Source organism: Scyliorhinus canicula, chromosome 13 (genome assembly GCF_902713615.1).
Source record: "Scyliorhinus canicula chromosome 13, sScyCan1.1, whole genome shotgun sequence".
Classification (NCBI taxonomy): domain Eukaryota; kingdom Metazoa; phylum Chordata; class Chondrichthyes; order Carcharhiniformes; family Scyliorhinidae; genus Scyliorhinus; species Scyliorhinus canicula.
The window spans coordinates 95,419,232-95,707,589 of record NC_052158.1 but is presented as its reverse complement, the minus strand read 5'-3'; positions in this window follow the sequence as shown (position 1 = coordinate 95,707,589).

The following is a 288,358-nucleotide window of genomic DNA, read 5'->3' as shown; positions in this document are numbered from 1 at the left end:
GTGGGAGGAAACCGGACCACCGGGAGGAAACCCACGCACACACGGGGAGGATGTCCAGACCCCGCACAGACAGTGACCCAAGCCAGAATCAAAGCTGGGACCCTGGAGCTGTGAATCAATTGTGCTATCCACAATGCTACTGTGCTTCCGTGCTGTAAATTTAAAGCATGGATAGCTTTGCATGCACATGGATAGCATAGAGTGAGCATGGATAGCTTTGAGTGAGCATGGATTGCTATAGGTCCATATGGATAGCTTTGAGTGTGAATGGATAGCTTTGAGTGAGCATGGGTAGCTTTAAATGCACATGGATAGCATAGAGTGAGCATGGATAGCTTTGAGTCCATATGGATTGGATTGAGTGAGCATGGATAGCTTTGAGTGAGCATGGATAGCTTTGAGTCCATATCGATTGGATTGAGTGAGCATGGATAGCTTTGTCTGCGCTTGGATATCTTTGAGTCCATATGGATAGCTTTGAGTGAGCATGGATAGCTTTGAGTCCATATGGATAGCTTTGAGTCCATATGGATAGCTTTGAGTCCATATGGATTGGATTGAGTGAGCATGGATAGCTTTGTCTGCGCTTGGATAGCTTTGAGTAAACATGGATAGCTTAGAGTGAGCATGGATAGCTTTGAGTCCATATGAATAGCTTTGAGTAAGCATGGATAGCTTTGAGTCCATATGGATAGCTTTGAGTGAGCATGGATAGCTTTGAGTGAGCATGGATAGCTTTGAGTGAGCATGGATAGCTTTGAGTCCATATGAATAGCTTTGAGTAAGCATGGATAGCTTTGAGTCCATATGGATAGCTTTGAGTGAGCATGGATAGCTTTGAGTCCATATGAATAGCTTTTGGTCCATATGGATAGCTTTGAGTGAGAATGGATAGTTTTGGGTCCATATGGATAGCTTTGAGTAAACATGGATAGCTTAGAGTGAGCATGGATAGCTTTGAGTCCATATGAATAGCTTTGAGTAAGCATGGATAGCTTTGAGTCCATATGGATAGCTTTGAGTGAGCATGGATAGCTTTGAGTGAGCATGGATAGCTTTGAGTGAGCATGGATAGCTTTGAGTCCATATGAATAGCTTTGAGTAAGCATGGATAGCTTTGAGTCCATATGGATAGCTTTGAGTGAGCATGGATAGCTTTGAGTCCATATGAATAGCTTTTGGTCCATATGGATAGCTTTGAGTGCGAATGGATAGCTTTGAGTGAGCATGGATAGCTTTGAATGAGCATGGATAGCTTTGGGTCCATATGGATAGCTTTGAGTCCATATGGATAGCTTTGAATGCACATGGATAGCTTTGGGTCCATATGGATAGCTTTGGGTCCATATGGATAGCTTTGGGTCCATATGGATAGCTTTGAGTGCGAATGGATAGCTTTGAGTGAGCATCATAGATCATAGAATTTACAGTGCAGAAGGAGACCATTTGGCCCATCGAGTCTGCACCGGCCCTTGGAAAGAGCACCCTACCCGAGGTCAACACCTCCATCTTATCCCCACAACCCAGTAACCCCACCCAACACGAAGGGAAATTTTGGACACTAAGGGCAGTTTATCATGGCCAATCCACCTAATCTGCACATCTTTGGACTGTGGGAGGAAACCGGACCACCGGGAGGAAACCCACGCACACACGGGGAGGATGTGCAGACTCCGCACAGACAGTGACCCAAGCCAGAATCAAAGCTGGGACCCTGGAGCTGTGAAGCAATTGTGATATCCACAATGCTACTGTGCGTCCGTGCTGTAAATTTAAAGCATGGATAGCTTTGAATGCACATGGATAGCATAGAGTGAGCATGGATAGCTTTGAGTGAGCATGGATTGCTTTAGGTCCATATGGATAGCTTTGAGTGTGAATGGATAGCTTTGAGTGATCATGGATAGCTTTAAATGCACATGGATAGCATAGAGTGAGCATGGATAGCTTTGAGTCCATAAGGATTGGATGGAGTGAGCATGGATAGCTTTGAGTGAGCATGGATAGCTTTGAGTCCATATGGATAGCTTTGAGACCATATGGATTGGATTGAGTGAGCATGGATAGCTTTGAGTAAACATGGATAGCTTAGAGTGAGAATGGATAGTTTTGAGTGAGCATGGATAGCTTTGAGTGAGCATGGATAGCTTTGAGTCCATATGGATTGGATTGAGTGAGCATGGATAGCTTTGAGACCATATGGATTGGATTGAGTGAGCATGGATAGCTTTGAGTAAACATGGATAGCTTAGAGTGAGAATGGATAGTTTTGAGTGAGCATGGATAGCTTTGAGTGAGCATGGATAGCTTTGAGTCCATATGGATTGGATTGAGTGAGCATGGATAGCTTTGAGTGAGCATGGATAGCTTTGAGTCCATATGGATAGCTTTGAGTAAGCATGGATAGCTTTGAGTCCATATGGATAGCTTTGAATGAGCATGGATAGCTTTGGGTCCATATGGATAGCTTTGAGTCCATATGGATAGCTTTGAGTGTGAATGGATAGCTTTGAGTGAGCATGGATAGCTTTGAATGAGCATGGATAGCTTTGGGTCCATATGGATAGCTTTCAGTCCATATGGATAGCTTTGAGTGCAAATGGATAGCTTTGAGTCCATATGGATTGGATTGAGTGAGCATGGATAGCTTTGAATGCACATGGATAGCTTTGGGTCCATATGGATAGCTTTGGGTCCATATGGATATCTTTGGGTCAATATGGATAGCTTTGGGTCCATATGGATAGCTTTGAGTGTACATGGATAGCTTTGAGTCCATATGGATAGCTTTGAGTGAGCATGGATAGCATTCTCTGCGCTTGGATAGCTTTGGGTCCATATGGATAGCTTTCAGTGAGCATGGATAGCTTTGAGTGAGAATGGATAGCTTTGAGTCCATATGGATTGGACTGAGTGAGCATGGATAGCTTTGTCTGTGCTTGGATATCTTTGAGTCCATATGGATAGCTTTGAGTGAGCATGGATAGCTTTGAGTCCATATGGATAGCTTTGGGTCCATATGGATAGCTTTGAGTGAGCATCGATAGCGTTGAGTCCATATGGATAGCTTTGAGTGAGCATGGATAGCTTTGAGTCCATATGGATAGCTTTGAGTGAGCATGGATAGCTTTGAGTCCATATGGATAGCTTTGGGTCCATATGGATAGATTTGAGTGAGAATGGATAGTTTTGGGTCCATATGGATAGCTTTGGGTCCGTATGGATAGTTTTGTGAGAATGGATAGCTTTGGGTCCAGATGGATAGCTTTGGGTCCATATGGATAGCTTTGGGTCCATATGGATAACATTGAGTGCGAAAGGATAGCTTTGAATGCACATGGATAGCATAGAGTGAGCATGGATAGCTTTGAGTCCATATGGATTGGATTGAGTGAGCATGGATAGCTTTGAGTGCGCATGGATAGCTTTGAGTCCATATGGATAGCTTTGAGTGAGCATGGATAGCTTTGAGTGAGCATGGATAGCGTTGAGTCCATATGGATAGCTTTGAGTGAGCATGGATAGCTTTGAGTCCATATGAATAGCTTTGAGTGAGCATGGATAGCTTTGAGTCCATATGAATTGGATTGAGTGAGCATGGATAGCTTTGAGTCCATATGAATAGCTTTGATTGAGCATGGATAGCTTTGAATCCATATGGATTGGATTGAGTGAGCATGGATAGCTTTGTCTGTGCTTGGATATCTTTGAGTCCATATGGATAGCTTTGGGTCCATATGGATAGCTTTGAGTGAGCTTGGATAGCTTTGAGTCCACATGGATAGCTTTGAGTGAGCATGGATAGCTTTGAGTCCATATGGATAGCTTTGGGTCCATATGGATAGATTTGAGTGAGAATGGATAGCTTTGGGTCCATATGGATAGCTTTGGGTCCGTATGGATAGTTTTGAGTGAGAATGGATAGCTTTGGGTCCAGATGGATAGCTTTGGGTCCATATGGATAGCTTTGGTTCCATATGGATAGCTTTGGGTCCATATGGATAGCATTGAGTGCGAAAGGATAGCTTTGAATGCACATGGATAGCATAGAGTGAGCATGGATAGCTTTGAGTCCATATGGATTGGATTGAGTGAGCATGGATAGCTTTGAGTGCGCTTGGATAGCTTTGAGTCCATATGGATAGCTTTGAGTGAGCATGGATAGCGTTGAGTCCATATGGATAGCTTTGAGTGAGCATGGATAGCTTTGAGTCCATATGAATAGCTTTGAGTGAGCATGGATAGCTTTGAGTCCATATGAATTGGATTGAGTGAGCATGGATAGCTTTGAGTCCATATGAATAGCTTTGATTGAGCATGGATAGCTTTGAATCCATATGGATTGGATTGAGTGAGCATGGATAGCTTTGTCTGTGCTTGGATATCTTTGAGTCCATATGGATAGCTTTGGGTCCATATGGATAGCTTTGAGTGAGCTTGGATAGCTTTGAGTCCACATGGATAGCTTTCAGTGAGCATGGATAGCTTTGAGTCCATATGGATAGCTTTGAGTGAGCATGGATAGCTTTGAGTCCATATGGATAGCTTTGGGTCCATATGGATAGCTTTGAGTGAGAATGGATAGCTTTGGGTCCATATGGATAGCTTTGGGTCCATATGGATAGCTTTGAGTGAGAATGGATGGCTTTCGGTCCATATGGATAGCTTTGTGTCCATATGGATAGATTTAGGTCCATATGGATAGCTTTGAGTGCGAAAGGATAGCTTTGAGTGAGCATGGATAGCTTTGAATGCACATGGATAGCATAGAGTGAGCATGGATAGCTTTGAGTCCATATGGATTGGATTGAGTGAGCATGGATAGCTTTGTGTGCGCTTAGATAGCTTTGAGTCCATATGGATAGCTTTGAGTGAGCATGAATAGCTTTGAGTCAATATGGATAGCTTTGAGTGAGCATGGATAGCTTTGAGTCCATATGGATAGCTTTGAGTGAGCTTGGATAGCTTTGAGTCCATATGGATAGCTTTGAGTGAGCATGGATAGCTTTGAGTCCATATGGATAGCTTTGAGTGAGCATGGATAGCTTTGAGTCCATATGAATAGCTTTGAGTGAGCATGGATAGCTTTGAGTCCATATGGATAGCTTTCAGTGAGCATGTATAGCTTTGAGTCCATATGGATAGCTTTGAGTGAGCATGGATAGCTTTGAGTCCATATGGATAGCTTTGAGTGAGCATGGATAGCTTTGGGTCCATATGGATAGCTTTGACTCTATATGAATATCTTTGGGTGCGAAAGGATAGCTTTTAGTGAGCATGGATAGCTTTGAATGCACATGGATAGCATAGAGTGAGCATGGATAGCTTTGAGTCCATATGGATTGGATTGAGTGAGCATGGATAGCTTTGAGTGCGCTTGGATAGCTTTGAGTCCATATGGATAGCTTTGAATGAGCATGGATAGCTTTGAATGCACATGGATAGCATAGAGTGAGCATGGATAGCTTTGAGTCCATATGGATTGGATTGAGTGAGCATGGATAGCTTTGAGTGCGCTTGGATAGCTTTGAGTCCATATGGATATCTTTGAGTGAGCGTGGATAGCTTTGAGTCCATATGGATAGCTTTGAGTGAGCATGGATAGCTTTGAGTTCATATGAATAGCTTTGAGTGAGCATGGATAGCTTTGAGTCCATATGAATTGGATTGCGTGAGCATGGATAGCTTTCAGTGAGCATGCATAGCTTTGAGTCCATATGGATAGCTTTGAGTGAGCATGGATAGCTTTGAGTCCATATGGATAGCTTTGAGTGAGCATGGATAGCTTTGACTCCATATGAATAGCTTTGGGTCCATATGGATAGCTTTGAGTGCGAATGGATAGCTTTGAGTCCATATGGATAGCTTTGAGTAAGCATGGATAGCTTTGAGCCCATATGGATAGCTTTGAGTGAGCATGGATAGCTTTGAGTCCATATGAATAGCTTTGGGTCCATATGGATAGCTTTGAGTGCGAATGGATAGCTTTGAGTGAGCATGGATAGCTTTGTATGAGCATGGATAGCTTTGGGTCCATATGGATAGCTTTGAGTCCATATGGATAGCTTTGAGTGCAAATGGATAGCTTTGAGTCCATATGGATTGGATTGAGTGAGCATGGATAGCTTTGAATGCACATGGATAGCTTTGGGTCCATATGGATAGCTTTGGGTCCATATGGATATCTTTGTGTCAATATGGATAGCCCTGGGTCCATATGGATAGCTTTGAGTGTACATGGATAGCTTTGAGTGCGCATGGATAGCTTTGAGTGAGCATGGATAGCTTTAAATGCACATGGATAGCATAGAGTGAGCATGGATAGCTTTGAGTTCATATGGATTGGATTGAGTGAGCATGGATAGCTTTGAGTGAGCATGGATAGCTTTGAGTCTATATGGATAGCTTTGAGTGAGCATGGATAGCTTTGAGTCTATATGGATAGCTTTGAGTGAGCATGGATAGCTTTGAGTCCATATGAATAGCTTTCAGTGAGCATGGATATCTTTGAGTCCATATGAATTGGATTTAGTGAGCATGGATAGCTTTGAGTGAGCATGGATTGCTTTGAGTCCATATGGATAGCGTTGAGTGAGCATGGATAGCTTTGAGTCCATATGGATACCTTTGAGTGAGCATGGATAGCTTTGAGTCCAGATGAATAGCTTTGGGTCCATATGGATAGCTTTGAGTGTGAATGGATAGCTTTGAGTGAGCATGGATAGCTTTGAATGAGCATGGATAGCTTTGGGTCCATATGGATAGCTTTGAGTCCATATGGATAGCTTTGAGTGCATATGAATTGGATTGAGTGAGCATGGATAGCTTTGAGTGAGCATGCATAGCTTTGAGTCCATATGGATAGCTTTGAGTGAGCATGGATAGCTTTGAGTCCATATGGATAGCTTTGAGTAAGCATGGATAGCTTTGGGTCCATATGGATAGCTTTGAGTGAGCATGGATAGCTTTGAGTCCTTATGAATAGCTTTGGGTCCATCTGGATAGCTTTGAGTGTGAATGGATAGCTTTCAGTGAGCATGTATAGCTTTGAATGAGCATGGATAGCTTTGGGTCCATATGGATAGCTTTGAGTCCATATGGATAGCTTTGAGTCCAAATTGATAGCTTTGAGTCCATATGGATAGTTTTGAGTGAGCATGGATAGCTTTGGGTCCATATGGATAGCTTTGAGTGAGCATGGATAGCTTTGGGTCCATATGGATAGCTTTGGGTCCATATGGATAGCTTTGAGTGCGAATGGATAGCTTTGAGTGAGCATCATAGATCATAGAATTTACAGTGCAGAAGGAGACCATTCGGCCCATCGAGTCTGCACCGGCCCTTGGAAAGAGCACCCTACCCGAGGTCAACACCTCCATCTTATCCCCACAACCCAGTAACCCCACCCAACACGAAGGGAAATTTTGGACACTAAGGGCAGTTTATCATGGCCAATCCACCTAATCTGCACATCTTTGGACCGTGGGAGGAAACCGGACCACCCGGAGGAAACCCACGCACACACTGGGAGGATGTGCAGACTCCGCACAGACAGTGACCCAAGCCAGAATCAAAGCTGGGACCCTGGAGCTGTGAAGCAATTGTGCTATCCACAATGCTACCGTGCTTCCGTGCTGTAAATTTAAAGCATGGATAGCTTTGAATGCACATGGATAGCATAGAGTGAGCATGGATAGCTTTGAGTGAGCATGGATTGCTTTAGGTCCATATGGATAGCTTTGAGTGTGAATGGATAGCTTTGAGTAAGCATGGATAGCTTTAAATGCACATGGATAGCATAGAGTGAGCATGGATAGCTTTGAGTCCATATGGATTGGATTGAGTGAGCATGGATAGCTTTGAGTCCATATGGATAGCTTTGAGTCCATATGGATTGGATTGAGTGAGCATGGATAGCTTTGTCTGCGCTTGGATAGCTTTGAGTAAGGATGGATAGCTTTGAGTGAGAATGGATAGCTTTGAGTGAGCATGGATAGCTTTGAGTCCATATGGATTGGATTGAGTGAACATGGATAGCTTTGTCTGCGCTTGGATAGCTTTGAGTAAGGATGGATAGCTTTGAGTGAGAATGGATAGCTTTGAGTGAGCATGGATAGCTTTGAGTCCATATGGATAGCTTTGAGTGAGCATGGATAGCTTTGAGTGAGCATGGATAGCTTTGAGTCCATATGGATTGGATCGAGTGTGCATGGATAGCTTTGTCTGTGCTTGGATAGCTTTGAGTAAGGATGGATAGCTTTGAGTGAGAATGGATAGCTTTGAGTGAGCATGGATAGCTTTGAGTCCATATGGATAGCTTTGAGTAAGCATGGATAGCTTTGAGTCCATATGGATAGCTTTGAGTGAGCATGGATAGCTTTGAGTCCATATGAATAGCTTTGGGTCCATATGGATAGCTTTGAGTCCATATGGATAGCTTTGAGTGCAAATGGATAGCTTTGAGTCCATATGGATTGGATTGAATGAGCATGGATAGCTTTGAATGCACATGGATAGCTTTGGGTCCATATGGATAGCTTTGGGTCCACATGGATATCTTTGGGTCAATATGGATAGCCCTGGGTCCATATGGATAGCTTTGAGTGTACATGGATAGCTTTGAGTGCGCATGGATAGCTTTGAGTGCGCATGGATAGCTTTGAGTCCATATGAATAGCTTTGAGTGAGCATGGATAGCTTTGAGTCCATATCAATTGGATTGAGTGAGCATGGATAGCTTTGAGTGAGCATGGATAGCTTTGAGTCCATATGGATAGCTTTGAGTGAGCATGGATAGCTTTGAGTCCATATGGATAGCTTTGAGTGAGCATGGATAGCTTTGAGTCCATATGAATAGCTTTGAGTGAGCATGGATAGCTTTGAGTCCATATGAATTGGATTGAGTGAGCATGGATAGCTTTGAGTGAGCATGGATAGCTTTGAGTCCATATGGATAGCTTTGAGTGAGCATGGATAGCTTTGGGTCCATATGGATAGCTTTGAGTCCATATGAATAGCTTTGGGTCCATATGGATAGCTTTGAGTGCAAATGGATAGCTTTGAGTGAGTATGGATAGATTTGAATGAGCATGGATAGCTTTGGGTCCATATGGATAGCTTTGAATGCACATGGATAGCTTTGGGTCCATATGGATAGCTTTGAGTGAGCATGGATAGCTTTGGGTCCATATGGATAGCTTTGGGTCCATATGGGTATCTTTGAGTGCGAATGGATAGCTTTGAGTGAGCATCATAGATCATAGAATTTACAGTGCAGAAGGAGACCATTCGGCCCATTGAGTCTGCACCGGCCCTTGGAAAGAGCACCCTACCCGAGGTCAACACCTCCATCTTATCCCCACAACCCAGTAACCCCACCCAACACGAAGGGAAATTTTGGACCCTAAGGGCAGTTTATCATGGCCAATCCACCTAATCTGCACATCTTTGGACCGTGGGAGGAAACCGGACCACCCGGAGGAAACCCATGCACACACTGGGAGGATATGCAGACTCCGCACAGACAGTGACCCAAGCCAGAATCAAAGCTGGGACCCTGGAGCTGTGAAGCAATTGTGCTATCCACAATGCTACCGTGCTTCCGTGCTGTAAATTTAAAGCATGGATAGCTTTGAATGCACATGGATAGCATAGAGTGAGCATGGATAGCTTTGAGTGAGCATGGATTGCTTTAGGTCCATATGGATAGCTTTGAGTGTGAATGGATAGCTTTGAGTGAGCATGGATAGCTTTAAATGCACATGGATAGCATAGAGTGAGCATGGATAGCTTTGAGTGAGCATGGATTGCTTTAGGTCCATATGGATAGCTTTGAGTGTGAATGGATAGCTTTGAGTGAGCATGGATAGCTTTAAATGCACATGGATAGCATAGAGTGAGCATGGATAGCTTTGAGTCCATATTGATTGGATTGAGTGAGAATGGATAGCTTTGAGTGAGCATGGATAGCTTAGAGTCCATATGAATAGCTTTGAGTGAGCATGGATAGCTTTGAGTCTATATGGATAGCTTTGAGTGAGCATGGATAGCTTTGAGTCCATATGAATAGCTTTGAGTGAGCATGGATAGCTTTGAGTCCATATGAATTGGATTGAGTGAGCATGGATAGCTTTGAGTGAGCATGGGTAGCTTTGAGTCCATATGGATAGCTTTGAGTGAGCATGGATAGCTTTGAGTCCATATGAATAGCTTTGGGTCCATATGGATAGCTTTGAGTGCGAATGGATAGCTTTGAGTGAGCATGGATAGCTTTGAATGAGCATGGATAGCTTTGGGTCCATATGGATAGCTTTAAGTCCATATGGATAGCTTTGAGAGCAAATGGATAGCTTTGAGTCCATATGGATTGGATTGAGTGAGCATGGATAGCTTTGAATGCACATGGATAGCTTTGGGTCCATATGGATAGCTTTGAGTGAGCATGGATAGCTTTTGGTCCATATGGATAGCTTTGGGTCCATATGGATAGCTTTGGGTCCATATGGATTGGATTGAGTGAGCATGGATAGCTTTGAATGCACATGGATAGCTTTGGGTCCATCTGGATAGCTTTGAGTGAGCATGGATAGCTTTGGGTCCATATGGATAGCTTTGGGTCCATATGGCTAGCTTTGAGTGAGCATGGATAGCTTTGGGTCCATATGGATAGCTTTGGGTCCATATGGGTAGCTTTGAGTGCGAATGGATAGCTTTGAGTGAGCATCATAGATCATAGAATTTACAGTGCAGAAGGAGACCATTCGGCCCATCAGGTCTGCCCCGGCCCTTTGGAAAGAGCACCCTACCCGAGGTCAACACCTCCATCTTATCCCCACAACCCAGTAACCCCACCCAACACGAAGGGCAATTTTGGACACTAAAGGCAGTTTATCATGGCCAATCCACCTAATCTGCACATCTTTGGACAGTGGGAGGAAACCGGACCACCCGGAGGAAACCCACGCACACACGGGGAGGATGTGCAGACTCCGCACAGACAGTGACCCAAGCCAGAATCAAAGCTGGGACCCTGGAGCTGTGAAGCAATTGTGCTATCCACAATGCTACCGTGCTTCCGTGCTGTAAATTTAAAGCATGGATAGCTTTGAATGCACATGGATAGCATAGAGTGTGCATGGATAGCTTTGAGTGAGCATGGATTGCTTTAGGTCCATATGGATAGCTTTGAGTGTGAATGGATAGCTTTGAGTCCTTATGGATTGGATTGAGTGAGCATGGATAGCATAGAGTGAGCATGGATAGCTTTGAGTCCATATGGATTGGATTGAGTGAGCATGGATAGCTTTGTCTGCGCTTCGATAGCTTTGAGTCCATATGGATTGGATTGAGTGAGCATGGATAGCTTTGTCTGTGCTTGGATAGCTTTGGGTCCATATGGATTGGATTGAGTGAGCATGGATGGCTTTGTCTGCGCTTGGATAGCTTCGAGTCCATTAGGATTGGATTGAGTGAGCATGGATAGCTTTATCTGTGCTTGGATAGCTTTGAGTAAGGATGGATAGCTTTGAGTAAACATGAATAGCTTGCCTGTACTTGGATAGATTTGAGTGCACATGGATAGCTTTGAGTGAGCATGGATACCTTTGAATGCACATGAATAGCTTTGAGTCCATATGGATTGGATTGAGTGAGCATGGATAGCTTTGAGTGAGCATGGATAGCTTTGGGTCCATATGGATAGCTTTGAGTGAGCATGAATAGCTTTGAGTCCATATGGATAGCTTTGAGTCCATTTGGATAGCTTTGAGTCCATATGGATAGCTTTGGGTCCATATGGATAGCTTTGAGGCCATATGGATAGCTTTGAGTGAGCATGGATACCTTTGACAGCACATGGATAGCTTTGAATGTTCATGGAAAGCTTTGAGTGTGCACAGAATCATAGGATCATCGAATTTACAGTGCACAGGGAGGCCATTCAGCCCATTGAGTGTACACTAGCCCTAACCCAGTAAACCTGCCTAACCTTTGGATACAAAGGGTCAATTTAGCATAGCCAATCCACCTAACCTACTTTGGACTGTGGGACGAAAGCGGAGCATCCAAATTGAACCCACACAGGCATAAGGAGAAAGTGCAAACTCCACACAGAGGCTGGAATTGAACACGGGTCCGTGGAGCTGTGAGGAAGCTGTTCTAACCACTGTGCCACCATGCCACATGGATTGCTTTGACTGCACATTGATAGTTTTAGGTTAGCATGAATAGCATTGACTGCACATGGATAGCTTTGTGACCATGGAAAGCTTTGAGTACGCATGACTGTGTTTGAGTGTGCATGGATAACTTTGCGTGCTCATGGATAGATTTGAGTGTGCATGGATAGCTTTGCGTGCTCATGGATAGATTTGAGTGTGCATGTATAGTTTTGCATGCTCATGGATAGATTTGAGTCTGCATGGATAGCTTTGCGTGCTCATGGATATCTTTGAGTGAGCGTGGGTAGCTTTGAGTGTGTGTGGATAGCTATGACTGCACATGGATAACTATGAGTGTGCATGGATAGCTTTGAGTGTACATGGATAACTTTGAGTGTACATGGATAGCTTTGAGTGAGCATGGCTAGCAATAACTGTGCAAGGATTAATTGAGTGTGCATGGATAGCTTTGAGTGTGCATGGATGGCTTTGAGTGAGCATGGATAGTTTTGGGTAAACATGAATAGCATTGAATGCGCAAGGATAGCATTGAGTGTGCATGAATAGCTTTGAGTGAGCATGGATGGCATTGAGTGTGCATGGATAGCTTAGAGTGAGCATGGGTAGCTTTGAGTGAGCATGGATAGCCTTGACTGCGCATGGGTAGCTTTGAATGCACATGGATAGCTTTGACTGTGCATGGATAGCTTTGAATGCACATGAATAGCATTGACTGTGCATGGGTAGCTTTGAATGCACATGGATAGCTTTGACTGTGCATGGATATCTTTGAATGCACATGGCTAGCTTTGAGTATGAATGGATAGCTTTGAATGCATATGGCTAGCATTGAGTGTGAATGGATAGCTTTGAATGCACATGGATAGCTTTGAATGAGCATGAATAGCATTGACTGCGCATGGATAACTTTGAATGCACATGGATAGCTTTGAATGCACATGGATAGCATTGACTGCGCATGGATAGCTTTGAGTGAGCATGGATAGCATTGAGTGAGCATGGATAGCTTTGAATGCACATGGATAGCTTTGAATGCACATAGATAGCTTTGAATGTACATGAATAGCATTGACTGCGCATGGATAGCTTTGAATGCACATGGATAGCTTTGAATGCACATGAATACCATTGACTGCGCATGGATAGCTTTGAGTGAGCATGGATAGCATTGCCTGCGCATGGATAGCTTTGAGTGAGCATGGATACCATTGAGTGAGCATGGATAGCTTTGAGTGAGCATGGATAGCATTGACTGCACATTGATAGCATTGATTGCACATGGGTAGCATTAACTGTGCATGGATAGCATTGACTGCACATGGATAGCATTGACTGTTGTTGCACGTTTTACTTGAGTGTATTACGCGTTTATTGGAGTGTATTAACACGCCTCCGTTTAAAGGCCGTGTGCTTAACACTACTACAGCTCTGTGTATGTAATTTCAACTCGGAGTCGCCAGGTGTCGTATTTAGACACCTCACAAGTATTTCAAGGTCAGGTTCAAAGTAATAAAACTCTACACCGATTAGTAAGTTCAAACGATTGATATTTATTATACAAATATAATAAATACGCATGCATACGCTAAAGACTAATACTTATTTCTACTATTAAACGACTAAATACTTATCTAAGTAGGAACCAGCAAGGTCAGGGGACAAGGCCTTTGTTCCTTTCTGGGCTGCACCTTCTGTTCTCTAATAGTCGGATAATGTATAAGCAATGCCGGGTTCACGTAGCGAGCGTCGTTTTGGCACTTACTGAACGATGGCTGGTGCTCAATGGCTGGTGATGGAAGACAGGATCAACGGCTGGAGTCGGAGTCAGACAGCAAGCCGGAGCAACAACAGACAGCGAGGCCGGAGCAAAACAGCAACGGAGCCGGAGCACAACAGACAGAACCATGTGCGGGGTCTACCTTTATAGGTCCCCCAATGTCCGTGCCTCTTCGGGGCGGGCCTCTACCTGCCATGTATCGATTGGGTCATTTCCCAATCGATATCTTACAAATCCCCCAATCTGAGGGTCTCTTCTCGATGGGTGGGGCGGTCTCTAGGGTCTTTTGTGATGGATACTTCTGGTGCCGTTTCGTCTGGGCGTCCACTCAAAGTATCCATTCAAACTCAAATGTTGCTATTGTGTGGGCCCAGATCTGGATCTCATTACTATGCAAAGCGTTTTGCTATTTACACCTTTGGTTGAGATCTTGCACCTGGCCATAAACTAGTTTCGATACGTGCAGAATGCTAATTAGCCTTTGCAAACTGCTTGTCCTGGCTAAGACTGTTTTCTCCCTACAGCCTTAGCAGTTCTCCATTTTGTTAGCCCAGTGTCCATCTTAGGTGGCTACACTGTGCATGGATAGCATTGACTGTGCAACTCCACCCTTTCGCCGTAATCCAGTTACCCCACCTAACCTTTGGATACAAAGGGATGATTTATAATCCACCTAACCTACATATCTGTGTACGGATATCTTTGAGTGCACATGGATAGATGAGTGTGCACGGATAGCTTTGAGTGTACATGGATAGATTTGAGTGTACATGGATAACTTGAGTATGCATGGCTAGCTTTGAATGTTCATGGATAGCTTTGTGCACACATCAATAGCTTTGAGTGTGTGTGGATATCTTTGAGTGTGCGTCAATATCTTTGATTGAATGTCAATGGCTTAAGGTGCAACAAGAGCCTTTGAGTGTGCGTCGACAGCTTTGAGTGCACATGGAAAGCTTTGAGTGCACATAGAATGTTTTGAGTGCACATGGAAAGCTTTGAGTGCACGTGGATTACTTTGAATATGCGTCAATAGCTTTGAGTGCGGGTGGATATTTTTGAGTGCACCTGGATAGGTTTGAGTGCATGTCAGTTGCTTTGAGTGCATCAATAGCTTTGAGTGGCATCAATAGCTTTGAGTGGCATCAATAGCTTTAAGTGCGCATCAATAGCTTCGAGTGCATGTCAATGGCTTTGAGTGCGTGGCAGTTGCTTTGAGTGCATATCAATAGTTTGAGTGCACAGTAGTTGCTTTCTGTGCATGTCTGTAGCTTTGAATGCTTGTCAATAGCATTGAGTGCAAATGGATAGCTTTGAGTGCACGTGGATTACTTTGAATATGCGTCAATAACTTTGAGTTCAGGTGGATACTTTTGAGTGCACCTGGATAGGTTTGAGTGCGCATCGTTGTTTTGAGTGCATCAATAGCTTTGAGGGGCGTCAATAGCTTTCAGTGCGCGTCAGTTACTTTGAATGCATATCAATAGCTTTGAATGCACATCAATAGCTTTAAGTGTGCATCAATAGCTTTGACTTCATGGCCGTTGCTTTGAGTGCATGTCAATAGCTTTGAGTGCGCGTCAAGAGCCTTGAGTGGGCGTGGATAGCTTTGAGTGCCCGTGGCTAGCTTTGTGAGTGTGTCATTAGCTTGGAGTGCACGTGGATAACTTTGGGTGCATCTGGATATCTTTGGGTGTGCGGCAATAGCTTTGAATGTATTAAGTGCATGTGGAAATCTTTGAGTGCATGTCAATAGCTTTGAGTGTGCGTGGATATCTTTGGTGTACATGGATAGGTTTGAGTGCGCATCAATATCTTTGTGCGCATAGATAGCTTTGAATGAGTGTGGATAGCTTTGAGCACACTATCAAATTGGATACCAAATTAATTCCAAATGGGAAAAATTGATGTCTAATTACAATTGAGAGCATTGAGTAATCATGAGAGCAAAAATAACGTAACAATTTTTGGGTGGTGTTGGAACATTTTATTATTTTAAATCTTATTTTTAACTTTTAATCTTATTTAAAAGTCTACAGCAAACACATTGCAGAAATATATTTGTAGTTAAATCTCCATGTTCATCAAAATATCCTCCAAGCAGCTGCAAAAATCCATTGACAGTCTGCTAATAGTGTTTAATTTGCACATAATCATGAATACTCTTGTTTTCAATTGTACAAATCTGTATATTTTTAACATTTAGAAGAAGAAGAATTTGAATTATTTATTTTAAATTCTTGTAACAATGCATGAATGAATGTAGTTTGTTGAAAATTTCTAAATACATAAAAGGATAAGATAACTCAAATTCCTTCCCTCATTTTAGAATCTTGCACTATCATTTGAAATCTTGAGATTCAACAATCAAGTATCACTTTCTACTAATTGAAATGCAACACAAAGACCTATTTATTCAAGTGGAATGCTTTGTTGACTGACTACTGTTTGTGATACTTGCTTTGAAAACAGGCCTATTCAGGTCAATATGTCAGGTACATTTGCTACAAGTTTGTGCATTTTTAATTTGTTCTTTATAGCTTTGCATTTCTTGTGTCAATGGTGCCAAGAAATTAATAATTTGTAACAAAATTGAGTAAACAATAAATAGTGAAAATTTTGTTATACCTTGAGATATCTTTTTTATAAGGACATAGATTATAAGTCTTCTGGGTTGTTCCCTCACCCTAAAACCCAAAACATAACATGTTTATTGATGCTAGCAACTAGCCAGAATAACTAAAGTGCAATGAGACTACAATCATTCCAAATAATTATTATAAAGAGATCCAAATTCTATCCTGGTTCAGGAATTAAGAAAAACTTACTTTTAATTGCAATGTCTATTTATTTATTTAAAGTCACATTTTGAAGATCTGCGCTGAGTTTGTTGAGAAGGAAGTATAACTATGAGAAGAAAAAAGTTTTTTTAATCACGTTTGGGTTCTAAATGGCAATACCACTGTCAGAAGAAACTAATAGAATAAAGCAATGAAAAATAGGCTCCTATCACCAGCCAGCCCTGATACATGGAGTCCTTTTTCTCTCAGTTAACTCACCTTCACAGTCAGAACATGCAATGGCTTCCCAGGTTACAGTCTTTTATTTTGAGCGTTTGTTGTTTGGTTCACCATATTCACTGTTTTCAGCGATTTGAATGAAAGAAAGTTAGACTCAGAATAAATTAAGTAAGGCACATTAAATAAAAGTATAAAACTTCCCAGCACATTAGGTTGTGTAAGAAACATGTTTAATGGCAGAAACAACTTCCTTGTCCTTAAGAAACCGATTACACACCAGAGTATAAATAAACTCACTGAGGTTCTGGAAATGCAGAATTCTGGGATGTGTTCACCACTCTGTTCAGAACTCTCTGTTCCTAAATTTTCCAAAATTACACACATGCAGAATTCAAAGAGTTTGGAATTTTCTGCCTGAGTGACCATTGCAGCACATCCCTCCCTCACCTGTCCAACTACTGAGCAATCATGGAAGAGGAGAGAAAGCTGGCTGATCAGTGTGCAGACGAGGGTATCTTTGGAGGGGGTTTCCTACAAGGTTTATGGTCGGAACTTGGTGAATTTTTATGATCTAAGGATTTACATTGATTTCTCTACCTCCCGTGACGAGACAATCACTATAATATCTCTTCAACACGTCTTCTCTTTCCAGTCTTCTGTTTATCTTCAAAATTGATTCAAATCTCAGAGTTTTTCCTTCTACACACCATTTCATGGGCGGGATTCTCCGTCCCACTGCGCCCGTTTTCTGGGTGCGCCGCACTCCCGCTGGCAGCAGGATACTCCGTCCCGGCAGCCGACCAATGGGGTTACCCACTGTGGGCACCCCGCGCTGCCGGGAAATGCGTGGGCGTAAGTACGCTGCCGCTGTTGCGCATTAATTCCCGCGATCGGGAATGCCACGATAGATGGCTCTGCAACCCTCCCTACACCCGCCCGTGAACCACCAACAAGCCACAACCCCGACTTTGAAACTGACTGGTATAGGGCATGGTGAGGCCACACCTGGAGTGTTGCATGAAGTTTTGGTGTCCTTATCTGAGGGGGATGTTCTTGCTCTGTAGAAAGTGCATATCAGGCTAATTCCTGGGATGGCAGGACTGTCACATGAGGATGGACTAAATTGATTAGGATTATATTCAATGGAGTTTAGAAGAGCGAGAGGGGGGTCACATAGAAATGCATAAGGGCAGCACGGTAGCATTGTGGATAGCACAATTGCTTCACAGCTCCAAGGACCCAGGTTCGATTCCGGCTTGTGTCACTGTCTGTGCGGAGTCTGCACATCCTCCCCGTGTGTGCGTGGGTTTCCTCCGGATGCTCCAGTTTCCTCCCACAATCCAAAGATGTGCAGGTTAGGTGGATTGGCCATAATAAATTGCCCTTAGTGTCCAAAATTGCCCTTAGTGTTGGGTGGGGTTACTGGGTTATGGGGATAGGGTGGAGGTGTTGACCTTGGGTAGGGTGCTCTTTCCAAGACTTGATGGGCCGATTGGCCTCCTTCTGCACTGTAAATTCTATGATAATCTATGATAATCTTAGCCAGGCCTGCACTTTAAACAGAGTAAATACAAATGTTATTGCTCACCGCACAGAGTGGGGGTGGAAATTCGAATTCAGTTTGGAGACAGAGTTTGTCAAGGGAAGAGAGGCTGGAAGATTTGCATAACTGGAGCTCGAGGAAGAAATCTACAGTAACCCACATTGTTAAAAGAAACAGTTCAGCTTGAAATCAGGTAGAGAGAAATAACATGTGCCAGGAGCAGTGAAACAGCTGTGGATCATGAGAATAGAGCTATTAGAAACCATGAGTGTTTCTAATGTTCTGCTTACGCCACTGAGCAAGTGAAGCCCAGTTGAAAAGTCCCACCTTTATAATGCACCTGTGGAAACACTTGGAGTCGGTGCCAAGAAAGTGGATAACCTTCAAGAACCTGACAAACAGCCAAAGATTTTCTGGAGATGAGGCATATGGCAAAACCTTTTAGCTGTCTGGGCAGGGGCAGATCTGGAAAATGCAACGAACCATTCAAACGTCCATTGGCTTTGGCAGAACAGGAACAACCCATCAGTGGGAAGGGGCATAAAATTCCATCCATCATAAAAAAGGAAAAGTTCAATTGAGGGTTTTAGAGGAAAATATTTATGAATGTATTATTCTACTTTTCAATGTAAAGTATAAGGGCGCGATTCTCCCAAAACGGGAGAAATCGTAAAGCGCGCCCCTTCCCGACCGGGGACCGATTCTGGTCCCCGGTCGGGGCTAGCAGCCCGACGCCGTAGGCTCCGGCAAGACGGGCTTAACGAAAATCGTTAAGCTCGCTTGCCGGAGTTAGCGCCGGCTGACGTGTCATATGACGTCAGCCGCGCATGCGCAGTTTGGGAGACTCCAACCCGCGCATGCGCGGGTGACATCATCGCGTTTTTGCGCGAAACCCGCGCATGCGCGGGCCGGGTTGCCCCTCAGCCGCCCCGCGAATGGATACTGCGGGGCGGCGGAAGGACAAGTAGTGCGCGGGCATCGGGCCTGCTGCCCGCGATCGGTGCCCACCGATCGCGGGCCCATGGCACCCTTGGCACGGCCATGGTACGGCCGTGCCAATCGGTGCCATGGTTATTAATAGCGAGTTAGTCATGCCGTTTTTACGAACGGCAAGACCAGGTGTGTTTGCCGTTTGTAAAAACAGCGTAAAGGGCTGGGACTTCGGCTCATCTAACAGCTGAGAATCGCTGCCGGCCGTAAAAAAATGGCGGCAGCGATTCGGGTCGGGACTTCGGCGGGGGGGGGGGGGAGAATAGCGGGAGGGCGGCAAAAATGTCAGGAAGGCCCTCCCGCTATTCTCCCACCCGTCGTGGGGGGCGGAGAATTTTGCCCTAAGTGCTTACCTAAAACAATTGTTTCAGTCACAGCTGTTGTCACAGCTGGATAGGCACTGGACTGCCAATTAACTTTTAACAACTAATACAGCATATATTCAACAAAAGATTACTTATAATGCACTACTCCTTCACTGCCACTACTTCACAAGTATATACAGATTTATAAGAATTACACATGTTACAAAATGTGTCTTATACTTTAATGTTCTCTATACTTGGTGAAATATGGTCAGACACCACACTCTGACACCAAGTAACAGATGCCGCCCAATTCAGCTTCTGTGGATTACTCCTCCAATTCCCGTAGATGCTTGTCACACTGTGAAGCAAGTGGTCTCACTGAAACTCTGACCTCTACATGAGTATTTCCAAATTCCACACTTGAAAAAGCACATCTTGGAATCTTCTCCAAAGCAACACTCTCTCTTGGGTACCAAGGATCCGCTTCCAGCATTTCAATCTCTCCTTGAAGTATTCTTCAGCCTTGGATTGCCACGTACATTCAGGCTCCACACAATCTCTTAGGTACCCAACCATGCCAACATAGCAACACTACTTCACAGATTTATTAAGATGTCTCTTTAACACAGAGCGCACTCTGCTTTTTTCTTGAGTTCTCCTGAACAGGATCTTGTTCAATTTGCTCCTTTCATTTACATAGAATTTTTTACAGTGCAGAAGGAGGCCATTCGGCCCATCGAGTCTGCACCGGCTCTTGGAAAGAGCACCCAACCCAAGGTCAACACCTCCACCCTATCCCCACAACCCAGCAACCCCACCCAACACAAAGGGCAATTTTGGACACTAAGGTCAATTTATCATGGCCAATCCACCTAACCTGCACATCTTTAGACTGTGGGAGGAAACCGGAGCACCCGGAGGAAACCCACGCACACACGGGGAGGATGTGCAGACTCCGCACAGACAGTGACCCAAGCCGGAATTGAACCTGGGACCCTGGAGCTGTGAAGCGATTGTGCTATCCACAATGCTACCATGCTGCCTTCCTGAGACATTCTTTTAGTCCCAACTCCCTGTTTTCCGGACTTTAGTTTGCTCTTTTGGGAAGTCTACTCCCAGCTTCTTCTGGGTCCAGCCTAAAACGAAACTCAAAAGTTTTTTTTCGAACCTAAGGTGGCCCTTCGCCGCTAAGCAACAGCCGCTTCTTTCTTCAAACCCTGTTTTTTTTCACTTCATAAACCCTGATTGCCAGACATGCATCTAAACCAAACTGAAGTCATTAACCGTTCCAAATACAGAAACAGACAATTCAACTCACTTAAAGCTAGAACTTATTTCTAATACCCACAAATTCAAATATAGATTACTGAAAACTACCTCTGTTTCGACACAGTGTTTATTTCATAAAGCAGGTTCTGGAAATCGGAAATAAAAAAAGAAAATGCTGGGAAAACTCAGCATCTGTGGAGAGAGAGTTAATATTTTGAGTCCATATGACTCTTCTTCAGACCTGCTGAGTTTTCCCAGCATTTTCGGTTTTTATTTAGTAATTTTTGCTTTCCTTGATTCTTGGTAAAATTTATTTGTGGAGTGTTATGGTGTAATTGTTTTCAGTTGATTCCTGTGTTCAATTTCTCATTAAACTTTGATACCCTCTATGGAGATTGTAACAACTTGAAAAAGATTCCAGTTAAATGGAACATTATTCTTCCAAAGGGCCCAATTATCTTGATACACAAAGGTCAGATGAAAAGAATAATCACCAATTGATTACTATCTCCTCCCTCTTCTCACTAGATTGCCATGACAAAAATGTTCCCAGTCATATGCCTGCTTCCTTGATGTTGAATAGTTGCATCTTCCCACATTATCATATGAATTTCATTCCGATTGCATTTTCCATGTGGCTTTTTCTCATTCCATATCTGCCAAAAGTGTTGGTATTTATTCTTTGAATGTATCCTGTACATGCCTGAATTACTCCATGGTGCTGGATATTCCTGTTGCATTCCCCGCCATGTGAATGCCACTCTACATGCTGTTTACCAAAAATTGCCTGACCAAAGCAATTAAAATACAATTTAATATCTTGGTTGCACAGTGGCTAGTATTGCTGCCTCACAGTTCCAGGGACCCAGGTTCAATTCTGGCCTCGGGTGACTGCGTGATGGAGTTTGCACTTTCTCCCAGAGTCAGTGTGGGTTTCCTTCGGATGTACTGTTGTGAAACCTGATGCGGAGTGAGAGGTTGATTCTAATGAGAAGGGGTTTATAGCACGATGCTAAAATATTGGAATTAGGTTCCTGATGTGCGGGAATGTGACTCACCATTGACAGGCACAGCAGATGATTGCAAACTGGTTTTACGACGATCTGAAACTGATTTTTACGATCTCCCGATATTTCCACTCCCGTCCGCTCTGACATCCGCCACAATCAGGAGTGGAAAATCCCGGCCGACTTTCTCCAGATAAACTGTGAAAGCCCAATGCCATTATCTTCAGTTCATGACACAAGTGTCCCTTGCCTACTAGGGGCTGGTTTAGCACACTGGGCTAAACACTTGCTTGTAATCCAGTACAAGGCAGCAGCGCGGGTTCAATTCCCTTACCGGCCTCCCTGAACAGGCGCCAGAATGTGGCGACTAGGGGCTTTTCACAGTAACTTCATTGAAGCCTACTTGTGACAATAAGCGATTATTATTATTCACTCCCTTCTCTGGCCATCATTTCAGGCTAAACCAGACAGGTCACAATCCCAGTGTCCTTCCCAACCACAAGCTGAGGGGCTGGGTTCTCTGATCGGCAACGTCGAAATCGCATTTGGCAATCGGCTGGAGAATTTCCGTTTATGCCGGAATGGGGGTTGACGCCATTTTTCAATGCTCCGCCCCCTCAAAAACGGCATACTCGGGGAGTACACCACACGCTGTATGGGCAGCCTCAGGACGTCATCTGAAGCCCTCCGCCGATGCTGCGCACCTGATGGGCCGAGTAGCGGACGGCGCTCGCCTGTGCTCACACCATTCGGGGTCCTCACGTGGCGGCTGAGAACGGGAGCCGTTCCGCTGGCAGGGTGGGATTCGGCGGGGGCTGGGGGGATTGGTGGGGATGGTCCGGGGGTGGCGAGGCTGGTTTCAGATGGGCAGTTTTTGCCAGGCCGCCATTTGCACGGTGCAGCCACCATAGGCCACCGTAGTGCACATACATGGCCGATGGAACCGGCCATTCTCCAGCCGTGTCCACAGGTAAAGCCGGGGGCGGAGGATCAGTGCGGGGGCGGCGCCAAATTTATCGTCGTAAGACCAGGAGGATCCTGCAGACATAGCCGCTGGATCAGAGAATCCAGCCCAAGTTCACAATGGTGATAGACCAATGAAAACATCTTCCTGAACTTCTTCTCTCCCACAACGGCTTGCCTGATGCAATTTTCACAACATTGTGACCATAACTTGTCGTGTATACAACGATCTGGTGTATAAGTTGACCCATTTTTCCAGCCATGTTTTTGCATATACTCAGCATTTAAGACAGACATGGCCTGGTGTGATCAATAAAGTCCCTCTATCATGGTTATGCAACCAGTTTTCAATTTTGCCAATGAGACATAAGCAGAGTGAAAGTTTGAGCGGGGAGCTGCTCTGCAAATCACAGGCCATTCCTCTTCCACATTTCCTGCTGTCAAGTCTCACTCGTGCTGGGAGTGAAGAGACTGGTTCCCGGCAGGTGTGTGAGACAGTGAGTGTGTGTGTGTGTGTGTGAGGAAGAGTGTGTGTGTGAGTGAGTGTGAGAGAGAGTGTGTTTGTGTGTGAGAGAGTGTGAGAGAGTGTGTTCGTGTGTGTGAGAGAGTGTGAGAGAGAGTGTGTTTGTGTGTGAGAGAGAGTGTGTGAGAGAGTGTGTATGGGAGTGTGTGTGTTTGTGAGAGAGAGTATGTTTGTGTGTGAGAGAGTGTGTGTGTTTGTGGGTGAGTGTGTGTGTGTGAGAGAGAGAGAGTGTGTGTGTTTGTGGGTGAGAGTGTGTGAGAGAGAGGAGTTTGTGTGTTTGTGGGTGAGTGTGTGTGTGAGAGAGAGAGAGAGAGTGTGTTTGTGGGTGAGAGTCTGTGTGTGTGAGAGAGAGTGTGTTTGTTTTGTGTGAGAGAAAGTGTGTGTGAGAGATAGAGTGTGTTTGTTTGTGTGTGAGAGAAGATGTGTGTGTTTGTGAGAGAAAGAGTCTGCATTTGTGTGAGGTAGAGAATGAGTGTGTAAGGGAGCTTGAGGACGATTTTCAAAGTCACATCTGTCATGTTCTTGTGCTATGGCCAGTACGAATGATGCACAATAGAACATCTAGTTCTTGACTAGTCGAAGTAATTTATTATAAAACAAATGTGGGGTGAAGAAAATTACAAGTAATATATTACAAATTACTAATACTAATAAATGATCCTAGAGCTACTGCAAGTATGACTATCCACCAACATGACTAACTCCCAACTCCTCGAGCTACAGTCACATGGTAGATTTACACTGCCACCTGTGATCGGAGGTCGTGTATATCATATATCCAATAGCTTATGCATATGATCACAACACGGGTGCTGATAATGACACGCTGTACCTGGGCCACGCCTGCTATGTGGCCTGACGTTTTGGCTCACCTGGTCTCGGTCCCAAGTTCATGTACATGTGGGCCACTGTAAATAGCACATCTGTGACCTGTATTATTCATTTGCGCCTGGCTGACTGGAATATATCGCACAGGTCACCCACGCTCCACCATCCCCTGGGATAGATATAGTCTTCTCTGGCACTGGCCCTCTGACTTCTGGAGGTAGGAAGTTCTACATCAGAACACCCTTTGGCTGGTGGCATCTCTGCCATCTGCGGCCCTATACCTGGAAGAGTGACAAGGCCAGCCTGCCCTTCCTGTGATGGGCGCTGGTCCTGATGAATGCAGCGGCATGTTGATGTTGTAGCTGGCTGATTGTAATCCATAAAATTGCCAACTCAACTGGCTCCATGATTCTCCAGAATTATAAATTTAAAGGACGAGGACATAAAATTGAGTAATGTTTAGTCCTGATAATGCCTTGGCCCTCAGCCCTCTCAGCATCTGGGACATCCACCCATGCACTTTCCCCATGAAAGCACCTTACCAATCAGCCTCACTCTCTCCCGTCACACAATCACCACTTCCCCATAGACGTCCCTTTCAGCTCGACCTGAATGAAGAGCTTCCAGCCTTTAAACTCTCAGCAGTCCCTAACCTCTCCACTACCCCCGCAAGCATGAAGTGCAATGACAGTCAAGTGCATTCAATGGACTCAGACTATGTGCCCCATCATCACCTTGAATGGGGTGAGTGAGGAGAGACTTCACCATAATGCCTCGCATTGGGGACCATATCTGTGTCACCCCTCTGTTATGTAGACATGTGTATGAACCTTGGAGTTCAATGCATTGGGGATATGCTTTAAAAGGAATAAAAACTGTGTGCCAATCAGTGACGCACTCATGCATTGCAATGCTGACTTCATTAATACAATTGACTCATCAAGGGCGCAGTGGTTAACATAGAACATACGGTGCAGAAGGAGGCCATTTGGCCCATCGCGTCTGCACCGACCCTCTTTAAGCCCTCACTTCCACCCTAGCCCCATAACCCAATAACCCCACCGAACCTTTTTTGGACACTAAGGGCAATTTAGCATGTCCAATCCACCTAACCTGCACGTCTTTGGACTGTGGGAGGAAACCGGAGCACCTGGAGGAAACCCACGCAGACACGGGTAGAACGTGCAGACTCCACACAGACAGTGACCCAGCGGGGAATCGAACCTGGGACCTTGGTGCTCTGAAGCCACAGTGCTAACCATTGTGCTACCGTGCTGCCCCACTACTGTTTAGCACTACTGCCACAGAGCACCTAGGACCCGGGTTCGATCCCAGCCTGGGTCACTGTCCGTGTGGAGTTTGCACATTCTCCCAGTGTCTGCGTGGGCCTCACCCCCACAACCCAAAGACGTGCAGGGTAGGTGGATTGGCCACGCTAAATTGTCCCTGAATTGGAAAAAAAAGAATTGGGTAATCTAAATTTTTTAAAAAGACTCATCAAGGAACGGTCAGGGAGCTGATTAGGAAACTGGTTTTCCCTTGTGGTTGGCGAGGCACACCTGATTCATTTGAAGACTGCAATTAGCATGTCAACGGCATCATTGGAGGACACCCTCAGCTTGGCCTCCATAACTAGTGGCATCGAACTCCATACAACTCATGTCCTCTGGCTTCACTATGCTGCCTGAATGGGGAGGTTCATTCTCACTGTAGCTGTCCTCCCCACTGTGTGATGGTCTTCAGGCCTCATGAGGCTAGAGTCCCCCACTCTGCCCATGCAGCCTTGCCACTCATAGGACCCCATCAAGAATCTCAGTCACCCCCTCCCCCAGTGCTGAGCCTGTGGATTCACCTGCTCCCACCCCTTTCCAGCTGCCACTCTGGAAGGGAAATCCCTCAGTGGTGATATCTCCCCAGCAACGAGGATAAAAGGAAGCGCTGCCTGCACACCAGCCACCAGACCCTTTTACACCTCCAGGCTCACAGACGTAAAGGGCTGCTAAAGTCTGTGAGCAACCCTATCCCTCTGAGATTTCATAGAATTTCATAGAATTTACAGTGCAGAAGGAGGCCATTCAGCCCATGAGTCTGCACCGGCTCTTGGAAAGAGCACCCGACCCTATCCCCATAACCCAGTAACCCCACCCAACACTAAGGGCAATTTTGGACACTAAGGGCAATTTAGCATGGCCAATCCACCTAACCTACACATCTTTGGACTGTGGGAGGAATCCGGAGCACCCGGAGGAAACCCACGCACACACGGGGAGGATGTGCAGACTCCGCACAGACAGTGACCCAAGCCGGAATTGAACCTGGGACCCTAGAGCTGTGAAGCGATTGTGCTATCCACAATGCTACCGTGCTGCCCGAGATGCCGAGACTGAACCCCCACCGTCCCCCCACTCCGGCCCTATGTTGAACCTCTCTACGTCCCCCATGTTCGGTCCCCTACCCCCCCCCTCTCCGGCTGGCACCCCGGATGGTAACACCTCCGATATCCCCTTCAGAGGTGATGTCACCAAGTACTCGTTTTTATACAGCTGTTGTAAATAGCACACCAGCAACCGCTGAATATTAAATGACTGGGGAAGTCCTGGATGGAGGGCTCACTCATTTTATTATAATGTATTAAACGTAGCTTCCTGGTCTCCCGTGGCGGATTTCTTATCACACCGCCAGTAAGAGGCCTGGAAAATCGGAGCCGCGATCTCACCAGAGAGAATTGCGTTTTCCGATTCTCTCTGTTTTCTGCCCAAGTCGCTACTCTCACTGACGGCTAACACAGGCTAAAAATCGTCCCGTCCCCATCTTTCCCAAATCTGCTCATCCGCCACTTGAATTACAAAAAAATGGAAATAGTGGCCCCACCACATGAAGAAATTGAAACTGTCTGGTTGAAGTCAACCTCTCTTTTCAGCCAAACAGGCTACAATCACTTGATACATCCTTGTGGAGATTTCCCTGTGCACTTTTTGCATCAATCTCTAACATCTTGCACGTTCCTTTATGTTCCCGAATTTACCAGAGGCTACGCCATGGTTATATTGGTGATTTTGTTTTATGTTCTTCTGAAGATTAAGCAAACTTCTTCCCATCTCACTAAGCAGATGGCCATGGATGGCAAACGCCCACATTTGTTTCTCAAAAGTGTATTTTTATATAAATATTTACCACAGAGTTTTTAAAAATCAGCAATTTCAGATTTCAAAATCACGAGATTCTGTGATTGAATCAGTGGATCTTAAATTATCATTAAAAACAGACAGTCCTCTGGGCTTCATTTTTTTTTAAAGAGGATAATCTCGCCTTAAATTGCATTGATGTAGCAATCACTCATTTTTCATTCCATAAATTCAGCTGACTGATCCATGATCATCGAGACAACCATCCACTGGAAATTCTATTTATCATCATGTTAAATTGTACTAATTTAATATATTACAGAATCACTCTACATTTATTTCAAATACTGATGCTCATTACCATGATAGAATTTTACATCAGTTCATTAACTAAAAGAAGCCCAAGTTTCTTTAGAATGATGGCTATTAGGATCTACCTGACAAATATGGTAAATTGCCTACGTATGTCCTTCCCACAAAAATCAGGACAAATTCAATCTACTCTTGATGATCAGTAAAGTGATGGAAGATGTCATCAATAGTGCCATCAAATAGCGCTTAGAGTAATGACTTGCACACCAATGCTCAGTTTGCGTCCTGTCAGACCCAGCCAGGTCCTGACCTGACAAAATTTGATCCGAATTTGGACAAAAGAGTTGAACTCAAGAAGTGAAGTGAGAGTGACTGCCCTTCACATCCAGTCTGATTAGACCGAGTGTGTCAACCAGAAGCCCTAGCAAAATTGGAGTCTTAACAACATTAAAGTCAATAGGAATCAGGGAAACCCTCCACTGGTTGGAATCATGCCTAGCACAAAGGAAGATTAGTGTAGTTGTTGGAGGTCAATTATCTCAGTCCCAGACATCACTGCAGGAGTTCATCACAGTAGCGTCAGCTGTTCCACTAGTGACCTTCTCTCTATCATAAGGTCAAAGTGGGGATGTTTGCTGATGATTGCACAATGTTCAGTACCATTCACAGCTCCTCAGATACAGAAGCAGTCCACAACTGCAGCAAGACCTGGATAACATTCAGGTGGTGATATGTATGAAGTAACATTCACGTCACATGAGTTTCAGGGAATGACCATCTCCAACAAGAGGGCATCATATCAGCTTCACTTGACATTAACCAGCATTACCATTGCTTAATCCTCATCACCAACATGGCACGGGGTGGGTTTACCATTGATCAAAATCTGAACTGAATCAGCCATATATGTATTGTGGCTGCAAGAGTAGATCAAAGACTGCGGATTCTGTGCGGGTAACTAACCACCTGACTCCCCAAAAACTGTCCAAAAACCACAAGGCACAAGTCAGGGCAGTAATCAGATGCTTTCCATTTGCTTGGATGAGTGCAGCTCCAACAACACACAATAAGCTTGACAACATCCCGGATAAAGCAGCCCATTTGATTGGCATCCCATCCACAAACATTCACTTCATCCACAACCAGCACACAGGAGCAGCAATGTGCACCAGATGCATTACAGCAACTCACCAAGGCTCCTTCAGCAGCACCTTCCAAACCTGAAACTTTTGGCACCAAGAAGGGCAAGGGCAGCAGACATATACAAAATTCCCCTCCGATTCACATGTCATCTTGACTTTTTCATTTTCATTTTGGTTTTGTTTCCTCCATCGATCTGTTTTTCCCTCAACATTGTCTCCCTATCCCGCCTGTGGGGTGGGACAGTGGCACAGTGGTTAGCACCGCTGCCTCACAGCACCAGAGACCCAGGTATAATTCTGGCCTCGGGAGACTATCTGTGTGGAGTTTGCACTTTCTCATGTCTGCGTGCGTTTCCTCCGGGTGCTCCGGTTTCCTTCCACAGTCCAGGGATGTGCAAGGTAGGTAGATCGGCCATGCTAAACTACCCCTCAGTTTCCAAAAGGTTAGAATCATAGAATTTACAGTGCAGAAGGAAGCCATTCGGCTCATCGTCTACACTGGCCCCTGAAAGAGCACTGTACCCAAACCCATACCTCCACCCTATCCCTATAACCCAGCATCTCCACCTAACTTTTGTATACTACAGGGAAATTTAGCATGACCAATCCACCTATCCACACACCTTTGGACTGTGGGAGGAAACCGGAGCACTCGGAGGAAACCCACGCTGGCACGGGGAGAGTATGCAGACTCCCCACAGATAGTGACCCAAGCCAGGAATCAAACCCGGGTCTCTGGTGCTGTTAAGCAACCACTGTGCTGCCATGCCATTAGGTGGGATTACTGGTTTACGGGGATAGGGTGGTGTGGGCTTAGGAGGGTGCTCTTTCCAAGGGCAGCTGTATTCAGGATGGGTCGAATGGCCTCTTTTTGCATTGTAAATTCTATGATTCCCACACTGCTTACCACTGTTCTGCTATTAACACTCTGAGATCTTAATGTGCAGCTATCAGCAATCTCCTTAGTCATTATCACTACCATTTACGTTTCCTTGTCTTTTTGTCCATGACAGCCTTATCTATCTCTATCTACTGCTGGCCCTCTGGGCATCCCCACTGCTCCTTCGAAGGAGCTGTGCTCCAAAAGCTAGTGATTTGAAACAAACCTGTTGGACTTTAACCTGGTGTTGTAAGACTCCTTACTGGAACCATGTTGTCGTTCCTTCAATGTTGCTGGGTCAAATTTCTGGAACTTCCATCCTAACGGCGCTATGGGTGTTCCTACACCAGATAGACTGCAGCAGCTCAAGTAGGCAACTCATCATTATTTTCTCCTGGACAATGAGGAAAGGGAAATAAATGTTGGCCTGGCAATGATGTTCATATCCCATGAAAGATTTTCGTAAATTTAAGGCTGATCACACATGTGCAGCATTGGCACACCCAAAGAAGTTCTGTGAATTTGCGTATGAGTTATTTCAGGATCTGTTTTGTTCACTTACACAATGCTCCTTTCTAGTTTTCCAACCCCCTAACAATCTGGTGTGAACCTTCAATTTTAACAATTACTTTTCACCTTTAAACACGTTTAAATTCTGGTGACTGGTGTGACTCAATTTGTTAAAAATAAAATCACTGTCTGTTAATTGTGGTGTTTGCACTATACTCTGCTTGCTTCAGTTTTGATATAGGAATGTTGTTTTTATGTGTTCATTAAGAATTTTATTTTGATGTAATATATTGTAGGTTACACAGCATACAGGACCTGCCATAATAAACTAGCACATTCTCCAACACACTGTGAGAAACCCAATGGACTTGTGCAATCGATTTCACAATGTGAAGGAAAACATTTCAATCTCAAAAATTGGATGCGCAAATTCATTCTATATCCCAATTCCTACGACCAACTTAAAGGATAAACATTTCCTTTAAAAAATAATGAAACCATAATTTAAAGGAATTCATGCTAAAGCAGAATCTGGCCTTCTCTTTCGTATTGCTATTAAACCTATGCCCTGTCTGACTGCAACCTTCATGGTACCTCCGTTCTGCTCTAATATCTCTTCATGGGAAATTACAGAAACAATTTATTAAAGTCATCCTCTTACTTTCAAAATTCACCCAAAACTGCATGCTCCCATATTTAGTTATATTTATTGTATTTTGTTGCATTTTGTGTTGATTCTTCATTCCTCATAAATAGCAGAATCAGTTTCTTGCAATCTCTCAGCCTGCTCTCTTTGTATTGATTGCTGAGAAACTCTTCTTTGTTCTCTGATGATGCTATTGCGATTTTCAATTTATAATTGAAAAGGGAAGTGGAGGTGTTTACAGAACGTGTCTCTGCTGACAGCTGGGGAAGTGGCAAAAATGAACCAGGACTGGTCGGTGGGGAAATTTCCCGGTCCTGACTGCCCGCGGCTGAAATTGTGGTAGGCGGACGGACAATTTGTTGGATCATTTAAAAGCTCGTTGATCTCTAGCGGGTGTCATAATATACATATCAGTATATAATGGTGCAGACACAATGGGAGAAATTCTCCGACCCCCCGCAGGATCGGAGAATCGCCCGGGACAGGTGGAAATCCCGCCCCCGCCGTGGCCGGAATTCTCCGCCACCCGTGAATTGGGGGCGGGAATGGCGCCGCGCCGATCGGCGAGCCCCCAACGGCGATTCTCCAGACCGCGATGGGCCAAAGTCCCGCCGCTGAGAGGCCTCTCCCACCGCCGTGGTTTCAACCACCTCTGGTGGCGGCAGGACCGGCGCGCGAGCGGGCCCCCAGGGTCCTGGGGGGGCACGGAGTGATCGGACCCCGGGGGGGTACCCCCACGGTGGCCAGGCCCGCGATCGGCGCCCACCGATCGGCGGGCGGGCCAGTGCCGTGGGGGCACTCTTTTTCTTCCGCTGCCGCCATGGCCTCCACCATGATGGAGGCGGAAGAGAACCCCCCCTACCGCGCATGTGCCGGTGCGTCAGCTGCTGCTGTCGTCACCACCGGCGCATGCGCAAACTAGTGAAGGCCTTTCAGCCAGCCCCGACGCCAGCCGGCAGGCGTCAAAGGCCGTTGGCGCCGGTTTTGGCTCCAGTCGGCGTGGCGCCAACCACTCCGGCGCGGGTGGAGAATTCCGCACCTTTGGGGAGACCCGACGCCGGAGTGGTTGGCGCCACGCCGCTACGCCAGGACACCCCCGCCCCGCCGGTTAGGGGAGAATCCCAGCCAATATGACGGACACACTGCAAGACCAATCAACACACACAACACAGCAGCCAATCACCAGTTAGGGCACGCTCACTATAAAGACAGAGGGCACTAGTTTTCCCGCTCATTCGGGATGCAGCCTCTGAGAAGGACAGAGCTTCACAGCTTGTAGCACAGATCTTCACCATGTGCTGATAGTCTAGACTGGTTAGGATAGGCATAGTTCTTCAGTTTAATCTAACATAGTGTCGACCCACAGTGAAAGTATGTTCAACAGTTTCTAGCTTAATAAAATAGTGTTGTACTATTTCAAGTGTTGGTAGCCTGTCTATGTTACTACTAAGGTAAACGCAGTGCCCACAGATCCAGAGTACCCAACACATCATGGTACCAGTACGTGATGTTAGAACTTATTAGACCTACCTTCAAGTGATCTGCCTTCGACCAGCAATCAGCCATCCTGCAAAATGGACTCCAGAGTACCCAACGCATCAGCAGGAATTTCCCATCTCGGGGCGGATGTGACCAGAAAATCTCGAAAATTAGAAAATGGGAAGCACGGTAGCACTCTTGCTCCACAACGCCAGGGTCCCGGGTTCGATTCACGGCTTGGGTTATTATCTGTGCGGAATCAGCATGTTTTCCCCGTGTCTGCGTGGGTTTCCTCTGGGTGCTCCGCTTTCCTCCCACACGTCCCGAAAGACGTACTGTTAGGTGAATTGGACATTCTGAATTCTCCCTCTGTGTACCTGACCAGGTGCCGGAATGTGGCGATCAGGGGCATTTCACAGTGACTTCATTGCAAAGTTAATGTAAGCCTACTTGTGACAATAATAAGGATTATTATTGAGTGAGGAAGGAGTCATGGGAGGTGTGGCTGACTGTGCACGTGCTAGGATATGAGAAGACAGTGCTGTTAGTGAATGCTGTTGACGCAAAGGAAGAGGTGAGTGTATTTGGAGTGAGAGATAGAGGTGTTACAGTGTGACCTCATGATTGTATTTTTGACAATGTTATGGAGGAGAGAGATTTGTGATTGCATATGTCGAGGGAGATGAAGAACTCAACTCACCGGATTATTCTTAAGATTTACTGCATCACTTTCTCCGTTGAATCCTGGCCCTGGGATTGCACTGGCCCTCTCAGCTACCTCTGTCTAGGACTGATAGATGATGACCCTGGGTGTGCCACCATGGTGGTAGAGATCAGTATCCCTCTCCTTGCCATAAACTACAGAGGCATCAGGCAACCGTAGGGCATCTTACCAACTTGTTACTGCCAACAGAATTCCATTTTCACTGTTGCATAGAACATCTGGCATCGGGAAATGAAAGCTCAAAATAAGAGGTGCATTTCCACTTTAAATAGACCTTGAGTGGTTAGCCAGGATCTGTGCAGTGATTATTGATGGGCTGTCCATTTTCCAATATGATTGGGTGGAGGGCCAACAATCTTATTCGTGAGGCCCAGTTAAAATCATCCGAGCCTTATGCCGACAATGTTAGTGAGGGCCGCTGCTATCCAAACCCGATTCCCAAACCCAGTTAAAATCCTGGCTCATAAATGGGTGAATGTAACTGGGAGAAAAACTGCTATGCAGAATGAGAGATGGTATAATAGGCCTGTGCTATCATTGTCTATATTTTGTAAGCCACTCATTTTAAGTTATTTTACAGAAATTGAGCTATTAAAACAGTTTTTTCCTCTTCAGAAAGCAAATATAATGCTTCTACCATGATCAGAATCTACCTATCTTTTTCAATGTTTTTAACCAAGTTTTCCCTTCCGTCTTTCTCCTGAAGGTACTGACTACTAATCACAGTTACAGGGTGTCAGGTGTCCATTAGTATCTCATTGAAGAGGCCATTATTCATGTGTGAGACTCTGATAATGGGTGTCACCAGCAATTTTTCCCATGAGATGCATTACAATGAAGATTAATCCTTTCCTTCTAAAGCCCACACACATGATCCTCTGTCAGGGGTCATCAGGTTACTGAACCATCAGAAGAGTGGCAGACATTGGCATTTCTAATTGTTGCTGATAAGAAATCTAAGTCTTAACAAAACCTGTCACTGTCTCGCAGGTTACCCACGATTGAGCACTTGCCACCTGGAAAGTGATTATAAGTCAATCCATATGGCACAGAGCCGCAATAATTATTCAGGACACTGCCTAAGGGATAAACTGCTGATAGAATTTCTGCACATAATGTGACAATCAAATCTCTTTCTGCTGAATTATTAAATACAGCAATTTTTGCAGTCACACGTTAAATATTAGGGTCAATTTGATTGAAGTGTTTTGGAGATTTTCCTTTGTCTTTGGCTCATCTGTTTCTTTAGGTGCTGGTTTGAGGGAAAAGTTGTGGAGACGTTCAACGCTTGATTTCAAGCATCTTTTCTGTATGGATATATTTCCTGAGCCATCACAGGCTTGAACAGGCCGCTTCATCTGAAAGAGACAAGGGCATTTAAAATTTATATACACCATCTAGGGGTGTCAAAAAAGTATTGCTTCATCACTTTCCTGGAATCTCACCTCAGGTCCGTAATGATATGTATATTGACTGGGATGTAAAGAGTTAACAAGTTAATGATGATGCTTCATACCAGTAGAGGGAACCACAGAACAGTCATATAGATCAGATGTCTCGGGGATTCTGGGATTAGAAGATGATTAGATGATTAGGCATTAAGAGTTTGGAGAGAGCTGGAAGATAGTCAGGCATAGAGAGCAGTTGTATACTTGAGAGTTCTGCAACTTAGAGATAGCATAGTTTTTTACAATAATCAATAATGTGAACGAATCTTAGTTAGTAGGGTAATACATTTATGGTTTTGTTATTCAACACTACACATCTGAGCCATCCAGGTAAAGCAGAATAGAGAATACAATATGGTACAAGGAGTGGACAGCTTTAAATTTTTATGTACCACGTTACAACCTGGTATCAGAAGTGATCTTAGAGTAGGTTAGTAAGGTTTAGAGAGAAAGAAAGGATCTCAGCTTGAAAAAGGAAAAAAATGTGGGAAGAAATATCTCAACCAGACTCCAGTAGCAACAATAAGACTCCAGCAAAATCCAGAAACATCACAGAAAGAAATACCCAACCGAAGAATCATGGAAGGTCTGCAGTTTCTCCGAGCCATCCAGGTAAAGCAGAATAGAAAATATAACAAGGTCCACCAGCAAAGCTACCAATCCATGAAAACTGGTCACATAAGGTTGTAGACATGTCCCTTCCATTTTGGCGCCAACCACTCCGGCGTTGGGCCTCCACAAAGGTGCGGAGAAGGGGCTAGACCCGCGCCGGAAGGGTTGGCTCCCCGGCGGCCGCCGCGAACAGCCTTTCCGCCCACCAGCCGGCGTGAAAGGCTGGCCGAAAGGCCTTTGCCGGCTGGCATGAGGCCGCGCATGCGCCGGAGCGTCAGCGCCCGCTGACGTCAATCCGGCACATGCGCGGGAGGGGGGTTTCTTCCGCCTCCGCCATGGTGGACGCCGTGGCAGCGGTGGAAGAAAAAGAGTGCCTCAACGGCACTGGCGCGCCTGCCATCGGTGGGCCCCGATCGCGGGCCAGGCCACTGTGGTGGCACCCCCCGGGTTCCGATCGCCCTGCCCCCCCACCAGTACCCCAGGGCCCGCTTGCGCCGCCTGCTCCCTCCGGAGCCAGAGGTGCTCCAATTCATGCCGGTGGGAGAGGCCTGTCAGCGGCAGGAGTTCGGCCCATCGCGGGCCGGAGAATCGCCGCGGGGGGCCCGCCGACCGGAGCGGTGTTATTCCCACCCCCGCCGATTCCCAGGTGGCGGAGAATTCCGGCCATGGCGGGGGCATGATCTACACAGGCCCCGGGCGATTCCCCGACCCTGCGGGGGGGTAGGAGAATTCCGCCCCTGGTTTGTATCCACAAATCGAGGGGAAGGTCTCCACACTGCCATCCTCCTGGCTTGACTGGGGGTGAGCTGAGGGACAGTTTAAAATGCTTCTCCTGTGTTAACTGCAAACTGCTGAGCCACGAGTTGTGCAAATCTGGCACCTGGAGACTCCAGCATGGCGTGTTTCACATGGGGGCTCGTTTTTCACACTAAATGTGGTTGAATAGCGATCTGGATTGCACCGCTACACCCTGCAAATCCCACCCAAAGGTCATTCTTCGGGTGAATTGCACCCATAGTTTTCAATGACTGGAGATTCTGTTTGATTATATGACATGGCACCATGCAAACAGTGAAATGTATGTGGTTTCCATGATGTAAGTATAGGAACAAATGGCTTATTCTTTGAGCCACTATTTTATATTTTGGATTTTTTTTTTCCATTTAAGGGGCAATTTAGCGTGGCCAATCCACCTACCCTGCACATCTTTGGGTAGTGGGGGCGAAACCCACGCAGACACGGGGGGAATGTGCAAATTCCACACGGACAGTGACGCAGAGCCGGGATCGAACCTGGGACCTCAGCGCCATGAGACAGCAATGCTAATCACTGCACCACCGTGCTGCCCTTATATTTGGATTTTTGTTGATAGCAATGAGGTTCTGAGCAAGATGAGTTATTTTGCAACCAATAACAATAACGGTAATATGAGAAGAGAATCATAAGAAAATGATGTATCGAGAATACCTATATGGGTGAATTGAATCCCTCCGAGAGACGGACTCACACCCTGTACTAACCATGATGAATATGACTACTGGAGGTAGGTTAAACTGAGTTACAAGCCAGCATGCTGACAACAGGAGCCACAAATCTAGTTTCAAATATATATATCTCCCAATTTGGAAAACTAACAACAGCTGGCCCATAACTTCAAAAATAGCTGATGTAGCCTCTTAAAAAGCTGGCAGTTTGTAAACAACCATATACAGAGACTACAGGTTATGTCCAGAATTCCATCAAGGGAACAAAAACCTTGAAACAAATAAGTGCAGCGCGTTGCAACAATGGGTTCAGACATGATTAAACGGGAAAAGCAGTGAGATTTGCCATCATGGAAGAAGTTACAGAACGGTGCGGTGCCCTATCCAGATAATTCCTCCTCAAAGCATATGCTTTAAATATGAAAATAAAGCAGCACGGTGGCGCAGTGGGTTAGCCCTGTTGCCTCACGGCGCCGAGGTCCCAGGTTCGAATCCCGGCTCTGGGTCACTGTCTGTGTGGAGTTTGCACATTCTCCCCGTGTTTGCGTGGGTTTCGCCCCCACAACCCAAAGATGTGCAGAGTAGGTGGATTGGCCACGCTAAAATTGCCCCTTAATTGGAAAATGAATTGGGTATTCTAAATTTAAAAAAAAAAAAAATATGAAAATAAAAAATAGCTGGAGGGACTTCAATCCAACTTTCCCTCGTGATTCTGGTCCAACGTTCACCATGCCAACTTCAGGGTTCAGTCCTGCCGATGATGGAAATCTGAAATAAAAACAAAAAATACTGGAAATATTCTGCAGGTCTGGCACAGTCATGATTTGTGAATTTAAACCTTTTTTGCAATTTGAGCCTCCAATAATTCCAGGGAGCATCCATTCTACATTCATGAGGCAAAACTGGCTCATTATCTCAAATGTCCTAGTCCCAGAGGCTGTAGTCTAATGGCGGACAGCGTAATACTGTAGCAGAATTGAGAACATACCAGTTTAACTACTTTAAAGGAAACATTTTTATTTTTCATCCAGCGTGACAAGGGTGAGTTCAATATCCCTCGCAATTGAACACTGATAAAAGGCAGCACCCAACCAGTAAGACAGAAAATGCTGGAAAATCACAACAGGTCTGGCAGCATTTGTAAGGAGAGAAAAGAATTAGCTTTTCGAGTCCAGGTGACCCTTTGTCAAAGATAAAGGACATAGAAAGTGGGAGATAATTATACTGTAGGGTGAGGGAATTAAAGGTGAGCCATAACCACAGAAACCAAGGGAAAGAGTGCTAATGGTGGTCCCCAGAGAGAATAAAAGGTGTGAAAGGCCAAACAGCAGAGAAACTAAAATCAGAGGGTAAACTGTGACAGATGCAGATGTGGAGGGGAGGGGACAGGGGACATGGGTGGGAGAGAGGTAAAATGAGAAAAAGGGGGAAGCAAATGGGAGAAAAGGTAAGCAAGGGGGGGGGGGGTAAGATAGGGGGAGAGAGTGGGGGAAATATATAAAGAAAGACAAGAAAGAAAAAAAGGTAAAAGACAATTAAAATGAAATGGAATGAAAATAAAGAGGTTGAGGTGGGGTAGAGCTAATCATCTGAAGTTGTTGAATTCGATGTTGACACGAGAAGGCTGTAGCATGCCTAAACGCTGTTCCTCCAGTTTGCGTTGAGCTCCACATTAACACTGCAGCAGGCCAAGGATAGACATGTGGGCATGGGAGCAGGGGGCGAGATTCTCCCAGCCCCATGCCGGGCCTGAGAATCCCTGCAACGCGCCACGCTGCCCCTACGCCAGCACACGATTCTCCTCAGAGCGTAGAATCGGCACCACTGGCGCCGGCGTGTTTGGCGCGGAGCCGGTCGCGGGCCGCTCTACGCGGCCGGGCTAGTGATTCTCCGGCCTGGATGGGCCGAGCGGCCGCTCTAAAAAGGCAGAGTCCGGCCGGCGCCGTCCACACCTGGTCGCAGCCAGCGGGAACACTGTGCGCAGGGTCAGGGACGGCCTGTGGGGGGAGGGGGAGGGCGGCCTGGCCCACGATCGGGGCCCATTGATCGGTGAACCGGCCTCTCACTCCCCGGGCCTATTTTCTTACGCACCGGCCCCTGAACCCCTGTGCCATGTTGCGTCGGGGCCGGCATGTTGAGGGAGGTCACCGCGCATGCGCTGGTTGGCGCGGTGCACAGTTCGCGCCGGAATGGGAGGCTGGAACGGCGTGAACCACTCCAGCACCGTGCTGGCCCACTGTAGGGGCCAGAATCGGTACTCCCAGCGGCCCAGTCATGCCGTCGTGAAAATCGATGGCATTTCTGACGGCGTGGACACTCTGCCGCCGAATGGAAGAATCCCGCCCACCGTCTTGTGTTAAAATGGCAAGAAACGGTAAGGTCAGGGTCCTGAATGCGCACAGACCGAAGGTGCTCAGTTACCCAACCATTAACCTTTCTTTCTGCTGAACCTCTCTGCTCTGGCTGGTTATAATAGTGAGCATTTAAACATATTCATAAAGCTTCCTGCTACTTTAACAGAGGGGCGAATCGGTTCAGAATGAGTGGTTCATCTGATTCGTCAACAGTCAAGAAATCTGTCCTTGTTCCAATCTAATTAATTAACAAATCCCGCCTCAGCTTTAAAAAGTAGCTTTTCCTTGTTAAATGCTGGCACGCACTTGGGTTGAAATGTTAATTGTTGTTTTAAAACACCAGCAGTTAACTGGTTGGTTTTAGCATTGTAACCATCTGGGATGGCCACTTACAACAAGAAACATGAACGTTTGCAAAGCCTAAAGGGAAATATGGCCAATGTAAGATTCAGGCAGGTACAGAGCCTGAATTTTTATATTTGTGAGCAGAAAATCCAGTCAGCATCGAAATCCCCAGCCGATTAGTATTTTAATAGCCCATCTCCATAAGACAAAGGACTGGTACTCAGGTATCCGAGACGATTCCAGACATTTCGGCGCCACTCCCCTTAGTAAGGAAGCATGAACAGCAAGGTCAATGACCACTTAGGACATGCCCAGCCATCAAGGTGCCCGCCCTTTATTGGCTCAGATCGTAGGCAGTAATCAAGAACTGCCCAATTAATTGGGTCCAAACCTAAGGAGCGCCCAAAAGAGCGTGAAACCCCCCAAGGATAAAGGGAGACAACTGCCATGTGTTCGATCTCTTTTGGACCTGGCGCTCTGGCAACGTCTATCTCCAACTGCAACACCACAACCAGAAGCAAGTCCAAGTTCAACGCTCGCTACCAGACGGATGAGCCTAGCTGAACCACAGTTACTTCTCCAGACCCAGCAGATCCAGATTCGAACAAAGGCCACTGTTCCTCTGACCTAAGCTGGGTGCCTGAAGTTAAGTACAGGTTGTTATAGTGTTAGGTGTAATTTAGCTCGTAGTGTTTATGTTGCATGTATAAGTAATCTTGTGTGTGAGTAAAGTATTGTTGAACTTGAACTAACTGGTTGTTGGGTCTTTGATCGATATTCGGTTGAACCTTGTGGTGCTATCAGAGCTGGCGACTCTGAAAGCAATATAATATCAATATCTAGACAAAAGAAGGGCAACCTTATTGACTGCCATATTTATAGCGAGTAAATATAGCAACAGCATGAGCATCCTTATGTGGTTTTGAGGGTAATCTTGTGAAACCTACCCTAAAACCAAGGAGTGTTGCATTGAAAAGAATGGTCTTTTTTATTTTCACAGAGGGAGAAGATTGCAACATTTTACTTCCAACACACTGGCATATTGAGCTGAGCAGTTCGGCTAAGCATTGTATTGTTTTGATGGACAATGTGTATGATTTTAATATAAAATTCAGGGTAAGTGTATTTGCCAATACACAGAGACCAGCACGTTCCCTATTGCTATGTCAGTTTATGCAAAATTACAGGGCCCAAGGGAAAGATGTTGACTGAGTTGAATTGATAGCACTCTCACATTTTGAAGTCTATTATGTATTTGGTATTTAGTTTTGAGGCTTCAAATGAAGCCACAAATTGTTCTTTTGTGTGAATATACAGATTTTTCTGCACACTCAAATTGTACTCAAATTAAGAAAAGTACTCCGAATTATTGCTGAGATGTAACCAATCCAAGAAATAACATTTTACTGCTATAGTTGTGAGCAGCAGAAGAAATTAAAATCCAGTGATCCATAGAGTTTGTTAGCTACTTTGCTGAGGCATGTCTCATGCATTTATATGATGCCATTTATCAGGTTGCCCCTGTTGCCGTGAGATTAAAAATAGCTATGAGGTAAATGAATATTTGAATTTATGGGACGAGCTCTGTTTTCTGAGCACAATATTTAAGGATTAGTTTTGATGATTTCAAAATACCCAGCACCATTGACTTCAATCAACAGCTAACTGACAATTATTTGACTTCTTTGAGAGCATAAATTACAGTGTTTCCGTATCAAAGTGACACAGTCAAAAATCTCTAAAGTATTAAAGCATCCTGGTTCAGTTATGATAGAATTTCCCACACTTTCACTGTTAATTACTTGGAAAATAGTACCGAAGGAGAGAAAAATGTATTGTTACATAGAAGAATTTGATTTTTGACATAATAATTCAGAATCAAATATATTTTTTCTCATTATTTACCCTCATAATGAACTTTTTTGTTTGGTCTTTTGACAATTATAGTATGTAAGAAAATAAATAGTTCAACAATATTTAAAACTATCCCACAAATTGGCACAAATTTTATTGCCTGAAATCTTCATTTTATTGAGATGAGCCAAAGTTTGGCTCACTTGACAGAAATGATTCACAGATTGATGGTGGGCTGGATTCTCCGGCCCCCAGTCGTGTGTTTCTCGATGGTGCGCTGCTCGCTGGCGACGGGATTCTCTCTTACCCCTGCTTAGACTATAGATCAGGAATTTACAGTGCAGAAGGAGGCCAATCGGCCCATCAGGTCGACACCAGCCCCTGAAAGAGCACCCTACCTAAGCCTATACCTCCACCCTATCCCCGCAAAGCTGCAACCCCACCTAACTTTTGGGAAATTTAGCATGGCCAATCCACCTAACCCGAGCATCTTTGGATTGTGGGAGGAAACCGGAGCACTCGGAGGAAACCCACGCAGACATAGGGAGAAAACATGCAGACAGCGATCCAAGTCGGGAATCGAACCCAGGCCCCTGGCGCTGTGAGACAGTGCTTGTCAATGGAATTTCCCATTGAAGCCACCCCACGCCATTGGGAAACCCACGGGTGAGGGTGGACTGCTGGCAGGAAATAAAATTCCCAACGGCCGGAGAATACTGACCAATGTCTCATCAAATAAGAGAATATTTAGAAGTGTAGAATGGTGTGGCATCGAGCTTTCTAACTATCTGGAATTCAGGGTAAGATATTTGTCAGTGTACAGAGATCAGCACTTAGCCTGTTGCTATGTCAGTTTATGAAAAATTACAGTGCCCAAGGAAAAAATGTTGACTGAATTGAATTGATAGCACTCTCCAATTGTGAAGTATATTGTAAGATATTACATTAAACCAAGACCATGTTACTTTTCTTTCAAACTGTGCAAAGTGTTTAGAAATCTTGAGGAGGGGGATGGAAGAGGGAGGAAGCGACGGAAACTGCATTTACACTTAAATTTTTGAAATAGCCATGGTTGCTATGTAAGCAAACAGAACATGTCTTGTACAAAGCAAAATGTGGCACAAACTGTATGATCTCATTGGAAGGTGTTGACTGAAGTATACATGTTGTTAGCCAAAACATCGAGAGAAGACCATTGCAACACAGAAAAAAATACTGCTGGAAAATAAAAATAAAAACAGAAAAACAGAAACGGCAGGCCGCTCGGCCCTTCCGGGCGGGAGAATCGCCGGTCGCCGTGAAAAACGGCGAGCGCCGATTCTTCCGAGCGGGGGGGGTGGGAGAATCACGGGGGGCGTCAGGGGGGGCATGTCGTGAGTCGCCCGGCCCTCCTGCGATTCTCCCACCCGGCGTGGGGAGCGGAGAATTCCGCCCTATGTGCCCACAGTGGGCATGTTTCCCATGGTGGGGGGGGATGGGGGAGGGGATGGGGCACCCATCTACCCATCTTTCCACCTACCCCCAAGTTCTGGCTATAATATGGGGGCAGGTGGGTGCCGACAACATCAGCCCACCTGCCATATTTAAATGAATAATTAAGAGTCCAGAAGACTGTTATCAATGCAATTGGTCCTGGCAATATGCTATCCAGAACATAAATCCTGTCGTACTTTAAACATACTCCACCCCATGATCCTCTCCCTCACCTACCCAAACACACCCAGCCCAAATCCCCAGACTAGCCTGCTCCAAGGGTCCATGGGTCTTCTTCTCCTGCAGTCCCTGCAGTTGCCACTAATACCTAACTGGCGCTGCCGGGACTGGTGAAACTACCAACCAATTAGATTGGCCGGCAGCTCCAGAGGGCGGGATTTCCTTCCTAATGAGGGCCTGAAATCCTGCTCATCCTTTGCTAGTCTCACAGTGCCCATGGGTGTGGGGCCAGATAGCCTAGAGCTGATAGAGGGGGGGGGGGGGGGGGGGGGGTTTGCTGGCAGACAGCAGAGCCCTTCCTACCCACACTGCCAGCACCCATCCCCCCCCCCCCCCCCCCCCCCACCACCCCACCATATTATTCCTTCCCTCAAGTGGTCTTGAACCCATGACCTTCTGACTCAGAAACAGAATTGTTACGTCTTTGTATGATATCTTGGAGCACACCTACTCTTCTTATTTGAGTAATATTGCTGTGGTCTGCTTTTAGCCTCTATAATTGCAATTCACCCATCCTTTAATTTTTTACCTTGACTGTGGTTTCTCTGGAGTGTTTGCTTCGGAACTGAATATTGGGAAGAACCAAAGCCATTTTCTTTGGTCCGAAACTCGATTGCCTAGCCACTGATTCCATCACCATCCTTGGCAACCACTTGAGCGTGAACCAGGTTGTTCACACCTTTGGTGCCGTTATATCCACCTCCATAATATCTGTTAAAAACCCTCATGCCTCTGTTACTTCTAGACTTAAATATTCAAATTCTCTCTTGCACAGTTTTTCTTCTCCCACCTTTCTAAACTTATCATCCAAAGGCCTTCTGCCTGTTTTCTAACTCACACTATCCTATTCAACCATCACGCCTGCTGACCTACATTGGCTCCCATTTGAGCAATGCCCCAACTTCAAAGCTCTCAGGCAGGATTCCCCGTAGGCTGACACAAATCAGGAAACACGATTGGGCGGAGGATCAGTTCCGATGCCAGAAACGCGGCAGGTGCCAATTTGGGACCAAATCGCAATTCTCGGTCACCTCGACAGCGGTGGCAATGCATTCCAGAATGTACGTACAGTAAACACCATTTGATTGTCATTAGCCGGCCGGATCCGGTATTCTCCGGGGCCTCTGGGATTCTCTGCCTCCAATGGGCCTAGTTCCCGACGGCACGGTTCACTTGTGCTTTTAAAAATCGTGAATCCGGCTTTGTGACTGAAGAGGGAGCGAGAGAGGAGGTAGGACACAGAGAGAGGTGACTGTACGGTGCCAGGCTGGACTTAGGCTGGGGTGAGGGGGGGACCCTGCCAGGGCTGGCAGGGTGATGGAGGACCAGGCCGAGTGGCCAGGGTAACCCCACACAGGACTGGGGCGGGGTCCAGTCTCGGACCGCCATTATCGCGGCCTGCAAGGTGGCCATCTTGCTGCTCACCCACTGACCACCCACCTTGGTCCCTGATTCTGCAGTTACAGGAGGAGGAGGAGCCTGCAGCAGAGGAGTGTCCAGCAGTGGAGCGTGCCAGAGAGGAACAGGAGGCATCCACCCAGGGTGGAGAGCCGGCCACCCAACAGGCCGAGGAGGAGAAGGTGCCAAGTAGGCGCCGCATGAGGCCTCACATGTACCAGCAGTGCCTGTCATTCGAGGACCTGTCGGATCAGGCATACCATTGAAGACTCCAGCTGAGCAGGGACACAGTGCAACATATAGGCAGCATGGTAGCACAGTGGCTAACACTGTTACTTCACAGCTCCAGGGCCCCAGGTTTGATTCCCGGCTTGGGTCACTGTCTGTGTGGAGTCTTCCCGTTTTCCCTGTGATTGCTTGGGTTTCCTCCGGGTGCTCCGGTTTCCTCCCACAAGTCCCGAAAGACGTGCTGTTAGGTAATTTGGGCATTCTGAATTTTCCCTTTGTGTACCCGAACAGGTGCCGGAATTTGGCAACTCGGGGCTTTTCACAGTAACTTCATTGCAGTGTAAATGTAAGTCTACTTGTGACAGTAAAGATTATTATTATTATATCTGCCAGCTGATGGCACACCTGACACACATGGAGCTATGGGGGAGGATACCAAAGGGAAAAACACAGCTTGATGTGCAGGGCTGTCTCACAGTCACTGTCCCTCGGCTTGGTTGTCTCTGAATTAGTCTGCAGAGGGAATGGTAATGCTGACTGTGGTGATATGTCTGGAAGCAATGTTGTAGACTGCTGGTGGTGCGACCTCCAACCAAAAGTGGCGGCACTGACGGTACCATGCGGTCTCGAGACGGGGTTATGTTACAAGGCACTCATTTAGTGCGGGCACATCCAGTGATTAGGGTATGGTTATAAGACGTATAAGAGGACAGTCCTGCCATGGGGTAGTTCCAAGGGGGTACAAAGAAACTCCATGATAACTTGCTCTGTAACAGATCACTATCTTACCACGTGTAAATTAATAAAGATCCTGGTTTGGACAAGTCACAAGTCGTTTGGTAGATTCCTTGCTAGATACCAAACACAACAGTGACTGGAGGCATCTGCAGCCTGTTATTGATGAAGCAGCTGAAGTTCACTGGGCCTGGGACATACCCTGAGAAACCCCTGCAGTGATGTCCCGAGATAATTGACCCTCAACAACCACAACCATCTTCCTTTGAGCTGGGAATGACTACAACCAGTGGAGAATTCCTCCTAATTCCCATTGACTGCAATTTTGCTAGGGCTCCTTGATATCATAGAATTTACAGTGCAGAAGGAGGCCATTCAGCCCATCGAGTCTGCGCCGGCTCTTGGAAAGAGCACCCTACCCAAGGTCAACAACTCCACCCTATCCCCATAACCCAGTAACCCCACCCAACACTAAGGGCAATTTTGGACACTTAAGGGCAATTTATCATGGCCAATCCACCTAACCTGCACATCTTTGGACTGTGGGAGGAATCCGGAACACCCGGAGGAAACCCATGCACACATGGGGAGGATGTGCAGACTCCGCACAGACAGTGACCCAAGCCGGAATCGAACCTGGGACCCTGGAGCTGTGAAGCGATTGTGCTATCCACAATGCTACCGTGCTGCCCTTGATGCCACACTCAGTCAAATGCTGCTTTGATGTCAAGCGTAGTCACTCTCACCTCACCTCTGGAGTTCAGCTCTTTCGTCCATGATTCAGCCATTGCTTAATATCACACAGCGTGAATCGAATTAGCTCAAGGCTGGGGACTTCAGGAGGAGGCCGAGATGGATCATTCACTCGGCACTTCTGGCTGAAGATTGTTGCAAATTCTTCAGCCTTGTGATGTGCTGGGCTGTCCTATCATTGGGCATGGGGATACTTGTGGAGTCTCCTCCTCCTGTTAGTTGTTTAATTGTCCATCATCATTCACGACTGGATTTGGCACGACTGCAGATCTTAGAATTGGCCCATTGGTTATGAGATTGCTTAGCTCTGTCTGCCATATGCTGCGTTTGCTGTTTGGCTTCACCAGGCTGACGCCTCATTTTTGCCACTGCAAATCAGGATTCAAAGTTTATGTGTGTTATCTGCAAGGCAGTACTGACAAATGAAAGTTTAAAACCCTCAAAAACTTCAAAGACATTTGAAGACTAAACATGGCGAGTTTGAGGGCAAACCTCTTTATTTTTTTCAACGGTGCAGTGAGAACTTAAATCATCAGCTGAAGTCATTATCAGAAATGTAACATTGAATAACTCATCTGTCACATTAAAGGTAAGTGAAAATGGTGGATCACGAACGATGGCCAACGTGGGTCGCAAAGATCAGCCTACCTGGACTGTGTAGGTCGGCCAGTGTAGGTGCCGAAGGATGACCCGTTGGTAAAAATTCCCTGGCAAAAAAGTTTGGAAAACACTGCTCTAACGCACTTGCAGCAGTTCAGACAACATGGTAGTAAGACAGGTTGTTCATAAGTACACAACTACATTTGAGATGGTTTTCAGGCCTTCAATTTGTATTTCAGTCTTCGGAGGAGCAGGATTCCAGACTGAGCGAGGCTAAGCAGGAATCCGGAGAAATAATTGATTTTTTTAATCAATGACATCTATCATTTGGCTGATAGTTGCAAATCTAGGGCGGGAAAGGAGGGACTCATCCGAGACCACATTGTGGTTGGAGTGCTTGATGAAGGCTTATCTGACATTCTGCTTCCCGAAAGTAACGTTATCCAAGCTGTTCAATTAGTCAAACAGGCTGATATATGGAAGCAGAACTAAGTTTTCATCTTGGGTGCTAGAGAACCTTTGTAGAGTCAGATCTCTCCGACTCACCGGGGGGTTGGAGAATCCCGCCCCCTATGTTTTTCATGTTTGGAGCGATCTGCCTGGATTGCGCGCAGAGCGATACTTTTCACTGTACCTCGGGGGGGCGGGGTTCACGCCACGCCGGTCGGGGACCGTTGGCAGCCCCCCCCCCCCCGCCCCCCCCGCGCAGCAATTCTCTGGGCCCCGATGGGCTGAGCAGCAGTCCAGTTTTGGCCAGTCCCACAGGTATGGGTTATGTATCGTCCCACACGCCGGGACCCAGCAGGTAGGTCGGCTGGGGCGGTCCTCGGGGGGGGGGGGGGGGGGGGGGGGGCTATCCGACCCCGGGGTGGCCCCAACGGTGGCCTGGCCTGAAATCGGGCCCCACTGATATGCGGGCGGGCCTGTGCCGTGGGGGCACTCCTTCCTTCCCCGCCGACCCCTGTAGGGCTCCACCATGGCCAGCGCAGATAAGAGAACCCCCCCCCCCACGCATGCACCAAAACATGCCGGCGGTTCCGCACATCCCCTCCGGCGTCCACCTAGCCCCAGAGACAGGTGAGAATTCCTCACCTTGGGGGCCCGTTGATGCCGGAGCTGTTGCCGCCAGTTTTCCCGCCGACATGGGGACTTAGTCCCCGGAAAGGAGAATCCCGGCCAGGGCATACGATGAATATACAATGTAAATACATAGACATCGGGTGAAGCATACAGAATATAGTGCTACAACAGTAGAGAAGATATGTAGAGAGAGATCAGTTCAGTCTATGAGAGCTATTCAGGTGTCTGGTAACAGCGGGGAAAAAGCTGTTTTTGAATCTGGTGGTGCGTGTTCTCAGATGTTTGCATCTCCTGCCCGATGGAAGAGGTTGGAAGAGACAATAATCCAGGCAGGAGAGGTCTTTGATTATGCTGCCCACTTTCCCAAGGCAGTGTGAGATATTGACAGAGTCAATGGATGGGAGGCAGGTTTGTGCGATAGACTGGGCTGTGTTCACAACTCTCTGTAGTTTCTTATGGTCTTGGGCCGAGCAGTTGCCATGCCAAACTGTGATGTAGCCAGATAGGATGCTTTTTATGGTGCATCTATAAAAATTGGTAAAACTTGATGTGGACATGCCAAATTTCCTTAATTTCCTGAGGAAATCTTGGCGCTGTTGTATTTTCTTGGTTGTAGCGTCGATGTGTGTCGACCAGGACAGATTGTTGATGATATGCACATCTAGGAATTTGAAGCTGTCAACCATTTCCCTCTTGGCACCATTGATGCAGACAAGGTGTGTACAATACTTCGCTTCCTGTAATCGATGACCAGCTCCTTAAGTTTTGTTGACATTGAGGGAGCGATAGTTGTCATTGCACCATGCCACTAGGTTTACTATCTCCCTCCTGTACTGACTCATCTTTGTTTGATATCCAATCCACTACCGTTGTGTCATTGCAAACTTGTGGATAGAGTTGGAACCAAATTTTGCCACACAGTCATGTATGTATATGGAGTATAGTAGGGACTAAGTATGCAGCCTTGCGGGGCCCCGGTATTGAGGACTATCATAGAGGAGTTGTCATTGTTTATCCTTACTGATTGTGGTCTGTGGGTTAGGAAGTTGAGAATCCAGTTGCAGAGGGAGGAGTCCTATGTTTTGAAGCAGGGCAGCACGGTAGCATTGTGGATAGCACAATTGCTTCACAGCTCCAGGATCCCGGGTTCGATTCCAGCTTGGGTCACTGGCTGTACGGAGTCTGCACATCCTCCCCGTGTGTGCGTGGTTTTCCTCCGGGTGCTCCGGTTTCCTCCCACAGCACAAAGATGTGCAGGTTAGGTGGATTGGCCATGATAAATTGCCCTTAGTGTCCAAAATTGCCCTTAGTGTTGGGTGGGGTTACTGGGCTATGGGGATAGGGTGGAGGTGTTGACCTTGGGATAGGGTGCTCTTTCCATGAGCCGGTGCAGACTCAATGGGCCGAATGGCCTCCTTCTGCACTGTAAATTCTATGAGAATGACATACAGAATATGAGCTTGGCCGGGATTGTGGTGTTGAAGGCGGAACTGTAGTCAATGCATAGGAATCTGCTGTAGGAGTCCTTCTTGTCAAAGTGCTCCAAGGATGAGTATAGGGCTAGGGAGATAGCATCTGCTGTGGACCGGTTGTGGCAGCATGCAAATTGCAGTGAATCAAGGCAATCAGGGCGTTTGGAGCTGCTATGTCTTATGACTAACCTCTCAAAGCACTTCCTGATGATAGGTGTCAGGGCCATCAGTAGGTGGTCGTTGAGGCACATTGGCTGGTTCTTCTTTGGCACCGATATGATAGTGGTCTTCTTGAAGCAGATGGGAACGTCAGAACGGAGTAGGGAGAGATTGACGATGTCTGCGAACACACCCGCCAGTTGGTCCGTACAGGATCTGAGTACACGATGGGGGACTCCGTCAGACCATAAGACCGTAAGATATCAGAGCAGAATTAGGCCACTCGGCCCATCATGTCTGCTCCGCCATTCAATCATGACTGATGTTTTTCTTGTCCCCATTCTCCTGCCTTCTCCCCATAACCCCTGATCCCCTTATTAATCAAGAACCTACATATCTCTGTCGTAAAGACACTCAGTGATTTGGCCTCCACAGCCTTCTGTGGCAAAGAGTTCCACAGGGCCCGTTGCTTTCCATGATTCACTTTCAAGAAGGCCGATCTAACTTCTGAGGCTGTGACGGTAGGTAAGGGTGTGGTCCAAGGCTGTTGGTGCAGTTGACAACGTTCTTGAATGATGCTCTGAAGGAGCTGGGCAGAACTGATTCGACCCTGAATGGAGGAGGGACTCTCTAAAACCAGTGAGTGCTGGCATATCTTTACTATATATCTGAAATTACCTTGAACCTACAAACAAAGTAAATAGCCTTTCCAGAGAAATTATCTGAAGCCGAGAAGGAAGTAATATCGAAACAAAAGTTTGAACTCCTGAAAGCCAATATAATGCATCATAGATGTTGTATCCTTCTATTTTATCATTATTCTCTTCCCTGTCCACCACCCTCACCCCCTATATTGTCTGCCTGGGAATGTGTGTACGTAGAATGGGACGAGTTGGAAAGCGAGGGTTGGGAAAGGGGTATTAGATACTCAGTTACATTTTTGGCAGTTTAATTACTATGAAATAATAAAAGGTTATTTGTGTTAAATTTATAAACCTGGTGACTGAAGTTTATTAAGCTTTGACAAGTTCCTCAGGTATTTTAAAATAACATTGAATTGCACTTGTGTTTGCATGGAGTGCTACTTTGGGCTGCAGTAGTGTGCTTAAGGTGGAGTTTTGCAACTGAGGAAGTTTGATGAGGAGGGAGCGAGGTGCTCCTTTCATTTTCTACCTTTCCTCAGAGAGGCGAGTGACTCTTGCGAGTCTTGCAGTGGGGACCATTGGGGCCATCAACAGCAGCTTTGAGATGAGTTAGCACAGTTCAGAAAGTGATGTGGGACCAACGGGAGTAGCTGATTAGTAAGTATGTCCTGGTGGGTATTTTCAAACTATATTAAATTTTAGGTCCTTGTTTTAGCGAAGGTAAGGATTTGATTTTTTTTTTTTAAGTGTTAAGTTTTACTTTTGAAGGGTATAATCATGGAAGGAGAATTCAAAGCCATGGTATGCTCCTCCTGCTCTATGTGAGTAGCCCAGCACACTGCCAGTCCCCGGGACCAGCATATGTGCAGGAAGTGTGTCCAGCTGCAACGCCTGGTAGCTCATGGTTTCAGAGTTGCAACGGCGGCTGGGATACTGTGGAGCATTTGCGAGTCTGAGAGCATCGTGGACAGTACATTTGGAGAGGTGGTCACACTGCAGCCGAAGGGACTTGAGGAAGGTAGGGAATGGGTGACCACCAGGAAGTCCAAGAGAAAGAGACAGGTAGTTCAGGAGTACCCTAGGGTTCTGCTCAGAAATCGGCATTCCATTTTTGGAGGCTGGTTCCCCAGGGAGTGCAGACAGAGCCAAGCTTTTGGAACCTCAAGCAGCCTGTCTCTACAGGAGGGGAAGAAGAGAAATAGTAATAGGGAATTCTATGGTTAGGGGAACGGATAGAAACTGACTGTGACCATCAACATGACTCCAGGGTGGTGTGTTGCCTCCTTGGTGCCAGGGTCCAGGATGTTACTGAATAGTTACAGGGCATCCTGAAGGGGGGAGGGTGATAGGCAGAGGTCATGGAACATGTTAGTATCAATGACATAGGTAGAAAGAGCTATGAGGTATTGCATCAGGAATTCAGGGAGCTAGGCGGTAGACTAAGAAACAGGGATTCTCGTGTTGTACTCTCTTGGTTACTCCCAGTGCTCGCGAGCACATAAATAGGAGAATAGCGCAGATAAATGCATGGTTTAAGAGTTGGAGTGAAGGTTTTAGATTCCTGGATCACTGGGCCCATTTCTGGCGAAGGTGGGACCTGTACAAATGGGCGGCCTACATCTGAACCAGACAGTGACTAACAGCCTAGTGGGTGGGTTTGCTAGTGCTGTTGGGAGGAATTTAAACTAATTCGGCTAAACAAACTAAGGGGGAGGGGACAAAGGCTGTTAACAGACTAGGGACACAACATAATACAGTAAAGCAATCAAGTCACAAGGAGCACCACTAAATTAAATTGCAAGGGAGTAAAGCAAGGCTGGATGGCCTCCACTTTAATAAAAGGAGAATAAGAGGTAAAACAGATGAGTTAAGAACATAAGAACTAGGAGCAGGAGTAGGCCATCTGGCCCCTCGAGCCTGCTCCGCCATTCAATTAGATCATGGCTGATCTTTTGTGGACTCAACTCCACTTTCCGGCCCGAACACCATAACCCTTAATCCCTTTATTCTTCAAAAAACTATCTATCTTTACCTTAAAAACATGTAATGAAGGAGCCTCAACTGCTTCACTGGGCAAGGAATTCCATAGATTCACAACCCTTTGGGTGAAGAAGTTCCTCCTAAACTCAGTCCTAAATCTACTTCCCCTCATTTTGAGGCTATGTCCCCTAGTTCTGCTTTCACCCGCCAGTGGAAACAACCTGCCCGCATCTATCCTATCTATTCCCTTCATAATTTTAAATGTTTCTATAAGATCCCCCCTCACCCTTCTAAATTCCAACGAGTACAGTCCCAGTCTACTCAACCTCTCCTCATTATCCAACCCCTTCAGTTCTGGGATTAACCTAGTGAATCTCCTCTGCACACCCTCCAGTGTCAGTATGTCCTTTCTCAAGTAAGGAGACCAAAACTGAACACAATACTCCAGGTGAGGCCTCATTAACACCTTATACAATTGCAACATAACCTCCCTAGTCTTAAACTCCATCCCTCTAGCAATGAAGGACAAAATTCCATTTGCCTTCTTAATCACCTGTTGCACCTGTAAACCAACTTTCTGTGACTCATGCACTAGCACACCCAGGTCTCTCTGCACAGCGGCATGCTTTAATATTTTATCGTTAAATAATAATCCCGTTTGCTGTTATTCCTACCAAAATGGATAACCTCACATTTGTCAACATTGTATTCCATCTGCCAGACCCGAGCCCATTCACTTAACCTATCCAAATCCCTCTGCAGACTTCCAGTATCCTCTGCACTTTTTGCTTTACCTGTTAAGTAAGGGTAAAGATTGCCACGTGGAACCATAGAACTATAGAGTAGAATCATAGAATCCCTACAGTGCAGAAAGAGGCCATTTGCTCAATCGGGTCTGCACCGACTCTCTAAAAGGGCATCCCATCTAGGCTCACTCCTTTGCACTATCCCTGTAACCCCACCTAACCTATACATCCCTGGACACTAAGGGGCACACAGCTTGTTCCCTAGGTGTGGTATTACAATTATGGATACGTGGTTTTTAAAACAAAACAATGTTTATTCCATGAACTCAACTTAACCTTTTAAAATAAACATTGGATCTCTTAACACCCCTTACTTCAAAGATAACCCCGAAAATAATACAACACTACCCAATCCTGCAAACTGTTCTTTTAAACCTCCAAAAGACTTCAACCCTTCAAAAACAGGAGCGCAACAGGTTACATTCAATACATTTATAGTCTTTGGATTTGCAGAAATCCCAGACCAGCTCTTTTATTTCCTGGAGCTCTCAGCAAACCAGCCAGGTACTTTTCAGCTGCTCTCAAACTGAAACTAAAAACTTCAAAATGGCTGAGCTAAAAGCCCAGCTCCACCCACACTCTGACATCACTGCATTTCTTAAAGGTACATTGCTTAAACATCCATTTCTTAAAGGCACTCTCACATGACAAGTGTGATAGGAAGGAGTTGCAAGCCCAGAGAACCATAGGGGCTGGTTTAGCATAAGGCTAAATAGCTGGCTTTCAAAGCAGACCAAGGCAGGCCAGCGGCGTGGGTTCAAATCCCGTACCAGCCTCCCCGAACAGGTGCTGGAATGTAGCGGCTAGAGGCTTTTCACATTAACTTCATTTGAAACTTACTTGTGACAATAAGCAATTTTCATTTCATTTCATGACCAGAGATGTTCAGCATATAATAAGAAAGAAAACAGAGGATTTTAGCAAGTGTAAGGGAAGCAAATCAGCAGAGGCATCAGTAGAGTACACAAAGTGCAGGGTGGAGCTTAAGATAGTAATTAGGAGAGTAAAGAGGGAATCTGAGAAAGCTCTGGCTGGTAAAAATAGCGAAAATCTCAAGATATTCTTAAAATACATCAATGGGAAGAGGATAACCAGAGTAAGAGTAGAGCCCATTGGGAACCGAGGGGGCAATCTGTAGGTGGAGCCAGAGGGGCTGGTAGGGTATTGAACAAATGCTTTACATCTGTCTTCACCCATGAAAATGAGACTGTAGGTATGGGACTCAGGAAGGAAGGCTGCAAGGTTCTTGAGCAAATTGACATAGGGAGTGACAAGGTATGGAGGTGTTGGCATGCTTAAAAGTGTACAAAATCTCCATGTCCAGATGAATTGCGTCCCAGGCTGCTGTGGGAAGTGAGGGAGGAGATTGCAAGGACTCTGACTCAATTTTTTAACTCTTCACTGGCCACAGAGAAATTGCCAGAGGACTGGAGAGGAGCTAATATGAATCCACTATTTAAGAAAGGTTGTAGAGATAAGCCATGGAACTACAGACCAGTAAGTCTCACGTCAGTGGCAGGAAAACTATTGGAGAATATTCTAAAGGATAAAATCTATCTCCACTTGGAGAGGTAAGGGGCGGGATTCTCTGACTCCCCCTGCCGGGTCGGAGAATCGCCGGGGGGGGCGGCGTGAATCCCGCCCCCGCCGGCTGCAGAATTATCTGGCACCAGGGATTTGGCTGGGGCGGGAATAGCGCCGCGCCGGTCGGCAGCCGCTGGCAGCAGCCCCCCCCCCGGCCGATTCTCCGCCCCGCGATGGGCCGAGTGGCTGCCTTTTTTTTGCTGGTCCCGCCAGCGTAAATTAGAGTAGGTCCTTACCAGCGGGACCTGGCGGCGCGGGCGGCCTCCGGGGTTCTCGGGGAGGACGCGGGGGCATCTGGCCCTGGGAGGTGCCCCCCACGGTGGCCTGGCCCGCGATCGGGGCCCACCGATCCGCGGGCGGGCCTGTGCCGTGGGGGCACTCTATTCCTCCGCACCGGCATCTGTAGCGGGCCACCATTGCCGGTGCGGAGTCTAAGCCTTCTGCGCATGCGCTGGGATGACGCCAGCACACACTGGCGCTCCCGCGCATGCGCCAACTCGCGCCAGCCGGCGGAGGCCCTTCGGCGCCGGTTGCCGTGGTGCCAAGCCTCTTCCTCGCCGGCCGGCGTGGCGCAAACCACTCCGGGGACGGCCTAACGCCTGAAGATGCGGAGGATTCCGCACCTTTAGGGCGGCCCGACGCCAGAGTGGTTCACACCACTCCTTCCCGCCGGAGTTGCGTGCCCCGCCAATTACGGCAGAATCCCGCCCAAGGTGTCCCTCTAAGATAAGATCAGGTATAGTCAGCATGGCTTTATCTGAGGGAAGTCATGCCTAACAAATTTGACTGAATTTTTTGTAGGGTGACCAGGTATGTAGATGAAGGTAGTGTAATTGATGTAATTTATATGGATTTCAGCAAAGCCTTTGACAAGGTCCCACATGGGGGACTTATAAAGAAGGCAAATGCACCTTTGATAAGGTGAATTCAGAATTGGCTTAGTTGTAGGGGACAGAGGCTTGTGACTGGATGCCTGTGTCTAGCGACGTACCACAGGATCTGTGCAGGGTCCCCTATTATTTGTCATTTATATATACACAACATAGATGACTATCTGGGGGTAGAATCAGTAAGTTCATGGATAACACAAAGATTGGCCGGGTGGTTAACAGTGAGGTTGAGTGTCTTGGGTTACAGCAAGATATATGTATGGGATAGTCAGATGGGCAGAAAATTAGTAGATGGAATTTAACCCTGAAAAGTATGAGGTGATGCACTTCATAAAGAATAATTTGATAAGGAAGTATTCAATGAACACCATGACATTGGGAAGTTCCAAGGAACAAAGGGACCTTGGCTTGTTTGTCCATAGATCTCTGAAAAAGGCACATGGAACACTTGTCCTTATCAAACGAGGCACAGATTACAAAAGCAGGGAGGTCATGTTGGAGTTGCACAGAACTTTACTGAGGCCACAGCTGGAGTACTGTGTGCAATTCCAGTTGCCACATTACAGGAAGGATGTGATTGCTGTGGAAGGGGTACAGAGGAGATTCACCAGCCTGGGATGGAACATTTTAAGTTATGAAGCAAGGTTGGATAGGCTTGGGTTGTTTTCGTTGGAGCAGAGAAGACTGAGAGACGACTTGATTGAGGTGTACAAGATTATGAGAGGCATGGACAGATTGGATAGGGTGGGCTTTTCCCCTTAGTTGAAGGGTCAGTCACGAGGGGACACAAATTCAAACTGAGGGGCAGGAGGTTTAGGAGGGATGTGAAGAAAAGATATTTTATCCAGAGGGTGGTGACAGTCTGGAATGCACTGCCTGGGAGGGTGGGAGAGACGAGTTGCCTCACATCCTTTTAAGAATAACTGAGTGAGCACTTGGCATGTCACAACATTCAAGACTGTGGGTTAAGTGCTGGTAAATGGGATTACGTAAGTAGGTTGGTCAGGTGTTTTTCATGTTTATCGGTGTAAACCCGATAGGCTGAAGGACCCCTTCTGCAGGGTGTATTTCTGTGATTCTGTGATGCGACTCCATGTCAACTGGGGCTGGGATTGACTGCGCACTAGCCCAGGGGTCCATGACAACATTGCAGCTGGTGAATTAATCTCTCAACATCTGCCTGAACAAGTCTTCGACAAAGCGTCAGCTCCCATTCTTCTGAACTCCAGAGAATATAGGTCTCGGCTTCTCATTGGACAAACCTATCATCCCAGGAATCAACCTAATGAACCTTTGTTGTACCCTAGCTGAGGCAAGTATATCCTTTTTTCGGCAAGGAAGCCAAAACTATACACACAACCTGCTGTGTGGGCTCAACAAAGCCCTGTACAATTGCAACAAAACTTCTTTACTCTTATATTTCACCTCCCTTTTAACAAAGGTTAACATACAATGTGCCTTCCTAGTTGCTCATTGTATATCTGTCGTATAAATTTCTGCAATTCATTTACGAGGTCACCTAAATCTCTCTGAAATTCAACATTTCTCAGTTTCTAACCCATTAAAAAGGACACTTTTTATATTCTTCCCAACAAAGTGGATAATTTCACACTACATCCATAAGTCCTCCCCGCCCCAACTACATCCACCACCAAACATGGGGTTTGACATGGTAATGTGTAGAAGGGTAACTTGGGAAATTGCACAGAGTCATGGTCATGAGAGCTTGACAAAAGAGTGGATCATGCTGCAGTTGCTGAAGCTTTAATGGTTCACTGAAAGGTGAGCTGAAGTGTAGGCTCGATTCATTACTGAGAGTTGCAGATGATTGTGTCCTGAAGAGAGATCTCATGCTGGGGACTCAGTATGATGATAAGGCCTGAAGACTTGTGTTGCATGAACAATTGCCTGCACAGAAATCCCTCAGCGCAGATTCAGAGTAGGCTTCAGACATCAAGGCAAGAACCACTCTTGAGGATTAGCCTCCTTGAGGAGCTTTGCTACACTGCAGACATACCACCATGAGTGCATTGAGGATGGCGGCGCTACTCCTGCCTCTTGAAGGCTCGAGTTAGGCTGTGGATTATTGGTGAGATGCTTGAAGAGGCCGCAACATCTCAACACCGCTCACAAACTCACTTTTGCAGTTATTATCCCACATGCTCAAGAGGCTGCCTTACATTCCAAGGATGAGGATATCATGACACTAGAATCTAAGTACTCATTTAGAGATTTATGTCCTTTCTTTGAAATGAGGAGGATCACAATGATCTTTGATGACAGTGTTAAGGTGGACCCAGCATGGAGGGCACTGGTGAAAGAGGCTCACACAAGCTACTTGTCATCATCCTCCTGGAATATGATGACTATAAGCATCTCACACACATGCCTGCTTCGTCTGGCTTATGCTATGGCCTCTTCCTCTGGAACTTCAGCCTCCCCACCCTTATCAAACTCAGCCTTCTTGACATTGGAGGAGACTTGGAGCTCCTTTACTGTTCTGCCAAGTCACCCTCCATTGAAGCATTAGGTTACGTAGAGCGCAGCAAGCCATGATGAAGTGGTAGACCCGCTGGGAAGAGTACCGTAGAGAGCCACTGACCTCTCCAGATATCGAAAATGCTTCTTCAAAATGTCAACAGTCAACATGTTTCAAAATGACAAGTGTTGTCATTTGAGCCACTTTATGGAAGGCCAACAGGAGTCATCAGCCACATCTTTAGCAGGTAACCTTTGTCACTGAGGTCCCGCTAAGATCTGGGCACCTGTGGGTCACTCCAGATGTATGAGTTGTGGGAGCTTCCAGGCTACCTGACAGAGATCCGCACAATCTGCAGAGACATTAAGAGACTGGAACACTTTCCTGTTGATGAAATGTAAAGAGCTCCTAACGTCACATGAGTGCAGTTGATGGCACCCTGCACCTGTGGGAATTGAGAGATCATTGCAAAGCCCAATGCTGTAGCAGACTGGCTGAGTTAATCTTGGAAGAATTGGACATAAGTGTGTGCCTGGCTAAATAGCGCATTGGTAACCTCTCAAATGCATTTGTGAGCAGATGCTTGAAAAATCCAGCTGAGGTCACCAGTGGAACAAGCTACTTGCAAGATAGTTCAGAGCACCGGTCACTTTTAGAGCTACTGGCAATGGAAGGCCTACCAGTTCCTGAGGTGTCAGCTCCTCTCGGGCAGAAATGAACCACCACATCCCGACATATATAAAAGAACTTACTGCACCCTCTCTCACTCATCTGAAGGTATGAGAGGCATCTTCTGTACACCCTTGGACCTGCCAGAGGTCTCCACTCAATGGCTCTGTCATTCTAAGCTGATGGGAAATAAGGGGACCCTGCTGGCCTTTGTTCATCACAGTGAGGGTCTTCCCATTGTCTAACCTTGCAGCAATAGGCCTTACTTCTCCTTATTAGCTGCCTGATTGCCATAATGAAGACAACTTTACCCATTCCATCCATGAGGCACTCGTGCTCGTATCTGCGGAAACATTGAAAAGAAGGATGAATGAATATAAGCCTGCAATGGCCCATTCCAGCTGCTAAGTATGAAGTCATTACAATCATCTCATATAATATATCCCCATTGATTCCCGCAGAAAACTATTGCAGCCTTCTGAAGCACCTATAGTGAGCGTTCCCCCCCCCCCAACCACAATCACCCCCTCCCCCCACCCACACCTCCAACTAAACAACACAGACCTGACAGACCTGACTGAGGTCTACCAGGCGAGAGAAGCCTCAGTCAGGGCATTTTCAAATTGTATTCCTGGGATTACACAACTGCACCAACTTGCACTCATGTTATTAGAGTATTGTGGGAGAGGGTGGCTTCAAAATCCTGAACAGTCAACTGCAAGGTTTAGAGGTTTTAGGTTACGCATCCTCATTTTGGCCCAGCTCCCTTTTTTCAGTTAGTGCCTTCTGACGCTAATTTCTGGCAAGTAGCAACAAAGAAACCAGCGGAACGGAGTGGAAATTCCAGGCTTAGATCGGAATATGAAATTCCCATAACCTTATACCCATCTAAGATGAAGTATACATCGGCATTCTTAATTTGTAAACCTGTGGGTAATGCAGAGGGTGCAGGAGTTTCTAATAATTACACCTACAGTCTGGAAAATTCCAGACAGAGTGGATGGTCTTATGCCTTGGTAACTTATCCAATCACAAATTGTGATATTCTGGGCTTATTAGACACATGAATATTGATTGAATTGGACATTTCCCTATTTGTGTAAGCAAAGTGTTTCTGGCAGGTGTAGGCATATAGTGAACACCACAAGGAAATTTTGGAAAACCCGCCATGTCGTAACATCCTTGTAAAAAAATTTCAAACCACGACCTCTACCAGAAGAACAAGGGATGTAGATCCATGGAAACATCACCATCTGGAAGTTCTCCTCCAAGTCACACACCATCCTGATTTGGAACTATATCACTGTTCATTCACTGTTGCTGGGTCAAAATACTGGAATTCCCTCCTGAATGCATTGTGGTTGTACCTACATCACATGGGCTGCAGTGGCTCATCGGCACTTTCTCAAGGGCAACTAGTCATGGCCAATAAATGCTGGCCTTGCCAGTGACACTCGCATCCCAAAAATGAATTAACAAAATGCCTGCTTCTCTGCAAGTAAGCTGCTAAATGCCTTTCTTAGCATCTGATAAGTGATTTTCTTAAGCAACTGAATATAGGTGAGGTGCCTCCATAATCATCCCTGTAGATACTGATGACCCAAGAGCATCTGCAGCTGGAGGCAAAGTTAATACAGGAGCATACCACCCTGATTGAAGTCAAGGGGCAAGTTTATCTTTACATTGTTCACTTATTTTTAGAGTGTAATATTTCATCACCCAGGCCACACATCTAAGTCTGCTATTCCAGGCACAAAATTGTTGGTTGCTTTATTTTGATCACATCTTCGCTTGACAATTGGTTTTGCTCATAACTCATAATTTACGTGCATCATGCCAGTGGTCAACCGTAAAAAATGCAAGCTGCAAGAATCGCAAAAAATTGCAGTAATAATAACATAATCTTTTCCCCACCAGCTCGGATGTACATAAACTACAAATCTAACCAAGATACTGAAATTACATTTAAAATCTTTCACACTCATTCCTTCAGCACACCCTGCAAAAAATCTTTTTTTCTATTTTTCTTTTTTTTTCCAGATTTTGTGCTCTTTTTCCTAAATTTGTGTTGCAATGCAATGGCCAGGCCTAAAGACTACTAGCAAAATCGTTGGGTGCGATTCTCCGACCCCCACGCCGAGTGGGGGAATCGCGGGTGTGCCGGGCGATTCACGCCACGCCACCCTGGCACCCGCACCTGATTCCCCCCCCCAAAACGGCGTGCAGCGTTTCATGACAGGCCACTTGGAGAATCGGCGCTCACCGTTTCTAACAGGCGAGCGGCGATTCTCCAGCCAGGATGGGCCTAGCGGCCTGCCCAATCCGACGGGTTCATGCCGGCACCAACCACACCTGGTCGCTGCCGGCGTGAACAGCGTGCGAACGCTGCGTGTGCGGCCTGTGGAGGGGGGAGGGAGGATCGAGCACCAGGGGGGTGCTCAGTAGTGGTCTGGCCCCCGATCGGTGCCCACCGATCGGCGGGCCGGCATCTCTAAAGGACGCACTCTTTTTCCTCCGCTGCCCTGCAGGATCAATTCTCCATGTCTTGCGGGGCGCCCGCGGGGAAGAAGGCAATTGCGCATGCGCGGATTGGAGCCGGCCAACCGGCGCATGCGCGGGTGACGTCATTTAAGCGCCGACGGCCGCGTCATTTACGTGGTGCCGCATCGGCCCGGCGCGCAAAATTGATGAGGCACCACTCCTGGCCCCCTGGGGGTGGGAGAATAGGGGGCGAGGAGCAGCCTCTGTCGCCAGAGTGAAACACTTCGGTTTTCACTCCGGCGCGGCACTTTGGGCGGAATTCTCCGATCCTGCGCAAAATCGGGAAGGCTGTCGTTAACTCGGCCGAGTTTTACGATGGCCTCGGAGGCCGCTCCTCTCACCTTATTCACCCCCACCCGGGGGGCTAGGAGCGGCGCTCCGTAACACTCGGCCGCCGGGCCTTGATGGCGTGGGGAGTGGAGAATCGCGCTTTGTCTCCCGTTGGGAGAATTTCGTCCGTTGTCTACAGTTAATAAAGCAGACTAAACTTTCAAAAGATATATTTTTGACAAACGCATCACATCACAGGAAGAACTGTGAATGATGTTTCCCGATACGGTTACTCTTGCTGAATCTTGTAGCAATCAAATAAAAGTAGACTTCACCAGTTACAGTATTAATGAGTCTTTATCACCAATAAAGGTGGCTGACCTGACAAATTGTATTACATGCATTCTAAACAGAGAAGGGCAACGACAACATGTTGTTTATTGCCTATAGTAATACAACATTCTGGACAATATAAAACATTAAATTCTAAAGGACATTTCAAGAATTTCCTCTGTATCAGATAAAAAGCAGCAACAATTTATCTTAGTGGTCTAAATGGATGTGTCGCAGCAACAAAACTTGCCTCAAATGTCCTTCAGTTAAAATCAATAATGTTGTTATCAATGAGATTGAAGTCCTACCCAGGTTAAATGGGCTCAAAACAAATAAATCCTCAGGTATAGATGGTATTTATCCCAGACTGGAGAGGAGATTTGTGAGTCTCTTACAGTGAGCATGAAAGGATGAACGAGTCAGCGGACATAAGACCATAAGACACAGGAGCAGGAATTAGGACACCCGACCCATTGAGCCTGCTCCGCATCATGGCTGATATTTTTCCCATCCCCATTCTCCTGCCTTCGCCCTATAACCCCTGATCCCCCTATTGATCAAAAATCTATGTATTTCTGTCTTAAAGACACTCAGTGATTTGGCCCCCAGAGCCTCATGCCATATTGTGTTGATTAGAAACGTGCTTTTGTGGTACATACATTCCAAAAGAGGGGGGAAACAGGCAAACACGGGTTGATTAATCCATTCTATGTGAACAGTAAGTTATTTATAATCGCTGTTAAATTTGAGGGTTAGCTGCCCAGCGATAACGTTGATAACAGCTCTCAGCATGGGTTCAGATGGGAATGATTCTGCCTAACCAACCAGCCTGACTTCTTTGTGAAAAGGAAAATCCGATAGCAGTAGACTTTACAGCACAGTATATCCAAGATTCAGTGGTTGCACATTTGCCTCTGAGTTAGAAGGTTGTCTGTTAATGCTCCACTTCAGGGTATAAAAGGTTCCATGGCACTGTTCCAAAGAGAGCAGAGGAGTTCTGTTGGTATCCTGACTAATATATATCCTTCATTTATCATGTTGTTTAGTTCGATGCTGTGTGCGCATATTGAGTGTTACAAAACTATAATAAATCGACAAATAAACTCTGGGAATGGATGCTCACTGATTGAAGGGTAGGAAGGAATGAGTATTATTCAGGGGGAAATATCCAAGGGAGGGAAATACTGCATATGGTATCTCTGGGCTTAGTGCTGAGATCACTATTCTTTCCAATTGATATAAATGAACAGGCTTCAGAAACTCAAAGCAAAGTGGTAAAGTTTACAAATGGTGCAAAATTAGGAATCAGAAGAGGCAGAAAAAGTTGGAGCAAGATTGGGTAGGGCAGTTACAAATAAAGCAAAACCTTGCAACCTACCCCCCAGCATCACCATAATCAACAGACTGCAAAAATATTATGTGCAGCCAGAGACCATGCTAACAGACAGGTGCAGTGCACACCCATATATTGCGTGCCTGTTTTATGTAGGTCAGGGGCCAGAGAATGACTGAGCTAAAACTCTGCAGCCTTATCCCTGTTCTTATCTGCACAACCCAACCAAACTGCACTTTGATTGCAATCCAACTAGTGACTAACACATTCCATCTGTGCTTGTCCATACACATCCCCATTAACAAATAATATCAAAATAGTAATTAAATACAATGGAAAGTGGAAATAAATTGGGAAAAGAAAGATATGCATACTTAGGTAAATCAATAATAATACACTTCAGGATCTAATGCATTAATCAATTTTAACAAGTTGACATTAAGGGGCACTGTATCCAACAAAAGGTGTTTTGTAAAATGCACACAATAACATAACCAGTGTAAAATGCAACATCATGCTTTTTGTCACTTCTCCCCTCAGAAAACATACTTAAATGGCAAAGGGTGTAAAGTTCAGAATAAATTTTGCAGTATTACAGAGCAACAGCAGGAGTTTATTTAAAATTTATTCAACTATGTTAGCCAAAATGCCAAATTAATTTATGCAAAATCTAATTAGCAATTTAACATCTATTAAAAAGGGCCATATTCTTTGTTAATTACATGTAAATAAAGGATTAACTGATGCTTTGACTAGGCTTCACGTTAGAACAGTGGTTAGCTGTGTTATTGTCATTGCTGTGTTAATGGAAGCCTACTTGTGACAATAATAAAGATTATTAAATAAAGATTATGTTCTCACATCTGTTAATGAGGTGATACAGCAGTAATCACATTAGCATATACAAGCACACTTCCCGAACATAGCCCCTAAAGGCAGAGAAGAAAAATTGGCTGTGATTCAGCGGACAGAAGTTAAAGTTCGTTTGTGGGCGTGTTTTGCGCGGTGTTTCACGGTGGCTGCAGAGATTCACCCCGCTTTTCACCAGCACTTGCCGTTTTTCTTGGCCTCGAGGAGTTTGTCCAAACCAAGGCCACATTTCGAGCGATTTCCTGCAGACCAGCTAATCTCAGAACGGCTGTACGCAGACCGGGCACCATTTGAATCGCCCCAATCGCCCTCCCCCACCTTTCAGGCTCCTCACCCACCCTGCTTTATTTACCCCCATTTCATGCCTCAAAACCTGTTCGAGGCACATGGGAAACCCCCCCTCCCCCGGCCCATACCCTCTCCAATTGGCACGTTCACCCGGGCCTAACCCCTGGCACCTCCAGCCTGGCACCCTGGCAATGTCATCCAGGCACTGGCAAGGAGGCTGGCAGTGCCAAGGTGCCAAGAGAGTGCCAAGGTACTACCCTACCCGCCCCTACCCTGACCACGCAAGGCCTCTAATGGCTTTGCGAGATTCCCCCAAGCTACTGTTACGCCTGATTCATGCTTGTAGTGAGGTCTCGCAGGCATGGCCATTGACTCCCGGGCACCAGATGAATCTGCCGTCCAGGTATTTAAATGAGTCTATTGGCTCATTTAAACATGCTGATTGGATCTTGGCACTGGACTGTGCCAGGCGGAATGAGTCAGAGATCAGCCCGGCTCCCAGCATGGAGCTCAATTGGAGACTCTTGCGCGATTCACTCATTGTGCCTGGATCCACACCAGGCCCAACTGGTCACTGAATCGTGCCCATCATCTAATGTTCTGTTGAAAGGTTATCAACCGGAAACATTAACTGTTTCGCTTTGCACAGACGCGGCCTGATGTGCTGAGTATTTCCAGAATTTTCTGTGTTTTTTTACATCCTTAATGTTACTCGGTACCCAGAGGCTATGACTAGAATAAAAGAACATAGGAATTGGAGTAGGAGTAGGCAGTATAACCCTGCACATCTGTTCAGCCATCCAGTAAAACCATGGCTGATCCTTGCATCCCTCCAGTTGTATTTATTCACTATCATAGAGTTAGATATTGGACACTCTGCCCAAACCCTTAAACGCGAGAGATTTACGTGAGTCACAGAGCCCTGCTCTGAGAAAACAGATGACCCAAGATGTAAAGCTCTGTGGAACATGGAAACACACATGGATCGGAATTCATAGTAAAAATAATGGTGATGCTAATGGCACTCATTCCTATTTATGCACAAATTTCATAGTAGGTTCCAATGAGCGGATGTGCAGTGGAACTCATGAATCCAGACATTGTTGTTGAAGATGTGCCACTCTTCCAATAGGTGTGCAAAAACAGTATCTCACTGTCTGCTTCCTCACTGAAATGTATTTGAACAGTATGACGTCCCTGCACCAATATCATAGATATGGGCTAACCATCCAGATAGGTAAGACTTATACATCTAAGTCTATATACCTGCTCTATTGCTGTAATAAGCCTTAATTACTGTTAAGCAACTTCTCTGGCATTAAAAATTACCTTTCACAAATGTGGAGACTCATTCCTTCATTGTTTAATTGTTGAAGATTGGAAAAAATAAACCTTTTTCAAATTTTCTTTCGACCTCTTTTTTATTTTCTTCCTCTTTAAATCCAATTTATCATTCCAACTTTTTATTCTGATTTCTATACCCGATTTGACAGTGAATTCAGTATTCTAATTTACAGTTCCTGGTTTAGGTTCTACACTGCTCACTGACAATTCTTCAATCTGATTCGATGAAGAGATATGCAGTTGCTTGCCCTGTTCACTCGGGGTTCGGATGCTCTGTAGAGAGTGCCATGCCATTTTAATCTTCTAATTGCCACAACCACCAGTGCAAAAGTGCATGAGAATGAAATAGACAAGAGCAAGCCTCACAAATGGCGAGCACTGTTAATTTGCTGGGAACAGCAAATTCTGACCTTATGTAATTTGTCAGTGAGAAACAAAAGCACAATGGTGAATTACAACCACAAATGAGTGTGTTACTGTGAAGAATGAGACAAATTGCTTTGGGGAACAAGAGTGTTAAACTGAGTCATAGTGAAAAATGAGTGTTGTAGAAACGTTACTGAGTTGTTGCCAGTTATGAGGAGCCCAACAAGTCTAAGTGAGAAAATGGTATATTTCAGAGAAACTCGTCTGTCAAAACTGAATTTCAAAATGAGAAACCAAGCAGTTGTGTCTGCTGAAAAATAATAGGGATACAATTAATCAGAAGAAGTAAGGACTCTTAAGTGAATAGTTGAAATAAAATAATTTGGAAGTGTTGCCTACAAAATGATTACAATGCTAAATAACTGCGATACCACAATGACGTGGAGCACAGCGCACTAAAGATGTAATGTAGAATTTAGGGACCCTAACCTATGAGAAGACTATAATAGTGTTAATGATGCATTTTAACATCCCTGGGCTAAATAGATTTTATTTCTTCTCGAGGCTCACAGGAATAGCTCAGAAAAAGACAAGGACCTGGGTACTTGGTATTGTATTGCAAAGTAATTGGCGAGAAAGTGTTAAAACGTAACAGAGCTTTATTGAACTGAGATGCACTATATGCATAGGACATCACAACTACTACCCAGGTCTTGTTCCCATGAGTCCCAGCCTGACTCTGACCAAGGCCCAACAGCCAGATCCACGTCTAGACACCTGATACGCATTCCGTCCCCATAGGGCTCAGGGCCCGTTACATGGCTCACAAAGTATCGCGCTTTAAAAAGGGCACCACGACCATATGCCTCCCTCCTTAAATTCCCTCACAGATCCTTGAAATGCAAAAACAGAAAAACTCTTATTTACAGTTCTATACAAAGAGTGTTCCAGTAAGAGAGCTCAAAACAAAGTTCATAAGGTAAGTCCAGCAAATGACTTCCTAACTCATGCCTAACGTCTCAACTTGGTCATTGGCTCTTCCAGATTAGAAGCATTCAAGCAAGGGTAAGCAAATTGCGAAGTCCAAAAAAGGGGGTAGCATTGATTACCTTGTCAACCCCTCTGTAGCCCCTGATGAATTCCCTTGAGGAGATCTCAGTTCTAACACACTGACTTGGCAAATGGTACAGTGGTATCTGGGGTTGAGTCCACCTTCCCCTTGTTGGGGATGAGGGTTTCTCTCCTTCTCAAATGATCAATGGCCCTGTAAGTCTATGACATAGGATTCTGGCCCAGTCCTGGCAACAACTCTACTATTTTGGTCTTCCACCAAAGTTCTGTACATAAACTAAATCATCTGCTTGAAACAACCTGCCTTTCTTGGCTGGATCATGATGGCTTTTTCTGTGAGGCTTGCTTAATCGCTACCCTCCCCAACAAATTTGGAAAAAGGAGGTCATGCCGGGTCATGAAACAAATTACCGGGCTAACCCCAGTGGTGGTATGATGGGTTGAATTGTACGAGAGTAAGAAGTCCGCTAAGTGAAAGAGTAGTGGCCTATTAACTGGTTTCTTCATTGATGCTTTAAAATTTTGGACAGCACTTTCAGCCAGCGTGTTTGATGTAGGGTGGTAGGAGGCTGTCCTTATGTTTTGGATTCCTTCGGACTTAACAAAGAGTTAATACTCTTCAGTTATGAAGGCAATACCTTTACCTGAGACAATCACTTTGGGTAAGCTGTAAATGGCAAAGATCTGACCCAGCTTGTCCACGAAGGCCGCTACAGTTATCGAACGCATAGGCTGGACATAGTCACTTCGAGTGAGAATCTTCGACAATCAAAAACATCATTCCCAAAGTAACCAGCAAAGCCGATGTGGCGCATTGTCCATGGATGCCCCGACTACTCCCATGGGTGTAAACCTACTGCAAGAGGGAAGGTTGTATTGATACTGACAGTAGTCGCATTGATTGACCATGCTTTCTATGTCCTTTTCAATCCCTGGCCACCAAACATAGCTCCTGGCCAGTACCTTCAATTTAGATTGCCCAGGGAGACTGCTGTGCAATTCCTGAAGAGGCTGCCGCCCTGGGGGATGGCATTATCACTCTGCAACAACACAGGAAAACCCCATCATTGTGATTTTGTCTTCATCCTTATGTCGCATATAGGGCCCAATCTGTTATGACTTCTCAAAATGCCAACTTGTACAAATCATCCATTTAACACTTGACAACACTTCACGTCTTAATGTGGCCAGATGAAATAGGTAAAGTACCAAGTAACTTTAGAGCCAGGATGATTTCCCAGAGAGTGGGAGGCTCAGAAATGGTTTGTGGCTGTGGGAGCCTGCTCAAAGCATATCTGGGGTCCCAATCTATACTGAGAGATATATGAATATACAGCCATGAGTAGTGCCCAGCTTTGTATTCGAGCTGGTGCTATGGGTGGGATGGGCTTACCTTCAGGGAAAATGCCAAGTTATGATTTATGGTCCGAGATGATGGTGAAGTGCCAGCCATCAATATATTGATGAAATATCTTCATGGCATAAATGACCGCCAGCCTTACTTTGTTAATATTTCCTTTCAGCAACCGACAGTGTTCTAGATGCAAAGGCAACAGGCATACCATCTTCCATTTTGTGTGAGTCCCGCACCAATGCCATATGTCGATGCATCGCATGTAACAACGATGGATTTATCCCACAAACGGGGGTCAGTACTGAATTCCACTTGGAGGATTGTTCCAGGGGATTGGAGAGCCCCCCCCCAGTGGTTCTCCTCTATGCAGGGTGGCATGCTGGCACTGCTAGTGCCACTCAGGTACCTTGGCACTGAATTTTGTCCACTCCGGTGATTGGGCCCAGGAGTGCCTTGCCCATGTGATGTGGGGTATGGGGGGGGGGGGGGGGGAGGGGAGGGGGGGGGGGGGGAGGATCCCCAGTAAGTGAGTTGGAGCTTTGGGGGTCACGATGGGAGGGTCGATAGATCGTGGCGCCATTTAAAAATGGCGTCCCGATTCCCTCTGCATTGAGGAGTTCTGGTGAGTGGAGCGCCTCAGTGCAGGAAATGGGGCTAAGTCTTGCCTCGGCAGGGCATTTCCCGCTGAGGCTCCAGATTGCAATAGGATCCCTTTCGATAGTGTGTTTTTTTCTCGGCGTTGCAATCATCGGGAAACACCCAGCTAAACACGCTCGACACAGGACCCTGTTGCAATTTGGTTAGATCACGCCCAATATCTTGATTTCTACCAGTAAATTCCTCTGACTATTTAAGTTGTTGATCCCACAGGCCAACTGATCATTCAGTATGTCGCTGAGAGAAGGAGAAAATTTACAATGTTCCGACATTTGTCGAAGTCTGACCAGGAATGAAAGTCATCTCCAGAGATGTTAAGTTTCACACGAGGTTATATGTTTGTTGCCCGCAAACAGTGATATTATTTTCTGTTTCTTTACTGCTGTGATTTCATTGGCAGTGAAAAAAATATCGAAACCTTTCAACGCATTGGCCCCCTACTTTCAACCTATTTATCAAACGGATCAATTTTCCCAAATCATGGCATTGTTATTTGACTGCTCATGATTTCTTTACCTCTGAGAGACTCTTTCTCCCCATCCAATTTTCAATGAGTTACCTTCAGCTAGCGTGGTTTATTCTCGTCATCAATTGTACATTGCGAGGTGATCGGAAAGGCTGCGTTAAACACAGCACAGGTTTATTGAACCAAGAAGATCTATATACACAGGATAGCACAACTACTATACAGGTCTTGTTCCCATGACTCCCGCGCTAACACTGACCAAGTCCCAACAGCCAGATCCACAACCAAGCGCATGATAGGCCATCTTTCGTGCACTCCTCCCCATAGGCTCATGGCCTGTCACAAATCCAACAAAGTATTGCCCCTTAAAGGGGCCACGCTACCACACTTGGGTACATTGAGTCCAATCAGAGACTGGAAATTGCATTTAGCCTTGGAAGCTAGGCAGATGTTAGAGCGGCTCAGCTCACCAAGTACATTGACTCAGATAAAGTGAACCCATGCCACGCAAATTATTTTTCTCCAATTGACCCCACAAACTACGGCAGAGTCACTGCTGAAGAATACAGATATACATGGTCCTGGCGCAGCTGTGGATTTTAAGGCCTCCGTACCAATCCATAAAGTCTCTAGAATACCAGTGACAAAGTTACATGCATTCTTCTTCCTGCTTGAGGAGGTATCCAATGTGGAAATAGGAAGAGCTTTGTTACATCAGAGAGTGCATAGAACTGGAAATCATTCCAAGAGAAAGGATTTGGGGAAAATGCATTCAGCTGCATTCAAAAGGGAACTTCTTGAATTTATGAGAGAAAAATTGGAATTGGAAGGTAAGTTGAAAGGCTGCAATGAGATAGACAGAATGGGGGTGGGGAAGACATGTGGTAAATAACTAGCACTGACCTCTTGGGCTCAATAACCTGTTTCTGTGTCCTGCGTTATGTGTAATTCTGTGTAAAAGTGGTGCTGTTGCCCTGAGCTCTTTCATCTGTCGAACTGCAATTATTAGAGCAGGCATTAGCTTTGGAAATATCTTGATTATTGAAAACTGCATACTTATGGCCTAGGTTTTTGATCATAATATTGATGGAAAGTTTAGCTAGTTAACATTGATATTGCAATTGGAAAGTATAGGGAGAATTTCACTAAGCATTTCTCTGCTCTCAGCAAAGACCGGGTCAAATTCATGAATCACTCAACCAGGTTATGGGCTGTGTTTGCTGCGATCCAAGCTGATAAAAGAAATAAGGAAGTCTCTGAAATAATCCAATGTCATTACAAATCAGTTTCTCCGTTCTGGAAAAAAGAGCATCAGTCTGACTTGTCAGAAACAAGAACATCAGAAATGCTGAAGCAAATCACTGTGAAAGATAAAACATCACACAAAGTCACTGCAAGAAATGACAATGTTGGAGCAACTTATAACTCCCAAAATAATACTGACCCAAAGAATCATAGCACATCTCTGCAAGAAACAAGTTATTGTGCATGTCACAGTAAATCCCTGTCAAAAAGAAGAGCATCTCAATGGCTCTTGAGGTCACAACAGTATGGCAAGAAATTTAATTTTTAAGTTCCTTGTAACTTTTTTTATGCTTCTCAGTTTGAGAGCTGTCAGAAAATCGGCATAGATGAGGGAACATTCAGCTTCATAGCTTATACATAAAGTTACCATAAATTGGTTTCCAGTCCACCAAATTCCCAGCTCGAAAAATAGCCACTGTAGATGCCCTCAAATGGTGCTCCCCCGTCTGCCATTGCTGTTCAATGCTGATGTAAAACTTCAAGCCTCTCTGTCTGGCTATTTCATTCACTGCCCCTACTGAATGTGTCGCCATTTTAGCTTATCGGCCTTTTACCTGCAGAGACCTGCCCCAATTTCCCCAACTCCCTGGGGAGAGGACTCTATCAGGGCAAGATTGTCACTGAAATCCCACTCTGATCCAGGGATAGGGAACTTCGGCTAATGAGTGGGCCGCATGTGTGGCCTCCCTTCATACCATTGGGATGCAAGTTTGAAATTGGGCATGTTCACTAACCATGACCCCATGAATAAGATTGAATACATTTAATCCATGCCAAATATTACATAGACAAGTTATAGAAAATGTTTAACATTTATATATTGATAGAACGGTCATCAACTTCAAATGGAATTAAAACAAAATAAATATGTATGCTTTGGACACAGAGGAAGCGCACGGCTCTCACAGTCAACAAAATCATCACGCAGTTCATTTCATGTGCCCTTGCTTCGGGTGCGTATCACTTCAGTCATATCGATAGGGAAAAAAAGTGCATGGATGAAAATCAGCGGAATGTGCCAGCCCTGTACGTGGGCAACGGTCAACAAAGTAGCTCGTCAGCCCACTCAGAACCCGATGTGTGACATGGGGCCCCCAGGCTGCAGGTTGGCCACCATTGCTCCAGACACTTAATCAAGCCTCTCCTAGGAACATGCAATCTGGCACTGTGGAATCATCTGGGTGGGTGGAGGTCCCTGTTGTGGTGGACCTCTTCCAACATGATACAAGCATGGAGGGAATTACCTCAGAGAAACCTCTGGAGAAGCACCTTCCTCTGATGCAGCACTCGGCTCTAAGTCACACATACAGAATGGTTACACCGTTATTCAGCACAGAGAATAATGTTTTGAAATTCTGATCATGCCGACGTAGGTTTATTATTAAACCTTCGCCCAAAAACGTGTTAGTTATCTCAGAGCTAGAAATCCGTTGTCAGATTGTGCAAGCAGTTCTTTTTTGGAAAACAAAGGGACTATTGGAGGTTGTGGACAACATTTGCCTTGTATTATGACATGGTATATAGAATATGGAAATTCTTTTTTTCTTTCAATTTGAAATATTGTTTGTCTGTTATAAAGTTTTGGTGGCACAGTGGTTAGCACTGCTGCCTCACAGCGCCAGGGACCTTGATTCAATTTTGACCTTGGGTGATTGTGTGGGGATTGCATATTCTCTCCGAGTCTGCGTGGGTTTCCCGAGTGCTCCGGATTCCTCCCAGAGTCCAAAGATGTGCAGGTTAGGTGGATTGGCCATGCTAAATTGCCCCTGAGTGCCCAACGGTTAGGTGGGGTTACGGGGATAGGGAAGGGGAGCGGGCCGAGGTAGGGTGCTCTTTCAGAGGGTCACTGCAGACTCGATGGACCAAATGGCCTCCTTCTATACTGTTTTTATCTTGGGTATTTATTTTCTTTCGAGCATCTTTTTGTACAGGAGCAAGTTCAATCATTAACCATTTTTCAGTCACATTTTTGTTATCTCACAGGGAACAATTGTCCATGTAACATTCAATGAGAAAACTATCCTCAGAAAGTCCCTTGTATAAAATCTCCACTATAAATTCTCCACTAAAATATTTGACAATTAAAAGCCCGTATTGTTACAACACCCTGCATGGTCAGTCCCAACCCCACAAACCCCAGAGTTCCAACATTAGTGAGTTTTTCTGAGATGTTTTACCTCTGATTGCTCCAACCAGTTACAGACACCAGACTTATAAGTAAAACATTGCCAAACTGTTTATTTATAACAAGAGTAAAAGAGAGTATATAAAGGAAATAATTGTAACTATGGTCTACTCGTCCACCTATTCCCAAAACTCTGTCCCATCCTCCACCCAAACACACACAAGACAGACACACAGTGAGGGAAGGGGAAGAATAAAAACAACGGAAATTGAAACAAAAAACAACAGAAATTGAAACAAAAGGTTTGCGATGAATTTTCACTGTGACCTCTGTAGGTGCCAGCCTCCTCCGAATGCGACCCTCTGTGAATTTGGAACAAATAAGAGATTCAGGTTAGTGCAATTCTGACCTCTGACCACTAGATGGAGCTTCGCACAGGAGGTTAAGGTCAATGCAATTCTGACCTCCGACCACCGGATGGAGCCACCACACTGGGGATTCAGTCAGTGCAATCCAAAGCTCCAACCCCCAGATGGAATCCCATCTCTCTGAACTATATTGGAGCTTTAAACCTGAGAATGTTAGTATCTTCCATTTGCCTGATCTCTGTACTGAAACTCCAGCTGTATTATAAAGAGTGTTCTCAGACTGGGATTTTCCTAGCCATTCAAACAGGGGATTAAAGAATCACAGACCTGATGAGAATCAGCGTGCAATATCTCACTACAGAGGTTCCCTTTAGAGTTCTGACGTCTTTTAAACAGCAGTGCTTTCCCAAGGTCTGACTAGCAGCCTTTTAAATCACCTGGTAGAGAGAGAGAGACAGAGTCTTCCAGATACTTCCAGGTTGAATCACTTTGCAGAACTCAGGACAAAATGGAACTCTTCTCCTGACCCGCATTTCTTCCGGAAAATTCTGAATGTCTCCACCAATCGCAAGCAACAACAAAGGATAGCTCAGAATTTCAGCTTCCCCGATTGGCTGCTTGCCAAGTCTATCAAACTGACATCATGGGCTCTGCTACACACTCTAAAAGGAAGTCCTGGGCAAGTCCATTAGTGTTTCGTTTGCGGCAGCTAGCCAAAACATTGTAGATTAATGCCAGGACAGGAAGTAAAAAGGAAATAGAACAGACAAAGGTTTTACAACAATATCCTAACAATATCTATTGCTTTGAAAAGAGCCAGGGTTGCTACAGGTAGAACACTATTAATCACCCTTTTTTTTAGCTTCTCAGATCAAGGGATTATATTTTACATTTTTGCCAAATATTATAAAGCCAGCTGTACTCAAATATCTATCCTGAGCCTTGAAACTGGAGTATGAATTTCTCCATATTTAATTTTTTAAATGTCTTATTTCCCCATAAAACATCCTCAAGTGTAGCATGTTTCATCATAGTACTTAGCTCCAATATATCAGAACTAGCTTCGGTCTTGTTCGAATGCACAGACAATTCAACTGCCAATCAAACTTCCCAACTGCTCTGTTTTATTTCTTTGGATGTAAAATCATCTATCTGTGATGATTTAGCACCATTTACAAGCATACAAATAACACTCACTAGATAAGATTGTTGATTCAAGACTACTCAGCTTCATGTGGAACCTAGATATTGAAAGGCTCCCATTTACTGATTTCAAATCTTAAATTCGCTTTTAATCTTATTTATAAGAAATTGCTCAAAATCCCCAAAATCCCCCCAGAGAAAATGATTAACGTGCCTCATAACGATGCCTGGGAGTTTCCTTTGTGATACCAGTGGGACGTTGCTGGATCAGCTTTCAGTTGTGTGCAGCCTACTTTCAGCAAGACAGATCTAACCATACATTGGTTGCATCATTCACTGCAAAGAAAGTAATTTGAGATTCTTCCCATAGAATAATTGAGAAAGACAACTATCTGAAGCAAATTCTTTGCATGGACTGACCACGCCAGGGCAGTTTTCACTTTCAGGTTGAATGATTGATAAAGATCCTAAGGAGCATCTCATCAATCATTGTGTGATTTATTAGAGGCCATTGTGGGAAGGTTTATTTGCTGTGGTGTTCAGGATCACAATATGGCGTGAATCTTGTTTTTCAACATCCACGAGGGTTTGCGCCTTGTCGCCATTTACATCTGTGACACAATGTCAGTTGTGACCTTTTGGCAGGAATTGCAAGGCTCAACATGCTTCTACAAGGTCCTGAGATCTGTGGGAAGATGGGATGAATACTGGGGTGATGTTGAGATATACACATGGACCTAAGATAAGGCTGCAGGCAGACAGTCATGCATAACATGACTGAAGTCCTGAAGTCAAGCACACTCGGGCTTGTTGGAAGCTACATGGAGCCCAATGAAAGAAGCACCACCATTAAGCCCTCTAAGGTACATATTGATCATTCTACAGTGCAGAAGCATGGGAGGAATAAATGCTCCGAACTCATGATGTACAATAACATGAACCTCTGAGGCAGGACTCATTAATGAACATACATAGAACATACAGTGCAGAAGGAGGCCATTCGGCCCATCGAGTCTGCACTGACCCACTTAAGCCCTCAATTTCACCCTATCCCCGTAACCCAATAGTCCCTCCTAACCTTTTTGGTCACTAAGGACAATTAATCATAGCCAATCCACCTAACCTGCACGTCTTTGGACTGTGGGAGGAAACCGGAGCACCCGGAGGAAACCCACGCAGACACGGGGAGAACGTGCAGACTCCGCACAGACAGTGACCCAGCGAGGAATCGAACCTGCGACCCTGGCGCTGTGAAGCCACAGTGCTATCCACTTGTGCTACCTTGCTGCCCCATAATGCCTTGGCAAACCGTAATGCCTTGACAAACCACAAAGTTCTTAGTAGTTGACACTTCACTCAGGTCGCTGAGCTAGACATCCACAGCAGAGGTACTGGCAGCCTGCTGGCAGCTATGCCCAGTTGTCTGGGATGACCTTGGCCTCCGTCCTCTGGAGGGCCAAGGCCCAGAGGGCCCGCCTGCTTTGGGTCTCCCTCCTTGGCATGTGAGCTGGAGCTAATGGGATTACAAACGGGGGGGGGGATTAGGATTGGCGAGGCATTCTCAGAGTTACCTGGATAGATGGCCTCATGGTATCCGGCTGCTGGCCCTCCTCCCTATGGATGGTTGAGGATCCCTGCCTGATTCCTTTAGTGAAGGGGCACCTGGAATGAGGTCAAGGTGCCTTGCCCCCTCTCACTGAATCACTGATGGATCTCACCAATGCCTAGAGCAATGAATGCGGGTCCTGCCATATGGCAGGGGCTATGTCCTGCATCAAGTTCTCCATGACAGTCATCATTCTACTAGCATTGACCGCGGTGTGCTGGTATGTCGAAGCAAGTCACACGGAGCACAATAGAACTCCTCCATTGTGCATTGAAGTCTGGTGATGGCATCTGACAACCCTGCCTGATGTTCCTGTTCTGCTTTGCAACCCAATATCTGTATTAGGACCAAGTCCAAGAGGCTCGTTATCTGACCCAGATTCAGCAATCTGGACTCCAGCAGCCACCCGAGTGCGGGTAAATGTCCCAGCCTCTGCCTGCTGTGAACCAAATTTATGCACCAAATTTGTGCTCATCGGTTTGTGACCCCGAGCCTGCTTTAGAAGTAGGTGTCATAATATACACACAAGTATATGATGGTGCACAGACAGGCAGTGATTGACACACAGGATGACCAAGGAACACACAGAACACAGCAGCCAATCACCAGACAGGACATGGCCACTATAAAGCCAGAGGGCACTAGTTTTCCCGTTCTCTTGGGATCCAACCTCTGAGACAGTCAGAGCCCGTGAGCAACAGCTAGAACATACACCATGTGGTAGTCAGTTAGTCTGGTCAGGCTAGCCTCGGGTCTCCAGTCAAGTCAGCATAGTGTCAACCCACAGTTAAAGTATGTATGATAGTTAAGAGTTCAATAAAATAGAGTTGCATTTCTTCAAGTGTTGGAAGCCTGTCTCTCTCACTGCTATGGTAAACGCAGTCCTCGCAGACCCAGCATACCCAACACATCAGTAGGTTCCACCGTGGTGTTTGGCTGAGCATTGATGGGATTTGTGCAAGTGAATGCTGTAACAGTATTCCATCTAGTGAGTAATCTGGATCCTCTTCCAAGTATGCGTGAGGGCTGGGGCTGGTGTGCCGGCTGCCTGTGACTCTTTTCCTCTTTGTGTTGGTGCCTGCCAAAGAAAGATGATATTAGTAATTGTTTGTGTTATGTTTAAGGGCTTTGCTTTTACTTTGCAGTAGAGACAAAGGAAAACCAGGTTGCCACACCATAGGTTACTTAACCAGTTGTCAGTTTATTTATAGAGGTGTTGTTGGTGACTGTCTAAGACAGGAGAGCGAGAAATCTTCCAAGTGCCTCTGATGATGTGACCGTGTAATCATTTGATATATAATACAGAAGGGCGTTGGTTACAATACATAAAATCGCCCCCCCCCCCCTTATTCCTGTGGTGCGACAACAAATACTAACTTAAACTTTTACTCATTGTAAACATTAATTATTTAACCAAGTATTATTATTATACAATTATATATACATCAGTAGGAGAGTCATTTTGGTGGACGCTGGTTCCGTGCAGAAGGCTTTGTTTTCACACTCTCAGCAGTCTGTTCCACAGTTGTCTCAGGCACATCATCTAATAAAGTTGGTTCTTCCTCAGCTTGTCCAGTTGCTTTTGATGCAATTGTTGAAGAATCTGAAGAATCTGAACCTCAGTCATAATCAGAGGTCCAGGGATTGCCCAACCTTGAGTGTCCAATGTTGGCCTTTCAGATACCGACTCTGCAAATGTTCTTTTTGAAGCGAGGGTTTGATCAGTATGGCTCATCCAAACTCTCTCATCATTGGTTTGCACCACGTAAAGGTACTGTGGCAGGTGCCCACTTCCCACTAGAAGAGTAGTTTCTTGCTCAAACTCTTCCTCCTTGATGAAAACCTCTTGGTTTTGATGTCTGTTCACAGCGAGTAACTTGGTTTTGTTGTTGTCGCTCTACAAAATAGTAGTGTCATGCGATAAGAGACAATCTAACTTGGTTCTCAACTTCTGTTTTAAAAACAATATAGCCAGCGTGTTATGGGTTGTTGCATGGGCAGTGTTTCTAGAGGAAATGAGCAACTTGTTCACTCTCTTAGCTAACGGTCCTTCATCCTTTGATGGCATTCTTCAATGACTGTACTAACCTCTCTGTCAATCCATTTGTGGAAGGATGATAAGGCGTTGCTTATTAGTTTTGAAATGTTGTATGCCATTGTTTCGAAGGTAGTCCGAGTTTCTTTGACTGAGTCCCTGTTGTGTATTTAAAGTCACTTTAAGAGGTCGATCACATGATGTACTGATGACATTACTGGCTGGTTGGGCGTGCTAACTGTTAGTCTAATCTAACAGCCTGTGTTAAAACACCTTCCCCAATAAAGCTGTATGTTTTGTACCTTTGTGATCTGCAAGCCTACACTTTAAAAAGACCACAAAGAAATCTGGCGACAAGGAGGTCGGAATTCACATTGCAAACACGTAAAAAAGAACAGCCGAGATCGGGTGGAGTAAGAAAATAACATCAATCCGTGTGCAGCCATCCAAAATGTATTAATCACTGCACCAAAGTGGGAAAAGGCGTGCTGAATCATAGGAGGGGCCTTCGAAGCAACCAAAATTAAAACAAAGATTTCAGTGAAAATGGTATCAAAAGAGAGGCTGTCACGTGCTTTGCTCAGAACATTCTGGAACAGTGCTCAAGTGCTCCCTCTACTGCGAGTAGCAAGTAAAGTAACAAATTAATTGAGAGCAGGGGAAACCTTGCTCAGGATTACCTTGTTTGAAAGAAAAATAAGCAGGATAGTGCTAAAAGCTTCATGGCACATTTGGGCTTATGCAAGCCCTTCTCCATTGTAAAAATAGCAGGTGTTTCTGGCACCATTGGACCACATGATGAAAGCACCGAGCACCGGAGATCATACATTGAAACATACTTTGTCCAGGTGAACAAAATCCCAACAGACAGTATCTTTCCTGCTTTCCTGAGTCGAATGGGGGATGGTGGAAACCTTTCACCTCCTGTGAAGTCTGGTGCAGCCAGAAAAACCAGGCTCGAAAATGTATGGTGCAATAGTGGAGATATTACAGGGCCACTTCTCACGTAAACCTTTGGTCATTGCCGAGAGGTTCAGGCTCCATAAATCTAACCAGCAAGAAGGTGAATCAATCGTTCAATTCATAGCTACTTTGAGGTAATTAACTGAATACAGTGAATTTAGAGATGTCTTGAATGACACCATTAGAGACAGACTTGTGTGGGTCAAGAATTAGAGAGACTGGTCAAGATGAGGGTCCTCAAACCCATTAATATTGCTAATTAAGCCACATCCATAGTATGGATGGATCAGGGCGAGAAGGCCTTTGCACAAGCAAAAAAGGCAGTACTAAAGTCAGAATTACTGACCACTTTTATCTAAATTTATCTTTGCAACTGACTTGTGACGCATCACCTTATGGGGTGGGAGCTGTAGTTTATTGCATAATGCCCAATCGTGGAGAGCAGCCGATAGCGTTTACATCAAGACACTCAAACAAAACAAAAATGAATTAGGCACAGATCGAGAAGGAAGCTCCAGGCATCATCTTTGGGATCAAATGTTTTTACCAATACCTACACGGAGGGAAATTTACTTTGCTAACAGATCATCGACCACTGACAACAATAGTGGGGGTCACACAGTATTCCATCTCTTGCAGCTAGCCGAATGCAAAGATCCTTGTTGCTGCTCTCAGCTCACACTTACATAATAAAATCATCTCCATGGGAATGCTGATGGACTCTCCAGGTTACCACTACCTAATGAGTTGCCAATGCATAGTGCGAGTGGTAATATTTTATTTTTGGAAGAAGTCGATAACACTCCTGTAACTGCAGGACAAGTTGAGACGTATATCAGAAATAACTCACTCTTGTCAGAAGTTATGGACATGGTACTTTGTGGCAAGTCCGTGGGAACAAACCCAGAGCTGAAGCCATATATTACCTGAAGACTCGAATTATCCGTGCAGTCTTGTTGTCTCCTCTGGGGAATATGGGTCATCATTCCGCCATTGTTAAGGGAACATGTCCTAAACTAACGTCATGAATCTCATTGTGGGAAAGTAAGGATAAAGGGGATATCCACTCAAAATGTCAATGATATAAAGACTAGGTGAGATTTATGCAAGTTTTGGGAACCCTAAGCAACTTGCTAGCACCAATGGGCAACACTTTGTTTCACAGGAATTCACTCATTATCTAAAGGAGAATGGAATCCAACACATCTAATCAGCTCCTTACAATCCTGTCACAAATGGGCTGGCTGAAAGGTTTGATCAAACAGTGAAGCATTCATGGGGCCTCACGGTAGCATGGTGGTTAGCATCAATGCTTCACAGCTCCAGGGTCCCAGGTTCAATTCCCGGCTGGGTCACTGTCTGTGTGGAGTCTGCACGTCCTCTCCGTGTGTGCGTGGGTTTCCTCCGGGTGCTCCGGTTTCCTCCCACAGTCCAAAGATGTGCGGGTTAGGTGGATTGGCCATGCTAAATTGCCCGTAGTGTAAGGTTAATAGGGGGGATTGTTGGGTTACGGGTATGCAGGTTACGTGGGTTTAAGTAGGGTTATCATTGCTCGGCACAACATCGAGGGCCGAAGGGCCTGTTCTGTGCTGTACTGTTCTATGTTCTATGTTCTATTGAAGGTAACTCATGAAGATGATTGACTGTCAAAATGACTGGTGACATACAAGAATACAACACATTCGACAACCCAAAGTTCTCCGACATCACTCATGGTGGTTGACTTGTTTAAACATGGAAGACGAGAGAGATTGTTGAGAGGAGACAGCTAAATCAGGTTTTGCAACATGAGAAGAGGGTTAAACACCATGTTTATCAGAAAAGTCAGAAAGTATTGACAAGGAACGATACCACCAGTGAGAAATGGATACATGTCATTGTTGTGTAATAGACAGGACCGACATCTGCAACAGGCCAATAATCCTTCCCATACTCTCCAACGTGTCCGAAACATACAGCAAGAAGTCATCGGCATAGAGCGACACCCGATGCTCCCTCTGTCCCCTCATTATCCCCTGCCACTCTGCCGACCACCTGAGAGCCATCGCCAATGGCTCTAAGGCCAGCGCAAACAGAGGCGGTGACAGCGGGCACCCCTGCATCATACCCCTGTGTAAGTCAAAGCTTCGTGAGCTCATATAATTCGTCCTCACCCTCGCTCTTGGCGCCACATACAGCAACCGCACCCATGCCACAAATCTCGGCCCAAATCCAAACCTTCCCAAAACTTCGAACAAGTTCCGCCACTCCACCCGATCAAATGCTTTCTCCGCGCCCATGGACACCACCACCTCCGGGACACAATCTAAGAGCTCTCGACAGATTCTTCACCACATTCAACAGCCGTCTTATATTACTCGCAAGCTGCCTGCCCTTCATGAAGCCTGTTTGATCTTCTGCAACCACCCCCGGGACACAATCCTCTATCCTCCCCACCAACAACTTAGCCAATGTCATAATATACACCAATATATCATGCTGCAGCCACACACTGATGGACAGACACAGGGACCAATCAACATATACAAACACCGCAGCCAATCACCAGTTAGAATACACACACTATAAAGGCAGAGGGCACCACGGTTCCCGCTCATTCTGGGTGCTGCCTCTCAGTGTAACAGGAACTCATTCAGCCCAGCACGAACTCATAACAAGTGCTGAGAGAATCAACTGGTTCGGAAAAGGCTTAGGTCTCTAATTTAATTTAGCATCAGTTAGACCCACAGTCATCGTGTGTTAGTTAGTTAGAAGTAGTTAATAAAATTGAGTTGAACCTTCATCAGCGTTGGAAGTGTCTGTTCATCTCTCAAGTCCACACTAGCCAACACTTCATGATACCAGAAGTTGAGGGATCCTCGCACCTCTGAGACCTACCTGTCAGTGATCTGCCTTCCACCAGTCTCGCACCATCCTACAGAATGGACTCTGTTCGCCCGCATCCGCCTCTCCACATTGCCGGGAATCTGGGCTCCAACTGGAAACTTTTCAAACAGCGATTCCAGCTGTACCTTGAAGCCAGGGACCTGGAAGCTGCCCCGGACGCACGGAAGATTGCTCTCTTCCTCTTCACAGCTGGTGACCACGCTCTGCACATTTACAACTCACTCACCTTCGATGAGGGGGGAGGACAAATCGAAGTTCAAGACCATAATTCTGAAGTTCGATAGCCACTGCGCGGTCGAGGTCAACGAGAGCTTCGAGAGATACATGTTTCAGCAGCGAATTCAGGGTAAAGACGAGCCTTTCCAGTCCTTCATTACCCACCTCCGCGTCCTTGTTCAGTCCTGCAACTATGGGTCCACCTCTGATTCCATGCTCCTTGACCAGATTGTTTTTGGTGTTCAATCTGAGCCCCTGCGCCAGCAGCTACTAAAAGTAAAGCAGCTCACTCTCTCTACGGCCATTGAGGCCTGTGTACTTCATGAACATGCCTCCACGGGCTACTCCTGCATCCAGGCCGCTGAAACGGCGCGGCAAGCCCCTTACAAGGCAGAATGGGTCCAAATGATTAAATCTCTTCAGGCTCTGGATCTGAACGATGGTGGCCATTTTGCGTGTTTTCGCATAGTCCCACGCTCACACGCAGCGAGCGCGCTGATGTCACGGACCACTTTGTGCAGGTGCGCGCTACGCTGGATCGCCCCACGCATGCGCGGTGGCGCGACGAACGTCCCGACGCTCTGGCGTGCGCCAACTGCAGCTCCGCCCACTTAAAGCGGCAATGTCCCGCGAAGTCCCAACGCTGCCTGCAGTGTGGCAAACGAGGCCACTACGCTACAATGTACAGATCTTCCATGCCTGCTGTTTTTCGAAGGTCCACCCAGCGCCACAGAGACGTCAGGGCTATCCAGCCTTCCATCAATGAACCTACTCTAGACCTTGCTTCCGACTGTGCCTGCGATGACCCACAGGTCCCGTTCCAAATCAGCGTTGTTACCACGAACAGGATGTCCCCCAAGCGTGGCACTGAACCTGTCCACGTCCACAGCGTCGGCCAGGATGATGAGTGGTGTGCCACCCTGTCAGGTCCCCTGTCAGGTTCCACCTGGACACTGGCGCTTCTGCCAATCTCATCGCGTCATCTGATTTTCGCAAGCTCTGCATACAGCCAGCTGTCCTGCCATCTGCGTGTAAATTGCTGAACTACAATGGCAATGCCATCGCCGCCAGCGGCTCCTGCCGCCTTGAGGTGACACATCGTGCTCACACAGTCATTCTCCCGTTTGAGATTGTTGCTGCCTCCTTGCTTGGTGCGCATGCATGCAAGCTGCTCCACTTAGTGCAGAGAGTACACTCTCTCTCTTCAAGCGATGTGTCTGCAGCCTCTGACACAGACTTCAGGGCGCAACTTGACTCCATCATCCAGCAATACCATGATGTTTTCGAAGGCATGGGCACGCTCCCCTACACGTTCAAAATCTTACTCAAGCACAACGCCACGCCTGTCGTTCACGCACCTCGCAGAGTCCCAGCGCTCCTCAAGGACCGCCTCAAGCAACAGCTCCATGACCTCCAGGACCAAGGAATCATCTCTAGGGTCACGGAACCCACAGACTGGGTAGGCTCCATGGTCGGCATCAAGAAACCGTCCGGCGAGCTGCAGATCCGTATTGATCCTAAAGATCTGAATCAGAATATCATGCGGGAGCACTACCCGATTCCGAAACGTGAGGAGCTCACGTCCGAGATGGCCCACGCCAAACTATTCTCAAAACTGGATGCCTCCAAGGGCTTCTGGCAGATCCAACTAGATGAATCAAGCAGGAAGCTGTGTACGTTCAACACACCCTTTGGCAGGTTCTCCTACAACCGGATGCCATTCGGCATCATCTCTACGTCCGAAGTTTTCCACCGGATCATGGAGCAGATGATGGAGGGGATATATGTCGACGACATTATTATCTGGTCGACCACCCCGCAGGAACACATTGCCCGCCTTCAGCCTGTTTTCAGGCGCATCCACGAACACAGCCTCCGCCTCAATAGGACCAAATGCTCCTTCGGCCAGTCAAGCATCAAGTTTCTGGGGGATCACATCTCCCAGCAGGGGGTGCGTCCGGACGAGGACAAGATTGCAGCAATCACGCCCATGAAGACGCCCGAGGACAAGAAAGCGGTCCTCCGGTTCCTGGGTATGGTGAATTTCCTTGGGAAGTTCATCCCGAATCTCGCCTCACACAGCACGGCCCTCAGAGTCCTGATTTGCAAAACCACAGATTTCCGATGGCTCCCTGCCAGGAGTTGAAGGCCTAGCTTTCCAAGGCCCCAGTGTTGGCCTTTTTCAACCTGACCAAAGAGACCAAAATCTCTACTGATGCCAGTCAGCCGGGGATTGGTGCCGTGCTCCTGCAACGAGACGAGGCCTCGTCATGGGCCCCGTTGCGTATGCGGCGCAGGCGATGACTCCCACAGAGCAGCGCTATGCGCAAATTGAGAAAGAGTGTCTCGGCCTTCTCACTGGAGTCGTGAAGTTCCACGACTACGTCTTTGGACTTCCGCAGTTCACGGTTGAAAATGACCACCGCCCCCTTGTAAATATTATCAAAAAGGACTTGAATGACATGACACCTTACCTCCAGCGTATCCAACTCAAGCTGCACAGGTACAACTTTCAACTGATCTATACCCCTGGCAAGGACCTTGCCGTTGCCGATGCCCTCTCAAGGTCGATCACAACTCCGTGTGATTATGACGGCTTCATTTGCCAAATAGACGCTCACGTTCAGTTTGCAGCCTCCCATTTGCCACGGATGCACGATTGATGCAAATTCACCACGAGACAGCGGCTGATCCACTTCTGCAGCGGGTGATGCGCTTAATGTCAGACGGGTGGCTCAAGGGCCAATGCCCGCAATTTTACAACGTCCGCGATGACCTGGCGGTTGTCGACGGGGTGCTCCTGAAATTGGATCGCACGTCGTCCCACAAAGCATGCGGCAGCTAGTGTTGGAGAAACTCCATGAAGGCCATTTAGGAATCGGGAAATGCCGCCGCAGGGCCAGAGAAGCCGTCTACTGGCCGGGCATCAATGATGACATCGCCAATGTGGTGCTCAACTGCACTACCTGCCAGCGTTTTCAGCCCGCCCAACCACGGCAGACCCTGATGCCCCATGAGCTCGTCACATCGCCTTGGACCAAAGTGGGCATTGACTTGTTCCATGCATTGGGCAGGGACTACGTCATCATCGTCGACTACTTCTCCAGTTACCCGGAGGTCATCAAGCTGCACGATCTCACATCCTCGACTGTGATTAGGGCGTGTAAGGAGACATTTGCCCGACATGGCATTCCGCTGACGGCCATGTCAGACAATGGCCCCTGTTTCGCGAGCCAGGAATGGGCCGGCTTCGCCCGACATTACAACTTCGAGCACGTTAAATCCAGTCCCCTTCTACCTCCAATCCAATGGGAAGGCGGAAAAGGGGGTCCACATCGTTAAGCGGCTCCTCAGCAAGGCCGCCGACGCCGGCTCAGATTTTCATCTTGCTCTGCTGGCCTATCGCTCCGCCCCGCTCTCCACCGGCCTGTCGCCTGCTCAGCTACTAATGAACGGCACCCTCAGGACGACGGTGTCATCGATTCTCACTCCCAACCTCGATTATGTCCCCGTGTTCCACCGCATGCGCATGTCTCAACTGCAGCAGAAAACCTCCTACGACTCACGGGCTGCTGACCTTCCCGACATCCATCCATGCGACAAGGTTCGCATCCACCTCCCGGACGGTGGCTGGTCTGCGCCTGCTGTCGCTCTAAGGCAGGTGGCCCCCTGCTCCTTCTTGGTCCGCTTACCGGATGGATCCATTCGGCGTCGTAACAGGCGTGCTCTTCTCCTGGTTCCAGGGTCGTCACGGGATCCTCCGACCAGCTCTGCTACTGATCCCGCCGTGGACTGTGTGGCACTTCCGGTCGCTCTGCCTGCCCCTGACAGTGCTGCAGCCCTCCCGGCTCCTGATGCACCGGCCATTGCCCCACCCTTGAGCCGGTCAACCAGAGTTCGTCACCCACCTCAGAGACTGAACTTATGAACTCTGCACACATGTGGACTCTCTGAAATGTTCTTTTTCCTATATCCGTTATTGTTGCATTCATTATCCAGTGATTTGTAAATAGATTCGTTGGTTGTTCCAGTTCATGGTCGTCATCTGCACCAGGCACCTTCCTCTGTAAATGGTCTTGTTCCCTGTATATAGCCTTGTACATATGTCTTCGCACCTCACACGTAGCTAGGTACATTCTACACACACCCACACTATTTATTATCACATGCCTATATCAAAATAAAATTTATAAAAGGGTGGATGTCATAATATACAGCGATATATCATGGTGCAGACACACACTGATGGACACACACAGGGACCAATCAACATATACAAACACCGCAGCCAATCACCAGTTAGAATAGACACACTATAAAGGCAGAGGGCACCACGGTTCCCATTCATTCTGGGCGCTGCCTCTCAGTGTAACAGGAACTCATCCAGCACAGCACAGACTCACACCACGTGCTGAGAGAATCAACTGGTTCGGACAAGGCTTAGGTCTCTAGTTTAAGTTAGCATCATTTAGACCCACAGTCATCGTGTGTTAGTTAGTTAGAAGTAGTTAATAAAATTGAGTTGAACCTTCATCAGTATTGGAAGTGTCTGTTCATTTCTCAAGTCCACACTAGCCAACACTTCAGCCAATACTTTCACGTCCTTGTTCAATAGTGATATGAGTCTATACGACCCACATTCCACCGGATCCTTCCCTTTTTTGGGGATTAGTGTGATTACTGCCTGCTTCATCGTCTCCAGCAACTCCCCTTTCTCCAGTGCTTCATTAAAGGCCCCCAACAGATGTGGTGCCAGGTCCGCCGCAAATTCCTTATAAAATTCTGCTGGTACCCATCCGGCCCAGGGGCCTTCTCCGACTTCATACCCCTGATACTATCCAGCACCTCCCTCAGCCACAGGGGCTCCTCCAACGCCTGCCTCTTTGCTTCCTCCACCTGGGGAAATTACAGCTCATCCAGAAACCACCCCATGTCCTCCTCCTCTCCTCCTGGGTCTGCCTCATAAAGTCCCTGGTAATACTCTCTAAATGGCTCATTTGTCTTCCCTGGCTCTGACACCACATATCCAGCCCCAGTCCGGATCTTCAATATTTCCCTGGACGAAGCCTGTCTCCGCAGCTGGTGTTCCAGCATGCGGCTCGCCTTCTCCCCATACTCGTATTGCACCCCTCTTGCCCTACGCAGTTGCCCTCCCGCCCAACCTGTTGTCAGCCTGTCAAATTGCCCCTGCAACTTTTTCCTCCTCGTCAATCCCTCCACGGTGGGCACCCTCGAATATTCCCTGTCCATCTCCACTCTTTCGCTCACTAGACAGTCATGATCCGCCCTCCTTTCCTTATTCGCACGAACCTTATTCCACGGACCACTGCCTTCAGTGCTTCCCAGAAAATGCCCGCCGACACCTCCCCATTCTGATTGAACTCCACATAATCCCTAATCGCCAACCATACCTTTTCACAAAAACCTCCATCTGCCAACAACCCCGAGTCAAACCTCCACTCCGGCCTCTGCTCTCGTCCCGTACTGAACTGAATATCCAGCCAGTGGGGTGCATGGTCCGAGATAACTATCCCCGCACACACTGCCCCGTCCACCCCAACCAAAATCTCCCGACTCACTACAAAGTAATCAATCCTCGGAAACACCTTATAGACATGTGAAAAGAAGGAATACTCCCTCCCCCTGGGTTTTGAAAGCACCATGGATCCACCATACCCATCCTCTCCATAACCCCCCCCCCCCCCCCCCCCCCCCCCCCCCCCACCCCAGCTCGCTTGCCATTCGTACCCTACCCATCGACCTGGGGCTCAATCTATCCACCCTCGGCTCCAGGACACAGTTAAAATCTCTTCCCATGATCAACTGGTACGTGGCCAAATCCAGGATTGCTGCCAGCAACCCCCTCATAAAACCTACATCATCCCAATTTGGGGCATACACATTTACCAACACTACCGGTGCCCCTTCCAATACCCCTGTCACAATCTCATATCTCCCACCTGGATCCCTCACCTCCTTCGCACTCACGGATCCCATTTTTTTGCTCATTGAAATCGCCACACCCCTCGATTTCAAATCAAACCCCGAGTGAAAAACCTGCCCGACCCACCCCTTCCTTCTGGCCTTACCCTCCCCCACCCAAACAAAGACTTCTCCTGAACTCCAGGTAGCCTTCTCCAAAAGCAAACAAACAGACATTAAACACAAACAATCCCATAAAACAGAAGGGGGGGGATGGGAACACCCATAATTTTGCCGGGTAGAGCACCCTGAACTTGATCTGCCACCAGTACAGCACTGCCTTGGCCTTGTTGAAACCTGCCCGCCATTTTGCCAACTCGGCTCCGATTTCCTGATAAATCTGGACGTTATTTCCCTCCCAGTCGCAGCTACGCTTCTCCCTGGCCCAACGTAGAATTTTCTTTTTCTCCACAAATTTAAGGAGTCTCACGATCACCGCCCGTGGTGGCTTCCCAGCTCTCGGCTTTTGCCTCAGAGACCTATGCGCTCGGTCCACTTCAGGTGCCTTATCTAGCACCCCTTCTGCCACCAGTCCCGCCAGCATCCTCGAGACGAACCTCGTGGCACTCACACCTTCCACTCCCTCAGGCAGGCCCACTATTCACAGGTTCTGTCTTCTCGAGGTATTCTCCTGCTCCTCAACCTTTGCCCTCAGCATTTTACAAAGGTCCCTTAGGAGCCCCACCGCCACCTCCAGAGCCACCAAACAATCGCTGTGGTCTGAGATCACTCCTTCAGTCTCCCGAATCTGTGACCCCTCCACCTCCAAACACCTTTCCATCTGCTCCAAAGTACTCTTCAGGGGTGCCACAGCTTCTGCAATGGCCTCTGCATGATTGTAGAAGCCTGCTGTTTTCTAATACATCTAATAGGTAAAAGTGATAGTTAAAAGATAGCTATTTAGCATTAAGCCCCTGATCTATTGACCATTTTAAAAACTCACTCATAACATCCGGTCATTTCAAAACACACATTCAGCATTTCAACAGAGCACAGCATTATAGATTAAAAATGACATTCCTCGCAGCTAACAAGATAAAATAACCCAAGGGCAAGGCAAGCTCCATGGCAACAGCATAGAGACCATTGTCCCTACAAGCAAGTCAGCAAGAAACTGGTTCATACAAGAATACATTCAAGTTAATGTTGCATATTAAATGACAGACAGCTAAAACATTGAATTAAACTTATTTGATGTTAACCCAAACCAATTAGGATTACATCGGGACATAGCTAGATGGCTAAAGACTGATATGATTTAGTATAACCGTGATAGTTTGTACGGCCATATTCCATTTCGGTATCAATCTATATTTGAGTTAACTATTCACTGACTCTCTGTCTTTCATATTTCACTTTCTGACTTTGACTTTTGAAGTTATTGCAAGCTGTTTGCCGTAAGCAAGAAAATGATTTCTGTATCATTTGAAAGTTGAATTGTCTACAAAATTGCTTCTCTTCGAGTCCTTTGCTAGCTGGACTTATTAGAGAATAAGATTTAAATGATTCTCAATTGTCATCAATACAGACAAATAAAACGATTCTTATTTGCACCTGAGAAGTGTTAACTCAAATTTCTACTGAATTTTAGTGTTCGCAAGTGCCACGAAATCCGCATGGTAGAACGCTACAATGATCCTCATGCATTTCTTTCCCCTGTTTATGGAATTCCTCCTTGATAAAAGTCATCAGTTCCTGTATCTGGGGCCTTACAGCTTGCCCCTCCCCCGCTTGCATGCTGGAAGAGACTGTCTGTGAAGCACAAGATTGATTTAACTTTCCAGCCAAACCTCTCATTGTTTTCTGCCGAGTCCGGCGATCAGAAGACATACAATTCCAGGGGTAAACTACTCCTCTAACATTCACCTATACCTTTTCATCAAAATTCCACCCGGATCTGGATAACAAGAGCCCTTTTCTGTGACTTTGAACAGGAACAGCCCTTTATGTGACCAATCACTCCATGGTCACAAGCGGAAGTTAGTACTCTGTTTTGTATTGTTAACTCAAGTTCTCTTGTTTGGTCTGGCTTGAGTTTCGGATTCCTCCACTGTTTATCCAGTGGTATATCTCTCAAGATCATGTCCATCACCTGCCCATCACTGGATCTGACCTTGTGGGTCTTTGCACTTGAGATGCAGTAATAGGTACACTATCCACCTGGAAAACACATAGTTTACATAGTTCTCCTGTGATTCAACTTTGTCCTGAATTGGTAAAAGTGATAGAACATTGACATCCGCATGTTGCTTAGATCTTCTCAGCTGGATTCTCCATTCCTGAGACCTTACTCTGTTAGTGTTATTATCCAGTGGCACATGAACCGTCTGCTGACCACGTTTATATTACAATGGCACGCAGGCACAGTATCCAAGATACAAAATTTTGGGTACTAAATTCCCACATTCGAACAGCACTGAAAAGCCCATTGAACAGCTTTTTGGTGTGGGCATTTTCCAGCCATTCCATGTGTGAGCCAAAACAAGTGTTAATCTCGCACATATGCTAATGAAGGTCTAACATCTATTTATTGGCTGGCCTCTTCCTGAAGTTTGGTTCTATTGAGCAGAGCAGGTACCTGGGGCTGGATTCTCTGATTTGAAGACTGAGTGCTGACGCCGGCGCAGGAATACTGGCGTTATACACCCGAAAAAAATGGCACAAAAGCCGCACCGATCCTCCGTCTGGTGGGGAGCTAGCAAGCCCGAGTATAAAACCCCCGGCTTTACGTGCGGATACGGCCGGGTCCGTGGCCGCGCATGCTCACGGCTGCAGCCTGCAGCGGACGTGCTGTGCAACATGGCGCCAGCTGTGCGCGGAACCAGCCTGCCGAATACTGCCCCCCTGTAATCAGCCTCGCCACCTGCGGAACACCCCCCACCAGTGCCCTCACAGTAACCTCACATGCTGACTGACCTGCTGAGCATTTTAAGTATTTTCTTCTTTCCATTTTACCTTTTAGCTGTAGAATACAGCTGTCTCGACATTACCTCGACAAATCCGCTTCTAATTACATCGCAGTGTGCATTGGGGTTGCATTCCTATTCCTTGCAGGCAATGTAGACACTTTCACTCCATCAGTCTAGCTAGACTTGCAATCAGATCCGAGGAGTGGAAAACGTTCAGCTAACCTATTTCAATATCCAATGGCCCATGATGAGTCCATTTTACAAATGAACTGAATAGCTACAATTTGAAACATTATAGTTTTCCCTGCAAGAAGCCAAAGGATGGTGCCGAATAACTATATGAACTATCAGCATCAAGGTTATTAACTGTTAAAACCAGGCATTTGATGAATTACTGCAAAGAGTGAGGGTGTCATGTCAATTCAGTGTGAGAAGCCGGAGTTTTAAGATGAGTTAGTGTCAGAAGTGTAGAACTGCACATCATTACTTTCTGTATCAAAGTAGAATGTCAAAGTGAATCATTGGTTCTGCGTAAGAAACAGCTTGAATCATTTGAGAAAGAATGCAAAATGGACAACCATCCATGTGTGAGATGTCAACTTTGCTCAGTTGGGAGCACTCTTGCCTCTGAATCAGAAGGACATGGGTCAAAATCTTTTCAGCACATAATCAAGTCTGAATTTCAGATCTGAAGCGCTGTGTTATAATGAATAGAAATACAAGGAAGTTACAACATGGAAATGGGCTATTTGACCCTACCAAACAGTGTCAACATTTACCTTCCATATGAACAAATTGTCCTAATCACACATCCCTTACATTTTATCTTTATTTTCATTGCCATTCCAGCTCAATCTAGATTATCCCCATAGTTTTTACCTTAATCACTACCCTGGAAATAAATTTCACAGCCTCACAACTCTCTGCGCTAAATTGTTGCTCTTGCTTTCTATTCTCACTTTTATTCCACCTCTGGTCCCTATTTCTGTACTCCTTAAGTATTAGATACTGGGCGCAATTCTCCAACCCCCACGCCGGGTGGGAGAATCGCGGGAGTGCCGAGCGATTCCCGCCACGCCGCCCTGGCACCCACACGCAATTCTCCCACCCCCCCCAAAACGGCGTGTCGCGTTTCACGACAGGCCGCTCGGAGAATCGCTGCTCGCCATTTGTAGCAGGCGAGCGGCAATTCTCCAGCCCGGATGGGCTGAGCGGCCTGCCCAATCCGACGGGTTCACGCTGGCGCCAACCACACCTGGTCGCTGCCAGCGTGAACAGCGCGCAAAAGCTGCGTGTGCGGCCTGTGGGGGGAAGGGGAGGAGGATCGAGCACCAAGGGGGCGCTCAGTAGGTGTCTGACCCGCGATCGGTGCCCACCAATCGGCGGGCTGGCGTCTCTAAAGGACACTCTTTTCCTCCGCCACGCCGCAAGATCAATCCTCCATGTCTTGCGGGGTGCCCGCGGGGAGGACAGCAACCGCGCATGCGTGGGTGACGTAATTTGAGCGGCGCCGGCCGCGTAATTTACGCGGCACCGCTTTCACGTGGCGCCGTTCCTAGCCCCCTGGGGATCAGAGAATAGGGGGCGAGGAGCGGCCTCCGATGCCGGAGTGAAACACTCGGTTTTCACTCCGGCGTTGACACTTAGTCTACCGTTGGGAGAATTTCGCCCACTGTCTCTGTCCAACTATCTTATCTAATCTTTCATAATTTTAAACACTTCCAGCGCACCACCTGATAATAATAATAATAATCTTTATTGTCACAAGTAGGCTTACATTGCAATGAAGTTACTGTCTAAAGCCCCTAGTCACCACATTCCGCCGCCTGTTTGGGTACACAGAAGTGAATTCAGAATATCCAAATTACCTAACAGCACGTCTTTCGGGACTTGTAGGAGGAAACCGGAGTATCCTGAGGAAACCCACACAGACACAGGGAGAACGTGCAGACTCTGCACAGGCAGCGACCCAGCCAGGAATCGAACCTGGGACCCTGGAGCTGTGAAGCTATAGTGCTAACCACTGTGCTACCATGCTGCCCACAAAGGCCCTGGTGTTTCAAGTCTTTCTTCATGGTTGTATTTCCTCATACCCAGCAGCATCCTGCTGAATCTGCATTGTACTCCAGGTTTGGGGCACTTGGTTTGAAAGGCCTGGTGAGAGGGTTAAAGGGACTCTGGGGGGTGGTGCCTCTAATGATCAAAGGCGATCCGCAGAGGAGGTCCCTCCCTTTTCCCAACATCAACCCGCACAGTAAAAGCCGTCAGGATACCCACCATAGGATGAGGCACTTAAGCAGCGAATAAGTCCAAGGGTGGGTTGACTGTCTGCCACCTCCATCGCCCCCATAAAATGGGAGACAAGTCAGGCGTGGATAGGAGAGTGGCAGGCAGGCCAAGCACTGCATTTTACAGCACACCCCACTTTCGTTAGGGGGCTATAAAATCTAACTCATGGTGATATTAGCCTTCCACCTGCTACTTTGCTCCACGTGACCCCATTCCTTATCGTAGCAACAGAGCAATTTCAATATTTGTTGAGGCACTGCCACACGGTACCATTGCAGGACAGGAACATGATACCATCAGTGATGTCCACCTGTCCCCAGAGAGATACAGATCTAAAGCCTGGTTGTTCGATAATGAAATTAAATAACAATGGCTATGACCTTTCTATCCTATGATTTAAGTCACTCAATGAGTAATCTAATTCAGTGCATGTGTTTCTTTGTAAAGTCAATAAATAGGTGACTTATTACATATTCATGATTGTCTTAGATTCAAGTAGTCAAGTCAGTAACCAGTTAATTTTTCATCATTCACTAACTCATTATTTACCTTCTTAAAGTAAAACAGTGAACAGGAACTGGTTGCTTATTTGTATTTCGTAATTTGTTACTCACAACATGGACTTCAGGCATGAAGAAAAAAAGATGGTGAACTGGTCCATTATGCTCCTGCCAACTGCATGTATTGTACTGCGTTGAAGTGACAAAACAATTGAACATCCTCAATCAATGATAAATGTAGCAGAGCTACTTCATTCCCTGATATTGATAAATGAAGAAATTCTCAAAAGATCTGACAATGCACATATTTCAAACATGTGAATAGGACAGTCAGCAGAGTGCATACCTCCGCCACGCTGTGTTAACTCAAAATTATTACAATTATGTGGTTCTTCCTTGAGGCGTTTCCCTACCTGGTTGATGCTGTGCAAAAGCTGAAAGAAATCTTTTTACGAAGGACTAGCATCTCACTGAGGAGGCCGCAGCCACTCCTCATGCAACATCCTGCTCTGAAAACCCTGCTCACATTTTGACAGCTGTGAAAAATTCCACTACAACATTCTGAACAAAAGTCAATTTGTCCTACCTCCCAATGTTAAGCAATCCCTTCAAGGAAACCCAGAATCTGAATCCAGATTTGGATCCACATCTTTCACCAAAAATGAATCTGTTCTTCCTTGGGCCATTCCCGATCAATGTACCAAGGTTCGCTGAAATCCACCCACTATTTAAACAGATGGGTGGGAAAATTACCCGTGCTCACCTTCAGTGGCAAAGGTAATTAAAATAGACTTTCAAAAAAATTCAGATGCGAAAACGATCAAATTCAATCATTGTTTGGTGAGCACTCCATAAACATATAGGGAAATATTTTACATCCCCTCCCAACAGCGGGATTCTGCAGACCAGCAGAAGCCGATGGACTTCTTAATGATTCGCTGTACTTTCTTACCCTGGACCTGCCATGACAGGATTGGAAAATTTTGCCCATGGTGGGAGGAATTCTAATCTAAATAAACAGGAAGAGATTTGGGTCGGGAATTAAAGTGTGAAAAGTCGGAAACCCAACACCAACCTGCATCCAACCCATTCACTTTCAGGTGAAACTGAGACAGGAATGGGCAGACAATCTCGTTCCAAGAGGTGGACTGGCATTTTGGACAAGCTCTGTGATTCATTTTTATTCATCATTTGAAATTTAACTTTGGTGGGCCAAGTTTCCCGGTAGCTAAACCAAGGACTTTTTAGTGCCATTTTAATTTCCCAACACTTTTGACTCCCCCCTCTGACCTGTCCCATAAGGCCTCAATCCACCTACCACATGCCTCCGGGATCTCCAGGGCATCCGACAGAACTATCCCCCAACCCAGCTAGTGCTACAACACCCTCCTGGAGATCTGAAACCTACACCCCTCCAGGTCTTTAGTCACTCCCTGAAGTGTCTGATCTCTACCCCAACTCAACCTACCTTCGCCGAACACCAGCCCCAAAGCCTTCTGTTGTCCGGCCCTCACCGCCCCCTCCACCTCCCAGATGGCGAACCAGACCACAGTTTCCTAAAATTCACAGACCCCCCCGCTCTTGGTGAGACAGGCAAGTTAAAAGGACGTCCCCTGTCTTGTTATGCTCCTGGCGTAGCATAAGCTGCTTCCTTGATGTGCACTCTGACAAAGGAAGATTCAGACGTGGAGATAACTTCAACACGTTTATTAAACTATTAACAATTCTCCTACTCGGATTCAATCTACTGTTAATCCTTCCATAGCTACTCAGACTGACGGACCAGTCTGCTACAATCCACGTGGTGGGTGTGATGTTGAATCAACCGTGTCTGTACTCACTGAGTGTCTCCACTGAAAAGAGGAAGATCATGTGTGCTGTGTCCTTTATATATGGGTTGGTGTAATGCCCCCATGTGGTAGTGTCACCTCTGTGTGTATCGTGAATGCCCATTGGTTGTGTCCTATCTTACTGACCTATTGGTTGAGTGTCTGTGTGTCATGTCTCTGGTGCTCCCTCTAGTGTCTAGCTAGTCTACGTGTACTTACATTAACCCCTTGTGTATCTACAGTGATGCACATCATCACATCCCCCAACCAGAATGGAACTAATTAGTGCTTCCTACAGTAATATTAAACTGATTGATAATCTGAATTCTAGCTTGTTGTTTGCCCACTAATAAAGAAGCTGCCAAACTCAATTTTGTTGTCGTTATGCTAATAGTAATTAACTAGAAATGCCAAGGACTTCATTTTCACAAATAAATTCCTTTGATATATTATAACAGCAGAGTGCAGCTAGAGGCAACAGGAATGATTGCAGGTGTCCTATTAAACACCGAAAGACCTGCGGAATCTGTGCTATGATTAGTGAAATGGCACAGAATAATCACAAGTGATACCACAATACCAAAGAGCACATGGTCACCCATTGGAAAAACTTAACATGCTCACAAGAACAGACAAATAAGAATTGTGGTTGCCTATAATTAGAAGAAAGTGGGGGGCCTTTGTTGCCACAAAGTACTTAAAGGCAAGAAAATTATTTATGGATAATCTAACCATCATCTACACAAAAGATTTTGACCAGAATTAGATAAAAGACAAAGAGGCCATCGTGGATAGCCCCCAAAATTAGACACAGGGATCCAATGTGCCCTGAACTTGTGCTTGTTCAAACTAATGCAGGCAGCACATAAACTTGGTGCTGCCTGCTAATTATAATTGTGATGTGCAGTTCCTCACTGAATGCACTGCTAAGTGGCTATATATCCTAGCAAGAGGCCCCAAGTTCGTACACGCCAGCACCATTTGAAGCTAGCGAGGTATATTCTGGTTGCAGCAGGGGTCGGAAGTGGTGAAGAAGAAGTTAATGATGCGACCATCAATTCACACGAGACCGAGAGTTGAAGTGAACTGTGGCTTTAAATCAACTAGAACAGTGCCTGCCTTCGACTGCTCTGCAATGAGAGTCGCCTACAGAGCAGCTGCTCTGTATACCTCCCCTCAAGTGGGCGGAGCCAGGGGCGGAGCCCACAAGGGCACCAACATGAAACAATCAGTGTAGTACAGTACAATGGTCCATAGGTGGAGCGCACATGGGCAACAGCGTGGTACAATGTAGTACAGTGGTGAATGGTTACCATAATACCATGATCATGGCTCGGTACAACATTGAGGGCCGAAGGGCTTGTTCTGTGCTGTACTGTTCTATAAAACGTTCATCACAGTTAAAAAAAACAAGAACCTTCAATAATGGCACAACAGGCCAAACAGGACAATACGACATTCTAACCTCACACACTGATCCCTTCATTCACCTACCAATGATCTCTAGCCCAGCCGCAACTCTTGCATCACAATTGTGGCATCAACTCCCCCTCACACACTCAGCACTGCTGCGGGTCTCACACTCCTACCTCACAGGTCGCCAGCTATACAACAGCAGTAGGAACATCACCCAAACATACTGAACCAAATTCAATGACACACTTCCCTCACTCCTCATAACTAGAAGCAATAGCAGAAATCAGCAGACAGGAGCTGGCGGCAGGCACAGCTGAATGTCATCACAACAATGCGGTAGACAGTATTGAAAATCAGTGGAGCGGTCATGGCTGAGGCTGTAATGGGGGTAAATCCATAGAAGATGATTTTACAGTTTTGTCTAGCCCATTTTCTCACAATACTCGTCACCTTCATCTTGCATTTTACAATTTGTAGATGGTGCAGCTTGGTATGTCTTGACTTCCCAACTGTCCCTGTGCCTTTATGCTTTCCGACAGAAGAAACTGACACCTAGCCAGGCAAGGATTTTTAAAAATTGATTTACAGGATGTAGGCTTCGTTGGCTAGGCCAGCATTTATTGCCCATCCCTAATTTCCCTAGAGAAGCTGGTGGTGAGCTGCCTTTTTGATCCGCTGCAGTCCATGTGGTGTAGGTACACCCACAGTGCTGTTCGGGAAGAAGTGTCAGGATTCTGACCCAGTGACAGTGAAACATCAGCAATATATTTCCAAGCCAGGGTGGCGAGTATGGAGGGGAACTTCCAGGTAGTGATGTTCACTCATCTTTCTAGTTGTTCGCAATCGTGGGCTTGGAAGGCACATTTTTGGAGCTCCCTTCTCCATTGAGTTGTTTAATCTTCAACTACCATTCATGAGTGGATGTGGCAGAGCTTAGATTGATCAAATGATTGTGGAATCACTTAGCTCTGCCTATTACTTGCTGCTTATTTTGTTTGTCACGCAAGTAGTCCTGTGTTGTAGCCTCACCAGGTTGATACCTCATTTTTAGAAATGCCTGATGTTGCTCCTGGCATGCACTCCTTCCCTCTTCATTGAAGCTGGGTTGGTGGTAATGGTAGAGTGGGGGAATATGCTAGGCCATGAGGTTACAGATTGTGGTGGAGTACAATTCTGCTGCTGCTGATGGCCCACAGCACCTCATGGATGCTCAGTCTTGAATTGCTAGATCCATTCAAAATCTATTCTATTTAAATCCAGTGGTAGTATATTTGCGGCACCATGGTAGCATAGTGGTTAGCACTGTGGCTTCAAAGTGCCAGGTTCCCAGGTTCGATTCCCGGCTTGGGTCACTGTCTGTGCGGAGTCTGCACATTCTCCCTGTGTCTGCGTGGGTTTCCTCCGGGTGCTCCGGTTTCCTCCCACTAGCCCCGAAAGACGTGCTGTCAGGTAATTTGGACATTCTGAATTCTCCCTCTGTGTACCTGAACAGGCGCCAGAATGTGGCGACTAGGGGATTTTCACAGTAACTTCATTGCAATGCAAGCCTACTTGTGACAATAAAAATATTACTATTATAAAAGAACTCCTACCAATACTGTCATGGACTGATGCATCTGCAGGAGACAGGTTGGTGTTACACTTGTGAGGATAAAGCCAAGCATGTGTATCCCTCTTGTTGGTTCCCTCATCACTTGTCACAGACCTAGTCTACCAGCACCTTCAGTACTTGACCAGGTGGTATCGAATCACTGGCCCCACTCATAGTACCTTTTTTTTGCCCTTGCTCCAAGTGGTGTTCAGTACTGATTCACCAGTTGAGAGGAGTTCAATTCTGCTACTGCTGATGGCCCACAGCAGTGTGAAGTAATCAGCAGGAGCTTTCCTTGACCATAAGACCTCACGGCATCTTGAATCAATGTTGAGTAGTCCCTGGGCAACTCCCTAACACCACCTCTGCTGGGTGGTGATGGTCGCAAAGAGGATTTTGCAGGATCGACAGGGCTGGGTTTACCATTGGCGTTTCCAGTGTCGAGGTCGATGCCGGGTGGTCTGGTTTTATTTCTTTTTGTAGCCTTTATAGTGACTTGACACAACTGCGCGGCTTTCTAGAATCAACCACATTTCTGTGGGTCTGAAGTCACATGTCGGCCAGACCAGGTTATGATGGCAGATTTCCCATCTCTAAAGGGCATTACCAACCAGGTGAGTTTTTACAACAACGGTTTCATGGTCATCATTGGACTTTTAATTCCAGGTTTTTATTGAATTCAAATTTGACCATCTGCTGAGGTGGGTTTCAGACCTGTGTCCCCAGAGCATTACCCTGGGTCGCTGGATTACTAGCAGTCCAGTGACAATGCCACTACATCACATCCTGGTGAATCAACAGACTAGTGTGGAATGAATACATCATGACTGCTGCCAGGGTAGCGGATTCACCAGCATAATGTACTGGGCAAGATCACATGTGAACTGTACATTCAGGACACAATGAAGCCCCCTCTTCTGGCATACTCTCTGTCACCTCTCCTATGCAGAAATGGCCATGAAACTAGGGGATGTTAGATATGTCTCCTTTTGCAGCCTGGCACGATCCCAATGCAAAGAATTTCAGATGAAAGGTCACCCTCACACCCGCTAGCATCAGCGTTCTTGCATGGCTCTGTGTTCTCAGGTCTCATTCCAAGAGATGGCAGAGTCCCTTCCTCCATGAATCACAGATGCTGAGCACACTCTTCCTGGCTTTGGTGAAGAAATGTTCTTGGAAGACCCGAGCTGGCTAAGGCTTTCTACGGAGAGGCCTCCTCTATGCTTTCTCCTCTCACCATGAACAACTGGCCTTCTTATCGCTGCCTCTGCACCATCCCCTTCTCATGCTGTGGCCTAAGGGGTCTGGTACTATGACTCGGAGTAAGTGATGTTCCCAGAACTCTTAGTGTAACAACCAATATCAATATCCTACTTAAACCCACTCCTCCACCCTACCCCATAACCCAGTAACCCCACCTAACCACACTAAGGGGCAATTAAGCATGGCCAATCCACCTAACCTGCACATCTTTGGACTGTGGGAGGAAATCAGAGCATCTGGAGGAAACCCAGGCAGACATAGGAAGAAAGAGCAAACTCCACAGAGACAGTCAGCCGAGGCAGGCATTGAACCTGGGACCCTGGAGCTGTGATGCAGCAGTGCTAACCACTGTGCCACAGAGGGCATTAACAAAAACAATGTATGCTTTGAATGCTAACTGATGTCACTATCTGTGTACTCTGCATATTTCCAGCAAGAGCTTTTAATGTCTGCACTAATGGCCTCACCAAGGTGCCGCTCAGTGTGTGATGCACTGGAGGTTAGTGATAGTGCGGCAGTTACCATTGTGGTACTGAAATGGAACTGTAGTGCCGAAACTATTGGCACTATGGAAATTTGCAGCCAAAGGATTTCTCTAATGAAGAAGATTATTTTTGAAAATGCACACTTGGAATATTACAGAAACTAACAAAAAGGAATGAGAAAAATAGCATGAAAACACTGCAGAAAGCAGGAAGGATAACACTAAAGGTGCTCATGAATACACCATGGTAAAAGGAATGGTAAAGGAGGATTAAGTGGGGGCCATTAAACAGAAATTTCGTTGTGACAATAATCGAGAGCAAGAACATGCTGGAATTACTGAATAAATATGCTGTGTTGGTCTTCACAGTAAGAAAAAGGGTAACAGTACCAGAGATTCATAGAAGAATTAAGATCAGTAATGTTAGGCATCAGTATAAATAAGGATAGATAAGATAAAATAATTGGATTGGAGACAGACAAATTTCTAATGGTAGCCAATTTTCAGAGCGTATTAACAGTAACAGGAAAAATTGGGGAGCATTAGTTCTAATTTCCAAAGCTTTCTAGATTCTGAAAAATAGATACAGGAGGATTGAAATTTGGCAAATGTCACACTTTTATTCAAAAGAGGAAGGAAAAAACCAAGAAGCTACAGGCCAATAATTTTAATGTCAGTAGTGGGAAAATTGCTAGATTCCATCATCAGAGACAGAGTAAGTGAGCATTTGGAAAAGTATAGGGTACATCCACCACTCCCACGCTCTCAGTTGGATCCGTACTCAAAGAGATTGTAGGTTGGAGACAGGACTATCACACCGTACTGCCAGTTGTCTGGGTTGCACTCCTATCAAACAGCTATCAGAATTAGTAAAATTGCACAATTGTTTCTGAATTGTACTGGTACAAGGAGCACTCTACAAGGTCATAATATGGAACATTTTAAAATATGGTTATGACACAACTGGTGTAATTATTGCACTGCCACTTAACTTAGGTTATAACATATATCCACCTATTTATACGGCCCCGAGAGCTTGAATCTGGAACTGGAGATGAGGGAAATTATGACCTGAATTATACACCCAGGTCTTTCCTTCAAAAGCTCCCGTGTGAAGACAAAGGACACAACAACTGGAATTTTTATCCACAACCCCAGCAGAGGATGCCAGAATATGTTGATACTGAAGGTGACCAATCTGTTGCCACCTTGATGCACTATCAATTACCACAAAGACGAGAGTAGTGGAATAATGGAGGCTTTATTGAGCAAAGATATTGCGCCTCCTGTAGCTGCTACCAGAATGGCTGCAGCACTGGCGAGCACACACATTTATACGCCGCCAACTGGGTCTGCACGTTCTTGCAAAGGAGGATGGGTCCAGGAACTGTCAGCCATGTTGGGAGCGAGACCCCGGAGGTAGACTTCCTGGGGAAGGCATAGAGACGTTCATGGGGGGTTTTGTTAGTCGCGGTGCAGAGGAGCGATCGGATGGAGTGGAGCGCATTGGGGAGGACCTCCTGCCAGCGGGAGACCGGGAGATTTTTAGACCGCAGGGCCAGCAGGACGGCCTTCCAGACCATCCCATTCTCCCTCTCCACCTGCCCATTTCCCGGGTGTTATAGCTGGTCATCCTGCTCGAGGCAATGCCCTTGCTGAGCAGGAACTGACGCAGCTCATCACTCATGAAGGAGGATTCCGATCGCTGTGGACATAGGTGGGGAAATCGAACAGAGTCAAGATACTGTGGAGGTCTTTAATGACCGTGGCAGAAGTCATATCGGGGTATGGGATAGAGAAAGGGAACCAGGAGTACTCATCAATCACGTTCAGAACGTAAGTGTTGCGGTCAGTGGAGGGGAGGGGCCCTTTGAAGTCAATGCTGAGGCACTCAAAGGGGCGGGAGGCCTTCACCAGTGCACTCGATCTGGCCGGTAGAAGTGCTGCTTGCACTCTGCGCAGACCTGGCAGTCTCTGGTGACAGTCCTGACCTCCTCAATGGAGTAGGGAAGGTTGCGGGCCTTGATGAAATGGAAGAACCGGGTGACCCCTGTGTGGCAGAGGCCATCGTGGAGAGCGCGGAGTCGGTCCACTTGTGCGCTGGCACATGTACCATGGGATAGGGCGTCAGGGGGCTCGTTGATCTTTCTGGGGCAATACAAAATCTTGTAATTATAGGTGGAGTTCGATCCTCCATCTCAAGATCTTATCATTTTTGATCTTGCCCTGCTGTGTATTATTGAACATGAAGGCAACCGACCATTGGTCAGTGAGGAGAGTGAATCTCCTGCCGGCCAGGTAATACCTCCAATGTCGCACAGCTTCCACAATGGCTTGGGCCTCCTTTTCGACAGTGGGGTGCCGAACTTCGGAGGCATGGAGGGTGCGGGAAAAGAAGGCCACAGGCCTGCGCGCCTGGTTGAGGGTGGCAGCCAGAGCTACAGCCGATGCATCGCTCTCGATCTGGAAGGGGAGGGACTCGTTGACCGCGTGCATAGTGGCCTTGGCGATGTCTGCCTTGATGCGGTTGAAGGCCTGGTTGGCCTCAGCAATCAGGGGAAAAACTGTGGACTGAATGAGTGGGCGAGCCTTGTCCGCATAGTTAGGGACCCACTGGGCATAGTAGGAGAAAAACCCCAGACATCGTTTCAGGGCCTTGGGGCAGTGGGGGAGGGGGAGTTCCATGAGGGGGCTCATGTTGTCGGGGTCAAGCCCTAGACCTCCATTTTCCATGACAAAGCCAAGGATGGCTAAGCAGTTGGTGCGGAACACGCATTTCTCCTTATTCTACGTGAGATTAAGGAGCTTGGCGGTCTGGAGACATTTTAGGAGGTTAGTGTTGTGGTCCTGCTGATCGTGGCTGCAGATGGTGACGTTGTCTCGGTAAGAGAAGTACCGGTCAACCATTCAGTCCATCTCACGTTGGAAGACCAAGACTCCATTAGTGACGCCGAAGGGAACCCGAACGAAGTGATAGAGGCGGCCATCTGCTTCGAACACAGTGTATTGGTGGTCCTCCGGGCGGATGGGGAGCTGGTGGTAGGCAGACTTCAGGTCCACTGTGGAAAAGACCCGATACTGTGCAATCTGATTGACCATATCAGATATGCGTGGAAGGGGGTACGCGCGAGCTGCGTGTACCGATTGATGGTCTGACTGTAGTCAATGACCATCCTGTGCTTCTCCCCAGTCTTTACTACTACCACTTGAGCTCTCCAGGGGCTGTTGCTGGCCTCGATGATGCCTTCCCGCAGGAGCCTGATGAAGGTCCTGTCCTGGGCACTGTAACATTTGCTCCTGGTGACGACAGGTTTGCAATCCGGGGTGAGGTTCGCGAACAAGGAAGGCAGATCGACTTTAAGGGTCGTGAGGCCGCATACGGTGAGGGGGGGGTGGGGTAGGGGACCGCCGAATTTTAAGGTTAAGCTTTGGAGGTGGGACTGGAGGTCCAGGCTGAGTAACAGGGCAGCGCAGAGGTGGGGGAGGACGTAGAGCCGGAAGTTGCTAAACTCTACGCCTTGGACGGAGAGGGTCACGATGCAGTACCCCCGGGTTTCCACGGAATGGGATCCGGAGGCTAGGGAGATTTTCTGGGTAATGGGGTGTACCGGGAGGGAGCAGCGCCCTACCATCGTGGGGTGGATGAAGCTCTCTGTGCTCCAGGAGTCAAAATGGCATGATGTCTTGTGCCCATCGATTTTCACCATTGTCGTTGCGGTCGCGAGGTTGCGGGGCTGGGACTGGTCCAGGGTGATCGAGGCGATCTGAGGCAGATGCTGGGAGGCCTTGGGCTGATCAATGGTGGTGGGGATAGTGGCAGGCGATGAATGGCCAGACGAGCAGGGGTCCTGAGGTGCCATCCAAAATGGCGCCAAAGATGGTGGCGCCCACGGGGCGCAAATGGCGGGCGGCATTAAAGATGACGGCGCCCACGGGCCACACGTGGCCTGCGGGGAAGAAGATGGCGGCGCCCTTGGGTCACAAGTGGAGGGTGTAGGAACGCTGGGCCTAGAAATAGCGGCGACCGACCGGGCCTGGCAAACAGAAACAAAGTGTCCCTTCTTTCCGCATCCGCTGCAGGTTGCACTCCGCGCCAGGCAGCGCTGCCGGGGGTGTTTTTTCTGCCCGCAAAAATAGCACTTGGGACCCCCCAGGGTTGGCTGGCTGCCGTGCGGCGCAGGCTTGTGGTGAGCTGGAGTTGGCAGCTGGTGGGGCCCACGATGTCCATGAGGGTGCCGTGCAGTCGGGGGCGTACGACTGGACATTACGGGAGGCCACTGTTAACGAGTTCATGAGCTACCTGGTTCCCGCAAAATCAAGTGCACCCCCTTCCAATAGGCTCTGGCGGGCGTACGCAGACTTCACTTCAAGCCCGTAACGAAGGCGTCTGGGATTAAAAGTTCTGTGTGCTGGACTGCTGAAACTGCCTCGCAGTCACAGTTCCTCCCCAGGATGTGCAGGGCGCGCCAGAAATCGTCTAGGGACTCACCGGGGAGTTGCTGTCTTGTGGACAGGAGGTGCCTGGCATATACTTGATTGACTGGCCGAACGTAATGTCTCTTCAGGAGCTCCATTGCTTCATCCCGGAAGAGAGGAAAAATGTCAGGGCTCACCTGTGAATAAAGGACTTGGAGCTTCTGTGCGTCTGAGGGTTCCTCAGCGGATGTTCGGAGGTAGCTTTCGAAGCAGACTAGCCAGTGGTCAAAAGCGGACGTAGCATTGGCTGCTTGAGGGCTCAGCTGCAGGCAATCAGGCTTGATGCGAAGATCCATCGTTTTAAAACCTTTGCTCAATAAATTGATGCACTATCAATTACCACAAAGACGAGAGTAGTGGAATAATGGAGGCTTTATTGAGCAAAGATGTTGTGCCTCCTGTAGCTGCTACCAGAATGGCTGCAGCACTGGCGAGCACACACATTTGTACGCCGCCTACTGGGCGGAGCCAGCAGGCAGGGATTTGTACCTCTAGTATGTGTCTTACCGTACTACATGTAATGCAGCTAGTGGTGACTACAACACACCTCGACTGGGGTTTCCTGACCCTTGCCTCCGGTGGCAAGTAACTGGCCATTTGCAAATGGTGGTGGGGTGATGGAGCCTGGGTCCCTTGGCAGATTTGCCTCTTATCTGCCCCATTTACTGCTGCTAGAGGTTACCAGAGTGGGCCGTACTAAGCCTCAGGTAATGTTACTGTGTTTCCCAAGTGGAAAGAGGGAGATTGTTTTCTTGCAACCTCCTCTCCTTCCATTCTGCCCACACTCACTCTCTGCCCACCAAACCACCTCCCTCCCCCATGACCTTTTTATGTAAGTCTAGGTTTCTTCTGGGGTTTATTAGCGTGCTAGTCTTCTCATCCTTGGATCAGTTCTGCCCATTTAACTTCCTAGCTGCCTCTTCTGATGCGGCGGCAGTGGTCATGCTGCAACTGAGCTGGGATTTTAGGATCAGGCAGGACCTGGTTCCCTCTTAATAGACCAACCAGAATTCCGGTACTTGTGTAGGATGAACCCAGCCCTGGGATACGGGTCAGGTTTCCAGCAGTATCAGACAAGTAGATGGAAGTCACGCCCATCAGACCGCCACCAACAGGAGGTCAATCCTGCCCAGCTCCCTATCCAATCATCACTAACACCTCTAAAATGATTCCCAATTCATCTTTGGCCAGCATTAGCTCAAACCAGCTGGGAAATGTCATTGGAGACAACATAGAGCAAAAGCTGACTGTATTCAATTGGCTTTCCCTATTAACAGTTGTTCAATTTTTCTTTTATGTTCATATCAACCATCATGTAAGGCATTAAAAAAGTAATCAGACTTGTCTGTAAATGAATTCCATTTACCTTTTAACTGGCTGATATCCTGCTATTTCCTGCTAACGTTTAAAGTCACTTTGAAACAGGACCTTTTGAAAAATTATATTCTCAAATTTTAAACATTGCTATCTGCCCCTTACACATGAATTTTGCTACTGACAATAATCTAATCTAATTGCTGTTTAGGATTTAGAGTATATCCTTTAGTATTTATCAGTTCATTTCAAATCTCGCTGTGATCCCATCCAGAAACTGATGATGGAATATAGGCTTCACTGAATTGTCTGCGACAGAAATGGAGATATAGCAGTTCATTCTAGTTTTCCTCATTATGATATTTTAACCCACATATTAGGTTTTTTTTCTCATCTTTAAGTTCCGCACGGTAGCACAGTAGTTAGCATTGTTGCTTGACAGCTCCAGGGTCCCAGGTTCGATTCCCGGCTGGGTCACTGTCTGTGTGGAGTCTGCACGTTCTCCCCGTTTCTGCATGGGTTTCCTCCGGGTGCTCCGGTTTCTTCCCACAGTTCCCGAATGACATGCTGTTAGGTAATTTGGACATTCTGAATTCTTCTTCCGTGTACCCGAACATGCACCGAGATGTGCTGACTGGGGCCTTTTCAAAGTAATTTCATTGCAGTGTTAATGTAAGCCTACTTGTGACAAGAAAGATTATTTTTTAAGAAATTCATGTGCTAAGTATATTGACAGGACAAATATTGAACCTGCCTCCAGGTATTTATCACCGCTTTTCTGTAAGGCTCATTCATGTCTACACTTCCAGATTGTATCATTGGCTGTAAAGTGCTTTGAGTTGTCCAATTGTATAAAAAATACTTTAGAAATGCAAGTCTATTTTAATATACATACACACATAGACATAGTGATCATATTCTCTGCACTGCGTAGAATACACAAATGCTTCAGATAAATCAGTTTGTAAGCACACAGATCAAATCTTCTTTTCGTGCTGTTAAATAAATTAGAGCCACGGCACTGGTGGAGGAGAAACTCTGGTGAGAGGGAGGAATGAGATAGCCCTGTTAAAGCCCATCAAAATTAACCAAGAGTCATCTGGGACATTTTCTCACAATTTTCCCCTTTCCTCCGCTAACAACAATAACTTTTATTCAGTACCTCCTTCAATGGTCACTTACCTGTAATGTGGAATTTCCAGATACAAATTCGAAACAAACTTTGCTGCAACATGTTAATGCACTAAAAGGAGTATGGCTCAGATTTTAGGGTAGAAATGAGCACAAAACTGTCAGTATTTGCCACTATTACTCCTCTGAAACTAACAGTAGCTTCTGGCTAAAATGGAAATCCAGAAGTTGCTGTCACTGGTTCTGTGCTTCTCCACCAGGTGTTCTGTTTAAATCCCCCAGATTGCAACCAATTGCAAAACACCTTGATAAATGAGGATAATTGAGTTTTTAATGGATTACTGAGTTCATGATTACTTCAAAAAGACTTCTCTGGTCATGAAAACTGAACAGTGTATTTGTGGGAAGCTAAATTTCTCCAGAATGATAAAGCAACTTGCACAGATTTATATAGCAGAATTTTAAAAGCTTGTTTATGATATTTTCAGTTTCTCCTGAATCATTTATTTCACTCTCTGTAATGTTAAAAACCGAAGAGTAATCAGTGCATTTTACTTCCTGCTTTGCAATCTATAGGAATAATTCAATGTGATTGGTTACTTATTCTGTTTAATTATATCAGTGTTGCTTATGACTGGACATCACTGACATTCCATCACAGACTGCAAATTCAGGGCCTAATATTTCCAGATTTGCCTATCTAGACTTATAAAATGAGCACAATCAGTAACAAATCAATACTCAAAACTTCATAGTTTTCAGTAATATATTTGTAGATCAGCTGTAACCTAATCATGAGTTAGGGATGTATGTACGGACCTGTTGAGGCAAACAGTACAAGAAACATATTCTACTTAAGATTCTCCATCAGCATACCTGAAATAACCCAACATTCTCAACTCTTATTTTACCTTCTAATAAGAATCAGGGGCGAAATTCTCCCCTACCCGGCGGGGCGGGGGGGTCCCGGCGTCTGGCCTCCCCAAAGCTGCAGAATTCTCCGCACCTTTAGGGGCTAGGCCCGCGCCGGAGTGGATCCCGCTCCGCCGACTGGCGGCAACAGCCTTTGGCGCCACGCCGGCCGGCGTCGGGGCTGGCCGAAAGGCATTTGCCGGTCGGCATGAGTCTGCACATGCGCCAGAGCGTCAGCAGCCGCTGACATCACCACCGGCGCATGCGCGGTGGAGGGGGTCTCGGTGGGCCCCGATCATGGGCCAGGCCACCGTGGGGGCACCCCCCGGGGTCAGATCGTCCCGCGCCCCCCCAGGACCCCAGGGCCCGCTCCCGCTCCCGCTACCTGCTCCCGCCGGCACAGAGGTGGTTTAAACCATGTCAGCGAGAGAGGCCTGACAGCGGCGGGACTTCGGCCCATCGCGGGCCAGAGAATCACCGCGGGGGGCCTGAATATCAGCGTGGTGGGCCCGCCGACTGGCGGGGCGCAATTTCTGCCCCCGCCGATTCCCGGGTGGCGGAGAATTCCGGCCACGGCAGGGGCGTGATTTACGCCGGCCCTGGGCGATTCCCCGACCCTGCAGGGGGTCGGAGAATTCCGCCCCAGGAGTCCAGTTGATGGGAGGTGACAAAAATATGACTTTATTATTGTTAATTACTCACTTGAATGAGAACTGAATAAAAATTTTAAAACAAAATATTAAACAATACATAAAAAAGTCAAGCACCTGGCAAAAAGCAAAAAGCACAAAAGGAAACCATTTTAACACAAACAGACAGGTAGATGATTCAAGAATTCAGGAACAAAGACCTCGACCACGAGGTCCTACTTTTAAGTACCACGGAGGCGTGGTACATTGGCGAGACCATGCAGACGCTACGACAATGGATGAACATCGCGCAACAATCGCCAGGCAGGAATGTTCCCTTCCAGTCAGGGAACACTTCAGCAGTCAAGGGCATTCAATCTCCAATCTTTGGGTAAGCATCTTTCTGGATGCGCGACAATGCAGAATCGCCGAGCAGAAACTTATAGCCAAGTTCCGCACACATGAGTACAGCCTCAACCGGGACCTTGGATTCATGTTGCATTACATTCATCCCCCACCATCTGGCCTGGGCTTGTGAAATTCTACCAACTGTCCTGGCTTGATTCACATCTCTTTAACCTGTGCTTATCCCTCTCTCCAGTTGCTCCATCTGGACCTGTAAAGACTGAATTACCTGCAAAGACTCGCATTCAAAGTATCATCTTGCATCATTGACTTTGTCTATGTATATGTTTCTGGAACCCACCTCTTCATTCACCTGAGGAAGGAGCTGCGCTCCGAAAGCTAGTGAGTCGAGACAAACCTGTTGGACTTTAACCTGGTGTTGTAAGACTTCTTACTTTTCAATGATGATCACTTGTGACGCCACAGCACATCCCAAAAATCTAACTCACGATCTGCTTGTCTCAGGGTAATGTAAGTTCTTTAAACAAGTGTTGGATCCTTTTTCTGTTCTGACAGCACCCTGACAATACTATTGAAGATCTGTGCTCCAGAAATAGCCCCACCCTAGCCAAGCTGTTCCAGTACAGCTACAACACTGGTATCTACCAGACAATGTGGAAAATTGCCCAGATATGTTCTGTCCACAAAAAGGACAAATCCAACCCAGTACATTACTTCCTCATCAGTCTACATTCACAAAGTGATAGAAGGGATCATTGACATTGCTACCATGCAGCAATTACTCAGCAATAACCCGCTCATTGACACTCAGTTTCAGCTACATGAGAGTCACTCAGCTCCTAAACCCATTACAGCCTTGGTCTAAACATGGACCAAAGAGCTGAGCTCATGAGACAAAGTGTGAGTGACTGCCTTCGACATTAAGGCAGCATTTCACTGTGTGTGGCATCGCACAACCCTAGCAAAATTGAATTCAAATGGAGGTAAGTTCTCCATGTGCTGCAGCCATACCCAGCACAAAGGAAGATTGTTGTGGATATTATTGCCCAATTATTTCAGCCTCAGAACATTGCTGCCGGAATTCCAACCATCTTCAGCTGCTTTGTCATGACCGTCCCTCCATCATAAGGTCAGAAATGGAGATGTTCGCTGATGATGGCGCAGTTTTCATTGCATAGTGTTCCGTACCATTCATATCTCCTCAGAGACTGAGGCAGTCTGTGTCCACATGCAGCAACACTTGAACAACACTTAGGCTTGGTTGATAAGTGGCAAGTAACATTTGCACCACAGGAGTGCCATTGAATGCTCATCACCAAAAGAGAACTTGACCTCCTCCCTTGATATTCAATTTTATTACCATCATTGAACCATCACCATCAAAATCCTCGGCATATCTATTGTCCAGGAGGTTAACTCGCCCAGCCATATAAATACTGTGGAGCAGGTCAGAGATTGGAAAGTCTGCAGTGACCAACTCACCACTTGACCTCCCACCTGTCCACCAGGAGTATGATGTAAGCTCTGCACGTTCCTGGATGGGTGCAGTTTCAACACACTCAAGAAGCTTAATACCATCCAGGACAAACCAGCCCGCTTAATCCACCATCTTAAACATTCACTCACTCCACCACCAATGCACAGTAGCAGCAGTATGTACCATCTACAAGATGCACAACAGCAACTCACCAGGCCTTCTTCGAAACCTGCAACCTCTACCAGCAGATGCATGGGAACACCTCCACCTGCAAGTTCCCCTCATCCTGATTTGAAACTATGTTGTCATTCCTTCACCATGGCTAGGTCAAATCCAGATATTCCTTTCCTATCAGTAATGTAGGCCTACACCAGATGACCACAGCGGTTCAAGAAGGAGACTCACTCAAGGACAATTAGTAATGTGGGCAACAGTGATGGACACATCCCATGAACATATATATTTTTTAAATGCAACGACTCTACTCCTTGTGTTTGACTGACTCCAACTTCTCAATTTTGTGGTATATGTTTTTCAGCTCATTTGGGTTGCAATACTCTGCGGTCCAAAATTGGTCTTTTTTGGACATTTAATGCCTGTAAAGCAAGCACAACAAACACTGAGTTCTGGCCTCCTCCTTCAGATGCAGGGATTGTTCCCCACGCAAATTTGGAGCTTTAAAAATGGTCTGAAGGAATTCCTAGGCCAATGAGTCACGCAGTCATTCAGAATTATCACTAGGACCATTTTTACCCTCTTTCCCAGGCAGCAGCTATAATTAACACAACTTCCAGTAAGGCCAACAGCAGGTCAGTTAGGATATTCCATTTTACAAAGCGCGAGTTCAAATAAGCATTGATAAAATCTTGTTTCTAATCCAGCACAAGAGCAGTGTGTACACTACATAATTACAAGCTGGCCAAACTATGGTGTGATGTAATGAAGAAATTATTCTTAGCTTTCAGGGTCTTCTAACAAAGATTTAGTGTGTTCAGAAGTAGAGGCTTTTTTCCAATTGTCAGCACTGTAATTTTCCTGTGTGGGATGTTAACACATTCAACAAGTGAAATTTTGATTCTACGTTGTCATTGGCAAGTGGTATTTAGTTCATGAAATTTCAAAGAAAGAACAATGTGAGGAGAATAAAAGCAAGTCATCATTTTAAGGCTTTTTTTCATCAATAAATGTACTTTACTGTCTAATAATTCCCAGTCCCTTAGATAGACCATATAAATACTAGAGTGGTGTAGTTGAATAAAGGTTATGAGGAGTTTACTCACTTTTAATGGGTAATTTTCTCTATAGGTATCCAATAACCTTCATCAGTTTTGTATAATAAGCATGAAGTTATTATTAAGGAAAACAATATCACTGCTGTGTTTTCTTGTCTTTGTTTTATCTGTCAGCCTTATCCTAACTGCATTGCCGTACAAAGGTTCTAACAAGCAGAAACTGTAATGACTTGTATGAATAAACAAAAAACTGGAAAGAAAAGAACTGGTAGAAAGCTTAAATGAGCACTGTGTATTCTCTACCAATGTGCTAAACAGTGGCCTTGAATTTAATCGTTTCTTCCAGGACAACATTTTATGCATAGTCAATTGATGCAGGACTAGTTTACACCAGGTTACCTTAATTTTTCCCGTCAGATTTTGGACTTCCATTGGCTCTGCCCCACCCTTCACATTAGACCACACTTTGATGGGCACGATTTTCCAGCCCCTCCCAACAGCGGGATCTTCCAGCTCTGCCAAAGTCGACCCCTCGCAGCGGGCCCTCTGGCAGTGGGGCGGGTAAGCCACACAAAAGCCCACAGACATCGGCGGGACCACAAAATCCCACTGGCTCACTGCATCCGCCGTGGGAAAACCCTCCGCAACACCTCATTTTGAACCGCCTTATCAAATCTTCTCTCAACCTTCTCTTCACAAAGGAGAACAGCCCCAGCTGCACACTATCCAATTTACTGATGTACCTCGTCCCTGGAGCTATTCTCATATTTTATCTGCACCCTCTCCAATGCCTGCACATCCTTTCTAGATTGTGGTGCATAGAACAGGGGACAGTTCACGTGTTGAGGTTGAACCAATTATATATCTATTATAAAGGTTTCCCAAAACATCCTTGCTTAAATACTCTATGCCGCTATTTATTACACGTAGGATTCCAAATGCCTTATTAACAAATCTCTCAACCTGTCCTGCAACCTTCAACAATTGGTGTCCACATAACCCCAGTCTCTCTACTCCTGTACAGCAGCACGGCAGCACAGTGGCTAGCACTGTTGTTTCACAGCACTAGGGACCCGGGTTTGATTCCAGGCTTGGGTCACTGTCTGTGTAGTCACTGTCTGCACGGTCTCCCCGTGTCTGCATGGGTTTCCTCCGGGTGCTCCGGTTTCCTCCCACAAGTCCTGAAAGACGTGCTTGTTAGATGAATTGAACATTCTGAATTCTCCTTCAGTGTACCTGAACAGGCGCCGGAGTGTGGCGACAAAGCTGTTTTCACAGTAGCTTCATTGTAATATTATTGTAAGCCTACTTGTGACACTATTAAAGATTATTATTTTTTAGAATTGCATCCTTTATTTATATTTCCTTTCCTCGTTCTTGATACAGAAGTAGGGCAATTGAAATCATTTGATATTAATAGCTTTGAAGTAGGCAAATGTAGTATTAACAGCTTTTAAAGAGTAGTTAATAGAGTTCTTTCTCAGTATGCTAATGCGGAAAAGTAATAATCCCATATTTAATGACCTTCACAGAACGGGTAAGCAAAAGTGTGATAAGAAGCATGGGCTTCAGCCTTCATTTAGTTAAATTACAGCTGCAGCCAGTACAATGCCGCTTATTAGGATTTATAGTGAAAACGTGATAACCAAGAGATAGGAATATGTTACACAGTCTTGATACCAAACAGACACCTTGTAGGAGCATGGCTATGTCTCTCAAATATGTTTATTGAATAAAGTCTAAGTTACTGCAACTTATAGACTTGAGTGGTTTCAATCTTTGACCGTGGCATTACCAACATGCATCAGACCACAATTCTCTGCATTAAGTTTCATCTGCCGCGTGCCTATCCATTTCACCAGCCTGTTTATGTCCTCTCAAAGTCGATTACTATTCTCCTCGCAGTTCACAATACTTCCGTCTGTTGTGTTATCTGCAAACTTTTAAATTGTGCCCTACACACCTAAGTGTGATTCATTAACATAGGTCAAGAAAAGCAAGAATTCTAGTGGAGGCCCCTAGGCAACTTCACTGTATAATTTTCCCCAATCCGAAAAACAACTATTCATGATTATTTTCATATTCATGCTGCCACTGTCCCTTTATTCCATGGGTCTAACTTTGTTGACAACCATATTTTTGTGGTACTTTATCAAATATCTTTTGGAAGTCCATGTATACCACATCAACCACATGACCATCATAGTTAGGGACGGCCAATAAATGCTGGCTCAGCCAGCGACACTGACGTCCTGTAAAATTATTTGTAAAAAATCAATTGTTTCTATTAAATGATCAAAAAACTTAATCCTGTTAGTTCAACAGGATTTGCCTTGAATAGGTTTGTGCCGTCTTTCCTTAATTAATCTACATTTGCCCAAGCGGCGGTTAATTTTTGTAAACTTCGAAAAACTTTCCCACCACCGAGACCCATGTTGCTGGGCTCATTCCTTTTTGAGCAGGAGTGTAATATTTGCATTGCTCTTGTCACCTGGCAACATCCCTGGATTGGGAGGTTATAGCCACTGCCTCTGCAATTTCCACCCTTACTTCCTTCTCCATCTTCCGATGCATCACATCCTGCCCTGGTGACTTATCAACTTTCAGTACAGTCAGCATTTCTACTATGCCCTCTTCAACAATTTTCAGCCTATCCAATGTCTCAGCTATCTCTTCTTTCACTCTGACCGTGGGCGCATATTCTTTTTCATAAAAACATGTGCAAAGTGCTCATTTAGTACCTCAGCAATGCCTCCTGTCCCGATGTATAAATTCCCCTTTTTTGTCCCTAATCATCCCCACCTCCCTTTACTATCATTTTACTATATGTATTCCTATGGAAGACATTCGGATTCTCTTTTATTTTAGTTACCAGGTTCTTCTCATACTCTCTCTTTGCTTCTCTTTTGAGTTGTTGGATTATTGACCTACCATTTCAGTAACAATAAGTTGCTTCAATAACCAGCAACAACTTGCTTTTACACTTCACCTTTAACACAGTAAAATCTCCTGAGGTGCTTCACAGGAATATTATTTGTTTATAAACACTGAGCTATGGAAGAACATAAGACGTAGCAGGAGGAGTAGGGCATAAGGTCCCTCGATCCTGCTCCACCATTCAGTAATACCATGGCTGACCTTTTACATCAGCTCTTATCGTTTTCCATCCTATTCTTTATCCCCTCGTATCGTTTGTGATCAAAAGTCTAGCAATTTCAGATATGAATATGACAGGGGCTCATCTAGCCCAGCGGGCTAAACAGCTGGCTTGTAACGCAGAAAAATGCCAGCAGCGCGGGTTTAATTCCCGTACCGGGCTCCCCGAACAGGCGCCGGAATGTGGCGACTCGGAGCTTTTAGCAGTAACTTCATTGAAGCCTACTTGTGACAATAAGCGATTATTAATATTATTATTATTACAAGGACTATGCATCCTTAACTCTCTGGGGAGAGAATTCCAAAAATGTTCCACCTTCTAAATGAAGAAATTCCCCCTCATCCCAGTGCTGAATGGTCAATGCCTTATCCTAACCCATAGTTCTGGATTCTCCAGCCATGGGAAACAGCCTCTGAACATAGCTACCCTCTCAGAATGTTGTTCATTTGTAAAAGAGGTAACCAAAATGTTTGTTCAGTGGGCAGATTTTAAGGTGTATCTTAAAGGAAGACAGAGAGTTGGAAAGTCAGAGACATTTAGGAAGGGGATTCCAGAACTTAAAGCCTAGACAACTGAAATCAAAGGCGCCAATGGAGAGGGATATAAAATCAGGGATGCATAGGTTTTAAAAGAAAAAAAAAGAAAATCTTTTCTCTGTTACTGGGATAGAATAGATACCTTTCACAACGCTCTGCTACCATTTGAGGATATACTAAGGGGGCATTCCTACAGTTGTCAGCTCCTGAACCAACATTTAGAAGTTTCACAAGCCAAAACTGCTTGTGCCCACTGCACTTTATTTTTCTCCCAATCCCTTTCAGAAGATATTAACACATTACTCGAGCAAGTTTCATAATCTAAATGAACGAACCAAGAGTTAGTTACAGAACTTAAAAACATAACGAACGCCACAAGCGTGTGTGCCATGAACCTTTAAAATCAGACTGCTGACAGTAACAGTGAATGTAGTCAGAGCTTTTTGACCAATAGTTTGTAACACACAGCAACACCTCTCGTCAGTTTCATTTCAGGCAGGACCACCCATGGTTCCCACGCTTTTGTGCCTCTTTCTTCCTCTCCGCCGAGTCTCTCAAGCTGGCGCTTTAATGTTCAGTCGCCTTTGAACTGCCTAAAATGCAGGATGAATTTCAAGTAGACACAGAATAATACAGATTGATTTTACAGAGCTGATTGCATAGTAATTTCTAGGACAGCCGCATCTCCAGGTTAAATGAACCACAGGAGAGGGAGAGTCGCTCACAACTCCCAAGCAGCCCTGACTTAATTAAAACATCAATACTTATCAAAGCTGAAGACTAAAGCTATCTCCAGGGACTAAACACATAGGGTTGATGACTCTCTTCGACCAACCTTAGCGATTGCTTTACACTTCATACAGAGCACAATTTATATTCATACGCAAAATTAATTCTAGGCTATGTATCAAGGCAAAATAATAATGCCATTGGAATATGTCATAGTTACATTATTTCATCTGACTTTAACCTTCTGACAGTAACAAACATTTCATTTTTGCAACATTTTTCTTTATGTCAGAAGAAGCATCCTAGTAATGATTAGGTTAGTGAGGCCGCAGCCACAGCAGATGAATTATTATCATGTTGAATCTTAGGTGTTGCAGCTTCTCAGTAGCTGATGAAGCAATTAGTTATATATGATTTCCTTATGGCTCACAGCAGCAGGCATGAAATGTGCATATTTAATGTTAAAAGAACAGCCTTATTTAACAGACTCTAAAATATAGCAGCTCACACACTAAACTAGATAGTCTGCTGAGTGATCTGTAACTGAGTGTACCGCTAACGTTTATTGTTTCATGGTATTTTTCAACACCTGGTCAGTAAAACTCTGCATTTTTTTGTTACTGCTGACTCCACTGCAGACAGCGTTCCCAAGAAAATGGATTGCGATTTGCAAAGTTTGAGCTTTCTATTTTAAAACTGAGCAGCAGCAGCAAATTTGCCGATTTCAGCAAGGCAAGCCGATTTCTTGTTTGAAATCCCTGTGGAACTGTCACATGCCTGGCATTACCTGGCCTTTGACATTTTGTGCTGCAGCATAATTACAGATCTGAACATTTTGCTGTGTGGTATTAAATGGGTAATGAACCAACATTTTGGGGAATATTTCCTCGTCCCTTCACCTTACCCACAAACCTCAAGGTGATGAAAAGTCTGTCAGTATGAAATTTGGATTGGTGGCACCTCTTGTTTGGGTGCTGTTGGTGCCATTGGCATCCAAAAAAGCATCTGCAGCATGCACAGACACTTTTTGAGTGTGTCATGCCAGACATCATATCAATAAATACATTAGTGTTGTGACAACCCATGTACTAAAAGCCTGTGCAATGTCTTTTGTGCAATGTCCCTTTAAGAACAAAATGACTGGAGAATATTTTAAGGGAGGGATAATTGTTAACTAATTATGACACCATTAATTATGATTCCCATGTGACCTTGGGTTGCAATGGGGGTGAACAGTTCAGAAGCAAAGGGTAGATAGTAAGCTAATTGTAATTGGCTCTATTCTTTCATAGAACATGAGTATTACTGCTAAGGCCAGCATTTGTTGCCTATACTTGTTGCCTTTGAACTGAGAGACTTCCTAGGTTATTTCTGAGGACAATTAAGAGTCAACCATATTGCTAATGCCCTGGAGTCACATAATAATAATAATCTTCTTTGTCACAGTAGGCTTACATTAACACTGCAATTAGGTTACTGTGGAAAGCCCCTAGTCGCCACATTCCAACGCCTGTTCGTGTACACAGAGGGAGAATTCAGAATGGCCAGATTACCTAACAGCACATATTTCTGGACTTGCGGGAGGAAACCGGAGCACCTAGAGGAAACCTACACAGACACAGGGAGAACGTGCAGACTCCACACAGACACTGACCCACGGCAGGAAACAAAGCTGGGACCCTGGAACTGTGAAGCAACAGTGCTACTCACTGTGCTACCGTGCTGCCCTTTCTGTAGGCCAGACCAGGTAAGGTGGGCAGATTTCAACTGCGAGGCAGTTGAAGCGGCTGCCAACGCGGGCAGCGTGACCAGGAGGATTGCCGTCCAATGAAGGAAGAAGACCAATCACATCCACAGAGCTGTGGATGTGATTCTTAGCATCAGTTCCACCTACCATCCCTCAAATTCCCAAACACCCTCCACCCAACAGATCACTGGCTGACACCTCCCCACAACTGATCTTCGTACTTGCTCCTCAGAACCCACTGGCACCCACCAGCACAACCCCTTCATGTCCAGGTGCGGTGCTTACACATGCCACCTGCTATAGACTCCCCCGACCTATCAAGCGTGCGACTCACAAAGCCCACTCTTTGTCCCCGCAGGAGAAGATTGCACATAATAAGCGGGAAAGGGTGAAGACAGGGCCTCAGAGATCTGAGTCCCCACCACCTATGAAGAACAGCCCAAAAAATCACAAGGTGGACCTCCCTGACAGGGAGGATGGCCTGCGCCACAGAGGTGCGGCTTCATTGCACCTTCACCCAGAAAACCTGTCTCAGGTGAGTACTTAATGTCAGACAAAATGATCCTGCTCTCACAAGATGGGATTCTCCGCCCCCCCCCCCCCCCCCTCCCCTCCCCGGCTTGGTCGGCGAATCCCCGGGAGGGGGGGGGCGGCGTGAATCCAACCCCGCCGCAGGCTTCTGTATTCTCCAGCGTCGGTTTTTCAGAAGGGGGCGGGGATCATGCCACGCCGGTCGGGGGCCGTTGGCAGCAGCACCCCCAGCAATTCTCCACGCCCCGATTGGCCGAGCGACCATCGGTTTCTGGCCAATCACGCCGGCGTGGATTGAACATGGTCCCACACGGCCAGACCTGGCTGGTAGGTCGGCTGGTGCGGTCCTCATGGTGGGTCGTCAGTCTGCGGCCCTCGGGGGGGGATCCGGCCCCAGAGGGCCCCCATGGTGGCATTGCCTGCGATCGGAGCCCACCTATCTGTGGGCGGGCCTGTGCCGTGGGGGCACTCCTTCCTTCTGCACGGCCCCAGTAGGGCTCCACCATAGCCGGCACACATGCGCTAGAATACACCAGCCAGTCTGCACATGTGGGGAACCACACCGGCGGTTCTGCACATGCGCTAACTCACGCCGGCCCTTCGGCATCCGGTGGTGCGGCTCCTCCATCAGGGAGGAGAAACCACTGGAGGCCAACCCAAGGCCTGCCACCAAGGAGAATACGGCGGTCTCCAGTTCTTCCGAATCACCCCCTCCTAACACCAGCACATCTCAAGGGCAGTGGGCAGAATAGGGTAGCCTTTGGGCAGCACTGTAGCATAGTGGGTAGCACTGTTGCTCCACAGAGCCAGGGTCCCAAGTTCGATTCCCTGCTGGGTCACTGTCTGTGCAGAGTCTGCACGTTCTCCCCGTATCTGCATGGGTTTCCTCTGGGTGCTCCGGTTTCCTCCCACAGTCCATTGACGTGCAGGTTAGGTGAATTGGCCATGCTAAATTGCCTCGTAGAGTCCAAAAAGGTTAGGAGGGGTTATTGGGTTACTGGGATAGGGTGGAAGCGAGGGCTTCAGTGGGTCGGTGCAGCCTCGATGGGCCAAAAGGCCTCCTTCTGCACTGTATGTTCTATGTCTATGTCACAGCAAAGCCTGTGGCACAGCTAGGTCAGCCGGAGCCCTCCAGCTCCAGGCCCACCAGAAGACGTTGCTAAGGGCAAGAGAGGAGAGAGGGCATAGAAATGGGTGTGGCAATTTCCACCCCTTCCCCCACCGGTCCCTCCTTAGCCTGCACAATTGGCCCTTTACCCACCTGAAAACCCACCCAGCCGACAACCACACCCCATGGGCCACACTACACACACACCTTACCCATAAAACACTCAAAGTCACAAATCACCTCCTCCCCAAAGGATAAAACACCACAAAAGGTGTGTGTGTGTGTGGGGGGGGGGGGGGGGGGGGGGGGGGGGGGGTTTGCGAGTGACCACCCCTTTACAAACTTACAACTCCCCAAAACAAATTCTCTGGCAACACAAAATAGGCATAATATCCAATTTACGAATTTAGCTCCTCCATCTCACACCAGCTCTCAGTTCTCTCCCAGTTTAAGGTCCTTCTTGGCCTTTTCTGGCATCTCAAAGTAGTACTCCCGGCCGTCAAATGTAACCCAAATTTTGGGGTACAGCACCCCAAACCAGATTTCCCTTCGGTTAGCACAGATTCAACAATCCTGTTGAATCCCGCACACCTCATCGTTAGATCAGCGCCAATCTCCTGATATATTCGGACGCGATTCCCCTCCCATTCGCAGTCTCGCTTTTCCCTGGCCTCTCCTTCTCCACGAACCTCTGCAACCGCACAATCACCACCCGTGGTGGCTGCCCCGCTCTCGGCTTCTGCCTCAAGGACCTGTGGATCCAGTCCACCTCTGGGGCCTTGTATAGCACCTTTTCCTCCATCGGCCCGGCCAGCATCCTCAACACATACTTTGTGGTGCTCGTTCCTTCCACGCCCTCTGGCAGACCCACAATTCGCAACATCTGCCACCTGGACCTGTTCTCCTGTTCCTCCACCTTCACTCTCAACGACTTACATAGATACCCCAGAATCCCCACCTCCGCCTCCAGGGACATGATCTGGTCGCTCTGGTCGGCCACGACCTCCTCCACCCTGTGTCTCGTCGCCCCTTGCATCTCAAGGCACTTAACTACACGGTCCATCAATCCTCGCTGAGGTGCTACTGCCCTCTCAATCGCCTTCAACCAGTCACCATGCATCTCCTTCTGTTGCTGCCAAAATTCCTCTTTGATGAAGGCCATCAACGGCTCTATCTGGGATTTTCCCACTATTGCCGACCTTTCCCCCTCCGTAAATCTCGCAATTTTTGCTGCGCCACAGGTCCCCTCCAATTCCTTCGCTGGGTCTATAACTGTATTTATCGGGTCTGTAGCCAGTAGATATGCCAATCTTGAGGAGAACCTCTCCTTCTACACCTTCCGCACCACTTTTCTGTCAGAACTACACTGCAAATGAGCGTAAAGTGCCCAAACCAACGCCTTCCAGCCGGAGCTGCCCTGTGGGCAGCCACTCACTCCATGGCCGCCTCCGGAAGTCTCCTTGTGTCCATAATCTTTAACTTCCATATTAAATAGGAACGGAAAAATCTGTTTCCCCATTCCAGTCATTGTATAAATTTCCAACCCTGTTATTGCAAAGCATGTGGGAAATGTGAAGGATATAACCATAAATAGCCAAAATGAAAGCACTATACTGACAATCATGAAACAGTATGTGAACACGTTCTTTCACTATTACCTGCAATTAGGTAATAAAAGCTATCAATGAGTATAAATATAACAGTGATCCTATTGTTTTCTGGAAGGAGTTCTGGCATAAGAGCACAGCACTGGAACAATAATGTATTCACTGCTTGCCAAACTTCAGAACAAAATAATGTGAATGGCTTTAAGACCCTCCATTAACTGAGTTATCTTCATTTGAAAACCTTAACTCATTTCTTGCTAAAGAAAAGTGTTGGACTTGTACCTATTCCTGGACTAATCAGACTGATTCATGAAGGGTAGTTTAAGCCAGTGTGCAGATAATTACTCAGTTCTGACAGTTTCTGACATCATTCCATAATTTGATTACTTTTTTGGCATCTTTCAGTGTGAATGTCGTGATAGTACATCTCCTATTGATACTCTGGTACTGTGCATTTGGGTGTTGCAGTACATGATTGGATATTTGTGGAGGTTACTTTGGGAAAGAAAAATAAAGTCAAAAAACCAATTAAAATGTCAAAGCCATTCACTCCACAATTCAAGATCAGTACTTTCGGAAGGATATGTTTAGTACCGGGGCTAACAATAATATTTGTTAAGTGTACAGCTATTAGCAAAATAACTTCAGCAGCTAAAAAGCTTAAAATAAGGTAGATTCAAAATGGCAAACCTGAAATATTGACCTGTCTCCTGTCTCTTCCAGATGCTCACCGATGCTGTGCATTCCCAAAGTTTCTTGGTTATATTTAAGGTATGTTTATTTATTACATGGGTCATACTAAGTTGGGAAAGCTGGTAATCTCAGTTGATTAAATAGCCAGCATGTGGATCACATAAACACCAACAGCATAAGGCTCAATTCTCATTCGTTCTGAGGTAAACTCAAGGGGCAGGATTCTCTAACCCCCCCCCGCCGGGTCGGAAAATCTCCAGGGGGCGGCGCGAATCCCGCCCCGACCCCAGCTGGCATATTCTCCGGCGCCATTTTTCGGGCGAGGGCGGGATTCACACCACACGGTCAATGGCAGTGCCCCCCCCCCCGGCGATTCTCGGGGCCCGATGGGCTGAGCGGCCATCCGTTTTGGGCCAGTCCCGCCGGCGTGAATCACTCAACTCACGTACCGGCGGGACCTGGCAGGTAAGTCGGCGGGGGTGGTCCTCGGGCGGCCGTGGGGGAATCCGACCCCAGGGAGGGCCCCCATGGTGGCCTGGCCCGCAATCAGGGCCCAACGATCTGCAGGCGGGCTTGTTCCTTGGTGGCACTTCTTCCTTCCATCCCGGCCCCTGTAGGGCTCTGCCATGGCCGATGCGGAGAAGAGAACCCATTGCGCATGCGCCAAAATATGCCGGCCGGTCTGCGCATGCGTGAGATCATGCCGGTCCTTAAGCGCATGTGCGAACTCACGCCATCCCTTCGGCACCGGCTGGAGCGGTGCCAACCCCTCTGTCATCCAACTACCCCCAGAAAATGCGGAGAATTCCACACTTTCGGGGGCTGTTGACGCCGGAGTGGTTGGTGCCAATTCTCCCGCCGGCGTGGGGACTTAGTCCCCAGAAGGGAGAATCCTGGCCAAGGTGTCCCCACCCTTCGCCCACCCAACTAAACTATAGTCAAAAATTACCACATTTTGCTGTGGATTGGCAAACAATTGCCACGGACCTGCTGTCCAGAACAGAATGGACAGAAGAAGAATTTGTTTATTTTTGAACCATAACAATTGAGCAACAACAACAATTCGCACCTGTATATTTTAGGACATGTTCACACAATCCTCGATTTATTGTTTAACCCCAGATTCTGTTGGGATTCACTCTTCCTGGTGGCACGCACCCTTGCCAATGGGGTTGAATGAGAAACCCCATTGACAAACGGTGCAATAGAGAATCACACCGCTAGCAAACGCCACACCGATGGAAACATGCAAACAGCTGATTTACATTAACGTGAATGCAATTAACAAGCTGGAAGCCCAAATCATCCCTCCCCCCACTCCTCCAGTTATGTTCCAGTACCCACAGCGGGAACTTTTGTATAAGTATTGCCAAGCGCAAAGGACCTGGGAGTTGGCTGGGCTCTGACTGCAGATAAGTGGTTTACCCTGGGACCCTATCCCAGGATGGGGGTCCTTATCTGGACTGCCTCTTCTAGTCCAGGGCAATCTGAAGATCAATCTTGTCATGTTGATCTCAGCCAGCTCTCTGATCAAGGTCTTCATCCTGGTCTGACCTGTGTAAACTTTGAAGTGGCCTTCTCACTCTGAACTGCTCTGCCTGACACTTTCCCTTTCCTCACATCTGCTTCCTCAGCCTTATGCTTTGAAATGGCTGCTTTTTGAAGTGTCAGAGCCTTCATAGAGAGCCCACAACACTTAAAAAGGCTTGAAATCTCCGGAGATCCTTTGAAATGCTAAGCATTTATTTAATTTCACAATGAAATGAAATGAAATGAAAATTGCTTATTGTCACGAGTAGGCTTCAATAAAGTTACTGTGAAAAGCCCCTAGTCGCCACATTCCGGCGCCTGTCCAGGGAGGCTGGTACGGGAATGTCGTACCTTTAACTTGCCTTTGATGACAGCTCAAGGGTTTAAATACAGCTGCCAGGAGGTTTATTTATTTATCGTTCCCTTCACGCTTAAATGCATCTGCAGTGCTGTCCATTGATCCTAACCACAATGTTTCTAAACATTCTCATTATGATTGAGGCCGAGAGTTCCAAAGTCTCACAACCTTCTCGCTGAGAAAAATTCTCCTCATCTGTGTCCTAAAAGGGCGACTCCTATTTTAAAAACAGTGCTCCCTGATGCTGGACTCACCCCCCAAGAGGAAACATCCTTTCCACATCCAACTTGTAAATAACATTCAGGATCTTTTATACTTCAATCAAATAGATCAGGCACAGAGTCGGCGGTGCAAACTGTAGTGTCTCTGCAAGACCTAGGTCGGGAGGTTCAAATCATATTCAGCTATGGTTCTTATTCAGATTTTACCAGTGAGATGTGGATGCCAAAGGTGCTTTCTGCTGCACCTTACTGCATCTGGATGACAGAAATCGGGCTGCCATTTGCATGAAGCGCCAGTTTGGGAAGTAGAGGGAGGTGGTGCGGGGAGATGATTCAAGGAGGGCAGAGAACAGACCAACAGTGTATCGGAAGATCGTTCTGGATCCAAGAAGGTCACAAGCTGGGTCCACAGGAAACTTGTAAGCATCGTAGAAAAATAATCTACCTTTCCCTGAGCAGCCTCCTTTTGGTTAGGTCACTCAATGCCCACTACAACTGGGACTAGTATGCAGAGCACATGTTCCACCCTTTCAATCTTGCTCCTGTAACTGGGGTACAACGCCAGTTTAGATGTTTAAACAGATGACACTCTGAAGGCTTGCATGACTATTTAATCAAGTAGGTTATGAGCATCCAAGGTGGCTACCAGATATCCCTTTGCCAATCATCTATTTTTCAGGTGAACAACGAATAGCAGCTGAAACCCCCTCCCCGCCACCTCAAACATGCTGAAGTGAAGTCATCCTCTTGAAATAAAATCATAACAAAAATGCAGTAGATAAATATCGTGCTGGAGTTCAATTCAAGTACTTTCATTCATTACTGTGTATTCATCATTGATTATGGAGTTAAGAAGAAGGTGAAATGATCTCACTGGTACATATTGTACCTCTTGGAGAGGTTGACAGCATAGCTGGCTAGCTCAAGAAGAGCTGTAATATCTGAAAATAGACTCTTGCTTTGGTTGGCGCAGCATTCCAGTGGCTACTTTTCTGGAACATGGGCACAGTCTCAGGATAACAGGCAGCTATTCAGGACTTAGATGAGGAGAAATTTCTTCACCTAAAGGATTGTGAACCTTTCTCTATTCTCTAACCCAGAGGGCTGTGGATGCTGCAGGCATTGAGTATATTCAAATGGGGATAGAGATTTGCATTCAAAGGGATTCAAGGAATCTGGGTTTAGGTGGGAAGTTGGAGTCAAGGTGGAAAAAAACAGTCCGTGATTTCATTGACTGGAGGAGTAGGCAGAAGGAGTTGTATGACATACTCCTGCTCCTATTCCTTCTAATTAAACATAGCTTAAACAGAGTACAGAAAGTTCTGGAAATATTGGGCAGGTCTGGCGGCAGCTTGACCACCACGATCGTGTTCACCACCCTGTTTCGATCAAGCATGACCGTTCTCCAGATTTTAAGGAAGCTGGAAACGTGATGATTAATATGCTGTTGAAATTGGGGAGGAAAAACAAAAGGGAAGGTTTGGGAGAGGGCAGGGGAAATGAAAGATGTCACGGAACAAAAGGCGTGAGTAATGGTTTATAAAGAGTCAAATCATTTGTCCAGAGTGAACGTAAAAGCCAGAATAACAAAGAGTTCCGTCCAAAGGCAAAAACATGAAAAATAAGTCAAAAGCAGAACATCTCAAGAAAACAGAATAAAAATAGAGAAAATGGTCTGAAATTGTTGAAACCAATGTTGAGTCCAGAAGCCTGTAAAGTGCCTCATCGGAAGATGAGTTGCTGTTCCTCAAGCTTGTGTGCAGCTTTAGTAGAAGACTATAGCAGGCAGAGGACAGAAAAGTCCGGAAGCTTGGGGGTCATGCTTGTGGACTGAGCAGAGGACTCCCCAGTGTAGAGCGTTGATTAGGATAGACTAAATTGAAGGAGTGTTTGGGGCCTTGGACAAGAAGGAGCGAGGAGGTAAAAGGGCAGATGCGATTACATGAGAAGAGTCTAGATATTGGGGGTGACTGAGGCGTGCACCCAGGGTGCTGCGGAGAGAACAGTCCCTTCAGAACGCTGTCAGAGCAGGACAGAGGAAAATTGTTGGTGGTGGCATTGTGCTGGGGTGTTGGAGATGGCAGAAGGTAATCCTTTGAATGCGGATGCTGGTGGGATGCAAACTGCGGACAAGGGGAACCCTATCGCAAAGGAGGGGGTGAAGTGAGGGCAGAAGTACGGAAAGTGAGCTAGACATCATTGAGGGCCCATCAACCACAGCGGAGGAAATCGTCCGTTGAGGAAGAAGGAAGACATATCAGAGGCACTGTTGTGGAAGACTGCATCATCAGGATGGATGCGTCGGAGATGGAGAAACTGGGAGACCCCCTTATAGGAGGCAGGGTGTGATAAAGTGTGGGAGTTGGTGGATTTATAATTAATATTAATACACAGTCACAGAAAAGGAAGCAGAGAAGTCATGGAAAGGAAGAAAGGTTTTGGAGGTGGCACATGTGAAGGTGAGAGAAAGGTGGAAATTAGAAGCACAGTTGAAGTAGGTTCCCAGTTCCATGTGAGAGCAGGACTGATACAGTCATCAATGTACCAGAAAAAGAGTGGGGGAAGGGGGACTGAGAACAAGACAGGCATAACTCAAATCCATGCAGGTGCCATAGCAATGCCTTTTATTTGGAGGCAGAGACAAGTTGAAGGAGAACTTATTTAATGATAGAGCAAATTCAACCAGGCAGTGGAGGATGGTGGTGCATGTGGACTGCTCAGGCCTCTGTTCAAAGAAGAAGCAGAAAGCCCTCAGACTGTACTGGGAGGAGATGGAGGTGGAAAGAGATTAAGGGCACGATTCAACCAAAAAAATCTCAGTGTTATGTTGGGCGCGTTCAGCGGGGGTATTTCTGACTGGATTTTGGGTGAGATCCAGACCGCGATTCAATCTCACTTGGTCAATGTTTTGGGCCTTGGAGTTTCTCCTCAGACTAGCCCATACTTAGAAATGTTTTAAATACTGGGGAGTGTGGTAGTCACCACTGATGTATATACTGCATATATATGTGTTTTACGGTAAGGCCCTTGTACTACAGGTACGGGGGTAGATCCCTATCTGCTGGCTCCGCCCAGTAGGCGGAGTATAAATATGTGTGCTCCCCGTACAGCAGCCATTTCATCAGCTGCTGTTGGAGGCCACACATCTCAGTGTAATAAAGCCTCGATTACATCCTATCCTCATCTTCTCATACTTGATAGTGCATCAATTTATTACACTGAGTTTTCAGAGATGGACCTCCGCATCAAGCCGGATCACCTGCAGCTGCATCCTCAAGCAGACAACGCCAAAAAGGACTTTGAACATTGGCTATCCTGTTTTGAAGCGTACATCGGGTCTGCGCCAGACCCAATCCCAGAAGCACAGAAGCTCCAGATTCTATACACGCGGCTGAGCTCCAACATCTTCCCACTCGTCCAGGATGCGCTGACCTACACAGAGGCCATGACGCTACTGAAGGAAGACTACGCTCAGTGGACTAACAAAATCTACGCCAGACACCTCCTCTCCACGCAGCGCCAACTTCCCGGTGAGTTGGTGGAAGATTTCTGGCGTGCCCTGCTCGCCCTAGTTAGAGACTGTGACTGTCAGGCCGTTTCAGCCACTGAACACTCGAATCTGCTGATGAGAGACGCATTCATTACGGGCATAGGGTCTGACTACATCCACCAACGCCTCTTAGAAGGGGCCACACTCGACCTCTCGGTGACCAAAAAACTAGCGCTCTCACTTACGCATCACGCAGCTTTCAGGCCTATGCCCCCGGCCCCGCGGCCAACCCCCCTGTGCACCGTGGACCCCACAGACGGCTACCCCATCATGGACCCCATCAGCGACAGTCCCCACCCAACCCCATGTGGCAGCCAACCAACCCCGGGGGAGCCAAATGCTACTTCTGTGGGCAGTCAAAACACCCCCGATAGCGCTGCCCGGTGCGGAGCACCCTCTGCAAGGCCTGTGGCAAGAAAGGACATTTCGTTGCAGTGTTCCAGGCCCGCTCAATCGCCGCTATTGTCCCGGCACCCCCCACGTGAGGCCAGTGGGCGCCGCCATCTTCCCCTCCTCAGACCACGTGCAGCCTGTGGCACCGCCATCTTCCCCTCCTTGGACCACGTGCGGCCAGTGGGCGCAACCATCTTTTCTCTCTCAGAACCAATGGGCACCGCCATCTTGCCTGCCCCAGGAGACGTGCGGCCCATGGGCGCCGCCATCCTACCCGCCTCAGGACCCCTGCCCGTCGGGCACCTCATCAGCCACTCATCGCCTGCAACCGCCGCCGACCAGCCGCGTCTCACCTCGGTCCCGATTGACCAGCCTCGACCACACAACCTCGCGACCGCTTCAACAAAGGCGACGGTCAATGAAATGAAATGAAAATGAAAATCGCTTATTGTCACGAGTAGGCTTCAATGAAGTTACTGTGAAAAGCCCCTAGTCGTCACATTCCGGCGCCTGTCCGGGGAGGCTGGTACGGGAATCGAACCGTGCTGCTGGCCTGCTTGGTCTGCTTTAAAAGCCAGCGATTTAGCCTGGTGAGCTAAACCAGCCCCTAAACCAGATCTCGGGCACGAGATCTCCTGCCTGCTGGACTTCGGGAGTACAGCAGCCATTTCGTCACCTGCTGTAGGAGGCCACATATGTCTTCTCGTAATTGATAGTGCATCAGGGAGCTGAACCCACTGGTGAGACCGGCTCCTCAGAGATTGGGGCGCCATTTTGAAAGGACTCCTCAATCTCTAAGTGAGCCTGAGGGTCCACCCCCCCCCCCCCACGCACACACACCCACCCCCCATCCCCCCACCCCCCCCCCCCTCCATGGGCACGAGGAAGTTGTTGAAATCACTGCTGCTTCACAGCGCCAGGGACCTGGGTTCATTTCCAGCCTTGCGTGACAGTGTGGAGTTTGTACTGTCTCCCCATGTCTGCGTGGGTTTCCTCCAGGTGCTCTGGTTTCCTCCCACATCCAAAGAAGGACTGTGCAGACTTAATGGGTCGAATGACCGCCTTCTGCACTGTAGGGATTCTATGACATAAGGTGTCAGAAAAGTCACAGATGGGCAGCACGGTGGCGCAGTGGGTTAGCCCTGCTGCCTCACGTCGCCGAGGTCACATGTTCGATCTCGGCCCTGGGTCACTGTCCATGTGGAGTTTGCACATTCTCCCTGTGTTTGCGTGGGTTTCGCCCTCCACAACCCAAAGATGTGTGGGGTAGGTGGATTGGCCATGCTAAATTGCCCCTTAATTGGAAAAAATTAATTGGATACTCTAAACTTAATAAAAATGAAGAATCACGGATGTAGGTGGGAAGAGGCTGGACAAAGGGAGAAAAATAGAATCAAAATAGGATTAAATAATTTCAGTGAGGCAGGAACAGGCTGAAATGATGGACCTACACTCACAGTTCTGTTTGTGAACAGTAGTTTGTGGTCTGTTCATTTGCAAAATCCACAAACAGGGCTGACTTGGTAGGCAGCACGGTTCCTTATTTTCAATAGACATATCCCAACTGCATGACTGAAATCATTTAACTACAATATTGGGATTAACAGTGTCAATTTGAGTCACTGTTCTGATCACCACTCCTCTCTTTGAGAGAGACCCTACAGTTGCCTTACTGAAGAATTTAAAAGTGTTATCATGAGCCAATTCAAAACTCCCTGAAATTTTGATGCAGCAATGCTGGTTCTTGCTCCCTGTGAAAATTCATACTTTGATACATTTTATAAAATGCTTAACAGAATGCTATTTATTTCAAAGATTTGGCTAAACAGATCTCATTTTACCATGTTCTTCATTCAGGTTGTAAAACTGAATAAAACAATACACCACTGCTTTTTAAAACGATCTACATGTCAGATATTTAGATGTTTCTTTCCAAACCTTTGTAATTTGAACTCTACATGTCCCAGAAAGGCAGCCACTGAAACACTGGATCTGAACTATAGCCAGAGTCTGTTTTCAGACATTACAAGCTTTTGTAATGTTCTTTAGTTAGTCAGCTTCGCTGATTCATCGTGAGATAGAGACCTTCTTTTTAAAACATGTTTTGGTAACTGTAGATCTAAAACACGAGGCAATTGATCTGCCCCATGCCGACTCCTGGGGTTTACTCATATTACTTATGTTGTGCACTCAATCAGATGCCTTTTGTGTTCAGCAGGGCAGAAAAGGCAAACCACCTTTTAACATTTCACTCTGTAAAGCATGATTTAAGAGATTGTAAATTGAGAATAGTTCTTTCTTTACATGGATTATAAATTGACAATCGTATTGTCCTAAAAGATGTCGCAGTTCACAAATATTTTCGATTGCACCCAAAATTGCGAATGAGTTCCATTCAATCCCATCCAATGTTACAGGACAAACGTGGTTAAGATTTTCCACTCTATATCTAACTGTTGGACACATTACTATTAAACAAATCGTTTTGGCCATTTTTTAAAAAATACTTGGCATAATTGCAAAACATCACACACAGAAGTGGCTATAAAAATGACATTGAAATTATAGCTAATTTAATCTTGCATTTGGAAGAATCGCAAACTATGTAAAGGAGTGGCTGTAGCAGCAGTAAACCAAATATTGCCTGCTAACAATTATATTTAATGAAAGATCCATTTGCCTTGTTTGCTGAATCTGACTCCACCAAGTGTAGAGGCCCAAGGGGCGGGATTCTCCCAGCCCCGCGCCAGGCCAGAGAATCCCCGCCGGTGTGTTTGGCGCAGCGCCGGTCGAGGGCCGCTCTACGTGGCCGGGCCACCGATTCTCCGGCCCGAATGGGCCGAGCGGCCGCTCTAAAAAGGCAGAATCCCGCTGCCGCCGTCCACACCTGGTCCACACCTGGTCGCAGCTGGCGCGAACTCTGCGCGCAGGGTCAGGTTGGCTGCCTGTGGGGGTGGGGGAGGGGGGCTTCAACACCAGGGGGCCCTCCGATGGGGCCTGGCCCGTGATCGGAGCCCACCAATCGGCGGGCCGGCCTCACGCTCCCCAGGCCTATTTTCTGATGCGCCAGCCCCCTGAACGCCCGCGCCATGTTGCGTCGGGGCCGGCATGTTAAGGGAGGCCATCGCGCATGCGCGGGTTGGCGTGGCGCACAGTTCACGCCGGGATGGGAGGCTAGAGCGGCGTGAACCGCTCCAGCGCCGTGCTGGCCCCCTGTAGGGGCCAGAAACGGTACTCCCAGCGGCCCGGTCACACCGTCATAAAACGCGACGGCATTTCTGACGGCGTGGTCTCTCTGCCGCCGAATAGGAGAATCCTGCCCAGCCTTTCCTTCTTTAAGCAATGAACAGTTGCTGACATCAAATTGTTATATTTTGTCGTATATGAGGATAGCATTATGTCTGTTGCCTTTGGGACACTAAACATTCCACAATCTCATTCAACACACCTTAATTTCGTGCAGAAGTTGTATTTTTACCAATAACAATTCTTTTATTGTGGCACAAGGCAACCAAGACCTTTTCTAATTCATAAACCACTGCACTGGAGTAACCTATTATCCAGGATCATGAACTTTATTAAGCTTCTAACTTACATATTTAGCCATGAATATAGTCAAAGTGCTCCCCTTCGGTTTACCCTATTGGCAACCTGTGTTAGCAACCGCAAATTAAAGGTAGCCCACTTCAAAACTATTCATCCTTTAAAAAGGGCAGTTGAAAGCACTCAAGCACGTTCCCACTGTTTGGTGTGATATTGAGCCACACAGAGCAGAAGGCTCAACTCTTATTTTACACCAAGTTAGCTGGCCTCAACCTGAGTCATGAGGCTGCAGTTGTGCTCCGGGTTTTGTAAGGTCATGGCACAGGAATGTACTTGGGACTGCAGGGAGGGTGATGAGGGAGGAACAGAAGAAGGATACGGAAACGGAAAAGTATATGCCCTAAAGGAACTGTAGAAGAAGACCGCAGGTGTGATTCTCCGGAAAATTTGGCCGACGCGCTGCAGAGCTTGTCTCAGTCACTGAGGAGCATCATCGAGGGCGTTGACACGAGATGCGGACCATGGGAACCACCAGTTCAGGAAGAGGCAGATGATGCAGGGCTCGAACCTACGGGCACCGAGTGGGGGAGGGGATGCTGGACGCCAACCTGGACCCATCCCATGGAGAGACAACGGTGGCCACCCACTCCCCCAGGTTCCACCCCTTTGATGAGGCCACGTTACGGAGCTAGCATATGGGACAAGGCAGCACAGCTGTGCATGTGCCGCCGACAAGTGACCCAGGGCCCTCCGGTCTCAGAGCCCTCAGGATGCCAGGGCATCGAAGGCCACCGAACATGGTAAGCAGCTGGCTGCCTCTACCTCTGATGGCCTTCCTGGGAAAACACCTAGACCTGGGGTGGTAGGTAGGGGGTGAGGGGACTGTGGTTGGGGAAGAGAGCAGCACCATCAGAAGGTGGGGAATTGCCAAACACTATAAACACCTTGGTGCAGAACTAGAATGATGCCACTGTTTCCATCTTCTGCAATGTGGGCCGACCTCTGAACCCTTGGCCCATCTCTCCAGGCATCTACCCCCCCCCCCCCCCCCCCCTCCCATACCCACCCTCCAGCCATGGACATGTCCCCGGAGCTGTGTCTCATCTCCTGGGTGTTCAGATGTTGGCTGCTGTCTGTGTGTGCCGTTGCCTCCTGCAGTATTCAGGCAGAGTGTCCAAACATCAAGGATTTATTTGGATGCTAGGCAATGACTCCCACATGCTACATGTCCCTCCTGCCCATGTGGATTCAGTTGAGTTGTGTGAAGTGCTCACTTAACCCCAATTGCCAATTCCCTATTGGCAAAAGCCTTCAGCAGCAAGGCAAGAGGCCTCGGCAGTGGGGGTTATGGGTGATCGGTGGGGCAGACAGGCAGGGACAAGGGTTGCCCCAGGAATGGGTACACATAATCCAGGGGTTGGCGTGTTGGTGACACATGCGATGCCCTCCTGTTGTTCGCCCCACAGTCCCATGGCGGCCCACCCTCTGCCCAGCAGTGGGGTGGCAAGCCCAGCGCCACCGGACTCTTTGCGTGTGAGTAAAAATGGCTACCCACCTCCTCGGCTCCCCACAGAAGCTCTTCCACCAGGTTCACATTTTTAAAAAGGAGTACTAATCGTCGCCAGCGTGAGCACTTGCTGGGGAGGCCGATGAACAATGGGAGGCCGTTGGATATGGGCGCCTCTTGTTAATTGTATGAAAAAAGGGCTTAAGTGATGATAATTGTTTCTCGCCAAGCTGCGGTGAGATCCCGATCTACAGGAGCGGCCCGGTTGTATCGCTAACTGTTTGGCACCTGCCGCGGTTCTTGGTTTCGTCCTCTCCCTCTCTTCACCGGTTCGCTTGAGCGAGAGTGCAATGAGGTCAGAGTATCGCGCCCTGTGTTTTATCGTGAAAATGGGCTTCATGCCAAATAGTATTTTTAATCCACTGACTGGAGACTTGATTTGAACTTTTAAAAATAGAGACATTTTAAATACAGAGGCTGGAACTTTCTGTCCGCTCACCCCAGTGGGATCTTCCAGTCCCACTGACAATGCACCCCCACCGTGGGTTTCACAGGAGTGAGGGGCGCATTCAATGGGAAACCCCATTGACAACAGCGGGGCCAGGCAACCCCGCCACTGGCCAATGATAAGCGGTCTCCCGTGCCGTGAAAGTTGCGGCGTATTGTGTGGTAAATCCGGCCTAGTTTACAGCCAAAGTTGGCTATCCCAATTTGCATGACCAAACATTTCATATTCCAATCGATTGGAATGGGCACAGTAGGCGGAATCTAGCGGGCTGGTTTGCCGTGGGCACAAATCCCATTATGGCCACAAAATATTGCAAGAATGTAATAGTGGGATTTGCTCCAGTGCGATTTTGAAATGTAACCTTCTCCACCAAGCCTTGCCCTGCCAGTAACATGATCCTGATTTGCATGATATTAAACATATGTTAATATCATTAAACGGCTTTACACCGTAGCTTTTGGTCACATTCGATCGCCCCCCCATCACGCCGACTTGAATCACTACTGGGAAACGGAGGTGAGTATCGCCCCTGTCTGGTGAGAGACACACACCCTGGCACTACCAACCTGGCAGTGGCAGGTTGGGCTGCACGGGTAGGCCCTGTGGACAACCCCATCGGCAGGGCTTCCCTTTATGCGTGGAGGGTGGATCCAATGGTTGACGGGGCGGGGGGGGGGGGGGATGTGTGCAGTGGGGTAAAGAAGCTGAAGACTGTGTAAGGGGTGGAGATGGAGACTGTGAGGGGGTGGACGGTGCCAATGAGGGGGTAGTGGCCCGTTGCCAGCGGGGTGGCGGGGGCACAATGGTTTTGTGTCATCCTGACTTTTGCGTCTTGTAGGAGGGTGCCCAGATCTTTGAGTGGTGGGGTTGAGTTTTGCACTCTGCATTCAAGTATGCTCTCTTTGACCGCCAGAGGGGTCCAGGTGTCATTGGGGTGGGTCCTGATATCCGTGGGGGAAAAGAAGGGCCTTTAATTAACTTTGAGATCGGAATGCCCTTTAAAGGGCACCCCGATCTTCGAATCCGGGCTTTGCCAGCGTGTTTAGGACCCCCACACAGCCAACTGTATGATCTTTGCCAACACTTTGAAATTGCGCAGAATGTTGTTTAATCAGGCAAAAAAAGGCACCTGTGATGCCAGCAAGTTTCACACAGTTTTTCTCGCCTAATCCAGCTCTGCAGTTTTTGGAAAATTCCACACAGCATGTCTGCAAAATGCATAAAGACAATGCAATGACCTCAGGGGTATGTGAAGGACCCACATCTCCTGTCCCATCGGCAAGCCATTAAGGTATTCAACTATTAAATTTAGCACTGCTGCCTCACGGCACCAAGGACCCGGGTTCGATCCTGGCCCTGGGTCACTGTCCATGTGGACTATGCAGATTCTTCCCATGTCTACGTGGGTCTCACCCCCACAGCCCAAAACGTTGTGCAGGGTAGGTGAATTGGCCACTTTTTTGCGGTCCACCAACAAAACAGAAGAAAGGAAAGGAAACTGAGGGACAAAGCAAAAAGTGCCGCTCCTGTTCAGGGCACTGCCCAAACATAAAGATCAACGGAAACTTAAAAAAACATAAAATAAGAGTGCAGTTAAAGGGGTCAATAAAGCACTCTAACCCCTGCGGTGCCCACCTGGCACGGCAGGCCTCGATGGCGCCCGTGGACACCGCATGCTCCCTTTCCAGGGACACCCGGCCACGAATGTAGTCACAGAAGAGGGGCAGACAGTCTGGCCGTACAACCCTCTCGATTGCCCACTGCCTGGACCCATAAATGGCGATTTTGCCAGGCCCAGGAGCAGATTCACAAGGAGGTCCTCTGCCTTCCCGCCCCTCTCCACACAGGGTACCCGTAGATGAGGAGCGTGGGGCTGAAGTGCAAACAAAACTCCAGCAAAAGATTGGTTAGAAAACTAAAAAAGGAGTGCAGCCTAAAACATGTAACATCGACATGGTCCACGGACTCCACAAGGCCGCAAAAATGGCAGGCTTCTTGGGAGTCCGTGAACCGGTGCAATCGGTGATTATACGGCACTGCTGCATGCAACACTCTCCACACCAGGTCCCCAAGATTGAGGGGGAGGACTCCTCCATAGAGGGACCTCCAGTAGGGACCTCCACTGCCGGACGGTGACAAGGCTGTCCAGACGACAGACGAGGGTAAGGAGGTGAAGGGTGTGCAGCAGCAGCCTGTATAGGAAACCCCTCCGCGCAGTGCGAAAAGACACGGAGGGTATTTCCGTGAGGCGGCTAGGATTGTGGGGCACCAGCCCCCCGAGAGAGGTTTCGGGGCCTGGGACCAATGTGGAATTCCATCCGGGCAGGGGGTCGCCCAGACGGGATACCACCACACACCTGCGCGTCCTCCAAACCACGAGTGCCATCGGGTCCGAGCAAGACCGTTTTGAGGTCTCGGATGGCATTGGCTGTGGGCCGGACATCCACCGCTGCACGTTGTGCTATCTCATAGGGTGCCATCCAGCCCACTCCTCCGCCACCCAGCATGTCCCTGATCCTGGTTACCCCGGCAGCCACAGCTCGCTCCTCTGCCAGCCACTCAAAATGGTATTGGTGGAGGTGCGGATTCTTGAGCAGCGGCTCCCTGACGACAGCCACTACTCCTGACGGGGGGGGGAGCTGCGGCGTGAGGCGACCATGTTCCAGACTTTGAGCAGGTCCTGATAAAAGATGGGCAGCACCTGCAGAAGGTAACAAAGACCCTGCAGATCTATGAACAGGAGCTGCACGTCATAATTCAGGCCATGCACCTGGAGGAAGAAATGCGTCGCCAGGGCACACCGTCATGGAAGGGACTCAACGTAAAGGTATCGCTGCAGGGTCTGAAGGCGGAAGATCGCCACCTGGGTGCGAAGGCCTGGCCGCCCTCCCTAAGCGAGACACAGAACCTCAGCAGCCACCCAGTGCAGTCTCTTGTCCCAGAAGAACTCTGCAAGCATTCTCTGGAGCTTTGTGACAAAGTCAGAGGGAGGGGTCAAAGTGACCAGCCGGTACCACAACATGGAGGCTATCAGCTGGTTTATGACGAGAACGCGACCCCTGTAAGACGGCACTCGGAGCAGCCCTGTCCAGCGTCTCAAGCGAGCGGTGGCCTTGGTCTCCAGCTCCTGCCACTTAGCCGGTCAGGATTCCTCAGCCGGGGAAAGGTGGACTCCCAAGTAGAGGAGGCAGGTCGTGCTCCAGGTGAGAGGCCTGAGCTCCTCTGGGAGGGATCTGTCTGCCACGGGCCGACCAGGAGTCCGGAACACTTGGCCCAGTTGATCCTGGCAGAGGACGCGTCGGAGTACACAGCCTGGCACTCTCGCATCCTGCGCAGGTCAGCAGGGTTGGTGAACATGAGGAGCACTTCATCAGCGTAAGCCGAAAGGACCAGCCCAATGCCCAGTCCGCGCAGAAGTAGTCCCGACAGCCTCCTCCGCAGGAGGCACAGGAAAGGCTCCACGCAAATAGAATAAAGTTGGCCAGAGAAAGGACAGCCCTGACGCACTCCTCTTTCAAAGCGAAGGGACGCCATCAGAGATCCATTAACCTTAACGAGACACTCTGCAGCAGTGTACAGAACTGGGATCCGGGCGATAAATTGCGTCCCGAACCCAAATTCTTGCAGAGTCCTGAATAAATATTTGTGATCCACCCTGCCGAACGCCTTCTCCTGATCAAGGGACAGGAAGGCACTCGACATACCAGCCCTCTGGGAATGATGGACCAGGTCCCGGGCCCGATGAATATTGTCATATATTGTGCGGCCCGGGACCGTGTAGTACTGATCAGGGTGGATCATGTGGTCCAGCACGGTGCCAAGGCACAAACTCATTGCCTTGCCGAAAATCTTGTAATCTGTGCTGAGGAGGGAGACCGGACGCCAGTTTTTAAGGTGGCCCAGATCCCCCCTTTTTGGCAGCAAGGTAATGGTGGCCCTGCGCCGTGAGAGGGGCATCTCTCTGGTTGCGATACTTTCCCTCAGGACCCCCGCATAGTTGCTCCCTAGGACGTCCCAGAACTCCCTGAAGAACTCCATGGTCAGCCCATCCAGCCTGGGGTTTTGCCCTTGGACAGGCTGTAGAGGGCGCTCGAGATCAGCTACCCCAGGTTTATAGGGAGATCAAGCCTACCGGCGCCCTCCAGGCCGACCTGCGGCAGGTCCTCCCACAAAACTCTGCAAGCATCCGCGCTGGACGGATCGGGAGAGAAGAGAGCGCTGCAGAAGCTTCGGATTTGGGCTCGAACCTCCTCCGGATCCGAGACGAGGGACCCATCGTCGGTCAGCAGCATAAGGAGCTGCTGACGGACCCCGCGCCTTTTTCCAGCGAGTAGAAGAATGGGGAGCTGCGGTCCATGTCCGCAAGGATCTGGATCCGCAACCTCACATACGCGTCCTGGGACCCAACAGGTTGCAGATCCCGCAGCGCGTCCTTCTTCTCTCTGTACACCAGCCGCAGGGACAGGTCTTCATCGAGAGGGCCGGGTCTTCATCGGGCGGACCGAGACATGACTCCAAGTCGAGCACCTCCTTTTCCAACTCCTCGACCCTGGATTTCCACCTCTTTGTCGACCCCCTCACATACTCCTGACAGAAGGTACACAGGTGAGTCTCGCCCACGTCCCACCATAGCCGCAAGGAGCGGAAGCCTCCCCGTTTCCTTCTCCAGCCGGTCCAAAAGTGACTAAACGAGCCCAGGAACCACTCGTCCTCCAGCAGCAGGTTGTGAAAATGCCAGTATGCGGACCGCGACTACGCGCGTGACAGGCAAGCCCCGCCCACACAAGACGGTGGTCCGAGCACGGCACCTGCTGCACAGGGGCCATTGGGATACGGGACAGGTACACCCTTGAAATGTAGAGGCGGTCGATTCTGGACGCTCCAACTCCAGGCCTCACGAAAGTGAAGAAGCTGGAGTCAGGATGGAGTCAGCAATTAACCCCCCCCCCAACCCCCCCCCCCCCCCCAAGGACGATGCACTCGCCCTCTGTGATGGTGCCAAGATGAGTGGACACTCAAGATGGGGGAAAGTCGTCTGCTGCTGACCAGCCTGGGGAGCGTAGACATTCACAAAGTGAAGTAGCTCGACCCCCCTCGCGGACCGTCAAGTGCAGCAACCGGCTCCTTGACCCCCAAGATCTCCGGCTGAAAACGTGGGCCAACAAGGTAGCCACCCCGCCTAAACGTGAGGTTAGGTGACTCATGTAGACCCCCCCCCCCCCCCTCCTCGCCATTCCAGGAGTCATGTGGCTTTGCCTCCCAGAGCTGTGGGGGTTTCTTGCAGGAAGCACGCCTCATACTTCCCGTCCCGGAGGACGGAGAAGTTCTGGAACCTGCGGAGCGCGTCCCTGCTGCCGTAAAGTTGAGGCTGGCTATGGTCACCTCCATGTCAATAGTAAGGTGCTACCTTCAGCTTTTCAGTGCTCAGAAGGAGCAGAGGAGGAGCGCAGGCCCCGGTTTCGGTGACCGCGGTTTACACGCAGAAAATCCCGGAGTTCCCCTCGGAGTACGAGGGGCGACTCGGTGTCGGCCATGAGGGAGTCCACCATCTCGCTGCTGGTGGACCCAAAATTATCCCCCGTGTCCCCCACCAAGCAACTGTCCTCCTCCGGGCAGTCACCGTCTGGAACCGAGTCCTCCGCTACATTGAGTGTGGCAGATGGCACGGTCCCACTAACCAGCCCTGTGTCTGCCTCAATCTCCCCCCCCCCCCCCCCCCCCCCCCCCCCCCACCCACCCACCCACTCCCCAGGTTGTCGACAGAGGGGTTCCTCGCAGACTCCTCTAATTGTATCAGGCCAGAGGGAGGTGGCAACTCAGATCCCCCTTCCTCTTGCAATGCCGGGCGACCGGATAGACCCGGGACAGTCCCAGAAATAGCTCCAGGGTGGAGATGGGGACTGCCGGCGTCACAGGCTGGGATGGAGAGGGGAGGCGCTCCTCGCCACCACCACCCAATGACCCTGAGGTCAGCGAGCCATCACAGCCCTCCGGCGTTGTAAAAAGGAACGCTTCTGGAGTGCAAAATGGCACCGGGTGGAACGGTCCTTCGGGGGTCTCGCTCGCACCCGGCCCCGAGGCGTCCTGCTCGGGGGGGCTGCGACAGCTCAGGGGTTGACAGGTAATGGACTTTGTCTAATCTCTTCCGGGGGCGGGGTGTAATGTCGAGGGGCAGGGGGCGGGGCGCCACCCACTCTGTTCCGAGGGGTGGGTCATGATGTTTCTCTCCCCCCCCCTCCAAGGAGTGGCACCGCTTGCGGGGGTGCCCTACACCGAAGAAATCTCCATTCTCATAACACTCCCCCCCCCCCACCCCCTTTCGCTCAACACTTTGCCCCCAGGTTCAAGATGTTGCCGTCTTCTGTGTCGGCCTAGGAGCACATGCATCACCACCCTCCCTTTGCTGACCCATGCCAAAACGTCGACGGGCCCGGTACCCAACGCTGAGGCGTCATTGGGCCTGGGATGAACTTGAGTGTCCACGTGGCCCCCAGGCGGGAGTTCTGGGGCGCAGGGGTCTATCGGCTGACGGGATTGGGGTATTTGCAGCCAATCCCCGCCTTGCCTCTTTCGAGGCCTTGCGGCCTGGTGGATGCCCTCCCGCCTCCACCCCGGCAGCCGACCAGCCAGTCTGCGCCAGCACGGTGTCCCCCTGTAGGGTTGGGGTAGTAATGCCAATGGAGGGGGAGGGGCCGGCGGTGCCACCTGCAGCCACCTTGCTCTCAGTGGAGGCTTTGGAAGCGGGGCAGTTCTTCCGCACATGCCCCACCTTCTTGCAGGCGCGGCACCGCACGCCATCTGCAGACCAGGAGATGCGGAAGGTCTCCCCTAGATGGGAGAAGGGGCGTCCTTCAGACCGGGAGGGAGCGGCGCTACCTCAGAACGAACTTTCCCCAGTAGTTGGAGGTGGGGGAGGAGGAGCTGGGTAGGGAGGTAAAGCGGGACATTGGACAATATGACCCGCTCGGCAGTGGCCTCAAGGGGGTTCATTGCCAGGTAGGTCCCACCCACTGCAAGCCCCTTTTCAAGGACGAGGTGAACCGCCCTTTTGGCGCTCAGGAAGAACACGACTTTCCCGTACATTCGAGAAGCGGCCACAATGAACGAGGGGCGATGACCCCGGCAATCGCGCGAACGCACGCCTCTATGGTGACGGTGGGGTGAGCGTAGTATTTTACACCCAGCTTTCGGGTCAGCAACCGGAAAGGTGGCGGGGCTGCGGGAACAGTGGAGGTCGAGGAGGCAACCCCCCCCCCCCCCCCCCCGCATAGGTGGCTCTGGTCGGCCCCGCCAGTGGAATAGGTGGATTGGCCGTCAGGGCAAGTGCCACGCCCACCCCAATGTGGGCTTTGTCGCGTTGGAATTTAATTGACGAAATAGATAGTGGGAAGGGGTTGTCAGGGAAAGAACAAGGTGGAATGACGTACTCTCCCCCTTGGAAGGTATACAGGGGGAGCAAAGCAGGGAAGGGAAGAGAAGAGAGAACAAGGAGCACTGTTGCAGGAAGTCAGCAACACAGAAGGGTGGGGCACTGTGGTTGGAATGGTGCCCGAGGTGAGAGACTCAGACTCCGGGTGAAGCTGGAGAGTGGGGGGATTGGGGATCTTCAGCCCAGGAGGGGGCCCAGCAAAAAAAAAAACACAGTCCGTGCTCCCACCCAAGGTCACCACACTGAGTTAAGTGACGCTGGTTTAAAGAAGTCTTCGGCCCAAGTAGGGCTCAGCACAATACAGTCTGTACTCTACCCGAGAATGACCACCCAAAGGAACCGAACTCTTCCCTGGTAGTGTAAGGGATCTTGAGCCCGGGAGGGCCCCAGCAACCACTCAATGTCCCCATCCTGAGACAAGCTCACTAGATGGAATGAGGAAGAACTGGGCAGGGCCCGGCCCTCAGCCCGGGAGGGGCCCAGCAAACAAACAGTACAAAGGGGCTTCACTCCCACCTTGTTTTGCAGCCACCTTCCTGTTGTTGTTGTTTTTGTTGATGTTGTTCCTTCCTTCCTTCCTTCTCTCCTTCCTCCCTCCTTCCGCTCTCCTCCCTCTCCCCTTCCTGCAGGCAAGTCAGCAACAGCCAGCACTCAGCAACAGAGACAGAGAGCAGCTGCAGCCACTCAAGGTTGATTGGCCATATCTTTTTATTAACACAGTAAAAAATATATACAAGGCCAAACGGTACAAACACTTATTTTGTGTTGGAGAAACAGGATATCCTCCCTTCAGTGCCAATGTACGGGGAGGGGGTGGGGGGTCGATACTCTGATTATTAAAACAGTTCCCAACACGTTTCTACAAAAAACAAATGGTACAAGCACTAAACTTTGCGCTGGAGAGACCAGATACCCTTGCCTCTGTACCAACAGAAGGGAAAGGAAGGGGGTGGTGGGGAGAGAGGGGAAAGGAGGGTGGTGGGGAGGGACGGAGTCAGAGTGTTGGTGATGGGGGGCCCCAATAGGGCACTGCCTGAACTATCTACAGAGGCAAGAACCTTCAATCATGATGTGCCAGGTTCTGAGAGTTCCCCAGAGGGGGTGAGGGGCGACATAGTGTCAGGCACGAGTGAGACCCACACCCTGCTACAGAGCGTCTCGTGCACCCTGCGCTCCCGACACTGCGAAGCCCTCTGGCCCCACAGTCGCCCGAATCCTCCCCCATGCTGAGTGTGGCGGGCGACATGGGCCCACCAACCAACTCAAGTGCTGCCTTGATCCCGCCACCGGGATCGTCGACAGACGGGATCTCCTCAGGCTCCTCCCGGGGTCCTGAGCCAGTGCGAGGCGGTGGTGCAGATGCCTGCTCCGCCCCCGTCGCCAGGTCATTGGAAGGCCGCGAAAATAACTCCGGAAACATGTCCGGGATGGTGGCAGAGATGCCCAAAGAGAGCGGTTGGGACGGAGGGTCTTCCAAACCATAACCCGCTAAGAACCTAAGAAGCAGGGGGTTATCGCTGACCAAGCTAAATTGCCCCTCAATTGGAAAAGAAATTAATTGGATACTCTTATTAAAAAAAATGTAACTGTTGGAGATGACCAATTAAGCCTAATCCTTTGCACAATGGTACCCTTGCTTGGAGAACTTCCCAGACAGGATCTGATCAAGTTACCTTTGCAATACATTAGCAATGACCTTATTTGCATTCCTGGCAGTTGGAGAGAGGAGGTCACATGATAAACCAACCCTTTGTATGTTTAATCTCCTGTTACTCTGCAGAACTGAAACAAACAGCTGGGAAAGTGAGAGTAAGGACCCAAATGGGATCCCTCCTGCCTCCATCTCTTTAAAACAAACCTTGCCAGCTTCAAACCCTGTTTACTGACTGTGATCATCCAGTGACACCCTGCTGGAGACAGACACTTCTTCAAAGAATTTAACCCAGCACTACAGTCTCCAGAAAAACAACCAAATCAGACTTCAATATCTTTAAAGCAGAGCCATCAAGATCACCAAATTCCATCTGAAGGCAACCCAGTCACCAAACTACAGATGGTATATTGTTTATATTTTTATTGACTCTCCTTTCCCACTCTGTAATCCAGCGGTGACTAACCTGCGGCCTGGGGCCACATGCAGTCTATCGGGGCTCTGAGTGTGGCCCACAAGACTTTTTGCTGACTGTTACCCACACACAGAATTGTCACACTCCATGGCTCCCATCCACATAGCTTTTTCCTACCGGTAAAGCAAGGGCACGTGAAGAGAGGTGCACGCTGATTACACACAACATTGACTGGGAGGGTTGTTTGCTCCCTCTATCAAGTGTAAATATTTATTTTGTTTTTACCACTTGAAGCTGATGATAGCTCTATTAATATATAAATGACTAGGCATTTTCTGTAACTTGTTATGAAATATTCAACATTAAATATTAAATATATTCAATCGCTTTCAAGGGTCATGGTGAGTGACCATATTCAATTTTAGACTTACAACCCACTGCGATGAAGGAGGGCCACTCATGCGGCTCACTCACGAGCACTAGCCCGGGTGGCATAGTGACACAGTGGTTAGCACTGCTGTCTCACAGCACCAGGGACCCGGTTTCGATTCCAACCTCAGGCGACTGCGTGGAGTTTGTACATTCTCCCATGTTTGTATGGGTTTCCACCCGGTGCTCCGATTTATTCCCACTGTCTAAATATGTGAAGGTTTAGGTGGATTGGCCATGGAAAATTGTCCCTCAGTGTCCAAAGGTTTGGTGGGATTACGGGGATGGGGTGGGGGATTGGGCCTAGGTAGGGTGCACTTTCAAAGGGTCGGTGCAGACTCAATGGGGCGAATGGCCTCCTTCTGCACTGTCGGAATTCTATGAATCTATGATGCTAGGTTGTCTATCCCTGCTGTAATCTATATTTACATTTATGTTTGAACTTCAAGTTTGTCTGTGTGTGTGTGCATATTTTTTATTTTACTTAGATCAATTTAAGTATAATAAAACTAACCTCTCGTTAAACTCGAGAAAACCTGACTGCTTGGGTCTTTTATGATCACAGCGTGTGAACAGTTAAATACTCATTGAATTGGCAAGTATATCCTCTTCAAACAAAAAATAACCTGTGTGACCTGTTGCATGTTCTCCCCATGTCCGCGTGGATTTCCTCCGGGTGCTCCGGTTTCCTCCCACAGTCCAAAGTGCAGGTTAGGTGGATTGACCATGATAAATTGCCCTTTGTGTCCAAAAAAGGTTAGGTGGGGTTACTGGGTTTCGGGGTTAGAGAGGAGGTGTGGGGTGCGCTTTCCAGGGGCCGGTGCAGTCTCGATGGGTCAAATGACCTCCTTCTGCACTGTAAATTCTATGCTTCTATGACATGTTATGGTCAGAGGAGGGCGAAAAAGAGGGAAGAATTCGATCCTTCCTCATCTGGTCATAATAGTGTATTTTGAGTGGCAACTTTGAATCGACAAATAGTGTTTAATGTAAAGCCATCTATTTACATTAGAGCAATTAACTAAGAAGATACATCAGATTTCACAAGTGGAAGCAAATTGAGCAAGAACAGATATCAATGAAATAGACACCATTTCACATGTTTAATTTCTTCAAGTCTTTGGCCATGAAAATAGTTCAATTCACAGCTAATAGAGCTGCAGTATTCAGACTTTGTTGTCACCATGCCCTGCCTTATGTTGTTGCTCAAATCACTTCAGAATTAAATTAAATTTCCCTCAAACGAGAAAGGTCTTTAAATCCTTATAGGGTTTCATGCTTTCTTGAGAACTTTTTCATTGTGAATGTTAAATACATAAGGGGAGATGCACTGAAATGTCTCTGTGTTTAATTGAAGAGAGGGGCCTAGCCACTTTCTCCCATTACGCACTTTGAAATGATGTGCAGTGTCCACGGTAATACACAACAGAAATATCTTTAAATACGAATTTAAATGTTAATTTTGATTTAACCTCCATGGCATGCCCCAAGGAAAAAGACAAGAGCAGGGAATATTCCAAGTTTCTGCAAAATCTTCCGCCATTATTTGATGGAAGGTCAACAGAAACTCTGATCATTGGCAATGGGAAAACCCTTCCCCCCCCCCCCCCCAACCCCATGACCAACAATAATTTCAGGCAATTATGTGCTCTGACAAGTGCCCAGCATATATATTAATACGAATGGCAAAATTAGTATCTTGCCCTTTATAAATGTTGCAGAATTAACTCGTGAATTTTGCTGGATTTTTTAAGAAAAGGCGTTGGCAGAAGAAAGTAAATATCCAGCATGATTCGCAAGCTACAACTTTCCTCACTGACTTGATAAGAACGAGAGACGATTGTACTGTAATTGTAATTCACTGAGAAATACTCTTTTATCGTCAAGTACATCCATACATTGCTGCTTATTTTATAAACTGAATTTATATTTAGTTATACATCAGCCAAAAAAGGTGTGCGGACCAAATGCTTAAACCTGATTCCTCAGGAGTTATTGGACCAATATTACAAAGTAAATTTTACTTTTTAAACTGACAAAAATGAAGTTGTTTCAGGACCAGCAAAAGAATAGGGCGGAATTCTCCCATTTTGAAACTGTTATAAGTTGCCCGGATCCTATTGGCTGGGGACAACTGGTTACCCCATGATGTATTTTAGGGTTAATCAGATAAATTAAAAGGGGCCGTTCCTAAAAGCAAATGGAGCACAACCCAAAAAGAACAAAGAGGAATGGAAATTTAAAAACATTAAATCAAAATGTGAAAACTGGGGTCGATAAAGGAGTCCAACTCCTTCGGTGCCCACCAAGCACGGAGGGCCTCGAGTGTGCCCGTAGACATCGCATGCTCCCACTCCAGGGACATCCGGCTGCAAATGAAGCCGCGGAAGAGGGGCAGTCAGTCCGGTCGGACAACCCCCTCGGTCGCCCGCTGTCTGGACCTGTTTATGGCAAGCTTCGCCAGGCCCAGGAGCAGGTTCACAAGGCGGTCCTCCGCCTTCCTCGCCCCTCTCCGCACCGGATGTGCGTAGATCAGGAGCGTGAGGCTCAAGTGCAGACAAAATTTTAACAAGTGCAACCTAGAACACTCAACATAGACGTCACTCACAAACTCCACAAGGCCGCAAAAGTGGCAAGGATCTTGGTGTCCGTGAAACGATGCAAATGGTTGTTGCATGGTACTGCTGAGTGCATCACCCTCCACCCCAGGTCCTCAAGTTTTAAGGGGGGACACCTCCATAAATGGACCACCAGTGGTTAACCCACGATTCTTGGGCAATATGAACTCCCCCAATGAAGGAGCGGGGCAATCATTAGCAGTGCAGCTGTGTGGTGAATGTGATTCACACTATATATAGTTGCCAATATGAAATGAAATGAAAATCGCTTATTGTCACGAGTAGGCTTCAATGAAGTTACTGTGAAAAGCCCCTAGTCGCCACATTCCGGCGCCTGTCCGGGGAGGCTGATACGGGAATTGAACCGTGCTTCTGGCCTGCTTGGTCTGCTTTAAAACCAGCCATTTAGCCCAGTGAGCTAAATCAGCCCCTGTATATACTCCATGTATATATGTTCGTTATCTACCCGTTGTAAGATCAATGCTGTATATAGTTGCCAATATAACTCCGTGTATATATGTTCACTATCCACCATTGTAAGTGCAGTTGCACTATCCGACCACCAGGGGGAGTCGCTCTGGGAGTACGCGAGAGTTTGTACTGGGCTCCTCCCTTGGCTCCGCCCAGGACTTCTCCCGGGACCGATGTATAAAGATCAGTGCCTTAGAGCCAGCCTGCAGTTTATCTGAAGTTCAACGACGAATAGGTTGGCTCTGTTGTAAGTGTATTAAAGCCTTTGTTCAGATCCAACTACACGTGTTCGCTGAATTGATGGTTCCATCAAGCTGTATAAATAGAGCTGGCCGGTGTGGCACCGGCTACAGAGGGAACCACTAGTGAACGACAGGTACTTTGTACATATTGTTGTAAATAGTTACTTTCTGTTTGACTCTATAAACTCGTGGCCCTCACAAAAGGGACGGCCATGGCGGGCAGATCCAGCGGAGCCTGTCCCACCAGTTGGAATAGCGGGATCCTGTGCCAGATTCTGTGCTTGGAAGCTTATTAATTATGTACAAGTGAGTTTCCCGCTGACTCTCCTGCCAGCTGGCAGCTGATTTGTCCGCCCGCCATTGGGTTCGAAGGTCCCAATGCCATATTTAAACACCAGTCCAGCGCACACGTATCACTCTTTTCAACTTATTCATCTGCAGGATGTCAGAAACCCAGAGGAAAAGGCAAGCAGACTCAAGAAGAAGTCTGTTCCTCGATTCAACTATCTTCCTCCCTGAGTTCATGGGGCTTTACACAGTAACATCATTTGAAGCCTACTTGTGACAATAAGTGATTTTCAATTTCAATCTAGTTTCAATCAGGTGCCCATGTTCCACTTGGGCCTCTACCCACTGCATCTGGAGTGTTTGTGCATTCCCTTCCAGTAAACAATGTTGCATCCCTTTTCCAGAGTGGCTGGGAAGGGTTTAAACTAAAATGTCAGTGGGATGGGAACCTATACAAGGAGTCAGAGGAGGGGGAATCAAGGACAAATACAAAAGACAAAAAGGGGAATAAGAAAAGTATAGGCAGAGAAACCAATGGCCAGATTCAAACAGGGCCACAGTGAAAAATAGTGGGAATGGGACAAGTTAAAAAGACAAGCCTGAAGGCTTTGTACCTTAACACCTGGAGCATTCACAATAAAATGGGAAGAATTAATTGCACAAATGGTATGATATAGTCGGGATTGCAGAGCTAAGGCTGCTGTATGACCAGTGTAGCCACCTGGGGTGGCCACTTCACGATTCCAAAATGGATGCCCGCAAAGAATGCAGGGAAAATCGGCCAGGTACAGGAAAACAAGCAGGTGCAAGGTTTCCTGTGTATTAACCAGTAACCAATAACCAAAACCAGTAGCCATCTACATACTAATGAGCAATCCCCAGAAACAATTAGAAACATTGAAGCAATCGGGACCAAACCAGACTCCCTGGAGCCAGTGGGAGCCAGGACAAAGGCAGGCCAACGGTCAGGGAACAGCTCCGGTATTGGAGAAATCGATAGAAATGATTGGGACATGGTCCAATTAATTGGGACCAGGTTCGGGGACCGCCCAAAAGGGGGCGAAACCCCTGGGGACTATAAAGTAGAGTCCCCAAGTTCAATTCGCTCTCTTGGCCTTGGCTCTCAGTGAGGAGAGACCTGCCTAATAGCTTCTTGGCAGCTCTCAAAGAACTCTTGACCGTGACTCTCAACAAGGAGAGACCTGCCTAGCAGCTGCACCAACCAAGTAAGTCTCCAGTCAACGCACGCTAAGAGATGGGCGCTCCTAGCTACTATTCCATTCCAGCTTGAAACCTGCAGACTCAGAACCGGACAAAGGCCATTGTTCCTCTGACCTGGTGGGCCATTTGAAAGCTAAGTATAGGCCTTTAGTTGTAGTGATAGTCTAGTAAGTAGAGTTTTATGCATGAGTAATGATTGACTGTGTGTATAATAAATGTGTTTTGATTTGAAACTTACTAACTGGTGTATTGAGTTATTGATCAGCACTTGGCTTTGAACCTTGTGGTGGTATCAGAAAGATACCTGGCGACTCTAGATCAAAGGTTATTAAAACAGAGCAATTAAGTAAAAGCGTAATGAGCAACACCAGAGATGGGATCTAAACATACAGGGGCATACAGTAGTTGGAAAGGACAGGCGAAAGGAAAAGGCGATGAAGTTGCATTGCTGGTTAAAGAGGAAATTAACGCATTAGTAAGGAAGGATATTAGCTCCAACGATGTGGAATCTGCAAGAATAGAGATGAGAAACACAAAGGGGCAAAAATATTAGCAGGGGGTGTATATAGATCTCAAAACTGTAGTAATGAGGTTGGGAATGACATTTAACAGGAAATTAGAGACGCATGCGATAAAGTAGCATCTGTAATTATGGGTGATTTCAATCTGTATGTAGATTTGGCAAATTAAATTAGTCACAATACTAGGTGGAATTCCTGGAGTGTATATGTGATAGTTTTCTGGACCAATATGTTGAAGAACTAACTAGAGAACAGGTCATCCTAGACTGGTACTGTGTAACAAGAACGGAATCATTGGCAATCTAGTGCGAGGCCCCTTGGGGATGAACGACCATAATATGGTAGAATTTTTTTATCAAGATGCAGAGTGACATAGTTAATTCTGAGACTAGATCCTGAAACCTAATCAAGGAAACGATGCTGATATGTGGTGCAAGTTGGCTATCATCAATTGGGAAATGTTACTGAAAGGGATGATGGTGGATGGGAAATGGCAAACATTCATGGAACACATAGGTGAATCGCAAAATTAGTTTCTTCCTCTCTGGTACAAATGTAAAACAGGAAAGATGGCCTGAAATTAGAGATGGTATTAGATCCAAAGAAGAAACATAAAAATTGGCCAAGAAAAACAACAGACCTGGGGGCAGCATGGTCGTGCAGTGTTTAGCACTGCTACCTCACGGCACTGAGGACCTGGGTTCAATCCTGGCCCTGGGTCACTATCCATGTCTGTGTGGGTCTCACCCCCACAATCCAAAAAGATGTTCAGAGTAGGTGGATTGGCTACACTAACTTGCCCCTAAATTTAAAAAAAAAGAATGGGTACTCTAAATGCATTTTTTTTTTAAAGAAAAACCACAGACCTGAGGATTGGGAGCAGTTTAGAATTCAGCAAAGGAGGACCAAGGGATTGATTAAGAAGGGGAAAATAGAATACGAGAGTAAGCTTGCAGGGAACATAAAAACTGACTGTAAAGGTTTCTACAGGTGTATAAAGAGAAAAAGATTGGTGAAGGCAAATCTAGGTCCCTTACAGTCAGAAAGAGGGGAATCTATTTTGGGGACGAAAGAAATGGCTGACCAACTAAATATGTAGTTTGGTTCTCTCTTCACAAAGGAGGACACAAATAACATACCAGAAATATTAGGCACACAGGGTTTAGTGAGAGGGAGGAATTGAAGGAGGTCAGTATTAGTAAAGAAATGTTATGAGGAAACTGATGGGATGGAAGGCCGAAGTCCTGATAATCTACATCCCAGAGTACTTATGGAAGAGGCCTGAGAAATAATGGATGCATTGGTGGTTATCTTCCAAGGTTCTTTAGGTATTGGAACACTTCTGAATTATTGGAGGGTAACTAATATAACTCCAATATCTAAAAAGGGAGGTAGAAAGAGAACAGTGAATTATAGGCCAGTAAGCCTGACGTCGGTCGAGAGGAAAATTCTAGAATCCATTATCATCGATTCTCGAGCACTTGGAAAATAGTGGTCGGACAGAGTCAATATGGATTTATGAAAGGGAAATCATGCTTGCCAAATCTACCGGAATTCTTCGAGGATGTAACTAGTAAAGTTGATGAGGGTGAGACAGTGGATGTAGTTTATTTGGACTTTCAGAAGGCTTTCGACAAATTTCCACCTAAGGTAGTTGCGTGCAAAATTAAAGCACATTGGATTAGGGGTAGTTTTTTAAAATGGATCGAAAACTGGTTGGCAGATAGGAAACAAAGAATGGGAATAAACGGTCTTTTTCCAAATTGCAGGCACTGACTAGGGGGTCAGAGCTGGGACCCCAGCTAGTCACAATACATATTAATGATTTAATGAGAGAACGATATGTAATGTCTCCAATTTTACAGGTGACGCAAAGCTAGGTGGGAAGACGAGCTGCGAGGAGGGTGCTTTGGAAAAGTTGAGTGAGTGGGCAAATAAATGGCAGATGCCAGGTATAATTTGGATAAATGCAAGGTTATCCACATTGGTAGCAGAAACACGAAGGTAGATTATTATCTGAATGGCCATAAGTTAGGAGCGGGGAATGTGCTACAAGACCTGTGTGTCCTTGTACACCAGTGACTGAAGGTAAGCTACAGGTGCAGCAGGCGGCAAAGAGGGCAAATGGTATGTTGGCCTCCATACTCCATAGCAAGAGGATTGAGTCCAGCAGCAGAGATACCTTGCTGCAATTATACAGGGCCTTAGTGAGACACATCTGGAATAGTGTGTGCAGATTTGGTCTCCTTATCTGAGTAAGGATGTTCTTTTTCTAGAGGGAGTGCTGAGAAGGTTTCCCAGACTGATTCCTGGGATGGCAGGACTGACGTATGAGGAGAGATTTAGTTGGTTGGGATTGTTTTCGCTGGAGTTCAGAAGAATGAGGAGACCTCATTGGAGCCTATAAAATGCTAACCGAATTAAACAAGGTAGATGCAAGAAGGGTGTTCCAGATGGTGGGGGTTTCCAGAACTAGGGTCACAGCTGAGGGTACGGGGTAGATCATTTAGAACATAGAACATACATACAGTGCAGAAGGAGGCCATTTGGCCCATCGAGTCTGCACCGATCCACTTCCACCCTATCCCCGTAACCCAATAACCCCTCCAAACCTTTTTGGTCACTAAGGGCAATTTATCATGGCCAATCCACCTAACCTGCTCGTCTTTGGACTGTGGGTGGAAACTAGAGCACCCGGAGGAAACACACGCAGACACGGGGAGACAGTGTCTCAGTAGGGAATCGAACCTGGGACTGGCGTTGTGAAGCCACAGTGCTATCCACTTGTGCTATCGTGCTGCCCGGATTTAAGACAGAGATGAGGAGAAATTTCATCATCCAGAGAGTGGTGAGCCTATGGAATTCGCTACCATAGAAAGTAATTGAGGCCAAAATATTGTATATTCTCAAGAAGTAGTTAGATATAGCATTTGGGGCACCCCCAGTGGGCGTTTGCGAGCGGGTCGGCCACATCGAGAGGAGCTCCCGCCGGTGGCCACTATTTGCAGCGCTTTTAGGGGTTCCCCCGATACTTCACTCTCCCCCCACCTGATTGTTGTCGGCTTTTGGGGCTGTCCCGGGTGTCAAGCGGGGCCAGTTTGAAAACCGGGGAGGAACCCCGCGCGGGTGTCGGGCTGCTGGAGCTAAGGCAACCGGCCCAGTGCACGCGGTGATTGGAGCAGCGGGGGCGGAGCCAAACGGAGGACGAGGCGGCAGGCCCGAAGCCAGGGCGCGATGTAGGTGAGATGTCCCACATCGGGTGGCTCCCACCTAGAATGTTTTAAGAAGACTGAAGTCCGGTCCCAGGGGAATTCTTGAGAAATACAAAAAAAGAAGAGAAAGAAGTTTTAAAGAAAGTTTGTGAAAGGTTTTTTTTCTTGAAGGAAGAATTTTTTGATTGAAGAAGGAAAGAAAGGGAAAAAAAAAGGAAAAATAATAAGTCGTTAAAGGATGCGAAAAGCAGCGTCGAAGAAGGGAGGAAACGCGGGCTCGCTGTTGAATGAGAGAACCAGCAGAAACGCTGACAAGATGGCAGATGCCGGACCGCATGGTGGGGCCACACTGCTTACGGTGGAGAAGATGACCGAGATGATGGATGTGGAGCTGGAAAAGCAGTTTGCGAGGCACATGGAGACTTTGAGGAAGGAGATGGCGGTTGCATTGAAGTCATTGGTGGAGGAGGCAATCGCCCCGGTGAGGGTAGCTGTGGCAAAGACATCGGCCGAGGTGAGAGAGCATGGCGAGAAGATGAAGGAAATGGAGGAGGCCGTGTTGCAGCACAGCAACCAGTTCACCTCAATGGGGGACGAGCTGCGGAGGGTGGTGGAGGTCAACAGAGGACTCCGAGCAAAGCTCGAGGACTTGGAGAACCGCTCGAGGCAGCACAATCTGAGAATTGTGGGCATGCCCGAAGGGACAGGGGGCCCAAGGCCAACAGAGTACTTCGCTAAGAGGTTGGCGGAGTTGATGGGGGAGGGTGAGAACCCCTCCTGGTACGAGCTGGACCGAGCTCATCGGTCATTAAGGCCGAAGCCCAAAGTGAATGAGCCACCAAGAGCAGTAATTATCTGCTTCCATAAGTACTGCATGAAGGAGAAGGTGTTAAGCTGGGCGAAGCAGAAGCGCGAGGTGCAGTGGGATGGTGCCCGAGTTCGGATCTACCAGGACTTGACTGTGTAGTTGGCAAAAAGACAAGCGGGACTTCCGGTTGCGGCTATGACCAGCTAAGTCGCACATTTGGCAGCTCCTGCGACAAAGGTGTTTAAGGGCCGATTGGAGGGCCCCGACGGTACTGTAAAGACGAATCCCGGTGGGGGAAGGCTCCCTGAGGAGAGTGAGACCAACTTTATGGTCGGTACTCGGAGTGGGGCGACAAAAAAAGCGGCAGCAGCTCCCCGAAAAAAGCGGGGGAAGAGGACCAAAATGGCGGCCGGTGGCGCACTAGAAGATTGGAGAAAATGGGCGGAGGAGCAGCAGGCCGCTCTCCTCCGGTGTTTTACGGAGCTGAAAGTGGAACTCTTAGAGTCTATGAACGCGACGACCACAAGGCTGATGGGGGCCCAGGCGACCCAAGAGGCGTCGATAAGAGAGCTGCAGCAGGAGATGACTGCAAGGGAGGAGGAGGCCACGGTCCTCGTGGGAAAGGTGGAGGTGCACGAGGCACTCCACCTGAAATGGCAGAGCCGCTTTGAGGAGCTGGACACTCGAATGAGGCGGAAGAACTTGAGGATCCTGGGCCTAGCAGAAGGCCTGGAGGGGCCTGATCTCCCGAAATATGTAGCGGAGATGCTGAGCTCCCTGATGGGAGAGGGGGCCGGTCCATCGCCTCTGGAGCTGGAAGAAGCATATCGGGTCATGGCTAGGCGGCCTAGGGCGAACGAGCCCCCGAGGGCGGTGCTGGTGCGATTCCAGCGTTTCTGTGATCGGGAGAAAGTGCTGAGGTGGGCCAAGAGGGAGAAAAGCAGCAAATGGGAGAATTCGACGGTGCGGCTATATCAGGACTGGAGTGCGGAGGTGGCAAAGCGGCGGGCCCGGTTTAACCGGACGAAGGCGGTGCTGCACGCAAAGAGGATCAAGTTCGGAATGCTGCAGCCAGCACGCTTGTGGGTCACCTACAAGGACCAGCACCATTACTTTGAGACCCCAGAGGAGGCATGGACTTTTGTTCGGGAGGAAAAGCTGGACCTGAACTAGAACTTGGGAACGCCGGCGGTCGAGGCCGCCCGAGTACCCTTGACTGATCAAGTGGCCCATGTCTTTCTTAGGCCAGGTCGGAACTTGGTTAAAGTTGATGGATCGTTTGGTTTCTTTGAAACTTGTGTTATGGGGGGTTTCTTTGTTCCTTTTTGTGTGTCTCTTCCCGTTGCCAACTTCCCTTAATTATTGTTGTTGTAGGGGGGGCTTTTTTACTGTTTTTTGATCTGTTCTTTAAGGGTTATGGTTACTGTTCTGTTCGATGGAGGGTGATGGTTAAATACGTTATTATTGGGTAGTTATTTAGTTATGCAGGCATAGTTATGTATTTATGTATTTATTTGAGATTTGTTATTTATATTGTTATATTGTTAAGTTGGGGAGGCGGGACGGGGGGTTGCAAGTTGGTTATGCGGGTTTTCTTTTTCTCTTTTTTCTTCCTCTCGTTTTAAGGGGGCTTTTTTATGGGCTTGGATGGGGACGGGGGTGGAATTGAAGATGGCGGGGTAGGGTGTGGCCGGGCGAAAGCGCGGGCTTTCCCCTGTTTCCCGCGCGCGGGACGGAGGAAGGGGGAGGAGAGAAGAGTGAGGTGTGGCCAGCAATGGCGACTTTTCCCGCGCTGAAGCGGGGTCAGAGAGGGATGGCAAGGGGGGGGGAGGCCCCTCCCCCCCCACATCGGGAGGAGTCGGAGTGTGGCAGGGGCAGCCGGGTCAGCGAAAATCAGCTGACTCTCGGGAGTACGATGGTGGATACACTGCGGCTAGGAGGGGTCCTAGCCGGGGGGGGGGGGGGGGGGGGGGGGGGGGGGGGGGGGGGGGAAGGGGGGTTAGGGGGGGATACCGGGTTGCTGCTGGAAAGGCCGAGGACGGGAAGGGAAGAACGGGAGGAGAGAGGGGGGGGGGGGGCCATCGCCATGGGGAACGGGTCAGAAGGGGAGGGTCGACCCGGGGCAAACAGGGGACAGGACATGGCTAATAGACAGGGGAAAGGGACAGGTCGCTCCGCGACCCGGTTGATTACTTGGAACGTGAGGGGGCTGAATGGGCCGGTCAAGAGTGCAAGGGTTTTTTCACACCTAAAGGGACTGCAGGCGGATGTGGCAATGTTGCAGGAGACTCACTTGAGAGTAGTAGACCAGGTACGCCTGAGAAGGGGGTGGGTGGGACAGGTGTTCCACTCAGGCTTGGACGCAAAGAACCGGGGGGGTGGCGATTTTTGGTGGGAAAGAGGGTGTCGTTCGTGGCGGCGCAGGTGGTAGCAGATAAGGAGGGTAGGTACGTGATGGTGAAGGGTAGGCTGCAGGGAGAGAATGTGGTGCTGGTGAATGTGTATGCCCCGAATTGGGATGACGCGGGTTTTATGAGGCGCCTGTTGGGCCTCATTCCGGGTCTGGAGGCAGGGGGCCTGATCATGGGGGGGGACTTCAATACAGTGCTCGACCCTGGGCTGGACAGATCGAGTTCCAGGACGAATAGGAGGCCGGCAGCGGCAGAGGTGCTAAGGGGGTTCATGGAGCAGATGGGGGGGGTAGACCCTTGGAGATTTGGCAGGCCAAGGGCGAGGGAGTATTCTTTTTTCTCCCACGTCCACAGGGTGTACTCCAGAATAGACTTTTTTGTACTGAGCAGGGGGCTGATTTCGAGAGTGCAGGACACGGAGTACTCGGCCATTGCGATTTCGGACCATGCACCACACTGGGTAGAGGTAGAACTGGGGGAAGCACGGGACCAGCGCCCGTTGTGGCGCCTGGATGTGGGGCTGCTGGCGGACGATGAGGTGTGCGGAAGGGTCCGGAAGGGCATTGAGAGATATCTGGGCACGAACGACACGGGCGAGGTGAAGGTGGGGGTAGTCTGGGAGGCCCTGAAAGCAGTGATCAGAGGAGAGCTGATCTCCATAAGGGCACACAGAGAAAGGAAGGAGAGGCAGGAGAGGGAGAGACTGGTGGGGGAACTTATAGAAGTGGACAGGAGATATGCGGAGACACCAGAGGAGGGGCTGTTGAGGGAGCGGCGCAGTTTACAGGCCCAGTTTGACCTACTGACCACTAGGAAGGCGGAGACGCAATGGAGAAGGGCACAGGGCGCGGTCTATGAGTACGGGGAAAAGGCGAGCAGGATGCTAGCACACCAGCTGCGCAAGCGAGATGCAGCCAGAGAGATTGGGGGAGTGAGAGAGAAGGGAGGGAACGTAGTGCAGAAGGGGCAAGAGGTGAACGGGGTCTTCAGGGATTTCTACAGGGAATTGTACCGGGCTGAGCCGCCCAGGAGGAGGCGGGGAATGGAGAACTTCCTCGATAGATTGAGGTTCCCAAAGGTCCAGGAGGAACGGGTGGAGGGGCTGGGGGCGCCGATAGAGCTGCAGGAGCTAGTTAAAGGGATAGGCCAGATGCAGGCGGGGAAGGCGCCGGGGCCGGATGGGTTCCCGGTGGAATTTTATAAGAAGTATGTGGACTTGGTGGGTCCAGTGCTGGTGCGAGCCTTCAATGAGGCGCGAGAGGGGGGGGTTCTGCCCCCGACAATGTCACAGGCCCTGATCTCCTTGATCCTGAAGCGGGACAAAGAGCCTGTACAGTGCGGGTCCTACAGGCCTATCTCCCTCTTGAATGTAGATGCCAAACTGTTGGCAAAGGTCCTGGCAACCAGAATAGAGGATTGTGTGCCAGGGGTAATCCATGAGGACCAGACGGGGTTCGTAAAGGGACGACAACTTAACACAAATGTCCGGAGACTGTTGAATGTGATTATGATGCCAGCAGTGGAGGGGGAGGCTGAGATAGTGGTAGCACTGGATGCGGAGAAGGCATTCGATAGGGTGGAGTGGGAATACCTGTGGGAGACGCTGGAACGGTTTGGGTTTGGGGAGGGATTTATCAAGTGGGTGAAGCTGCTGTATTCGGCCCCGATGGCGAGTGTGGTTACAAACGGGAGGAGGTCAGAGTATTTTGGGCTCCATCGAGGTACCAGGCAGGGATGCCCCCTATCCCCCTTACTATTTGCATTAGCGATCGAACCGTTGGCGATGGCACTGAGGGGTTCAGGGGGGTGGAGAGGACTGACAAGGGGAGGGGAGGAACATCGGGTATCACTCTATGCGGATGATTTGTTGTTATATGTGGCGGACCCGGAAGGGGGAATGCCGGAGGTAATGGAAATACTAGCGGAGTTTGGGGACTTTTCGGGATATAAATTAAATGTGGGTAAAAGTGAGGTCTTTGTGATACACCCGGGAGATCAGGGGGAGGGAATTGGGCGGCTCCCCTTTAGGAGAGCAGTAAAGAGCTTCAGGTACTTGGGGGTGCTGGTGGCAAGGAACTGGGGGACCCTCCACAAGCTGAACTTTTCAAGGCTGGTGGAGCAGATGGAGGAGGAGTTCAAGAGGTGGGACATGGTACCGCTGTCGCTAGCAGGGAGGGTGCAGTCAGTCAAAATGACGGTCCTCCCGAGGTTCTTGTTTCTGTTTCAGTGCTTGCCCATCTTTCTCCCCAGGGCCTTCTTCAAGAAGGTAACTAGCAGCATTATGGGCTATGTGTGGGCACATGGCACCCCTAGAGTGAGAAGGATTTTCTTGGAACGGAGTAGGGACAGGGGAGGATTAGCGCTACCCAATCTTTCCGGATACTACTGGGCGGCGAACGCATCGATGGTGCGCAAGTGGGTGATGGAGGGGGAGGGGGCAGCTTGGAAACGTATGGAGAGGGCGTCCTGCGGCAATACAAGCCTGGGGGCGCTAGTAACGGCACCATGGCCGCTCCCCCCCACAAGGTATACCACGAGTCCGGTAGTGGCGGCCACCCTGAAAATCTGGGGGCAGTGGAGGCGACACAGGGGGGAAGTGGGGGGTCTGATGGCGGCGCCACTGAGAGGGAACCACAGATTTGTCCCGGGGAACACTGGCGGGGGATTCCAGAGCTGGCACAGGGCGGGCATCAGGCAACTGAGGGACATGTTCATAGAGGGGAGGTTTGCGAGCCTGGGAGAGCTGGAGGAGAAATTTGAGCTCCCCCCGGGGAACACGTTTAGATACCTGCAGGTGAAGGCATTTGCCAGACGACAGGTGGAAGGATTTCCCTTGCTTCCCGATAGAGGGGTGAGTGATAGGGTGCTGTCAGGGGTCTGGGTCGGAGAAGGGAAGGTCTCGGACATCTACAAAATAATGCAGGAGGTGGAGGAGGTATCGATAGAGGAGCTGAAAGACAAGTGGGAAGCGGAGCTGGGAGAGCAGATAGAAGATGGGACATGGGCGGATGCCTTAGAGAGGGTCAATTCGTCGTCGTCGTGCGCAAGGTTGGGCCTCATCCAATTTAAGGTGCTGCACAGAGCCCATATGACGGGGACTAGGATGAGTCGGTTCTTCGGGGGTGAGGACAGGTGTGTTAGGTGTTCGGGAAGCCCTGCGAACCATGTACATATGTTCTGGATGTGTCCGGCACTGGAAGAGTTCTGGGAGGGGGTGGCGGGGACGGTATCGAGAGTGGTGGGAACCAGGGTCAAACCAGGGTGGGGGCTAGCGATTTTTGGGGTTGGGGTGGAGCCAGGAGTACAGGAGGCAGGGGAGGCCGGAATATTGGCCTTTGCGTCCTTGGTAGCTCGGAGAAGGATCTTGATTCAGTGGAGGGACACAAGGCCACCAAGTGTTAACACCTGGTTAAACGACATGGCAAGCTTCATCCAATTGGAAAGAATCAAATTCGCCCTGAGAGGGTCGGTACAGGGGTTCTTCCGGCGGTGGCAGCCCTTCCTTGACTTTCTGGATCAGAGATAGGAACTGGAGGCCGAAACAGCAGCAACCCGGGGAGAAAGGGGGGGGGGGGGGGGGGAAGGGAGGGGGGGGGGGATAGCAACGAAGGGAGCACGTCAGCGGGGGGTCGCGGGCAATGACTGCCCGAGGCCATCGGCAGAAAGGGAAAAACGGTTTGGTTGCTAGACTGGTAGCGCGGGGGGGGGGGGGGGGGGGGGGAGAGGGTGGGGGGGTGCGCGCGGGGGAGGGCGTGGGGAGGATTTTCCAGGGGGGATTGGTTGTGTTATAATTTAAAATGTAGTAGGGGTAAATGTTTGTATCGAAAAATTTCAATAAAAATTATTTTTTAAAAAAGACAAGCGGCTTTCGGGCGAATGGAGGCGGCACTGTACAAGGGGGTGCGAATTGGTATGGCATACCCGGAGAAGCTGAGGGTGACGTATAACACCAAAGACTTTTATTTCGAAGCAGTGGAGGCGGCTGAAGTGTTTGTGAGGGCAGAAGGCTTGGGACAGACGTGAGGAGCGGAAGTGGAAGAGAGACTGTGGACTGTGATTGGGGAGCTGGAAAATGTATAAATGCTATAACCTTCTTTTCATTGATGTGTATTGTAATTTACTTCACTTCACATTGTTACAGAGTTCAAGTTATTGGTTGGGTTGATTGGCATTCTGTGTTAGGAAGGAAGATGTGTAGGCCGTTTTAAAAAACTTGAGGATAGACAAGTCCCCCGGGCCTGACGAGATATATCCAAGGATTCTATGGAAAGCAAGAAATGTAATTGCAGAGCCATTTGCAATGATCTTTTCGTCCTCACTGTCAACAGGGGTGGTACCAGGGGATTGGAGAGTGGCGAATGTCGTGCCCCTGTTCAAAAAAGAGAATAGGGATAACCCTGGGAATTACAGGCCAGTTAGTCTTACTTCAGTGATAGGCAAAGTAATGGAAAGGTTACTGAGGGATAGGATTTCTGAGCATCTGGAAAGCCACTGCTTGATTAGGGATAGTCAGCACGGATTTGTGATGGGTAGGTCTTGCCTTACAAGTCTTATTGAATACTTGAGGAGGTGACCAAGCACGTGGATGGAGGTAAAGCAGTGGATGTAGTGTACATGGATTTTAGTAAGGCATTTGATATGGTAGGCTTATGCAGAAAGTGAGGACGCATGGGATAGTGGGAAATTTGGCCAGTTGGATAATGAACTGGCTAACCCAATAGAAGTCAGAGAGTGGTGGTGGATGGCAAATATTCAGCCTGGAGCCCAGTTACCAGTAGCGTACCGCAGGGATCAGTTCTGGGTCCTCTGCTGTTTGTGATTTTCATTAATGACTTGGATGAGGGAGTTGAAGGGTGGGTGAGTAAATTTGAAGATGATACGGATTGGTAGAGTTGTGGATAGTGAGGAGGGCTGTTGTCGGCTGCAAAGAGACATAGATAGGATGCAGAGCTGGGCTGAGAAGTGGCAGATGAAGTTTAACCCTGACAAGTGTGAGGTTGTCCATTTTGGAAGGACAAATATGAATGCGGAATATAGGGTTAACGGTAGGGTTCTTGGCAATGTAGAGGAGCAGAGCGATCTTGGAGTCTATGTTCATAGATCTTTGAAAGTTGCCACTCAAGTGGATAGAGCTGTGAAGAAGGCCTATGGTGTGCTAGCGTTCATTAGCAGAGGGATTGAATTTAAGAGCCGTGAGGTGATGATGCAGCTGTACAAAACCTTGGTAAGGCCACATTTGGAGAACTGTGTGCAGTTCTGGTCACCTCATTTGAGGAAGGATGTGGAAGCTTTGGAAAAGGTGAAAAGGAGATTTACCAGGATGTTGCCTGGAATGGAGAATAGGTCTTACGAGGAAAGGTTGAGGGTGCTAGGCCTTTTCTCATTAGAACGGAGAAGGATGAGGGGCGACTTGATAGAGGTTTATAAGATGATCAGGGGAATAGATAGAGTAGACAGTCTGAGTAGAGATGATCAGGGGAATAGATAGAGTAGAATCTGCACATCCTACCTGTGTGTGCGTGGGTTTCCTCCGGGTGCTCCGGTTTCCTCCCACAGTCCAAAGATATGCAGGTTGGGTGGATTGGTCATGATAAATTGCCCTTAGTGTCCAAAATTCTATGATAATCTATGATTAATCGAGGACAAAAGTTCGGCACAACATCGTGGGCCGAAGGGCCTGTTCTGTGCTGTATTGTTCTATGTTCTATGTTGCAACGGATATATCTTATTTAAGTGAATTGAATGGGTTGGATTGTTGTTTTTGTTTTTTATCTCTGGGACTGGGTGGGAGGGGACGGAATACCTTGGCAGTGAGAGCCACACGCGCTAGCTAACTAAAGTCGGCTAGTGAACGGAGGTGAGGTGAGAGGAGGGCTGCGGACATTGGAGCCTGGATAGCAGGGTTCAATGGGCCTACGAGGCGAGCAAGGGGGAGGGGGAAGGGATCGATGCTGGGAGATGTTTTTTCCAGAGGAAATGTAGGGCAGGTTTTTGAAAGGGGGGGAAGGGATTTGATGTTAATAATGGATAGGGGCGGGTCAGGCTCATGGGGCAGGGCCCGGTGGTATGATGGTAGCGGATGGCGGATAAGAAGGGTGGGGGTGAGAGACCCCCAGTTAGGATAGTCACATGGAACGTGAGGGGTTAGGAGGTCCGGTCAAGAGGTCAAGAGTTCTTGCACATCTTAAAAGTTTGAAAGCCGATGTAGCAATGCTGCAGGAGACTCACTTGAGGGTGAAGGACCAGGTGAGACGTAAAAAGGGCTGGGTTAGCCAGGTATTTTACTCTGGATTTGATGGAAGGGCTCGAGGGGTAGCGGTAATGGTCAGTAAGAGAGTACGCTTCCAGATGGAGAAGGTGGTGGCAGATCAGGGGGAGTAGATATGTGATTGTGACAGGGGTGCTGGAGGGGAGGTTAGTGGCGCTGTTAAGTGTATACGGTCCCAATTGGGTCGATGTGGGATTCGCGAGGAAGGTGTTTGGGGCCATCCCCGACTTGGACACACATGAACTGATAGTGGGGGGGGACTGGAACTTGATGCAGGAACCAAGATTGAACAGGTCACGGCCGTGCTCGCTGGTCCCATTAAGGGGGGAGGGGGGGTCGAAGGTGCTGGCTGGGCTAATGGTGGAAATGGGAGGGGTGGACCCTTGGCGGTTTCTGCACCCGAGGCAATGGGAGTACTCGTTTTACTCAACAGTCCATAAGGTATACTCACGAATCGACTTTTTCGTGGTGGGGAAGGTTTTGCTGACTGTGGTTAAGGGATCGGAATACTCGGCAACTGCAGTATCAGATCATGCTCCGCATTGGGTGGATTATGGTACTGGTGAAGGGGGTAGCGCAGAGGCTGTGGTGGAAATTAGATGTGGGGCTTTTGGGGGACCAGGGTTCTGTGACAAAATTGAAAAGGTAATTGAGGAATATGTAGGTTTCAACTGTACGGGTGAGGTGTCGAAGACAGTTGTCTGGGAGGCTCTACAGGCGGTGGTGAGGGGTGAGGTGATCTTGTTTGGACAAAGAGGAGAGGTTGGAGCGGCAGAGGGCAATAGATGAGATGTTGGAGGTAGATTGGAGTTATGCAGAAGATGGGGACCCAGCAAAGCTGGAAAAGAGGAAGGAACTACAGACGAGCTTGGACCGACTATCTACCAGGAAGGCGGTGCGCCAACTGAGGCGATCAAGGGGTGCAGTTTACGAGCTTGGAGATAAGGTATGTTAGCAGGTCAGCTCCGGAGGGAGGCAATGGTAAGGGAAATTGTTCAGGTGAGGGACAGGGCAAAGAAATTGGTGGTGACTCTGGATCTGATTCACAAGGTCTTTGAGGAATTTTATGAGAGGTTGTACAGGTCAGAGCAACCTGGGGGAGACCGGGAAATGCAGGAATTTCTAGATGAGTTAGGGTACCCGAGGTTAAGGGAGGGGGACAGGGCTACATTAGAAGGAGCGATAGTGGAGCAGGAGATAAAAGATGCGATTGGAAGTGTGGTGAATGTGTAACTACTATAATTCACACTGGACATTACTGTGTCCCTGTGGGCTCCATTTATGAGCCGTTGCACGGCTCTGCCCATGGGGGGAGATGAGGAGCATGTACAGGGCTCCGCCCTCGGCTCCAACCCCTTTAGGAAGTATAAGTGCTGCGGTCCTGCGAGTCCGCCTTCAGTTCAGTATAGTCACAGGCAGGCTCAGTTGTAAGCCGATTAAAGCCACAGTTTACTCCAACTCGTGTCTCTGGTTGAATTGATGGTTGCATCAGGAAGGATACAGTCGGGGAAGGTGGCAGAGCCGGATGGGTTTCTGGTGAAATATTACAAAAAATTCAAGGACAACCTGGCACCCCTGATGGTGGAATTGTTTGAAGAGGCGATAGGGAAGGGGGTGTTGCCACAAACTTTGGGGCAGGCATCGATTTCCCCGTTGCTCAAAAAAGATGAGGATCCGACGGAGTGTGGGTCGTATAGACCCATATCGTTTCTGAATGTGAATGCAAAAGTATTGGCGAAGGTACTGGCGGGTAGGCTGGAGGAGTGCCTCCCGAAGGTGATAGGTCAAGATCAGATGGGATTCGTGAGAGGGATGGAGCTCTTTTCAAACGTTCGAAGGGTATTGAACGTGGTTATGGCACTGGTGGAAGGGAAGGAAACAGGTGGCTGTGGCATTGGATGCTGAGAAGGCATTTGACCGGGTAGAATGGGGGTACTTGATGGCAGTTCTGGAGCGGTTTGGGATTGGACCAAGATTTAAGAACTGGGTAAAGCTACAATATAAGGAGCCGAGGGCGAGTGTCCGCACAAACATCAGCTCGAGATACTTTTCTCTCCACTGTGGGACTAGGAAGGGATGTTCTATCCCCCCTGCTGTTTGCATCGCGATTGAGCCGTTAGCCATCGTATTAAGAAGTTCGGAATAGTGCGGTTGGGGGGGGGGGGGGGGGGGTGGATAGAGAATAGGGTGTCCTTATGTGCCGATGACTTGCTGTTATACATGTCGGAACCAAGTGTGTCGATAGAGGGAATATTGGAGCTGCTTTGGGTGTTTGGGTCTTTCTGGGGTACAAACTAAATCTAGACAAGTGTGAGTATTTTGTGGTGTCTCGGCTGGGGGTGGGGGCAGGGGTGGGGGGCTGCCATTCCATACGGCAGGGACTCACTTTAGGTACCTGGGGGTGCAGGTTGCCCAGATGTTGTGGCGGGCGGGGAGCTCCGTAGGTACAACATTTCTAGTTTGGTGGGGAGAGTGAAAGCCGATCTGGCAAGGTGGGATGGTCTCCCTCTGTCACTGGCGGGTCGGGTACAGGCGGTTAAAATGAATGTGTTGCCGCGATTTCTGTTTATTTTCCAATGCCTGCCGATTTTCCTGCCAAAGGCATTTTTCAGAGAGATTGAGGGAGTGATTGCTTGTTCATATGAGGAGGGAAGGTGGCCAGAGTTAGAAAGGTGCTGCTACAGAGGGGAAGGCAGGCTGGGGGTTTGGGTCTTCCGAACCTGATGTATTATTACTGGGCGGCGAATGTGGAGAAGGTGCAGAGCTGGGTCAGAGGGGTTGATTCCCAGTGGGTCAGAATGGAGGAGAGTTTGTGCAGGTGGTTGGGACTGAAAGCACTAGCAACAGCGCCGCTCCCGATGGCTCCAGGGAAATACTCAGGGAGTCCGGTAATAATAGCTTCATTGAGAATTTGGAGGCAGTTTTGCCAACACTTTCAGGTTGGGGGCAGGGTGAAGGGAAATGCCGATTCAGGGGAACCACAGATTTGAGCCAGGCAGGTGGGGTGGAAATTTTCGGAAATGGGAGGAGAAGGGGATTAAGACACTGAAAGATTTGTTTCTTCGGGATCTGTTTGCAGGATTGAAGGAGCTGGAAGCGAAGTATGGGCTGGAGCAGGGGGAATTGTTTAGATACATGCAGGTTCAAGATTTTGCCAGGAAGGAGATACAGAGCTTCCCGGTGTAGCCGGCCTCCACATTGCTGGAGGAGGTGCTGACAACAGGGGGACTGGAAAAGGGGGCAGTGTCGGCGGTTTACGTAGCTATTTTGGAAGAGGATAAGGCACCACTGGAAGGGATCAAAGCAAAGTGGGAGAAAGAGTTGGGAGAGGATTGAAGGGGGGTTCTGGTGTGAGGTGCGCCGGAGAGTGAATGCCTTTACCTCGTGCACAAGGTTGGGGCTGATACAGCTGAAGGTGGTATACAGAACACACCTCACGAGGGCGCGGTGGAGCCGATTCTTTGAAGGAGTAGAAGATGTGTGAACGTTGCGGGAGGGGGGTGGGGGGGCTGCTAATCACGTTCATATGTTTTGGTTCCGTCCAAAGCTAGATGATTACTGGAAGGAGGTTTTTAGGGTAATTTGTAAAGTGTGCACGTGAAACTGGACCCGGGTCCCTGGGAGGCCACATTCGGGGTGTCGGACCAGCCGAGAGTTGGAAACGGATGCGGAGGCAGATGTTGTAGCCTTCGCCTCGTTGATCGCCCGAAGGCGGATCCTCATGGGATGGAGAGCAACCTCTCCACCCTGTGCCCTGGCATGGCGAGGGGACCTGTTGGAATTCTTGATTCTTGAGAAGGTTAAGTTTGAACTGAGGGGAAGGACAGAGGGGTTCTACAATTCATGGGCATTATTCATTATGCATTTTCAAGAACTGGATAACATCGAACGTTTGCTGGGCGGGGGGTGGGTGGTAGGGTTGGGGGGAGGGGGGCTGTTTGTGTTGATGGTGTCTATGGGTGATTCCGGATTTCTTTTTGTCATTTGTTTATGTGAACATGCGGGCTGATGTTTGGGGTTTGGCGAGAGGATGGGATCGTTGTTATTGATATCGGAACTGACATATTTGTTACTGATTATTGTTTATTGTTGGTGGGTGTAAATTTGGGAGAAAATGGGAAAAAGGAGGAGAATAAAAATATATTTTTTTTAAAGGTGTAGCAATTGGTGCAAAGAGGATCAAAGAATATGGGGGGAGGGGGAGTTGAGATCAGGCTATTGAGTTGGATGATCAGTCATGATAATAATTCGTAATGAATGACGGAGCAGGCTCAAAGGGCCGAATGGCCTCCTCCTGCTCATTGTTCTATGTTTCTATGATCTCTCTTATTTGTGAGCTATTCGTACAGCCTTGTTCGGGGTCCAGTTTCTCTCCCCTCGGTCTTCCTTCTACCTTCTATTGTTTGTCTACTTCATCCACCTCCTTACCCCTCTGCCTGCCATTGTGAGGTCTCGCTCTTCTCCCACCTCTCCTTTTCATTAGGCCACAACCCCTGACCACTCCCCCTCCTTCCCCGGCCTCACCTCACAATCCACTCCCAGTCGAACTTCACACCTTTGTTGTGGGTGTACCATGAGTCTCGCAGCATAGCCATGTCCAGGTAAACACTTATGTGTGTGATCAGGAGCAAGGAGACAGACCCCTGTACTCGCCAACCCCAGGCTCATTATCATCCAATGCGGTGGTACAGGAGGGTTCATGGGTCCAGCAACGTGGTGCTGCCCATGACGATCAGCTCAGAGATGGAGGACAGGAACCCTGGCAGAGTGATCAACAGCAGCACAGCATGAGGTTTTGCGCTCACCCCATAGTCTCTGGCATACTGAGGACTGTTTTGTGTGCGCCGCTCTTTGGCAATCGGGTTTGAATCTGACATAATTTCCCACTGGCTTGGAGCAAGATTGAAAGGTGACGCCGGCGGGCAGCTGTTTTAATTAGCGTTTGTAAGATGCAAATTAATGCAAATGGAATTCATGCCACCAGCCAGTGGAACGTGCGACCCACCATTAACCAGCAATTGGGAGAATTGCGACGGGATTTTACGCTGGGTTTTTAGTTCCCGCCAGATTCACCGCACCCACCTGCCTATCACCAAACTCGCTGCGGGCAGGTTGGTAAAATTTCGCCTTTAATGTCAACAGGGCTGAATGAAAATCAGTGAATTGTTTCTTGAAAGAAAGCACTGAGAACAGATGAAAATACAGATTGTTCATCTGAACCCGGGTGCTTATGAAATAATTATGAGGTAGCACAGCACTTTCCCGTAATCAAGAGGTGATAAGTGCAGCTATCATGCTTACATGATAATCATAAAATGATGAGTCAACAGTAAATAAAGAAAACCTGTGTTCTCACCACAAAATAATGCCTGGTGTCTGTATCCTTTTCAATTGGTACTTATGACTGGTACCTGAAAGGTTACATCTCACAACTCCATGGGGGTGAAATCAGTTTTGATGCTGCCACAAAATGTGTGATAACGTATCAGTAGCTCATTTTACACCCCATCCAAAAATAACATTGGGAGGGCTGTTAGATCATCCACTTTGAGCTACAGCCAAAGAGCAATTTCACACCCTACTTCGCACATTTCTTATCCCACCAGAGTTTTATTTTTCAACGCTATGCATTTAAATCTAATAGGTAAGCATTGCATTTCAAATTGCAGTCCACCCTGACACTCAAAAAAAAACAATGTTGAGAATATTCTGCCAGTTCTTATATGACTCGTTCTTGTCACAGCACACTAACTCGTGGAGAAAGGGAAGCAGACTTTTACTTCTGAGAGAATACCACCCGATATAGTGAGTGAAGCAAAGGTTCATAAATCACTTCCTCCACCTCACCCCTGGTCTCTAGACCAGGATTTTTCAAAGTGCGGGTCGTGATCCACAGGTGGGCCACGGGTGGGTGTCGAGAGGGCCATGGAAAGATTGATCGCACCATTCCTGCAGTGGTCCCGATTGCGGAAGAAGCGCACAATGGCCACTACCAACTTTTACGTTGAGAATGAAGGCTGCTGCCGCCTTTTTTTTTAAATATTTTTATTCTCCTCCTTTTTCACATTTTCTTCCACATTTACGCCCACCAACAATAAACAATAATCAGCAACAAATATGTCAATCCCCATATCAATAACAACGATTCCATCCTCCCACCAAACCCCAAACATTAGCCCGCATGTTTACAGAAACAAATGACAAAAAGGAATCAGGAAACACCCATAGTCACCCGTAATACACACAGCCCCCTCCCCCCAACCTTCCCACCCATCCCCTCCAACTAATGTTCGATGTTATCCAGTTCTTGAAAGTGCATAATGAATAATGCCCATGAATTGTAGAACCCCTCTGTCCTTCCCCTCAGTTCAAACTTAACCTTCTCAAGAGTCAAGAATTCCAACAGGTCCCCCCGGCACCAACAGTCCCACATCCAATTTCCACCCCGGCCTCTGTGCTGCCGCCTTTTAAATGAAAATAAATAAGGTTTTGTTGAATCTTCCGGCCAAAAGCGGCAGCAGAAACCCAAGTCGCGCGCCCTGCAACTACACTTGTCATCATGCGACTTGTACATGCTTTTGCCGCCAAATCATAGAGCGGAGTTGCTTCCATTTACCAGCTCCTGGCAAGAGGACTGTGAAGATGGATTGTTCTGTTAAAAGTAAGAGATGGCCAGAGACTCAAATAGGCAGTGTACATACTGGACAGGATCTCACAACAAAATATTCTGAAGTGAGCTTTGCAGGAGAGTCCAGGGCAGAATACAGCAGTGGTTAGCACTGCTGCTTCACAGTGCCAGGGTCCCTGGTTCGATTCCCGGCTTGGGTCACTGCCTGTGTGGAGTCTGCATGTTCTCCCCGTGTCTGCGTGGTTTCTTCCGGGTGCTCCGGTTTCCTCCTCCAAGTCCCCAAAGACGTGCAGGTTAGATGAATTGGACATTCTGAATTCTCCTTCATTGTACTGAACAGGTGCTGGAGTGTGGTGACTAGGGGATCTTCACAGTAACCTCATTGCAGTGTTAATATAAGCCTACTTGTGACACTAATAAAGATTATTATTGTTATCTCTGTGCAGAGCTCAAGGGCCTCTGGTTAACAGCCTACAAAGAAGAAACTTAACGTGGGGAAAAAAGCAGTATAAAGATGATTGGTTGAAGTCTGTGCCTGATATGCGCATTGCCCTCTCCACCTTCAAACCTGATTCAAGTGAGATTGTAAGGACAAGCAGGCTCCCCTCTTGCACTAAAGTTAAGTGAACGTGGCGTGTTCACGAAGGTCAGCCGGTGTGGGTCGCGAAGGTTAGCCGGCGGGTGTCACAAAGGTCAGCCGGTGTGGGTCGAGTAGGTCAGCCGGTTGGCAAAAGTTGCTCCTGGGAAAAGAAGTTTTGAAAAACACTGCTCGAGACAGCCATGCCAAGAATAGGATTCAGCCAGCATGCATTGTCTAAGATGAAATGAGAATAAGAGTCTCGGTGTACTTCCGTCAGTCCAGAATGTTCTGCAGTCAAATGCTGCCGTTACCAAGATACAACAGCTAAGGACAGCGGGCATTGGATAAATAAGATTTTATATAATTTTCCACCTTTTCCAGGCAGAGTACATATTACACTGGCCATTTTATAAAATTCTCTTTTCTCCAGGTTTCCTTGTTTATCTCCTCTCCAGGAACAATCTATCCTGTGCTGTGGTTCTTCAGGTGGATACAGCACTTTGTTGGATATTCTTCATGTTAAACCTAGGGAATGGATATCATTGAGTTATACTGACAGCACTATCAAAATTTATCGGGTCCTTACACAATTTCCAGATAAGACCCATCCAAGAAGGCGCACTAGATCTGTAGCCATCCAAGATGGCCACCTGCAAAGCACCATGGGAATTATGGCAAATGCAGGACTCAGACAGATACACATATGTGTATCTAAATCACAGGTAACCAAACCTGACCGAATCCCCCGCTCGTTTACATTTCAATGATCCATTTTCCCAGGACAATAGGACTCCAATCAAGAAACCGGTGCAGCCACAGACTGATCGGCGCCATTCCCTAGCTCAGAGAGCACAACTGCCAAGGTCAATGAGCACTAAGGACCCGCCCAGCTACCAAGGCACGGGCCCTTTATTGGCCGAAATCGAAGAAGTGATCAGAGCCCTGTCGAACTATTGGGTCCAAGGTTAAGGACCGCCCCAAAGAGCATGAAATCCGAGGGGGATAAAAGAGAGCACAACCATGTGTTCTGTCTCTCTTGGATCCGGCCTGTGCCACCCAATTGCAGCAGGAACAGCCAGTTAAGTTCAAGACCAATGATCGCTACCTGACGGATGAGCCCAGCAGAGACAGAGCCACTTTCTTCGAACCAGCCAAGTGAAATCCAGATAAAGGACTTATCCATTTGCACAGTGCCGGTCGCCCTGAAGTTAAGTACAGGTCATTGTACCTGATAGGTGTAGTTTAACACAGAGTAGATATTGTGTTTGCATGTTGAGATAACTCTTGGGTATGTAAATAAACCACCTTTTGAACTAACAAACTGGTTGTGTGGTCATTTGATCGATATAAGGGAAAGACTTGTGGTTCACCGAGATAAATAAATAGAGCAACAGATCACAATCAACGGAGAGAATTCCAGTGGGTTATATTTCTTCTTGTTATCCCAGAGACTGCTTCTAACTACACTTTTCCTCTCCTCCCTTGTCCCCTCGAACTACCATAGTTAATATTATCTTACTCAGCACTCATCGGGAATAAATGTGTCTTGTTGTATTGCATGGGTCAGTGTGTCATTCCGAATAATGCTTTCACACAAACCATGGTGGGATTTGAACCTGGGACCCCAGAGCATTTGCATTTTGAAGCTTTCTGAATAATAGCAACTCTATCTGAATAAAATATGATGGCGATAAATATAAACTCACTTTATAATAGCAAATGGGCAGATGAAGGGAAAGCTTCATTTGTTTAATTGTTGCTTTAAAACCTTGATTATTCCCACATCAATAAAACAATAAAGATGGAGAGGCGGTCCAAAACCTCGTGAAACTAGTCGGAACTATTACTGTCACATTTCTAAACAAGTGCCTGCCAGTGCTCTGAATTTCAATTCTATTCGATTGAAGTGTCTTAATTGTACTGACACCAGAAATTTAAGGGAGACGGAGATGGTATTGTCACTGGACTAGTGATCCAGACACCCAGGGTAATGTTCTGGGGTCACCGGTTCAAATCCCACCATAACATATGGTGAAATTTGAATTTAATAAAAATCTGGAGCTAAAAGCCTAATGATGACCGAAACTATTGCCGATCGATGTAAAAACCCATCGGGTTCACTAATGTTCTTCAGGAAAGGAAATCTGCCATCTTGATCCGGTCTGGCCTACATGTGACTCCAGACCCACACAGCGATGTAGTTGATTCTTAACTGGCCCCCCATTGAAATGGCCGAGCAAACCATTCAGTTCAAGGGCAATTAGGGATGGGCAACAAATGCTGAACCAGCGATGCCCACATCACAGAACTATTTTTTTTTAAATTCTCCTCCTGTACTGCTGCTGCAACTTTGCTGGATGTACAGTGGACACTCCTTTTTGTCCAGGTACGTGATGGTTCCTCAGCATATCCGGCAATTATGTTTGTGGTGTGCGGGTAGCTGTGAGGAAATTGACCCTCAGTTTGTTTTTTAGTAGAAAAACAACAGTAAATGAGGCATACAACATCAGAAAGCTTGATATCAAGTCATAATCATTCCTCTTTATTTGCTGGTTAATCATCAACCAGGCAAAGGTGACTGAAAGTTTTATTGCCCTGTCTTTGTGAGGGTGCGCTGAGTCATAAAACCAATTATAATATTAACAGAGTCTTTCCAGTAATGGCTGTAGATTATTGCTTAAGAACCGGCTGCCTCAATTGTTCATCCTGTTGTGCATAAGTTATTATGCTTCAAAACTAGAAGGGCACCCATTATTGTAATCTCTCATAACAGCACCACTGTACTCCAGATAGACGTGACAACACATGTACAATCATTGTGTAACAAATTCTGAAAAAAAATTTCAAAGCTGCTGTTTGACTCCTTACTTTCAGGTAAATGGCAAAAGCCAAAATACAAGGTACCATCAAGCTTAAAACAAAAAGAAAAGTACCACGGTGTGATTTAAAAGTAGGTTTGTTTTGTTCATTTATGTGATGTGGGAGTCGCCATTGAGAAGGTGGTGGTGAGCTGTCTTTTTGAACCGCTGCAGTTCATGTGGTGTAGGTACACCCACTGTGCTGTTAGGGAGGGAGTATCAGGGTTTTGATCAAGCAACAGTGAAGGAACGGCAATATATTCCCAGATCAGGTAACTTGGAGGGTGACCTCAAGGTGGTGCTATTCCCAGGTATCAGCTGCCCTTGTCCTTCTAGATGGTAGCAGTCATGGGTTTTGATGTTCCTGCCTGAAGAGCCTTGGTGAATTCCTGCAGTGCATCTTATAGATGGTACACATGCTGCCGCTGTTCATCGGTGGTGGAGGGAGTTAATGTTTGTGGAAGGAATGCCAATCAAGGGGCTGCTTTGTCCTGCATGGTGTCGAATTTCTTGACTGTTGTTGGAGCTGCACTCATCCATGCAAGTGGGGAGTGTTCCATCACACTCCTGACTTGTACCTTGCAGATGGTGAACAGGCTTTGGGGAGTCAAGAGGTGAGTTAATCTCTGCAGGATTCCTAGCCTCTGACCTGCTCTTGTAGCCACAATATTTATGCAGCCACTCCAGTTCAGTTTCTGGTGAATGGTAACCCCCCAGGATGTTGATAGTGGGGTATACAGTGACAGTATTTGTAGTGATATCATAATTGTGTTGTCATTCACCAACTGACCATTACTAGTCTCATTAGTATATAAGTGTATGTTCATACTGTTATTCATGTTATTTTGTTTATATTTGGCCCACAGTTAATGTTAATAAACCGTATATAGCTTTAGGTACAAGTGTTCTTGTAATATAAATCAGGCCATCCTACAAGAACATTGCAGTAATGTCATTGAATGTCAGAGGCCGATGGTTTGATTCTCCCGTGTCGGAGATGGTCACGGCCTGGCACTTCTGTGGTGTGAATATTACTTGCCGCTTGTCAGCCCAAGCCTGAATATTTTCCAGATTCTTGCTGCTTTGGACATGGGCGGCTTCAGTATCTGAGGAGTCGCGAATGGTGATGAACCTTATGCAGTCATGTGAGAACAACCCCCTTTCTGACTTTATGATGGAAGGAAGGTCACTGATGAAGCAACTGAATGAAAAAAATGAAAATCGCTTATTGTCACAAGTAGGCTTCAATGAAGTTACTGTGAAAAGCCCCTAGTCGCCACATTCCGGCGCCTGTTCGGGGAGGCTGGTACGGGAATTGAACCGTGCTGCTGGCCTGCCTTGGTCTGCTTTAAAAGCCAGCGATTTAGCCCAGTGTGCTAAACCAGGGGCGAGGATACTACACTGTGGAACTCCTGCAATGATGTCCCAGGACTGAGATGATTGGCCTCCAAACACCACAGTCATCTTCCTTTGTGCCAGGTATGACTCCAACAAGTGGAGGATCTTACCTTTGATTTCCATTGTCTATAGTTTAGCTCGAACTCCTTGATGCCATACTCGGTCAAATGTTGCCTTGGTGTCAAGAAGTCACTCTCACCTCATCTCTGGAATCCAACTCTTCTGTCCAAGTTGGAACCAAGAATATAATAGGTCAAAATTGATCCTGGATGAACCCAAACTGAACATCAGTGAGCAGGTTATAAGCAAACGCCGCTTGATAGCACTGTTGATGACCTTTTCAATCACTTTACTGATGATCAAGAGTAGACTAATGGGGCCAGGTATTAGGTCGGGTTGAATTTGTCCTGTTTCTATGTACAGGACATTCCTTGGCAATTTTCCACATTGCTGAGTAAGATGCCAAAGTTGTAGCTATATTGGAACACTTGCATAGGGATATCTGCCTAAAAGTAGCTGTGTTATAGATGGAAGGAAAGACTCAGGATCATAGGAAGATTCACAATTCTGAGGTCCTGGGAAAGATTATGATAGAGTATGGCATGGTGGTACAGTGGTTAGCAATGCAGCCTCTTAAAAACGCGGACTCGGCGTTTTTATGACAGCCGCTCGGCCCATCCCGGGTCTAGAATCAGTGGTCTGGCTGTGTAGGGCGGCCCCTGACAGGTGCTGCACCAACCAAGCCTGCCCCAATGGCGGCCATTCTCCGCTCTGTGGAGAATTGCATGCCGGCGTCGGGGCGGCGTGGCGCTATTCGCGTCGGTCGCGGGGATTCTCTGGCCCGGCCCCGGGCTGAGAGAATCCCGCCCCCAATATCCAGACTCCGGTATCCAGGAGGATCTCATTCCTTCCCAGCCACAATTCTATTTCATATCTAACTGCCCTATGCTGTTTTTTTGAAATTGTTTTTGGTCCTTTTCGCCCAGTTTTTTGGGTGATGTTGGCGCGGGGGGGGGGGGGGGGGGGGGGGGGGTACTTGCGTAGTCGATGGATAAGGTCCCCGCATAAAAGTCATGCCAAACAAGTATAATCCAAGGCATCCTCATAGGACTCTGGAGCCCCGTGCCTTGGTGGAGAAAATGGTGGAGTGTCCTACTGCGACTGTGGCCTTACCGTGGATGCCCTAGATGCTTCAAGCTCCTTGGCAGAGGAACTTAAGAAGCAGCAGCAGGCGGCCTCTGAGAACCTTGATATGGCAATGGAAGGGGCTCTAGCCACTATCCATGCAGCCTTGGAGAGAAGGATCTAAAGGTAAAGGAACAAGGCGATACATGAAGTGGAGATAGCTCTCTTGGACCAGAGTGACCGGATTGTTTCCCTGGAGGTGGAGATGGGGGTGTTGGCTGATGAGCATATAGTGTTGAAGGCAAAGGTGGTAGATCTGGAAAACTGATTTAGTCAGCAAAATTTGAGAAACGTTGGGCTGCCAGAAGGTCTGGAGGACCCAAATCCCTACGGACTATATGTCCAGGAAGGTGGGAAGATGGTGGGGGAGGGGGGCTTACCATCCTCTCCAAAGTTGGACCGGGTTCGTCGATCACTGAGGCAGAAGCCCCGATCTGGGGAACCACCACAGGAGATCATTGTCACGTGCCACAATTACCAAGAGCAGGGCTGAGTCCTGAAGTGGGCGAAAGACCAGTGTGGGCCAAGCCGTCAGGATATATTAAGACGTGGGAGCAGAACGTGCTAGAAAATATGCGGCATTCAACAAGGTCAAGGCAGTGTTGCACAAAAGTAATGTGCGATATGAGGTGGTATACCCTTCATGTCTTCGAGTGAGTTTTAAAGAGAGTCTATTATTTTGAGGTGCCAGGGGATGTAGGCGAGTTAGTGAAGAAGTATGGACTGGGGGCAAGCTAATTGTTAACTGTGCATTTGTTTATGTAATTATTGTGAGATTTTTGTCTTGTGAGTGAGGACATGTGATTATGAGGATTTGTTGGAGGGGGTTTCTGGGCAAGTTCGGAATTTGTATTTTGTATTTCTGGGCTTGTTTGTGGGGTGGGTGTTGGTCTTGTTTTTCCATCTATCTTTTTGGATTAAAGTTGGATGTGGGAGGGGGCCTGGTGATCGGTCTGATTTTTTTTGATTCTGGTTTTACGCTGAGTGGAGGTTACCCTGCCAGCTGTAAGGCCAGTTAATGGGAGCTGAGGAGTGGGGGTATCTGGGATTATTACTTATGTATTTTTTATTAAGTAATGAGCTGAGGATGTTTGTTCTTATTTAGTTTGGGGTTGGGTGTAGGGGACAGGGAGGATGGTGGTCTTTGTTCTCTTTTAGGCTGTTTATTTATTGCAGGGTGGTACTTTTGGGAGGCGGGCTGGGGGAGGGCTGACGGTGACTGATTGTTTGTCTTTGTTCTGGTCTTATGGGGCATTCGGTGGCCATCTTCGGTGGGCCTAGTTTCGGCACATGTTGAGTTGCTGCTGGATTACCCCACATGGTGGGAATGGCTGACTCTGGGTCGGGCGGAGGGGGTGGGTGTGTAGGAGGCCCCCTGTCCGGTTGATAACTTGGAATGTAAGGGGGTTAAATGGCCCAGTAAAATGATCACCGGTGTTTAAGCACCTGAGATTGATTGCTATTTATTGTCACATGTACTGAAGTACAGTGAAAAGTATTTTTCTGCGGCCGAGGGAACGCACACAGTACATACATAGTAGACAAAAGAATAATCGACAGAGGACATTGACAAATGGGACATCAACAAATAGTGATTGGTTACAGTGCGGAACAAGGGCCAAACAAAGCACTACATGAGCAAGAGCAGCATCGTGAATAGTGTTCTTACAGGGAACAGATCAGTCTGAGGGAATGTCGTTGAGGAGTCCAGTAGCTGTGGGGAAGAAGCTGTTCCTATGTCTGGATGTGCGGATTTTCAGACTTCTGTATCTTCTGCTTGATGGAATTGTCTGGAAGAGGGCAAAGCCTGGGTGTGAAGTGTCTCTGACAATGCTGCCTGCCTTCCTGAGGCAGCGGGAGGTGCAGACAGAATCAATGTGGGGGTGGAAAGTTTGTGTGATGCGTTGGGCTGAGTTCACCACACTCTGCAGTTTCTTGCGATCTTGGACAGAGCATTTGCTATACCAGGCTGTGATGCAGCCGGACAGAATACTCTCTGTGGCACATCTGTAGACGTTTGTGAGAGTCGATGCAGACATGCCGAATTTCTTTAGCTTTCGTCGGAAGTAGAGACATTGTTGGACTTTCTTGACTGTTGTATCAACGCGAGTGGACCAGGACAGGCTGTTGGTGATGGTGACCCCAGGAATTTAAAGCTATCAACCATCTCCACTTCAGAGCCATTGATGTAGACGGCAGGGAGGGGGGGGGGGGGGGGGGGGGGCTTCATGCTACGCTTCCTGAAGTCGATGATCAGTTTCTTGGTCTTTTCAACATTTAGAGAGAGGTTGTGTTCGGTACTCCATGCAAACAAGTGATCTATCTCCCTTCTGTAGTCTGATTCTTTGTTGTTTGAGATACGACCCACCACAGTCGTATCATCTGCAAACTTACAGATCGAATTGGAGTTAAATATTGCCATTGTGTGTGTATGGGAGGTACAGTAGAGGACTGAGCACAGATCCTTGCGGGGGTCCCGGTGTTGAGGACTATTGTTGAGGAGGTGCTTTTCCTGACAGATTGCAGTCTGTTGGTGAAGGAGTCAAGGATCCAGCTGCACAGGGAGGGGTCAAGTCCAAGGTTGCAGAGTTTGGTTATTAGTCTTGCCGGGATAATGGTGTGGAAGGCGGAGCTGTAGTTTATGAACAGCAGAACTTTGAAAGCGATGTGGTGTTTCTACAGGAAACCAATTTGCGGATCAAGGACCAAACAAGGGGCGCGATTCTCCCACACAGGGAGAAATCGTAAGGCTGGCGTCAAAAACGGGCGGGTTTGACGCCAGCCTCCCCCCTCCCGACCAGGAACCCGGTCGGGGCTAGCATGCCGCGGCCGTGAACTCCGGCATCGCGGGCTTAACGAATTTCGTTAAGCCCGCTTGCCAGAGTTTGCGACGGCTGACGCGTCACATGACGTCAGCCGCGCATGCGTGCATTGGAAGACTCCGTCATCGCGCATTTGCGCGAAACCCGCGCATGCGCGGGCCGGGATGCCCCTCAGCCGCCCCGCGAATTGATACAGCGGGGCGGCGGAAGGACAAAGAGTGCGCGGGAATCGGACCCGCTGCCCGCGATCGGTGCCCACCGATCGCGGGCCCATGGCACCCTTGGCACGGCCGTGGTACAGCCGTGCCAATCGGTGCCATGGTTGCCAAGATCCGAACTTTACGGCCGTTTTTACGAACGGCCAGACCAGGTGTGTTTGCCGTTTGTAAAAACGGCCGTAAAGGGCTTGGACTTCGGCCCATCGGCCAGCTGAGAATCGCTGCTCGCCGTAAAAAAACGGCGGCAGCGATTCGTGTCGGGAGGCGGGCGTGGGGGGGGGGGATAGCGGGAGGGCGTCAGACTAGCGTGGCCGTAAAAATTTACGACCCCCGCTATTCTCCGCACCGTCGTGAGTGCGGAGAATTTCGCCCAAGGTTTCTAATCCTGGGCTGGATTCTCCGTAGGCCTTCGTAACGCGGGTTGCCTGCGAAAAAAATCGGTGCGCATGACTCCGGCGTCCGGGCCTTCTTTTAAGCTGGCAATCTCCGGTCCCGGAAGGGCCAGCAGCTGACTGACGCGATACGCGTCAGTTTCACCAGCTGCGGAAGTGGTGAGACCCGGCGTATTTTGGAGGAGGAGGAGGAGAGAGACAGACCCGGCATTTTGGGGGGGGGGGGGTGAGACCCGGCATTTTTGGGGGGGGGGGTGAGACCCGGCATTTTTGGGGGGGGGGTGTGAGACCCGGCATTTTTGGGGGGGGGGAGACCCGGCATTTTTGTGGGGGGGGGGGTGAGACCCGGCATTTTGGGGGGGGGGGGTGAGACCCGGAATTTTGGGGGGGGGGGGTGTGAGACCCGGCATTGGGGGGGGGGGGGGGTGTGAGACCCGGCATTTGGGGGGGGAGGTGTGAGACCCGGCATTTGGGGGGGGGGGTGTGAGACCCGGCATTTGGGGGGGGGGGGGGTGTGAGACCCGGCATTTGGGGGGGGGGGGTTGTGTGACCCGGCATTGGGGGTGGGTGAGACCCGGCATTTGGGGGGGGGTTGTGAGACCCGGCATTGGGGGGGGGTGTGAGACCCGGCATTTGGGGGGGGGGTGTGAGATCCGGCATTTGGGGGGGGGTTGTGAGACCCGGCATTGGGGGGGGGTGAGACCCGGCATTTGGGGGGGGGTGTGAGACCCGGCATTTGGGGGGGGGGGGGTTGGGGCAGCGGCGGGCAGAGAGGGGGGGCGACTGATGCCCGGGGCCAACGCACCATCGCCCCCCCCCTCTGCACGCAGCTGCCCCCTACCCCAACCCCCCCTCACCACCCCTACATGCCTCCCCACCACTCCTACCCCCCTCCTCACCACCCCACCTCCCTCCCCACCACCCCTACCCCCTCCCCACCACCCCTACCCCCCCTCCCCACCACCCCTACCTCCCTCCCCACCACCCCTACCCCCCTCCCCCACCACCCCTACCCCCCTCCCCACCACCCCTACCCCCCTCCCCACCACCCCCATCCCCCTCCAACGCCGCCCCCCCATCTCTCGCAACGCCGCAACCTCCCCCCCCCTCAACGCCGGGTCCCCCCCCCCCCCCTCAACGCCGGGTCCCCCCCCCTCAACGCCGGTACCCACACCCCATCCCCCTCCCTCTGAAGGCCGGTACCCACACCCCCCCTCTCTCCTCCTCCCCCCCTCTCCTCCTCCCCCCCTTCCTTCCTCCCCCCCTTCCTTCCTCCCCCCCCTTTCTTCCTCCCCCCCTTCCTTCCTCCCCCCTTCCTTCCTCCGTTAGTGGGGGGGGGGGTGCGGTGTTGGAGGGGGGTAGGGGTGGTGAAGGGGGTAGGGGTGGTGAAGGGGGTAGGGGTGGTGAGGGGGGGTTGGGGTAGGGGCAGCGGCGTGCAGAGAGGGGGGCGACTGATGCCCGGGGCCAACGCACCGTCGCCCCCCCTCTGCACGCAGCTGCCCCTACCCCAACCCCCTCCCCTCACCACCCCTACCCCCTTCACCACCCCTACCCCACTCCAACGCCGCACCCCCCCCCACCCCCCACTAACGCCGCACCCCCCCCCCCCCCCACTAACGGAGGAAGGAAGGGGGGGAGGAGGAAGGAGTGGGGACGGAGGAAGGAGGGGGGGGAGGAGGAAGGAGGGGGGGGAGGAGGAAGGAGGGGGGGGAGGAGGAAGGAGGGGGGGGAGGAGGAAGGAGGGGGGGGAGGAAGAGGAAGGGGGGGAGGAGGAAGGAGGGGGGAGGAGGAAGGAGGGGGGACGGAGGAAGGGAGGGAGGAAGGGAGGGGGGACGGAGGAAGGAAGGGGGGGGACGGAGGAAGGAAGGGGGGGAGGAGGAAGGAGGGGGGAGGAGGAAGGAGGGGGGACGGAGGAAGGAAGGGGGGGAGGAGGAAGGAGGGGGGAGGAGGAAGGAGGGGGGACGGAGGAAGGAAGGGGGGAGGAGGAAGAAGGGGGAGGAGGAAGGAAGGGGGTGAGGAGGAGAGGGGGGGGTGTGGGTACCGGCCTTCAGAGGGAGGGGGACGGAGTGTGGGTTGCGGCGTTGAGGGTGGGGGGACCCGGCGTTGAGGGGGGGGGCCCGGCGTTGAGGGGGGGGGACCCGGCGTTGAGGGGGGGGGACCCGGCGTTGAGGGGGGGGGACCCGGCGTTATGGGGGGGGGACCCGGCGTTGAGGGGGGGTGGACCCGGCGTTGAGGGGGGGACCCGGCGTTGAGGGGGGGGACCCGGCGTTGAGGGGGGGGACCCGGCGTTGAGGGGGGGGGTTGCGGCGTTGCGAGAGATGGGGGGCGGCGTTGGAGGGGGGTAGGGGTGGTGGGGAGGGGTGTAGGGGCGTTGGAGGGAGGTAGGGGTGTTGACGGGGGGGGGGGTGGTTAGGGTAGGGGGCAGCGGCGTACAGAGGGGGGGGCAACGGTGCGTTGGCCCCGGGCATCCGTCGCCCCCCCTCTCTGCCCGCCGCTGCCCCCAAACCCCCCCGATGCTGCAACCCCCTCGATGCCGCAACCCCCCCCGAAGCCCCCCCCGATGCCGCAACCCCCCCGATGCCGCAACCCCCCCCCGATGCCGCAACCCACTCCCCCGATGCCCCCCCGATGGCCGCAAACCCACCCCCCCGATTGCCCCCCCCATGCCGCAACCCACTCCCCCGATGCCCCCCCGATGGCCGCAACCCACCCCCCCCGATGCCGCAACCCACTCCACCGATGCCGCAACCCACTCCCCCGATGCCGCAACCCACCCCCCCCGATGCCGCAACCCACTCCCCCGATGCCGCAACCCACTCCCCCGATGCCGCAACCCACTCCCCCGATGCCGCAACCCCCCGGTGGCCGCAACCCACTCCCCCGATGGCCGCAACCCCCCGATGGCCGCAACCCACCCCCCCCCCATGGCCGCAACCCACCCCCCCGATGGCCGCAACCCCCGATGGCCGCAACCCACCCCCCCGATGGCCGCAACCCACCCCCCCGATGGCCGCAACCCAACCCCCGATGGCCGCAACCCCCCCGATGGCCGCAACCCACCCCCCCGATGGCCGCAACCCCCCGATGGCCGCAACCCACTCCCCCCAATGCCGCAACCCCCCCCCCCCGATGGCCGCAACCCCCCGATGGCCGCAACCCACCCCCCCGATGGCCGCAACCCACCCCCCCGATGGCCGCAACCCACCCCCCCGATGGCCGCAACCCACCCCCCCGATGGCCGCAACCCACCCCCCCCGATGGCCGCAACCCACTCCCCCGATGCCGCAACCCCCCCGATGGCCGCAACCCCCCGATGCCGCAACCCACTCCCCCGATGCCGCAACCCACCCCCCCATGCCGCAACCCACCCCCCCCATGCCGCAACCCACCCCCCCCATGCCGCAACTCACCCCCCCCCATGCCGCAACCCACCCACCCCCCCCCCCCCCGATGCCGCAACCCACCCCCGACACTGAACGGCGTCAACCATCATCAATGGTTGACGCCGTTTTAAATCAACTGTGATTTTCGCCGACGTGACCCGTGGCCACGTCGGCGGGACTTCGGCCCATCCGGGCCGGAGATTTAAGGTCAGTGCAAAAAAATGAAATCCCGCCGGCGCCAGCTGTTTTCACAGGCTGCCGGCGGGATTTGCACAACGCCGGTTTTTTACCGGCGGGAGAATTCGAAAACCTGCGGGAGCGGAAATAACGCCGCTTCCCGCCAATTCTCCGACCCTGCGTGGGGTCGGAGAATTTCGCCCCCTGTGGGGGAACTTCAATGACGTTTTGGATTCTTGGTTGGATAGAACAAGTCCTATGTCTCTGGGCGAGACAGTATACCATTCGGGTTTCGATATTGGGGCTCGAGGAGCTTCAGTGTTCATCAACAAGAGGATATCTTTTTCAGCTGCTGAAATATTGGAGGACCCAGGCGGGTGGTATTTAATCATCAATGGGTCATTGGCGGGCACGGCGATGAACTGGCAGAGGAGGTTATGAAGTGTATCAGATTAATGCAATCGGGTAAAGCTCCCTGTCTGGATGGGTTCCCTATTGCATTGTATAAAAAGTTGGATGGTCTGTTGCTCCCACTGTTATAGAACAGTACAGCACAGAACAGGCCCCTCGGCCCTCGATGTTGTGCCGAGCAATGATCACCCTACGCAAACCCACGCAACCCGTATACCCGTAACGCAACAATTAACCTTACACTACGGGCAATTTAGCATGGCCAATCCACCTAACCCGCACATCTTTGGACTGTGGGAGGAAACCGGAGCACCCGGAGGAAACCCACGCACACACGGGGGGGACGTGCAGACTCCACACAGACAGTGACCCAGCCGGGAATCGAACCTGGGACCCTGGAGCTGTGAAGCATTGATGCTAACCACCATGCTACCGTGAGGCCCCCATGTTGTTGGATATGTTCAATTATTCCTTTTCCCTGAAAGAGGGGGGGGGGAGGTTTGCTGGCCACGTTTGTGCGGGCATCTACTTCCTTGATTCTGAGGAAAGATAAAGATCTTGCAGAGTGTAGGTCGTACCAATCCATTTTGTTGTTGAACGCTGGCAGTAAGCTGTTGGCAAAGGTGCTGGCAATGCATTTGGAGCCCTGCCTTCCAGGACTGATTTCGAAAGAGCAGACTGGTTTCGTCAAGAGCCAACAGTTATTAGCCAACATCCGGTGATTGTCAAATGTCGTTCTAGCCCATTCCTCAGTGTCGGAGCCAGAGGTGATTATTTCAATGGATGCTGAAAGAGCGTTTGATAGGGTTGAGTGGAGGTACCTACTTCGAATTCTTAGCTTTGGGCAAATATTTATATCACAGATTCGGCTCCTGTACAGAGCCCCCACAGCAAGTGTGCGTACCAATGCAATGAGCTTGGGTTACTTCCAGTTGAATAGATGTACGAGGTACGATTGTCAATTGTCTCCACTTTTGTTTGCAATCGAACCTCAGGCCAAAGCGTTGAGGGCGCCCACTGGATGGTGGGGGGGATAGAACGGGGAGTGGGGGATCATTGGGTGTCTTTAAATGTGGATGATCAGCTTAGAACATAGAACATCGAACATAGAACAGTACAGCACAGAACAGGCCCTTCAGCCCTCGATGTTGTGCCGAGCAATGATCACCCTACTCAAACCCACGTATCCACCCTATACCCGTAACCCAACAACCCCCCCTTAACCTTACTTTTAGGACTTTACCGGCAATTTAGCATGGCCAATCCACCTAACCCGCACATCTTTGGACTGTGGGAGGAAACCGGAGCACCCGGAGGAAACCCACGCACACACGGGGAGGACGTGCAGACTCCGCACAGACAGTGACCCAAGCCGGAATTGAACCTGGGACCCTGGAGCTGTGAAGCATTTATGCTAACCACCATGCTACCGTGCTGCCCTGTATATCACGCTTCTGTACATCACGGACTCACTCTCCAATGTAGAGGAGATAATGAAGTTCCTTAGGAGTTTGTAGGACATTTTTACAGAGAGAGAGTCAGTTGGGGGAGATTGGCGTTACCAATTTGTTGTTTTAATATTGGATTGCGATTATTGGAATGGTGCGGGGGTTCTTTAAGGATCCAGGTTCTATATGGGGAAGCTGGAGGCGGGCTCCTGCTGAGGTTCACGTTTCAGGGCCCTGGTTACAGCCTCACTTCCAATTTCTCCTGCAAGATTTGCCTTGAGCCCAATAGTGGTGGCCACTCTGAGGATTTGGAGGCAGTTTGGGCAGCATTTTAAATTGGCTCCAGGACAATATTAACTCCTACTTGCAAGAATCATTTATTTGTGCCATCTGGCCTGGGCTCGTCATTCAGGGCAGGGGAGAGGGAGGGGTTGGAGAGGTTTAGTGACACGTTTATAGAAGGAAGGTTCACCAGTCTGGAGGAGCTATTAGAGAAAATCCAACTCCCAAGAACTAATGTACTCAGGTATTTGCAGGTTCGTGATCTCTTTGCGCAAGGAGATTCCTTCATTTCCCCTGGTACCGTTGTCCTTCGTCTTGGTTAGGGTCCTGTCTCAGGCTGAGTTGGGTGAGGAGAGGATTTCGGATATCTATGGCTGGATCCTGTCAACGGAGTAGGCTTCATTGGAGGAGGTAAAGGGTAAATGTGAGGGTGAACTGGGTCTAGTTTATGTATTGGGGGTTGTGGAATCAGGCTCTTCACAGCGTCAACTCCACCTCCTCTTGTGCTAGGCTCAGTTTTATCTGGTTCAGGGCTCACTTGACCAGGTCGAGGATGAGTGGTTTCTTCTCGGGGATGGAGGATAAGTGTGTGAACGTTGTGCTGGGGACCAGCGAACCACACGCACATGTTCTGGTCTTGCCCGAAGCTGATAAACTTTTGCGTCTCCTTTTTCAGCACCATGTCAGCGATTCTGGGCATTCAGCTGGAGCCGTGCCCGCTGGTGACTATTTTTGGTGCAACGGACGGGGGTGATGGCGGTCGTCCTCACCTTCGCCTCGTTGATAGCCCAGAGGTGACTTCTGCTCGGGTGGAGGTCCCCCGGTACCACCCCCGATACCACCCAGGGCCTCCGCCTGGCTGAGGGAACTAATGGAATTTTGATATCTTGAGAAGGTCAAATACACCATGAGGGGGTCAGTGGAAGGGTTCCACCAGAGGTGGCAGCTTTTCATCTCCTGTTTCAGGGAATTAGTTACTGTAAGTTGCATGGGGGGGAGGTATAATTTTTGCTAAGTTTGGTTTGTTCATGGGGGGGGTCGTTGCTGGAGGGGGGAGGTTAGATGTGGGTTTATTTTGAAATGGTTTTTGGTGTATGTTATTGTTTTGTTTTACCTTATAATGAAAAAGGTTTCTGAATAAAAACATTTTTTAAAGTAATACTATGTTAGGTTGATGTCCGTTGAAAAACGACGACACAATACATGTGGAAAATTATATCAGCATTTGCAATTTAAAGAACTCATCTCATGGAGCTGAAAGTTCCAGCTGCTATTTTATTTGTAAATTGCTAAATTCACTATCAAATTACCTGTTCATACGTTCCTCCACTTTTTAAGAGCTGGTTTCTCGAGCTTAAACAATTTTTTTTTCATTTGCAGTTATACTGTACTTCGAAAGTAATTCTAGAAAATAGGTGTTAAGAACACTAATAGTGGCAGGAGTGCCATCTAGTGGTCTACATGAGAACAAGCAATTGTCTGAATTGGTGACTTCAGCATTGTCATCTGGAAAGATGGTTTTCACTGAACGTAAAGGAAACATTCAATTTGCAGTTCTATTTAAAGATGCACAAAGGAGATGTAGTTAACAATGTTTGTAAGTGATCCAACTTTCAACCGAAGATAAAAAGCTGATAAATTGCAAGCCATTGTAACTTTAGGTGCTGCATAATTACTTTCAGAAACATCACTAGGAACGCTTTTCACTACCGTCTTTGAATAATTCATTACCTTGCACTTCCTTGTGAAAAGACAAGATCATTACCTAAAACAAACTGAAATGTGTTTTTAGTAATGGAGGAAGCCAGCGGTAGTGGAACAAGGGTTTATTGAACTATGTACAATACTCTATCCATGGCATTAACTCTCTCCCAATCCAGTTCCTGTTGAGACTACCAACAGCGCTGGGCCCTGCTTAGGCCGGTTTTATATGAAGGTCTAACAAGCTCCAGCTAGTTGGCCTCCCCCCCCCCCCCCCCCCCCCCCCGCCCCCCCACATCCCCCCCCCCCCCCAATCCACGAGTCCCAAGGGGAGATCGACAATGGTTTCCATGAGGTCCTCGTGAGGGTTATGACAGGGTTCCTTTTTTTTGTTATTTAAATTGCTACGCCAGTGCAATTTGTGTTTCAAACAAATCAAAAAATCTTGGTGTCGATATTAGCTTGCCACTGCAGCCTGGGAAGGGTCCAGTTCTGTTCGCTCCACCTCACTGCCTTGTTCCTCTCCTTCCAACTGCGCTCCAAGTGTTGTAAGACCTTTCTATAAGAATTGCCATCAAATTTGATTTTACAACAAACTTGAGACATATAAACGTTAGAATGGAGTTGGAATCGGATCACTCATGATAAATAGTTTTCAGGCTCTGGAGGTGGGATAAGTGTTGAGGACAAAATCCTGACAGATTTATTATAATATTAAATTCAACCCAATAGGATTCTTGCTTTAAATCTCCCCCCTGTATCCTTGCTGAGTTCCTGGCTTTGCAATAAACCTCATACTTAATTATTTTTTTTAAAGAATATAACATAACAATGAAGCACCTTAAACAACTCCTTTCTCAGCAGTTCATGATATGGGAATTTATATGGAGATTTCTACATCTATTTTCACACAAGTGAGGTATGAATAATAATAACTAAAGCAAAATTTGGTGCTTGTTTCTATCCACTCTAACCCCAGCAACCTTCAACCACTGGACCCCACCCCCCACATACACACACACACTCACAGAAATACCACCGTTTGCATCAGATATGGGATGTCCTGGAATAAATGCAAATTAGCCTTTGAAATCTCACAACTAACTGGCTCATATTCAGAATGTTTGCAGTAAATAACCTAGAGCGGTCTAGTGTCATTAGACTCCCAACAGTCTATTTAAGCAAAACGCTGCAGCCAACCAACATCACACCTTTGGAAAATAAATCACTTATTGGGAATGGTAGGTTAGGTGTCACACATGTGAAATAAAACATTGACACCATGTCAAGACAAGCTTCCAACAATGACTCACTGCACAATACAGGAGACAAAATGAATAGATAGCATGAAGTCACAATCAATGGGCGCAGCATGATCCATGGGTCCAGTTTCAGGGGCTGTCAAATGTAGCCATCAAGTGCAATACACTACATTTAATTTGAACACTGAGTTTTTGTTTGTTTTTCATTTCATAGAATTTACAGTGCAGAAGGAGGCCATTGGGTCCATCGAGTCTGCACCGGCTCTTGGAAAGAGCACCCTATCCAAGCCCACATCTCCACCCTATCCCCATAACCCAGTAACCCCACCCAACACTAAGGGAAATTTTGGACACTAAGGGCAATTTAGCATGGCCAATCCACCTAACCTGCACATCTTTGGACTGTGGGAGGAAACCCACGCACACACGGGGAGAACGTGCAGACTCCGCACAGACAGTGACCCAAGCCGGGATTCGAACCTGGGACCCTGGAGCTGTGAAGCAGTTGTGCTAACCACTTTGCTACCGTGCTGCTATGCTTTGTTGAAACAGGAGACAGGTGAATGCTGATTAAATGGAGAAGAGAGTATTAAAGCTTAGTACACGGTCAGCATTGCAGGTGCTATTGCTAATTTGTTAATGGTATTTCAACTTCTTACTCTGTCATGTTGCATGCTCAGATCTCTTTTCAGACCAGCATTGTAGAAAATGTGGCCAATTATTATGGAGACCGGAAAAGGCATTGTACTGTCAGACATTGCTTGATCTGTACAGGTATCATTGATATGTTCAGGAGTTTCTGTTCATCTGCATTCTGGTAGCCACATTGGTGTGATAAACATGGCTGCACGAGGAGACCTGGCCTTGTCTGCTGATACCAGTACTAACTCCCCTTTAAAATAGGGAGACAGAGATAAATGTTTTAAAATTAAGTTATCATGACAGCTTTCAAGAAATCAGACATTGTCCAGCTTGGTTCCTTTCTGCGCAACATGCACCACGCTCTTGCCAAAAAATGGCAATATAAAATTACTCACTGTGGTCCAATTGGCAAAATATGGCAGATGCTGAAAATATGAAATAAAAGGAGAAAATGCTGGAAATACTCAGTAGGTCTCGCAGCATCTGTGGAGAGAGAAACAGTTAACAGCTGGAATTTAATATGGGAAACTGGAGTCTCAATCAGGAACATATCTGACAACATCAGGCTTCCTGTTTAAGCCCCCACATATGGTGGACATCCTGCCTGCAAGAGTCCCTATCAGAGGTCAGCCGCTTTCAAATAACAGCAATGCCATCGAGTGCTGTGGTCCCTGCCAGTACTAGTGCAGGGCCAATGAATCCCTGGATGGGAGTGAGTGTGGGTAGGATAATGTGGCAGGGAACAGATCATTGGTGAGGTGAGGGGTGGTGCTTGGAAACAAGAGTAAAGGCTGGCTTGCTGAAGAGCCCCCTTTCCTGATGTTGGGTTCTCGCTCAGGCACAGAGTGCCCCTGAATAAGAAACCCTCTAGGGGCCTCACGGTAGCATGGTGGTTAGCATCAATGCTTCACAGCTCCAGGGTCCCAGGTTCGATTCCCGGCTGGGTCACTGTCTGTGTGGAGTCTGCACGTCCTCCCCGTATGTGCGTGGGTTTCCTCCGGGTGCTCCGGTTTCCTCCCACAGTCCAAAGATGTGCGGGTTAGGCGGATTGGCCATGCTAAATTGCCCGTAGTGTAAGGTTAATGGGGGGGTTGTTGGGTTACGGGTATACCGGTTACGTGGGTTAAGTAGGGTGATCATTGCTCGGCACAACATCGAGGGCCGAAGGGCCTGTTCTGTGCTGTACTGTTCTATGTTCTATGTTCTATAATAGGCTGCTGGCAATCAAAGCAGGGTTTTCTGGGTGGCCTCTGCAGGTGGCAAGCCTTCTGCATGCTGCTGAGGCTTCCGCAAGCTTTCCTGCCCCAAATTGATCAGAGGGTAGCTGGACCCCCCCACCCCCTGCACCCTCTCCACAATCACACGACCCCCTGCCTCTGAACTCGCTGAGAGAGGCATTTAATTCTACCCAATGTTTCAGTTCAACAACCTTTTGTCATAACTGGAAAAGTTATAGATGTAATTAATTTTAAGCAAGGACAGAAACATGGAAAGGGGCTGGGGAGGTATGCGACATAACAAAAGGGGAGATTAGTGATAGGGTGAAGTATATAGGTTTGGTATATATAGGGCTAATGTGGGACTGAGTCCAGCACTGTCCGCACAGTAAACAAACACATGGCCCACTCCAATGTTGGTCAGAGCATGTGCACAAGTAAACATAGGAGACAGATCCTCGCGTGAACCCTTAGGTTCATCCTTCTTGTAGTTAATAAATACATATAGGTAACTGATTAAGACTAAAAACTAATTAATTAGTTAACATACAGATAACTAATTAAGGCGTATCAAATGTTGTCCAACACCCTCCTGGATGCTGGTGGCATGAATGGAAAAACCCAAAACCTCACACAAATTGCAGAGAGAAACTACGATCCTGCAAGACAAATAAAAATTTGAAGAAGCATTCTGCCCTGAAGAAATTCCCTGGGGGAATTCCCAAAGAAAGGCTTGGAAGCTAAGGGCAGACATTTTAAATTCCTCACTTTAGTTGTAGACTTAGAAATCCATCTCCTAATTCATTAATTAAATTGGAAGGATCGCGACTGAAGGATCAGCTTTAAAGACCAGCAAAGGCGAGGATTCAACACTTTTACAACCCTAAAACGTAGTGCTGAAACGGAGAAGTCTGCAGCTAGTTAACCCAAGCAGCCGTTGTTTAAAATGTTACCAAAGATAAACGTGAGCGTCATTGCAGCGGGAGCTGGAGTATTGGACTTCGAGAAAAAAAGCATTCATAGAATTTACAGTGCAGTAGGAGGCCATTCGGCCCATCGAGTCTGCATCAGCTCTTGGAAAGAGCACCCTATCCAAGGTCAACACCTCCACCCTATCCCCATAACCCAGTAACCCCACCCAACACTAAGGGCAGTTTTGGACACTAAGGGCAATTTATCATGGCCAATCCACCTAACCTGCACATCTTTGTGACTGTGGGAGGAAACCGGAGCACCCGGAGGAAACCCACACACACACGGGGAGGATGTGCAGACTCCGCACAGAGAGTGACCCAAGCCGGAATCGAACCTGGGACCCTGGAGCTGTGAAGCAATTGTGCTATCCACAATGCTACCGTGCTGCCCACTTAGATACATGCTTAGATACATTCCTTAGATACATGATTGCTTTCAAGTCTGGTTAAAATGACAGAAGCTAACAAGTGGACACATTGCTTTACTCGGTAGGCCTGATGGTGAGTTATATTAATGCTAGACAAGAAATCAATGAATCATCTGCTAAATTTGAAGAAATACTAATGGGGTGGCACTGCTGCCCCACGGTGGTGAGGACACAGGTACGATCCCAGCCCTGGATCACTCCGTGTGGAGCACATTCTCCCCATGTCTACGTGGGTCTCACCGCCACAAACCTAACAAAATGTGCAGGGTCGGTGGATTGGCCATGCTAAATTTCCCCTTAATTGGAAAAAAAAGAATTGGGTACTCTAAATTTATTTTTTTTAAGTATTAAAATAATTTGATGTTTATTTTAACCAAAGAAGTAACAAAATCCTCAAGAGGATTAATATGTGTGTACAGCAGCCAGAGGAACCTGTTAACTCATTCATTAATGACCTGTACAGAATGGCTGAAGGCTGAACTTGCCAGGGATAGAATAGTTGTCGGAGTAGCAGAAGATGTACTCTCAGATATGCTGCAAGGAACGGACGAACTGACTCTTGAGAAAGCTATCCAGATTGATAGGCAGTCTGAACTTCATGGGCAGCACATATCCATTTTAAGAGGAGGAAAGGGGATACTCCAGGCCAAGAGAAGCAATAGACTAACCGACTATACGGCAACCATGCCAGCACTGTTGAATAAAGCACCCTCACGGGCAAAACAATGTCCTGCCATTTCAGCCCAATGATTTCAATGGAAAGGCTTTGGGCTCTTTGGCAGACTGTTCAGGGACAAAAGATATAAACACTCGGAAGATCCAAAGATGATTCATGGGATGGAGAGTGTATACCAAGTAGACACACAGCCAAGCTTCTTGACTTCAGACAAAGATCTTGGATTTTCATTTTGGAAGGCAGGCATTTTGGCCATCTCACAAGCTTTAATTAGAGACAAGAGCCAGTGTTACGGCTCTGTAAGGCAGAGGACCATAGCTGGCAACCCAGAAGCTGATGCCACCTGCAACCCATCTACCCAGGAGCAGGAGACACAAAACTCTTGCTGAAAAGTACCCTGCAGACAACACTGAGGTACAAATGATCCTCGGGATCCAGTGCGTGGTCCACAACTAGGACTGTTTACTACTAATCCATAAAACCTGTGTTGAACTTAGCCTTTTACCAAAAATTGACAAGGTCAAGCAACAAGGACCAGGCTCCAAGTACAAGAATGAGTTTCCAAAGCTCTTTCCAGGATTGGGGTGACTAAAATACACATAATTCTGAGGGAGGGTGCTATTCCGTGTGCCTATTCATGCCACAAAAGATTCCCCATGCATTCATGAAACAAGTACTAAGGTGGCTGGATGAGATGACAAACGTGGAAGTCATCTTCCCAGTCACATGACCAACCACATGGTATTCTGAATGGTCCCAATCCCAAAACAGGCCCATCCGTATTTGTGCCGACTTGACACAGCTCAATAAAGCCATAGATAGAGAAGTACTTCCTGTGTCGGACTTCTGGTGGCGGCCATGGAGGAGTAGGTGGCACATTTGATAGCCCACAACTGTGACGGACTTTTGGATCTTTTTCCTCCGTTTTTTTCTGGGTTTTATGGGATAAATCGGAAAGCGGTGGAACAGTTGAGGAAGGCAAGGGGAGCGATTTATGAGTACGGGGAAAAGGCAAGCAGAATGTTAGCGCACCAGCTCAGGAAAAGGGAGGCAGCCAGGGAGATAGGTAAAGTAAAGAGTAGAGGCAGGAATACTGTCCTGGACCCAGTGGGGGTGAATGAGTTGTTTAAGGACTTTTATCGTAAATTATATGAGTCGGAACCCCCAGCTGGGGTGGAGGGGATGAGGCAGTTTGTGGATCAGTTGAGGTTTCCGACAGTAGATGAGGATCTGGTGGAAGGACTGGGAGCCCCAATTGAGATTGAGGAAATAATCGAGGGGCTGGAGGGCATGCAGTCGAGCAAGACCCCGGGGCCTGACGACTACCCGGTGGAATTCTAAAAGACGTTTTCAGAGATGTTGAGCCCACTGCTGGTGAGGACATTTAATGAAGCAAGAGAGAAGGCAGTCCCCCCTCCCCCCAACAGTGTCGCAGGCCTCGATTTCATTGATCCTGAAACGGGAGGAGGATCCGGAGCAATGCGGGTCATAGAGGCCAATTTCTCTACTGAATGTGGATGCCAAACTGCTGGGAGGCGCTGGGAAGGTTTGGGTTTGGTGAGGGCTTTATTGACTGGATGCAGTTGTTCTATCAGGCAACAGTAGCGAGTGTGCGTATGAACCAGCTGAGGTCGGGGTATTTTAAACTACACCAAGGGACGAGGCAAGGGTGCCCCCTCTCCCCGTTACTGTTTGCTCTGGCCACAGAGCCATTAGCCATGGCGTTAAGAGCCTCTAGGAACTGGAAAGGGCTGGTTCGGGGGGCCGTGGAGCACCAGGTCTCGCTTTACACAGATGACCTGCTCTTGTACATTTCGGATCCGTTGGAGGGGATGGGGAAGTAATGCTATTCCTGGTGGAATTTGGCAAATTTTCAGGGTATAAATTGAACATGGGGGGAAAAGCGAGATGTTCGCGATCCAGGCAAGAGGACAGGAGAAGAGACAGGGATAGCTGCCACTTAGAATGGTAGGAAAGATCTTTCAGTATTTGGGAATCCAGGTGGCCCGGGAATGGGAGGCACTCCACAAGTTAAACCTATCCCGGCTGGTAGAACAAATGGAATGGGACTTTAAGAGATGGGAAATGCTCCTGCTATCACTGGTGGGGAGGGTACAGATGGTGAAAATGATGGTCCTCTCCAGATTTCTATTTGTCTTTCAGTGCCACCCCATCTTCATCCCAAAGACCTTTTTCAAGCGGGTGAATAAGGTTATTTTGGGCTTTGTGTGGGCGGGTAAAACCCCGCGAGTGAAGAAAGTGTTGCTTGAGCTCAGTCGGGGGGTGGGTGGGTTGGCGCTGCCGAATTTCTGCAATTACTACTGGGTGGCTAATATAGCCATGATTAGGAAGTGGGTAGTGGGGGAGGGGTAGGTGTGGGAGCGGATGGAGGCAGCGTCATGCAAGGACACAAGTTTGGGAGCACTGATAACGGCACCTATTCCGTTCTCGCCGACCTGATACTCCACAAGTCCAGTGGTGGTGCCGACTCTGAGAATCTGGGGGCAATGTAGGAGATATGAGAGTGGAGGGAGCATCGGTTTGTACCCCGATTTATAATAATCATCTGTTTGTACCGGGGAGGCTGGATGGTGGGTTCCGGAGATGGCAAAGGGCAGGAATTAGAAGGATGGGGGATCTATTCATAGATGGGAGCTTTCCCAGCTTGAAAGCTTTGGAGGATGAATTTGAATTGCAAGCAGGAAACGGGTTTAGGTATTTGCAGGTGCGGGACTTCCTGAGAAAGTAGGTTCCGGCCTTTCTGCTGCTGCCGCCACGGGGGTACAGGATAGAATAGTTTCCAGTACCTGGGTGGGAGAGGGGAAGGTTTCAGATATTTACCAGGGGTTTTCGGAGGCGGAGGAAACTCTGGTGGATGACCTGAAGGGCAAGTAGGAGGATGACCTATGAGGAGAGATAGAGGCGGGTCTGTAGGCGGATGCCCTAAGCAGGGTTAATACATCCTCATCATGTGCCAGGCTTAGCCTGATACAATTTAAGGTAGCCCACCGGGCACACATGAATGTGGCCAGGATCAGCAAGTTTTTCGGTGTAGAGGACAGGTGAGCAAGGTGAGTGGGAAGCCCAGCAAATCATGTCCATATGTTTTGGGCATGTCCGAAGCTTAGATGGTTTTGGCAGGTTTTGCTAAGGCAATGTCCATGATGCTAAAAACACGGGTGGTGCCGAGTCCGGAGGTAACGATCTTTGGACTGTCGGAAGAGCCGGGAGTTCAGGTGGTGAAAGAGGCTGACGTCTTGGCCTTTGCCTCCCTGGTAGTCCGGAGGTGGGTCTTGTTAATGTAGAGGGACTTGAAGCCCCCGAGTTTAGAGACCTGGGTTAGTGACATGGCTGGGTTTCTCAGTGTCAAGAAGATAAAGTTCGCCTTAAGAGGGTCAATGCTGGGTTCACCCGGAGGTGGCAGCCGTTCGTCGGCTTTCTCGGTGAAAATTAAAATGTCAGCAGATGCAGTATTCCCGGGAGGGGGGGGGGGGGGGGGGGGGGGCAGATTGTTGTTTTATGGTTGGGCTGTGTGAAGATTGGGATGGGGGTGGAAATTTTATTATACCATGTTTATGGCATTGTTATTGTTATTGTTATAATAAATTTCAAATACCTTAATAAAAATATATTTTTTTTAAAGTACTTCCTGTGTCCTCAGTGGATTAAAGCCTGACTAAACTCTCAAAGCGTGTGGTGTTTTCAAAACTGGACGCCAACGCCGACTTTTGGCATTTTTCCGTTGATGAAGAGTCCTTACTGCTGACCACACTCATTACCTCCTTTGACAGATCCTGCTTTAACCGCCTGCCATTTGGAGTCACTTCACCATCAGAAATATTTCAACAGACAATGGCCGCCATTTTTAAGGGCTTACAGTTGGTCATTTGCCACATGGATGATGCATTAGTTTATGCCATGACATGGAGAAACATGACAAGAGACTGACATCAGTCTTAAAGTGCCTGCAGGAAGGAGGGCTGATGCTCAGTGAGAAATGCAAGTCCTCTAAAACATCAGTTTTATTCCTGGGCCACACCATCATCATGGCAGACCCACAGAAAACTAAAGCTATTGGCGAGGCCCCAACCTTACCCTCAATACCAAACCTACAATGATTCTTGGGAAAGGTGAACCAGAGCACAGGTCACAGAACCTTTGAAGCGCCTGCTCAAAAAACATCGGGTATGGTGCAGGGACCCACATCAAGAGCAAACACTCCCTCGCACCAAGGCATTGCTGCTCTCCATTGACATTCTGACCCACGACAACCCATCCCTTCCCACCACCATAGCACTGGATGCTTCCTCCAAAGGTCTTGGAGGAGAGGTGTAATATAGGCATCTGGCACGTACAGGGTTAATGTGACACTGAGTACAGTACCGCCCACACAGTAATGTAAGAGAACACATAACCCACACCTAGGAGTCAGTTTAGGGCAGGACAGAGCCGTGTGCACAAGCAAGCATGGAGACAGTTCCGAGCTTGAACCCTTTACTGAATAAATGTAAATAGTTCTTATAGTTTCTTATAGTTAATAAATACATACAGTTAACCTATTTTAAACTGCAAAGATTTCATTAAGGTCTATGCAACAGTGTACAACACTAGAAGGGAGGAGAAATTAAATGACAAAGGAGATGATGGCGCTATGCAAAATGAGATGGTAATGAGATGGTAAAGAAACAAAACATTTGTGAATGGGGTAGCAGAATTCTCACCAACTGATGCATTCTCACCACAAATAAAATACAGTGCCCAAAAAAAATCACACAAAATGAGAAAAGCAAAAGGAAAAAATTGAGACAGCAGGTCGGATCTGAAATTTTAAACTCAGTGTTAAGTCCAAACGTCTGCAGGGTGCTTAATCGACGAGACGGATGCTATTCCTCAAGCTTACTTAAGTTTGCTTGGAACGCTGCAGGAGTCCAAGGACAGCAAAGTCAGTGTGGGATTGGGGAGGAGAATTAAACTGACAGGCGCCAGGTCCAAACAGTAATATGATTGTAGGAAATGGCCACCTGGGGTCTGAGAAAGCCAGTAGTTCTGTAGAAATGTGTTGCCCTTTCAAGCTGCCACTATTGATCCATGGTGAAAGTGATGAAGTCGTTGGCCTTCTGAATAGATGCAACTGTCGGTAAGTTACTACCTGACGTTTCCAATACTTATGCGAGAGGAGTATAAACATTAAACAATTTTGTCACACTGACTTTGATGATAGCTGCATGTGCCAGTGGATGTTAAGTGTTATGCAGAGGGATGTCTGAAGGCACAGCATTGCATATATTTCCTCGCTATGTCTCAGCCGCTTAAGCATATCTCTAATGTCATCACCTGGTATAATTGGAGATCCATTATGTTGTCAAACACCAGGATTTAGCACATGTGCCCCTGACATGATGGGTCGTCCTTTCTTGCTCTTGCTGGTTCTCGTTTCCTGTGCATCACCAGCTTGTACTCTGAATTAAAGAAAGGCCCCAAACCATTACAAGGCGAAGCAATTGATCCTAGCGTACATTCTCAAGTACCAGAAGGGCCCCCTTGGGAACATTCATTTTCATTTTGACCTGGGAAGTGTCAGAGTTGGTGGATGAAGGAGAAACAATGTCAACATTCACCATTAGGTTGCATAGCTGGATGGTGAAAAAGAGGATAAATGGATATGTTGCCTGATGACAGATGCCTGATACAAAAGTACATTGTCACTGCCTTAGTGTCTGCTGCAGCAGAGCAGTAAATCTTACAAATGTATCAGGCAACTGCAATTGCACAGGGAGCTTTGTATTAACCCTTTAGTAACCCTCACGAAAAACGCCTTGGTATATTTTATATCCAGTCACGAAGATGAGTGCAAATAAAGGGCAACATTTTGGGGCCTCACTTTAGTCAAGGACAGAGGCGTAAGGCACCCGAAAATACCAATGCCATCCGGAGTGCTGGTTTCCTTACACCCATTACCGGTGCGGGTCATTTTGGGGGAAGGTGGGTTAAATGCCTGGCATGGTCAACCACTCCCATGAGTTAATTCGGTCTGTTAAGAGCCATGTTAATTAACAATGCTGATTGGGATTTTCCTGATGTTTCAGGCTCTTTTCATATGCTTGGAGGCAGGCAGCCAATGGCAGGCACGATGCTAATGCTCCAAGCAGGTGCACAGCCCCTCCCTGTCTGCCTGGGTGGGGCCTATAGTGAGGTCCACTAATGATTGCACATGTTCAGCACCATTCATGACTCCTCCGATTCTGTGAAGTCCGTTCCTGACTCCCAAAAGCCTGCTTACCGTCTACAAAGCACAAGTCAGGATGTAAAATTCACCACATGCCTGATGAGTGTAGCTCCAAAAACACTCAAGGAACACAACACCATCCAGGACAAAGCAGCCTGCTTAATTGGCACCCCATTCACCACCTTAAACATCCACTCCTTCAACCAGTGACGCACAGTGGCAGCAAGGTATACCATGTACAAGACACGCTGCAGCAACTCACCAAGAAGCCTCCAGCAGCACCTTCCAACCCCACATCCTCTAACACCTAGAAGAACAAGGGCAGCAGATGCATGCGAACATCACTACCTGGAGGTTCCCCTCCAAGTCACTCACCATCCATACCTGGCAATATATCTGTGGTAGTCACCACTGATGTATTATACTGTACATATGGGTTTTACAGTAAGGCCCCTGTACTACGGGTATGGGGGTAGAGCCCTGCCTGCTGGCTCCGCCCAGTAGGCGGAGTATAAATATGTGTGCTCTCCGTACAGCAGCCATTTTATCAGCTGCTGTCGGAGGCCACACATCTCTGTGTAACAAAGCTTCGATTACACTCTACTCTCGTCCCGTCGTAATTGATAGTGCATCAATTTATTACACAGAGATTTTTCAGAGATGGACCTCCGCATCAAGCCGGATCGCCTGCAGCTGCATCCTCAAGCAGACAACGCCAAAAAAGACTTCGAACATTGGCTAGCCTGTTTTGAAGCGACATCGGGTCGGCGCCAGACCCAATCTCAGAAGCACAGAAGCTCCAGATTCTGTACACGCGGCTGAGCTCCAGCGTTTTTCCTCTCGTCCGGGATGCGCCAACCTACGCAGAGGCCATGGCGCTACTGAAGGAAAACTACGCTCAGCGAACTAACAAAATCTACGCCAGATACCTCCTCTCCACGCGGCGCCAACTTCCCGGTGAGTCGGTGGAAGATTTCTGGCATGCCCTGCTCGCCCTAGTGAGAGACTGTGACTGCCAGGCCATTTCGGCCACTGAACACTCGAACCTCCTGATGAGAGACGCATTTGTTACGGGCATAGGGTCGGACTAAATCCGCCAGTGCCTGTTGGAAGGGGCCACGCTTGACCTTGCGGCGACCAAAAAACCAGCGCTCTCGCTTGCGGTCGCCTCACGCAACGTTCAGGCCTATGCCCCCGACCACGCGGCCCGCCCCCCTGTGCATCGTGGACCCCACCATCAGCCACCCCATCATGCACCCCATCAGCGACCGCCCCCAGCCAACCCCACGCCTGCGCTGCCCAGCAGCCAACCAACCCCGGGCAACTCAAATGCTACTTCTGCGGACAGACAAAATACCCCCAGCAGCGCTGCCCGGCGCCTCCTCAGACCACGTGCGGCCCGTGGGCGCCGCCATCTTGCCTGCCTCAGAACCAATGGGCGCCGCCATCTTGCCTGCCCCAGGACCCCTGCCCGTCGGGGACTTCATCAGGCCGCTCATCGGCTGAAACCCCGATGACCAGCTGCGTTTCGCCTCGGTCACAAATGGACCTGCCTCGACCGCACAACCTCGCAACCACTTCAACACAGGTGAAGGTCGACGGGCACGAGATCTCCTGCCTTCTGGACTCCGGGAGCACTGAGCTTCATCCACCCCAATACGGTAATGCGCTGCTCCCTCACGATACACCCCGCTAACCAGAGAATCTTCCTGGCCTCCGGATCCCACTCCGTGGTGATTCGGGGGCACTGCATCGCCACCCTCACCGTCCAGGGCGTAGAGTTCAGCGGCTTCGGGCTCTACGTCCTCCCCAACCTCTGCGCTGCCTTGCTACTCGTCCTGGACTTCCAGTGCAACCTCCAGAGCTTAACCTTGAAATTCGGCGGGCCCCTACCACCCCTTACTGTTTGTGGCCTCGCGACCCTTAAGGTCGATCTGCCTTCCCTTTTTGAAAACCTAACCCTGGATTGCAAACCTATCGCCACCAGGAGAAGACAGTACAGCGCCCAGGTCAGGACCTTCATCAGGTCTGATGTCCAGCGGCTGCTGCGGGAAGGTATTATCGAGGCCAGCAACAGCCCCTGGAGAGCCCAAGTGACAGTGGTGAAAGCCAGGGAGAAAAACAGGATAGTCATTGACTACAGTCAGACCATCAACCGGTGCACACAGCTCAACATGTACCCCCTCCCACGCATATCTGATATGGTCAATCAGATTGCACAATACCAGATCTTCTCGACAGTGGACCTGAAATCTGCCTACCACCAGCTCCCCATCCGTAAGACCCATACACTGAGTTGAAAGCAGACAGTCGCCTTTACCATTTCCCTGGGGTTCCCTTCAGCGTCACTAACGGGGTCTCGGTCTTCCAACGGGAGATGGACCGAATGGTTGACCGGTACGGACTGCGGGCCACTTTCCCGTACCTGGACAACGTCACCATCTGCGGCCACGACCAGCAGGACCACGAGTCTAACCTTTCTAAATTTCTCCACACCGCCACTCTCCTCAACCTCACTTACAACAAGGAGAAGTGTGTGTTCAGCACGAACCGCTTAGCCATCCTTGGCTATGTGGTCCAGAACGGAGTTCTGGGGCCCGATCCCGACCTCATGGAACTCCCCTTTCCCCGCTGCTCCAAGGCCCAAAAACGATTCCCGGGGTTCATTTCTTATTACGCCTTGTGGGTCCCAAACTACGCGGACAAGGCCCGCCCACTCATTCAATCCACTGTTTTTCCCCTAACGGCCGAGGCTCATCAGGACTTCAACCGTATCCAGGCCGACATCGCGATGCATGTAGTCGACAAGACGTTACCATTCCAAGTCGAGAGCGATGCATCAGACATGCATATCAGGCAGGCAGATCCGTGGCATTCTTTTCCCACACAGACCATGCCTCCGAAATTCGGCACTCCTCCGTCGAAAGGAGGCCCAAGCGAGCGTTGAAGCTGTGAGACATTGGAGGCATTACCTGGCCGGCAGGAGATTCACTCTCCTCACTGACCAACGGTCGGTTTCCTTCATGTTCAACAACACACAGCAGGGCAAGATCAAAAACGATAAAATGTTGAGGCCCTGGAGCTGCCAGCCACGTTGGGAGCGAAACCCCGGAGGTGGACTTCCTGGGAAAGGTCTGGGGGCCTCCCGCTGGCAGGAGGTCCTTCCCGATGCATTTCACTCCAGTCGGTCGCTCCTGTGCACCGCGACTAACGAAACCCCCCATGAATGTCTCTTTGCCTTCCCCAGGAAGTCCACCTCCGGGGTTTCGCTCCCAACGTGGCTGGCAGCTCCAGGGCCCGTTCTCCACCGTAAACACGACTCTACAAGGCAGAACCGTTGGTTGAGAGGGTACAGCTACTCCATGCCAACCCGCAGCACGCTTACGTAGTGTACCCCGACGGCCGCCAAGACACAGTCTCCCTCAGGGACCTGGCACTAGTTGGTTCCCCACACACCCCCCCTCTGCCCCGGTGCCACCTTCATTTCCCCCGGCGCACCCCATCGCAACCCCCGCTCCAGGACAATCCGTCCTCCCCTTACTCCCACCCGGGGATGAAGAGGATTTCGACACACTCCCGGAGTCACCGAAGACCAAGTCGACGCCGGAGTCGCCACCAGCACTGTGGCGCCCTCGACGACAGATCAAGGCACCAGACCGCCTAAATTGGCAACATTCTCTGTGATTTTTAAAAAGCAATTTGTACTCCATCACCCCCGCTGGACTCATTTTTAACAGGGGGTGAATGTGGTAGTCACCACTGATGTTATTATACTGTATATATGGGTTTTACGGTAAGGCCGTACTACAGGTACGGGGGTAGATCCCTGCCTGCTGGCTCCGCCCAGTAGGCGGAGTATAAATATGTGTGCTCTCCGTACAGCAGCCATTTCATCAGCTGCTATAGGAGGCCACACATCTCTGTGTAATAAAGCCTCGATTCCATTCTACTCTTGTCTCATCGTAATTGATAGTGCATCAATTTATTACACAGAGATGTAACTCCTTCCCTAACAGCATTGTGGGTGTACCCACACCACATGGAGTGCAGCTGTTGAAGAAGGCAGCACACCACCATGGCCAATGAGGAATGAACAATAAAAATTCTGCTATCGCCAGCAACGCCCGCGTCTCATTAAAAAGAATAATTCTTTTTAAATTCCCTGCCTGGCTTCTTTTTATATTTTTCATTTAAATTACTTCTACAGTTGCTGAGAGGGCATATTCGTGTTTGAGTGGAAGTACAAGTCTTTCCTGCAGCCAGTGGATTCTGTAAAGCTGGAAGGTCTCTGATTGGCTCTGCAGCTTCGAGATCCTTACAAGGAGCCTGTCTTAATGCCAATTAAGTGGGTGACTGACGCAGCCAAAATGCCAAAAAGCAACTGCTTCCTCTTGGGTGTCTTCAGGACTCACCCGGAATCCTCCAAAATGAAAATTCGGCCTAACATTTCTCCGTTTTATATCTATACTGTTTTTCTTCCCTTCACGTGGCGACTTAAGGCAAAATCTTAAATCTTGAAAACCCATCAACAGTTCCTTGCAAATTTTTGATTTGCCTCATGCTTGCCGTTACCACTTCTATGTTGCTAAATTTCAAGCTTTCTGTTCCAATGCGAATCGTAAGAGTGACAAATTATTTATCCGAAGTGTGCACAACAGGACAAGAAACAGATGCAATTCTATGCTGCTGCAAAGCCGATAAAGTCTGGCCCACGAGGTCAGAGTGCAGATCGCTTATGCACCCAATCGAGCATGGAACGATCTGTGATGTGTTGGATGTAAACAGAGAAAGAAAGGAAGAATCAATTTAAAATGTGCACACGTTTCATAAGAGAAAGGTCAATATCTAACATTCCCTGCAAAATGCGTAGGAGTTTTCCTCAAATCTATTAGAGTATAAAAGAGACTATTCAGTAACCTTTTGATTAAACTCAAAAGTACTATTCATTCCATGGAGATATAAAGTGTTGTAATTATGGTGCCGCCCACTGGAACTCATCTAATAAATATATAAAGTGTAACTGCCTTCTTCACAAGTATTTTTACCTGTGATTGAGCATGGTCTTTGCTTTCTTAATTCCATGACCGTGCATGAGAACTTAATGCCATATAAATCATCTCCCACATTAACATGCTAAAATTGTTACAGGTTAAAATTAGTTTGTCCCGCGTGTCAATTCAGAGACTTTGTTCAATTATTACATTGATTGGTGTTGTTCTTTCGTATTTGACAGCTTTTTTTTTAAATTCCATGTTTGGTTGGTTATTTTTTAATGCATTTATCAACCTGTGTCTTCCTATCAACACAGTTTTCTACAATGTTGGAAGAGTTGGATCAGATTTGTTGAGTAAAGGAAATGGAGGCCTTGTGGCGCAGTGGGTACCGACCCTGTCTTTGAACCAAAGGCTCTGGATTTGAGTCCCATCCCCAGACTTGATGGCAATCAAACAGGTTGAATGTATCAACCTGCAAATCCTTCCAAACACACCAATAGCTGGCTGGAAGAGCAGGAAAGACTCATGGTCAGTCACGCTTGATGTGGAGTGTCGTCCTCACGCCGTAAACCTAGTGACCTGTTGCAGGAATTATTAGCTACAGAAACGGACAAAGGACTGCCTTAGATGTGGGAGATCATTGGAATTGGGAATGGAGTAAATGAAATGAAGCAACTACCTACAAAAATCACTCCTATTATGTTTAGAACACAGCTATGTGCTATTTATTATTTTCTTTGATAGAAGAACCCAGTTAAGTTTAAAAATCACGGCACAAATATCTGTTGTTTTACCACCACTTTTCGCTTGTGCCTGGAATTCTTGGAGGATCCTCCCAATCACTCACCATAACTTTGAAGAAGATTGGTGCAATCCTCAGGCTATTGATATAAATGTGTAACAGTGGCCATTTCAATCATTTCTCCAGGAGTTCTACGAACATTCTAGCCAGAGATATAAGAAGCCCACAGATTTCCCCTCCTTTGTTTCCTATTGAATATATCTGTTTGACAGTGTGGGACAGAGGATTCCAAAACATGTGTCCCTGGATCCCTGGAAGTCCACAGAGGGCCAGTGCACCAAACTATCTCTGTCACAATTCATAAATTAAATATATTGAAGTGAAATGATTGCTAACAAGAGATTAGGCAATAATGATAAATTAAATGTATCAAAATAACCTTCCTCCCCACTACCCACCAACCTCAAAAAACATCACCTCTCGGCACACTGATTGGTTGGAGAGCTCCAAACAGGAATTAAGGTTCACTATTTATCGGTTCTTCAACATGCTAAATCCATTTGGTGAAGAGAAATAGATCATATCATACTTTGGTTATGTTCTAACTAATCGAAAAAATAACTTGGCAGTACATTTACCTATAATTAATTTTTATTTATTGTAATAATCAAACTCTACTTCTACTCCATCTACACCTCCCGCTGCCGGGGGAAAGCGGGCAGCATAATCAAGGATCCCTCCCACCCGGCTTACTCACTTTTCCAACTTCTTCCATCGGGCAGGAGATTCAGAAGTCTGAGAACACGGACGAACAGATTCAAAAACAGCTTCTTCCCCACTGTCACCAGACTCCTAAATGACCCTCTTATGGACTGACCTCATTAACACTACACCCGTGTCTGCTTCATCCGATGCCAATGCTTATGTAGTTACATTGTATATATTGTGTTGCCCTATTATGTATTCTCATGTATTTTCTTGAATTCTGTTTAATTCCCTTTTCTTCCCATGTACTGAATGATCTGTTGAGCTGCTTGCAGAAAAATACTTTTCACTGTACCTCGGTACACGTGACAATAAACAAATACAATCCAATCCAATCCAAACACATGCACACCTATATACGCCATTAATAAGGCTTTTAAACGTCCATAAAATGATCCTGACCTTTTTCCGATTGATGATGATGAACGGATCAATGAAGAGCTTTGATTGGATTAAGTAACCAGCAATCATTTACAAGTGCCATTGTCAAACATTACACCAAGAATTGACTCAGCAATAGGAGCAAGACATACCCATCCCACTGATATCTGAACCAACATATCTATTTTCTTAAAAGCATTGCTAAAACACTCCTTACATGCAGCACAGTAGCACAGTGGTTAGCACAGTTGCTTCACTGCTCCAGGGTCCCAGGTTCGATTCCCGGCTCGGTCACTGTCTGTGCGGAGTCTGCACATTCTTCCCATGTCTGCGTGGGTTTCCTCCGGGTGCTCCGCTTTCCTCCCACAATACAAGGATGTGTAGGTTAGGTGGATTGGCCATGCTAAATTGCCCTTAGTGTTCAAAAAGGTGGGGTTACGGGGATAGGGTGAAGGCGTGGGTTTAAGTAGGTTGCTCTTTCCAAGGGCCAGTGCATACTTGATGGGGGCTCTGGGGTCGTTGGGCCCCGGCTCACATGTCGGCGGCACATGCACAGCAATGCTGCCCTGTCCCATGTGCTGACCCCGAAACGCGGCCTCATCAGATTGGTGGAACTCGGGGGAGCTGGTGGCCACCATCGCTACTCCATTGGACGGGTCCGGGTAGGCACTCAGCGTCCATTCCTCCCGATCGGTGCCCATAGGGCCCAAGGGTTCACCTTGGGATGGCGGGGCAGCTGGTTCAAGCCCAGGCTGCCCCTGCATCATCTGGCAGTTCCCGATGGTCCACACCATGTTGTCGACAGCCTCAGCGATGCTCCTCAGTGACTGGGTAATGCTCTGGAGTGCTCTGGAGTGCCTAGAGCATGTCCCGCAGAACCTCATCAATGTTAGCCTGATACCGGGTAACATCCCTCAGCAAGCAGACAGTACTGACTACCTTGTGACTCACCCTCCAGGTTGCTGGGGGAACAGGACAGGTCTCCTGGTTCCATCCTGTCCAGGAGTCTCCCCAGGTCAGCGACCCGAACCTTGGGGCTGGTCTCCTCGGTGCCATTATTGCGAGCTGGCTGGGGTTGGCTGAGCAGATGCTGCTCGGCCTTATTCGTGGCGGGGCTGGCAAGCGTGGTCCCAGCGAATCGGCTAGCGAGGCGGTTTTTGTGGCGAGAAGTCCATGAGGCCTCATTAAGTGAACCAATTAACGTTGAATTGCGTTGCCGGTTTCGCTGGACCAAGCGTCGGGAAACTCGTGGCAATTCCCGCTCATTGCAACACTTGGAAATATTTCCGGAAGATCGCGCCCGTGGAAACAAAAAATATTTAGAGTTTTAAAAAATGTAAAAGTGGCAATTTATGTACGAATCGTCACAGTAAGTGGCACTCAGCCGTTAGACCATAGGGAGGAATCATTGCTGAACTGACACGGTTCCCACTTGAAATCTATTCTTCTACTATTTTCAAACAGGGGCCAGTCGCTAATAATCTGGAGCAAAAGCCTTGACTGATTTCCCCCTCTCAAGATGCAGTAGCCCACTGTAACTCCCCCATTACTATCCTAGCAGCCATCAGATAACTCTGTACAGAGCAGGGACCTCCATCTCTACATGCCTCAGCCACTCATCTGATCTACTTGCTAACCCGTGGGAAACTACTCTGTTTAATTTTTAAGATAATGTGCACCAGGATTGGCATTACAAAACTCAAAGGTTATTTTCCCATATTTATAACAAACGAGTGTATATTTAGCCTCATGACCATACTGTATCTAATAAAAACAAAAGGATCTGTTTGTACGCTGTTGTAACAAATGGGTTTAGCCAACTGATGAGGAAGTTCAGCTCACAGAAGTCCAAACTAACAATTCAAAGTCCATGTAACTATTCCAGGAAAATATCAGCGCAGGTTATGCATATTTTTATTCTCTTGCCTAATGAAAATAAAATGTAAATTTTATACTGGACATTTAAAATCTCTTTCTGCTTTTATTACAGTGACCATTCATACAATTAAGGCAGCACATTCCAAGATAATGCATAACAGAACACATCAGTTACCAGCATTTCATTGAAGTGTTACTTCAAAAATTGTACTGGAGAGGATTTATGTTAACAGTGGACTGTACTAATCACTGTCGTTTTATACACTTCTGAGGCACACATAAATCTTACGCACCTATTTTTGTTAAAAATCTTGAACATCAATGATTACATTTACTTATTCCACTGCCACTATAAAACCAAGTTCTGTTTGAGCCATTTCCCCATTGCAATGAATCATAAAATATGCAGCGAGGGGAGAATTGGGCATATCCCCAGCACAAATGTAATCTGTGTATCTTTTTTCCAAACAGCAAGCCAAAAATAGAAATCAACAAGAAGTAGACCCAATCAGTAATTTCTTACACCAGGCTGCACATTTCATTACATCGGAGTTAGAAGATCTCATGGAACGCCGGCTTGCTTCATGGACAGACTTCCTTCATTTTCAAGCTGTATTGTAACAAAGAGATAAGGCACAATGCGTGAAATAACAGCCCGATCAGCTGTGCTAATTGAATTCATTAATTTCAATAATTTATATAAAACAGTAGTTATCACTGACATTTCCAGCACCAAGATTAGAAATCTGCTCAATTTTCTTTTTAAGACAGGTGTGGGAGAAGGCTTATGTTGCAATAACAGAAACAATGCGGACAAATCTGGCTGTAAATGTAGAATGACATTAAGTGCCAAAACCAGCTTTGCTGGATGAACAGTCAAGCTAAACTACGGAGGCATTTTAAAAATACTATCTTTAAGCAAAATGTAATTTATTTACAGCAGCTGCTGCAGATGTGTTTTGCTGACACACATGCTGGGCACTGCTTATTCTAAGGTGAGAAGTGTGCACTTGCTTCACATTTGGATATTTTGCTACTTAAAACTAAAGAGCACAGAACCACTGGAATTATTCTTTCATTATTCAGATCCTACTCTTATCAAAAACTTTTGCTTGTAAGCAATATGTTGATGTTGGTAAACATGCATGTTTCCTTGAGTATTATGTATTGCTTTTCACATCAGAAAGATGGAAGATTTCCCTGAAGTCTTTCTTAATCTTACAGTAAACAGTCTTTGGAAAAAAGCATTCGACTATTGCAGTGACACGACTATACCGCATTCAGAATAAATAGTTCAGTCATCTTCAAACAGGGTTAAATTGCCAGTTAATGAAACTGTTCAATGGTAATGCAAATGTGGCTTTTAGGAGGTCTGGCAATATAATCATTGCTATAATACCAAACAAAGATTTAAAAATTAAAATGTGGCTTTTCAACCTTGTACAATAGCAGAAACTTCTTGCAATATGATTGATTTTCAAGGGCCTGGACAAACAAGAAAATCCAGACACTATAAACAGCTATCCTGCCAATCAGTCGATTATGCTCCTTTGAAAAATCCATTTCTCCTTTGCAGACTCCAAAGAAAGATTTCTTCACAAAGTTCTGGCATTTCTGGCATTGTTAGTTCCACTCAATAAGCAAAGTCATCTCAAACCTAACCTATTTTAAAAAATATTTTTATTCTCCTCCTTCTTCACATTTTCTCCCAAATTTACACCCACCAACAATAAACAATAATCAGTAACAAATATGTCAATCCTCATATCAATAACAACGATCCCATCCTCCCACCAAACCCCAGACATTAGCCTGCATGTTTACATAAACAAATGACAAAAAGGAATCAGGAATCACCCATAGACACCATCAACACACACCGTGCCCTCCCCCCATCCCTCCCACCCACCCCGCCCCAACTAATGTTCAATGTAATCCAGTTCATGAAAGTGCATGCTAAATAATGCCCATGAATTGTAGAACCCCGCCATACCTTCCGTCAGTTCAAACTTAACTTTCTCAAGAGTCAAGAATTTCAAAAAGTCCCCCTGCCACGCCAGGGCACAGGGTGGAGAGGCTGCTCTCCATCCCATCAGGAGCCGCCTTTGGCCGATCAACGAGGCGAAGCCTACAACATCTGCCTCCGCACCCTTTTCGAACACCGTCTGGTCCGACACCCCGAATATGGCCTCCGGGGGGCCTGGGTCCAGTTTCACATGCACCACCTTGGAAATTACCCTAAAAACCTCCTTCCAGTAATCCTCCAGCTCTGGACAGGACCAAAACATATGAACCGCGATTAGCGGGGCCCCACCCGCAATGTTCAGATACATCTTCTACTCCTTCAAAGAATCGGCTCATCCTCGCCCTCGTGAGGTGTGCCCTGTACACCACCTTCAGCTGTATCAGCCCCAACCTCGCGCACGAGGTGGACGCGTTCATTCTCCAGAGCACCTCACACCAGAACCCCTGCTCCATAAACTCTCCCAACTCTTCCTCCCACTTTGCTTTGATCCCTTCCAGTGGTGCCTTCTCCTCTTTCAAAATAGCTCCTTAAACCGCCGACACTACCCCCTTCTCCAGTCCCCCTGTCGTCAGCACCTCCTCCAGCAATGTGGAGGCCGACTCCACCGGTAAGCTCTGTATACCTTTCTGACAAAATCTCGAACCTGCATGTATCTAAACATTTCTCCCTGCTCCAGCCCATACTTTGCTTCCAGCTCCTTCAATCCTGCAAACCGAACCCTAAGAAACAAATCTTTTAGTGTCCTAATCCCCTTCTCCTCCCATTTCCGAAAATTTCCACCCCACCTGCCTGGCTCAAATCTGTGGTTCCCCTGAATCGGCATTTCCCTTGACCCTGCCCCCAACCTGAAAGTGTTGGCAAAACTGCCTCCAAATTCTCAATGAAGCTATTATTACTGGACTCCCTGAGTATTTCCCTGGAGCCATCGGGAGCGGCGCTGTTGCTAGTGCTTTCAATCCCGACCCCCTGCACAAACTCTCCTCCATTCTGACTCACTGGGAATCAACCCCTCAGTCCTAACTCTGCACCTTCTCCACATTCGCCACCCAGTAATAATACATCAGGTTCGGGAGACCCAAACCCCCTGCCTGCCTTCCTCTCTGTAGCAGCACCTTTCTAACTCTGGCCACCTTCCCTCCCCATATGAATGAAGTAATCATTCCTTCAATCTCTCTGAAAAATGCCTTTGGCAGGAAAATCAGCAGGCATTGGATCTGTCTCTAGCGTCATCTTATTTCTCATCTATATGCAACCCCTTGGTGCTATCTCCCAGTAACACAATGCCAGGTTCCAGTGTATGCTGATGACCACCCCAGTCCCACCTCACCACTATCTCTCTCAGCCCTCAGCACTGTCTCTCATTTGTCACACTGCTGAGTCTGCCTTCCAGTCTTGGATGAGTGAAACTTTCCTCCAACAAAATATCGGCTTGACTGAAAGCCATTGTATTCAGTCCCCACTTAAAGCTCCATTCTCTGGCCACCAATTCAATCCTGTCCCCGCCAAATTTCTGAAGGCTAAAGCAGACTTTTCACGACCTTGGCGCCATATTTGCAGAAAAGGCTGTCGACTTCCACCTCTGCAACCTCAACTCATCCATTGCTGAAGCCCTCACTCATGCCTTTGCTACATGTAGGCTTGACTATTTAAGAGCATAAGAAATAGGAGCAGGAGTTGGCCATTTGGCCCTAGGAGCCTGTTCTGCCTGTCCATAAGATTATGACTAATCTGATGTGGCAATATCTTCACTTTCTAACTGTCCCACATAAACCTTGACTCCTTTGTCAATCAGATATCTGTCTAACTCAGCCTCGAATATATTCAATGACACAACCTCCACTGCTTGCTTGCATAGATAATTCCAAACACCAGCCCTCTAAGAGAAGAAACACCTCTCATCGCCATCCAAAATGAAACGCCTCTTATTTCTAAACTGTGCCCACTTGTTCTATATTCCTCCATGAGGGGAAGTATCCACCAGCGGAGCTGTCCCGCCAGCAAGCGACTGGCCTTCTCCCCCTACTCGTAAACAGTGCTCTTTGGCCACCTCAACTGGCGTACTGCTTTCCCTGAGGAACAATAGGTCAAACTGTGTCTACAGTTCCTTCTACTGATCAACAGTTACAGAGTGGGATCTTCCACATACTTCCCATCAACTTCCAAGATTTCATCTGTGGTGAAAAAAGGAATACTCTCTGCCCCCTGGATGTAAGAACCATCACCAGTCCGCTCCCCCCATTCTCCTTCCTTCTCCTGCAAACACTGCCAACATCAACACCGCCCCCCCCCCCTCTCCCCGAAGGGGTCAACGACCACGGCTTAGTTCGATCCATCTCCGGATGCAACACTGTATAATGCCCCACCTAAAATTAACTGCTGCATGTCCAGACTTAGTTTGGCTGCCAACAGTCTCTTCATAAACCCTGCATCATCTCAATTCATGGCATATATGCTAACCAATACCACTAACCTCCGCTCCAAAGCAGCAGTTACTATAACATATCTGACCCCCCGATCTTCTTCCACCTTCTTCATCAGAAACCTAACTCTCTTACCCACTAGTACCGCTACCCCCCACCCACCCCCCCCCCCCCCCCCCCACCCCCAGCCCCTGCTATCAAAGCCCAAGTGGAACACCTGATTCACCAAACCCTTCTGAAGCTTAATGTCCTTCACCCACAATAAGTTCTCCTGCAATAGCAGCACATCGGCTCTCAGGCTCTGCAAGTGTGCACAGTAAGAAGTCTTACAACACCAGGTTAAAGTCCAACAGGTTTGTTTCGAATCACTAGCTTTTGGAGCACTGCTCCTTCCTCCGGTGAATGAAGAGATGGGTTCCAGAAACATACATATAGGCAAAGTCAAAGATGCAATACGATACTTTGAATGCGAGTATTTGCAGGTAATTAAGTCTTTACAGGTCCAAACGGAGCAACTGGGAAGAGGATCATCACAGGTTAAAGAGGTGTGAATTGTCTCAAGTCAGGACAGTTGGTAGGATTTTGCAAGCCCAGACCAGATGGTGGGGGATGAATGTAATGCGACATGAATCCAAGATCCTAGTTGAGGCCATACTCATACATGCGGAACTTCGCTATAATTTTCTGCTCGGAAATTCTGCGTTGTCGCACATCCTGAAGGCCACTTTGGAGAACGCTTACCCGAAGATGAGAGGCGAATGACCTTGACTGCTGAAGTGTTCCCCGACTGGAAGGGAACATTCCTGCCTGGCGATTGTCACGTGATGTCCGTTCAGCCGTTGTCACAGCGTCTGCATGTTCTCGCCAATGTACCACGCTTCGGGACATCCTTTCCTGCAGCGTATGAGGTAGACAACGTTGGCTGAATCGCACTAGTATGTACCACGTAACTGGTGGGTGGTGTTCTCACGTGTAATGGTGGTACCCATGTCGATCATCTGGTACATCTGGCAGAGATTGCCATCTGGCAGAGATGTCGTGGTCGCTGTTCTGAAGGCTGGTTAGTTTGCTGCAAACAATGGTTTGTTTGAGGTTGCGCGGTTGTTTGAGGGCAAGTAGTGGGGGTGTGGGGATGACCTTGGCAAGATGTTCATCTTCATCGATGGCGTGTTGAAGGCTGGATTCACAGCGTGTTCATGGAGGTTCACATACCCAGGGGAGAAGGAGTACTCCTTCTCCCCCACAGGGTATTATACTCGGATGTATTTGGGGAAAGCGGTGCTTCCAAGGACAGTAAGAGTACGCAGCGATAGTAATCTCTGACCATGCTCCATACTTCTTGGATGTGAGGTTGGAGACGGGCTGGGCACAGCGCCTCCCATTGAGGCTGGGCACAGTGCCTCCCATTGAGGCTGGGCATAGCCCATTGAGGCTGGGCACAGCGCCTCCCATTGAGGCTGGGAACAGTGCCTCCCATTGAGGCTGGGCACAGTGCCTCCCATTGAGGCTGGGCACAGCGCCTCCCATTGAGGCTGGGCACAGTGCCTCCCATTGAGGCTGGGCACAGCCCATTGAGGCTGGGCACAGCGCCTCCCATTGAGGCTGGGCACCGCCTCCCATTGAGGCTGGGCACAGCCCATTGAGGCTGGGCACAGTGCCTCCCATTGAGGCTGGGCACAGCGCCTCCCATTGAGGCTGGGCACAGTGCCTCCCATTGAGGCTGGGCATGCCACTCCTGGCCGACAAGGCATTCTGCATACAGATATCACAGGTCATAGACGGATATGTTACGAACAACCGGAATGGGGGGGGGTTTCACTCTGCATGTTCTGGGAGGCGCTGACGACAGTGATGAGGGGGAAATTATTGCCTACAAGGCGCGCAAAGATAGGAAGGAGCTGGGCAAGAGCTGGTCGACTCCATAGTGGAGATGGATCGGCCATACTCGTAGACCTACTGGCAGAGAGGAAGAAGCTACAAATGGACTTTGACCTGCTCTCCACTGGCAGAGAATGTGCAGACAATCAAAATGAACGTACTTCCTCTTCCAGTACAGGTCCCTCCTGATCTACATCCCACCGGTATACTCTTGCAATAATGGACGGCACCTTCAAAAGGTGGAGACAAGATGAGGGGCCATTGATGGTTAGGGACATGTACACGGGCGACAGAGTAGCGATTGTCAAAGGAAACGAGTTAAGACACATACAAGTAAGAAGTTTGCTCCATGAGGAAAATGATGACATACCCCTAGATACCAGGGCATTCATTAGTTGAAGAACTGCTAGACAGAGGCGACCTAAGAAAGGGAAACTGTGGGGACCTGTACAAGCGACTCTCCCCCCCCCACCCTCCCCCATCCCCGATAGAGACAAGGGAAAAATGGGAGGAGGAACCAGGCATGGAAAAGGGGGAGGACTCTGGATCAAAGTACTGCACAGGTTGAACATCACCTTCATGTGGGCAGGGCTTAGCATAAAGCAACTAAAGGAGGTGCACAGAGTGCACCTAACCAGAACCTGAATGAGTAGGTCCGTTCAGAGGTAGAGGACAAATGTGAATGGTGCCGAGGAGGCGCGGCCAACCTGCCCACATGTTCTAAGCTTGCCACAGACTTGCCGGTGCTGGAAAACCTTTTTTGAGGCAATGTCCAGGGTTGTGGGAGTGAGGGTGGAGCCATGCTCAAAAGTGGCGGTCTTCGGGGTCTCAGACCAGCCTGAACTCTTCATGGGGGGTGGGGGGGAGGGCAATGCCCTAGCCTTTGCCTCCCTGATCGCACGGCGGAGAATCCTGCTCAGCTGGTGATCGGCAGCGCCATCCAAGGCTGCAGACTGGCTGTCCAACCTGGCGGAATTTCTCAAACTTGCCATCCAAGGGCCAGAAGAGGGCCTCCACAGGACGTGGATGCCGTTCACCAACTTGTTCGAAGATGTGTTCATAGCCAGCAATCATAGGGTAAGGGTGGGGGAGGAGTGAGGGGGCAGGGTAAGAGGGGAGGAGAAGGCACAAGCGAGTCACAGGAAAGAAGGGAGGGGGGAGAGGGAAGGGGGGAGGAAGCCACACAAGGAAAGCAAGATGCACAAGGGACCAAGATTGTAGATAGACATCTGCAATTACTCGCCCAGGCCAAACTTGGAATTGCAACAAAGGTACACCAACCAAAGGGGGGGTCACAGCCACAACAGGAGGGAAAGCAATTGTTTGTAAACAACTGTACTGACTTCTGCCTGCCTTTTATTTCTTGCCTGTTTCATTTTTCTCTCTTTTCAGCACAGTTAAAGAAAGTGTAACATATGAGTTGTGAAATATGAAATGCAGAAACCCAATCAATCCAGAGTCCTCCCCCTTTTCCATGCATAGTTCTTCCTCCCATTTTTCCTTTGCCTCACTTTAAAAAAAATAAGAAATTAAGAAGACTATTACAGCTTTTCTCACATCTTATGACATCACACAAAGGACATGTCAATGGGCCACAAACATTCGAAAACAACCCCTGGGTAAACATGGGTTTGTTGGGGCAGCACAGTAGCACAAGTGGCTAGCACTGTGGCTTCACAGGGTCCCAGGTTCGATTCCCTGCTGGGTTACTGTCTGTGCAGAGTCTGCACGTTCTCCCCGTGTCTGCGTGGGTTTCTCTCCTGGTGCTCTGGTTTACTCCCACAAGTCCAAAGATGTGCAGGTTAGGTGGATTGTCCATGAAAAATTGCCCTTAGTCACCAATACGGTTAGGTGGGGTTATTGGGTTAAGGGGATAGGGTGGACTCAGTGCAGACCTGATGGGCCGAATGGTTTCCTTCTGCAGTGTCCGGTCTATGTTCTGGTATGTTCTATGTTCTATATTCTATGTTCTATGCCATGAAATTGAATTATTTATAAACTGAAGTTAGTTTAGTTCTATATAAAGAACAATATCTGTCCGAAAGATTTGTATTTATATCCACACAAGTGGTAAGAGAAGGTACACTCTACAAAAATTAATTATCCATTTTTATCGAGAAAAACGGAACAAATGTACATTCTATAAAACCTTTTTTTTTTGAACAAACTGGGCTAAAATTCTTTCTTACGTTCTTAGATATTTTCCCATTAGGCTATTATTGATTGTGGAATAGGGAGTAACCTTCAGACTGTGGCTGTTAACTGTTAATCCATGGATTTTAAATTCATTACAGTGCAGTTCCATGATCTCTGCACCAGCAGTTATGTGCCTCCAGAGAGAAGCAAAATTAAATAGGCCTCAGCATACTCTGCAGTAACTATATTTTACTAGCATCCTGGTTAAGTGCTGACAGAAAAGGTTGAAAAGAAGAAACGTTACAGCAAAATTTATCCACCATTTTACCTCATGAGAATTGCAGCAAATCACAGGAAGAAAAAGATGGCAAAGCTACATGAAAGCTGGAGCCATTTAAATCCTGCCATGCAGATGCTGTGTTGCATAAAAGTGCACCAATGCTGAAAGGTTGATTTTGTCAGACAACATTTGTAGCCTGAATGAAAATGATTTATCTCAGAAGTGCATTTTTACTGCTGTTTTTATTGCCCAAATATTCAAAACCCGATTTATATATTGGCCTGGGTTTCACTGCGTTGGCAATCGTGGTGATGGAAGCCATAGTTAGATTGTTATGTTCCCCAATCTTCCAATGGCGAGTTCATGCCACAATTTCCGGGAAAATTAATTACAATACACACACACACACGACCTGCACATCTTTGCAAAGTGATCCCACTTTAAGTATAATTATACATTTTCCCTTGAGCTGGACATGGTGTTGTGAATTAATGAGTATGTTTTGTTGTGCTCTTGACGTAGCATAAGCTGCTTCCTTGATGTGCACTCTGACAAAGGAAGGTTCAGACTTGGAGATAGCTTTAACACATTTATTACTGTTAACGATTCTCCTACTTGGATTTGACTCTCCTGTTAATCCTGCTATAGCTACTCAGACTGACGAACCAGTCTGCTACAATCCACGTGGTGGGTGTGATGTGTTTTAAATCAACTCTGTGTACTCACTGAGAGTCTCCACTGGAAAGAGGAAGATCATGTGTGCTGTGTCCTTTTATATGGGTTGGTGTAATGCCCTCCTGTGGTAATGTCACCTCTGTGTGTGTCGTGAATGCCCATTGGTTGTGTCCTATCTTACTGACCTATTGGTTGAACGTATGTGTGTCATGTCTCTGGTGCTCCCTCTAGTGTCTATCTAGTCTACGTGTATTTACATTAACCCCTTGTGTATTTACAGTGATGCATATCACCACATCCCCAGTGTTAAAGAAAATTGAACATAAACAGATAGATATGTGATGCTATGTACAAGTTATGATAACAGTCATTATCATTAAACAATAAGTCTAAATCATATGCATGAGTCCAAAATTCATTAATTATTATGGTTGAGTGTCTTTCTTGTTTGGTTGGTGAGGTGGTGATGTTGATGGTGGCATGTCCTTGTGGACGCCATCAGTGTCCCTGTGCGTAAGGAACCAAGAAGTGGTCAAATCACTTCATTGTCTGATTTGGAGTCTTTTTTTCTTCTGATTCTTGTGGTAGCGATGTATGCATTCTGTGTCGTCCTGCCATGGTATGTCATTGTACTGAGCTGAGCAGTAACAGTGTCCCTCATGGGCAGAGTTGTACCATGTCGTACCAGTCGTTGTTCCATTGTTGTTGTGTTTGTCGTGCTTGTTATCGACGTTGTTGCCTTTGATATGCTTCTTGTTATTGTCTTTGATGTTGTTGTGTTGGATGGTTTTGTTGTCGTGTTTGCTGCGCTCAAGGACCACTCTGTGGATGATACGAGCCCTTCACGCGGTTACTCGTGTCAGCGTGCTTTGTGGCATCTGCTGTTTCCTTGAGCGTGCCGTCACTGAGTTTGCGGCGCTCCCCGTCTGGAGTCATGTCCGGCTTACTGGAATCAGCTTTGGCTTGTCGATTCTCCCCGTCTGGAGTCCTTTCTGGTTCATCTGAATCAGCTTTGGTTTCCTGCCGCTCCCCGTCCGGAGTCATTTCAGGTTCACTTGAGTCAGCTGAGGTTTCTTGATGCTCCATGTCTGAAGTCAAAACATTCAGGAATGCATTTGCTTGTGGAGAGACTTGAGCGAATGAGGTTTGAAGTAACGTGGTGTCACCGCAGTCACCAGTAGTCTCACTGTGATTGTCAAGTGCCTCTGTACACACTAGCTGATGTCTGTCACGTTGCACATCTTGTATGGGAAGTGGGATGCCGTCGTCACTTGTCGTACATACAGCGGGTGGAGCCTCAGTGTCTTCCTGTCGTTCACTTGAGCTGGGTAGACTGTCAGAGTCTTCTTCTTGTTCACTGGAGCGTGGTAGACTGTCATAGTCTTCTTGCTGTGCACTTGAACATGGCAGACTGTCATAGTCTTTCTGTTGTTCACTTGAGCGTGGCAGACTTGCATCGTCTGCTGCTGGTTGCTCAGAGGAGGTTGCTAGACCCACATGGTCTTGTTCATGCAAGGACTGCGCTTTGGGGTCTTGCGTTCCTTCTATCATGGAGGCTGTCCACGAGCTCGCTGTGGAGGCTTGTGTCACTCGAGTCACTTATTGTTCATGCAAGGACTGTGCTCTGGAGTCTTGCGTTGCTTCTATCGTGGAGGCTGTCCATGAGATCGCTGTGGAGGCTTGTGTCACTGGAGTCACTTTCTGTGTCGAGACGTGCAGTTATCTCGCTGTGGAGTCTTTCATCACTTTCTGTTGGAGGCTGGGACCCTTCGTGGTGCGTGGACCACTCTCTGTATGCAGTCGGGGACTCTTCGCGGTGCATGGACCCCTCTCTGTGTGGCAGCAGGCCGCTCTCTGTGGGCTTGTACCGCTCTCTATCTCATGACGTCAGGCCGCAGCATAATCCTGCACTCACGAGTCGGGATGTCATATATGCTGGGCTGAAGATTCCCCAATCCAAAGAACTCGTCGTCGGGGTCGTCAATGTACAACACGTCTAGTTGCGGTTCGGATTTGGTACTGGGGCTACCCATCCCAAGGTGAAATCTTCATCAGAGTTGTTCTCTTCCAAGACCATATCATCACATTTTGTGTCGGAGCTGACATTGGGCTCGCGATGTCAAAAGAAGAATTCAAGGTTTGAGTCATAGTCTTCAAGGACTGCATCATCTCTTTGGGCGGTGCTAACTGCTTGTTGCAGGGTTCTGCAGAGGTTACTTTCAGCTACTGGTTGAATTTCAGGCATTGTGCTGTTGCTCCAGGTGAAAGAATCAGGTTTTACGGCTTTAAATTTTTTTCCGTGTTTTGGGACATTTCCCCTTTAAGCGGGCGTGGTCCGGGGCCTCTGACGTCACGAAGCGTGTCACGTAGGTTGTAGGAAGTGATTGGGCATGCGCAGATCGCTGTTCCTTTACTTGGGGCCTTTTTCTCAACTGCGCATGTGCAGCTCCTTTTCCAAGATGGCCACCAATCTAAACTGCAGATTTCTTCAATGGAAAGCCTACCTTCGCCTCGTGGTGAGTTTTGGCACCTCTTTTACTGTTTTTTCTTGTATGTTCCTCGCAGAATACTTGGAATTTGTCCAGGACTGCCTGGAAGTCACTCTTGTTTTGCCCATTTAAGTATTTGAAGGTCTGGAAGATTTCAGCTGCTTCTGGACCCGCGATGGTAAGTAGAAGCTTTATTTTCTCTGCATCCGCCATGCCATCTAGGTTGGACGCTAGGTAGATCTCGAATCTCTGCCTGAACCAACGCCAGTTTTCACTGAGATTGTCTTGGTACCTGAGCTGCTGTGGAACCGGAATCTTGAACATCATCTTGCCTGGCTGCTGTTGCTGGTTGTCACTCTTTGCTGAGTTGTAACTATATGGATTTAAACAGGTCACTCCTGCACGCCATGTTTTGTTATGCTCTTGATGTAGCATAAGCTGCTTCCTTGATGTGCACTCTGATAAAGGAAAGTTCAGACTTGGATATACCTTTAACACGTTTATTAAACTGTTAACAATTCTCCTACTGGGATTCGACTCTCCTGTTAATCCTGCTATAGCTACCAGACTGACGAACCAATCTGCTACAATCCACGTGGTGGGTGTGATGTGTTTAAAATCAACCCTGTGTACTCACTGAGAGTCTCCACTGGAAAGAGGAAGATCATGTGTGCTGTGTCCTTTTATATGGGTTGGTGTAATGCCCTCCTGTGGTAGTGTCACCTCTGTGTGTGTTGTGAATACCCATTAGTCGTGTCCTATCTTACTGACCTATTGGTTGAATGTCTGTGTGTCATGTCTCTGGTGCTCTCTCTAGTGTCTTGCGCGTCTAGGTGTATTTACATTAATCCCTCGTGTATTTACAGTGATGCATATCACCACAGAGTACTTCCACAATTTAGGCATGTTTTCGAAGGTATCTGACTGTGATGGGGCCTATGTTGATGAGGCTGCTGGAGTCTCTTTGTCTGCGACCCTTGCTCTTGAGCTGGTTGAACAAACTGTGCCTGCGACCCTGCATTTCTGTGTAACCTCTTTGTATCTAACATGGCAGATTCGATTTGGACTGCTAAGGTTAAACCAACATGTTCCCTAATTCATGGAATTGAAGTCTTTTCAATTGATTGGTCACAAATTATTTTGTTGGTTAGTATGCCAACCATTCTTGTGGAAAGCAATTGCCACAATGCTGTCACATATTGTTTAATGGGCTCAACATTTCCCTAGTAGGATGTCTATTGTTCAGTCATCACACTTTTCTTTCACCAAAAGTGTTTTGGTCACTGCTGTATTAAATGTAGCCGTGTCTTCAGTGAGCTTCACAAATGTTCACTGGCCTTTTGCTCCAAGACAATGTAGGAGTATCATCTTATTGTGAATTGCTGCTACATCTGGATTATTGATCCCAGTAGTGAGAAAGTAGGTCTTGAAACCAGAAATCCATTCATCCCAAGGCATGGGTGGATCTTCCAAAAAATTAAGAAACGGTGCTAAATATTAGCCAATATACACTTTTCTTGGTGCAGGGTGGTGGCGCTGTGGTTAGCACTGCTGTCTCACGGTGCCAAGGGCCCAGGTTCGATCCCGACCCCAGGTCACTGTCTGTGTGGAGTTTGTACATTCTCCCGTGTCTGTGTGGGTCTCACTCCCACAACCCAATGGGATGTGCAGGGTAGATCAACTGCTGCTTAATTGGAAAAAATAATTGAGTACCCTAAATTTATTTTTTAAAGTTATTACCAATAAAGTATTAAAATATCTTTAACATACAAGAAAATAGCTTACAATTATCCCTTAAACAATGCTGATCAATTCAGTGGCTTAATACCCCTTAACTGCTGACTTTATTTCCACTCAAAAAAGAAAACCATCTGAGACCCCAATCCACTTTTAAATACAGTTAGCACACAGGACTACTTGCTGCAAAGAGATGTCTTCAATACTCCTCTTTGAGAAAGAGAGATATTTTGAGACTGCTTAAAGAAGGAGACCTGACACCCTGTCAGAATAACACAGAATCTCGGGCTGTATTTCTTCAGAAACCTTCTCACCTTCCAGCCAAACACTAACACTGAAAACCGGAACACCTAGCAGCTCCCATTAACTACATCATCTTACTAAGCTGAACACAATGGGCGGGATTCTCTGACCCTGAGGCTAAGTGTTGACGCCGTCATAAACGCCGTCGCGTTTTACAACGGCGTCAACAGGCCCCCAGGGGCAGCGATCCTGAGCCCTACAGGGGGCCAGCACGGCACTGCAGTGACTCACGCAGCTCCAGCTGCCAGTACCGGTGACAAACGGGTGCCGCGGGTCTGCGCATGTGGGCTGCAGCCGGCGCAAATTCGGGCATGTGCTCTAGTTGCCTTCTCCGCGTCGGCCCCGCGCAACATGGCGGAGAGCTACAGGGCCCCGGCACGGAGTAAAATAGGCCCCCCACCAGGAGAAGCCGGCCCACCAATCAGTAGGCCCCGATCGCGGGCCAGGCCACGGTGGAGGCCCCCCCCCCCCCAGCCCCCACGGGGTCAGACACCCCCTCCCCCCTACCAGGCCACCCCCCTGCAGGATGGATGCCAAGGCCCGCCGGGTAGGACCACATGTGAACGGCGCCGGCGGGACTCGGCCTATCTCGGCGGCCACTCGGCCCATCCCACGCGGAGAATCGCCGGGGGGGGGCTGCGTAGAGCGGCCCCCGACCGGCGCCGCACCGACCCCGCCAGCGGCAATGGCGCCGATTCTCCGGTCACCGAAGGATCAGCAGACCGGTGTTGCGTGAATCGCGCCCCCCCCCCCCTCCCCCCGCTGATTCTCTGACCTGGCCCGGGGTCAGAGAATCCCACCCAGGGTCTCGAATTAACTATTCCACAGGAAACTTTCTTCATATAAATATACGTCCATTTGCCCCGAAAATGTACGATGCTTGAATTGCACCTCTGGCTCCAAAAAGCCTCCCTGCCTTGCAAACCAGGATTTTTAAAACCATTACTGCAGCAGTCATACCCACATAATCGCAGGTGTTTAACCCTTATTGCACCAGCTATATATGGTACAGTGGGGCGGGATTCTCTGACCCTGAGGCTAAGTGTTGACACCTTCGTAAACGCCGTTGTGTTTTACGACGGCGTCAACAGGCCCCCAAGATCAGCGATCCTGTGCCTCACAGGGGGCCAGCACGGCACTGGAGCAACTCACAAAGCTCCAGCTGCCGGTACCGGCGACAAACGGGAGCCACGGGTCTGCGCATACTCCCTGCGGCCAGCGTGAATTTGCGCATGCGTGTTACGACCGGCGCGGACTCGTGCATGCGCACTAGTTGACTTCTCCACGCTGGCCCCGACGCAACATGGCATAGAGCTACAGGGGCCTGGCGCGGAGTAAAATAGGCCCCCCCCCCCCACCAGGAGAAGCCGGCTCGCCAATCGGGAGGCCACGATCGCGGGCCATGCCACAGTGGAGGCCCCAACACTATCCAGGAGGTGGGAAAGGCTGCCTGCCAGGGACAGAGGTGGCCTGTCTGCTGGAAGAGGCGGACTGTCGGGTGGGAAGTAGAGGGGATGCGAGGGAGCAGCCGTGTGCCAGTGGGTGGAGAGAGGCTGTGGGGGAGGGAGCGGGGGTGGGGGGGGGGGGGGGGGGGGTGGGGGGGGTAGGCTGCCTGCCTGGGGAGAGCGGTCACAGAACACCATCTCCATCTGCAGATGCAGTGACCCAGCTCAGTGCTGCTGAGAATTGGCAGGAAAATTCCACATCTCTTTATATCTTTGCTCGGGACAAGGGAAACGTGTCGCCTCAATCTGTCAACTTGGATTGTAGCTGTGCAACATCCAGGTAACCCCAGGGAAAGGTGCCGTGGGTCACATTAGTCAGGGGCCTGTTGAGTTCACAAAATTGTATAAGGAGGTCTATTATATTATAAAGAAGCCAAACAACTTCCAATGTTATCTCACCTCTGGTGATGCCAGTGTCATATTCTTCTTTTGTGTCTGTATAATGAACAACTTGTATTATTCAGTGCTATGACCTTCCGATATCCCAAAGTGCATTGCAGTCAATTAAATAGTTAGAAGTGTAGTCACTGTTGCAATAAGTCAAGGGGAATCAGGGGGGAAACTCTCCACTTTGGAGTCATACCTGGCACAAAGGAAGATGCTTGTGATTGTTGGAGGACAATCATCTCAGTCCTAGGGCAGAACTGCAGGAGTTCTCAGAATATTGTTCTAGGCCCAACCATCTTCAACTGCTTCACCAATAAATAGCCTTTCTTCCATCATGATGCATAATGTTGAGCACCATTCGTGACTCCTCAGATACTGCAGAAGTCGTGTCCATATTAAGCAAGACCATTCGGGCTTAGGATGGTAAAGTGGCAAGTTCCATTCATGTCACACAAGTGCCAGGTAATGACCACCTCCATCAAAAGAGAATCCAACCATCTCCAATAACAATCAAGACATCATCCAGGACAAAGCAACTCGCTTGATTGCCACCCCATCGCCACCTTCCACAGCCACTCCCTCCACCACTGATACTCATTGCAGAAGTCTACAGTATGCACTGCAGAAATTCAACAAGGCTTCTTTGAAAGCACCTTCCAACCCCGTGACCTCTACCATCAAAAAGGACAAGGGCGGTAGACACATGGGAACATCACCACTTTTGTGTTCCCCTCAAAATCGCACAGAATCCTGACTTGAAAATATATCACCCTTCCTTCCCTGTCACTGGGTAAAAATCCTCGAACTCCCTTCCTTACAGGGGCAGCACGGTAGCACACGTGGCTATCACTGTGGCTTCACAGCGCCAGGATCCCAGGTTTGATTCCCCGCTGGGTCACTGTCTGTGCGGAGTCTGCACGTTCTTCCTGTGTCTGCGTGGGTTTCCTCCGGGTGCTCCGGTTTCCTCCCACAGTCCAAAGACGTGCAGGTTATGTGGATTGGCCATGATAAATTGTCCTTAGTGTCCAAAAAGGTTAGGAGGGGTTATTGTGTTATTGGGATAGGGTGGAAGTGAGGGCTTCAGTGGGTCGGTGCAGACTGGATGGGCTGAATGGCCTCCTTCTGCACTGTATGTTCTATCTATACAGCACTGTGGGAGTACCTACATTATATGGACTGTAGCGTTCAAGAAGGTGGCTCACAATCACCTTCTCAAGGGCAATGAATGCTGGCCTAGACAGCAATACCCATATCCATAAAAGAATTTCTAAAATTGAAGGAAATGTCCTGAGGTAAACGATCCATAAATGTTATGGAATCTAGGACCAGGGAGCATAATCTAAAAATTTGAACCCAATCTTTCAGGAGTGGGTAGAGTTTTGGAACTCCCTTCTGCAAACAGCAATTGATGCTACATCACCATCAATGTGAGGTTAATTGTTAAATTTGAATCTGAGACTGAGATCTGAGCTGCAGTGTAAAGGGTGGTAATAGCCTGGTCAAAATCTTCCAACTTTTGTGCACATGGAATGAAAAACCATTCGCTGTGATCTCACAGACTGGCCAATCCACCTAACCTGCACATCTTTGAACTGTGGGAGAAAACTGGGGCACTCGAAGGAAACCCACGCAGACACGGGGAGAACAAGCAAACTCCACACAATCACCCAAGGCTGGATTTGAACCCGGGTCCCAGGCACTGTCTGGCAGTGGTGCTAACCATTATGCCACCGTGGGAAGAGGGTGTTGTGATGGTGTATTTGTTGGTATGTTAAATATAATCATTTAAATATATGTTTTTGCCAATATATATGATGTGGAGATGCTAGTATTGGACTGGGCTGGGCACAGTAAGAGGTCTTACAACACGATGTTGAAGTCCAAAAGGTTTATTTGGAATCACTAGCCTTCGGAGCCCAACTCCTTCATCAGGTTTCTATTGAAGCTCTGTATTCACCCTCTCTGCCTGCCTTTCAGCTTCATTTATATTAAGCTCAAAAGAGACAATACAACAGATGCACCCAGGTTTTATGCACATACATCAGGAGAGTGATGGAATAATCCCCACTTTCTTGGATGAGTGCAGCTCCAACAACACTTAAGAAGCTCGACACCATCAAGAACAAAACAGCCCACTTAATTAATACCCCTTCTACAAACTTTCAATCCCTCCACCACACATGCACATTAGCAGCAGTGTGTGCCATTTACAAGATGCTGCAAGAACTCACCCAGGCTCCTTCCAAGCCCACAACCACTACCATCTAGAAGGACAAGAGCAGCAGATACCGGGGAACCCCACCACCTGGCGGTTCCCTTCCAAGTCATTCACCATCCTGACTTGGAAATATAACGCCGTTCCTTCACTGTTATTCGGTCAGATTCCTGGAACTCCCTCCCTAACAGCACAGTGGGTTTACCTACACCACATGGACTGCAGGGGTTCAAAAAGGAAGCTCACCATCACCTTCTCAAGGGCAATTAGGAATGGGCAATGAATACTGGCCCAGCCAGCAATGCTCACCTCCCGTAAAAATGAATTTTGAAAAAGGCTGATCAGACCGGAGAATTCTCAGAGACTGGGCCAGAATTCTCCGGGCCGTTGGGATTCTCTTTCCCTGCTGGCAGTGCGTCCCGACCTTGGGTTTCCCGGCAGCGTGCGGTGTCTTCAATGGGAAATCTCTGACAAACAGCGGAAAGACAACATCCCACCACCAGCGAACGGCCCGCCACCAAGAGACGGACTTACCACAACCACCTCCAACAAGCCCACCATATCATTCAATTTTTAGACCATTCCTACATTAAACAAGTGACAGTTTCAATGGACATAGAACAGGAGCAGGAATCAACCTGCTCACAGGAGGCAGGTTGGAAATTTTAAGATTATAATGAGGTTGGTAGACTCTGATTTATCACACATTTCAATTTTAACTCTAGCTGCCTGCATTTCCCCAGGCACCGAGAAACTCACCAGCCAAAGGTATGCAAGCGGTGCTGTAACCACGAAATGTACCTTTCCAGTTCCTGCTGGATCCAAAACCTCATGCGCAGATGCTTCCAACCCTTTTGACCTCACCCAAAGCATCAAATCCACCCCCTGCCAGACTTCCAACAACCGTCTGAGGCCTCCACACCCCTACAATGCCTCTAACCTCCGACCACGAGCTCTGACAACTCTCCCTTCCCCAGCATCTGATCTCTCCAGCTGATCCCCTTTCTTTCTTTCCACCCCCCCACCACCCCCCCCCCCCCCTCCCCCCCGGCCCACCCATGCACTACTGACCTCCAAACCCCACCCATCCCTGCTCACCAATTATCCCACAAGCCTCTGACATATGGGGCCTCTAATTCTGACGCACAGACGCCCAGATTGGACCCATCCCCCTCTTACCTGGTCGAAAGTCCTCCCCAGCATACCCCACCAACTGGCTTCCACCATCAATGTCATCCTCAAGAAATTTCTGCTGCAGAACCTACTTTTCAAAACGCTTCATGCTCGTTACAAAGATGAAATTACTTTTTGTGTCACAACAGCCATTTCAAATTTGATTAACAGCTATTCAAACATTTCCTGGCCTTGTCTTATCAAATAGATTTGAAAAATAAAGCTCTATCATGTCCTCTGCAATTAGATAGCTGTTTATACAATTAACACAATTAATACCTTCTTCTGACAGATTTCATTAGCGCACACACCCTCTGCTCATGAGAGAGATAACACCAGATGTGCAAAAATGGCTGATTGTTGCCTATTTTGATGAGCGAGCAAGGCTTGCATATACTCAACACAAAAGAGAGGAAATTGTGTGGGAGACTGTAATTTACAAAGAACGATAGTGTCTTAATGTGCAACAAAAAATACAAATGTGTGCAGCAAAGGGAAAATAACCCCTGAAGCTTACTTTTGTTTTTCACAAAAAGAAAACTTAGTAACTGGCCAAGTAAAATTCCAAATTGAAACCGCATTCTCTAACAAAGGAGAGCTGAAACAACATGTAATAATCAGTTATAGGATAAAAAGGAGCTGCTTTTGAAAACCAGTCGTGCTAAACTAGAATAGCTTCACTTTGGTCAGAAAGTGATGCTCAATAAAGCTTTTAAAGATGCGCTGGTGAAGGACTTGCCCCAATGAATAAGTCAGTGGAAGGTGACCCTCAAATGAAGGGTGATCATTACACTTACCCTCACAATGTTAGATTTACTAAGAGCTTTTAGCATGAATTTTAAATAGTTGCAATGCAATTGATTAGAATAAGCAAGCTTGTCTGCCTGATTTTTAAATATTTATATTTAAGTATGAAATGTAATAATGACATTCCAGCTGTTTACAGAGCTCTGAGTTTTGAAAATGACTGGTGAACCCAAACCAGAGGGAAGATTTCATCAGTTTAATCTGCACTAATCAACAGATGACCCAATTTCTTAATTACTAGCTGCTCAGTAGGTCACAGAACAGTATCCCAACATTTTGACAAAAACATGGAAGAGACGGTACTATAAAAATGTCCAAGCTATCCGCAATTCTGCAGGAATGTAAAACTTCTCTGTTGGACGGAGCACTGAGCTGATGAAAGCACAGCTTTGAGTGGGGTAACCTCTTCAGAAGAGATAAACTTGTGCTTTGGAGGTTAGATTAAAAAGTGCAAATTTACCAACTCTTCTTAGAAAACGGTTATTTTGTTTAGCCCTGGGAACCCTCTCCTGAAGTTACTGCAGAATTTTTTAATCAGTTTTGCGTAACTCAACAACTATTAAATTGGCTGCCGAAAGTAAAGATCTTGTTGAACAAGGCCTCATTTCCTCTCGATAAAAACAGAACAAGCTGTCCATTGTCCCACATGCCTCTCTTGGAAAGTTTAGGATGCATAATGATCTGAGAAGCTTCCCAACATCAATTCAATCTGGATAATACTGTAAAATGAGAAAATAGATTTAGGCAGCTTCAAATCCTGCTGCGAATTGGTAGGTCACACTTCTACAGTGTCGGAGGTTCCTTTTTAGAGGGTGGAATAATAGCTGCTTTGTCAGGATTATGCTCAATGAAAGCAGCATGGTCTCACTATATCCATCAGTGAAAATACATAGGTACGTCCACAATTACACAAGAAGTATTGTCAAAGAAAAGCGTGGGTATCAACAAAAAAAAGTCATATAACCTTCCAATAATAGTTCAAGAACAACATTTGCATATCTGAGTTTTTTTTCTCATTTAAACTTACAACATTTCTTAAATGTAGTTTAAAATAAATTCTTAATTATAACTGTGAACAGACACTTAGTCAATTCCTTTCTCTACTATCTTAACAAAGGCACTATACTCTTTTTTAAATTATCAGTGAATGCCTCCATTATAATAGCAGATGGAGAGTGGTATGACATTTTGCGAGGTGTTCAACCACAATTATTGACAACAATAATTTCTAACCTCATCAAGAACAGGGTTACCCCAAACACTATAAACAATTTCCGAAGATGATAAGACACCAAAGGCTGTGCTTCTCTGCAGCTCACCAAACCACTTTTGTCAAAAAGAAAAGCAACATCAATTGTAAATACAAAGAAGTGAGCAAGTTAAAGTGGCCACTGTATTTAGTAAAAGTAAATAATTGCTGGAAATACTCAGCAGGCCAGTCAGCATCTGTGGGGAGAAGCAGAGTTAATGGACGGAACTTTCCGGCTGTTCATGCCGGTCGATCTTCCTGTCCTTCCGATGGCACACCCCATCACGGGCTTCAAGGTGGCGAGCGGTGCATTCAACGGGGAATTCCCGTTGACAACAACGGGACCAGAAGATCCCAGTGCCGACTAATGGTGAGCTGCCTCTGCCGACTAATGGTGAGCTGCCTCTGCCGACTAATGGTGAGCCGCCTCTGCCGACTAATGGTGAGCCGCCTCTGCCGACTAATGGTGAGCTTCCTCTGCCGACTAATGGTGAGACGCCTCTGCCGACTAATGGTGAGACGCCTCTGCCGACTAATGGTGAGCCACTTCTGCTGACTAATGGTAAGCTGCCTCTGCCGACTAATGGTGAGCCGCCTCTGCCGACTAATGGTGAGCCGCCTCTGCCGACTAATGGTGAGCCGCCTCTGCCGACTAATGGTGAGCTGCCTCTGCCGACTAATGGTGAGACGCCTCTGCCGACTAATGGTGAGACGCCTCTGCCGACTAATGGTGAGCCACTTCTGCTGACTAATGGTAAGCTGCCTCTGCCGACTAATGGTGAGCCGCCTCTGCCGACTAATGGTGAGCTGCCTCTGCCGACTAATGGTGAGACGCCTCTGCCGACTAATGGTGAGCTGCCTCTGCCGACTAATGGTGAGCCACTTCTGCTGACTAATGGTAAGCTGCCTCTGCCGACTAATGGTGAGACGCCTCTGCCGACTAATGGTGAGCTGCCTCTGCCGACTAATGGTGAGCCGCCTCTGCCGACTAATGGTGAGCTGCCTCTGCCGACTAATGGTGAACCGCCTCTGCCGACTAATGGTGAGCTGCCTCTGCCAACTAATGGTGAGCCGCCTCTGCCGACTAATGGTGAGCTGCCTCTGCCAACTAATGGTGAGCCGCCTCTGCCAACTAATGGTGAGCTGCCTCTGCCGACTAATGGTGAGCTGCCTCTGCCGACTAATGGTGAGCCGCCTCTGCCGCCGCAAAACAGAAATTCAGAAAACGTTAAAGCAGAAATTCCCAGCGAATATTTCAGGGGCAGCAGGGTAGCATGGTGGTTAGCATAAATGCTTCACAGCTCCAGGGTCCCAGGTTCGATTCCCGGCTGGGTCACTGTCTGTGTGGAGTCTGCACGTCCTCCCCCTGTGTGCGTGGGTTTCCTCCGGGTGCTCAGGTTTCCTCCCACAGTCCAAAGATGTGCGGGTTAGGTGGATTGGCCATGCTAAATTGCCCGTAGTGTCCTAATAAAAGTAAGGTTAAGGGGGGGTTGTTGGGTTACGGGTATAGGGTGGATACGTGGGTTTGAGTAGGGTGATCATGGCTCGGCACAACATTAAGGGCCTGTACTGTTCTAGGTCACTGTTTTGCTTTTGTATTGGCCACTGTATTTTTTATTCAGAAAATCAAGCAAGGGGATTTCTGCTTGGAGGCAGGGGTAATGTTAAACAAATGTATTGCACCTGGCTTTACCAAGGATGAAGATGCTGAGTAGGTCATGGTGAAACAGAAGGGAGTTCAGCCACTTGAAGGATTTAAAATTAATAAGGAAAAGGCACTTGATAAGGTAATAGAGAGGGTTGATGAGAGTACTGCTGATGATGTGGTGTATGTGGACTTCCAAGAAGCATTTGGTAAAATTTTGTTCAAAAAGCGTGTAAGCAAAGTTAAAGATCATGAAGTAAAAAAAGTATAATAACAACATGGATGCAAAATTGGCTGAGTAACAGCAAACAGAGAGTAGCGGTACAAAACAGATAATGCTGGACAATCTCAGCAGGTCTGACAGCACCTGTGGAGAGAGAAGGGAGCTAAAGTTTTGAGCCTGGATGACTCTTCATCAAAGTGAGACAGAACTGGAAATAGGGTCAGATTTATACAGAGGGTCGGCCATGGAGCAGTGGGGCTGGATAAAGGGCCAGTGATAGATGGAGATAGGCAAAGATGTTGTGGACAGAAAGGCAAAGGGAATGTAAATGGGGGTGATCACTGACCTGACGTCCTCTGGAGATCTTCCCACCACAGCTTCCAACCTCAGTCTCCCAATCCCATACAGCCCGTTTCTATCTCCTCCCCCAAATCCTCCCCAAAACTATCCCAGTAGGCCCATCATGTCAGCCTGTTCTTGTCCCACCGAATTCAATTCTTTCTATATTGACTCGATACTCTCTCCTCTTGTCCAGTCCCTTCCCACCTACATCCATGATTCCTCTGATGCCCTTCATCATATCAACAATTTCCAGTTCCCCGGCCCTAACCGCCTCCTCTTTACCATGGGTGGCCAATCCCACTATACCTCCATTCCCCAGTAGGATGGTCTGAGGGCTCTCCACTTGTTTCTTGAACAGAGGCTGGAGCAATACACATCCACCACCTGCATCTGGCAGAACATGTCTTCTTACTGATCAATTTCTCCCTTAATTTGTCTCACTTCCTCCAAACCAAAGGTGTGGCTATGGATACCCGCATGGGTCCCAGTTTTGCCTGTCTGTTTATGGGGCATGTGGAACATACCTTGTTCCAATCCTACTCCGACCCTATCCCACAACTCTTTTATCGGGGCATCAATGACTGTTTCGGTGCCGCTTCACATTCCCGTCTGCACCTGGAAAAATGTATTACTTTTTCTTGCAATTTTGACCCGCTATCACCTTCACATGGTCCATTTGCGACACTTCCCTTTCCTTCCTTAATCTCCCTACCTCCAGATTACAAGCCCACTGACTCCCACAACTACCTCGACTACAGCTCTTCACACCCCACATCCTGTAAGGACTCCAGCCCATCCTCCCAGTTCCGACACATCTGTTCCGATGATATCACATTCCAAAGCAGTGCTGTCTTCATTCTTCCTGAATCGTGGTTTCCCACCGACTGTGGTCAACAGGGCTCTCAACCGTGTCTGACTCATCTCCGGCACCTCTGCTCTCACCCCTTCCCCTCCCTCCCAGAAACAGGATAGGGTCCCCCTTGTCCTCACTTCTCACCCCACCAGCCTCCACATTCAAAGAACCATCCTCCACCAGTTCTGCCAACTCCAGCATGATGCCAGCACCTAATACACCTTCCCCTCACTCTCCCTGTCAGCATTCCACAGGGACCGTTCCCTCTGGAATACTTTGGTCCACTCCTCCAACACCCCAATACCTCACCCTCTTAACATAGAATTTACAGTGCAGAAGGAGGTCATTCGGCCCATCGAATCTGCACTGGCTCTTGGAAAGAGCACCCTTCTAAGACCACACCACGCTATCACGCTATCCCCATAACTCAGTAACCCCACAGAACCTTTTTTGGACACTAAGGAAAATTTAGCATAGCCAATCCATCTAACCTGCACATCTTTGGACTGTGGAAGGAAACCGGAGCACCCGGAGGAAACCCATGCTGACAGGGGGAGGTGCTCTTCCACGGAACCTTCCCATGCAATCGCAGGAGGTGTAACACCTGCTCCTTTACCTCCTCTTTGCTACCATCCAAGGGCCTAAACACTCTTTCAAGTGAGGTAGCACTTCACGTGCATGTCTTTCAATCTGTTCTATTGCATTTGCTGCTCACAATGTGGTCTACTCTACATTGGAGAGGCTAAACGCAGACTGGGTGACCACTTTGCAGAACACCTTCAGTCCGCCTACAAGCAGGACCCAGACCATCCAGACTTTACGTTAAGTACAAAAACTTCCAACTATGAACTCTCTCCTCCACCTTGACTCCATTTTTATTTCTATCAATTAATTTTCATTTCTTCCATTGATCTGTTCACACCCCCCCCCCCCCCCCCCCCCACCCCCCACCTCGCCTCCACCACCACCACCCCACTTGGGTCATCTGTTCCCTGTTCCTAATTGTCCTTTAACACACTGCTCACCTTTGTGGAAAAATGAAAATGAAAATTCGCTTGTTGTCACGAGTATGCTTCAATGAAGTTACTGTGAAAAGCTCCTAGTGGCCACATTTCGGCTCCTGTCCGGGGAGGCTGGTACGGGAATCGAACCGTGCTGCTGGCCTGCTTGGTCTGCTTTAAAAGCCAGCGATTTAGCTCAGTGAGCTAAACCAGCCCCTATGTTCTGCCATTCACAAATTCTAATCTCTTTATCTGCACATTATCTACACCCTTCTTCACCTTAATCACTTCCATTTACATTCATTTTGTCTTTCTGTCCACAACATCTTTGTTAATTTCCACCTATCGCTGGCCGTCTATCCAGCCCCGAGACTCCACATCGCCTTCCCCCACAGCAGTATAAACCTGACCCTATTTATAGTTCTCCCTAGCTTTGACAAAGAGTCATCCAACTCAAAACGTTAGCTCCCTTCTCTCTCCACAGAATCTGTCAGACCTGCTGAGGTTGTCCAATATGTTCTGGTTTTGTCTCAGATTCCAGTATTCACAGTAATTTGCTTTTATCAAAGTGTAGTGGTAAATTGCCATTTTTCAGATTGGTAGAAGGTCTGTCGTGGACATCCCCAGGGGTCAGTCTTAGACTCTTATTCTTCCTGATAATAAACTAATGACCGGGATCTTGGTGTACAGGGAACAATTTCTAAATTTGCAAATGATACCAAACTTGAAAGTATTGTCAACTGTGAGGAGGATAGCATATAACTTCAAAAGGACATGGAAAGGTTGGTGGAATGGTCGGACAAGAGGCATGTGAAATTTGATGCAGAGAAGTATGAAGTGCATCACGTTGGTAGAAAGAACATGGAGAGGTAAAAATAAAGGGTACAGTTCTAAAAGGAGATGAAAAAAGTCATTGAAGGTGACAGCACAAGTTATGACCGCAGTGAGCATCCTCGGCTTTATCAATGGGGACATGGAATATGAAAATCATGTAAACCATATTAAACCTGGAGTGATGTGTCCGCTTCCGGGCATCACGCTTCTGGAGGGATGTGAAGGCATTAGTGTGCAGAAAAGATTCGCAAGAATGGTTCCAGGAATGAGGACTTTCAGATTCACCTGAGAAGTTGGGACTGTTTTCCTCGGAGTAGGTAAGTTATAGAGGAGATTTGATAAAGGTATTCAAAATCACGAGTGGTCTGGACAAAGTAGATAGGGAGAAATTGTTTCCATTGGTGGAAGGATCGAGGACCAGCGGGCACAGGTTTAATGTAATTGATAAAGATGCAATGGTGGCATGAGGCAGAACATTTCATGCGGTGAGTGGTTAGGGTCTGGAATGAACTGCTTAGGAGTGTGATGGTGGCAGGGTCAATCGAGGCTCTCCGGAGGGAGCTGGACTACTATCTGAAAAGGAAAAATGTATAGGGCTATGGGGAGAAGGCAAGGGAGTGGCACAAGGTCAATTCCTCCTCCAGAGAGCCAGTTCAGACTGGATGGGCTGAAAAAGCTTTGTCCCTTTCTGTAACAATTCTCTGATTCTATGAATCCATGTGTGGTGAATGTATTCACCTAATGCATGTATGATACTCTAACCTATGATCTATGACCTGGAAGTGGTGATACTAGCTGCTTCCAGGTACTGTACTGTAATCCCGGTGGGCTCCGCCCTCACCAGGGCCGTATATGGACCGGCCGCCTCTGGGCGGCATTCATCTGTACAACCGACTCTGGCTCGGCAAGTTAATGATTAGTAAAGCCTAATGTTCACTCGCTCTCTCTGCCCCTCGCTGAACTTTAAGGTATATCAATTTATTAATCATCGACAGCACTATAGAAGCCGCTCTAAAGCCAGACAGGCTCGAACCCAACGCCCGCGTGTCCGAAGCCAAGGAAATATTCGAACATTGGCTTCGATGCTTCGAGGCCTACCTCGACTCCTCCACAATGCCTCCCACGGAGACTCTCAAGCTGCGACTCCTCCACACTCGGGTGAGCCATCGAATCTCAGTAATGATCGAGAAAGCGGCCACATACGAGGCGGCGGTCGCAACCCTCAAGGCACACCTTGTGAAACCCATAAATGAGGTGTTCGCTAGACACCTCCTCGCTACTCGCCGTCAACGTGCCAGAGAATCGCTGGACGAGTATCTGGAAACCTTGACTCTACTTGCAAGGAACTGCAGCTATTGAGATGTGACGGCGGAGGAACACATGAACTCACAGATCCGGGACACCTATATGGCCGGTCCGCTCGAACTACATCAGGCAGCGCTTGCTGGAAAACGAGATCTCCGACCTGTGGGACACGGTAAAGCTAGCTACCTCGCTAGAGATGGCCTATCAGAACCTCAGTGCATTCCCCGGGGGCCTGGTGAACCCCTCGTGGACACCCTCGTCGTGGCCACCGTCGGACCCGACTACGTCACAGGCCAGTGCCACGCGTCTGCCAGCACAGCCCGGGGAACCGCAGTGCTACTTCTGCGGCCAGGGCCAACACCCCCTGGCAGCGTTGCCCAGCCCGCACATCGACGTGCAGCGACTGTGGGAAAAAGGGGCACTTCGCTAGAGTCTGTCTGGGCCGACCTAAGGTTCAGAAATCAGAAACGCACCAGCCCCGACCCATGGACTCGCAGCCCCACAGACCCCTCAATGTGGCTGCGTGCCTACCTGGAACGCCCCCTGTCAGATGCGTCATCAGCCGCGTGCGACTCGTGGGGTCCACCATTTTGGTCACCAGCCCCAAAACCGACCAACACATGCGACTCATAGAGGCCGCTATCTTGGCCGCCGGCTCCGGCAACAACCAACACGTGCGACCGATTGGGGCCGCCATCTTGGTCGCAATCTTTGGCCCAGCCCGACACGTGCGACTCATGGGGTCGCCATCTTGTGATTCCACCGACCACACAGACTACCAGCAGCTGGGCGCAGTCACTCTCAACCAGTCGCAGCCAAAACAGCTGAAGAACTCCATGATGGTCGTCCGGGTCAATGGGCACGAGACCCCCTGTCTGTTCGACTCCGGGAGCACAGAGAGCTTTGTCCAACCCGACGCAGTAAGGCGCTGCTCCCTCCACACCTACCCAGCCTCCCAAACAATCTCCCTTGCCTCCGGGTCCCATTCGGTTCAGATCCAGAGGTACTGTATCGCCAATCTCATGATGCAGGCGCAGAGTATGCTCGCTTTAAGGTCTACGTCCTCCCCACCTCTACGCCCACCTACTGCTCGGATTGGACTTTCGATGTAATCACCGAAGCCTCACCTTACAGTTCGACAGACCCTTGCCCCCCGCACGGTGTGCAGCCTCACAACACTCAAGGTCTACCCCCCTTCACTCCTTGCGAACCTCACTCCTGACTGTAAGCCCATCGCCACCAGGAGCAGGCGGTACAGTTCGCGAGACATGTCGTTTATCAAGTCGGAGGTCCAGCGACTGTTGAGTGAAGGGATCATTAAGGCCAGCAACAGCCCCTGGAGAGCGCAAGTGGTGGTCGTCCGGACCGGGGGAAAGAATTGGATGGTTGTGGGCTACAGCCAGACCATTAACCAGTTCACGCAATTGGATGCATACCCGCTCCCCCGCAGAGCGGAGATGGTCAACCAGATCGCACAGTACCGGGTGTTCTCGACGGTCGATCTGAAGTCGGCCTACCACCAGCTCCCAATCCGCCCGGAAGAGCGCCACTACACTGCCTTTGAAGCAGCCGGCTGCCTCTTCCACTTCCTCAGAGTCCCCTTCGGCGTCACTAACGGGGTCTCGGTCTTTCAGAGAACGATGGACCGAATGGTGGACCAGTACAGTTTGCAGGCTACATACCCGTACTTGGACAATGTGACCATCTGCAGCCATGATCAGCAGGACCATGACGCCAACCTCCAGAGGTTACGCCAGGCCGCCCAATCTCTCAACCTCACATATGACAAAGAAAAGTGTGTCTACTGTACTACCCGACTAGCCATCCTCGGTTACGTCGTGGAGAACGGAGTCCTAGGGCCCGACCCCGACCTTATGCACCCCCTCACAGAACTCCCCCCCTCCCCACAGCCTCAAGGCCCAAAAACAATGCCTGGGGCTGTTCTCCTACTACGCCCAGTGTGTCCCCAACTATGCGGACAAAGCCCGCCCACTTATTCAAACCACCACTTTTCCCCTGACGGATGAGGACCGCTCGGCCTTCAGCCGCATCAATGCCGACATAGAACAGTACAGCACAGAACAGGCCCTTCGGCCCTCGATGTTGTGCCAAGCAAATGATCACCCTACTCAAACCCATGTATCCACCCTATCCCCGTAACCCAACAACCCCCCCCTCCCCCCCTCCCCCCTCCCCCCTCCCCCTCCGCTCCCCCCCTCACCCCTCCCCTCCCCCTCCCCCCTCCCCTCCCCTCCCCCTCCCCCCTCCCCTCCCCCTCCCCCCTCCCCCTCCCCCTCCCCTCCCCCTCCCCCCCTCCCCTCCCCCTCCCCTCCCCCTCCCCCCTCCCCCCTCCCCCCTCCCCCCTCCCCTCCCCCTCCCCCCTCCCCTCCCCTCCCCCCTCCCCTCCCCCTCCCCCCTCCCCTCCCCCTCCCCTCCCCCTCCCCCTCCCCCTCCCCTCCCCCTCCCCTCCCCCTCCCCTCCCCCCTCCCCCTCCCCTCCCCCTCCCCTCCCTCCTCCCCCTCCCCTCCCTCCTCCCCTCCCCCTCCCCCCTCCCCCCCCTCCCCCCCTCCCCCCCTCCCCCCCCTCCCCCCCCTCCCCCCTCCTCCCCCCTCCCCCTTCCCCCCTCCCCCCCTCCCCCCCCTCCCCCCTCCCCCCTCCCCTCCCCCCTCCCCCCCTTCCCCCCTCCCCCTCCCCCCCTCCCCCTCCCTCTCCCCTCCCCCCCTCCCTCTCCCCTCCACCTTCCCCCCTTCCCCACCTTCCCCCCCTTCCCCCCCTCCCCCTCCCCCTCCCCCCCTCTCCCTCCCCCCCTCCCCCTCCCCCTCCCCCTCCCCCTCCCCCCCTCCCCCCTCCCCCCCTCCCTCTCCCCTCCCCCTTCCCCTCCCCCTCCCCCTTCCCCCCTCCCCCCTCCCCCTCCCCCTTCCCCCCTCCCCCTCCCCCTTCCCCCCTCCCCCTCCCCCTCCCCCTCCCCCTTCCCCCTCCCCTCCCCCTTCCCCCTCCCCCTCCCCCTCCCCCCTCCCCCCCTCCCCCCCTCCCCCCTCCCCTCCCCCTCCTCCTTCCCCTCCCCCCTCCCCCCCTCCCCCCTCCCCCTCCCCCTCCCCCTCCCTCCTCCCCCTCCTCCCCCCTCCCCCCTCCCCCCTCCTCCCCCCTCCCTCCTCCCCCTTCCCCCCTCCCTCCTCCCTCCTCCCTCCTCCCTCCCCCTCCCTCCCCCTCCCCCCTCCCCCTCCCCCCCCTCCCCCCTCCCCCTCCCCCCCCTCCTCCTCCCCCTCCCCCCTCCTCCCCCTCCCCCCTCCTCCCCCCTCCCCCCTCCTCCCCCCTCCCCCCTCCCCCCTCCTCCCCCTCCCCCCTCCCTCCTCCCCCTACCCCCTCCCTCCTCCCTCCTCCCTCCCTCCCCCTCCCCCCTTCCCCCTCCCCCCTTCCCCCTCCCCCCTTCCCCTCCCCCCTCCCCCCTCCCCCTCCCTCCCCCCTCCCCCTCCCCCTCCCCCCCTCCCCCTCCCCCCTCCCCCCTCCCCCCCCCCCCTCCCCCCTCCCCCCCTCCCCCCCTCCCCCTTCCCCTCCCCTCCCCCCCTCCCCCCGTCCCCTCCCCTCCCCTCCCTCCCTCCCTCCCCCCCTCCCCCCTCCCCCCTCCCCTCCCCTCCCCTCCCTCCCTCCCCCCTCCCCTCCCTCCCCTCCCCTCCCTCCCTCCCCTCCCTCCCCTCCCTCCCTCCCCCCCTCCCCTCCCCCCCCGGCGAAGGTATATCGCCAGGATTATTCTCTTTACTGCCTTCAGCACTATTCTCTGCTGTTCATTATTTCATTGAATTTGCAGTGCAGAAGGAGGCTATTCGGCCCATCAAGTCAGTTCCAGCCCTTGGAAAGAGCACCATACTTAAACTTAAGCCCACGCCTCCACCATATCCCCGTAACCCAGTAACACCACCTAACCTTTGGATACTAAGGGGCAATTTAGCTTGGTCAATCCACCTAACCTGCATATTTTTGGACTGTGGGAGGAAACCAGAGCACCCAGAGGAAACCCATGCAGACACAGGGAGAACGTGCAGACTCCACATAGTCACCCGAGGCTGGAATTGAACCCGGGACCCTGGAGGTGTGACGCAGCAATGCTAACCGTTATCCCACCATGTTGCCCCTGTTCGTAGTTTGACAATATTTTGCCTTTCCGCACTTTGACTGCTGTTTATTTGCAAATACTTATTTTGAAATATTTATTCAATACAAGTATAAATGAGCTTGTTTGTTGTCGAGTACATGGGTATTGACAGCTACATTTTATATTACTTTGACATAAAGTTCTAACAGTCCCAACAAAATCCAAAGGTTGTTCAATAAAAAACATGTGCTTTATTGTTAACTTTTATTGCTGAATTCACAGAAGAAAAGAATACACTAGCATACAGAGCATCCCTTGTCACGAAACTATGGAACAGAAACTATCTACTACCACTCCACTAAGTTGCCTCAGATGCTTATAGGGCAACACGGTAGCACAAGTGGCTAGCACTGTGGCTTCACAGCTCCAGGGTCCCAGGTTCGATTCCCCACTGGGTCACTGTCTGTGCGGAGTCTGCACGTTCTCCCCGCGTCTGTGTGGGTTTCCTCCGGGTGCTCCGGTTTCCTCCCATAGTCCAAAGACGTGCAGGTTAGGTGGATTGGCCATGATAAATTGACCCTTCGTGACCAAAAAGGTTGGGAGGGATTATTGGGTTACGGGGATAGGGTGGAAGTGAGGGCTTAAGTGAGTCGGTGCAGACTCGATGGGCTGAATGGCCTCCTTCTGCACTGGATGTTCTATTCTTTAATTGATTTGCGCTTTACACTTAAAAACACAAAAGGTGACCATATTTAATATTTGGTCAACAAAATAAAGTATTTATTGCATTTGTTATTGTTTGTTTTTCAAACACTCACTGTCCTAAGACTGATGCTAGTATTTTCTTAGCCTCATATTCGCCTGAGCAAAATTCTGGTCATAAACATTAATTGAGGATGCGATTCAGCGATTCAAGTTGAAGTCCACTGAACGGCGCATTCAGCAGAATATTTCTCGATGGCCACAGCGCCGAGGAACATCACACTATCCAACGCCGCTTTGCTGGTTTCCTTGGCCTCAGGGAGAGTCTCACTGCCGAGGCTGCAATTAAAAGGAATTTCTTACTGACGAGCTTCAGCTCACCAGAAGGAAAGGCTCCTCGCAGATCGGGGGGGCTACCTTGTCTGGTTTAACCCCCCTTCAGGTCCCTCCCCCACTCTTTTCACTCACCCCCTCAACCTTGCGAGACCCAAGGAACCTCTCTCACTCCCCCTCCGGGCCTGACCCTGCACTGCCAACCTGGCACCTGGGCACCTGGCACTGCCATCCTGGGACCCTGGCATTGCCACTCAGGTACCCTGACATTTCCAGGTGCCAAGCTGACAGTGCCAAGGTGCCTTGGTGCCAGAGGGAGTGCCAGGGTGCCGCCCTGCCCTGTCCTGAAGAGCTTGGTGTCTTCAATGGCATGGAAGGCCCCCCCCCCCCCCACCCCCCCCCCCCCCCCCCCCACCCCCCCGATGCTCTTACAATCGGTCCACGTTTGTGTGAACCAGAACTAAACAACACCCTGATGAGGTCTCCCAGGCACGGCTCATTTAAATATGTAGATCTGGATCTCACCCAGTAAGGGAGAGATCCAGATCGTGCCAGACACAACGAGTTGAATGATTCGTGCGAGATTTCACACCCGGCACAGAGCCCGATTTGGGGCTCGCATGCAATTCACCAGTTGCACCCAGATCTGTGCCAGACGTAATGGGGACCCTGAATTGCAGCCAGAATTCTTAACCCTAGTAGTCCAAAGATGTTCAGGTAATGTGGATTGACCATGCTAAATTGCCCGTAGTGTCCAAAGGTTAGGTGGGGTTACTGGGTAACTGGGAGAGGGTGAAGGTGTGGGCTTAAGTAGGGTGCTCTTTCAAGGGCCGGTGTAGACTTGATGGCTTAATGGCCTCCTTCTGCACTGTAAATTCTATGATCTAGAGTTTTCTGGGGGGTGTAATGAGCAGGGTACATAAGGAGAAGCCAGTGGATGTAGTATATTTGGATTTTTAGAAGACATTCAATAAGGTGCCACACAAGACACTGTCACAAAAGATTGGGACTCATGCGATTGGGACTTATGCATTTGCTTAGTTTGAGGATTGGTTAAAGGAATAAAACAGCAAGTAAGAATGGGGGGCCAGAAGAGGGGGGGACCCCATAGCAGGGTGTCCTTACTTGGAGGTTGTGGCATAGTGTCCATGGGTGTGGGACTGACATTGCCCATGGCTTGGGGGTGTGGGGACCAACAAGCTCACTAAGAGATCGGGACACCCTTCCAAAATGGCGGCCTGATCTCTGAGTTCATCTCCCCAGTGCTCAAAACATTTCTATGGGCGGGATTCTCCTGCCATGGCCGCCCGGCAACCGGAGAATCCCGCCCAAGGTCAATGGGCCTCTCCACTGTCCGCGGCTCGCCTGTGGCGCTTTTGCGGCAGGCGGGGCGGAAGAATCCAGCCCTGTGTAGGCTAAACCAATGAGAAACTCCCCAGGGCCCAAAAAGGTGACTAAGTGCAATTGAATAGCGGTGGGGAACTCGCCGGCAGAGCCGACGGGAAACTCCCTGAAAGCCCCGCCACAAATTAACTTAGAAACATTTTGGGAAAATCGTGCCCTCTGTGTTATCCATTATATTCCTATTATACCTTCTTCGAGGTAATGTCCAAAGTGGTGGGAGTGAGGGTGGAGCCATGCCCGATAGTGGCGGTCTTCGGGGTTTCAGAACAGCCAGATCTATTCCTGGGGAGGAGGGCGGATGCCCTTGCCTTTGCCTCCCTGATCGCCCGCCGTAGAATCCTGTTTGGCTGGCGGTCAGCAGCACCGCCCAGAGCTGCGGACTGGCTGTCCGACCTCTCGGAATCTCTCCAAATGGAGAAAATCAAATTTGCCATCCGAGGGTCGGACGACGGCTTCCACAGAACGTGGGAGCCATTCATGCAACTGTTCCGGGACCTATTTGTGGCCAATGTACAAGAGGAAGAATAGTCGGGGGAAGGTAGCGGGAGGGGGGGGGGGGGGCTACAGGTTCGTTACGGGGGTTCGATGGCTAGCTAAGGCCCAAAACCAAGCTAAATAACATGTTGAGGGGGGGAGGGGGGGGGGGGGGCGCAGTTACTACTACGAAGATGCTTACCTGTAAATATGTATGTTAATTTTTGCGTGTTTGTTTTTGTTTGTTTTTTTTTCTCTCTCCTAACAATTTGTAATTTGTTCAATATAAAATACGAAAACTGAATAAAAACATTTATAAAAAAAAAAAAATATTCCTATTATTGTTTAAATGAATTCCGTATTTCCAATGATGTTCCTTTAAATGGTTCCCAAGGATTCTCCCATTTATTTATTTTAAAACGAGACTTGAGATCATCCTTGGCCTTGGCCAATCTAGTGATAGATTGACAAGGTTGTATACAAGCTCACATTCATTTTGCATGTGCTTGTAGATGAAAGAAAAGCTACTTAACAGAGGACTTGGAAGACCTTTCCAAACACTCCTCAGAAACAAGCTTTTACTGGTAAGCAGCTAGTGCATTGAGCTTCACTTACACAGGCCATAGAGAGCGTGTGATCTGATTTACGACACTCTGTACTGTGAACATTGGGTCAAGCCAGGTCATTTAACAGCCTAGTCCCTTAAAATGCAGTATGCACCTAGGATATTAAGTTTATTCAAAGTACTTCTGAAACCATATTTGAATTACATTTTATTCCATATGGCACGTTATTTTGTTTTGAATTTCAAGGCATTGTGCTTCAATGCACATTACAGTCTCATTTTTACTTTAACCTTATTTTGTCAACGAAGCAATGCAAACTAATCATATTCACACAGCTCATGATTCTACACACAAGAAAGGTAGTTTAATATTGGTAACCATGGCATTGTTTAGTCAGTTTACAGCTGAGTATTCAAAGTGGCGGCCTATTAAGCAGCTAGTTAATTTGCTTTAGGCAAGGTTTTTGTGGAGAATTTTGTACTAACGTCCCATGAATTTTGCCGATTATTCCAACAACCTCTGTTCGCAAATATTTAATTTTCAACAAACCATTACCTGAAATGTCTGAAAAATTCAAGAGGCTTTGAAATCACAATCCCACATCGTATATGTATTTCGGCTGGCTCCAGTGAAGGTGAATGCTGTTCTCATTTGCTATTCTACTGGCACCTTTTAAACTGCAGCAACTGTGGATAGCAATCAACCAGCAGTGTTCAAAATCATTTCACCAGTTACTGCTATTTTACTCAGGATATAAAGTTGTATCAACTTCCTGATGCTCCACAGCATCGATGGAAAATTGAATTATTCTTTGCTTTTTCTGACTTCACTGGTGCCTCAAGTTCCATTAGGTCTATTCACATACACAACAATGTACCTACAAAGAAATTGCTGACTGACACTAGTATGAATAGCTTTAGGTTTATGAAGGTGCAGGTGCTACATTATGCCAGGAATATCATCAGAAATGTGCAAGCCAACTATCTGGTCATATCCATGACTCATTTATCCTTCCTAATGCAAAAGCTAAACTGGAGATTTATGCAAGAAAATTTGCCTGGTGGATGACTGCCAAATAAGGCATTAACCAATGTGTTTTCATTGTGTTTCATGCCAGTCTGTCTGTAACAGGGGGCAAACCACATAGGGTGCGATTTAACAGAAAAAAAAATCGGAGTCCCAAGCGCCAGGAACGACCATGGTATCAAATGGGACTCTGTTATTTTTTCGGTCCTCAACGGGGAATGCCCCACCGAGGCCACACTCAGTCACATTTCCTGCACTGAGAGCAGAACCCCAATCTGCCAACCACCCCCCCCCCCCCCCCCGCCCCCCTCCCGATGCGATCCCTGGACCCCGCAACTCCCCAACGCCCCGATCTCCAGGTCCTGATAATCTTCATCCCAGAGTATTTAAGGAAGTTACCCAAGAAATAGTAGATCCATTGGTGGTCATTTACCAAAATTCTCTGGACTCTGATTTGGTTCCTACAGATTGGATGGTAGCTAATATAACCCTGCTATTCAAAAAGAGAGGTAGAGATAAAACAAGGAATTATAGACCAGTGAGCCTAACGTCAATAGTAGAGAAGTTGCTGGATCCATTATCAAGGATTTCATAGCACAGCATTTGGAAAGCAGTGGTATAATCCGACAATGTCAGCATAGATTTACGAAAGGGAAATCTTACTTGATAAATCTACCAGAATTCTTTGAAGATGAAACAAATAGAGTTGATTAGGGAGAACCGGTGGATGTGGATTATTTAGTCTTTCAGAAAACCTTCAACAAGGTCTCACAGAGCAGATTACGATGGGATTGCAGGTAGTGTCTTGAGATGGTTCGAAAACTGATTAGCAGACAGGAAGCAAACCATTGCAATAAATGGGTCTTTTTCCAATTGATAGGGAATGGTGAGTGGGGTACGACAGAGATCTGTGCAAGGACCCCAACTGTTAACATTTATATGGACGAGGGAACTAAATTTATTACCTCCAAATTTGCAGATGATGCAAAGTTGGATGGGAGGGTGAGCTATGACGAGGATGCAGAGATGTTTCAGCGGGATTTGGACAGGCTTAGTGAGTGGGCATGCGCATGGCAGATGTAGTATAATATGGATAATTGTGAGGTTATCTTCTTTGGTAGCAAAAATAAGAAGGCAGATTTTTATTTGAATAGGTGTAAATTGAGAGAGGTGGGTACTGGATATGGGCAGCCCGGTAGCACAGTGGTTAGCTCTGTTGCCTCACAGTGTCAGGGTCTCAGGTTCAATTCCAGGCTTGGCACTGTCTGTGCGGCGTCTGCACGTTCTCCCTGTGTCTGCGTGGCTATCTTCTGGATGCTCCAGTTTCCTCCCACAAGCCCCGAAAGACGTTCTTGTTAAGTGAGTTGGACATTCTGAATTCTCCCTCAGTGTACCCGAATAGGCTCTTGAATGTGGCGACTAGGGGATTTTCACATTAACTTCATTGCAGTGTTAATGTAAGCCTACTTGTGACAATAAAGATTATTATTATACTCAGCGAGAACTTGGTGCCCTTGTGCATCAGTCGCTGAAAGTAAGCGCGCAGGTACAGCAGCCAGTAAAGAAGCAAATGGTATGTTGGCCTTCATAGCGAGAGGATTTGAGTGTAGGAATAGGGATGTTTTACTGCAATTATTTAGGGCATTGGTGAGCCCCCACTTGGAATATTGTGTGCAGTTTTGGTATCCTTGCCTGAGGAAGGATGTTCTTGCTATGGAGGAAGTGCAGCGAAGGTTTACCAGGCTGATTCCTGGGATGGCGGGTCTGTCATGAGGAGAGACTAAGTCAGTTAAGATTATATTCATTGTGGGCAGCACGGTGACACAGAGGGTTAGCCCTGCTGCCTCACAGCGCCTAGGTCCCAGTTTTGATCCCGGCTCTGGGTCACTGGCCATGTGGAGTTTGCACATTCTCCCCGTGTTTGGGTGGGTTTCACCCCCACAACCCAAAGATGTGCAGGATAGGTGGATTGGCTACACTAAATTGCCCCTTAATTGGAAAAAATGAATTGGGTACACTAAGTTTATATTTAAAAAAATAAGATTATATTCTTTGGAGTTTAGAAGAGTGAGAGGGGATCTCACAGAAACACAGATTAGACAGGGTAGATTCAGAAAGAATGTTCCCGATAGTGTGTTTTTCTTTCCTTTATCTTCTGCTGCTGTGATCAGATGAATACCTGCTCGTGCTTATTTTGAGGAGATGAGCTACAAGTGACTGTGATTGAATCATAGAATCCCTACAGTGCAGAAGGAGGCCATTTGGCCCATCGAGTCTGCACCGACCCTCTGAAAGATCCCCAGGGTACCAGGGTACCACTCCCCATCCTATCCTCGTATCCCCACCTAACCTGCTCATCTTTGGACTGTGGGAGGAAACCAGAGTGCCCAGGGGAAAACCACGCAGACACGGAGAAAAAGTGAAAACTCCATTCAGTCACCCAAGGCTGGACTTGCACCCGGGTCCCTGGCGCTGTGACGCAGAAGTGCGAACAACTGTGCCACCGTGCCGCCCATAAATTGGAATGAGAAAGTGAAACAGTGTAGTATCCCAATGTGATTGAGGTAGGAAAATGAGGAGAGAAAGATTTGGAGTGTCAGAGTGGCATAAAGATGCTGTGGCGAGGTGTAATGCCCAGAAATAGTGACAGCAGGTCATCAATCTTACTCTTGTATTCCCGTTCAGGTCACTGAACCTTTCTCAGCTTTGAATCCTTCTTCTGCTTTGGACATTTATGATTTAAACCATTTCCCTCCAGGTTTGTTGCTGAGTTTCATTTAGGACCCAAAGGAAAGAAAATCTAACCGTGTGCCCTTGTCTGCCTCACCATGATCCTCAACGCAGTGCCACTGAACCTCGAAGCTCTTGCACTTAACCCTGTGTGCTGCACCTGCCATCGTTATCGCTGGGCAAGCATTTTATTCACCCCTTAAACTTAAAGAAATGTCATCCATCAGTTGCACAGGCTATCTGTCACTTCTGCAAATGCATGAGTCAGACCTTCAGCAAACATTATCAGGCAGTGGGCTCTATCAACCATCTACTGAAACACGCTGCAGTCAAATGATTTGTATCATTTATTATTACTTTATTATTAATAGCACTATTGTTATCATGATATAAATACTAATCGCTCATAAGGAATTGTGTAAACGCATTGTGGGTTCATTTATTTAGACAAGGCACATGGGAACATTCATACAGAGGTAGAGAGCTTGAAGAAATCAGCAGCAGAGCTGTGTGTCTATGTGTGCTCTGCTCGAAGGCAAAAGTGAAACTAAGATGGGATCACATGACACACTTCCCTTCCAGCGATGTGATTCTGCTGTCCCTAAGAGACATATTACAACAAAACTCTGTCCCAGTGTTTCAATGGCCTACCATGTAGTGCCCCAGAAGAGGAATGGCTGGTGACACTGATGATTCGAACCATAGTAAAGACAGTTATTTAGGACAGAAGAGAGAAATACTGAAAATGAAATGCAAAAATGCTATTTGATTTAACTCATGGATGATCAAGATAAAATTTGCAAGCTCAAACAGAAAGATAATGGCCGGAATTCTCCGTAGCCCGACGCCGAAATCGGGAAAAGGGATCGGGTGGAGAATGGCTTCCAACGACGGAATGGGGCAGATGCCTGTTTGACACCACTTCGCGATGCTCCGCCCCCTCCAAATTGGCCTCATCGTGACGTACTTCGCGTGCAGTCGCAACAACGTTGGCGCATCGTCAGCTGGCCCACCCAGGATGCTCCGCCCCCGATGGACCAAGTTCCTGACGGCGCAGGCCATGTGTGGTTTCAGCAGTCGGGAACCTGGGGCGGTATTCTCCCCTACCCGGCGGGGTGGGTGTCCCGGTGTACCGGAGTGGCGCCAACCACTCCGGCATCGGGCCTCTCCTAAGGTGCGGCTCCGCACCTTTAAGGGCTAGGCCCGTCCCGGAGTGGCTCCCGCTCCGCCGGCTGGCGCGAACGGCCTTTGGCTCCCCGCCAGCCACCGCGAACGGCCTTTCTGCCCCGCCAGCCAGCGCGAACGGCTGGCCGAAAGGCCTTCGCCGGCCGGCGTGAGGCCACGCATGCGCCGGACCGTCAGCGGCTGCTGACGTCATCCCGGCGCATGCGCAGTAGGGGGGGTCTCTTCCGCCTCCGCCATGGTGGAGGCCGTGGCGGCAACGGAACAAAAAGAGTGCCCCCACGGCACTGATCCGCCCACCAATTGGTGGGCCCCGATCGCGGGCCAGGCCACTGTGGGGGCACCCCACGGGGTCCGATCGCCCCGTCCCCCCCCCAGGACCCCAGGGCCCGCTCCCACTGCCTGCTCCCGCCGCCACCAGAGGTGGTTTAAACCACGTCGGCGGAAGAGGCCTGACAGCGGCGGGACTTCGGCCCATCGCAGGTCGGAGAATCGCCGCGGGGGGCCCGCCGACCGGCACGGGGGGCCCGACGACCGGTGCGGCGTGATTCCCGCCCCCGCCTATTCTAGGGCGGCGGAGAATTCCGGCCACGGCGGGGGCGGGATTTACGAAGGCCCCGGGCGATTCCCCGACCCTGCGGGGATTGGAGAATTCTGCCCCTGGTGTCTCAGCTGCGGACAGTGTTCATGCCACCACACTCGGCCGGGATCTGTGCCGCTGGCCGGGGGGGGCTTCTTCTAGGGCTGGGGGGAGTGGTGGGGGGTGGCCAGGGCACGGGCTGTGGGTTAGCGGGTTAGGTTTCCAGCATGGCCGGCACCATGTTTTCCGGTGGGACCGGTGAAGCTCGTCAGCCCTTCGCTTGCGCAGCCCAGCGATTCTCCGGCCATTTTCCACACGATCCGCGGGTATTTCACACGACGCTGTAATCGGTGAGGAGTTCACGCTGATTTTCCCGTCGTGAAACACCCACGGATCCTCCGTTGGCATCGGCACTGAGCCTCAGGAACAGAGAATTCCACCCAATGTTTTTCTTTCCTTTCGCATAATTTCCAAGTTCTCATAGAAGCTAATGCAACAGGCAATAAGAATCGCTTTGGAAATAGTGGACATTAAAATAATATAATTGTCTGGTGCTGGGTGGTATTCTGTGTTGAAGCACTATCTGTTCACCTTTGGACTAGGAGTTCGATTGCAAGAAATATATTCAGAAATAATAATAGTCTGTTTGTGACTCAGGGGAAGATCACCCCCTTTTCCTCAATTGAAGTAGCCAAACCCATAACTATTTTAAGGGACACAGGGGCTACTCAAGCTCCCATACTGTAGAACAAAGAAAAAAGAACAAAGAACAATACAGCACAGGAACAGGCCCTTCGGCCCTCCAAGCCTGTGCCGATCACGTGTCCTATCTAGACCAACCGCCTGTATCCTTCTATACCCCGACTGTTCAGGTGTCTATCTAGATAAGTCTTAAAGGTCACTAACGGACCTGCCTCAACCACTTCACTTGGCTGGAATTCTGCAACCACCGCACTGCCTCAACCCACCCCACCCCGGCAGGTTTTCCCGCAGTGGAGGCAGTTCACCGCCGATGGGATCTTCAGGTCCTGCTGACGTCAATGGGAATTTGAATAGCTCACCCATCCCATCCCCCCCCCCACCCCACCCCACCCACCCCCACCCCCCGGGCAACCCCGTGGCATGGATCAGCTGTGCTTGGATCGAAAGATCCCATTGGAGAGAAACGCTGGAAAATCCTGCCCAGTGTTTCTCCACCCCGTATTCTTTTTTTATCCATTTTGATCCAGCTTTTCGGGGCCTATCCTAATATTGCACTCTTTGGGTCATTGTAAATATTTTGCCTGATTGTGTACCTGTGAAGCACTTTGGGGATTTTTGTTGCTATGTTAAAGCTGCTATGCAAAAGCAAGTTGTTATTGTTATCTAATATTTCTTCCATTTCCTCTTCCTTGAATACAAGTCTTCCCTCTACATGTATTAGCCCCCTGCCCTGGCTATTGGCGTATTATAAAGCCAGTCATTATTTAAAAAGCTTTAGCAGGATATTTATAGCAAAGAGTACAGTGTATGTCAATATTACAGGCTTGGGTGTATACTTCACCACCACACCACTGGGTGTTTAAAACAATGACACATTTGCAACCTCACGCACCCATTGACCACATAGCTTTCCCCTCCAAGAGGACAGATCGAGAATCTATCCCAGGGCAATGAACCTGCCAGATATGTGATAATCGCATTGGATTAAGTTCCAAATGTTGCTAATTGTGTGTCAGGAGATTTCTAGCTCAGCTTGGCATGCAACTCCAACAGGCAGCCTGAAAATGAGGCTCTTGGCATTATTCAGAGCCGCAGGCACTGCTCTAACTTCTGCCATATTCCATTATATAGCATTCTGGTACAACATGTTTATGTTACCTCCAGCATTTTAAGGTTAATAGTTAAAAAATTTAGGGGGGAAATGCTTTGGCTGCTGATGCAAGAGACCAGCATATTTGTTCGCCATCGCAGCAAGAAGTGATGACACAGCGCGATAAAATAGCAGTTTGCAAGTTTCTATGTACTTGTTCATTTTGTTTTATTGGGACAGAGTACACCTGAACTTGAAGTGAACTAAATATCTCAAATGTGCACCTCCATCTTAAGGTGTTTGAATAAAATTACCTGATACTACTTTGCATATGTTTTATTGCTAAAGGGAACAGCTCAGTGCCCGGCACCACATAAACTGTGTTACCTGTTAGCTCATTCCCTATACAATGCAGCTGCCGAGCTTTGCTTTTCTATTTAAAATAAGCAAAACAATTGAGCAATCATGCCGCCAGCTATGAATAGATCATGACACACCGCTGACAAGTACAATATATCCTGTGGAATCTAAAACAATTATAGAAAGACAGTTACTATATTGCAGAAGATGAAATTTATGAAACGTCTTCCTTTGAACTGATGATATGCATTATATGTCATTTAGTGCGCTGTGAAACTGACAGCAATCTTCTACTAGCCTCAGCTGGCTCTATACTCCTGGGGAATTCCTGGCTATATTAGTATGCCACGGAAACTTCATCAGGGCTTTGGAGCATCACCTATTCAGCAATAAACAAAGATTCTGCTGATTTCAGCATATGTCTAGCAGTTGCAATGAATCCAAGATCACAGAAGCAGCTTAGTACTACAATGTTATTGAGAAAATGGACAATGTTTGTTGTGAAAGCAAACCAGCGATGTACTCGCAGATTCCAAGAATGCTGTGAATGCCTCTATTTCTGGAGAATAGCCATAGGAAATTTAACAAGTCTTAAAGAGCCTACATTCATGAAAGGCTGTTGTAGAAACACCCAGAATAACTGAAAATAGAGTTGTATGGTAAAAGTAAAGTCGCCGTGGTCCCGCTGGCTGAATGTGTTTTAATCTGAGGATCACCACACCTCAGGCCAGGGGCAAGGTTGAGAAGGTGGGGCCTTCATGAATACCCTCAGCCAGTATGGGAATTGAACCTGTGCTGTTGACCTTGCTGTGCATCACAAATCCACAGGCCAGCCAACGGAGCTAAACCAGCCCCTGGTAAATGCCGCCGATTCTCCGCACCTCGGAGAATCACGCGCCGGCGTCGGGGCGGAGTGGCGCAGTTATGGCGATTCTCCGGCCTGGTGCGGGGCTGGGAGAATCGCGTCCCCCAAGTCTTAAGTGAGGTCTTTATATTGGTACGTTAACATGGGGGAATGGGCTTAAGCAGTCAGATTGTCTTGATCAGCATAAAACTGAGTATGAATTTCAGTTACTAAAAATATTAAGGGGAGGCAATTGTGTAGTGGTATTGTCACTGGACTGGTAATCCTACGGATTCAAATCCCACAAGGTGATGAAATACAAATTCAATAAAAATCTGGAATTAGAAACGGATGAGCATGAAATCATTGTCGTCAAACCCCATCTGGTGCAAATCCGCCATCCTCGCCTGATCTGGTCTACATGTCACTCCAGACTCACGTGCCCACTGAAAATGGCCTAGCAAGGGCAATAAATGCAACCAACGATGCCCATATCCCTGAAACAAAACTAACTGAGGTTCCTTTGTCACATTCTATCAAACTATATGTATATGGAACTCCTCTTCTGAAACCTGGCCCTTTGGAGTTAGGGTGAGATTTTCCATCCCAGTCGGATCTTCTGGTCCAACATGTGCTGCTTCAGAACTGTCACCTCCAACACCCAGAAGCTGTTAATGGAGACTGTCTTTCTTTTGGTAGAATCAGCAATCAAACTCAGTTTGAGGTTGCGTTGGCTTTCCAAAGTGAAGCTTTGGTCTTGCTCTAACCTATTTGCCTGTCGACAAGTGAAAGATCTTCCATGAACCAACACAATCAGGCAGTGTGGGAGAAGGTAATTATTTATTTCTTACATTAAAAATTATTTATTGATATGCTTAAGAATGATAATCTGGTGCAGTTTTAGTAATACAACTGAAAATGTGTTCATCACAAAATAAAATATTTTTAATGAGTGCCCAGTTCACTAAAAATGACTTTTAAAACTTTACGGAAACTTAGGTCTGCATTTGTGCATATCACGCAACTTCTGGTAAATTTAGTAGATTTTTAATACTGTATTTAGAAACATTTTAAATGTGCCTACTAGTTCCTTTGCACTTAAACAAACAAGTACACTTTGAAGCCCTCTTGGAAAACAGCAAATATCAATAGCAGAAGCTCATAATGATCAGTATTTCAATCGGTTGGGCCGGTGGGGCAAGTTTTGTGGGAGACATCAGCATCCAACCTGATGTTTCTTTAAACTAGCATTAAAGATTGTGGAAAACTGATTTGTGTTCAACATAACTTGTATTCAAAATTCTTCAATCTTTTATGCTGGTTTGGCCAATTATAGGCAAATTGCATTGGTAAAACCGTGCCAACTACATAAAACTTTAGACCTATAATTTGCTATTAAGCCATTTACATCTAGAGACTGTGAAAATAAATGAACTTTTAATCAACAGCTTAATGCATTCGAATAGCACCTTTAACATAATAGCATTACCCAAGTTGCTTCACAGAAGCGTCAGCAGACATTTGTCACCAAGCCATGTGAAACATTCAGGCAAGAGACCAAAAGCTTGGCACATAGAGAGGGCCTTAAAGGTGAGAGAGCTAGCATGGCAGAGAGATTTAGGAAGAGATTTCCTTAATTTGAGGGCTACACAGTTAAAGCCATGGCCACCAAATTGTATACTAATAAGTCTTTTTCTTGTCGTTAATGGGGTTTTTCTCTGGACCAAATATATTGATAATCTTGTTGAAAATGCTACTTAATTGTCTATATTGAGTATTTTATATTAATACTTTTTAATTTGTACAGTATAGCTTTGAAGGAGCAATATAATTTGCCCAGTTTGCATATTGTCATTTTGTATCTTGATTATTTGTTAAAGTAGAGATTGTGGTGTTTCAGGGAGCTTATCACCTATGTTGATTTTCACAATGCTTTATTTTCAAGTCAATAATAATGGTCCCTTGTAGGTGAATTTTTTTTTGGATTAAGCTTAAAACCGGGATTCTCCCCTACCCAGCAGGGCGGGTGGTCCCGGCAGGGCGGAGTGGCGTGAACCACTCCGGCATCGGGCCTCCCCAAAGGTGCGGAATTCTCTGCACCTTTAGGGGCTAGGCCCGCACCAGAGTGGTTCCCGCTCCGCTGGCCGGCGCGAACGGCCTTTGGCACCCCGCCAGCTGCGGCCAAAAGGCCTTCGCCGGCCGGCGGAAGTCCGCGCATGCACCGGAGCGTCAGCTGCTGATGTCATACCGCCGCATGCGCTGGGGAGGGGGTCTCTTCCGCCCTCGCCATGGTGAAGGCCATGGCGGGGGCGGAAGAAAAAGAGTGCCCCCATGTCACAGGCCCGCCCGCCGATCAGTGGGCCCCGATCGCGGGCCAGGCCACCGTAGGGGCACCCCCGGGGTCAGATGGCCCTGCTCACCCCCCCCAGGACCCCGGAGCCCGCCCGCGCCGCCAATCCCGCCAGTACCAGAGGTGGTTTAAACCACGCCGGCAGGAAAGGCCTGTCAGCAGCGAGACTTCGGCCCATCGTGGGCCGGAGAATCGCCGCGGGGGGCCCGCCAATCAGCGTGGCGCAATTCCCGCCCACGCCGAATCTCGGGGCGGCGGAGAATTCAGGACACGGCGGGGATGGGATTGATGCCAGCCCCGGGTGATTCTCCAACCCACCGGGGGGTCGGAGAATTCCGCCCTAACTCTCTGATTTATCCAGCTGAAGGCAAATTCAACATGGTTTGAGGGTTTCACAGAAAAAGGATGGTTCTTTGATTTTGAAGTTAATTGTGCCAGAAAAAAAACCAGGCTATGATACATCAAGATTACACTGACTTAACAATGTAACATCAATCTAATGACCTTGAAGTTGAAGACATTCGTAGAAAGCTCGGGAAAGCTAGTGACACAGTTATAGAATTGTTGTGTGAGTCTACGTCTGTGGTCAACACACATTACCAACATGAATTTGTTTGCAATAGTTATATATTTTTTATTTTTTTAGAGTACCCAATTAAATTTTTCCAATTAAGGGGCAATTTACTGTGGTCAATCCACCTAACCTACACATCTTTGGGTTGTGGGGGTGAAACCCACGCAAACACGGGGAGAATGTGCAAACTCCACACGGACAGTGACCCAGAGCCGGGATCGAACCTGGGACATCAGCACCGTGAGGCAGCAGTGCTAACCACTGCGCCACCCTGCTGCCAATAGTTATATTTTTAATTAATTTTAAATGTTGGTGCCAAGTTTTGCTTAACACTCTCAATGTCTATCAAATCTTCAATTTTCCTATAATTTTATGGTAGAACATTTGAGAGACATATCAGTTACACAAATATTTCTCATTTTTATGCAAATAGAAACAAAATGGCTGCATATTTTGGTGGCATCTTAAGTCTGGGGAGGCACAGGGGTACAGTGGTTAGCACTGCTGGGTCACAGCACCCGGAATCCGGGTTTAAATCCGGCTTTGGATGACTGTATAGAGTTTGCAATTTTTCCCCGTGTCTGCGTGGGTTTCCTCCGGGTGCTCCGGTTTCCTCCCACAGTCCAAAGATGAGCAGGTTAGGTGGATTGGCCATGCTAAAATTGCCCCTTAGTGTCCAAAGGTTAGGTGGGGTTACAGGGCTAGGATGGGAGTGTGGGCCTAGGTATGGTGCTCTTTCGGAGGGTCGGTAAAGATCCGATGGGCCAAATGGCCTCCTGCACTGTCGGGATTCTATGATCCTGCTATTTTTGAAATAAAGTTAGTCACAGTTGCATCATCCTAACTTTAAGGCTAGAACAGGTTGACTATTTCACTCTGATGAAGCTCTCTTGCAATGGAAAATGAAGTTTATATCAGTTATTTTTCCGGTGATAATAGAAGAAACTCTTTTTCTATGTTCAATACCCTGCTCGGCAACAGGTTCTGTTCATCATTCTTCATCCATTAATCCCCAGTTACAATGCATTTTACCATCTGCAATATTCAGTCAGGACAACATTGAATGTAATTTTTCAGCCAGACAGGATTGTTCCCTTGAGGTAGATTCCGCTCATATTTTGATACAAAGAAAGTCTCAGGAGAATTTTCAAGCTGCACTTGCCCATAACAAAGTCACCTTCTTCAGTAATATAAAAAGCTCAGAAACTTCTCAAGAAGTGATGGTCAATTCAAAACATTAGGGGCGTGATTTAACCATGGCGCGGATCCAGGCAAGCCGGTTAAACAGCAAGCGAGGTCAAAATCAGGATACGCATCGGGCTTGAATCAATTCAATCTAACTGGCCCGCTCCTGGTGATGGGTTCTGGATCCCCCCCCCCCCCAAAATGTGGCGAGATGATCATTGACACCAAATTAACACCAATCTCCATCTCTTTAGCGAGAATAAAGTCCAATGTAACAGCCTCCCAGGTACTAACCGGCTCCCCAGCAAGAGGTCACGTGGATGTCATTTAGCACTCCTTTTCAAAATCGTCAAGTTGCCAAAATGGCAGCTGAGGGAATTTGAGGAGGTAAGTAGCCATCTTCCAGCATAAAGCTCAAGGCCACTGGAGCTGTTGCCCCAGTGCGGGGGGGGGGGGGGGGGGGGGGCGGGGGGGGGGGGGAGGGGGGGGGGGGGGTGCTGCAGGTCACTTTAGCTCCCTCTGCCTGTGAGCAGCCCCCAGCTTCACAGCGGCAGGCAATTGCTGATAAGGAATTGGCATTGGGAGTTATGTGAGCATTTCACAGCTCCCAAGTGCATTCTCATTGATGCATGTGCCATGTCTCAGACGAGTGTTATTGCCCACCCAGCATGCTGAGGAGAGACCCAAAGGGGGACACCGGTGACAGCCCAAGGTGTACAGGCATCGTTGGTTGTTCGAGGAGATGACAGACAGCATGTGCCACAGGAGGCTCCATCCCAGCAGAGAAACAGTGCAACTCCTGCCCATGTCCTCGCGGATTTGGCACCCTGTGGGGGAGGAGGACACTCGCTCCCGGTGGTCGTAAAGGTCACTCACCGCAACCCTGAACTTTTTTTTAAATTTAAAGTACCCAATTATTTTTTTCCAATTAAGGGGCAATTTAGCATGACCAATCCACCTACCCTGCACATCTTTTGGGTTGTGGGGGTGAGACCCACACAGACACAGGGAGAATGTGCAAACTCCACACGGACAGTGACCCAGAGCCGGGATCGAACCTGGGTCTGCGGCGTCGTGAGTGCTGAGCACTGCGCCACCATGCTGCCCTACACAGCCCTGAACATTAATGCCACTGGATCATTTCAGGGCTTGAAAAGGGACTTGTCCAACATCTCTCAATCTACAAGTGCATCCGCGAGGTCCCGGATGCCCTGTTTGCCCGGGCAGCTGAACACATCAACTTTGAGCTGGACCAAGCCCATCAAGATGCCCGGGCAGCAGGATTCTCCGCCATCAGGTCCAGGGGGTAATAGATGGCACATAAATTGCCCTACACGCACCAGGGTATCAGGGTGTACCCTTCATTAACAGGAAGAGGTTCCAGACCCGGAATGTTCAACTCGTGTGCGACCACCACCTCCGGATCATTCACATATGTGCACCCTTCTCAGAGAGCGTGCATGGGAGACTCGAAGATCTTCAAGGACCACCCTAGAATGACTGGTTGGTTCTTGGGGGATAAGGAGTGCCCGCTGAAGTCCAGGCTGATGACGCCAGTGCAGAGGCCGGAAACTGAGACCCGATATAACGAGGCCCATGCTGCCACCTGTGCTCTTATTGAGCGGTGCATCGGACTGCTGAAAATGCAGTTCCAATGCCTGGACCACTCTGGTGGTGCCCTCAGCAACTTGGCACAGCAGCGGGGTAACGTGCTAGAGGAGGTGGGGGATCATATCTGAGGTGGATCAGGAGGGGCCGGACCAGGAGGGGCTGGAGGACGAGCCCGGGGAGGACGCTTGAGAGCAGCCGGAGGGTGGAGGACAGGCAGCAGCAAGCGTGTGGCATGCTCGGAGGGCCAGGGAGGCCCTCATCCTCAGCTGTTTGTCATAGGACGAAGCTCTTTCCATCAAACCACCCCCTCCCACTCTCCCCCCCAAAACTCCCCCTATACACCCCCCTACATTGACCACCACTTTCTTCCCACCCATTCTCCAACCCTCCCACACTCCCCTGACTACCATGTCCCAACCTCCAAGGGTCTGTTTAACTTCAAACCAGGGATAGGCCTGTGTTGGCACTGTCAGCGGCTCACAATACATGGCAAGAGGATGATGATAACCTGTTATGAGGTAGGCTCTGGTGCTCCTCAGTTTAAGCAAAAGCCAGTCTCCTATTTTTCGGGGGGGGGGGGCATGGGGTGTTGGCATCGGCACCACGCATTGCCGGCTCCATCTCCTGTGGCCGAAGTCTTTGGGAGTCCTCCAATTGGCTATGTACTACCCAGAATGTCACTGCCATCCCCTCCTGAATTAATCCATAGTATCTGTCAGCTCCAGGATAACTTTGTCCAGAGGCTTGGCATCTGACTGGGATTCAGCTGTGTCCTGGGATCCAGCAGACCTCCGACTGATGTCTCCCCTGGATGTTGCTGCCCCCACCTGATATGTATCAGCAGATGTCTGGTGTCCACCAGATTGTACCCCAGAAGCCGGTCCACTAATTTTGGCCACGAGGTGTGTGTCTCTGCGCCGGTGGAAGGTGGGGGTGATAGCTGTGACGCCTCGATGGTGGTCTCCTCGGAGCTCTCCTCCGAGGTGCTTTCTTGGGTGGAGGGCCGGGACCATCAGATGGAGATCCTGCGAGAGAAGGGACACGTGGTCAGTGAGAGTCCTCATTAAATAATCCACGCATTCCAGGTATCAATCCAGTAAACATGCTCGGAACCACCTCCAACGCATTTACATCCTTAAATAAGGAGATACAAAAACTACACACAGTATTCAAGATGTGGTTTCACCAGTGCCCTGGATATAAAAGCATAACATCCTTCCTTTTTTGTTCAATTCCTCTCATAAAAAAGGATAGCATTCCATACACGGAGAAAATGTGGAAACTGCACATGGGAGTGCTAACCACTGCACCACCGTGCTGCCCCTGTGGTAGACTTTCCTAACGCTATACTGGAGGACCCCTCCAGAGCGATCCAGGCACCAAAACTGTATCTTCTGGATGCCGAAGCACCACTTGATCACGTCCTTGGTTGCTGCACGGCCATTATTGTACTGCCTGTCCGCGTCTGTCTGTGGCCTCCGGACAGGCGTCAGCAACCATGATCGCAGTGGATTAGCCCTGCTATCCAGGAGCCAACCCTTCAGCTGGTGGGGGGGCACATCAAAGACATCAGGGACCGTCGAGTGTGCCAGGATGAAGGCGTCGTGCACACTGCCCGGGTATCGGGTGCAGATGTGCACACCAGCTGCACATTCATCGAGTGAAACCCCTTTTGGTTTTTGAAGACCGTCATGGGCTGGTGCTCGTAGGGTGACATGCATCCCATCGATTACCCCTTCGTCCCGAGGCATCTCAGGGATAATGAGAACCCTGCTGGCCGGGCATCCTGGTGGGTTCGGTCCACATTGAATCTGACTTACTGTGGCGACCGGGCATATTGGGCTTCCGTGACAGTGCGGATGCACCTCTGCACCGAGCTCTTAGAGATTCCAGACACGTCCCCACTCAGCGCCTGAAAAGACCCTGTTTCATGAGCGTTCAGGGCGACCTTGATGGCCACCGAGAATAGGTGTCCTCCCCCATTCCCCCGAGGTGTCAGGTGTGCCATGATCTTGCAGATATGTCGCATTGTCCCTCTGCACAGCCGGAGTCTAAGGTGGCATGCTCAGTCCAGCAGGTCCTCGAACAACAGGCGCAGCCAGTACACACAAGGCCTCATGCGTCGCCTCCTTTGCACCTCCTCCTCCTTGGTTTCTTAGGCGCCCGGCTCCCCATCCTCACCGACTGCCTCCTGTTCCTCTGGGGCAGGCTCTGCTGCTTTGGCATTCTCCTCGAGCAGCTCTAGCTCGTACAACCTCAGTGCATCCCCCAGCCCGGCAGCGACTAGGATGAAGGCCTCCATTCCTAGTTGAATTCCGACGGTCATTGTCTGCTGGGGGGTGAAAGGCCGACATGTCAGCATGGTGCATACTGCCGTGCCCAACCAGGTCCACCGGGCTACACGGTAGCCCGACCCCAAATGTCCCCCTCCCCCTCCCCACACCCACCCCTGGCGGTTCCCCCTGGCATTGCCCACCACACCCCTGCCCCCGTCGGTGCACGGCACCAAGACGGCCTCGGGCACTGGTGCCCATCCATGCTGCCAGGGGTACCGGTGGTTGGCACTACCCATGCCAAAGGTATGATCCGCGGCCCCCCCCCCCATCTGGCACTCTCCTGCAGGGGCTACTGCGTTGCCCTTCGGTGGCCGTGTACTGCCCACCGGCAGGTGCCAGCCGTTTGGGGGACGGGGAGTAGTTGGTGGGGGGGAGGGGGTGCTGGAGTGGAGGAGTGGTGGGGTGGGGCACCCATACAGCTGGTGTCACTCTGCCAGGGGCCACAGTGTGTGCTCAGTGAGGTGCACAGCAAGACGGCTGCCTTGCAGGCCACGTCAAACGCGGTCTATGCCTGGATGCTCCGGTCCATGGGGGAGGGGGGGGGGGTCACCCTTACCCCACAGACCATCTCCTGGTCACCCCTGTCAGTCCCTGCTGCCCACCACTCCCCCCCCCCCCCCCCCCCCGGCTTGGCGGGGCCCTCCGCCCCTTCCCACACCAGCCTTGCCAGCAGCAGGACCGGCAGCCTCCACATGTCCTACCTCCTCTCTCTCTCCCTCGCCAACCACAGCGCCTGTTTCACAATTTCTAAAAGCTCAAGTGACACTCGCCGTCGGGAATTTGCCCCGGCAATGGCAGAGCATCGCAGAGGCCCACGGGAATATGGGGTCATGCCCGTTAATAATATGCAAATGCAGTTTACTGCACATGCGGAGTAGAACGCATTGACACTGCTGGAGCATTGAAAATTGGCGGGCACCGTTTTGGCTTCATGAACAATTCTTAGCCCAATTGTCTTTCCCGATTTCGGCATCGACTCACTGATAATCCCGCCCCCTGTGTTTCACTTTTCACACTTTGAAAGTTTGAGACAACCAAGAGACTTTGTTTGGATGAGGGGCCATCGCAATACAATGAAAGGTCACTAGGATCCATTTTGTATTTGGCTAACAGCCACTGGGTTTTGATGTCCCTGGAAAAACATGGAGATAAGTTTTCTGCAAGCCTCACTATCTGTAGATTTTGATCCATATTTGATCCAGGTATTTGCTGCAGCTTCTGCTGTCCACAGCTCCAATGGGAAAAGTCATATAGTATGCTGGAGTTTAACAGTTTTTGTGTTCACATTTTGAAATACAACTCTAAAAATGTGTAATATCATCATGCATCATGCCTGTACAGGGCATGACACCACTAATTGACTTTACATACATTTTAAATCTCAGCTTTATTTTGTAGCACATTAGCTAGGAGATGAAGTGGAATGATTGTAATATTCTGGCAGAAAAGTTAGACGTACATTGAATCCCTATTATGGAAACATCTTTTACTCAGCAATTTGGATAGGAAGAGATGATGGTTGGTGTAGCTGTAATGTCGCCAGACGGGCAATCCGGAGGTCCAGGCTAATGCTCTGGCAACATGGGTTCAAATCTCACCATGAACGCTGGAGGAATTTAAATTCAATGAATGAATGAATCTGGATTTAAAAACCCAATTTCAAACAAAGAACAAAGAAAAGTACAGCACAGGAACAGACCCTCCAAACCCGCGCCGACCATGCTGCCTGTCTAAACTAAAATCATCTACACTTCCGGGGTCCGTATCCCTCTATTCCCATCCTATTCATGTATTCAGCAATAATGACCATGAAGCCAGTGTCATCTGATTCACTGATGTCCTTTGGCTTTTAAGTGCCCTCTGAAAAAGCCAGTTGTATCAAAGCACCACAAAAGTCTACAAAAAGAAATGAAACCGGGCAAACCACCCGGCATTGACCTCGGCACTGGGGGGGGGGGGGATGTCCTGTTCCACCAACAACACAGACCAAGCAGAGGTGACAGCACAGTGGAACACAGTCAGGAGGGAGTTGCTCAGAACATGATGGGATAGACCTAGTATCCATGAGTTTCTGTGAGCCAACTGCTACAGCAGAATTGGACTCAACCACAATCTCTAACCTCATGACTCGGCATATCCCCTGCTCTACCATTCTCATCAAGCCATTGGATCAACCCGGGTTCAATGAAGAGTGCAGGAGAGCATGCCAGGAGCAGCATCAGGCACACATAAAAATGAGGTGTCAACCTGGTGAAGCTACAACATAGGACTACTTGCATGCCAGCCGGATAAACAGCAAGTGATGGACAGAGCTAAGCAATCCCACAACCAATGGATCAGATCTAACCTCTGCAGTCCTGCTGCATCCAGTTGTGAATGGTGTTGGACAGTTAAACAACCCACTGGAGGAGGAAAATAAATATTCCATCGTCAATGATGAGGCAGTCCAGTACGTCAGTGCAAAAGACAAGACTTTCGCAACCAAATTCAGCCAGAAGTGCCAAGTGGATGATCCATATCAACTTCCACTTGAGGTCCCCAGCATCACAGATACCAGTCTTCAACCAAGACCATTCATGTGATATCAATAAACAGCTGAAAGCATTGGATACTACAAAGGTATGGGCCCTGAAAATATTCCGGCAATAATACTTGGGCTCTAGAACTAGCTGAGCCCTTATGTTCAGGTGCAGCTACAACTATGGCATCTACCCAGCAATGTGGAAAATTGCCCAGATGTGTCTTACCCACAAAAATCAGGATAAATTAAACCCAACAATTGCTGCCCCATCAATCTACTCTCAATCATTAGCAAAGTGATGGAAGAGGTCATTGACAGTGCTATCAACCAGCATTTAATCAGCAATAACCTGCTCACAGACACTGAGTTTGGGTTCCGTTAGGGTTACTCAATTACAGAGGGCCACTCATTACAGCCTTAGTCCAAACAGGAACAGAAGAGTTGAACTCAAGTGGTGAGGTGAGAGTGACTGCCCTTGACATCAAGACATTTAATCGAATGTGGCATCAAGGAGCCCTACAAAACTGAAATCAATGGGAATCAGGGGTAAACTCTCCACTGGCTGGAGTCATCCCTAACACAGAGGATGAAGGCTGTGGTTGTTGAAGATCAGTCATCTCAGTCCCAGGACTTCACAGCAGGAGTTCCTCAGGGTAATGTCCTGGGCCCAACCATCTTCAACTGCTTCATCAATTAACTTTCTTCCATCATAAGGTCAAAAGTGGGGATATTCGCTGGAAGACTGCACAATGTTCAGCACCATTCACGACTCCATAGAATCCCTACAGTGCAGAAGGAGGCTATACAGCCCATCAAGTCTGCACAGAACCTCTGAAAGAACAGCCTACCGTGGCCTGCCCTATCTCCACCTAACCTTTACAACCTTTGACATTGAAGTGTAATTTAGCATGGCCAATCCACCTAGCCTGCACAGCTGTGGATTGTGGGAGGAAACCGGCACCTGGAGGAAACCCATGCAGATACAGAGAAGAAGCGCAAACTCCACACAGACAGTTACCCAAGGTCGGAATCGAACCCAGGTCCCTGGCGCTGTGAGGCAGCATCCTCAGATACTGAAGCAGTTCATGTCCATCTGCAACACGACCTGGACGACATTCAGGCTTGGGCTGATAAGTGGCAAATAACATGTGGGCACTACAAGTACTAGACAATGACCATCTCTAAGAAGAGAGAATACAACCACTTCCCCATGACGTTCAATGGTATGACCATTGGTGGATACCCCATTATCAACTTCCTGGGTGGTACCATTGACCAGGAACTGAACTGGACCAGGCATATAAATACTGTGGCTTCAAGCGCAGGTCAGAGGCCCCCGGGAACTTTTGCAGAGAGAAACTTTCTTCCTGACTCAACAAAGCCTGTGCGCCATCCACAATTCACAAGGTGAGAAGTGTGATGGAATACTCGCCTCTTGCCTGGATGCGCGCAGGTCCAACAACACTCAACACAATCCAGCACACCATCCAGCACAAAGCAGCTTCCTTGATTAGCATCCCATCTATCACCTCCAACATTCACTCCCTCCACCACCAACGCGCAGTGGCAGCTGTGTGTAACATCTACAAAAGGTACTTCAGTAACTCACAGCGTCCTTTGGAAACCTAGAAGGACAAGGGCAGCAGAGGCATTGGAACACCACCAGCTGTAGGTTCCCCTCCAAGTCATACACCATCCTGACTTGAGCACCCTCCTTAACAATACTGTGATTGGACCTACACCGCCAAATGCACAAAATGCGGAGCATGATCTGAAATCTTGCATCAGTTCAAGAAGGCAGCCCACCACCAGCTTCTGAGGGCAATTGGGAGGGGCAATAGGAAATACTGGCCGAGCCAGCAATGCCCACACCCCGTGAAATCATTTTTAAGATCTCCGCTATTCCAATTTAAATTGACAGGATGAAATCTCCTCTCAGCTATCTTTAATACAGCACAAAATGAGTTTGACTGTCTCAAACCATTCCCTGACAGGGTTGGATTCACAACACACTATCCAGAGTTTGGGAATCACTTAGGAAGGCTTATTGTGGAAGATGGATATGTTGCATTAATGAAGTACCGGTTCCTACTCTGTGGTTGGAGTTGAAGTATTTTGTGAAACATTGTGTTCTGCAAACACAGACTTGGAATCATTTAATACTGAGATTAGATTGGAACTATCTAGTCTACAACTCAAGCATCCTTCACCTTGATGAATCAAAAGAGCCACCAAAAAATAAATAAATGACTACAAGAAATATACACCTTGGATACGTAAACTTTTGATTGAAATATATTTGTATGAAATACAATAAGCTGCCAAACAAACAGTCTGTCCTCATAACTGCCAATTGGAGAAAAATGTGTCCCATATTCTTGTCTACAGTAGTTGCCAATAACAATTCATTCTGCAGCATGCTAGTTTGTCCATTCACAAATAGATGACACTTAATCAATTACTAGTACTCCATAGTCTATGCCATTGAGCACAAGCAAACATCTCATGAGAATCGTCACCCTTTTCATAGCTGTTAAAAAGCAATGTTTAAAAGGATACCTTTATAAGCACAAAAAATAAGATAGATCTTCTTTTACCTTAACGATAGTGTTGCGAATTTGACAAATAACATTTATGGTGCAGCACAATGACACAGTAGCACCAGAGACACAGGTTCAATTCCAGCCTTGGGTGACTGGCTGTGGAGTTTGCACATTCTCCCCATGTTTGCGTGGGTTTATAGAATCCTCATAGAATTTACAGTGCAGAAGGAGGCCATTTGGCCCAGCGGGTCTACACCGGTCCCTGACACCTACCTAAGCCCACACCTCCACCCTATCACCGTAACCCAGCAACTCCACTTAACCTTTGGACACTATGGGGCAAGTTAGCATGTCCAATCCACCTGACATCTTCATCTTTGGACTGTGGGAGTGTGGTGAATTATAAACCGAGTAATTCACAGTGTTGTACTATATGTATTGTGTCCTTGTGGGCTCTGTATACGAGCCGTTGTGCGGCTCTGCCCATAGGGGGAGATGAGGAGTTTGTACTGGGCTCCACCCTTGGCTCCGCCCATGGATCCGCCCATGGCTCCTCCCACTAACCGGAAGTATAAAGCTCTGCAGTCGTGAGCCTGCTGCCAGTTCATCTTGTCACAGGCAGGCTTTGTTGTAAAACTATTAAAACCACTGTTCACTTCCAATCACCTGTCTTGTGAATTGATGGTCTCATCAGGGAGGAAACAGGAACACCTGGAGAAAACCCAAGCAGACACAGAGCGAACGTGCAGACTCCGCACAGACACTGAGCCAAGCCGGGAATCGAACCTGGGACCCTGGCGCTGTGAAACAACAGTGCTAACCACTGTGCTACCATGCCACCCTTCCACCGGGTGCTCCACAGTCCAACGATGTGTGGGATGGGTGGTTTGGCCCTGCTGAATTGCCCCTTAGTATCCAAGGTTGTGCAGGTTAGGTGCGGTTATGGGGTTGCGGCATAGGTGGGGTGCTCTTTAGAAGGGTCGGTGCAGATTCGCTGGGCCAAATGGCCTCATTTTGCACTGCAGGGATTCTATGATTCGGTTCAGTGATAATAAACTATAACATTTAGAATGCCATAACAAATAAAATATTTATTGCTACAAAATCAAAATAAGGAAAACAGAAGTTGCATGTTTAACATAAAGGCGAATTGCCAATGTAATGCATGGAAGCAAAGAGTGAAACTAGAAAAAGCATAATGAGAATCATATTGTGCAAAAAGATGCTCCTCAGATACATTTTGGACCAGGAAATTTAGAAAAATTGCATATCTTTATTCAGCACTGATTGAAATAGTTCTATTTGTTAGAACTCTACTGCCATCTACAGGACAATATGACAACACTAGAATTCCTCATGAGTTCCAAAATGGTTCTTCAAATTAAAAGTGAGCAATAAACGTATAGGAGAGCATATGCTGTAGAGTACTACACCATGGTGTTCTGTAAAAGTGAATCGCCAACAGAAATAACCTCAGTGAAGCAGTTTTCGATATGCAACTTACTCTCAGAAGATCATTGTGCAAAGTTATTTCCAAATTGTTTCAAAGACATTAAGAGCCAAAGTAGGATGTACTCAATTAAAGGCATTACGAATACATTCCTTGCCCCATTCCAGCTGACAGAATGTAATAATATATTGCAGTTATGACTATATAAGGGATGACACAAGGAGCCATGCTCTGTGAATCAGACAATTGTAGTATCCGATTACACGGATGGCTCAATGGATAGCACTGCTGTCTCTCAGCACCAGGGACCCGGGTTCGATTCTGGCCATAAGTGACTGTCTGGAGTTTCCTCTGGGTGCTTCGGTTTCCTGTAGCCATTTGAAATGGCCACCTGCAAAGGACTATGGGAATTATGGTCAATTTGGGACACACCCTCTGCATATTGTGCAAAGAAAACAGACCTGGCAAGAAACCCCCAGTTCATTAAAGATTGATCACCATTTTCCCCAAGACAATAGCATTTGCATTAAGGACCATCAACGATAGCAGACTAACCGGCGCCACAACCGCCACCCCCCCCCCTTATTTGGAAAGGCATACATGCCTGGGACAATGGTAGCTAGGACCCGCCCAGCCATCGAGGCATCCGCCCCCTAATTGGCTAAGATCGATGAAGATGATCAAAACCCTATCGATCCATTGGACCTAGAGTAAGGACCGCGCAAAAGGCCGCGAAAGAGACGAAGGATAAAAAGCCCTGTGCACTAGAGATCGGTCTCTTTTGGGACCGGCCTGTGCGCAACCAACTGTCACAGAACAAACAAGTTCAAGCACCCGCGACCATTCCTGAAGGACGAGTCCAGCTGAGATGAACCCAACAACTTCCAACCGACCCGGATAAAGGCCTTATCTCGCACATTGCCGGTCACTCGAAGTTAAGTAACGGTCATCTTAGTCGTTAGGTGTAGTTTAGTATGGAGCCGCGTGTGTTATTGCATAGAGATACAAGTCCTGTTTTATTAATAAACTGTGTTTCTGAGCTTACATACTGGTTGTGTGGTCATTTGGTCAATATAAGAAACAGCTTGGCGGTTTACCTGAAGGGTAAAGACAAAGGCAACAATTATTGGTGACTCTGGTGGGACCTCGATTAGAAGTGACTCTGTTACTCCGAGGGATCCCACAACTTTGAATTAAATTGGGGAAAGAGAACGAACCACAAGAGTAAGTTTCATATCGACCAAATAACCGAATTTCGAAGTGTGCACTAACCACATTCATAACTAACAGGGAAGGGTAAGGTAAACTCATCAGACTTGCATGCAAATCTAGAGGGATTGTGATCCGGAATATAGCCATAAGCCATACCTGTTGTTCGATCGACTCCTTATTCCCCCCTGTTCCAAATTAAAAGTAGAGAAGAGATGGCAGCGCAGATGATAGAGAAGATGATGAATCCGCAGCAGCAATCTGAGGTTACAGTAGTCGACAAATCAGAGCAGTGCCCCATATGGGAGGATGTGTTGAGAAAGTATTTAAAGGGGAAAGGACGGCCCCTTTGGTCGAATTTTTGTGCAAATACCGAGTCAGGTCCAGGAAAGATAGAACAAACTTGGTGGGAGTTTTTATGTAAGGTATATAAGAACAATGCAGTTAAGTTCAGGAAGCCAACGGCAATAGTATGCTGCTTGGCACAGTTGCGAGGCACCGAAGAGGTGGTCGAGACGCTCCGCAGACAGTTAGTAGAGAACATAGAACATAGAACAGTACAGCACAGAACAGGCCCTTCGGCCCTCGATGTTGTGCCGAACAATGATCACCCCACTTAAACCCACGTAACCCCGTATACCCGTAACCCAACAATCCCCCCATTAACCTTACACTACGGGCAATTTAGCATGGCCAATCCACCTAACCCGCACATCTTTGGACTGTGGGAGGAAACCGGAGCACCCGGAGGAAACCCACGCACACACGGGGAGGACGTGCAGACTCCACACAGACAGTGACCCAGCCGGGAATCGAACCTGGGACCCTGGAGCTGTGAAGCATTGATGCTAACCACCATGCTACCGTGAGGCCCCAAAGGAGGAGAAGAAGGAAGAGTATGAGGGAAACAGTAAAGAAAGTGAGAACATTATTGAGGAACTCCGGGAGAAGTTAGTCGGCAAAGACAGGGAAATCGCCAATGTTAAACGTGTCCACCAGTCTTGCATAGTACACCTTAGCAGCTTCCAAACCCAGTATAACAAAGCCTATGAAGATACACAGCGCGCAGTCTTGGTAAGAGAGGAGACTAAACACCAGGTCACCCAATTAACAAAGGAATGCGCCGATTTACAGGCAGCTTTAAGAGCGCTCCACCAGTCCACTAAAGAACAAAGGCAGGGGGCAGCAAGGTGGCGCAGTGGGTTACGGCGCCAAGGTCGCAGGTTCGATCCCGGTTCTGGGTCACTGTCCGTGTGAAGTTTGCACATTCTCCCCACGTCTGCGTGGGTTTCACCCCCACAACCCAAAAATGTGCAGGGTAGGTGGATTGCCCATGCTAAATTGCCCCTTAATTGTAAAAAATGAATTGGGTACTCTAAATTTATATTAAAAAAAGAACAAAGGCAGAGCACCATTGACCACGCTAAATGCCAGCGGAAGATAGATAAGCTCCAGTCGTTACTTTCAGTTCAGAATGGTTTACATGTGCCTTTCGGACAGACGGGACAGATGAGGAAGAGATGGCAGATTGGGAAGAGTTAACTGAAAGTGCGCAAATGTATGTTAAAGGAACGGAAAGTCAAAAGCAGCTGCCATGCATCCCAAAAAGAAAGGCACCGGCAGCACCGGCAGCACCGGCTACACCCATGAATCCGATAACCACAGCGAGAAGGATTAGAGACCAAGCAGGTCCAGATATCACCTACACCACCCCCACTTTCGGTAACACAGTTAAGGGACACTTGCGGTAAAATTACTCCATTTCAGCCCACTGCAGACCCACATAGCTTCTTTGAGGAGGTGCGCCAGCAAAAGGTCATGCACGGGTTAGATGAGAGGGAGGAAGTAAAATTGATTGCAATGAGTCTCAGCCAATTGGTATGATCAGCTTTGCCAGAACCCCAAAATGTAGGAGGAGGAACCCTAGAGGAAATGAAGGCCGCAATATCAGACGCTATCGGATACAACAATGGGGACCCGGTAGAGGGTTTGAACAAATGCAGGCAAAAGAAAGGAGAATATCCGACCACCTTTGTCGGTCGCCTCTGGATACGTTTCAAGGCAGTGTACAGAAACTTAGACCTCGCTCACCTAGATGAGTACAAAACCACTAAATGGTCCCGGACCTTAGTTTTGCATGCCACGGAAGCAGGAAAAAGGGCTTGCGCAAATTCTGACCCAGCAGATACCACGCATAATGGGATTTGGGTACTTAGATGCCTATCCAGAGCATGGGAACAGTCACTTCAGGATCAGATGTACCCAGTCAGAACTAGCCAGGAACCCGCATGGATAAATGAGGACAGGAGAGAGGAACATTACCCCCGAGAACAGTACCCAAAGCACAAGCCCCAGCCCACGCACCTCGAGATTCATGTTACACTTGTGGACATGAAGGACATTTCGCCCGCGCTTGCAGAAAAAATCCCCCACACCACCAATGACCCCAACTGCCCAACCCCCCCCCCCACCCAGAAACAATAGGCCAGATCACGATCGCCATCCGCGACAGCTGGAAGGCAACGCTCGTCCCATGCATAACGTAAACGCCCGATCAGATAACCTCGCTTGTCACTCCCCCGATTGACGGTATCTAGCGTCTCAACATGGGTCTGTGACACGCGCTGGGATAACGTCGGAAGACCGGTAGTCACAGGCACAGTCCGGGGACAAACAGTTGATTTTCTTTGGGACACAGGAGAATCCCGAATCACACTAAACTCCGCAAACCTATTCCAAAAAACACCCTGGCCCACCACAGATACCATCACACTCAGTGGATTCACAGGCCACATGCAGGAGGGATACATCACAGTCGCTATATCTGTTCAAATAGGAAACGTAACCACTATCCACCCCTTTGTTCTAGTAGACCTACAACCAACTGGGGAACACATCCTAGGCATAGACTTTACGAACTCACATAACCTCTCCTTCGACCCTGTAAACAAGTGCGTCTGGCGAATGTCCAAGACAGCTAGAGCCCTCGACATGCTTTTAGTAGGTGATTACGAAAACAGGATTTGTTCAGTAGGGGACTATTGGTTTAGCCCTTCGGCGATTAGCACAGACACCACCATTAAACGAAGATTAGCCACACACAAATGTTCATTTGCCCAACACAAGCACGACTGTGGACAGATTCCAGGTCCGATTATGATCTCAGGTCCCGCCCCCAAACCACAGAAACAGTATGGATTTCCACAGCAGGCTGAGGGTGACATTTTAAAGGTAATTTAGAGTCTGTTAAAACAAGGAGTGATTCGACCCGTAGCTTCCACTAATAATGCCCCGATTTGGCCCGTAAAGAAACCAGACGGTTCATGGTGACTGACCATTGACTACCGCAAGCTAAACAAAGTTACCCCTTTGACAGCCTCCACCATTGGCACGAGTCCCACGACCATGCTTAAGCAGGGAGTGCAAGCAAAGTATTTCACCGTGCTGGATATCAGCAATGGTTTTTGGTCCATTCCCCTGGATCGAGTTTGCCAGTGTAAATTTGCATTCACTTTTCAAGGACAACAGTACACGAGATTGTGTCTCCCCAAGGATTCCATAATTCCCTCTCCATTTTCCACTGACAGCTAGCTGCTGGTCTTTCCGAGTTCTCCCGCCCCGAATGCCTAATTCAGTATGTAGACGACCTGCTCCTGCAAACCGATACCAGGGAAGAGCACGTGGCTCTATTAGTCGAATTACTAACCCTTCCCCAGTGTATCGGATGTAAGGTAAACCCAAAAAAGGCACAGATATTGAGGGAAAAAGTACTTTACTTAGGCATCATTATTACCCACGGCAAACGTGAAATTGAACAAAAATGAATTGACTCCATTGTGAATTTGCCCCTGCCCCGTAATGTAAGTGTACTCCGCTCATTTCTAGGTTTAGTGAGATACTGCAAAAATTATATTGATAGTTTTGCCACTAAGGCCGCCCCGCTCTCAGAGCTTCTGAAAAAGAACACCCCATGGAATTGGCTTCCCCAGCACACAGACGCCATAGACGATTCAAAACACGCCCTAGGTACAGCTCCCGCTTTACAAGTCCACGACCCTGACTTGCCCTATACCATAGAGGTAGCAACAACTGACTGAACCCTGAAGTTAAAACTCACCACTATTCTTAGAATTCCCCCTATACCAAATAAAAGGTTGATATTCTAAATGGTGAACAGGGATTCTCACTCCCTGACTCCAATGCAGGCTTCTGTGGGTGCTATTCAGGTCAAACTATCTTTTCAAGTTATCCCCCGGTATAACCCATACCTTCACCGAAGAATTTTACCTACTTACCCCTTAATAGCATTGATGTCCTGGGTCCTGTGTTATTAAGTAAGTGAAGTAAGCTAATAACCACTTTTTCAGGTTAAGTTAAGTTATTTTATTATTATAATTTTTTCTTTTAAAAGCTGCACACACTTTCTTTACAGAAAGGAAAAAAGATCTTGCTTCTGGCTGCTGGATGCTTCAGGCCCACCTTGGCAATCGATCTTCTTAAAATCTGGTCTTCTTGAGTTGTATTCGCTGGTGAACTCGGTTGCTGTGTCCTGTTCTTCCCATGCACCGAGCTGTGAGAGCTGGCTCTGCTCTACCCTTTCTTCCGGTGGTTTATATTCTCTTTCGAAGAGTTATTAAGTTTTAACGACTTTATTGTAAATGGGCATGTTTCACTTTGATAGTTTAAAAGTATCTTTGATGTAAACATCTTACTACAACTAATTATTCATTTTAGGCATATCGTCTCCTCTCAGATCTGATTTAAAAATGCTTTGGTTTCAATAGTTAACTTTTATTTCTGTGATTTCGAATCGTTTAATTTTCCAATTGTCCCCAGCTCATAACTTTGCCTTTGATTTTGACTTAAATGATGTTTCTCGTAGACAGGTCATCTCCAATTTTCTTTTAATTGTCTTGATGTTCATAGAATTTTACACTTTAAAATTGACACCAAATTCGACTGGGCATCTTCCATCCTTTCCAGCTGTTTACTAAGAGAGTTTATTTCAATTAAGGTGTGAAACTTTGCTTTTAGCTGTATGCTAAAATTTAACTTGGTTATGACTTGAAAGACTTGCCTGTTTTAAACATTCGTCACTTAATTCAATTGAAACTCTCATCCATGCTTTTTCAGATGCTTCCTGAGATAGTTACATTCCATGAAGGTGTGAGCCATTGTTTTAGCTTACCACATGAAACCTGTATGTTTGCTAAGCCTGTTTGTGAGCAAGAATCTGCATTTTACAACCCTGCTCTTTGCAGCTGCTATTAACCTTTTGTGGGATCTTTCCCTGTACCCTCTCAAACCAGATATTGCCAGACTTCCATGTTTCAAATGACACATTTTTCTGTATTTTCAAGAACAACCCTCTCAGCAGTGCTCCTACAGGAACGACACAACCGATTAGGCCCGGTAGCCTATGCCTCTAGAGTTTTAGACCCTGTAGAACAAGGATTTTCTGCCTGTGAACGACACTTGCTTGCAGTCTTCTGGCCAGTCCAGTACTTTGCCTACATGACAGGCCTCAACCCAGTCACGATATTAACTGAGCATACCCACACCCACCTGTTGGTAGATGGCAAATTAAAGGATGGTTCAATTAGCCAGACCAGAGCAGCTCGCTGGACACTTATTACAAGGCAGGGATATTTCTGTGAAACGCACCAAGGCCCACATGTTCTCAGCAGACAATTTACAATAGGCAGGGACCCCACACGCATGCCAGATAATTGCAGCCACACACCCTACCGGACCCTTTGGTCCCAAATCGCAACAACCACGTGTAAACGGTGAGACACAAAGTTCCCAAGACACAGGGGACACAGTAAAGATCTATGTAGATGGCTCCTGCACTGTTGAGAATCGAGTAAGAATCACAGGATGCGGGATTTACATGGAGGAGTCACAGGGACGCCCAGGAGAAGAGGTATCTTTAAAATTACCCGGCCACTTAGGTTCGCAGGCAACCGTAGCTTATGTAATTGATCACCCAGACTCCTTTCCAGCACATGCGGACATGCACTCCGACAGCTTGTATGTCTGCAACAGTCTAACAGAATTCCTTCCCCTATGGGAATCTTGAGGTTTTGTATCCGCCGACGGAAAACCCCTACCCTCCGCCCCTCTCCTGAAACATATTCTTAAGAAAGCCACCGGCCACACATACGGCATCATTAAAGTAAAGAGCCATCACCACACCTCCCCCCCCATCCCGGGAATCACAAGGCCTAGGCATTAGTTAAAGCTGGATCACGCACTGGTCACTTCTGGCACCGCCCGAGTGTGAACGGATACATTCAATCCAGGTCTGTCAAACCAATATTGAGGATTTATCTCAGGCTCAGAAAGCAGACGGCTCCCTTGAATAGATACTGAACGGCACCTACACAGCCCCCTGTGATAAATGGAAGGACACACTCCCAATACAGGACGGAATAGTGTTAAAGAAAGGAATTTATGTGGTCCCCACACAAGGCAGAAACCAGTTAACCAATTCCATGACGGACACGGACATCAGGGAATAGAAACAACCATTGCCCATTTAAGACCCTTGTGCTGGTGACCCGGATTAAAAAGCGATGTCACACATTATGTTGAGAATTGCCTCATTTGCACCCAAAACAATCCAAAACATTATGCATAGAAGGGACAATTAAGATACACCCCACCTGTAGAAGGCCCCTGGACAAATCTGCAAATTGATTACATCGGTCCCCTCCACCCCTGCAGAAATGGCTTCACGTATGTGCAGGTGGCCATAGATACATTTACAAAATGCATCGAGGCATTCCCCACACATTCCAACACAGCAAAGGCCACCGCTAAAATTTTGACCCATCAGATATTTACGCGTTGGGGTCTTTCACGCACATCAAGGTTCCCTTTTCGGTATCAAATTCTACTTAGCCTACCACCCCCAGTCCAGCGGCATAGTGGAGCGCTTGAACCAAAATTTTAAAGTGACCATTAGGAAAACGGTATAGCAGAACAATTCCACTTGGGACATGGTACTACCCTTTGCTCTCATTATTATCAGGAACACAGTTTCCAGTTCCACAGGTCCCCCCCCCACCCCACCCCCCCCCCCCCCCCCCCACCCCCCCCCCGCCCCCACACCCTAATGACAGGAAGACCCATGACAGGCATTGAACATTTATTAGGGCTCGATTTGGCAAATCCCACAATAACTGCGCTCACCCACGAAAAAGCAGTGGAACAGGTCACAGAGAACATTAAAGCGGCACAACTAGCTGCTGCTGTCCAACTAGGCGCTAGGAAAAAGCAGAGTAAAGCCAGCTTTGACAAAAAGGTTCACCCCATAGAGTTTACAGTCGGCCAGCAAGTTATGATCTTGTTGTGCAACCCCAGCTCCTTCCTAGCCCCTAAATTCGCAGGGCCCTACTCCATCTCTGACAAAGTAAGCCCCTCTGTGTACAAGATAGCGTACCCCAACGGTAAGACTGGTTGGTTCCACATCAACCAACTCAAACTCTACGGATCACAACATAGCCACACCCACCACTTAGCCTTGGTAATGGGAGAGGATGACGCTCTGCCCACTGACGACTCAGCCCGATGCTCACTCCAACCTCCCCCCCCCCTCCGGATGGCACTCCTCGACTCTGCCCATAATCACAGGTTTCAACCTCAAACTCGACACTGATGAGAGCCTCCGGGTTTTGACTACCATCCCTAGTGACTTCCCCACCATCAGCTACCCTAGCCCCCGGAACGACGCCTTGGATTTTTTTGACTTGTATGATAGTCCCCGCCCAACAACTTCTCCTACGTCCACTTCCAGCAACATTGATTCCTCTTCCAGTACACCAGTTCCCAACTACCTTCCGTCACACCACAACCCTGATACTCCCTGTTGGCACCGTGACAATTCCTACAGGTTGTTAAGACATGACGAATCGGACCACCCAAAAGTCTACGCGGCTACCACCCGAAATCTGCAGACGCGAGTCTGGAAACCAGGAGAAGGTGATGATTTAAGCGATAAGACCCTTCTAGGAAATGATTTAACGGAACTGATGCATGTAAATATCGGAGGTGTCCACATGATAAGAAACAGACAGTACCTAAGGATTAAGGGGCGGGAATCTCCGACCCCCCGCCGGGTCAGAGAATCGTTGGGGGACAGCGTAAATTCCGCCCACACCGGCTGCCAAATTCTCCGGCGCCAGGGTTTTGGCGGGGGTGGGAATCACGCCGCGCCGGTTGGCTGCCACTTGCAGCCTCCCCCCAGTGATTCTCCGGCCCGCGAAGGGCCAAGCGGCCACCCGTTTTAGGCCGGTCCCGCTGGTGTAAATTAGACCTAGTACTTACCGGCGGGACTTGGCTCTGCGGGCGGCCTCAGGGGGGCACAGGAGGGTCTGGCCCTGGGGGGTGCCCCCACGGTGGCCTGGCCCGCGATCGGGGTCCACTGATCCGCAGGCGGGCCTGTGCAGTGGGGGCCCTCTTCCCTCCGCACCGGCTGCTGTGGACCTCCGCCATTGCCGGTGCAGAGACAAACCCCCCCCCCCCCCCTGCGCATGCGCTGGGATGACGCCAGCACACGCTGGTGCTCCCGCGCATGCGCCAACTCGCCCTTCAGTGGCGGTTGGCACGGCGCCAAGCCCCTTACGCGCCGATTGGAGCGGCACCAAACACTCCGCCACTGGCCTAGCCCCCTGAAGGTGCAGAGGATTCCGGGCAGCCCGACGCTGGAGTGGTTCACGCCACTCTTCAGCGCCGGGACCGTCCATCCCGCCGGGTAGGGGAGAATCCCGCCCAAGGTGTCCAAATTTCTGATGGAGCCTGCCCGTCCTCTTGTTTTTAACCTCCTCTTCTCTCCAAAACATGGTTTTACTCTATGTCGGCCCGACACTCGGTTATACAGTCATAACTACTCATCTGATTGAACCGTCAGACGCGGTCTACTGACCAATGGCAGTTGAATGCACTACAATACGACCACAAATTCTTCCTGTTCATCCCGGTCACTCAGGTAGGGAGTCACGGCACTGATCCCCGCCCTACCTGAAGGCCCCAAAATTATCCGGTCAATCACGCTCAGGTAGTGGATTAACGGCACTAATCCCCAGCCTATCCGGGGATCCCACCCATTCTTCTCCCACAGCGGCCCACACGCACCCAACGTTTCCCATCATGCTCTCTGGAATGGTTTACTCCACCCTTTGCTACTTTGGGCAGGTCTTGAATCTTCCTTTCCGCTCCAAGTCTAAACCCTTGTTTCTTCCACTGTTCTTTCAGACCGCTTTGGGTCACTTCCAAATGCTGTTTACACTTAAAACACAATGGTTGCTGATCACTGCTGCTACCTCTGAGCCCCTGGGATGAAACTCTATAAAAGTGGCCGTCCTGAAATTCGGCTGCTTAAGCAAAGCCTCAACCTCCCGTGGTTGCTGGTAAAGATGGAAAATGGTCAAAGAAAGCATCCGCCCAATCCTCGCATTGACCACACAAGCTGTGAGACACTTGAATACTTCAATTGAGACACTTGGATTGGTACCTTTCAAATTTAAAAACAAAATGGGAGAGTCACACATGGTGACAATCATAAAGAGAAATTGAAACTAAGAGAGAGAGAGACTAACACACACAGATATTAACCAAGGATACTGACATGATACTATGCTTGATTCCCTCGGATTACACGAAAATCAGACACCGCAGGATGAAACCAGCACCCATGATCTTCATATGCATAATTGCCGCACTTTCCGAACTCCGAGCACAAGATACCCAAGACTTTCCGCAGCCCGGCGGTCTGTGGTACCATCCCCCAGATGAAATAAAAATCACTTATTGTCACAAGTAGGCTTCAATTGTAGTTACTGTGAAAATCCCCTCGTCGCCACATTCCGCCACCTGTTCGGGGAGGCTGGTACGGAAATTGAACCGTGCTGCTGGCCTGCCTTTGCAGGGGAATGTGAGAGTAGCACCCTATGGATGCGTAAGAACACAAGCATCATATTTGGGTGCAATAACCAATAAACAATTTACAGAAAGCCCAAAGGATCCACATCAGAATGTTACATTGGCACAACCAGAATAAAAGATTGGTGGTAACTTTCTAACGAAGGGTGCCCCAAAATTGGATGTTTAAAGAAAATTGCAGAGAACACAATAAGAATCGGACAAAATTGCCCCGGGGCACCCACTAAAGGTAATTTGGCAATACACATAATTACAGTAGGACCTAAGACCTAAGTGACACCACCCCACAGACCACCTCCAGTCAGGATACTACACAACAGGGCAGCACAGTGGCCTAGTGGTTAGCACAACCGCCTCACAGCGCTGAGGTCCCAGGTTCGATCCCGGCTCTGGGTCACTGTCCGTGTGGAGTTTGCACGTTCTCCCCGTGTCTGCGTGGGTTTCGCCCCCACAGCCCAGAAATGTGCAAAGTAGGTGGATTGGCCACGCTAAATTGCCCCTTAATTGGAAAAAAATAATTGGCTAATCTAAATTTATAAAAAAAAAAAGGATACCACACAACAACTGTTAGAGATAGAGACCGAAACCCCCACCTGGTGGGAAGGCATCGCAAAATGGAACCCACCCTCATACATAACAGAGACCCTCCTCCTGATTTCAGTAATCTATAGTGTAGTCCTCACATTCAAACTCTGTAAACAGAAGGCAAAAGCCTCCCGGCCCCCTATATACACAGTTCGACCCCCCTCTTTGGAATCCAACAGAACTCTACTAGGAATGTACAACTTATTTTTAAAAACCAACTGTGATAACCGCTGCTAAATGGACCCTTTGTGCCTCTGTACTGTTGAAATGTGATGAGGAATAATGTGGTGCTGCTGTTTATGTTTTGTAGATTTTGTGTTGTAGATAAGTTCTTTATGTAAAAACAGCAGCATGAGTGTAGCATAGAAAGTTTAGTTAGCAACCAACCATTTAGCATGAATTTAAGTTTAATTAATTTATATGAATTTAATTTGGATATAAAATAGCCAGTTGTAGTGAATTGATTTAATGAATGTATGTGATAAGGTATTACGTAAAATTGTACAATGAGGTCTAGGACAGAGTAGAGTAGGACCTGAACTAACTGACCAGTGGCTGGCTTGATAAGATAGACTACGGGATCAAAACTGTGATCCACCATGCTTCACGTTCAGGATCAAAAGGATGGAATATAGCCATTTAAAATGGCTACCTGCAAAGGACTATGGGAATTATGGTCAATTTAGGATACAGACAGGTACACAGCCTCTGTGTATTGTGCAAAGAAACCAGACCTGGTAAGAGACCCCCAGTTCACCCCCCGCCCCTTATTTCGAAAGGCCTACGTGCCTGGGACAATGATAGCTAGGACCCGACCAGCCATCGAGGCATCCGCCCCCTAATTGGCTAAGATCAATGAAGGTGATCGAAACGCTATCGATCCATTGGACCTGGAGTAAGGACCGTTCAAAAGGGCACGAAAGAGATGAAGGATAAAAAGCCCTGCGCACTAGGGGTCGGCCTCTTTTGGGACCGGCCTTTGTGCGACCAACTGTAGCAGAACCACCAAGTTCATGGACACACTACCATTCCTGAAGGACGAGCCCAGCTGAGACAAACCCAACAACTTCCAACCGACCACGTGGACCCGGATAAAGGCCTTATCTCGCACAGTGCCGGTCACTCGAAGTTAAGTAAAATCATCTTAGTTGTTAGGTGTAGTTTGGTACGGAGCCGCGTGTATTATTGCAGAGATACAAGTCTTGTGTATTAATAAACTGTGTTTCTGAGCTAACATACTGGTTGTGTGGTCATTTGGTCAATATAAGAAACAGCTTGTGGTTCACCTAAAGGGTAAAGACAAAGGCAACATTCCTCCCACAGTCCAAATATGTGCTGCTTAGAAAGATTAGCCATGATCAATGTGCAGGGTACATGATAAGGAAGGCGAGTGGGCCTAGATAGTGTGCTCTTTCAGAGGGTCAGTGCAGACTTGGTGGGCCGAATGGCTTCCTTCTGCACTGTAGGGATCCTATGGAACGAAAATACTTTTCATGTTTTCTGAATTCAGAATTTTGACTTTGAGCAATAGTGTAAAGAGTTAGAAAGATACAAAAGCTTGCTTTCCATCTCTCATTGTTTTTCTATCCGTTGACTGCAGTGGAGTTAATAATTAGTATTAATAATCGTGAGAGTTGCCAAATAGGCTGTGTGGACCAGATGGTCACGTGGATGCTGGGATGACGCGAGTGCAAAAGGGGTTGCGTGCCAGGAGTGTGATAATTCTCCCCTAGGCACGGGCAGACACACAGCTGCTCAGTATTATCAATAAACCTCTATTGTCCGTTAGCGCAACCCAGTACTTCTGCAGGCTGTCAGTTCGTTAGTGCCCATTATACACTATTGATCAAAGTCAAAATTATTTCCAAAGACTGTTATTCCAGCCGCTAGTTACCATAAACGACACTAAATAAACAGGTTGCTTAAGTGCCAGCTTATATATTTCTAGTTTAATGGTAAATATTCCTCTCCTTTTTGCAGCATGATTGTCATAACAACTCATTTAAAATTTCCTTGATTGTTAACATGCCACAAGAATTGATGGCTGCCATGATTGATGAAAAACTTAAGCTAACAAAAAAATACATAATTTTTGCGTAATTGTGAGCCCTTGTGGATGATCATCAAGTCAAGATGACTGATGGACTCCATGCAATGAGTGACTGTGCCAAGTTGTTCAGCCTCACGGGGAATAATGCTGGCCAGGATATCTCGGAGTAAGTCTGTGTGAATACAGAAAGGGCTCAATAACAGATGGTGTTCCCAAGGACTTCCTTGCCTCTGCAGCCAAAGTCACTTACATTAACATGAAGAATGCTAGCAAAACAAAAAGCTGTCATGGAATCTTATTGATGTTAGTGGCTATTACTTTGACTCTTTGGATCATCATAGCTTGTATACTTGATGCTTTACAGACTTGGATTACAATGTAAAGAGACATTACGGAGGATATTAAGCATTTACTTTAGCTCTATTACATTTTTCAAGTTGTTTAATTAGATGTTGCCTGTTTGTAGGCTGAAGAATCCAACCACAGATAAGTAATTTCCTTTCGCAAAGGTGGAGCATCAGAAGGCAATGCGGTCCAAAGTTATTTATCCCAGTTTTTAAAAGAAAATTGGCAAAGTTCCTCAAAAAAGCATGTTGGCAGGATGAAAGCAAATGAGGTCAAGGAGGAAACTGTAAACTCGATAACAAATTGACTTAATAGCAGCATGCAAAAGATAATTGCTGGTGGGAATAGGTCCAGCTGAGTAATGCTGGTTACTGGCATTCTATAAAAATCAACTCTGACACAATTGCTATTCTAATATTTATTAACAGTCTTATTTTGTTTTTTGAAAATGAGTATTTTTTTGTTTCTACGCTGTGGTAGGCCCGATGACGTGGTGTCCCTTGACTTTCAAAAGACGCTTGATCAAGTTTCACACAAAAGGTTATTAATTAGACTCAATGCTGTGGAATTCAGGGATTATTAAGAAATGGGTTAAGGGACTGGAAACAGCAAGGGCTCTTGAGAGGAATTATGTCAGAGTGGGGGACGAGTGGGGTTGTACTGAGTTGAATGACTTGGGGCTCAATGTTGGGACCATTACAGTTTTTAATTCACATAAATTACCTGGATTCAGAAACTCAACACAAAATGGGGCACATTTGCAAATGATACCAAATTAAGATAGGCTGTGAAATCAGGAGAGGCAGCTCATTGAGTTAGAGAAGAGATGAAAATGAACAGGTTAACAAAATTAATTTAATGAAGCAATATGCAAACCATTGCACGATAAAGGAAATGAACGACAGTGTGCCTACCCACAGAGTCACAGAATTGTTACAGTGCAGAAGGAGGCCATATGGCCCATCGTGTCGGTACCAGCTCTCCAAAAGAGCATCATGACATTAACAAAGTTATAGTACGCCCTCGCTTTAAGTTGCCCTGCTTAATATTGTTTCGTTTTAACATTGTGCATTCTTTAGGGCCGATTTTTCCAATTTACTTCACTATTCTAGGTTTCACGTTGAATGCTCTCTGGTTCCCGCCCCCCTCCGCGTGCTAGTCTCTGGCCCAGCCGATGACATGTTTCAATGCCAGAGCCACTGTTGCCACCATCACCAGAGACTGAAGCTGTGTGGAGAGAATGAGACCCGAGATTCAGGAGCTGCAGTGCAGCGCAGGGATGGGAATCTTACGACGCCGATTGCTCCTGACAGAGTCCCTGGTCGTGCACTCAGATCCTGGGTGGACCTATTGGCGGATGTGTTTGCCGAAATCTTCAACCTCTCCCTACTCCGTTCCGAGGTTCCCGCCTGCTTCAAGAAGACCATCATCATAGCGGTGCCAAAGAACCAGGCAACGTGCCTCAATGACTACTATTCGGTGGCCTTAACATCTGACATAATAATAATCGCTATTGTCACAAATAGGCTTCAATGAAGTTACTGTGAAAAGCCCCTAGCCGCCACATTCCGGCACCTGTTCGGGTAGGCCGATACGGGAATTGAACCTGCACTGCTGCCTTTTTCTGCATTACAAGCCAGCTGTTTAACCCAAATGTGCTAAACTAACCCCTACCTCTCATAATCTATCATTATGAAATGCTTTGAGAGATTGGTCATGAGACACATCAACTCCATACTCCCAGAATGTATTGATTCACTGCAATTCACATACCACCACAAACGGTCCACAGCAGGCGCCATCTCCCTGACACGACACTCATCGCTGGAACATCTCGACAACAAGGACTCCTACATCAGACTCCTATTCATTGACCACAGCTCCGCCTTCAACACCATAATGCCTGCCAAGCTCATATTAAAGCTCTAAAACCTGCGACTTGGCTCCTCCCTCTGCAACTGGATCCTCGACTTGCTGACCCACAGAACCCAATCAGTAAGGATAAACAACAACACCTCTTCCAAGGTAGTCCTCAATACCAGGGCCCTGCAAGGCTGCATATTTAGCCACCTATATACTCCCTATACACACACGACTGCATGGCAATATTTGGCTCCAACTCCATCTACAAGTTTGCTGATGACACAACTGTAGTGGGTCGGATTTCGAACAACGATGAGTCAGAGTACAGGAGGGAGATATAGAACCTAGTGGAGTGGTGTAACAACAACAATCTCCCTCAATGTGAGCAAAACTAAAGAGCTGGTAATTGACTTCAGGAAACAAAGTATCGTACACACCCCGGTCTACATCAATGATGGAGGTGATTGACAGCATTCCTATGTGTGCACATCACCAATAACCCGTCCTGATCCACACACGTTGGCGCTACCACCAAGAAAGCACAACAGCGCCTATACCTCCTCAAGAAATTAAGGAAATTCGGCTTGTCCACATTGACTCTTACCAATTTTTACAGATGCACCATAGAAAGCATCCTATCTGCCTGCATCACAGCTTGGTATGGCAACTGCTCGGCCCAAGACCATTAGAAACTACAGAGAGTTGTGAACACAGCCCAGTCCATCATACGAACCCACCTCCCATTCATTGACTCTATCTACACCTCCCACTGCCTTTGGAAAGTGGACAGCATAATCAAAGACCCCTCCCATCCGGTTTAATCACTTCCAATTTCTTCCATCAGGCAGGAGATACAAAAGTCTGAAAACACACATGAACAGATTCAAAAACAGCTTCTTCCCTGCCGTTACCAGACTCCTGAATGACCCTCTTATGGACTGAACTGATCTCTTCACACATCTTCTCTACTGAGTAGTACAACACTCTGTATGCTGACCCGTTGTCCGTACCTAAGTATTTACATTGTGTCTATGTATGTCCTATTTTTTTTCATGCATAGAATGATCTGTCTGGACTGTACGAAGAACAATACTTTTCACTGTACCTCAATACATGTGACAATAAAACAAATCTAAATCTTTGAGCGTGGTGAATTGTGAGTAACCCAGGCCAGTGAGATGGAACCTCAGCTCCATCCATGGCCTCCCTTCTGGTTTCATTTCTGCCCAACCCGGCTCCCCCAGATCGATCCAGAGCCCAGGACAGGGGTTCAGCCCCCTACTGTCTGAAAGAAATGCAGGTCCCAGGCCCAGCTGTCGCCTTGCACTGGAGTTGGCCAGAGCCTCGGATTGTTGAGTCACTGTCTTGGGCTACAGTGGGGTAAGAATGAGGAAGATAGAAGTGAAACAGAGTGGGAAAGGAGGGAGATAGAGAAACAGGGGCGGAGAATGTAGGAAAGAAGCGAAGCAGAATGGGAAAGGAGAGAGAGAGACAGACAGACAGACAGACAGACAGAGTGGGGACGAAAGTAAGCAAACATTTTCCAGAGTTCTGTGGTTGAGACACAGAAGCTGTGCTGCTCAGGACTTGCTTTGGTGATTTAGTGCCCTCTAATTTGAATTTATACAATATTTATCATATTCAGAGATTTATTTTATTTTGTAAGTTATTCCAACTAGGAATGCACAGCACTGCACATGCACAGTACAGTATTTCAATTTGTACATTGGGTTTTCTGGGCAAGAAATATCTGAAGGAATCTAACTCTGGCTTTAAAAATCGATTCCTCTGGGAACCCATGATGCGCGATCAATAACTACTGAAATGAGGATGTAGTCCGAATTGAAGGCTTTAATCAACAAGATGTTTCCCCAGCAGCTCAAGTACAGAAAGAGGCTGGCTGCTGGGGAACACGGGTTCTTATACCCTGCCTCACTGGGCGGAGCTACCTTACGTTCCGACCAATGAAATGCAAACACTTGGGCTAATGAGCAGCGAGCCTTCTCCACCAATGGTAGCTCACACTCCCAGGTACCGTAGTACCTCTAGTCATACTTGTTGAGAAAGGAACCGGGGGGGGGGGGGGGGGGGGGGGGGAGACTGCTCGGGCGCCCAGCCATGACTGGTAGTCTTGTGCGGGTGGGATAACTTACTGGTAGTATGACTAGTGATATGGGACTATACCTCTCTCGAACGGCGGCTGCCCACTGGCCTAACTATGTACAGAGTCATGAATTGTGTTATAAACATGGCACACTGGCCCGTAACTATTTACAGAGACAGAAAAAAAATCCATTCATAGTTCACATCGACTCGATCGGACGATTGGGGGCCTTGGACGTCCTCTGCGACCGACGGAGCTTCGGCGGAGATGTTGATGGAGATGCGGGCACCCATGACTCCGGGAGCGATGATCTGGTCCTTGTGGAGGTTTCAACACCCCGATACGGTGCTGGTGAGGGCCAGGGGGGGGGGGGGGGGGGGGTTGGGGGGGGGGGCGTCTAGTCCTCCATGCGGCGCAGGTGAGGGGGTTGGCGGGCCGGGGGGGGGGGGGAGCGCCTGCCGGGTGCGGTTGCGGTTGGGGGAGTCCCGCCATAGCCTGTGGGGGGGGGGGGGGGGGGGGGGGGCTGGTGACGAGGGGGGTGGAGGGGATCTGGCGGGTGCCAGGTCCTGCAGAGAGACCTTGTCTTGTCGGCCGTCGGGGTACTCCACATACGCATATTGCGGGTTAACGTGGAGCAGCTGGACCCTCTCGACCAACGGATCCGATTTGTGCGCCCGCACGTGCTTCCGGAGCAGGATGGGTCCGGGGATTGCCAGCCAGGTCGGGAGCGGGGTCCCTGAGGAAGACTTCCTGAGGAAAACAAGAAGGCGTTCATGAGGAGTTTGAATAGTAGAAGTGCAGAGTAGAGACAGGATGGAGTGGAGGGCATCTGGGCGGACGTCCTGCCAGCGGGAGACTGGGAGATTTCTGGACTGCAGGGCCAGGGGGATGGTTTTCCAGACCGTACCGTTCTCCCTCTCGACCTAGCCGTTACCCCGGGGGTTATAACTGGTCGTCCTGCTTGAGGCAAAGCTCTTGCTGAGCAGGAATTGACGCAGTTCGTCACTCATGAAGGAGGACCCCCATCACTGTGTGTAGGCAGGGAATCCGAACAGAGAGAAAATGCTGCGGAGGGCTTTTATGATGGTGGTTGTGGTCATGTTGGGGCAGGGGATGGCGAACGGGAAACGGGAGTTCTCGTCAATCACGTTGAGTAAGTACGTGTTGCGGTTGGTACAGGGGAGGGTACCTTTGAAGTCCATGCTGAGGCACTCAAAAGGGCGGGAAGCCTTTATCAGATGCGCTTTTTCGGGGCGGTATATCTTGTCGTTTTTTTATCTTGCCCCGCTGTGCATTGTCAAACATGAAGGCCACCGACCGTTGGTCTGTGAGGAGGGTAAACCTCCTGCCGGCCAGGTAATGGCTCCAATGCCGCACAGCTTCTACTATGGCCTGTGCTTCCTACTCGACCGAGGAGTGGCGGATTTCGGAAGCATGGAGAAGAAGAAGAAGGCCACGGGCCTGCCCGCTTGGTTGAGGGTGGCTGCCGGAGCCAAGTCAGACATGTCGCTCTCGACCTGGAAGGGGAGGGACTCGTCGATGGCGCGCATCGTGGCCTTTGAGATATCTGCTTTGATGCGGCTGAAGGCCTGGCGGGCCTCCATCGACAGGGGGAAATTGGTAGTTTGTATGAGGGAACGGGCTTTGTCGGCGTAGTTGGGGACCCACTAGCATAATAAGAGAAAAACCGCACAGAGCTGGGGGAGGACGTAGAGTGTGTAATTTTAAAACTCCCTCCCCTGGACTGTGAGGTCCGCTATACAATACCCCGTGATCTCAACCGATTGGGAGCCAGAGGCCAGGAAGATTTTTTGCTTTACGGGATGGACAGGGAGAGCACAGCATCTTACCGTGGCAGGGTGTATGAAACTCTCCATGCTCCCGGAGTCCAGCAGGCAGGACGTTTCGTGCCCGTTGAGCAGGACCTACGTCGTCACCGTAGAGAGGGTGCGGGGTCGAGACTGGTCCTAGATGACTGATGCGAGTCGTGGCAGAAGATCGGAGTCGTCATCGGGCGGTGCGTAGTCACCCGCGCCGGGGTCCTCGGAGCCTATCCAAGATGGCGGCGCCCACTGGTCACACATGGCGGGGGATGGACAAAATGGCGGCGCCTGGCCCCCACACGTGGCGTCGGAAAAACAAGGTGGCGGTGCCCGGAGGCCGCATGTGGAGTTGGGGGACGGGTATGAAGAGGTTCGCGGGCCGCACGGGGCCCTCGGAGAGAGACGGGGCGGCGTCCCACAGTCGCTGCTCAGGACCGCAGCGACCGCCTTGGCCTGGCAAACCGACTGAAAATGGCCCTTCTTACCGTAGCCCTTGCATGTTGCCGATCGGGCTGGGCAACGCTGAAGGGGTGTTTTGCCTGTCCACAAAAATAGCAATGGGGCCCAGCGGGGTTTCCAGGACGTCTTGCAGCGCAGGCCTGAGGCGATTCTGAGTCCGTCGGGGAAGGGGAAGCCGAATTCCACGCTGAACGGGCGTTTCTGTACACAACATCTAGAGAGTTCGCGATGGCCCGTGCCTCCGTGAGGCTCAAAGTTTCCTTCTCTAACAGTCTCTGGCGGATTTGTGGGGACTGCATTCCCGCAACAAAAGCATCCCGGATTAACAGTTCTGTGTGCCCATTAGCAGAAACATGCGGGCAGCCGCAGTTCCTCCCCGTACAAGGAGCGCACGGTAAAAATCATCTAACAACTCACCAGGGATCTGCTGCCTCGTAGCCAGCAAGTGCCAAGCGTAAACTTGATTCACCAGTCGAATGAAGTGTCCTTTGAGCAGTTCCATGGCGGAGTCGTAGTCGGACATGTCCTCGATGAGCGTGTAGATGGCGGTGCCGACGCACGAGTGAAGGATGTGTAGCTTCTGCTCCCTCGTCGTTACGTTTTCCGCCGTACTGAGGTAGATGTTAAAACAAGCCAGCCAGTGCTTGAACGTAGCTGCTGCATTAGCTGCGTGGGGGCTGAGTCGTAGACACTCCGGCTCGATGCGGAGCTCCATCCTTTAAAATCTTGTTGATTAAATTGGTGTGTGATCAATAACTACTGAAACGAGGATGTGGTCCGAATTGAAGGCTTTAATCAACAAAATGTTTCCCCAGCAGCTCGAGTACAGAAAGAGGCCGGCTGCTGGGGAACACGGGTTCTTATACCCTGCCTCACTGGGTGGAGCTACCTTACGTTCCGACCAATGAAATGCAAACACTTGGGCCAATGAGCAGCTAGCCTTCTCCACCAATGGTAGCTCACACTCCCAGGTACCGTAGTACCTCCAGTCATACTACCACAGCACACAAAGTTGTTTTACTCAAAAACGTGATTTTCAGGAACAACCATAGAAACCATGCAGTGCAGAAGGAGGCCATTCGGCCCATCGAGCCTGCACTGACCCTCCGAAAGAGCACCCCACGTAGGCCCACTCCCCTGCCCTATCCCTGTAACCCGACCTAATTCTTTTAACACGAAAGGACAATTTAGCATGGCCAATCAACCTAACCTGCACGTCATTGGACTGTGGGAGGAAACCGGAGCACCCGGAGGAAACCCATATCGACACTGGGCGAAAGTGAAAACCCCGCACAGACAGTCACCCAAGGTTGGAATTGAACCGGGGTTCCTGGCATGAGGCAGCAGTGCTAACCACTGTGTCACCGTATCGCCCCAAACCATAACTGTAAGTGAGGACTGTGGAGACTAAACTCCAACCACAATAAGCCCAACTGATATCCAAACACGTCATCAAAACAGTGGAGTCAGAGGAATGACAATCAAGCATTATACTGCTTTGGGCAGACTTCACCTTGAATATGGCATCTAGTTCTTGCTGGCAAGAAATAAGAAAGACACTGAGGTTGTGGATGCAGTTCAGGGCTGTACGACTTGACTGATTCTCAGTTTTTTTTCCTCATACCTTATGAGGAAAGACTGGGGAACTTTATGCTTTCCAGCTGAAAAAGGAGGATCTCAATAATTGCAGGAACAATGCAGGGGAGGTTGAAGAGCCTGGTAAAGCTGGGATGCTGAGTTTCCTGGAAAACTGACCCAGTACGAGTCAATTTTAGTTCAGGCTGCTGATTGCCTGTAGGAGGGGGTTTTATTTCATTATCATAATTATATACAACACTAATTGGGTAGTGTCCTAGGCCCAACCACCTTCAGCTGCTTCATCAGTGACACCCTTCCATCATAACATCAGAAGTGAGTATATTTGCAGATTACAGCACAATGTTCAACACCATTCACAACCGCTCGGATAATGAAGCAGTCTATGTCCAAATGCAGCAAAACATGGACAATATCCAGGCTTAGGCTGACAAGTGGCAAGTTACATTCGCACCACACAAGTGCCAGGCAATGACCATCTCCTACAAGAGAGGATCTAACCATCACCTCTTGATATTCAATGGCATTACCATTGCTGAATCCCCCACAATCAACATCCTGGGAGTTACCATTGATCAGAAATTGAACTGGACTAGCCACATTAATACTGTGGCTATCAGGGCAGGTCAAATACTAGGAATCCTACAGCGAGTAACTCACCTCCACTACTGATGAACAGTGGCAGCTGTGTGTACCATCTACAAGATGCACTGCAGTAACTCACCAAGGTGCCTTAGGCAGCACCTTCCAAACCCATGACCACTACTATCTTGAAGGACAAGAGCAACAGATACCTGGGAACCCCACCACCTGGAGGTTTCCCTCCAACTCACTTACCACCCTGTTATGGGTCAGGGTTTAGAGAACCCCAGAGTGTATCATGGAGTTCCCCTGACCCACAACTTTTAATAGATTGTGGTATGGGGAGCACACGGCCCACTCTACAGGTGTGGTACAGAAGAAATGGAAAAGTATTTGTAAAGCAAAACAATGTTTCTTGTATGAACTCAAGTTAACCTTTCTAAAACAAACAGTGAACATCTTAGCAACCAGTAAATCAAATACACCCCCCAAAGAATACAACGCTATGTAATCTGTATGCTGTCCTTTTGACACCCAAAATACTTAATAAACCTTTAAACAGAAGCACATCAGAGTTTACATTCAATACTGAAAACATTTATAATTCTGAATTCACCAAATGATTAAGAGATAGTCCTTCCTGGCAGAGATCAACAGTACAGCTGCTTTGTCTGACTTCAGCTGCAACACACTGAAAAACGAAACCAAAAAGACAGAGACACACCCAAGCTTTTCTCAAAGTGAAACTAAAAGCAGAACCAGAGCTCAGCTCCACCCACACTCTGACATCACTGCAGTAACATGGGCAACCAAATATTTCTTAAAGCCACATTCTCATGACAACCCTGACTTGGAAATATAGTACTGTTCCTTCACTGTCACTGGGGCAACATCCTGGAACTCCCTCCCTAACAGCACAGTGGATGTACCTATACCTCAAGGACTGCACTGGTTCAAGAAGGCAGCACCACCACCACCTTGTGAAGGGCAACTAGGGATGGGCAATTATGGAATGCACACACCTCTCAATGCAACTAGGGATGGGCAATTATGGAATGCACACACCTCTCAATGCAACTAGGGATGGGCAATTATGGAATGCACACACCTCTCAATGCAACTAGGGATGGGCAATTATGGAATGCACACACATCTCAATGCAACTAGGGATGGGGCTAACCAGCGAAGCCCACATCCCGTAAATAATTTTTTTTAAACCTCACCGTTCCCTATATCTACTGTCATAAAATATAATGGTGGCCAGGTAGATGTTGGTCATGTGGTCCCTGTATTTAACTCTTTAGTCACTCTCCATCCTCAGCCTGGGCATGAGGCTTAATATTGAAATCTGATTGTCAGAGAAGTGGGGCAGAATTTCATTTGCCTGCTATCTTGCTTTAAGCGGTTAGTAGCAGAACAAAAACATTCTTTTTATTTACTGACTTACTGTGTCAGCTGTAGCTCAATTAGTAGCCCTCTCGTCTGAGTCAGTATGTCCAAATCCAGGCCTTGAGCACATAAATCGAGGCCGATGCCTGAGCGCAGTGCTGAAGGAATGCTGAACTGCCATCTTTCCGATGAGACATTGAACTGGGACCCTGCCCGCCTGCTGAGGTAGATGTTCCAAACCCCAGCGAATGAACCAGCGAATAGCTATCACTTATTTTGTTTTGCTGTAACACACACAATATGCATAAATGCTCTTTCATTCTGCAAATAACATGACCCTGTGTATTAATATATGTAACTTCCAGTCCATACATAGTTGTCATAAATCATGTCCTTTTCCAGCACTCCTGGTCTCATTTGAATCATTGCAATTGTTTAGCTGGCACCTTGCTATTAAATCACAGTCATTTTTGGCTGCAGAATCATTTTTTCTTTGTTGCTTGCACTGTAGCTGGACAGCTTAAGGAGATACTGACAACTTTTTTTTAATGGCATCCTTTTGGCTATTTCAGTTTGGCTAGAAGAGCAGCAGCAATAGGTGGAAAGACAACATGGAGCTGCAAGAAAACCATGGAGGAGAGCTCATAGAAATCCTCATCTTTCCAGCAGAATGTATACATGCTGGCTTACATCCCTGCACTTTTCAGAAGAGCAGAATTTGAGGGAATCGCCCACCTTTTTCACCTCCTGCAACAAGATTTGCAACCCACTGTGCTGTCTGACATTGCATTGCATGTTTCAAAGTTACGTCAGCATCAAGCTTTTTGCCTCCAGTTACTTCTTGACTGTCACAAATGATAGAAGTAACATTAGTCACTGACTTTACAGTTCATGCTTACATTAAGCAGGCAACTGATATAATTTCTAATAAAGCTAAGAATTTCATAGTGATTCTAGCATGATAGGGCTCTGGGGTTATGCACATTATAAACTCACTCCAGTCCAGGCTATTATAGAATGCACACACATCTCAATGCAGGGTCCTCTAAG